The sequence below is a fragment of the Natator depressus genome, chromosome 8 (genome assembly GCF_965152275.1).
Source record: "Natator depressus isolate rNatDep1 chromosome 8, rNatDep2.hap1, whole genome shotgun sequence".
Lineage (NCBI taxonomy): Eukaryota > Metazoa > Chordata > Testudines > Cheloniidae > Natator > Natator depressus.
This window is the reverse complement of record NC_134241.1, coordinates 72,177,274-72,465,631: the sequence shown is the minus strand read 5'-3', so window position 1 is coordinate 72,465,631 and position 288,358 is coordinate 72,177,274. Positions and strand designations below refer to the sequence as shown.

The following is a 288,358-nucleotide window of genomic DNA, read 5'->3' as shown; positions in this document are numbered from 1 at the left end:
ACCGCAGGAGAGCAAAACCCTGAGCAGGTAAGGGTGTTTCCTGACTTAATGCCAGCCCAAAGGGAGGAGGTGTCTGAAATGATGAGCTGGAACCAAGATGTGTTCTCATCACGGCCAGGCCAAACAACTGAGTCTTATCACCACATCATTACAAACCCCGAGGCCAAGGTAACAGAGACCCTACTGGGTGCCAGCACCAAAAGAGAAGAAATCAGGGCAGAAATGAAGAAAATGCAGAGTCAGGGGTAATTGAAGAGTCCCACAGTCAGTGGTCTAGCCTGATTGTGCTAGTACCCAAACCGGATGGCTCCACAAGATTTTGCCATGACTTCCGTTGGCTGAATGAGTTGTCCCAGTTTAATGCATATCCCGTACCCCGCATAGACTAATTAGTGGACCAATGAGGAAATGCCTGGTTCCTGTCCACTCTAGACTTAACTAAAGGGTATTGGCAGATTCCCCTTGCCGAGGACTCAGAAGAGAAGACTGCTTTCTCCATGCTGGAAGGTCTTTTTCAATATACAGTCCTTCCGTTTGGACTGCATGGGGCCCCAGCTACCTTTCATCACCTCATGGACAAACTATTGCGCCCCCGTGCCAGTTATGCAGCCGCCTACCTGAATGATGTGGTTATCCATACCTCGGACTGGGAAACCCACCTGGAAAAGGTGGAAGCTATCCTAGATACCCTAAGGCATGCTGGCCTTACTGCAAACCCTGCCAAGTGCACCATAGGATTAACAGAGGCTAAATATCTGGGCTATATTGAGGGATGAGGTGTAGTGAAACCCCAACTCAATAAACTAAAGAGGCCATCCAAAACTGGCCCCGACCGGTTCACAGGAAACAAGTCCGCACATTTTTGGGTGTAGTGGGGTACTACCATCACTTTATCCCCCACTTCGCCACCAGGTCAAGTGCCCTGATGGACCTAATAAAAGCTCGGAGATCTGAGATGGTGCAATGGACTGATGCAGCAGAGAGGGCGTTTACAGATCTGTGAACAGCCCTCTGCAGCGACCCTGTACTCATAGACCCAGACTTCACTAAGGAGTTCATCCTGCAGACAGATGCCTCTGAAGTAGGACTGGGGGCTGTCCTATCTCAGATGGTTAGAGAAGAAGAACACCTGATCCTCTGCCTCAGTAGGAAATTCCTCCCAAGGGAACAGAAATATGCGGTGATTGACAGGGAATGCCTTGCTGTTAAGTGGGCCATGGAAACACTGCGCTATTACCTGCTTGGGAGGCAGTTTGTCCTCGTGACCAACCACACCCCTCTTCAGTGGATGTAGCGGAACAAGGAAAAAAACGCAAGGGTGACCAGATGGTTCTTGTCTCTCCAACCCTTCCAGTTCCGCATACAGTACAGAGTCGGAAGTCACCATGGCAACGCAGATGGCCTGTCACGGGTGCATTGTATGACGACCCAAGTTGCCCAACCCCTTGGTGTTGAGCAGGGGGGAGGGATATGTGACGGACTCAGACCAGAAGGCTATAAAAGAGTAATCCTGTTGGGATCCAGGAAGTGGGCTGGTGGAAGCTAAAGGACCTCTGCCCAGCCTAAGGGGAGGATCCACAGGTCCAGGATTCCAAATGATTGCGGGGGACAACTAAAGATATAATAGGAAAGGGAGTGAGGTCACAGGGCTAAATGAAGGGAACCTGACGGGGACACCGAGCAGAGAACCCTGGACAGCGCCCACTGCTCCTCGAAGGTGTCAAGGAAGCCAACGGACACCCAGATGCGTGAATGGACTGAGGAGCGGAAATAGGCCCCACAGTTGCAGGAAACTCCGTCGGCCAACCTCCTCTCCCTGGTTTTGTAGATGGCCATTTTGGCCAGGGCTAGGAGGAGGTTGACAAAGAGGTCCCGCAACTTTGTGGGGCCATGGATAGGGAGTGCATAGATGAGAAGGTGAGGGAAAAAGTGCAACCAAAAACATAATAATATATCTAGGAGGAGCTGGTATAGGGGCTGCAACCTGGTGCACTCCAGATACACGTGCACCAGAGTCTCCCTCATGCTGCAAAAGGGGCAGGTGCCTGGGAGGGGAGTGAACTGCTCCAAGAACATGCCCATGCTCACGGCTCTGTGAAGGAGCTGCCAACTGATATCCCTGGTGGGCTTCTGGACTAGGGTGGAGTATAGGCTGACTCACCGTGGTTCCTCACCCTCCAGAGGCGGAAGGAGGTACCACCACATCGTGTCTGGGTGGGACGCGAGGGTGAGGACGTGAAGGGTGTGGAGCACAAGCGTATACAGATGTTTCCTTGGCGTGATCTGGAAACGAGCCGGCTGCAAGTTGTGCAGCCAGCTCACGGTGAATGAGTTGTGTGGCCAGGTGGGTCCACGGGGCAGGGGCCCGATGAAAAGGTCCAGAGGGCCTGGGGTGTAGGGTGGGTGGGGGGCACCCTCTCACAGGACCTGGTCAAGGTAGGCCCAAGCAGTAAAGTGGCCCACACCTCCTGAAGTACGTGCTGGGGAGTACAAGGGCTAGAGAGCCCCATGCACTGAGCAAGCGTCAGGGGATCCAGCCAGTCTCCTCAGTCATAGTCCAGGAGGTCTCCGACTCTGGTGACTTCTGCCAGGACCAGCCTCTGTCGCACTGAGCAGGACTCTGCCACCTGCACGCAGAGTTGGGGGTTGTGTAGCAGGGGCTCCGCGAGGAGATCTGCCCCCTCGGTGGCCACCATGGACCTGGTCGCTGAGACCAGTTTCCAGGTCTGGAGGAGGTCCTGGTAGAAGACTGGCAGCCCGGAGAGGTCCCGCGGAAGACCTCTCGGATGGAGGTAAAGGAGCTGCTGGTTTTATCGGAGGCCTCAGAAGCTGCGTAGGAAGGCATGTGCCAATGTGCTCCACGCCAGACTACCTGCACCAAAAAGGAGCATCTGCAGGGCCTGGAGGTGGAAGATGTAGACCTGAGTGCGCAGGCACTTCAGGCCCTGTCCTTCCTGCTCCGGGCAGATGGAGGACCCCTGAAGAGACCCAGTGCAGTTCTGGCCAAAGGAACCCCAGAACCAGCCTCTGGAGATCAGCCAGGAAACCCGGGGCTGGGACCAGGGTGTTGAGCTGGTGCCAGAGCATGGACAGGACTAGCTGGTTGAGCACCAGTGCCCTCCCTCGCAGGGAGAGGCACTAAAACAGTTCTTTCCATCTCCAGAGCCGCTCTGCCAACCTGCCCTCTAAACCTTGCCAGTTCTCCTGCGGAGATGAATGCATGACAGAAAGGTAAACGCCAAGATAGAGCAGTGGACCCGCGCTCCACCGGATCGCTTGAAGCGCGGGTGGGAGGGAGCTTGCCTGCCACCCGTCCCCGACCACCAGGCCAGAGCTCCTGACCCAGTTGAACCAGGCGGAGGAGGCCGTCGAATAGGTGGCCTGACAAGCCTCCACCCGCACCAGGTCACCTGGGTCCTGGATCATGAGAAGTACGTTGTCAGCATACGCTGACAGCGCCAACCCCATCAACCTCCGGCGGAGGAGACAGAGGAAGGGCTCGATCGCCAGAGCATACAGCTGGCCTGACAGCGGACACCCCTGACACACCCCGTGCCCAAAGCTGACCGGTTTGGTCAGGGTCCCGTTGAGCCTGACCAGACACTCCGCGGAGGCATACAGCACCTGGAGAAAACCCACGAACTGGGGCCTGAGCCAAATGCTAGCAGAGTGCCCAGGAGATACCTGTGGTCCACCCTGTCGAATGCCTTCTCCGGATCCAGGGACAGAAGGGCGAACGACAGACCGTCCCTGCACCCGAGCTCCAAGAGATCCCGGACCAAGTACAGATTATCAAAGATGGACCAGCTGGGACAGTGTAGGTCTGGTCAGGGTGGACCACATCCGCCAGCACGGACCCCAGCCAGAGCGAGATGGCCTTCGCTACGACCTTGTAGTCCGTGCTGAGGAGCGAGACGGGACACCAATTCCAAAGGTCGCAGGGGTCCCCCTTCTTCGGAAGCAAAGCGAGCACAGCTTGCCTGCATGCCAGGAGGAGGATCCTGCTCTCCAGGGACTCGGCCCAGATGGTGACAAGGTTCGGGCCTAGGACGTCCCAGAACACATGGTAGAACTCCACGGTCAGCCCGTCCAGGCTCAGGGATTTGTTCGTGGGCATGTGGCGGAGGGCTTCTGAGAACTTGGCCAGAGTGAGAAGCAGCTCTAGCAGGTCCTGGTCACCTGCACTGACCGTTGGGAGTCCGTCCCAGAGCACTCTACAAGCATCAGGATTGGTCAGATCCGGGGAGAAAAGGCTTGCGTAGAAGGCTCTGGCCCTCCCACGCATCTCCTCCGGATTCATGATGGGGGTGCCGTGCTCTGCCAGAAGACAGATGAAGTGCTTCCTAGCCCTCCTCTTTTTCTCCAGGGCGTAGAAGAAGTGGGAGCCGCGATCCATCTCGCAAAGGAGGTGGATGCAGGATCGAACGAAGGCACCCCAGGCTCGATGGTCCTTGAGGGCCTGGAGCTCCTCCTGCTTCTCCCGGCATGCTCCACAGAGGGATGGATCCTCGGGGCTGGCAGCCAGATGCCTCACCAGTTCTAAGACCTCCCGTTCCAACTGCTCTATCGCCGCATCCCTCCGCCGGCTGGCAGGCCGGGTGTAGTCATAGCAGAAGAGCTGGGCATGCAGTTGGAGCAGCAGCAACTGCAGGGGGTGGGGGGGTGTCCAGCAACCAGGTAGCAGAGAAGGGGGGGTGTCTGGTTCAGAAAAGGGGCATGTAGCTGGAGTAGCAGCAGCGAGAGCCACGGCCTAGCAGCAGCCCCCTGCCTCCCTCCAGGCCAGAGTGGAAGGCAGGGAGCTCAGACACAGGAGGAACAGGTCCCTGTTCCCTGGGTAGCCAAACAAAGGCTACCCCAGGCAAATCAAGACACCTGACGCCATTTAACCTATCTAAGGATCAGTTAAGGCCATGAGGCTAATGCAGGCATCTGATTACAGTTAACCAGCAAAGGATCAATTAAGGCCGTTAGGCTAATATAGACAGCTGGAACCAATCAAGGTCCCATTTATACTGCTTAAAAGCTCTCTTTCCAGTGAGTTCCAGAGGAAGGAGATTGGAGGAGAGGAAGTGATTGCTAAAGCCTGAGGAAGGGTGAAGGTAGAGAAAGAATTGGAGGAGAGGAAGTATTGGGAAGGCCCGAGGTAAGGGAGAAAGTAGAAAAGGTGGCTGCAGGGAAGTGGCCCAGGGAGTCGAAGCAGCTCCGCTGGTGAAGGGAAAGCTACCAACAGCTGCTACCATTAGGGTCCCTGGGCCAGAACCCAGAGTAGAGGGTGGGCCTGGGTTCCCACCCACTCTACAGAGATCTCCTTGAGAGGGGAAGCAGACCTCAATCCAGGCAGGGGGCTGAACAACACCTTCTAAGCCCAAAGGAGCAGCAGATACTGTGAGGTATCCCCCTTCCCAGCTCCCATACTGGCCTGTGATGAAAGTAGCTCTGTGTAGGCTGTGGCCTTTGCTGCTAGGCTAAGGCAGGGAGGTCACATTGGGGCCTTAGCAAGCTTCTGAGGCCACTGAATCTGCCCGGAAGCATGGGACCCACCAATACAGGCTTGGAGCTTTGTTACAAATTATTAAATTCTATTGCATCACTGTTAAAGTAAACAACTCCTACTCAATTTACAGTAAATAGATTTCTCAGTTCAAATCATCTTCCTTTTTGTAGTATCATTTGAACAAACAAAAATATCAAAGAAAAAAACTAGAGGTAAGCTGCTTCAATAGGTTAAGAAATACTAGATAGGCTCATGGATAGATCTGTGAATGAAGGTTTCATGGACGGTGAGAACACTACATGATCATAGGACAGTGTAGTGAATCAAAATTTGCCAAATAATGGAAATTTGATAAAATGGAATTTTTTAAACCTTTAGAAACTATTTTGCATAAACAATCCAACCAACATAACCGATCTTTTTGATAAAGAAAAGTATATGCAGAGTGGTCCTATTCTAAAATGTAACTGTGTAAAACTGGCACTTTCTTACTCAATAGGGTCCTAATCCAAAGCCCATTGAAATCTGTGGAAAGGCTTCTCCTCACTCCTGTGGGCTTAGGATCAGGCCCCAGATCAACTTTTTAGGTGTATTCAGAGCCGTAAGTGCTTATTCTGTGATAAAAGTAAGTTTTACTGATTTTTTAATTTTTTTTTGTCCTGTTAGCTGTGCGGAGCAACACAACTGAGCAAGTGAGCTGGATTCTATTTCTTCTTGTGCATTAACAACAAAATTATTTACTAATTTCCAGTTAGTAACACCAGTGCAAATCCAGTAAAGATAATGGGACTGCATACATGTAACTGAGAGCCTAATTTGGTTTGCAGAATCTTTATTACTGGTGCTGGTGCAAAAGAAGGAAAGAATCCAGTGTGATTGTTAGAGCTCAGACTTATCTAACTCTTTCTACTTGTAAAATAAGCAGAATTGATATAGAAATAATTGGCACAATAAAAGCCATTTCATAGAATCATAGAATAGCAGAGTTGGAAGGGACCTCTGGAGGCCATCTAGTCCAACCCCCTGCCCAGAGCAGGACCAATCCCAACTAAATCATCCCAGCCAGGGCTTTGTCAAGCCTGACCTTAAAAACTTCTAAGGAAGGGGATTCCACCACCTCCCTAGGTAATGCATTCCAGTGTTTCACCACCCTCCTAGTGAAAAAGTTTTTCCTAATATCCAACCTAAACCTCCCCCACTGCAACTTGAGACCATTACTCCTTGTTCTGTCATCAGCTACCACTGAGAATAGTCTAGATCCATCCTCTTTGGATCCACCTTTCAGGTAGTTAAAAGCAGCTATCAAATCCCCCCTCATTCTTCTCTTCCGTAGACTAAACAATCCCAGTTCCCTCAGCCTCTCCTCATAACTCATGTGTTCCAGTCCCCTAATCATTTTTGTTGCCCTTTGCTGGACTCTCTTCAATTTCTCCACATCCTTCTTGAAGTGTGGGGCCCAAAACTGGACACAGTACTCCAGATGAGGCCTCACCAATGTCGAATAGAGGGGAACGATCACGTCCCTCGATCTGCTGGCAATGCCCCTACTTATACACCCCAAAATGCCATTGGCCTTCTTGGCAACAAGGGCATACTGTTGACTCATATCCAGCTTCTCGTCCACTGTCACTCCTAGGTCCTTCTCTGCAGAACTGCTGCCGAGCCATTCGGTCCCTAGTCTGTAGCGGTGCATGGGGTTCTTCCGTCCTAAGTGCAGGACTCTGCACTTGTCCTTGTTGAACCTCATCAGATTTCTTTTGGCCCAATCCTCCAATTTGTCTAGGTCCCTCTGTATCCTATCCCTACCCTCCAGCGTATCTACCACTCCTCCCAGTTTAGTGTCATCTGCAAACTTGCTGAGGGTACAATCCACACCATCCTCCCGATCATTTATGAAGATATTGAACAAAACCGGCCCCAGGACCGACCCTTGGGGCACTCCGCTAGATACCAGCTGCCAACTAGACATGGAGCCATTGATCACTACCCGTTGAGCCCGACAATCTAGCCAACTTTCTACCCACCTTGTAGTGCATCCATCCAGCCCATACTTCTTTAACTTGCTGACAAGAATACTGTGGGAGACCGTGTCAAAAGCTTTGCTAAAGTCGAGGAATAACACGTCCACTGCTTTCCCTTCATCCACAGAACCAATTATCTCATCATAGAAGGCAATTAGATTAGTCAGGCATGACTTTCCCTTGGTGAATCCATGCTGACTGTTCCTGATCACTTTCCTCTCATCTAAGTGCTTCAGAATTGATTCCTTGAGGACATGCTCCATGATTTTTCCGGGGACTGAGGTGAGGCTGACCGGCCTGTAGTTCCCAGGATCATCCTTCTTCCCTTTTTTAAAGATTGGCACTACATTAGCCTTTTTCCAATCTTCCGGGACTTCCCCCGATCGCCATGAGTTTTCAAAGATAATGGCCAATGGCTCTGCAATCACATCCGCCAATTCCTTTAGCACTCTCAGATGCAACGCATCCGGCCCCATGGACTTGTGCACGTCCAGTTTTTCCAAATAGTCCCGAACCACTTCTTCCTTCACAGAGGGTTGGCCACCTCCTCCCCATGCTGTGCTGCCCAGTGCAGTAGTCTGGGAACTGACCTTGTTCGTGAAGACAGAGGCAAAAAAATCATTGAGTACATTAGTTTTTTCCACATCCTCTGTCACTAGGTTGCCTCCCTCATTTAGTAAGGGGCCTACACTTTCCTTGGCTTTCTTCTTATTGCCAACATACCTGAAGAAACCCTTCTTGTTACTCTTAACATCCCTCGCTAGCTGCAACTCCAGGTGTGATTTAGCCTTCCTGATTCCATTCCTACATGCCCGAGCAATATTTATATACTGATCCCTGGTCATTTGTCCAGTCTTCCACTTCTTGTAAGCCTCTTTTTTGTGTTTAAGATCAGCAAGGATTTCACTGTTAAGCCAAGCTGATCACCTGCCATATTTACTATTCTTTCTACACATCGGGATGGTTTGTCCCTGTAACCTCAATAAGGATTCTTTAAAATACAGCCAGCTCTCCTGGACTCCTTTCCCCCTCATGTTATTCTCCCAGGGGATCTTGCCCATCAGTTCCCTGAGGGAGTCAAAGTCTGCTTTTCTGAAGTCCAGGGTCCGTATTCTGCTGCTTTCCTTTCTTCCTTGTGTCAGGATCCTGAACTCGACCATCTCATGGTCACTGCCTCCCAGGTTCCCATCCACTTTTGCTTCCCCTACTAATTCTTTCCGGTTTGTGAGCAGCAGGTCAAGAAGAGCTCCACCCCTAGTTGGTTCCTCCAGCACTTGCACCAGGAAATTGTCCCCTACAGTTTCCAAAAACTTTCTGGATTGTCTGTGCACTGCTGTATTGCTCTCCCAGCAGATATCAGGATGATTGAAGTCGCCCATGAGAACCAGGGCATGCGATCTAGTAGCTTCAGCGACTTGCCGGAAGAAAGCCTCGTCCACCTCATCCCCCTGGTCCGGTGGTCTATAGCAGACTCCCACCACGACATCACCCTTGTTGCTCAGGCTTCTAAACTTAATCCAGAGACTCTCAGGTTTTTCTGCAGTTTCATACTTGAGCTCTGAGCAGTCATACTGCTCCCTTACATACAGTGCAAGTCCCCCACCTTTTCTGCCCTCCCTGTCCTTCCTGAACAGTTTATACGCATCCATGACAGTACTCCAGTCATGCGAGTTATCCCACCACGTCTCCGTTATTCCAATCACATCATAATTCCCTGACTTTGCCAGGACCTCCAGTTCTCCCTGCTTGTTTCCCAGGCTTTGTGCATTTGTATATAGGCACTTGAGATAACTTGCTGATAGTCCCTCTTTCTCAGTATGAGGCAGGAGCCCTCCCCTCTCACGCGCTCCTGCTCGTGCTTCCTCCCAGTATCCTGCTTCCCACTTACCTGAGGGCTTTGGTCTCCTTCCCCCGGTGAACCTAGTTTAAAGCCCTCCTCACTAGGTTAGCCAGCCTGCTCACGAAGATGCTCTTCCCTCTCTTCGTTAAGTGGAGCCCGTCTCTGCCTAGCACTCCTCCTTCTTGGAACACCATCCCATGGTCGAAGAATCCAAAGCCTTCTCTCCGACACCACCTGCGTAGCCATTCATTGACTTCCACGATTCAACGATCCCTACCCCATTTATACAGGGACACTTTTCAGAGGAGAAGTGCACTTTAAGGCTGAGATTTTAATGGGACTAGACATCTAGATTCCTTAAGGAATCCTTGAAAATACAAGCCTAAATTTTCAGGCTGGATTTTTTCTGAATATTTTTCTCTTGTTGCTGTGCAGAATGTTGTTTCAATGTAATACTGCATAAGGATCAACTTGCCCAAGATCTAGTGTGTAGTTAATGGTAATACTGTTTTAATGATTGAAACACATCACCATGTTTACAGAGTGGTTATTTTCTATACTCATGCTAATGACCTTGGAATTTTTTTTGAAATTGCAGTGTTATTCTGCTTTCTTATTTTACAGTATTTGTTAATTGGTTGTAGATCCAAAATAAAGTTACAGTGAAACAGGTGAACTCCTTCCCCCTAGAAATGAAAGAAATACATAAACATGCCAGTGTAGATAGAAAGATCATTATTCTTTTCTAACTAAAAAAATTAAGTTCACATGTGGCATGAAAAAAAAGTAGTAGTCCTACAGCTCTCTTGGCAACACAGAAGTTGCCATTTGGATCCCCTGGCAAGATCTTTGGTGTAACATTCTTCCTTTAAAAAAAACAAGGAGTACTTGTGGCACCTTAGAGACTAACAAATTTATTTGGTCATAAGCTTTCATGGGCTAAAACCCACTTCATCAGATGCATGCAGTGGAAAATACAGTAAGAAGATTATATATATATACACATACAGAGAACATGAAAAAATGGGTGTTGCCATACCAACTCTAAGGAGACTAATCAATTAAGGTGGGCTATTATCAGCAGGAGAAAAAAAACTTTTGTAGTGATAATCAGTATGGCCCATTTCAAACAGTTGACAAGAAGGTGTGAGTGACAGTAGGGGAAAAATTACCATGGGGAAATAGTTTTTAGTTTGTGTAATGACTCATCCACTCCCAGTCTTTATTCAAGCCTAATTTAATGGTGTCCAGTTTGCAAATTAATTTCAGTTCTGCAGTTTCTCATTGGAGTCCGTTTTTGAAGTTTTTTTTGTTGAATAATTGCGACTTTTAGGTCTGTAATTGAGTGTCCAGGGAGGTTGAAGTGTTCTATGACTGGTTTTCGAATGTTATAATTCTTAACATCTGATTTGTCCATTTATTCTTTTGCGTAGAGACTGTCTGGTTTGGCCAATGTACATGGCAGAGGGGCATTGCTGGCACATGATGGCATATATCACATTGGTAGATGTGCAGGTGAATGAGCCCCTGATGATGTGGCTGATGTGATTAGGTCCTATGATGGTGGCCCAGGGCTCCGGCGGTGATTTAAAGGGCCAGGGGTCCCAGCCGCCACTACTGCACCAGAGCCCCAGGCCCTTTAAATCACCGATGGAGCCCCGGGGGCTCCTGGCTGCTGCCCCACAGTGATTTACCTCTCTGCCGGCTGCCCTGGGCACCTGAAACATACTGCTGGGGAGGGTTGCATGACTGTTTTTGTGGCTACGCTTTGCTTCCCCATGAGAAAGTCATTTTTCTGATGGGAAGCAAAGAAATCCATGGGGGACATACATTCTGCACATGCGGAGTGGAGCAGAATTCCCCCAGGAGTAAAAATCTATAGAAGTTGGACTGTGACACAAAGGGCCTGTATAATATTGACTTCAGTGGAGTTACCGTTATTTACATTGGTGTAAGTGAAGAGAGAATAAAAAAACCTGTATTTTTTGTTTGTGGTTAATATGGATATACAGAGGTTATAGTAACTTTCAAGTCCACAGGTACAACCTCTGCTTTAAATTCCAGTTCCATTCCTTTTTCCCTCCCTGCCTCCCATACCAGTCTCCTTCACAACCAGTCCCAATCTCCCTATCTACACCAACTCCTAGTTTCCCTCTCCAACCCCCTGCCAGCCTGCAGTCCCAGTGTCCCTCCCCACTCCCAGTTTCCTTGTCCCAATCTACTACCACCAGTCCCTCAGCAGGTCTGGTTCTTGTCCCCACAACATTTGAATCAGGTGGCTTCCTCCTCCAAACTCCTGGGTGTCAGCAGAGGGTTGTTGAGAACAAGGGAGAGAAAGGCTCCCTGCTCTGATTTCAGGTGTCCGGACTTGGCAAGGCCTGCAGCAGCCCTGAGTGGCAATTGCAGGAAAGTCCTGTTTAGCCACAGGGTAAAGCAGGCCCAGAGCAGGTGGAATCTTCAGGAAAAAATGTACATGCTAAAGCGTAAGAAGTTTCTGCTGAACATGAACAAATGGCAGTTTTTCAGCCCCAATCAAATTTGGGCAGATTTCCACAGGGACAGCGAAAGGAACATTCCTGACACAAAGGCCACCCTGCCAAATGTCTAGCAACCCCATGCCTTTTGGAGCAGGGACTTGAGCTTTTCAAAAAAAAGGTCTCCAGAATTTTTTAAGCTGGACAATATAATATAGTCTTCCCAAGCCGTGTTCTCAGAAATGGGTGTACAATTGACCAAAATTTAAAAAATAATAAATAATTATAATTGACAGGCAGACACCAGGGATGTAAATTTTCAGCCTGAATGGTTAAAGTTTCGCAAAGTTATAAGCAACTGAAAACAGGATCTTATAATAGGAAGTGCCTGGCTGCCCAGGTAATATGCAATACTAACATCTGCACCTGTAATTAAAGCCCCTATTTCGTCCTAGAGAATCTGAGATGCTGTACTAGTACACAAAGTTTAAACCAAATTTGAAAGCTAAACAGGGGCCAGCCCAGGTTCAACGAACTCAAAACTGAGCAATGAAAAGCATCCCACAAGACAGAGATTGGAACATAAAGGGTCTTTATCAATGGAAAGAAGGAGAGAAATTAAAGTCATGATTAAAATAATGACTATTACATATTGGTTGGGACTGTCTAATTGTTGAGGCATCATTAGAAAATGATTAAACAATATTGGAATAGAATGAATCATGTTTGGTTAGCTGATGTCAATATGGCAATACCTCTTCATCGTTGGTTAGTTCACCTGAGAAATAAAGGTATTGTGAAACAGGGAGGAATGGATAGGTTTAATTCCTGGTATAAAATCTGAATAGAATTTAATTACTTTCATAATGCTTTCAAAAATTTATTTCAGATTATGCAGATAAGTCCTGAAATAGAAATAGACAATGACACATACAACCAGAATACAGACCAAAAAAATCTTCTTTTGCTGAGTCTTAATTAAGTCTAGTATCATCATAGAATTTAAACCCAGACTGAATCCTGGCTAGACCATTGCAATGTTTTGTTTTTTTCTGTTGTTAAAAAAGAAGATATTGACTAGTAAATAGAGGTAGATAAATTTCTGGTCTTTATTTTGTACAGTTTGTCCAAGAAAATAAGGATGAAACTTCCTGTTAACTTTGAAGTAAATGGGAGTTCTGCCTCAGTACTTCCTAAGACCCAAGTTCTACTTTCCTATCTCTCGATTTTTGAAACACATTCATCTTTTTCTAGGCAGCCTTTCGTGGTTCTCACAGATATGTATTGGTTGTGTTGGTAATCTTAAACTGAGTTTTATGATAAAAGAAGTATCACCAAGTTGCTTCATATGAATAAGATGATAAAATGATCAGGAATCCAACACTAAAATGTGGTCACCAATTTTGTGCGAATTAAATCCATTCCACTAGTAAGTATATTTTTTCAGTTTTAAACTCTCCTGGTGGAAGTACCGAATCACACTTTAGAAAGATATGAATAATAAAATTTGTTAAATGGAAAGAGAATATATTTATCAACTTGCCATTCTTAATATTAAATATTACCAAGACTATGGTACCCTTGCTACAATATTTGGTGAATACTTGCCTTGAAAAAATTCCCTTACCAAAAAAATTTAAAAAGTAGAAAGTATTTTGAAATAACTCTCCAGAAGTAATCCCACAGTTACATTCATTTTTTGTTTTGTAATTCATTATTGTTGTAGCTTAAATCTAAATAAATAATGATAGATAGCAATGTGGACCATATTCAGATCTGATACACTGGTATAAATTGGGAATTACTGCACTGAAGTCAGTGGAATTATTCTTGATTCACACAGGTATAACTGAGATCAGAAACTGGAAGTATGTTTTTAGGGTATTTCCTTCTTTTTGTACTGGTTTCCAATTGTATTCATAGGAAAATCCCAATAAATAAATGTTTTTCTAACCTTCATATACTGGTTTGGGATGTTTTATTTGGCCCTGATTCATTCATATATTTCATTTGTATGGAACAGTGCCACATTTCAGATCCAGATTTCCTTTTCTCTTCTCTAGCTCTTGTCTGATGTTGGGTCACCATTTATTTTTGTAAATTACGAGCACAGCAAGTGCCGAATTATTAAAATACAATTATGGAAAAGTTTACTCACATTTAAAGACTAGTCGCATCAAGAGGAGTTTCCCACTTTTCTAATTCCTGTTCAGGTTCTGTCTCACCAGTTGGTGACCAGACCTGCTGGATTTAGTCATTTAGCAGAGATCCATATCTTTGTGTGTACACATACAACTTCATTCAGGACTCATACTGGAATCCTTGTGGTTCTTGGGGAAAAACTACACCCTGTGAGCTAAAGGAAATCTCTGTTGTACAGCCACTATGCTTTTCTGGATATCATATTTGGATGCACAACACTAAGTAACCCTTGAGAATACCACTGTATATAATGGAAGTTCAAGAGGAAATATCTGCTGCTATTAGATTTTTGGGTATGCAGTACATTGTGCTCATTCACTACGTTTATTGGATTTCCTCTTAAAAGTGTGATCAAAAGTGTGCCAGAGTGTTTTTGTAAATATCATACTGAACAAATACTTCTGTATATGCTGGCCAGCACCCTCACTAACTATGTTGTTAACCTCAAAAACATCAGCCAGAAATGTATTTCAATTTTGGACCCTCATTTTCTACATAAAATGATCAACCAATACCAAACCTAACCCCCATCCTCACTCCTGCATATAACTATTTTATTATTTCTACAAAATAAAAATAAGATTTTGAATACAAAAATCCCAGCCAAATTGTTTAACGTGTTATATTTCATTCCATTTTAAAACATGAATGTAATGCTTATTTAATTTAATAAGATTATTTGTGTATTATCATAGTGCTTAGGAGCCTTAATCATCGTTAGGGATCGTTACAACAGTACCCCATGCCCAGAACAATATGATTGGCATAAAGTGTGTGTAGGTGTTGTTTGGCCTGGCTTATCTGCAGTTACCAATGCATATATAGCTGAGGTCTACAAAGAAATGCATCCTTGTTTCTGTGGATATTGATGGTGCCTCCAAAATGTAAAGGCCTGATATTCTGTCACCTTTGATCACACTGAGCAGTGTCTCACTCTGTGGCTAGTCCTGAATGAGTTCAGTGGGACTGTTCATGGAGTAAGACCCTAATTGACATGAGTGAGAGACACACAGAATCAAGACTCTGCTTTCTCGGGAAGCGAAAAGACACAGTTCTGAAGGCTTATAAGGACATTTACAGTCCTGAAAAAGCCAAGGCTCCACCTCTGGATGTACTGTAACTCTGTGAATTCCATTAAAATGTCTTAACTGTTTATATTATTGTCAAAATATAAAGACCCAAGAGGATCTCTTATAATGAGAAATGGACACATTTCAAAAAAAAAAATGCAGTTAGCTTTTCCTGCTCAGTACATCTGCTTTCAAATCCCAAATCACTTAAAAGCTTGTGAAATCCCCTTCTCCATCATAAATCTGCAGACTTTGGGAATAAGACTTAGCTGTTTGTTTTTTTTTTAAATTAAGTCCAAACAGACTAGCATTTGTTCAAAGACAAGCCAATATGATTGCCTTATAAGGAGTTTCGTAGTGGTTCAAATGTGCGTCATAGATGAAAATGGGAGCACTGAGTGATTTTCATCAATAGTACCATAGTAGCGTATGAGTCAGGTCTGTGATGCCTGAGGACAGAAGTCCTACTGAGTGATTCTTTTGAACTGTGTGAAATAATAGAGTCAGAAAATCCATCTCTTCACAAGATGGCATTATTTCCTCTTGTCTTTATACCATAATACTGTGTAAGATCCCAACATTTTATTTCATTCATAGTCGAGAGCAACAAAGGCCACAAAAGTCAGATTGAGGCCATGTCTAGACTACCCCTTTTGTCGGTATAACTTATGCTGCTCAGGGTTGTAAAAATACACCAAAAGCCTGAGCGACATAAGTTACACCGACAGAAGCGCCAGTATGGACTGTGCTGTGTTGCTGGGAGAGCTTCTCCAGCCGCCATAGCTACTGCTGCTTGTGGAGGTGGTTTCATTATGTCGATGGGTGAGCTCTCTCCCACCGGCATAGAATGGCTATTTGAGCAATCTTACAGCAGCGCAGCTGCATCGGTACAGCTGTGCCGCTGTATGCTTGCTAATATAGTCATGGCCTGAGATTTTAACTTACCCAGAATTTGTGTAGGTATGTGGTTATGGATAGAGCTGGTCATGAAATGTTTTTCCCCTCTAAAACCTATTAAAGAAAATGTTTTTGGAAAAGTTTAGACAAAAACCAGTCATTTTCAAGTATTTGTTTAAAAACAAACTGAAAACCAAAAATGCTCAGTTTTATAATTTAAAAAAGTCAGGTTTTTTTGCTAAAAAAAGAAATTTGTGATTTTGGGGAATTTTTGTGAGCTTGTGTATTTTGATTGTAAATGAATTATGTGTGTGTGAAAAATGTAGTTTTTTTGACCAAACCCAATTTTTCCAATGAAAATGTTTTAACAAACTCTAGTCATAGGGTTTTGGTATGGGCCATTATACAAGTAAAGAGCAGAATTGGCTAGACATACAGATACAAATTTCTTCCGCATTTGGGGTGTTTGATCCTTGGTTTTGGTTCATCCTTCACAGATAGAAGGGGCAGCTTCACAGTTCAGAGCTTAATGTGAGCTGAGCAGCCTCACAGTATGTGGTGTGTTTGGAACTGGAATTTTGGTTTGGGCTCACTTCTAATTCAGAGATTTTCAGAGACGAGGGAGTCATGTCATTCAGAGGGGAAGAGTATTACTTCTTTCTTAGGGCCTGATCCAAAGCCTATTGAAGTCAGCTGGAGGCTTTTTCCACTCACATCATTAAGCCTTAAAACCATACATAGTCTCTTTATTGTTCTCCAGCTAAGCCTATAGGCCATAGTGTAACAGAAGTTTCAAATAATGGGATGTCATGCCAGGAATAATGAAGCAAACAGAGATATTAATTCTAACAGAAAACATCTTGTTATAAGAAATACCCCCAACAAGCCTTGGGAAACTTACATCATTACAAGTTTGTTCTCTACTGGACTGAATAATTACAGTCAGCACATTTTTTCAATAAGTACAGTCTGAAATTTTGTGAACTGGAAGTTCATGACCAGAAGCCAGACTATACAAAGCAATGGCTTTATATAATTATTACTGGCATCTTCAGCCTTCCCGCACTCCACCCAGACAGAGCCCAAATAGTTGGGCTTTTACATGGGAATTTGGGGGAACGAATTTCACCCTCAGTGAGAAATAATTCCAAATATGTGTAGAGGACCTTTAAATATATTTAAATTACTTCTGCCACTGAATTGCACTCAGATTGTTTTCGCACAGTTCTTACTTACACAACTAACTACAAAGCTAAGCTATTCATTTCCACCAAACATAGTGATTGGTCTATTTATAACCCAGTGACTAAACACATAATTTATGATACTCATAAGAAAAGCCTGTTGGTGGGGGGAGTCCTGGTATTCTGTGTGGGAGTGGCTAAAAGCAATTTTCTTGGTGCACAGCTGTAAGACATTATATTGTACATTAGCCAAAAAAAAAAAACAAACCCTACATTTATAATAGCCAGATTCTACCTTAGACAGAATGAAACTTGCTTATGAGAATCTCATTTACACAGGCTATTCCCTCTGGCCAGCTACATGGAAATCTAAGCCCTGGTCTACACTGGGGGGGCAAGGGGAGGGGGAAATCGATCTAAGTTATGCAACTTCAGCTACGTACTTAAATCGAGTTACTGTGGTGTCTTCACCATGGTGAGTCGACTGCTTCCGCTCCCCTGTCGACTCCGCCTAGTCCTGATTTATCCTCTAACCTAAACTGCAAATCCCAGCCTAAATCTAATCCATGTCCCAACACTGCTTCCCCCTATACCTACTAATTAGGGCTGTCAAGTGATTAAAAAAATTAATCGTGCTGTTAAACAATAGAATACCATTTATTTAAATATTTTTGGATGTTGTGATGCTCTGTACCTTGGGGGAACACCCAGCACCCCCATGTTCATCTTTATAAAATGATTGTGGGGTATCCAGTGCAAAGTTTGTCATGGTGGGGTGTCTTCAGAAGGCTCATAATGCATTGAACATGGTCGTTATAGTGATGTTATAGTAATTGTTACAGTAATGTTATAGTAAGGTTATAATTTCATGCGTATAGTTATGAGACTGAAAATATATCCTCATGGCTTAAAGCAAGCCCATACAAAAACTCTCCAAGAACAGAGGCAGTTCACACCTTGTCAGGGCATGGATGGGACAAACCCAGCCCAGCGTCACAGGAACAATGGACACTGGCTTAGGCAGCAACAAAAGAATCCATTAGACCCTCAAGGGAGTCACCCCCTTCCTTTGGGCAGTTTGGGACTGCGATGAGGTAATGCTCACCTGACTCTGAAGTGGGGCGGGGGGCAAAGCCAAGAGGAAAGAAAAGGGAGAGACACTTTGCCATGCTCTCTCTCTTCCACCTACATCTACAGACACCACCACCACCAAGCAACTAAAGCGCTGATCAAAGCAGAGAGCCTGACTGAAAAGTTACCAGCCAGGCTGTGGTGAGAAGGGTCTAAGTTTGTAAGGACACTGAAAGTGTTAAGATCTACTTAGAATGCATTTTGCTTTTATTTCATTTGACCAAATCTGACTTGTTATGCTTTGACTTATAATCACTTAAAATCTATTTGTTTATTCTGCCTGAAGCAGTGCATTTGGTCTGAAGTGTCAGAGACTCCCCTTGGGATAACAAGCCTGTTACATATCAATTTCTTCGTTAAATTGATGAACTTATATAAGCTTGCAGCATCCAGCGGGCATAACTGGACACTGCAAGACAGAGGCTCATAGGGTTGCATCTGGGACCAGAGCTATTGGCTAGTGTCATTCTCTTGTAAGTAGCTGGGAGGAGCTTACATGCCAGAGGCTGTGCGTGAACAGACCAGGAGTGGGGGGTTCTCACAGCAGAGCAGGGTAAGGCTGGCTCCCAGAGTCAAGGACTGGAGTGGCCTAGCAGATCACTGGTCCAGACAACACCAGAGGGGAATGTCACAGATGTTTTCTACATTTTCAAATATATTGATTTCAATTATAATACAGAATACAAAGTGTACAGTGCTCACTGTAATTTATTACAAATATTTGTGCTGTAAAAAACAAAAGAAATAGTATTTTTCAATTCACCTTATACAAATACTGTAATGCAATCTCTTTATCATGAAAGTTGAACTTACAAATGTAGAATTATGTACAAAAAATAACTGCATTCAAAAATCAAACAAACAATTTAAAACTTTAGAGCCTACAAGTCCACTCAGTCCTACTTCTTGTTCAGACAAACAAGTTTGTTTACATTTGCAGGAGATAATGCTGCTCACTTCTTGTTTACAGTATCACCTGAAAGTGAGAACAGGCGTTTGCATGGTACTGTTGTAGTTGGCATTGTAAGATATTTACATGCCAGATGCACTAAAGATTCGGATGTCTTCAATCACCATTCCAGAGGAGATGCGTCCATACTGATGACGGGTTCTGCTCAATAACCATCCACAGTAGTGCAGACAGATGCATATTCACTTTCATCATCTGAGTCAGATGGCACCAGCAGAAGGTTGATTTTCTTTTTTGATGGTTCGGGTTTTGTAGTTTCTGCATCAAAGTGTTGCTCTTTTAAGGCTTCTGAAAGCATGCTCCACACTTCATCCCTCTCAGATTTTGGAAGGTGTCAAGGTTCCTCCCCCACTCTGAACTCTAGGGTACAGATGTGGGGACCTGCATGAAAAACCTCCTAAGCTTATCTTTACCAGCTTAGGTCAAAACTTCCCCAAGGTACAAAATATTCCACCCTTTTGTCCTTGGATTGGCCGCTACCACCACCAAACAAATACTGGTTACTGGGGAAGAGCTGTTTGGACACGTCTTTCCCCCCAAAATACTTCCCAAAACCTTGCACCCCACTTCCTGGACAAGGTTTGGTAAAAAGCCTCACCAATTTGCCTAGGTGACTACAGACCCAGACCCTTGGATCTTAAGAACAATGAACAATCCTCCCAACACTTGCACCCTCCCTTTCCTGGGAAATGTTGGATAAAAAGCCTCACCAATTTGCATAGGTGACCACAGACCCAAACCCCTGGATCTGAGAACAATGAAAAAGCATTCAGTTTTCTTACAAGAAGACTTTTAATAAAAATAGAAGTAATTAGAAATAAGAAATCCCCCCTGTAAAATCAGGATGGTAGATACCTTACAGGGTAATTAGATTCAAAACATAGAGAACCCCTCTAGGCAAAAACCTTAAGTTACAAAAAAGATACACAGACAGAAATAGTTATTCTATTCAGCACAATTCTTTTCTCAGCCATTTAAAGAAATCATAATCTAACACATACCTAGCTAGATTACTTACTAAAAGTTCTAAGGCTTCATTCCTGGTCTATCTCCGGCAAAGACAAAATGTAGACAGACACACAAACCCTTTGTTTCTCTCCCTCCTCCCAGCTTTTGAAAGTATCTTGTCTCCTCATTGGTCATTTTGGTCAGGTGCCAGCGAGGTTACCTTTAGCTTCTTAACCCTTTACAGGTGAGAGGAGATTTCCTCTGGCCAGGAGGGATTTTAAAGGGGTTTACCCTTCCCTTTCTATTTATGACAGAAGGCACTTCAGATTCTTAAACCTTGAATCAAGTACTGTAGCTATCTTTAGAAATCTCACATTGGTACCTTCTTTGCATTTTGTCAAATCTGCAGCAAAAGTGTTCTTAAAACGAAAACGTGCTGGGTAATCATCCAAGACTGTTATAATATGAAATACATGGCAGAATGCAGGTAAAACAGAGCAGGAGACATACTATTCTCCCCCAAGGAGTTCAGTCAAAATTTAATTAACACATTTTTTTAACAAGCATCATCAGCACAGAAGCATGTCCTCTGTAATGGTAACCGAAGCATGAAGGGGCATACAAATGTTTATCATATCTGGAACGTAAATACCTTGCAATGCTAGCTACAAAAGTGCTATGCGAATGCCTGTTCTCACTTTCAGGTGACGTAAATAAGAAGCCGGCAGCATTATCTTCTGAAAAGGAAACAGATTTGTTTGTCTTAGTGATTGGCTGAATAAGAAGTAGGACTAAGTGGACTTGTAGGCACTAAAGTTTTACATTGTTTTGTTTTTGAATGCAGTTATGTAACAAAAAAATCTACATTTGTAAGTTGCACTTTCACGATAAAGAGATTTCATTATGGTACTTGTATGATGTGAATTGAAAAATTCTATTTGTTTTTTTACAGCACAAATATTTGTAATAAAAATTAAGTGAGCACTGTACACTTTGTATTCTGTGTTGTAATTGAAATCAATATATATCTGAAAATGTAGAAAAACATCCAAAAATAGTTAATAAATTTCAATTGGTATCCTATTGTTTAACAGTGCGATTAATCGTGATTAATTTTTTTAATTGAGATTAATTTTTTTGAGTTAATCACATGAGTTAACCGCGATTAATCGACAGCCCTACCATTAATTATGAAAAATATCTGTATTTATACAAACATTTGCCCCTCCCCCAATGCATCTTCTCTCCCATTTTATCTTTCAGTGAAGCCACAGCGCTGAATTTTGGGATGTTCGTGTCTTTGTAGTATTTTGTGATGTCACACAGACATGATCACAGCTCCACGTAAGATGAAGCCAGAGAAGCTGAGCCATGAACGAGTAGTATTTTATCCATGTGCAAATATGTGAAATAAGAGCAAAGGGAATACCATGATAAGTCCGGGAATTTATATGAAAAGTGATTCATTTCTTAGAATTCCAGGTTTTTCCAGTATGAAAATCTCCCTTTTGCAGGCTGCACAGGAATGTCAATGACAACATCAAATTAGGGTTGGTGGGTAAAGTATAAAATATTCTTTACAGAAAAACATAAGCCTAGCTTAGCATTTCTGTGTTTTGGAAGTTCCTAAGGAAGCTATTTCCAAAGTTTTTGCTTGATAGCTTTATGCTTTTGGCATCTGTGTAATAGTTGGCTGAGCATGGAGGGTGTTGAAGTGTAGTTCCTGGTCCTGTAAATCATGGTGTTTATCTTTGAAAGTTTAACAGGATCATTCTAAGGTTAATTTGGGCCTGAGATTTAGCTCTTCAGGGCAAGAATGATGTCTTTCTGTTTGTACAGCACCTGGAAAATGCCCTGCCTCCCTGCCCAACCAACACTGATTGGGGCCTCTGGGCACTCCTATAACCAATAGGAAATGAATAATCATGTAATTTAGAGCTTGTAAAAATAAGGTCCTTACAAAACATATGCACAATTTTGTTTTCAATTCCAATGTACATAGTTCTTTGTTGTTTAAATGTGCCCCTGTTTCCAACCCAAGTCCTACAGCATTGTACTAGCACCGGAAAGCAAAAAAGTGAAAAGAACTATAAAACATTGAAATGGACTAGAGAGACAAGGTGGGTGAAGTAATATCTTTTATTGGACCAACTTCTGGTGGTGTGAAATTGAAATGGATTAGGAAAAATGAAAATAAAATTAGATGTTTAAAATTCATTTAGCTTTAATGATCTAAGGTGTTGCATATAGCACAGTTAAGAGAACGTTTGGGTTTTTTTTCTTTTTTAAAGCACATAACTTAACACTACTCCAAACTATGCCCTGGCTAAGACAGCCCCCAATGGGCACTTGCCTGTTGGAGCTTGCTAGAGCACATTATGCCTCAGCTACATCCTTCCCACGTGGGCTGAGAAAGGGGAAGGGCAGAGCCAACTATGCCAGCTTTACACCTCCCAGCTATTCCTCTTATATTGGAGATATAGCAGGCTCCAGGACCTAGGAGATGCAACTATTCAGCACGTCTCAGGATTTGGCCCTCTGATTTTTAACCTGGCAGTATTTCCTACAATTCCTCTTTCTGTGGACATTGTGATATTTTCCCCTATTGGGGGAAGTCTCTGTTCCAGGTAAATATTATATTGAGCAATTATTTGTCAGTATTCATTTGAGGGATGGGGTCCTTGGCATGAGCTGGTAACTAGTCTGCCAGCATTACACCATATACTGGTAATGACAGTGACACCATATTAGATGTCAAGCAACAAGTGTCCAGAGCAGCAAACAACTTTCATAAACTTGAAAAGATTTGGAAAATCTGTCACAGACACAAAAAATCAGACTCATGGAAATCTACACCAGAAATTGGTAAGAATATCAATGCCTTCCAAAGTAAATGCCTGCAAAAAGATCTTTAGAGTTCTTTGGAAAGAGCTTCTTGCAACATCCGATATTCTAAGGAGAGCAAACCAACAAAGCATCAGACATGGTAAGATGGCGATGGACATATTTAGGACAAGCTTTGAGGATGCCACTGTGAGACTGGCAGACCAGATGCCTGCTCATGCCAAGACCCGCTAGGTCCCACCTGAACTGACAAATGCATAGCTGGAAACCAGTCTGGTTCACCTGTGTGTTTGCATTATTAAAATAGCTATTAGATTTATAAAACTGTGTTTAGTGCTTAGACTTTATGAAATGCTTGTAGGATGCTGAATGTATTAATCTCACTTAACATAGAATCATAGAATATCAGGGTTGGAAGGGACCTCAGGAGGTCATCTAGTCCAACCCCCTGCTCAAAGCAGAACCAATCCCCAATTAAATCATCCCAGCCAGGGCTTTGTCAAGCCTGACCTTAAAAACTTCTAGGGAAGGAGATTCTACCACCTCCCTAGGTAACGCATTCCAGTGTTTCACCACCCTCCTAGTGAAAAAGTTTTTCCTAATATCCAACCTAAATCTCCCCCACTGCAACTTGAGACCATTACTCCTTGTTCTGTCATCTGCTACCACTGAGAACAGTCTAGATCCATCCTCTTTGGAACCCCCTTTCAGGTAGTTGAAAGCAGCTATCAAATCCCCCCTCATTCTTCTCTTCTGAAGACTAAACATCCCCAGTTCCCTCAGCCTCTCCTCATAACTCATGTGTTCCAGTCCCCTAATCATTTTTGTAGCCCTCCGCTGGACTCTTTCCAATTTTTCCACATCCTTCTTGTAGCGTGGGGCCCAAAACTGGACACAGTACTCCAGATGAGGCCTCACCAATGTCGAATAGAGGGGAACGATCACGTCCCTCGATCTGCTCGCTATGCCCCTACTTATACATCCCAAAATGCCATTGGCCTTCTTGGCAACAAGGGCACACTGCTGACTCATATCCAGCTTCTCGTCCACTGTCACCCCTAGGTCCTTTTCCACAGAACTGCTGCCTAGCCATTCGGTCCCTAGTCTGTAGCTGTGCATTGGGTTCTTCCATCCTAAGTGCAGGACCCTGCACTTATCCTTATTGAACCTCATCAGATTTCTTTTGGCCCAATCCTCCAATTTGTCTAGGTCCCTCTGTATCCTATCCCTGCCCTCCAGCGTATCTACCACTCCTCCCAGTTTAGTATCATCCGCAAATTTGCTGAGAGTGCAATCCACACCATCCTCCAGATCATTTATGAAGATATTGAACAAAATCGGCTCCAGGACCGACCCCTGGGGCACTCTACTTGACACCAGCTGCCAACTAGACATGGAGCCATTGATCACTACCCGTTGAGCCCGACAATCTAGCCAACTTTCTACCCACCTTATAGTGCATTCATCCAGCCCATACTTCTTTAACTTGCTGACAAGAATACTGTGGGAGACCGTGTCAAAAGCTTTGCTAAAGTCAAGAAACAATACATCCACTGCTTTCCCTTCATCCACAGAACCAGTAATCTCACCATAGAAGGTGATTAGATTAGTCAGGCATGACCTACCCTTGGTGAATCCATGCTGACTGTTCCTGATCACTTTCCTCTCATGTAAGTGCTTCAGGATTGATTCTTTGAGGACCTGCTCCATGATTTTTCCGGGGACTGAGGTGAGGCTGACTGGCCTGTAGTTCCCAGGATCCTCCTTCTTCCCTTTTTTAAAGATTGGCACTACATTAGCCTTTTTCCAGTCATCTGGGACTTCCCCCATTCGCCACGAGTTTTCAAAGATAATGGCCAATCGCTCTGCAATCACAGCCGCCAATTCCTTTAGCACTCTCGGATGCAACTCGTCCGGCCCCATGGACTTGTGCACGTCCAGCTTTTCTAAATAGTCCCTAACCAACTCTTTCTCCACAGAGGGCTGGCCATCTACTCCCCATGTTGTGATGCCCAGTGCAGCAGTCTGGGAGCTGTCCTTGTTAGTGAAGACAGAGGCAAAAAAATCATTGAGCACATTAGTTTTTTCCACATCCTCTGTCACTAGGTTGCCTCCCTCATTCAGTAAGGGGCCCACACTTTCCTTGGCTTTCTTCTTGTTGCCAACATACCTGAAGAAACCCTTCTTGTTACTCTTGACATCTCTTGCTAGCTGCAGCTCCAGGTGCGATTTGGCCCTCCTGATTTCATTCCTACATGCCCGAGCAATATTTTTATACTCTTCCCTGGTCATATGTCCAACCTTCCACTTCTTGTAAGCTTCTTTTTTATGTTTAAGATCCGCTAGGATTTCACCGTAAAGCCAAGCTGGTCGCCTGCCATATTTACTATTCTTTCGACTCATCTGTACCCCATAACATCTGTACCCCATATTATAAGGTTATATTAAGTGTTTGCATTGTAAACCTATAACTTCATAACTCAAACAGAAAAGAAGCAATAATTAATGTAAAGGCTGGCTTCCTAAAGAAGGTGTGAGGTCCTGCACACAAGAACTCCCACTAAACCCAAATGATCCCTTGTGAAACAAAGAACAAAGACTTTGTTAATTGCATTCCTCTCCCTGCATGAAGCAGAGACCTGCAAGGGAACTCATCCCATCAGCTTGAATGCCGGGAGAAAAGGAATAAAAATCCCTGAAAAGAAGAAATTGAATCTCTATGCTGCTTGGACTTGGGCCAGGTCTACACTACAGACCTATATCAGTGTAACTACATCACTCAGGGGCATGTAAAATCCACACAAGCAACATAATTATAGCAAACTACTCCCCCGTGTAGACAGCACTATTTCAGCAGGAGAGGTTCTCCCACTGACATAGCTACTGCTTGTCGGGAAGGTGGATTAGCTACACCAATGGGTAGGGCCCTACCAAATTCACAGCCATGAAAAACGTGTCATGGACTGTGAAATCTGGTCTTTTATGTGCTTTTACCCTTTACTATACCAATTTCACGGGGGAGACCAGAGGGCCCTGACCAAAAATGGAGTTGCAGGGGGGGTCATAAGGTTATTTTAGAGGGGATCACAGTATTGCCATCCTTACTTCTGCACTGCCTTCAGAGCTGGGTAGCAGGAGAGTGGCAGCTGTTGGCCGGGCACCCAGCTCTACAGTCAGCACCCCACCAGCAGCACAGAAATAAGAGTTGCACTTCCATACCATGCCACCCTGACTCCTGCATTGCTGCCTTCAGAGGTGGGAGGCTGGAGAGTGGCGGCTGCCATTCTTACTTCTGCACTGCTGCTGGGCTACCTTTGCCTTCAGAGCTGGGCTCCCAGCCAGCAGCCACTGCTCTCCAGCTGCCCAACTCCGAAGTCAGCACCGCCACCAGCAGCCGTGCAGAAATAAGGGTAGCAGTACCACAACCCCCGCTACAATAACCTTGTGATGCTCCCCCCCCCCGCAACTCCTCTTTGGTTCAAGAGCCCTACAATTATAACACCATGACATTTCAGATTTAAATAGCTGAAATCATGAAATTTACTATTTTAAAAAACGTATGACCATGAAATTGACCAAAATGGACCGTGAATTTGGTAGGGCCCTACAGATGGGAAAAGCTCTCCTGTCAGCGTAGGAGTGTTTTCATTAAAGTGCTACAGCTGCAGGGCTGTATGTGAAGATAACCCCCTGGAGAGGGCACGATTTCTAAGCCTAAGCAAGAGATCCCCTGTGCTTGGCCTAGGTTAACCCTGGAGTTTTTATAGAGCTTGCATATTATAGCAGCTTCTATTACCTTTTGGAACCTAAGACTAACTCATTTGTGTGTGTATGTTTACTTGCTTTAACCTTGTAAATAACTTGTTTCTTTTTCTTAGTTAATAAATCTTTAGTTATTTTATTATAGGATTGGCTACAAGCCTTATCTTTGGTGTAGGTTCTGAGGTGCAATTTACCTGGGATAAGTGACCAATCCTTTGGGCCTGGAAGTAATCTGAATATTATTGTGATTTTTGATGTAAGGGACCATTTATCACAAAGGCAAGCTTACCTGGATGGCAAGATCAACTGGAGTACACAAGGGGACTGTCTGCGACTTCATGTGAAGGCTGTTATAGTGCTGGAAGAATTCACACTTGATACGTCATAGGTGAAATCCAAGTATAGAGCTCATAACTAGTGTGGGGTTTGTGCTCTGCTTCTTAAGACTGCCCTGAGGTTGGTACTGTCACTCATGAGCCACTCCAGACAGCTTGAGAGTCACCAATGACTTCTATGTCAATTAATAATACGGGCACCACCTGAACAGATCAAAAATGGTGACTAGAGAAACATTAGGCAGAACAATAGAGAAGGAAGCCAAATCCATCAGCATGACACTCAGAAGCCTGAGCAGAGCAGCACAAGACCAAAATAAGCGGCAGAAACTGGTGAATGTCCAAGAACCTGAGTATGGGAGGATAAAGAAAGAAAGATACACTGGCAACTGCATGTGATGTGCTATGAAAGTGGAGAGCCAGCAGAAAACTAACCAGGGTGATGGAACCTTTCTGCCTCCACAGTGTTTTGCATGTCAGACTATCTCAGAGGTGAGATCAGGACCCAGGGGAGGGTCTGGAGCAGATGCCATAGTGCATATGATTGGGCCAGCCACTGGAGAGTAGGTATGATACCCAGGCCCAGCTGGATCCCACCTTCCAGCCACCATGAGTGCTGGCGGAGATGCCCAGCCTGGGGTGCCCACAAACCACCCATTGGGGTGTGGTGGGAGACAAGACAAGGCACAATGGTGGAGGCACCCAGGACACCAGCCACTGGGGTCGGGGCACAAGTGAACAGAGTGCCAGCTGCCAATGTATAGAGGCACAGGTACCAGGCACCAGTCACTGACGAATTGCTGTAGGACCAGCAGTAGGAACAATGGGGATGCCCCTTCTAGCCTGGAGCCAGCTGTTCCCTCACCCCTTTTAGTAGCTCCCCTAACTCCCCCTTTTATCCCTCTGTCCCACCCCATTTACAGGGAGCTTCAACCCCCCCACATGTAACTTATGTCAAGGATTAGAACTTCAGTGCTTGATTCTGCAAATACTACTAAGTGTAGGACTTATTACTGTCAACAGGACTATTTACAGACCAGTCCAGACCCTTACTTATTCCCTCTCTTGACTCCTCAGATCAGACACCACTACAGATAAAGGGTCTTTTTCTGTCACTCTTATTCCCATTGTAGCAGTTTTTTCTGCAAATATTCCCATTGACTCCAGAGGGACTTCTTGTGGAATAAAATACTACTCAAAATGCGTAAGAATTGCCTCAAATTATAAAGGGCCTAATTCTTATTATCCTGAGGCCTCATCACACTATTCTGGTAGGGTAAAGGGGCCTTAAAATGGGCAAAAAGTATTTTTACATTGGCAGGGCAAAGGGATTTTAAAGGCAGAGTGCTGCAAAGGAGCCCTAGTGTAAGCAAGAATAAGGCCCATGAATTTGACTGTGGGCTTATAGATTTGTGATGAATGGAAATTACTTTGAAAGACCTATCAAAAAGTGTCTCATTCATTTCCCTTCCTTGTAAAAGTGTAAGCATAATTTCATGGAAACCCTACCCCCCATTACAACACACCCACCATAGAACTATTTCTGTCTGTATAGGATTATACTGATGATAAAAATTACTTCAGATGGAAAGACTGATGATTTGTTTTGAATGATATGAAAGTGACAGGAAAAACTAGACTTGTTTAATTTTAATTTGAAGTTGGGAGTAAAAGACAGTTTCCTCTTCACTTCGTTTCTGTTCTTTTTTCCTGAGTTCTGTTCACTGTCATTGTTGCTCAGGCATTGAATTAGTCACAAACGTCACTAACTGCTTATCTCAGTAATTTGTTTTCAAATGGAGATTAAACTACTCTCGATTAAACTTCAGAACACTTGTTGATTTTTTCTGAATTAATGCTATCTGGTCACGTTTCTTTCAGTGTTTTAACCATAATCTTACTCAAACAAAACATCTGTTCTGTATCACGCATGTAGTAGTTGTCAACAAGACAAGATGTGGCTTTTTTGTTACAGATGTGTCACATCAATTTGGATAATCACAAACATTTTGGGTCATAGGTGCTAGGTCAGTGAGATTTCCTCTGACGATAGGGTTTTGTATTTATAGAAAGATTCATTTAGTTATTAAAAACCAGGAAACAGACATTCAAAGAGTATAGTCTGATAATGCTTATAACAAAAGGATGACTGCATTTTTGGCTTAGCATACAGAAAGTTATCACATAATCAAAGAATTTTACACACACTAGTATGTATGCATGTTAATCAGGACATTACATAAAGCTAGTACCACTTCTTTGGGGGATATTGTGCCTATATGGACTACATACATAGGTGCTAGTTAAATCATAGAATCATAGAATATCAGGGTTGGAAGGGACCTCAGGAGGTCATCCAGTCCAACTCCCTGCTCAAAGCAGGACCGATCCCCGACTAAATCATCCCAGCCAGGGCTTTGTCAAGCCTGACCTTAAAAACTTCTAGGGAAGGAGATTCCACCACCTCCCTAGGTAACGCATTCCAGTGTTTCACCACCCTCGTCGTGAAAAGGTTTTTCCTAATATCCAACCTAAATCTCCCCCACTGCAACTTGAGACCATTACTCCTTGTTCTGTCATCTGCTACCACTGAGAACAGTCTAGATCCATCCTCTTTGGAACCCCCTTTCAGGTAGTTGAAAGCAGCTGAAGACTAAACATTTGGTAGGGCCCTACCAATCACCCAATGGTGATCAGACCAGCAGATAAAAGGGACACGATCATAATCCTCAACTGTGATGACTACATCAATGAGGACAACTGAAAACACTCTGATGTCACCTACTATTAAGAACTCAAAGAAGACCCCACTCCACAATTCACACAGGAATTTAAGGATATCATCAAACCCTTCCCCAAATAACTCCAAGATAAATTCTACAACCTCATCCCCCACAAACCCATTCCAAGGACCTCCTACATGCTTTCTAAGATACATAATCAAGGGAACCTAAGTAGACCTATCATACCTGGGCATGGCACTCTTATTGTAGGAATACTGGGACTCCTAGAAACCATCCTCAAACCATTCACCACATAAAAGGCCGGTTTCCTCCAGGACACAATCAACTTCCTCCAGAAACTCCACAACATTAACCTCCCACCTCAGAACACCATCCTTACCAACATGGATGTCACTTCCCTATCCAACAACATCCCTCACCATAACAGCTTGACTGCCTGCCTCAAATATCTACAGGACAGTGGCCAGTACTCAGATATCCACCCTAAACACAATCATACTCATCTATTTCATCCTCACCTATAACAACCTTGCATTTAACAACAAACACTTTGTCTAAAACTATGGAAACAGCCATGTGTACTTGGACGGTTCCCCAATATGCCAACATCTTCAAGGGGCAACTCATGGAAGAATTATGGGGAAAATGCACCACAAAAGCAATACATCAATGATATTTTCATCCTTTGGAAAGAGGAACTAAATTCTTTTACATTTCCACCACAGCTACGGTAGCCATCACCGTCCATCAAACTCTCTAGAACATTCCCACATCAGCATCAACTTCCGAGACACAACAATCAGCTTCAACATTAGAACCCTACAGACTTTATCTACAAAAAACCCACAGATCACCACACATACCTCCACAGAGCCAGTAAGCACCCCACACACACCAAGAAATCTGTTACCTACAGCCAGTCGCTCAGATACCACAGAATATGCTCTGGAGAAAGGAGAAAGTCCAGGATAACACACTTAAAAACCCCTTCACCATCAGAGAAGCAGATCACATCATGGAATGGATCACCCAAATACCCCAAGAGAGCTTATTTCAGTATAGGAAAACAAAAAGACTGTACACCCCAAATTATTACCTACCACCCCACACTGGAAGCCATATGGGGCATCAAACAAATATAACCCATACTTGATAGGGGACCACAACCTTTCTTCTGTCCTTGAAACAAACCACCATTCTCGCCAAGCTCATCCTCAGAAGCAAACTCTCCACAGATCATGACACACCTACTCAAAATGGCATCAGACCAGGTCAGAACAAACAGATGCAAAACATGCAGCCATATCTTCACTCCTATGATAATCAATACCCCCCACAACACACCGCTCCAGATCCATGGCTTCTACACTTGCCTATCATAAGATGTGGTGTACCACATCAAATGCCCAACAACAACTATGGGGGTGAAACGAGACAATTACTACACACTCTCAAATGAATTTGCACAGAAAAATGATAAAAGCCAAAAATATTCTTATCATCCATGAGTGAACACTTTTCAAAGCAACGACTCCATATGTGACCTCACAGTCATAGTCTTTGAAGGAAACCTGCGCTACACCTTCAAAAGACAAGCTTGGAAACTTAAATTCATAATTCTGCCAGATACTAAAAATCATGGTATCAGAGACAGTGGTTTTATGACTCATTACAATTTGTAACCTATTAACTCCTTGTCCTATGACCACAGAGGTGTTAATTGCCCACTTCATTTTGAATGGTTTCTTGCAACATGTGTTAACTCCTTATGCTTAATCTGTTTCACCTTATATTTAGCTGTGACACTCTGGGTATATCTACACTGCAATAAAAGACCCACAGCACAGCTGTGGCTGGCCCAGGTCAGTTGACTCAGGCTAATTGGGCTCAGGCTGCAGGGATAAAACTTGCAGTGTAGATGCTTTGGGCCTGGAACTGGAGCCTGGACTTTGAAACCCCATGAGGAGGGTGGGTCTCACAGCTCAGCCTCTTGCCTGAGCCTGAACATCTACACTGCAAGTTTTAACCCCACAAGTCTGAGTCAATTGACCCAGGTTCTGAGATTCTGTGCCATGGGTTTTTTATTGCAGTGTAGATGTATCCTCTGAGACGCTAGCTATTTTTCCCCACACTCAAAGAAGAGTTCTTTGAAGCTCAAAAGCTTCTCTTCCACCAACAGAAGTTGGTTCAATAAAAGCTATTACCTCACCCACCTTGTCTGTCTCATAACATGTAAAGGAACTCCTGACTGCAGGGTTGTTAACAGGCTGTCTACTTCTACGTGCTAACTACCCATGCTGAACAATCTGCTTTACCTTGCATTTTGCTGTGATGCTGGGAGTTCCTTTCCCAGATCTGAAGAAGAGCTCCATTTAGCTCAAAAGCTTGTTCCTCTCACCAACAAACATTGGTTCAGTTAAAGATATTACCTCACCCACCTTGTCTCTCTGACAAAATGTTGTCAGAATAACGAAGTCACACTGGCAAAGTCAGAAACACTTGTCTCCCAATTCATTTCACCTTGCTTCTTTGCATGCTTTCCTGAAGATTTAGGTTTTAGGTCCAGCCTTCAAGGTTACTTGTTGAAGACAATCATTTCTGGCAGTTCTGTGCTTCCCCACATTCAAGCATATTACCTGTTTTAGCACCTGTGTCTGCTTAATTGCCCCATTTACTATTCTGTGTCTGTTTGTAACTACAATTTTCCATACAGCAGCAGCCCAACACAGTACTTCATTTCATCTTTTTGCTGAAACTAGAGTTGGTCTTTTCCACAAACTTCCCGATATCCCACTAAATCTTCATTCTCATTGAAGACACATGGCATTGCTGGTGCTATCTCTACCAAGACTAGATGTATTCTAGATATCAGACATTCTCTCTCTCTCTCATCCCCAAAAGCAGGATGGTCATTGCACTCACTAGACCAAATCCTGGTTTTAGTTACACCCTAGAAATCCCACTGAAGGCAGTGGGTTTCATTGTGTCATTGAGGCCTGTCAAGGTTCCTTCCCCACTCTGAATTCTAGGGTACAGATGTGGGGACCTGCATGAAAGACCCCCTAAGCTTTTTCTTACCAGCTTAGGTTAAAAACTTCCCCAAGGTACAAACTTTGCCTTGTCCTTGAACCCTATGCTGCCACCACCAAGCGTGTTAAACAAAGAACAGGAAAAGAGCCCACTTGGAGATGTCTTCTCCCAAAATATTCCCCCAAGCTCTACACCCCCTTTCCTGGGGAAGGCTTGATAAGAATTCTCACCAATTTGTACAGGTGAACACAGACCCAAACCCTTGGATCTTAAGAACAATGAAAAATCAATCAGGTTCTTAAAAGAAGAATTTTAATTAAAGAAAAGGTAAAAGAATCACCTCTGTAAAATCAGGATGGTAAATACCTTTCAGGGTAATCAGATTCAAAACACAGAGACAGGTTTCAGAGTAGCAGCTGTGTTAGTCTGTATTCACAAAAAGAAAAGGAGTACTTGTGGCACCTTAGAGACTAAATGTGTTAGTCTCTAAGGTGTCACAAGTACTCCTTTTCTTAAAACACAGAGAATCCCTCTAGGCAAAACCTTAAGTTACAAAAAGACACAAAAACAGGAATATACATTATATCCAGCACAGCTCAGCTTACCAGCCATTTAACAAAAAGGAAATCTAACACATTTCTAGCTAGATTACTTACTAACATAACAGAGTTTCTGAAACTGCATTCCTGATCTGTTCCCAGCATCGCATCGCATCGCATCGCATCGCAGCGCGCGCGCGCACGCACGCACGCACGCACACGCACACACACACACACACTTTGTTTCCCCCACCCTCCAGCTTTTGAAAGTATCTTATCTCCTCATTGGTCATTTTGGTCAGGTGCCAGCAAGGTTATCTTAGCTTCTTAACCCTTTACAGGTGAAAGGGTTTTGCCTCTGGCCAGGAGGGATTTTATAGCACTGTATACAGAAAGGTGGTTACCCTTCCCTTTATTTTTGTGACAAGGGCAAAATGAGGTAACTCCTTTTGTTTAAGCAATGTTAAAGTTGTAAGCACAGGCTGATAAACTATCAAACTGACAGCTGATGTCCGTACATTTTTCTTCAATGTGTGTGTTTTTTTGTATTATTTTGTTTTGTTTTTTTAAGAAGCACAATAGCATTAGGAAACAGTGCTAGCGAGGGCATTGAATGTTCTGCCTTTGTAGCAATGTCTCACCCTTATTCATTTTAACTTTTTAGTGTTCATCAAACTCTAAAATGTGCGTTTCATTCAGTTCAGAAACTCATGTTAATATATTTATATTTACTTGTGTTTACAAAGGGGGATTATTCTTATCTGAAATATTGAATGAGTTGTCAAGCAGTTGCATACTGAATGCTGTCTGGTTATTTATTCTGTCATGTACTGAATTAACAGGCATTCCATGAGCTGAGTGAGTACAGGATGTGGCCCCAAAATGTGGTACTTTGTTATCCCTGTTTTATAGATAAGTTGAGTGGGCCCTGATTCCACTTGCACCAGTGGTATGATTCTTTTCAGGGTCATTAAAATATGGTATCTTATAGGGACAGGAGGGTCTTGTAGAGAGACTGAATTTCCTGGTGGTGTAATAAAGAGGAGGACCAGAATAGAAAAGGTAAGTGAGAGTACTCCTCGGGAGGATGGAACTTTACTGAAGTGTGACTTGTGATAAACTGTCTTCTCAAAGCTTATCAGACTATTTCCTCGGAACTCTGTACAAGTTTAGTCAGATTTTATAAGAGGTTGTGTTTCAAAAGTTACATTTAGGATGCTGTCCTGCTTCCATGTAAGCAATATCAGTGCTATAGTACTCAAGGAAGAGCTTTAATAGAAACAGCTAGGTTCCGACTTTGAACTTTTAGTAACTGTCCATTCCAAACCTAATAATTACTGAATAATTGCTGCTGAATTATTCTCCTCTGTCTAAATCCAGGTCATAAAACTGGCATTGATTTGAATCCCCAGCCACAGATTTGGTGACTAAATGTGCTCCTTCATTAAGACTGATTCTTTGCAATTCTGCAGCACTTTCAGTTTCTGTTCTTGTTTCCCACGCCATCATCCATTACACAATGACAATGAGGCCACTCAGTACATATGGAAGTTCCAGTAATTACCACAGATTGAGCGGAAAGACCATGTTTAGAGCATACATGGTCTCTGAGTGATCACAGTAAGAGAGAAAAAGGCTTGAGAGAGTCAGGCCATTATCTGGAAATAATTCAGGTTCTTTGGAACATCGGGGTTCCCCCCATAGACCATTGGTATTCTGCAGATATTTTAATACCAAAGTCAACCTACTATTCCCAGAAGTAAATATTCAGTTAATCATTGAGTCATTCAATGGGGCTGGTCATATGGCTGAAAGAAAGATTTTTTACTAGAAATGCTTAGCTTACACCAATGACCATCACAGATATTGGACTAATGATTAAGATTTAATTATGTGAATATTACTGGGATCTGGATGGGGATTATTTCAACAGTCCTGTAACCCTGCACGGCCAGAGCAGTCTAAACACAAGAGGGCCAAGTTCTCCCTTTTGTACAGACTTCAGTGGCATCAAAAACTAGCCCAGTAGTATATTACCCTCATATTAGAGAGTGATTTTAATGTCATATTTAAAATCATCTATGTATTTCCATAGTCAAGGAACATTATGTGCATTATCTAATTTAGTACCAACTATACCTGTCCCTTCTATATAATGAAAAAATACTGTATGCTATCTCTTATTAATCATCAAGCCAGACCAGTGGGTAAGCAGCACACCCAAAACACAATATTTAGAATTCTAAACAAATGTATCCAGTTATTATTCAGGCACAGTTGCCGCTTTTCAAAGCAAATTACAGACAATGGTCCTGATTCTCATCACACTTTCACGGGTGTAAGTCAGGACTAACGCCTCTGAAGTCCATGAAATTATATAATATTTTTCACCAAGAAGTTGAAAATGAATAGGACACTACCAAAAATGAGTGTTTATTTAAAATATATAATTACAAAAAACACGGTAGGTTTTACTTATTGGAAATAAATCATGTGTATATCTTTGAAGGATGCGTACGAGTTTTAGAGCCATGGTTTATAATGACCACATTACCCACACATGGCAAAGTAGTGAGTAAGTAAAGCAGTCAGTATAATGAGTAACGCTTGTAGCCTCTCAGTCTTCCTGCCTGTCTGCATTTGTGTGTGTGACCCAAGTAACGCAGACACTGGTACATTTTTTTTAGAGGAAGAGTGCCTTACTGGCTCCTTTTTACTGTTTCACTAGAACAGGTTAAAAAGAGACAAGGAATAAAAGTGGATTTGAGAAAATTATAATAGTTCTGTGCATAAAAAAGAAAATACATGAAAAAATTGCCTGAAATCAGAGTCCCCAAACTGTGGGGCACACCCCCGCAGGGGGGCATGGAGGAATGTCCAGGGGTGTGTGGCAGGACCTGGTCCTGCCCCCAGCTGCATCCCCAGCCCCGCACTTGGCCCCATCCCTAGTCTTGGCATGGCTCCACTCCCACTCCCTCCCAGCCCATTCCCAGTCCAGGGCTGAGGCTGGGGGCATGCTGGGAGCAGAGCCACACCTGGCTGCAGACCCAGTTGCTAGCCCCCACCGCAGCTCGGCTGCGGGTCAGCTCCCACCTTGGCCCTTGGCTGCAGCCCTGCTCCCGGCCCCAGACCCACCTCCAACTGCGGCCACTGCCTTGGCCCTTTTACCCCTGTCTGTATCTTCCCCCCCCCCCCCCCCCCCGCACAGTCACAGCCCTGCTCCTGGCCCGGGGGAGTGGGGGAGGCGGCATCCGGACAGGGGTAAAGGGGCACGCAACCCTGAAAATTTTGGGGACTGTTGCCTTAAATAGTATTCTTAGATTTGTTCACAGCTACTTTAGGTACTAGTACTGTGATGGACAATATAGATACTGTATTCTCACTACATTCTGTCCCACAGTTTAGCCCTGCAATATTGGATATGTTCTGTCATCCTCATAAGGAAGTTAAGAAGAAAAGAATCCTATCTTTACCAAGTTCAAGTCATGTTGTAAAACGCACCTCTTTGCCATAGCACTCTCAGAGAACTAAAGCAAATGAAAAATCCAACAATCCATTCATGAATAACAGCCCATCACGGTAAGCAGGACAGGGAACTGATATTATGCTCAAAATTAGCGGCCCACAACTACATTTAAGATGAAGAATTGACTTCCCTCGCAGATAGTTTTTGCCATATCTTATTATTTTTACAGGTATATACTATGACAGGGGCTTTAATAAGACCACCACTTAAAATGCATTATATGTACTACTATATGGTGTTGATATCCATATAAACATTGCATTTATCATGCACCTTTGATTTAAACCACCATCTGCTCACTAATGTACCTCCACTGGGATAACACTTACCTTCCTTTTGTACAGCAAGTGAGATCTATGAAAGAAAAGCCTGGTATAAGAGCTAAATATTGTTAATTAAATATAAGAACTAAATATTGTTAAATCCCTGCTATGCTTCAGACTTATGCTTATTTAAAAAAAATAAAAAAGTCAAACCTGCCACAATGATGTCCTTTCCCTTTTCTCCTTAAATGTGGAATAACCCTGCCCCCCATATCTATACGTTATGTCACCCCACTCCATTATGTACTCATTTTTATGCACACACATGCATGCACACACAATGGCTGCTCTTAGAAAGTTGGCATTTGCTAATGGATTCCTCAAAGTTACAGTATCTCAATTATTTCCTTTTCCAAGTAGAGAGAGGAAACTGTGGCATCTCACTGTGTGGTGACTGCTAGTAAACTTGTTAGGGGAGATCACAGTGTAAACCAGGATTGGCAACCTTTGGCCCATGGCCCATCAGAGTAAGCCCCCTGGCAGGCCAGGCCAGTTTGTTTACCTGCCACGTCCACAGGTTTGGCCGATCACAGCTCCCACTGGCTGCGGTTCACTGCTCCAGACCAATGAGGGCTGCGGGAAGTGGTGGCCAGCACATCTCTTGGCCCGGGCCGCTTGCCAAAGGTTGCCGATCCCTGGTGTAAACACATACACATACCTATTAGGGCTGTATGAAATATTAGCAAAAAATGCAACAACCTAGCAATAAAATTATGGATTTAACAGGAATTGGTAAAAGTGATCAGATTTCACAAAACAAAAAATGGGATGAAAAAAACCGTTCCACCATCCCACCCCCCACCCCGAAAAGGAACCGTTCTGAGTGAAATTGACTGCTTTTGAATGTCAAAATTTGAAATTCTACTTTGTTCCACTGATCATTTTTTATATCAAAAGATAAATATTTGCTTTCAGCTTTGACAAGTAGTTAAGTTGTGTAATTGCATAATTTTATAGGTTATCCTGTGAAATGTGCTGTATTTGGTAACATATACAAGACATTTTGTATTTTTTTATTTGTTTCTTTATGAAAATAAAAGTATCAATCACAAAAAAGATACAAATATTTGAATGAACCACAAAATGGTCTGTTTTGTAAAATTTTCATTTAAAGCAAAATTTCTGGGCTACAAAATTCATATGTACATACTGAACACAATCCTTATTTCTTGTTTTCCACATTTTTTCTTCCCCCTCCCCCTCCCTGGGCATTCTTACCTCATTCTTGCTGAGTTGGTGGGCTAGGATTTCTAATTACATGAGTCAGATGCTCCTGTTATTTCCCCACAACCCTCCCACTTGTATACTAATCTTTTCCAGATTCATGGAATACAGAAATATACAGCACATGAGAACTCAGAAGTAGTGTCATGAAAGAAGCAAAATTTTAAAGCTAGTATTAAAAATCTTTAATTTGTCTTGCAACCAAGACCTGGATAATCCGCGTCTCTGACCATTTATGTACAGAGTATAAAAACTAATACACAACATGTTGACAAATATCAACCTCAAATGAATTCCATCCAAATAAAGCTCAATATAATTCTCAAACCCTCTTAGCAAAAAGCATGCCAGCTGATCTCAAATGTCACAGCTGTGTGTAAAGGTAGAGGTGATCTCTTTAGTAGTCAGAACCCAAAACATGCAGATCTCAACAATCACCTCCTGAAATTGTATTCAGAAGTGAACCAATTTGTAGTCACTTTGGATTTACATTGGTGTAATTGAAACCAGGATTTATCTGTAATGCACTAGCTGTATCTTTTAAGTGACCCTTATGCTTCTTTCTTCATAGATCAGAGGTGGGCAAACTTTTTGGTCTGAGGGACACATCTGGGAATAGAAATTGTAGGGCGGGCCATGAATGCTCATAAAATTGGGGTTGGGGTGTGGGGGGAGGAGGTGAAGGCTCTGGTTGGTGGTGCGGCATCTGGGGTGGGGCCAGAAATGAGGAGTTCAGAGTGCAGGAGGGGGCTCTGGGCTGGGGGGTTGGATGCAGGGGGGAGTGAGGGCTCCAGCTGGGGATGAGGAGTTTGGGGTGTAGGAGGGTGCTCTGGGCTGGGATTGAGGGGTTCAGAGCTGGGGCAGGGGGTTGGAGCGCAGGCTCTGGCTGGGGCTGCAGTCTCTGGGGTGGGGCTAGGGATGAGGAGTTTGGGGTTCAGGAGCATGCTCCAGGCTAGGATCAAGGAGTTCAGAGGGGGATCAGGACTGGGGCAAGAGGTTGGGGCACCAGGGGGAGGCTCAGGGGTGCAGGCTCCGGGTGGTGCTTACCTCAAGCAGCTCCAGAAGCAGTGGCATGTCCCTTCTCTGGCTCCTACATGGAGGTGCAGCCAGGTGGCTCTGCACGCTGCCTCGCCCTCAGGCACCACCCCTGCAGCTCTCATTGGCTGCGGTTCCCAGCCAATGGGAGTTTTGGGGGCAGTGCTTGGGGTGGGAACAGCATGCAGAGTGGAGTCCCCTGGCTGCCCTTATGCATAGGAGCTGGAAGGGGGCCATGTTGCTGCTTCTGGGAGCTGCATGGAGCTGGATCGCCAGAGCAGGGCAAGCCCCAGATCCTACTCCCCAGCGGGAGCTCAAGGACCGGATTAAAATGGCTAGTGGGCCATAATTTGCTCACCCCTACTGTAGATCATGTTGTAGTCTTTCATTACAGAGATCAATGGCATGGATCATTGTTACAAGATCTGCATCTGAGGGAAATGCTTGCAACAGGGTAAGCAAATACAAAGGGACGAAAGCAACTTTGGCCCCCCATACTACATAGGAAATTGGAAGCAATCGAGGAACCAGAAGCAGCTCATATTGCAGACTCCTATATGTGAGCATAACTCTCACTGACGTTAACAGGATTTATCTTGTCTATATAAACCCTAATGATTGCTACTGCAGCTTCTTAGAAACTTAACATAATGCAAATTACTTAAATCTTAACTGCTTTAGCACTGAGATTTAAGAATACCAAACTGAAGAGTGCTTTGTCCTAACACAGGGTCAAAGTGATTTGGTAATATCTGCAGAAGCTTGTGTTTGTGCCTACATTTCACATGCTCCTTTTATTAGACATTATTTCCTGTCGTCTGAACTTTTTGCATAGTTACTGCAAACTCACATGACTTTTCAAAAATGTTATCTACAGTCTAGAACAGAGGTGGGCAAACTTCGGCCCATGGGCCACAACCGGCCTGCAGGACCGTCCTGCCTGGTCCTTGAGCTCCCGGCCAGGGAGGCTGGCCCCTGGCCCCTCCCCTGCTGTCCCTCCTCCCCCAAAGCCTCAGCTCGCTGTGCTGCCAGCGCTCTGGGCAGCGGGGCTGCAAGCTCCTGCCAGGCAGTGTGGCTGCCAGTCCTGGTTCTCTGTGTGGCATGGTAAGGGGGCTGGGGGTGGAGAGCGGGGGGGTTGGATAAGGGGCAGAGGGTCCTGGGGGGCAGTCAGGTGACAGGGAGCAGGTGGTAGTTGGATAGGCATGGGAGTCCCAGGGGGCCTGTCAGCGGGTGGGGGTGTGGATAGGGGTTGGGGCAGTCAGGGGACAGGGAGCAGGGGGGATTGGATAGGAGTGGAGTCCTGGGGGGGTGACTAGGGGCAGGGGGTCCTGGGAGGGTGTGGTCAGGGGACAAGGAGAGGGGGCGGGGGTTGGGGGTTGGATGGATAGGGGGTTTTGAGGGGGGCAGTCAAGCGGCGGGAAGTGGGAGGGAGCGGATGGGGGAATCATAGAATCATAGAATATCAGGGTTGGAAGGGACCTCAGGAGGTCATCTAGTCCAACCCCCTGCTCAAAGCAGGACCAATCCCCAATTAAATCATCCCAACCAGGGCTTTGTCAAGCCTGACCTTAAAAACTTCTAAGGAAGGAGATTCTACCACCTCCCTAGGTAACGCATTCCAGTGTTTCACCACCCTCCTAGTGAAAAAGTTTTTCCTAATATCCAACCTAAACCTCCCCCACTGCAACTTGAGACCATTACTCCTTGTCCTGTCCTCTTGTACCACTGAGAATAGTCTAGAACCATCCTCTCTGGAACCACCTCTCAGGTAGTTGAAAGCAGCTATCAAATCCCCCCTCATTCTTCTCTTCTGCAGACTAAACAATCCCAGTTCCCTCAGCCTCTCCTCATAAGTCATGTGTTCCAGACCCCTAATAATTTTTGTTGCCCTCCGCTGGACTCTCTCCAATTTATCCACATCCTTCTTGTAGTGTGGGGCCCAAAACTGGACACAGTACTCCAGATGAGGCCTCACCAATGTCGAATAGAGGGGAACGATCACGTCCCTCGATCTGCTCGCTATGCCCCTACTTATACATCCCAAAATGCCATTGGCCTTCTTGGCAACAAGGGCACACTGTTGACTCATATCCAGCTTCTCGTCCACTGTCACCCCTAGGTCCTTTTCCGCAGAACTGCTGCCTAGCCATTTGGTCCCTAGTCTGTAGCTGTGCATTGGGTTCTTCCATCCTAAGTGCAGGACCCTGCACTTATCCTTATTGAACCTCATCAGATTTCTTTTGGCCCAATCCTCCAATTTGTCTAGGCACAGCCTAGACACAGCCTTCCCTACCCGGCCCTCCATCCAGTTTTGGAACCCCGATGTGGCCCTCAGGCCAAAAAGATTGCCCACCCCGGTCTAGAAGAAATATTGAGACGAGAATTTGCACTGGGAAAGGTCACTTTAGGATGAATTGCCTGTTTGGTACTGTTCCGTTTTTCAAACTGGCAGTAAAGATGCTTTTAGTGATAGAAAAGTAAATAAAGTAAAATTCCTCCTACGACCCTGCATTTTTTTTAACCAAACTGTCCTCTGCTTGTTGCTTTTGCCAACACAAATCTTTTCCACAGTCTTTAGTATCTAACTGCCACAACAGTAACACTATTGCAGGCCATCTAGCAAAGCTTTGTAGATGTCAAGCAATATTTAATCTTGCGTGGACAGCACCAAGCTGCCTGCCATTGTCCAGCCAGTGTACTTCAATCGTGACCTAAAAGCTTGCCTGTTCCAATCCTAGATGTCACCAGAGAAGAGACTGTCCGTTACACCAAACTCTGTGCTAAGTTTTATGATGTGAAAAAGTGTTCATCCTGGACTAAACTGAAACCACTAAACTGATTCTGCATGTGACCCAAGCCAGATTTCAATCAGTTCCCGGTGGTTTAATGCTGTTTCATTGCATGACCCCACCAAAAATATACAATGTTTTTTATTAAAAAGCAGTTAAACCTCAGCTTGAGGTTTCTGGCCAAAATCAGTTCAGAAAGGGAAAATATACACTGAGAGAGACTGTGCTCAGGTTGTTTCCAACCTTACTATAAGCAGAAGAAGTACTAGAAATGGCCTAGAGCGAAAAACAAAATACAAACAAAAACAACAAAAAATGTCTTCTCATGAGAGCTCCATACTAGTTTTGAAATTGTAGTAGGTTTAAAACATTCAGAAAAACATCTAAGCTTGGGGTTGTTTATCTCCCATCCACTTGAGATTTTCCCATCATTGGGCCTGATGCCAAGTGTTTCCTGTAATATGCTAAGAACTTCCACTCTCACTGCACAGTACATGAAGGAGTGATTGTAGGATGGGTAACAATAGCAGAGAAGACATGGCAACATGGGCTTCACACCTTCATTTTCTGTGTGGTGGTCTTTTGATCTTCAGTTGCAGCCTGACGTAAGATTTGGCACATATTGGAGACAAGATACAGGATCTCTGAAGCTAACAGCTAGCCTCCATTGACTTTCTAGTGTGTACTTAAGTATCCTTATCTGGGAAGCCATTGTATTGCCTTCCTGTACAGTTCCCATTGAATTCAAGCGTTGTAGGTGTATAATAAACTAACCCTAATAAAAATTACATCAATACAGTCACATGGGGAAGTCTTCTTACCCACTACAGAATAACGTCACTGATCTGATCATATACAGTGTGATCCTCCTTCTCCTTATCTCTGACATGAGTTCATTCTGAATTACAGCAGTGAGAAAGGAGGACTAGGCCCACTGACATCAGAAGGATCTGAGGGTGCTCAGCACCTAGCAAGACAGAGCCCACAAACAAGGAGGATGTCATTCTTGATTTTTTGTTACACTGCAGCAAGGGTATATTAGACATTTTGGAGAAGGCAAACCAAGTACATAATAGTAACAGTACTTTGCATTTTTTCATCCAAGGATCTTAAAGCATTTTACAAAAGGGAGGTTTCTCTCTTTGACAGATGAGGAAATAGAGGCACAGAGAGGTTAAATGACTTGGCCAGAGTGAAACTATGAATCCGTGACCGTCAGGAATAGAATATGGGAGCCCTGGCTCTCAGCTGCCTACTGTAACTGCTAGACTGCTCTGTCATCCCAAGTTTATCTTAACAGCATTTAATTAAATCCTTTAAGAGTAGTTTGTTTAATAAAATTTTAAAAAGAATAGCCTCTATCAGATTTTATATAGACGTGGTACATTTATCTACAGTGTATATTAATCTAGGTACAGCACAAGTATTTTCCAAAAAATATTTCATACAAATGTTTGCTCACTTTAGAAGTGGTGGTAAATACCCTAATCTCTTCTCACATTACCTATATGGTACAATAAATAACTATATTTTCCAGGGAAGAAAAATAGCCTTTGCCTGGCAACAGCCAAAACCACAAACGCACAAAGGGAGCATTATATGACCTCTACTAACCATTAACTAGCGTGCACAAAGAAAACAACATGTATGGAGAATGGGAAAAGTCTTAGGTAAATAGCCTGAAACCAGCAAACACAGACTTAGCTGGAGCCTGGACAAAGCATCACCATTCTGTTGAACAATCAAAGAAAATTGCTTCAGTTTAAACACATCAGGGCCAAACATTCAAATAAACCATTATGTAGGGAAGAATGTTTTAAGCAACTGAATGAGCCATACAATTACCAGCCAAACTTCACCCCTAATGCCTCCTGATCTCTTTAGGCTTTAGGTCTCAGGCCTGGAGCCATCATCTCTTTCTTGGGGTTGAATCAAGCTTTTCTCCCACTCTCAGACCAGGTGCTGGGTGGCAGTTCCCTGCGTATCAGCCATGATCACTTTAGAAGTTCTGACTTGGGCTCAGCCTCTGCAGTTTTTCTCCCTCTGGGACATAACAGTGTCAATTTGTGACCAAACAGCTTCCTTAAGACCCGTGGCTGCTCTAGGCAGATAGGCAGCTGCCTAAAGTGACAGATTTGGGGATCTTCCCAGGTTCCCTCCATGGATGGCACGGGGGATAGGCTCCCCAGAACAGGGGGTTATGCCAGGTGGGCTCCTAGAAGTAGGAAATGGCCCCCCCAGGGCTCTGGGGAAGCGCTCCTGCCCCTCTGCAGCTGCTCCCCATCCCCAGTCATTTGGCTTCTGGCCCCAGCTCAGGCGCTGAGCTGCTCAGGGCTGCTTCTAGTGGCACTGCGAGTGCTGCTGGGGCTTTGGCCACAAGCACAATGACCAGCCTGGCTCCATGTTAGTGGCCAACCTGCACCTGCCATGCCACACCCAGATCCCTCAAACCCTGGCGCCCAAGCAGATCCTGGCCCCTGCTGCTGCCACCACTTTGGATTCGCATAGTGGCCACCCCATGCTATGAGCACGACAGAGAGGCGCTCATCCAGAAACGGTATGTGTATGTGTGTGTGTGTGTGTGATCTGGGGCAGAGGGTGCAAGCAGGGATGGACTGGTAGGGTTGGGAGGGGAGAGAGTGCAGCGGGTCAGACAAGGGTGTGGGCTGCCTGGGTCCTGTTGTGGTTGAGCTGAGCAGCTGTATGGGGAGCAGTGGGGCGAGTTTCTACTGCGAACTTCTAAGAGGATAGGATGGGATTGCACACTGAAGTTTTGCCCAAGGTGGCAGATTGGCTTGAGTGGCCTCTTCTTAAAGCCAAGTGTTATTTAAGAGAAAACATATCTTAAAAATAATAAAGCATACTACTGCACGCATATCTAGTTCTTCCCTAAGGCTTAGCATTCCCTGCATCTGGGAGACCCAGTTCCTTCAGCCTCCTCCACTGAGCCTGTCTGCCCCGGCAGATGTTCATAAGCAAAGCCACTCTTCTCCTCCTCAGAGAAGCTTTTTAACTCTTTAGGGTATTTCTGCATTGACTTTCTAGTGTGTACTTAAGTATCCTTATCTGGGAAGCCATTGTATTGCCTTCCTGTACAGTTCCCATTGAATTCAAGCATTGTAGGTGTATAATAAATTAACCCTAATAAAAATTACATCAATACAGTCACATGGGGAAGTCTACCTCACTGATCTGATCACGTACAGTGTCCAGATCATTATTGCATATCAGTAGTAATAGCTTAATACATAGAAATTCCTACAGCATTCCTGTGACCTTATTACATATCCACTCTACTTCTGTCATACCATTACAAGCAATTTCTGACACAGTATTTGCTACACACACGAGCTACAGTGACACAGCTTTTTCTGGAGCAATCAAATAAATTGGAAAATGTGTAATCTTATAAACGGAAAGAAGTGATAGAAAAAAACACTCCCACTGATGTTATGGGAGAAGATTCAGCAAGATCCTTGATGTGCAGAGGATGTGGTCTGAATGAACAAGCAGCAGTTCCCAAGAATGAGGATAGCATTATTGTTTTTATGGGGCTAACATTACTCAGCAAGTCACATACACATGATCAAAATGATAGTATTACAAGATATTTTTATTCCTGTGGGGGTTTTTTTGTTTTAGTTTTTCCTTCTAGTTCTTTAGTTTTCCTTCTTTAAGAACAATGGCAGTAGCGGGACTCGTTACAATTATTGAAAAGTTTATACCAGATTTAAGTCAGATATAATTTCTACCAAATCTATATCATATAATTATATTTAAGTAATCTAGTGAATTGGATCCTCTGGGCAGTAACCACAGAAATGGGAAAAAATAAATAGTTGCTTAGCATTGCTTACATTTGAAATACTATTTTACCAATGGGTTAGGGATTGACCACAGATAATTTTTTTTAAAGTTAACTTTTCAAATTTGACAATTTAGAAAGAGAGAGAGAGAAACATGTAGAAAGTGAGGTAAGTAAGGGTTTTGTGCATCCATCAAGAAAAAAAAATCACGTCCAACAATTTGGACAGAATAGTTGTAAAAGTAACAGATGACAGGTGGAAGCCATGGTCTTATTTTGCCTAGAGGTTACAAAATAGGGGACTGCATGGGTCAGGAGATTGGTAATTGGATAAAAACCTTTCATGAGTAAGAATCCATCGCAGATGGATGGTGACTGAAAATTGCTACCATCTGAGAGCTGTTTGTTGACTTTTGTGAACTAAGAAAACTGTTGTATAAAGTCATGCTGTAGTTGAATTTTAACTTTGACCAATAACGATATTTGTGATTATCCATACTAGCCTAGATGTAGGTGATCAAATCTTATGCTGCGGGGCATAAGATGATCTCCAGAGGGTTCAGAAAAGAATTTCTTACATCCACACAGCTTTGCACAATTGTTTTGTGTCTTGTGAACAGGTTCACCTTCCTCTGAAGCACTACACATCAGCCATTGCTAGAGGCAGTATATTTAATTTGATGGGCCGATGCCTAATCCAGTATGATAAACTCTTGGCTTCTTATTCTTTTGTCATGGTTAAAAAAAAGCCACAGATACACAAATGCTATAATGTTTTGGTCAATTACTATACATTTTTAAATTATGAAAATAGAAGACAAAAATACATAGCCACAAGCCACGCAAATGTAGAATAAACACCAAGCAGGAAACTGGTCTTAGTTTAGCAGTTGTTAAGGGAACTATCCTAACTGCATTGACAGGGAGCAGGAGCAGGCCTTAATTTCTCAGGGCACAACTTTTAGTGGGAGATGCAGTTGTTCAACACACCTTTCACAATCATGCTCTAAAATTTGTCAGCACTGAGCTCATAATGGTGGCTATGATTGTGATTATGAAAGCACAAAAACTGGCACAGGGCGATGTACTTCTGAAACTGCTTTTAACAGTTTTTAAAATCAGCTAGATTTCAAATTGATGGTGTCTCTTCAACATCATTGGTTAAATGCAGGACAGGTGGTGACTCTGCTGAAACTAATAGACTTCTGTCGGGGCATATTTTGATCACTGCTTTTAAAAGAAACATTGTTAAATTAAAAGTCATACACTGAAAAACAATGATCTTATCAGTGGAAAGCTAAGGGAAGAGGTGTGCTCTAGAACTTAAGCCACCATAAGTCACTTTGCCCTTGTCACTTTTCTTTTTGTTGCCTGTTTTCCCAACTGTGAAACTGGGATAATACTTGCCCACCTTTGTAACACACTTTAAAGAAAGGTGGTATGTTATCTGCTAATATCCTAGGGCCTGATCCTACCCCCATATTACTTTATTTTATAAAGCTCAAATCCATTAAAAAATTTCAGAAAGCTCAATGGGAAATTGTGGGATTTGGAGCCACTTGTGGAAAATCGCAGAGAAAGTAGTCAAAGAAATTATAGAAAGAAATAAAAGCAAACAATACAAAGTCTAAATTATATTAATCTCAACCACTAGTTTACTTTTCACCATTTATGCTGAAGTCAATGGAGTTGATCCCACTGGCACCCTTGTAATCTTAAATCACAGAAAAAACATTTCTCTCTCTCTCTTCTCCTGGTTATTATTGCATTTAATAACACTGCTGTGGGTGTTCCTAGCATATTTTCATTCCTTCCTCTGTCATCTTAAATAAATGAATGCTTAAAGGCCATTTTAAGTTTCATATTTTACACCATAAAGTAAAAGTTTTAAAGCATCAGCCGATCACATGCATTTTGGATCATGGGAAGAAAAAGAAAAACATGTTTTTGGCAGTAGTATCCTTGACCTTGACATATCTCAGGAAAAAAAACATCCCTTCACTCTAAATTATATTCCCAGCCTGAAGTATGACGTGTCCTAATGTTACCTTGAATCAGCATTACAGATGGGACTAAGTCAAAGTTGGGATCAGAATCCAGCTCCAGATGGTATTTGCATCCGGTCCAATAAAAAGCTAGGGGTTGAGTCTTAAGTTTCATTGCAGATCCAAACTTCCTCAAAATTCTGGAGTGTTAAGATATGTGGGAGAGAAATTGGTTCCAGCCAGACTCCAAGGAGTGTAGACTTTGAGTGATGAAACAACATTCCACTGTATTCACTCAGGAAAAATATCAGCAGTAGAGAATTTGTATTTCATGTATGTATTATATTTTCCCTCTGTAGAGAGCATATGGAGAACAACTGCAATTCCTCACTAGTAAGATACTGGATTAAATTTTTAACCGTGAAGATACAGGATTCCGATATATATTATTCAAGCTGATGTTTGTAGAGAATGGATCCGTATCAGATAACTAGAGCTGAGCAAAAATCAAAATGGCCATTGTGTGGGAAATGCCAATATTTCAACATTTGTTTTCCCCAATCTAGAATATCAAAATTTTTCACAAAATGAAAAGTTGTGAACAACTTTGATTAAGAAATGGTGATACATTTCTCTTCAGCATTTTCAGTCAAAATGAAACTTTCTGATATTCAAACATTTCATTTTGGTTTGTTGAACTGACCTGAAACATTGGCTTTTTGGCCATCTAACAGACTGTTCTTAAAGAACTCCAAAAATTAATTCACATTTTTCTGTCTACATTTTTCCTCTTGGTCAATTTCACTGATAATTTTGCTCAGCTTTGGTAAATTAGCCCTTTTGAAGCACCAAAGATAGATAGATAGATAGATAGATAGATAGGGGTGGGCAAACTTTTTGGCCTGAAGGCTGCATCGGGTTTTGGAAATTGTATGGAGGGCTGGTTAGGGGAGGCTGTGCCTCCCCAAACAGCCAGGCGTGGCCCGGCCGCTGCCCCCCCGACCCGCTTCTTGCCCCGATGGCCCCCCCGGGACTCCTGCTCCATCCAGCTCCCCCCATCCCCTGACTGCCCCCAGAACCCCCACCCCTGACTGCCCCCCACCGCCCCATCCAACCCCTCCTTTCATTCCTGACTGCCCCCCCAGAACCTCTGCCCCATCCAACCACCCCTTCTCCTGGTCCCCTGACTGCCCCCGGAACCCCTGCCCCTGACTGCCCCCCACCGCCCCATCCAACCCCTCCTCCTTCCTGACTGCCCCCCCCAGAACCGCTGCCCCCATTCAACCCTGCTGTTCCCCGCCCTCTGACCGCCCTGCCCCCTATCCACACCCCTGCCCCCGACCACCACCCCCAAACTCCCCTGCCCTCTATCCAACCCCTCCCCCCCCCGCTCCATGCCCCCTTACCGCGCTGCCTGGAACACCGGTGGCTGGTGGTGCTACAGCCGAGCCTCCCAGCTGGAGCCAGCCATGCCACCGCGCAGCACAGAGCACCGGCTCAGGCCGGGCTCTGCAGCTGCATTGCCCCAGGAGCTCGCAGCCCCACTGCCCAGAGCATCGTGCCAGCGGCACAGTGAGCTGAGGCTGCGAGGGAGGGGGAACAGCAGGGGAGGGGCCGGGGGCTAATCTCCCAGGCCAGGGGCTCAGGGGCTGGATCGGAGGGTCCTGCGGGCCGGATGTGACTTGCAGGCCATATTTTGGCTACCTCTGATATATATATACAGAGAGAGAGAGATGGGATTGTTCTCTGTTTAATTTAATCAGGTTGTGATGACTGGTCCCTACGCAACCACCAACTTTCAGCCAGGTGATTAATTCATCTTTATCCATTGTAATGAAGTACATAACAGAGTTATTCATGTGGAGTGCAATACCTTTTGTGTTAGAAAAATCATCTCTAATTTTTAGGAGCTCTAATGATGTTTTACTACTGGCTGCCTGAGCTCTCCAACATGACACCTGCAAATTGAAGTCCCCCATAACAACACAATTTCTCTTTCCACACATTACAGACAGTTGCTTAAGGAGTAACTCATCGTGTTTTCTAGTTTGAGTCAGTGGTCTGTTACAGAATCCCACCAGTACTCTCTCCTGGGTTTTGTTAGTCAGTCATTCAAGATCCTTCAGGTCTAAGTTATCAACAACAGTGAAATAGGTAATGACATTTTTAATGCAGAGCGTCACCTTGTGACGTTATGAGTGTAATTTAATATCTCATTGAAAGGTGACCGGGCCAGAAAGAGTTAATTAACTCACAGACTGACCTGACCCATGGCCGAACTTTAAAGATTGGTTAGAAAGATATGTAAATGAATAGAGCTTTGAAATGCAAGTCTGCATTGTTAGAGATAGAAGAGTAGATGTTTGTTCAGGTCTTGTCATGTAAGCAAACAAGTTTGGTCTATTGCTATAGCTTTGATTCAAAGATCAAAAAGGGAATATTAACATTTAGGAAGATACTTGAGTGAAATAGTATTATTGTCTATATGGCTCTTTGAAGGTTGTGGTAACCTGTATCTGAGCTGTTTAATGGATAAATTACCCTGTGCTAATTACCATGATTTTTTGGAGAAGGACAGTTAAGCCTATTGTTTTCTCAGGCCAAAAGGCTGCTGGAAATGTATAAAAACCTTGGGACATGATCCTTCTTTATCTCAGATCTGCTTTGGGTTTCAAGAAGGGGAAACCTTAAGCCATAAAGATTGAGATCCCCAGTCACTGACTGGAGTCACCCTGAATATGGACATTGGACTATAACCTATGGACTATATCTAAAAGGACTTTTTGCAACTACACGCTCATCTCTGCTATGTATCTGAACCTCAAGAATTGAATTCAAGTCTGTCTGTATATTAATCTTATAACCAACACTCTCTCTCTTTTCTTTTTTAATAAATTTTAGTTTAGTTAATAAGAATTGGCTATAAGCGTATATATGGGGTAAGATCTAAGTTATTATTTGACCTGGGTCTGGGGCTTGGTCCTTTGGGGTCAGGAGAACCTTTTCTTTTATATGATGAAATAAGATTTTCAGAATTTATCATAATATGTTTGACATGAGTGTCTGGATGGAGGCCTGAGGCTGGGTACTTTAAGGGAACTGCATTATTTGGACTTGTGAGTAACCAGGGAGGTACTACAGAAGCTGTTTTGTGCTGGCTTGGTAAATCTAAGTATTTGAATATGCACCACTGTTTGGGGTTTGTTTGCCCCGTTCTGTTTGAAGTTCACCCTAATTGAGTGACCTCAGCTGGCTCCCACAGGCAGCATCATCACACACCTCTGCACATCTTTTACCTATGCTGTCATTCCTAAACAGATTTTAACATTCCAATCACACAAATTGTGCAGCAGTGTGACAGGGAGGACTGGCCCCGCACTGGGACTGAGATGGTCAACCCTTCCCTGCTGGCAGAGGAAGACACGCCCCTGAGGCTCTGCTGGGCATGCTCCAACAGAGAGTCAAGTATAAAAGCCTGCAGAGCTGCTCAGTCAGGGCTGGTGGCTGAGGAAGGAGGATGCCCAGTGGAGGCTCCAGCTCAGGAGCAGTGGCGACTCGTACAGGAGGGAGCTGAGGGGCCAGGAAGTGGGACCAGAGACTGGCAGCTGTGGGGACCCCAGGGAGTGCCAGGGGCTGAGGAACCTGAAGACCCTGATGCCATGTTTGGAGAACTGGTAGGAAGTGACCCAGGGAAGGGAGTGGTATCTCCCACCACTATGAGGGCAGTGTGTTGTGGTAGGATTCCCCACTGACCTGGGGTGGATCATGCCGTCAATGACAGGGCCCTGGGTTGGAGCCTGGTGAAGGTGTGTGGGCCCAGGCTCCCCTACCATGAGTCTCTAAACCTCCCCTGCCTTTTTTGTGACCACATAGTTCACTGACCCCTCCCTTACCTCAAAGGAGATAGATGAACTCTGGCCGCTGGGCCACACTATCCTATGAGGAGAAGAGGACCTAGAGGGACTCTGGCCTTTGGGCCACACTGCTTTAGGAGTGTACTATAGAGACTCTGGCCACTAGGCCACACTATCCCACCAGGGGAAGAGAGTTTTGGAACACTCTGGCCATTGGGCCATGCTGCTTTAGGAGCGCACTATAGGGACTCTGGCTGCTAGGCTGTGGTATCCCACCAGAGGAAGAAGATTTAGAGGGACTCTGGCCATTGGGCCATACAGCCCTGACTACCGGGGAGGTGGTAGAACCAGCATAGAAGCCGGGAGGCAGGGTTAACCTCGGCCCCCTGGAATTAAAGGGGTTGATGAGGTACAAAACCCATCACAGGCAGGTTTCAGTAATACCAATGATTTCAAACTTCTTCTCATCAATGAGAATTTCCAGTTCCTCTTGATTGTTATGCAGACTCCTAGCATAGTTATATAAGCAAGTGAAAAATTTCTTCTCTTACATTCTTTGCCACCTTGGTTCAGTTTGTTTATGACACATCAAGTTTGAGTAGTATTGTACCACCTCTGCCTCCTAAACACCCTTCCTTTCCTGCTCCAGTTAGTTTCCAAACTGAGAAGATTAGTCCCCTTACCCATCAGATGCAGGCCATCATGTTCAAACAACCCCCCTCTCCCACTGGAATGTGGCCCTTTGTAAATTCTCTGTTGCAGAGATCAATTCCAATCTCTGTGCAACTCCACTGACTTTAATGGAGCCAGCCCAGGGATGAATTTGGCACAAACATTTCAGTTTGAAAACATTCTCTGATTCCCTCATGAAGTAAAAGGACTAATTAGAGGCTGAAGGCATCACTGTTCCCCTTCAAGTCCTTCTGCAAACCTCACTTCTTCCATAATCCATACACTAAACTGTAATCTGCTAAGGGTTACGCAGATGACGGCTCTGATCACTACTACTGTATGGCTGAGAATAGACTGTGTTTTCTTAATTTATACCCCTGTATCAACTCCCCCTCCTGCACCTGCTTGTTTATCTCATCCAGTTATTGTCTTGTCTTTCAGAATCTACATTTTTTTGGGCAGAGACTGTTCATTATATGTCTGTATAGCACCTAGTACAAATATTTAATAATAATTATAATAAATCCTAAAATAATTATTGTTCATTGGTAAAAGTCATTGTTGTTTTTCAATGGGCCCATAGTTTTACAAGATGAACCAAACATTCACACATGTAAAGAAACAACAACAAACCAAATGAACAAGGTTGGCTTCTGTATTCAGGAGTAACTTAAGCCAAGGGAGTGTCTTCTACTGTTCGTTTATCCAGGCTGGTATTATTAAAAAAAAATAAACACAAGCAGGAACAACACAGTCAAAACTGGCTGGTTATGTGAACATCAGAAGTGGTTGTTCCCGAAATGACTTCAGTAAGGATGATCATTAACTAGATATTGTGAAATAATGTTTAAAAGATTGCATGGTTTCTTACTGCATTATTTACAGTCTATGAATAAGTCCCACCCTTAGATATGCTTGCATAACTCCCAGATTCTGTCATCCTCTGGCTGAATTGCTGGCTCACCTACAAGATTGTAACTTAGGCTGTGCCTGCCCTACACACCACTGGCAGCGACATGGATATGTGTAGTTACATGCCAAGGGAACAACAGGCTGCATCTGTTCTGCAGTGTATAGCTACATGTGTTAGTGAAAGACTCTGGTGGAGGGAGGCAGTGGGGAAAGGCTTAATCAGCTTCCTGCTGCTTGAGCCCTTCTTCACTGCAGTGAGGAAAGGTGCTAGAAGAGGGAGGCAGCCTCCCCCCCACCAGAGCCTTTCCCCATGGCTGGAGTCTTTTCATTTTATGGGGAAAGGCTCGAGCAACTTGGAGCTGATGGAGCCTTTACCTATGCTTGGGAAGGGCTCCAACCACAGGGAAGTAGTGGGACACTAAGCTGCTAAAAATAGCACTGTAGATGGGGAGGGTCTGCTTGGGCAAGTGGAGAGCTCTGTAGGTATGTACTTGGGCACATACCTCCACCCTTCAGGCATGTCTGTACTCTACTTGCCTAAGGCATGCATCACTATCTACACTGCTATTTTTACCAGTGCTAGGGGGCTACCTGAGTATGTACCTGTGTAGAAGCATGCTGTCTAGAGGTACCCAGAGAGACAAATGCCAGGAGTGCTTGATCAGAGGATCAGGCAGTGGCTAAAATTCAACGAGTATTTGGATTTAGCATTTTTTAGAGAATGCTGAGTTTGACATTAGAAGCTGTGAGAATATTTACTTGTTGCTGTTTCTCAGTTCATCCAAGTGCTCTGCCCACTGAACTGGAGAGACTAGGTTCTGAGCTGAGACCACTGTAGTGATTTGGGCCATGTATGAAATAGACTACTTGTGAAGTTGGTATTGGGCCCTGGGAAAACTGGGTGGGGAACAGGAAGTGTGATTTGCTGAGGGTACACAAAGGTAGATAGCAAGAGGCCAGCTAACAATGGAAGTTAGATAGCAACCAAGTGAATCCAATCAATGAGAGAGCTTGATCTGAGTGAAGCTGGGTGCTGAATACTGAACTGATGTAACAAAGATGGGAGCTAGTGAATATAAACTTTCAAAAAAGTGAATGGGAGACTTGTAAACATGGGATCTCTGAGCACCCTGATGCTCACAGGTTCTAATAAGTGAGGAGACAACCTAAAGAAAGAAACAACAAATGCTACAAGGAATGGAGGCTGACAGATCCAATCCATTCTGGTGTGGACTATATGCAAAGATCAGATGAAGATCACAAGGATTATATAAGTATGTACTTTTGAATTGCTTCTGGCCTAGAGGAAAATGGAGCTGGAATGGTTGAGGTCACTGGCCCAGATGCTACTGTAAATTGATGTAGCCCTATTGAAATCAATGGAACTATGGCTGTTACACAAGCTGAGGATCTGATCCTCTGAGAGACAAAAACAGCCTAATAAGAGGAGAAACCTAGAAAGTAGTAATGCTAAAAGACTTTGGAATGATAGTGGACAGAAAACTGCATGAGTTTGCAATGCTATAGTCAACAAAATTGGCCGGTGTAGTTTTGGCCTGCATGTGGAGTCTTCATGGCATGGAGGAGGGATCTAAAAGTCCTTCTCCATACAGCTGTGCTGAGTACTACATTCAGTCCAGGGACCTCATTATAAAAAATAGGGAAATTTAAGAAAGAAAACATGTGAGTGGCCTAGAGAGAGTGATTTATGGGGAAAGATTAAAAAGTGAAATATTTATAGCAGGCCAGATTCTTCTTTCAGCTAAACCAGTGCAAACTCAGGATAGCTCCACTGAAGTCAATAGAATTACTCTTGATTCTCACTGATGTGAGATCATATTTTTAGCTCCTTGCTCTTATTATTTCTTGGAATTGGGTGGGATCATAACAGATATAATTTAAAAGTATAAATAAGGAGGACCAGGCATTATTTTGGGTGGTGGCAGGAATAATGTGCAGGAATATGAAGGCTGAATATCGGTAGAGAGATCTGTTGGCAGGGGAATAATCACCCAAGGAAAGTGATGAAAGTTCCATTACCTGACCTATTTCCAAACTGGTCTGGACAGAGCCCTGGAAGATGCACTGTAGGGAGCATTCTCTGTTTATCGGTGAAGGTGGGAGTGGACATGGTGACCAAATAGGTCTTTTTCCCTCTGATTTCTCTGGGCTGTTCATTGGTGTTTGTCTAGGGAGGCCAGGATACATTGTATTTGTTCTGCCTTTGAGACAAAGGACTCATTCCTGCCTTGTGTTTGTGCACAGAGTGCGGGCTGGGAGTAAAGGCATAGGATTTCTCTTCATTCTATACAAGCAGCAGGGCAGGTCACTCCATACAGAACACTTGAGAGCAAGGAGGTTGGACTAGAGAGTCCTGAGATAGTCGTTCCATCAACTTCAAAAGGCTTTGGATCTGGCCTTCCATTCTCAAGGGGCTGTGGTCTGTGAGCTACAGGGCATGTACAGCGCCACCTTGCTAGTTAGCAGACTTGCAGATGAGGAATGAGCACATTGCACCTTCTCAGAGGAGCAGCAAAGTTGCCCTGTGCAATTCTGCTCTGTACCAGAAGAAGCCTGGTGCTCAATGACACATTAGTCTGTGGACTGCTCCCTATCACTGCACTGTTTAGAGCAGAGTTTGGCTTAGAGTACTTCAGATACAGTGACATGCTCTCCCCAACTCTATTTTTAACTAGCTTTTTCCTAGTTTTTTTCCACTTTATCCTTTAATTTTTTGTTTTTAGTGAATTTACAGTAGCTCTTGTCTGGCCCTTTTCACAAGAGTTCTCTCTTTATTCACAGGTCAGTAACAGCATGAGCAATAGCAGTGAGCTTCCTCACTCTACCCCACCAGCATGCTTCAAGCCTGATGGAACCATAGTTAGGGATGAGGCAGTCTTTATCACCCATTCACCTCTGGGCCCACTATGGGGTTTTTTGGGGAGTGGAGGTGTGGGTGGTGAAAAGATAAAGGAAAACACAAGAGTGAAGAATTAAGTTATTACCAAGGGAGCTTGGGATTCTGGGTGAAGGTTGCGGTGGTCTGTTCTATCATCTCTCTTCCTGATGTTGCTCTCCTTTCAGAGTATTAAACAAAATAATGATTCTTCAGGGGTAGGAGGATACATTTGCTTGTCTAACCGTCTATTTGATTTCCAGGCTTGCTGTGAGTGTGAACTACTCTAACATTGAGGATTTGCAATATTGCACCCTATAATCTCATGCACAATGCCCATTGCAGTATTTAGCATAACAGCCCACACACTACATGCTTAGGTTTGGCAAAACTTGATTTGTTTTAAAAATGTTGCTCACATTTAAGTGTTTTTTTTATTACTGATTTACATTTTGACAGTTGCAGGAAGTTATGGTAGGAGTCAGCCAACCATTATATAATTACAGTAGATGTTGAGATTCAAGAGCTTTATAACTGTGAAAATACAAAGTATCAATATTACAGGCAAAATATACAAAGTAAATATCAAGTATCAGAGGGGTAGCTGTGTTAGTCTGTATCCACAAAAACAACAAGGAGTCCCGTGGCTTAAAGACTAACAGATTTATTTGGGCATAAGCTTTCGTGGGTAAAAAACCCACTTCTTCCGATGCATGGAGTCCATCTCCAAGCCTCAGGCAGCAAGAGCTCCTGGGATACTCCTTCCCAAGAGCTCAGAGCAAGGTTTCATAGAATCATAGAATCATAGAATATCAGGGTTGGAAGGGACCCCAGAAGGTCATCTAGTCCAACCCCCTGCTCGAAGCAGGACCAATTCCCAGTTAAATCATCCCAGCCAGGGCTTTGTCAAGCCTGACCTTAAAAACCTCTAAGGAAGGAGATTCTACCACCTCCCTAGGTAACGCATTCCAGTGTTTCACCACCCTCTTAGTGAAAAAGTTTTTCCTAATATCCAATCTAAACCTCCCCCACTGCAACTTGAGACCATTACTCCTCGTTCTGTCATCTGCTACCATTGAGAACAGTCTAGAGCCATCCTCTTTGGAACCCCCTTTCAGGTAGTTGAAAGCAGCTATCAAATCCCCCCTCATTCTTCTCTTCTGCAGACTAAACAATCCCAGCTCCCTCAGCCTCTCCTCATAAGTCATGTGCTCTAGACCCCTAATCATTTTTGTTGCCCTTCGCTGGACTCTCTCCAATTTATCCACATCCTTCTTGTAGTGTGGGGCCCAAAACTGGACACAGTACTCCAGATGAGGCCTCACCAGTGTCGAATAGAGGGGAACGATCACATCCCTCGATCTGCTGGCTATGCCCCTACTTATACATCCCAAAATGCCATTGGCCTTCTTGGCAACAAGGGCACACTGTTGACTCATATCCAGCTTCTCGTCCACTGTCACCCCTAGGTCCTTTTCCGCAGAACTGCTGCCTAGCCATTCGGTCCCTAGTCTGTAGCGGTGCATTGGATTCTTCCATCCTAAGTGCAGGACCCTGCACTTATCCTTATTGAACCTCATCAGATTTCTTTTGGCCCAATCCTCCAATTTGTCTAGGTCCTTCTGTATCCTATCCCTCCCCTCCAGCGTATCTACCACTCCTCCCAGTTTAGTATCATCTGCAAATTTGCTGAGAGTGCAATCCACACCATCCTCCAGATCATTTATGAAGGAGGATAAATTTGCTTTATCCTCAAAGCAAAGGGAGCAAAGTTTGCTCCCTTCCACTGTCTGTCTCCCTCTGAGCTGCTTTGCTTCCCTTTTTAAGCTCTGCCTCCTGCTTGTGCAGGCTTTTTAGTGCAGCAGGGCCAACTGAAATCACAGCTGCTCCTTAACCCCTTCTTCTCCAGGGTAGGGTTTGTACACCATCACAGTGCCATAAAAGCTTGCACATTCATATAATTAGGGAACAAACAATAGTACATGGTTTATCTGTCCAACCACAAATGCACAACTCAAATTCAGAATATTCATGATCAATTCACAGAATACAAAATTCAAAAATTCGTTTGATTAAACAAAAAAGTTTGAGGAAATCTTCACATGAAAAGTCAATGAGCAGAAAAAGGGGCTCAGTTCAAATAGAGGCTCAGCTCTAGTTGTCGTTGAAAATATTTGACTCTATATTTTTTTAAAATATCTTTTTACATTCTGTCAATGCCTCTGTAACCATTACTATAGAGCCTCCAGTGTCACTCCTTAAAACATTGGATTATACCATTTAATAGAGATGGGACTAAATCCAAAACTACATGTTCAAACACCCACAAACTTTGCAAAAGTTCTAATTTGGATCTGAATTAGATGCCTGTCCTTTATTTCAGTGAGTTGAACCAAACATCTCTGAACTTAGAACTTTGAATCCGGATCTGAACTTTGCAGCTCTAGACCATCTCTACTATAAACCCTAACTAAACCATAGTCCCATATTTCATTGATCTAGAAATCTAAAGCTTTTGAATGTAATAATCAATGTTTGATATGTTCTTTCCGTGGCAGGGAAAAGCTCCAAAATAAGAAGAGAAAAGTATTTAACTTTTTCACTGTACAGAGATTTAGTAGTAGGAAAGGCAGGGAAAGACTTAAACTCTCTTCTGTACCCTGCTTCTCCATGTTCAATGACTTTCCACCCAGAGTGTGTTTTCCAGTTCCATATATAATTTTCTTTGGCTTGTGTCGTCATTTGCTTGGGACATTATATTTACCTTACTCTGCATCTTTGAGATCTTTGTGTTTCCCTCACCCCACAACTGAAGAATTAAAGAATAAATTACTGCTACTACAACTCTACATGAAATGTCCAGAGGACAAGAATATTATGTGCCCATGTTGGATCATATTAAAGAAGTTCTGTATTAAAAGCACAAATGAGTTTGATTCCCCATAGTTTAAATTCCAGGGTATTACTAATTAAGAGGTCTCTTGGTTTTTGGTACTGTTTCTCTCCCTCTGTGTGTGAAACTTGCAAGCTGCTAATTGTGTTAGTACATTCTAAGACAGTCTGTTCTCAAAGCAATTCACAGAGAGAGAGACTTAAAGCAATACTCTGTAACAACAGAAACAGCACCCAGAGACTCCCCACCCTTTTGTTGTATTAACAATTGTGATTAAAATAGAGAGAGGATGTATGTGGATGGATGCTTGGTGTGGATAATAACTGAATGATCAGGGAGGTGCCAGCTTAAGAATCCAGTGTCCATCGGCTGAAGAAGGCGTCAAGTGGAAATAACCAGAGGATCCCCGGCGGGCAGACTGGAATCCACCCAACAGCCTCAAGAATGAGAGAACCAAAGAACAAGATAACATCTGGCAGCACGGAGCTGTCAGGAATGTGCCATCTGCTGATTGATTCAGCAACAGCATGATGAAGCAATTCCCATAGACTGGCATAGGAAGAAATTCCTATAAAAATAGACTCTAAAAAGTGAGAACTTTGGGGTCTGATTCTGCAAACCAACTTCCAGGAGCATCAGATGAGCATCTGACAAGGCCCTGCTCCCTCCTCATGTCCAGGCCACCTGGCCAGTGGCTTGGCATGAGCAACTCTAAGGCTGGTAACTATGATAACAACCTTGCAGAACCTGTGTGTGTGTGTGGTGTGTGTTTGTATGAATGAATGTGTGAATAAATATGAGATTGAATGGAATGTTATAGCTATAACTAACTGCTTACTATGATTCTTTCTGTATTCACAATAAATGTGGTATTTTGCCTTTTTCCCTTTAAGATCCTGCTGGTTTTTAATTTATTGGTCCAACACCCATTTTAAAAAAAATCCTAAAGTTTCTTTTTGTTTTAAATTTTACAATTGCTAGGATGTTTCTGATTGGGTCTGCTTACACAAAGAGGTTTTATAGTATGTTTCTTTTAGCATTGGAATAGTGACCAGAAATGAAGTGATCACCTTTCTGAACTCCCACTGTCTGTCTCACAAGTACAAATACATTTAACAAAGATAAGAGACAACTGTGGACGGGTTGGATCACAGAAACCCCCTTAGGGCTGCCCACTGATGTGCCAAGACTACTTCTGCCCCTGCTTTCCCTGCCAGCTTGGGACTCCAGCACCCTGTCTTGTTGAGCCAGACCTGCTAGCCTGCTCCAACACAGACCCAGGATCTGAACCATGTGTCCCAAAGCTGCAGACTTAATTGAAAGCAGTTTAAGAAATGTTCCTGTCTTTGACACTCAGATGCCCAGCTCCCAATGGGGTCTAAACCCAAATAAATCTGTTTTACCTTGTACAAAGCTTATACAGGGTAAACCCATAAATTGTTTGCCCTCTATAACACTGACAGATATGCACAACTGTTTGCCCCCCTCCCCCAGTATTAATACATATATCTCTGGATTAATTAATAGATAAAAGTGATTTTTATTAAATACAGAAAGTAGGATTTAAGTGGTTCCAAGTAATAGCAGACAGAACAAAGTGAATTACCAAGCAAAATAAAATAAAACATGCAAGTCTAAATCTAGTACAGTAATAAAACTGAATACAGATAAAAACTTCACCAGTTCCAGTAAGCTTCCTTTTACAGACTAGTCTCCTTCTAGTCTTGGTCCAGCAATCACTCACACCCCCTGTAGTTACTGTCCTTTGTTCCAGTTTCTTTCAGGTATCCTTGGGGGGTGGAGAGGCTCTCTTTAGCCAGCTGAAGACAAAATGGAGGGGTCTTCCAGGGGTTTAAATAGACTTTCTCTTGTGGGTGGACACCCCTCCCTCCCCCTGTGTAGAATCCACTTACAAAATGGAGTTTTGGAATCACATGGGCCAGTCACATGTGCATGCATGACTGAGGTTTTCACAGGCAGCAGCCATTGCCCACATGGTATCTTGAATGTCTCCAGGAAGACTACTTATGTGGATTGGAGCCTTCCAACATACGTTGTTCATTAAATGCTTCTTGATTGGGCACGTAACTTTGCAAATTCCTTTCTAAAGAAGCTGACCAAATGCCTTACTAAGGATATGTCTACACTACGAAATTAGGTCGAATTTATAGAAGTCGGTTTTGTAGAAAGCGTTTTTATACAGTCCATTGTGTGTGTCCCCACACAAATGCTGTAAGTGCATGTAGTCGGCGGAGTGTGTCCACAGTACCGAGGCAACCATCGACTTCTGTAGCATTGCACTATCCCACAGTTCCTGCAGTCTCTGCCACCCATTTGAATTCTGGGTAGAAATCTTAGTGCCTGATGGGGCTAAAACATTGACATGGGTGATTCTGGGTACATATCGTCAGGCCTCCCTCCCTCTGTGAAGGCAAAGGGCAGACAATCATTTTGTGCCTTTTTTCCTGAGTTACCTGTGCAGACGCCATACCACGGCAAGCATGGAGCCCGCTCAGCTAACCGTCACCGTATGTCTCCTGGGTGCTGGCAGATGCAGTACTGCATTGCTACACAGCAACAGTTTATTGCCTTTTGGCAGCAGACAGTGCAGTATGACTGGTAGCCGTTGTCGACATAGTCCAGGGTGCTCTTTTAACCAACCCTGATGAGCTCGGGGGCACCTGAGCAAACATGGGAGTGATTCAGCCAAGTCATTTCTCTTTAAGTTTCATTTCATGGCGATTCAGTCCTACCGGCAGTGCACTGTCTTTTAATCTGCAGCCAGCAGAAGACGACGACCAGCAGTCATACTGCATCGTCTTCTGCCGAGCACCCAGGAGATGACGATAACTAGCGGTCGTACTGCATAGTCTGCTGCCAGCAAGATGTATAAAGATATATGAAGTGTATCAAAACAAGAAATAGACCAGATTTGTTTTGTATTCATTTTCTCCTCCCTCCCTCTGTGAAATCAACGGCCTGCTAAACCCAGTTTTGAGTTCTATCCTTGAGGGGGCCATTCTGTTCCTCGCAAAGCCACCCCCTTTGTTGATTTTAATTCCCTGTAAGCCATGTTGTCAGTCGCCCCTCCCTCCGTCAGAGCAACGGCAGACAATCGTTCTGTGCCTTTTTTCTGTGCAGACGCCATACCATGGCAAGCATGGAGCCCACTCAGATCACTTTGGCAATTCGGAGCACATTAAACACCACAAGCATTATCCAGCAGTATATGCAGCACCAGAACCTGGCAAAGCGAAACCGGGCGAGTAGGCAACATCATCGCACTGATGAGGACATGGACACAGACTTCTCTCAAAGCACGGGCTGTGGCCATGTGGGCATCATGGTGCTAATGGGGCAGGTTCATGCAGTGGAGCACCGATTCTGGGCTCAGGAACCAAGCACAGACTGGTGGGACCGCATACTGTTGCAGGTCTGGGACGATTCCCAGTGGCTGCGAAACTTTTGCATGCGTAAGGGCGCTTTCATGGAACTTTGACTTGCTTTCCCCTGCCCTGAGGCACAAGAATACCAAGATGAGAGCAGCCCTCACAGTTGAGAAGCGAGTGGCAATAGCCCTGTGGAAGCTTGCAACCCCAGAGAGCTGCTGGTCAGTCGGGAATCAATTTGGAGTGGGCAAATCTACTGTGGGGACTGCTGTGATGCAAGTAGACAATGTGATCAAAGATCTGCTGCTATCAAGGGTAGTGACCCTGGGAAATGTGCAGGTCATAGTGGATGGCTTTGCTGCAATGGGATTCCCTAACTGTGGTGGGGCCATAGACGGAACCCATATCCCTATCTTGGCACCAGAGCACCAAGCCGGTGAGTACATAAACTGCAAGGGGTACTTTTCAATAGTGCTGCAGGCACTGGTGGATCACAAGGGATGTTTCACCAACATCAGCGTGGGATGGCTGGGAAAGGTACATGACGCTCGCATCTTCAGGAACTCTGGTCTGTTTCAAAAGCTGCAGGAAGGGACTTTCTTCCCAGACCAGAAAATAACCATTGGGGATGTTGAAATGCCTATAGTTATCCTTGGGGACCCAGCCTACCCCTTAATGCCATGGCTCATGAAACCATACACAGGCAGCCTGGACAGTAGTCAGGAGCTGTTCAACTACAGCCTGAGCAAGTGCAGAATGGTGGTAGAATGTGCATTTGGACATTTAAAAGCGCGCTGGCGCAGTTTACTGACTCGGTTAGACCTCAGCGAAACCAATATTCCCACTGTTATTGGTGCTTGCTGTGTGCTCCACAATATCTGTGAGAGTAAGGGGGAGACATTTATGGCAGGGTGGGAGGTTGAGGCAAATCGCCTGGCTGCTGGTTACGCACAGCCAGATACTAGGGCGGTTAGAAGAGCACAGGAGGGCGCGGGGCGCATCAGAGAAGCTTTGAAAACCAGTTTCATGACTGGACAGGCTACGGTGTGAAAGTTCTGTTTGTTTCTCCTTGATGAAACCCCCCGCCCCTTGGTTCACTCTACTTCCCTGTAAGCTAACCACCCTCCTCTCCTCCCTTCAATCACCACTTGCAGAGGCAATAAAGTCATTGTTGCTTCACATTCATGCATTCTTTATTAATTCATCACACAAACAGGGGGATAACTACCAAGGTAGCCCAGGAGGGGTGGAGGAGGAGGGAAGGACAAGGCCACACAGCACTTTAAAAGTTTAAAACTTATTGAATGCCAGCCTTCTGTTGCTTGGGCAATCTTCTGGGGTGGAGTGGCTGGATGGCTGAAGGCCTGCCCACTGCATTCTTGGGCATCTGGGTGAGGAGGCTATGGAACTTGGGGAGGAGGGCGGTTGGTTACACAGAGCCTGTAGCGGCAGTCTGTGCTCCTGCTGCCTTTCCTGCAGCTCAACCATACCCTGGAGCATATTAGTTTGATCTTCCAGCAGCCTCAGCATTGAATCCTGCCTCTTCTCATCACACTGCCACCACCTTTCAGCTTCAGCCCTCTCTTCAGCCTGCCACCTCTCCTCCCAGTCATTTTGTGCTTTCCTGCACTCTGACATTGTCTGCCTCCACGCATTTGTCTGTGCTCTGTCAGTGTGGGAGGAGAGCATGAGCTCAGAGAACATTTCAGTGCGAGTGTGGTTTTTTTGCCTTCTAATCTTCACTAGCCTCTGGGAAGGAGAAGATCCTGTGATCCTTGAAACACATGCCTCTGGTGGAGGAAAAAAAAGGGACAGTGGTATTTAAAAAGACACATTTTATAGAACAATGGGTACACTCTTTCACGGTCAACCTTGCTGTTAATATTACATACATAGCACATGTGCTTTCGTTCCAAGGTCGCATTTTGCCTTCCCCCCACCGTGTGGCTAGCCCCTCATCCCTCCCCCCTCCCCGTGGGTAACAGCAGGGAACATTTCTGTTCAGCTACAGGTAAACAGCCCAGCAGGAACGGGCACCTCTGAATGTCCCCTTAAGAAAAGCACCCTATTTCAACCAGGTGACCATGAATGATATCACTCTCCTGAGGATAACACAGAGAGATAAAGAACGGATGTTGTTGGAATGCCAGCAAACATACACTGCAATGCTTTGTTCTACAATGATTCCCGAGTACGTGCTACTGGCCTGGAGTGGTAAAGTGTCCTACCATGGTGGATGGAATAAGGCTGCCCTCCCCATAAACCTTTTGCAAAGGCTTTGGGAGTACATCCATGAGAGCCATGAATGCCAGGGCAAATTAATCATTAAACATGCTTGCTTTTAAACCATGTATAGTATTTTAAAAGGTACACTCACCAGAGGTCCCTTCTCCGCCTGGCGGGTCCGGGAGGCAGCCTTGGGTGGGTTCGGGGGGTACTGGCTCCAGGTCCAGGGTGAGAAACAGTTCCTGGCTGTCAAGAAAACCGGTTTCTCCGCTTGCTTGCTGTGAGCTATCTACAACCTCACCATCATCCTCTTCCTTGTCCCCAAAACCTGCTTCTGTGTTGCCTCCCACTGCATTGACAGAGTCAAAGCACAGGGTTGGGGTAGTGGTAGCTGAACCCCCTAAAGTGGCATGCAGCTCATCATAGAAGCGGCATGTTTGGGGCTCTGAACCGGAGCAGTCGTTTGCCTCTGGTTTTCTGGTAGGCTTGCCTCGGCTCCTTAAGTTTCATGCGGCACTGCTTCGGGTCCCTGTTATGGCCTCTGTCCTTCATGCCCTGGGAGATTTTGACAAATGTTTTGGCATTTCAAAAACGAACGTAGTTCTGATAGCATGGATTCCTCTCCCCATACAGCGATCAGATCCTGTACCTCCTGTTCGGTCCATCCTGGAGCTCTTTTGCGATTCTGGGACTCCATCATGGTCACCTCTGCTGATGAGCTCTGCATGGTCACCTGCAGCTTGCCACGCTGGCCAAACAGGAAATTGAAATTCAAAAGTTCGCGGGCCTTTTCCTGTCTACCTGGCCAGTGCATCTGAGTTGAGAGTGCTGTCCAGAGCGGTCACAATGGAGCACTCTGGGAGGTCAATACTGTCTAACTGTGTCCACAGTACCCCAAATTTGACCCAGCATGACAGAAAGGGGCCATGACCGGGACACACTGAAGTGTTGGGTAAAAGTGAAGGAGCTGCGGAACACCTACCACAAGGCACGGGAGGCAAACTGCCGCTCCAGTGCTGCGCCCACAAGCTGCTGGTTCTACAAGGAGCTGGACATGATACTCGGCGGTGACCCCACCTCCACTGCGAAGACCACTGTGGATACTTCGGTGGCTTGCGTGCCAGTCGAGAGTGGACCAAGCCAGGAGGAGGAAATCTTGGATGAGGATGTGGAGTGGGAGGGGGAGGGGACGCAGAGGCAGAGGATCACTTGGAGGCCAGAGATCCATGCAGCCAGGAGCTCTTTTCTACTCCGGAGGAGGCTAGTCACAGGTATCGGAGATTGGCAAGGTGCAAACAGGAGAGGAGGCCCCTGGTAAGTGGATCTGATTTTGGAACTCGCTGAAATGAGTTGTTGGGGGCAGGAGGGTTGCAGAAAGCAGGCTTGTCTCCCATCGCATGCCTAGTCTGAGCAGCGAAACAGGCTGCTGATTGACTCCCTCACTTCACGGGAATCTGCCTCAGAGATCTCCAGGAAACTCTCATGGAGATACTGGGCAATCTGCTGACTCAGTTCTTTGGCACAGCTGCTTTGTTTCTTGCCCCATTAACAGTAACTTTCCCATGCCACTCTGCCATCATGGGGTGGGGGGAGGAGGGGGACCATAGCTGCACACATGTGAGCCACATAGAGGCCAGGGCAGAAGCCGCAGGCTTGGAGAAAACCCTCCCTTGATTCCCTGCTCCCCCTCAGCAGCGAGGTATCTTCCATAATGATCACATCCTGTGGAAAGTGTGGGGACAGGAACGATTATCAGGCACTGCCTACAGTGCTGGCTCTCCCCAAGAGCCACGTGCCCAGTGTACAGCAGGGTCTGGGAAGAGTGATTTACCCTGTGCCTGTGGCTACTCACCATTTTGGGGGTCTTGTGGCTCATGTGTGCTTGCCTGGGGTCAGCCAGTTAGTGACAGGTGTGTGAATACTGGTTGTGTTTTAAAGCAATGAATCAGTGTTGTTTGCAATACAGACAATATTGCTTCTGTAAAATGATACATTTAAACTTCACAAAGATTACCTTGGGAGCCCAGCCTCCTTCTTTGTTATCGGCGTCTGAATGGCTGTGCAGAATTAGAAAGTGGCCAAGAAGAACTAAGGAGGACTTTCTGCATGATGTTATGATTCACTCACTGCCGAGAAACAGGAATTAAAGGAGTGGCAGGACAGCGAGAAGAGGGACTGAAAGGGGAATGTGGCACGCCAGAATGATGCAACGGAGCAGCTCTTAAAGGTTATGGAGTGCCAAGCAGACACGATCCAGGTAATACTAGCTCTTCGAACTGAGCAGCTCTGTGCCTGCCCTCCCCTGCAGCTGCTGTCGCAAAACTCTGTCCCATGCACCCCCCAGACACCGCTAACACACTCTTATCAACCTCCTGGCTCCAGTCTATACCTGCGGCATTCCACTCCTCCCCCCTCACAGTCCAGCACTGTGGACTCCCACTACCCACTGCACTCATCCCTCTGCAGTTTGGCCCTGCCAAATTGTACTCCAAAGGAGAAGGTTGGATACGATCCCTGGACAAATACAAATCTTTAGCCATCCTGGGACCCCTCCCCCTCCTGGGACCTTCCCTTCCCCCATTCCCCTACCTGCTGATGTTTTTTTTTTTGTTTGACTCTCTCCTCAAGTTGTTGTCTTTTAATAAAAGAATTGTGTTGGTTTGAAAGCAATCTTTATTCTATTAATTGAAAACAAAAAGAGCCCTACAAAGCAACTTATAATTATGTTAAACCCCCTTTTTGCATCATGTGCACCAATCACCTCCTACAAGCACTGCAATCCCAAGCATAGCAACAAATATTTGTGGCTTTCAGCTTCAAATTGCTGCCTCAAGGCATCCCTGATCCTTATGGCCCTGCGCTGTGCCCCTCTAATAGCCCTGGTCTCTGGCTATTCAAACTCAGCCTCCAGGCGTTGAGCCTCTGCGGTCCAGCCCTGAGTGAAGCTTTCACCCTTCCCTTCACAAATATTATGCAGTGTACAGCACATAGCTATAAGCATAGGAATATTGTCATTGGCCAGGTCTAGCTTCCCATAGAGGCAGCGCCAGTGGGCTTTTAAGCACCCAAGAATGCACTGAACAGTCATTCTGCACTTGCTCAGCCTGTTGTTGAACCACTCCTGGCTGCTGTCAAGTTGCCTCAAGTATGGCTTCATAAGCCACGGCATTAAGGGGTTGGCAGGTCTCCCAGGATCACAATGGGCATCTCAACTTCCCCTATGGTGATCTTCTGGTCCAGAAGAAAGTACCTGCTTGCAGCTTCCTGAACAGGCCAGTGTTCCAAAAGATGCGTGCGTCATGCACCTTTCCAGGCCATCCTGCGTTAATGTCTGTGAAACGCCCATGGTGATCCACAAGTGCCTGCAGAACCATAGAGAAATACCCCTTCTGATTAATGTACTCGGTGCCTAGGTGGTCTGGTGCCAGAACTGGAATATGCGTGCCATCTATCACCCCTCCGCAGTTAGGGAAGCCCATTTGTGCAAAGCCATCTACAATGTCACGCATATTGCCCAGTGTCACGGCCTTTCGGAGCAGGATGCGATTAATGGCCCTGCACACTTCCATCAACACGAGGCCAACGGTAGACTTTCACCTCCGAACTGATTAGTGACTGATAGGTAGCAGTCTGGAGTAGCCAGTTTCCACAGTGTGATCGCCATGCGCTTCTCCAACAGCAAGGCAGCTCTCGTTCTCGTGTCCTTGCACCGTAGGGCTGGGGCGAGCTCATCACACAGTCCCATGAATGTGGCTTTCCTCATGCGAAAGTTCTGCAGCCACTGCTCGTCATCCCAGATGTGCAGGACGATGTGATCCCACCACTCAGTGCTTGTTTCCCGAGCCCAGAAGCAGCGTTCCACTGTGGTCAGCACCTCCGTGAATGCCACAAGCAATGTCGTAGCTACTACGCATGGCAAGATCAATGTCACACTCCTCTTGCCTTTGTAGTTTAAGGAATAACTCCACTGCTACTCGTGACGTGCTAGTCAGAGCAAGCAGCATACTGATCAACAGTTTGGGATCCATTCCTGCATCCTGAAGAGGCAGAGCGCGCAGTACACAAATAGTTGAAACATGGCGCCAAATGTGGATGGAAGCACAGGGATTTCTGGGATGCGAAGCAATGCATCACGGGTCATTGGGACAGGATCCAGGGTGCCCTGCAACCCCCTCCACTTTCCCACAAGTCTTAGCGGCAGAAGAGAAAAAGGTGCTCTGTGGGATAGCTGCCCAGAGTGCACCGCTACGAATACCACTGCAAGTGCCACAAGTGTGAACACGCTATTGGGCAGGCAGCTGACAGTGTGAACACACAACAGCAGTTTCCCTTCAGTGCTCTCTGAGCAGCGCTGTAACTGCCGGCGCTGCTGTAACTTTGACAGTGTAGATGTGCCCTTAGCTGTGACACTGCACCTTTCTCAGATGTGAAGAACTCTGGGTAAGCTCAAAAGCTTTTCTCTCTTACCACCAGAAGTTGGTCCAATAAAAGATATTACTTCACCCACCTTGTCTCTCTAAAGTTAACAGGAAACTGTTTCTGAGATTTATCAGATGACTCCACCCATCTATTCTTCAAAATTCCATTTCCTGATTGATGACTTCAAGCTTTAGGATCTCTGTCCTGCTCTGAGACAAGGCACATTATTTCTACAGTGTTCAGTTCTCTTCCTTTTGGACTAGCTAGAATGAGCTTATCTGTTGCAAACCTCCTCATGTGCCTCTTAGCGATAAGAGGGAAGGTCCTCATAGATTAGTAAGTGGTTAAAACCGAAACAAAGGGAAGGAATAAATGGTCAGTTTTCAGAATGGAGAGAGGTAAATAGTGGTATCCCCCAGGGATCTGTACTGGGACCAGTGCTATTCAATTTATTCATACATAATCCGCAAAAAGGGGTAAACAGTATGGTGGTAAAATTTGAAGATGATACAAAATTACTCAAGATAGTTCATTAAGTCCAAAGCCGACTGTGAAGAGTTACAAAGGGATCTCACAAAAGTGCGTGACTGTGCAACAAAATGGCAGATGAAATTCAGTGTTGATAAATGCAAAGTAATGCACATTGCAAAACATAAGCCCAACCGATGTTCCCTCTATTTTTTTCCATCCATGTGCAGAGTGAATTTTGTTATGTGCACCACCCGTAGAAACCCCCCCCCCAGATATATTATATATTTTTTAAAAGTTACCATAGGGATAATTACTCCAGCTAGGACAGGTTAGGCATTTTAGAACTCACTACTCAAATAATTAAATTTAAGCATCAGAGAAAAGTAAAATTATGAAATGCATAGACCAATCAAACAACTAAAATAACAGCACTTTGAAAGAATAAAATTACAGAGAATCGATGTGCATTGCAGGAAGTACCAAGAAGTAGCAACAACAACAACACAAGTATGTAAAAGAGACTCTGTGTGTGTGTGTGTGTGTGTGAGAGAGAGAGAGAGAGAGCGAGAAAGTGTGTGTGTGTGTGTGTGTGTGTGTGGGCTGGCTACTGAGGAAGTCTATGAGAGACCGTGCGCTGTTTCTTTAAACACAGCGGCACTCACCAGGCTTGTTCAGACCACAGCAGCTGCCAGCAATTCCGTCCTGCTCCTGAGCTCTGTCCCCTCTCCCCCACTCTGTGGAGATGAGGTACATGGGCTGGGGGGGAGAGGGGGACACCCTGACATCAGCGCCCCCTTGTCTCCTCTGCTCTGCACAGCAAGCAGGAGGGTCCCTGGAGCTGCTGGCCAGGAACGCCAAGGCAGAGGGCAAGAGCAACACGGCTGCAGAGCAGCGGGAGAGGGACACGTGAACACACATCGCCAGATGTGCATGGCTCTCTAATCAAGTGGGCAGCACTTGATTGACTCTTTGGCGGCCGCGCACCTTGGAGGGAACACAGATCCCAACTATACATACAAAATGATGGGATCTAAATTAGTTGTTACCACTCAAGAAAGAGATCTTGGAGCCATTGTGGATAGTTCTCTGAAATCATCCACGCAATGTGCAACAGCAGTCAAAAAAGCTAACAGAATGTTAGGAACCATTAAGAAAGGGATAGATAATAAGACAGAAAATATCATACTGCCTCTGTATAAATCCACGGTACACCCACACCTGGGATACTGTGTGCAGGTCTGGTCACCCATCTCAAAAAGATATATTAGAATTGGAAAAGATACAGAGAAAGGCAACAAAAATGATTAAGGAGATGGAAGTTTTCATATGAGGAGAGATTAAAAAGACCGGGATGTTTCATCTTGGAAGGGAGACGATTAAGAGGGGATATGACAGAGGTCTATAAAATTGTGAATGGTGTGGAGAAAGTGAGTAAGGATGTGTTATTTAATTCTTCAAATAACACAAGGACCAGGGATCACCCAAAGAAATTAATAGGCAGCAGGGTAAAACAAACAAAAGGAAGTACTACTTCACACAATGCACAGTCAACCTGTGGAACTTGTTGCCAGGGGTTGTTGTGAAGGCCAAAACTGTAACGGGGTTCAAAAAAGAATTAAATTCATGAAGGATAGGTCCATCAATGGCTATTGGCCAAGATGTTCAGGGATGCAACCCCATGCTCTGGGTGTCCCTGGCCTGTGACTGCCAGAAGCTAGGAGTGAACAACAGGGTGTGGATCACCCAATGATTGCCTGTTCTGTTCATTCCCTCTGATGCACCTAGCATTGGCCGCTGTCAGAAGACAGGATACTGGGCTAGATGGACCATTGGTCTGCCCCAGTATGGCTGTTACTATGTTCTAACTTGGAGCTTCAGCTTCTGAGACTTTAGCTGTTCTAGTTCCTAAATTCCATCTAACATTCCAGTTGGAATCATTCCTCTGACTTAGGCCTCCACTGTAGGATGATTATTTGTACCTTTGTATGTTATTCAAGGCTTTAATTGGGGTGTGTTGCAGATCAGGAAAAGAAAAAGCTTTGAAGTGGGTGAGGATTAAAAAAGCTATGACCTTGCCTGCTGAAAGGAAGTAGTATACATTACATGTAGAGCTTTTAAACTGTGAAGATTTGTGACAGACAGCATTGTCAGGGAATGGCAGACCCAACATTTCCTTCAGACTACCTTAAACACAGATAATACCTTTGGAACACGAGAGCATGTAGGATCTACCATATTAGAGTTAAAAACATGCAGCAATAGGACAGACTAGTAATGTATTAATGTGCAAAATACATTAACATAACATCATACAAACTGTAACATAAAGAAACAAAGACGGTTTGTCCACTGTCAGTTTATTTGGAGAGTAAATGTTCACATGCCTTTTATTACTTTAACCAGAGATTCTGAGCATGCCAGAATAAGAAGAGCTGAAGCATAAAGTCCAGAGTATCAACACAGATAAAAATAAGTTAAGCCACATCCCACAAACCTGAACTTCTGCCAGTTAACATCCCACACATGATACACATAGTTACACAGCTGTTGACTTAACATTTACTTTGGACCCTGCCACCACAGTACTTCACACACAATTGTATAACTTTATTCAAAAATAATGCAGGCTGTGAGTGTTAGTGCCCCTTTGGGGATTGCAACCAGATCTGCTACAGATCATCAAGTGCAAATACACTGCTTGCATCCCTGAGACTGAGTTTTTGTGAGAGTGGAAATTGCATTATTCCGGGAAAAACTGACATGCATCACTATGGGGTTTTTCTACTGTTGGACAATAAAACAAAACAGGAAATTGTCTTCTTTCACACTTCATCCGTGGGCACCAGTACATGAAATGGAAGCTTCTCTGCTTTATGGCTGATTCCTAGGGGAAAGCACATTTCAAATGAAAATCCTTTTGAGAAAGATACATATTCTTCTGGCACAAAAAAAAAAATAGTTTTGGTTAACTTCATTTTGAATCTGGTAGAAAGACAAAATAATATGCACATTGTGACAGACCCAGACCACTGGGGTACAGGAGTCTGGTCCTGTTGGTATCCAGGAAGTGGGTGGGCTAAAGGACCGCCCCCCAGCCTCAGGGGGGGATCCACAGGTCCAGGATTCCAAATAAGTGCGGGGGACAACTAATGAGATATCAGGAATGGGAGTGAGGTCACCGAGCTAAACGAAGGGAACCTGAGGGGACACTGGGCAGAGAACCCCGGACAGCGCCCACTGCTCCTCGAAGGTGTTAAGGGAGCCAGTGGACACCGCCCAGAGGAACTCTGCCCGGATGTGTGAACGGCCCAAGGAATGGAAATAGGCTCCACAGTCGCAGGAAACCCCATCGGCCAACCTCCTCTCCCTGGTTTTGTAGATGGCCATTTTGGCCAGGGCTAGGAGGAGATTGACAAGGAGGTCCCGCGACTTTGTGGGACCACGGATAGGGAGTGCATAGATGAACAGATGAGGGGAAAAGTGCAACCAAAACCGTAATAAAATATCTAGGAGGAGCCGGAAGAGGGGCTGCAACCTGGCGCACTCCAGATAAATGTGCGCCATGGTCTCCCTCACTCTGCAAAAGGGGCATGTGTCTGGGAGGGGAGTGAACCGCACCAAGTACACGCCCGTGCTCACGGCTCCGTGAAGGAGCAGCCAGCTGATGTCCCCGGAGGGCCTCGGGACCAGGGTGGAATATAGGCTGGCCCACCAGGGCTCCTCACCCTCCAGAAGTGGCAAGAGGTCCTGCCACTTCGTGTCAAGGCGGGACGTGAGGGTGAGGACGTGAAGAGTGTGGAGCGTGAGCGTGTACAGATGCTTTCTTGGCGCGGTCTGGAACCGAACTAGCTGCAAGTCGTGCAGCCAGCTCGCGGTAAAGGGGTGGGACGGCCTGGTAGGTCCATGGGGCAGGGGCCTGATGAAAAGGTCCGGAGGGCCTGGGGTGAGGCTGGGGGAGTGTGCCCTGTCGCAGGACCCAGTCTAGGAAAACCCGAGCAGTGGGCTTACAGGAGTCTGGTAGAAGGCAAATATACTGGCCATTGGATGAATAGTTTTCTGTTCCCTGAGTGACCAGAGCAGGGGCTGCACTAGAGCAATCAGGAACTTGCCAGAACCAATTAAGACAGGCAAGCTAATTAAAACAACTGGAGCCAATTAAGAACATACTAGAATCAATTATGGCAGGCAGACTGATCAGGATACCTAGTTTAAAAAGGACCTCCCATCAGTTAGTGGAGTGTGTGCAAGGAGTGAGAAGGTGTCCTGCTGGAGGACTGAGGAGTACAGGCGTGATCAGGCCTCAGGAGGAAGATCCTGCGGTGAGGATAAAGAAGGTGCTCGGGGGACGCCATGGGGAAGTAGCCCAGGGTGTTGTAGCTGTAGCTGTCATGCAGCTGATACAGGAAATGTAGACAGCTGCTATCCACAGGGCCCTGGGCTGGAACCTGGTGTAGAGGGTGGGCCTGGTTTCCCCCCATCCCTCAACTCCTGATCACACACAGGAGGAGTTGACCTGCTCTGTGAGCAACACTAGAAGGGAAGGTCTAATTTGGAAAGGGATCTGGCAAGGTGGTACAACAGAGACTGTGGAGATTGTTCTCCATTTCCCCCCATGCTGGCCAGTGATGAGGTTAGCTGAGTGAATGGCAGGTTTGAGCCTCTAGCAGAAGCGGCCAAACTGAGGGCTGCCGTGAACCTCTGAGGCGAGCAAATCCGCCAAAAAGCGCAGGACCCACCAAGGCAGAGGAGGAACTTTGTCACAACACATACTGGTTGGTAACTTAAGAACTTTTACAGCATTCATTCAAGATATACCTAGAATATAATTTACTTATGGGTATGTTCTTTCTGCATATTGTTTGCTATAATTATCTGACTCCATGATAGAGCCTGCACAGATTAACATAATAAAAACAATTCTCAGCTTTGATATAGCATTTTTCATCCAAAGATCTTAAAGAACTGTACAAGAATGGATGAGCTTTTGACACCATTTTGCAGATGGAGATACAGAAGTTCAAAATGGTGAAGTGACTAGTCTGGGGCCACCAGCTAGTAAGTCAATGACAGAGCTGAGATAGAATCTAAGGCTCAGATTCTCATGGCTCCATACACAGCTCTACTGCTTTATGCAATTCATTCCTGCAGTAATAGGCTGAGCAAATGAGAATTCATGGGACTGCAGACAGATCAGGGTGTATATGCAGTGAAAGATGCAAATTACTAGTATGCTCCATGACTGTGAGTCTGCTTTGGAATGACACTTCCAGCACTACAAGCCAAAGCCACTAATAACCTGCAGAGTGACATGTCTATGGGTTCAGAGGGAAGCCAGAAATGGATTCGAACTGTAGTCTGCTCTTACCTGACTGGTTTTTCTAGCATAGCTGTGTTCATATACCAAAGCTGGATTTCAGCTCACTGTTTGCTGAGGCATGTCATTTTATCAGCCAAAGTTTGAGAGAACACTTGATTACTTCTGGCTATATGGCATGTTATGTTAATATAACAATCTGTAGAGTAATGTGTTTGATAGGCTCACTGGATGAGGAAAGACTAAATCACAAGGTTTGCATAGTTTGGTCCATGGTTGCTAATTCCTTCTCTCTCATCCAATACATCCATATCTGGTAGTCACGAGGAAGGATCAAGGGAATTCCCAGTCATATGTATATCTCTGGGTTTTATAAACTTTCCTAAGCAGTTCGTGTTACATTTTGCACAACAGTAGGCAACTGCAATTACGTGAACAGGAACTGAATTGTATTTTACTGCAAAAATTGCCTTGCAAAACTGTCACTGCACACCACGCTTATGCTTTTTAGTCATTAGAAAGAAAAGCAATATCCTGTTTTCCAAAAATACATCTTTCCTTTATAAAACATGCAATGATTGCTACACACTGGTGTTTCCTCAGCAGCCACACAACTGAAAGATATAGATATTTTTACTCTCCACATTTTTTGTATCATATGTAATAGTGTTGTTCCTTTACTTTTACACACTGCAACTAATAAAGTTTTGTGCAACACAACTGCTTTTTAGAAAAAAGAGAATATTTTCTTTTATCTAGTAGAATTATATTTTCCTTTTGTTGCATGAACATTAACATAGTCTAGTAGTTAGCCAGTAATTTCAGTGATACTGGAACAGGGCTGCTTACACTGTTCCATTGTTTAATCATAATAGTAATGACCCGATATACAAAACACATGGACATTTGTGCAACTGATAATAATAAATCAAATAATAATTCTTAGATCTTATGTACACATCTTTTCTTCTCTAGATTTAAGTTGTATTTCAAAAGGGATAAGTATCATTATCCTCATTTTACATAATACCACAAAAGTGTTAAATAAAATTACTTATAAATACAAAAAAATACCGATATGAATGAACATGAAGCTTTCAGCTTTTTTGAGATAAGCCAAAGCATGATTCAGTAATAAGCATAATGACCACAATATTCACAAGTGAATTATTATTGCAGTAGTAGCTTTTGACACGGTCTCCCACAGTATTCTTGTCAGCAAGTTAAGGAAGTATGGGCTGGATGAATGCACTATAAGGTGGGTAGAAAGCTGGCTAGATTGTCGGGCTCAACGGGTAGTGGTCAATGGCTCCATGTCTAGTTGGCAGCCGGTGTCAAGTGGAGTGCCCCAGGGGTCGGTCCTGGGGCCGGTTTTGTTCAATATCTTCATAAATGATCTGGAGGATGGTGTGGATTGCACTCTCAGAAAATTTGCAGATGATACTAAACTGGGAGGAGTGGTAGATACGCTGGAGGGGAGGGATAGGATACAGAAGGACCTAGACAAATTGGAGGATTGGGCCAAAAGAAATCTGATGAGGTTCAATAAGGATAAGTGCAGGGTCCTGCACTTAGGATGGAAGAATCCAATGCACCGCTACAGACTAGGGACCGAATGGCTAGGCAGCAGTTCTGCGGAAAAGGACCTAGGGGTGACAGTGGACGAGAAGCTGGATATGAGTCAGCAGTGTGCCCTTGTTGCCAAGAAGGCCAATGGCATTTTGGGATGTATAAGTAGGGGCATAGCGAGCAGATCGAGGGACGTGATCGTTCCCCTCTATTCGACACTGGTGAGGCCTCATCTGGAGTACTGTGTCCAGTTTTGGGCCCCACACTACAAGAAGGATGTGGATAAATTGGAGAGAGTCCAGCGAAGGGCAACAAAAATGATTAGGGGTCTAGAGCACATGACTTATGAAGAGAGGCTGAGGGAGCTGGGATTGTTTAGTCTGCAGAAGAGAAGAATGAGGGGGGATTTGATAGCTGCTTTCAACTACCTGAAAGGGGGTTCCAAAGAGGATGGCTCTAGACTGTTCTCAATGGTAGCAGATGACAGAACGAGGAGTAATGGTCTCAAGTTGCAATGGGGGAGGTTTAGATTGGATATTAGGAAAAACTTTTTCACTAAGAGGGTGGTGAAACACTGGAATGCGTTACCTAGGGAGGTGGTAGAATCTCCTTCCTTAGAGGTTTTTAAGGTCAGGCTTGACAAAGCCCTGGCTGGGATGATTTAACTGGGAATTGGTCCTGCTTCGAGCAGGGGGTTGGACTAGATGACCTTCTGGGGTCCCTTCCAACCCTGATATTCTATGATTCTATGATTCTAGTAGTGTTATCACTTGAAAATTTGCTTCAGAAAAATATAGTTCCTAAATCTAAGATTAAAAATAAAACCATTTTAGTGACAATACCATAAAAATAGTAAATTTTAATTTTACTTCTATAATAGGAAATCTGATTTTTTCTTTCACTCTTAAAATGTGTTGTATTCATGTTTCAACTGATCTTTTAACAGACATTGAAAGCTATATAAAAGTTATATTTGAAATTACATGAGTGACATTCTTACAAATACTTTGTTAGCATTTGAGTACACCTGGACAACTGAACAGAACCATTAAGTCAGAACTCATGTGGCCACTAAAGTGAAACTTCTACCACCCAGTGGCAATAACCAGCTGAACCTGATACATATAATTGAGGATAAGCAACTTTCACCATTAGGTGCATGACGTTTAAATGTAGCAGTGCTGACAATATTATTTGACAATAGGGATCATATTAGTTAAGATATAGAAAAGACCTATTAGATCCTAGAGCGTATCCCTCTACAAGAGTAGCACATAGGGTCAGAGTAGCCCTTATCCTTAAGAGCTGGGACTACTATAATGAGATTACCTCTCTGAGTAACAACACACGTGAGTAAGAGCTTGCAGGAGTGATCCATAGTTTTCTGACAGGGGACATATCAGATATTAGAGTCCCACCCTGCAAGTCCTTGCTCATGTGAGGAAACACATTGAAGTCTCCTGTGGATAGAACTACTAATGTGAGTGAGAGCTTGTAGTTTGGGGCCTTTGCACTGATTCAGCAGAATTCTGAACAAACAGAATTAACATTTTAAAAAATAACTCATTCCCTCACACTCTGCCCCACTGCCATGCTGTTAATTCCACAGTTACATTCCTTTTCCTTTCACAAATCTTGTGAGTAATTAAGGAGAAAGACAGTATCTCCTCTTTTGTTTTAAAGACGGGGCAGCATAATTTATGAGACGTCCTGCCTGTTTTATGAAAAACACTTCTATGGATTTACCTTGCCAACCATTCTATAGATTAGGTAACAAGTCAGATAAATAGATCAGGGGTTCTCAAATTTCATTGCACCATAACCCTCTTCTGACAACAAAAATTACTACATGACCCCAGGAGGCAGGACTGAAGCCTGAGCCATCTTGAGTCCCACTGCCCCAGGTGGGGTGGAGGGGGGGTGGGGGGCAAAGCCTGAGCCCCACCACCCTGGGCAGGAGCAAAGCCAAAGCCCAAGGGCTTCAGTTTCAGGCAGGGGGCCTGTAACCTGAGCCCTACCACCCTGGGCTGACGCCCTTGGGCTTTGGGTCAGCCCAGGGCAGGGGCTCGGGCTTCAGCTTTGGACCTGCATGGTGGGGCTCGGGCTTCAGCTTTGGAACAGCCTGGCGACCCCATTAAAACAGGGTTGTGACCCACTTTGGGGTCCCAACCCACAGTTTGAGAACAGCTGAAATGGATGATCTATTGGCCATGAACCAGTTCATACTGAGTAACCACTTTGCAAATGTTGATCAGACGTCTTGATTCATCACTATTTTTAAAAATAACAGGTTTTTAAAGGTTTTTAAAGGTTTTAATGACACTATTTTTAAAGCAACTTCCCACTTCTTTGTAAAGGGAACATGCTACCACTGAACAAATATGTCACATTTCCTTCCGCTAATAACATAGTGATTCAGCAGGATGTCATATAAAACGTTCCAGTTTCAAGCACTAATTTCATGCCGGTTATTTCCTCTAACCTCCACTTCAGTGAGATTTTAGATCTACTTCTTGTATTTTACATTCATTTGCATAAGTGATACAGAAAACCAAAATCACAAACTAAAAGCTGTATCCTGCATTGAGGTACTGCACTCATTAGTAAGTGTTGTAGGCTCAAACTCACACTGTAGTTTGACTTGGCATGCTGATATAATAAAATCTATAAAACATAAAAGGAACACCTTGCACAAGGTTTTCCTATCTCCATTTATTTGATGAGATGGGATTTTCAAATATGAGGAAGACAATTTGGGTTTCATTCGTCTGTCACTTACGCAGTGTAAATCTGGAGTAACTTAATTAAAATCAGTGGAGTTACCCTCGTGTAAAACCAGCATAAGTGAGAGCAGACACAGGCCCCTTATGATCTAAACTGCACTTTCATCTACTTAAAGAAAATTTTGTTAGCTAGCACCATAAACCACAGTACTTTAAAGACGATGCAAAAAGGCCAGGTTCCTACACCCAGAGGACTTACATTCTCATTCAGACCAATATGCGACTCAGCACAACAGGTCTATCTACCTAGGCAGGTATACGTTGCTCATCAATACATTGTCCAACACCAGTTCAGTATGAAACAATGCAAAGACATAGGGCAAATTCACTTTTGCCAGGCAATGATGTTCACAAACAAAGAACCACATCTCTATATCCAGTCAAAAAGAATGTACCAGTTCCAAACTGAGGGCCTGATGCTGCAAGCTCTAATGTAAGTAGTTTCATTGACTTCAATGGGATAATTTGTCTAAGGACCTCTCACGTAACTAAGGGTTTGCAAGATCAGGCCCTAATTCATAATTAACTCTTTGGCAGAAGTCAGAGATAAAATTAGAAGAGGTGTGTTTTTCTATACCTTATCAATAAACATCTGAAGTATCAAAGCTATGAGTAAGTTTTGAAAAAGCTGACTGACAATGTGCTTCACATTTTCATAAGGGACCAATCCTGCAAGTTGCTAAATACTTCCTTTAGGGACTGGTCCAAAGCCCACTGAAGTCCAGTAGAAAGATTCCCATTGACTCCAGTGGGCTTTGGATTAGGCCCTTAAGGTGCTGAGTACCTGTATCTCTTACTGGCTTTGCCCCATACTAGGTGTTCAGCACCTTGTAGGATTGGACACACACTCAGATACATTTATTTTGTGTTTCTGAATGTGCATAATTTCCTCTTCCAAAAGAGAAAAGGGATTGGCAGCAGTGATATTTTGTAGTTACTATATTACTTGAAATTGCACCTCACTGGGATATCAGGAGAGAAAGTTATAGTATTTTAACTTAATATTTTTCTTAAACTCGTACCAACTATGCAGTTGAGCCAGTGGAAAGATAAACCGGGACAAAAGCATAATAAAAGTTAGTGTACAAATTCAAACGTTATTGATGTCTGTTCCAACAGGGACAGTAGCACAAAACATCTTCACAATTCACACAGTTCTGCCAATCAAATAAAAGTCAGGCATTTACAAAGGGAAACTCAATGCATCAGATGATTTACTATCCATTTCTCTACTCCAGAAGGATTCCAGTTAGGTATTTCTATATATTTATTCAATATAATACCTAAATGGAACCCTTCTGGGGTAGAACAGGTAGCAGGTTAAGTTGTGCCAAGTGGCAATAGTTCCCGTAGAATGAGGAGTGAGGACATGTTTTATAATAACCTGTACCATACTAAAATAGTCTATAGTTGTGCCAAGTTGTACATAGTTATTTAGACATACATCCATTCTATACTATTTTAAAATTTTGCATAGGTTATTACAAAACATGTCCTCATTCCTCATCGTAAAGGAGCTATTGCCACTTGGCACAATTTAATGTGCTGCTTGTTGGAAATCATATCTGTCTGTACAAGTACTACAGATACAGGCAGCCTGCCCATCTGCAAACAGCACATATATTTTCTTAGTTAACCTAATATATATAGTATCTGTTATTAGGTTAGTAACTAGTATAGTCCCTAGGCTGAGGATCTGTGCTATGCTGGCAGGAGGTGACTAGGTCTGTGCCTCTAAACTTTTTTTCCCATCTACATCCACAAGAGAGCCAAAAAAATCATCTTGAAACCTATGAAATTTTCAAAGGACAATTTTATGTCTGTTTTGTGGGTCATAGATCAAAAAAGGTGTGGGACTTGGGGGGTGGAGGAGGAAGGGAGATGGGAAGAGCTGTACTGTGCCAGCTGATAGTGTGTGCCTCTCCCACACAAAAGAAATTAATTCTGTGCCTCAGCCATAGAAGATCCTCTCCGCTCCCCACCTGTTTTCCCCTCCCAAGGTCCCATCTGCTCCAGCCCATCCAGATATTCTCTCTCTCCCTCAAAACTCTGCCTTTACACTCCTGGATTGGGGGAGGGCTGGTCTGTGTTTTCTCTTCCTCCCCCATTTGCGTCCAGGCACTTTGTTCCTCCTGCCTGGGTGCAGCCCACAGGGAGGGAGTCCCCATTGTTGCTGCAACAATACAGCTCCCCTGAGACTGCCCTCCTATTTCCCCTCTTGATTCTATTGCATGCCCCCACAGTAAGGGTCTGCCCATCCGCAGCCACCTGAGCCCCCTTGACAACCTCCCTGGGGGTTGCAATCAACAGGTTGGGGAATCCTGAGTGGACGAGGTGATCTAACTCAATAGGTCTTCTCAGTTTATCAATTTGAGTATTTATAGTAAGAAAGGAAAGAAAAAAGACAAGCTGCCACCAAAACATCACTATATGTTGCCAGGGCTTTTATTTTTTAAACAAACACTTTGTGAAAATGTAATTTACATGCTTCCAAAGCCCCACATGGAGGAAACAAAGTCTAGATGCATTCCTTCATGCTATGGGATGTGATAAATACAGGGAAAACGGTCCTAAGCAGCCACCAAAGGAATCAGCAAAAATCAGGTGCACGGTTGTCCTATAACTAAAAATCAAGCAAAACTGTACTTAAAACCACTTGGTGATATTTAAGCAACCACTTTGAAGGGAGTTAGTGCTTAGTCCTTAGTGCTGATATCACTGTAATTACATAATATGACATCCGATGAAGTGAGCAGCTCACGAAAGCTTATGCTCTAATAAATTTGTTAGTCTCTACGGTGCCACAAGTCCTCCTTTTCTTTTCATAATATGACTGATGAACCTGCATTACACTGACACCTTCTGGGGGAAATCTGTAACCACAAAATTGTAGGCAGACAAATTTCAGTGATTCTAACTAGTGCACCAGTCCAAAGTCAGAACTCCAACCTAACTCTTTGGATTCAGCATAGCTACATTTCATAGATACACATAAATTAGTTAAACCCACTTGATTAAAATGAATTGCTCTTAAGAGAAGGAAATTACTTATGAAAGTTCTTATGTTTGGACAAAGGGCTTCCCCCATCTTCGATAAGATTAATTTGTTCTGTTACTCAGTAATCACCTGCCAGCCATTTTGTTTAAAGCTTGCTCAGTTCAGGCAGATTCCTTTGAAGTGAACACAGTATTGGTACAAATGCTGGTTGCTATGATTTCCATCCAGTTAATGGACTAGAAAGCCTCAGTCCCTTTCACACATCCAGATGTGAGTGTGTATCCACAGGTATATTGTTATAGAGGTTAGATCATACCAATGTTGCTCTTACTAGCTGGCTGCCTGATTTGTCCTTGTCCCAAATCACTTTCCCATATCGCCCTTGTTCTAAAGGGCTTCTTCCATTCCCCCCTCCTTTCATATAATTTACAGAGCAAAGTGGCCTACTGGGAACCTAATGAAATTCCCAACCTTCACTGTATTTGTGGGTCAGTTTCCATGAAGCTGTGAACAATTCACTTCCACCTCCGTTGGTATGGCCAGGCAGCAATAGCAAACAGAGCACCAGCCTATTTCTCTGGACTTGAGATGGATATTGATATTCTTAACATTTGGAAAGCTTAAAATTAAAGCACTTTTTTCCTGGTGCCATAAGTGTAATTTATCATTAAAGATATTTCATATACTCTAAATCTGACAGTTTGCAACGCTACAGGATCACTCTAATTGTCTAGAGTTGTAATTAACATGACATCTAAGGCAGAGAGCAGTAACCCTGAGACACTAACTTCCTTAGAATGTTACAAAGGGCTTGAAGTGAGTCAATTATAAAGCTAAATCACTTTCAGTAAAATGGATGTATTCCAACAGTGTCTTAGGTCCAAATGGTGCCCCAGTGGTTTGCATGGTAAAGAGGGCTACCTCATGAGTGAATTTGCCTTTGCCTATGTAGAAACAGGAAAGAAAAAATAAACCTCTACAGCACAGTATCCCCCACTGCTTTCCTGAATTTCGCCACTGCAGGCCAATGGGGGCTGTGGGAAGCGGCACGGGCCGAGGGACGTACCAGCCACCCTTCTAGGCTAAGGGATTTTGCAAAAGGAATTTTGTCTTTCTTGTATTTTTTCTAGATGGACAAATGAAATATGACTAAAGGAAATACAATTGCTTGTCTATAGTCTTGCACTCTCCCTCTTTCAAAACAAGCAGTAAAACCTGGAAAAAGATTAGCTTCTCTTTGAATAATAAATTTTTAATAAAAGTTCACAAGGTAATGTTAACGAGTGTGCATTTAAGAGGCTGCTAATATTTTAAAAATGTATTTCCTCATGGAAAATTATCAAGGAGAAAGTTAATAACAATTTGTGACTTATCTTGACACAAAGGTTACTGATATCCTGTGTCTGATATAGCTATGTATGTTTTATTTTGCCTTTCTTCCTCAGGTTCCAATTTTAGATTTCATAGCAGGCATGCCCTTTTTTCTTTTTTTTTTTTTTTTTTTGAGCAACATTCCTGAAGTATGTTATATTTTTTAGGTGAAGAAAGGAGAATAGCAATGGAACAATGATTTTTCAATAAGTGCCTAATTCAAAGCTAACTGAAGTCAATGGAAAGACTCCCAAATCAGTAATTTAGGGCCTGCTCTGCTAAACACTACAGACATAGTGCTTACTTGACTTAAATCATGGTAGCAAATACTCTATTTGGCAGTAAGTACTTGCAGAATGAGACCTCACATTTGTATTTGCAGGTAACTAAATGAAAAATTTTAACTATAATATTTCCCAGAATTTTAAACTCAATCAGAGAAATCATTTATTGTGTTATCAATTTAGTAACAGATGATGTGTAATTTTATTCTATGCCACCTAGTGGTGGTCTAATTCATTGCTTAGAAATATAACAATTTTTCATCATGATGAAGTACAGGTATAGGATAATGAGGTTTGGATTATCAATTAGCAAGCTGTTACATTTTAGAATCTCAGCATGTTGTTGTTTGTTGTCTTCTCCAGTATCATAGAATCATAGACTTTAAGGTCAGAAGGGACCATTATGATCGTCTAGTCCAGGGGTCAGCAACCTTTCAGAAGTGGTGTGCCGAGTCTTCATTTATTCACTTTAATTTAAGGTTTCACGTGCCAGTAATACATTTTAATGTTTTTTAGAAGGTCTCTCGCTATAAGTCTATATATTATATGACTAAACTATTGCCGTATGTAAAGTAAACAAGGTTTTCAAAATGTTTAAGAAGCTTCATTTAAAATTAAATTAAAAATGCTGATCTTACGCCACCAGCCCGCTCAGCCCATGGCCAGCCTGGAGTTCCGTTCACCTAGGCTGGCAGCAGGTTGATCAGGGCCTGCGGCCAGGACCCCAGACCGGCAGTGGGCTGAGTGGTTCAGCCCGCTGCCAGTCAGCCCGCTGCCGGTCTGGGGTTCCGTCCGCCGGCCCCTGCCAGCCAGGGTCCCAGCTGCCAGCCCCGCTCAGCCCGCTGCCGGTCTGGGATCCCAGCCCTGCCCACATAGAATGGGTACCTACCCTCTCCCTGGTTCTAGCCCATTCTCTTCCTCTCTCTCTGCACTGAGCTGAGGGTGGGAGTGCACTGAGCACAGGGCTGGGGGTGAAGGAGCAGGCTGGGGAATGGGGTGTAGGGTCTGGCCAGGAGCTAGAATGAGGGAGGGGGCTCAGGGTTGGGGCAGGAGGTTTGGGTGTGGAGTGCTTACCTGGGCAGCTCCCATTTGGTGCTCAGGGTGGGGATGGGAATGTGGGGGTGCAAGAGTCAGGGCATGGTGTGTGGGGGGGCTGGATATGTGTGGGGGTTCAGGAGTCAGGGCAGAGGTCTGGGGGCATGTGAGGGGGGTGCAGGAGTCAGGGCATGGGGTGTGGGGGGGCTGGGTATGTGTGGGGGTGCTGGAGTCAGGGCAGGAGGCTGGGGTGTGTGGGGGTGGAGGGGTCAGGGCAGAGGGCTGGGGTCGTGGGGGCGCTCCCTGCCCAGAGCGGCTCACGGCAGGGGCTGGAGGGGATATGCCCTGATTCCACCCCCCTTCCCCAAGGCCCTGTCTCCACCTCTTCTCCGCCTCCTCCCTGGAGCAGTGAGCGCCCTGCAGCTCTGCTTCTCCCCCTCCTCGCAAGGGCCATCAGCTGATGGGCGGCAGAGAGGGAGAGGAGGAGGGGCAGGAACCCAGCACGCTGGGGGAAGAGGCAGGGGGAGGGGGGAGCTTGCCTGCCCTGCAGCAGCAGCAGCTTCCAGGACCAAGCTTTTTCACCCTGCCCCCACCGGGGGGGGGGGCAGAGAAGAGCGGGCCGGGGCAGGCAGGATTTTTAATGGCTCGCTGCTGCCTGCCAGGGTCCAGCGGGGCTGGTGGCTGGGACCCAGCAGGCAGCAGCATGCCATTAAAAATCAGCTCGCATGCCGTCTTTGTCACGCGTGCCATAGGTTGCCGACCGCTGGTCTGGTCTGATCTCCTGCACAACGCAGGCCACAAAATCTCACCCAACTCCTCCTGTAACAAACCCCTAACCTATGTCTGAGCTACTGAAGTCCTCAAATCGTGGTTTAAAGACTATAAAACTTTTTACAAATTATGAAAACGGCAGACAATAAATGGACTATATATATTTGGAAAACTACAAATTGATGAAAATAAGAATTGTTGACTGATAACTGCATTATTTAGCACATCGTTTGTAAGACATTTTTAATTAAAATTATTTCCATTGAGCTGGAGTTATGGTTAGAAAGTAAAACACCCTTTATTCAAGATTGTAGCACCTGGTAGCAAAAGCTATACTTATGGTCAAGCTTTCATTAGCTGTTCCTAGATCAAAGTTGATTTTCCCTAGAAAAGGGCCTGGGCAATGAGGTTGCAATCCATATGTCAAACACCATATGTTTTGCAGGTGACTGTGTCCAGGAGTTTAGTTTAACCTACCACATAGATAGGGGTCAATTTCAAAATTCAGACATGGACCTGTGTTTGCATTCCAAACCACCTGAATGTTTGCCCGGAGTCAGATCAGGGTTTTAGCTTTGGCTCCTCCTCTTCCCAAAACATTCAGAAACAGCCTGGGAAAATACAACTTCTATTAATTTAATTGGAAACTAATCAGTCAGTCTCACAAACCATGAATCAGATCAAACACACAAAGAGTTAAATAAAAACAGGCCTGGTGGCTAACAGAGCAACTAACCATTGTGACTTACAAAGCCAACAGCCACAGGTCCCCCTGATTTGGGGAATTAAAAGTTCCCTAAGTTTCTCCCTCTGGGCATGGGCATTGCTGCCTCACTCTAGGTGTCTATCTCATGCCTATGCCCCAGCACAATCTACAAACCAGGGGAAGATAGTCCTGTGGGGCCCATACAATAGGTGTACTCTGCACATACCTACTGGATTGGGCCCATTCAGAATCAAGAAGGAGGTGGTAACCCCTTATAACTTTTAACCCAGTAGTTATTAGAGCACTTGCCTTCAATATGGAAGACCTGGATTCAATTGCCCCCTCTGCCTGATGGGGAGAAAAGAGTTGAACGAGGGTCTCCTACCTCCCAGGTAGGTGCCTTAACTACCAGGCTAAAGTATAGAGTAATTCTCTCTCTGGCCTAATGACTATTTAAGTATTTATCCAAAGTGTAATAGCCACCATCACTTTCTCCTCCATCCCCTTTGTGTATAGTTAGGCAGGTGCCTAACTCATTCTTGCAAGAAAGAGCTTAGGCACCTAAGCCACCTGAATCCAAGAGAAGGGTTCCCAGCTCTGGATCGCAAGCAGATATAGGTGCCTCCCTGCAGCCTGGATTTAGGCACCTAACTTCTATGAGGGGGCGAACTTAGTACATACCCCTTTCATTTGCAACTCCCATTGGCTAGCTTAGGTGGCTCCTCACCTAGCATGCTGGCTTTGGTGGATCACGTTATTAGGCGCCAATCTCTCCGCATGCAATGTGTAGGGAGCCTACGTGCCTAACTCAGGCTTTGTGGGCCCCATTGTTGTTTCATTAATTTTCTAGGCACCTGAAAATTAGGTGTTGCAACACTGAGTACTGCCCCATCTAAGTCCCTTTGTGGATAAGGCCTTGAGCACCTACATCAGCACAGCAAGGTAGGGATGCTGAGTCTGCTCTCATTACATTTCTATAGCTTCTGATGTAGAGTCATAGAACCTAGATTACTTCAGTGAAACAATGGGAAAGCAAACAGATTTTTCACAAAATACTTTAGTAGCATCCTGAAGTTAAGCAGGTAGACAAATCTTGTAGAGTTTAAAAAAAATACTGCATGACCAAGTGTCAATGCACCTGCAATGTTTTGGATGCAACCCAGACCAGCAAGAAGTTGCATCACTCCCTGCCTTGTAGTCCTGGTTGCCTTAAATACTCTGCTGCTGTGGCTCACATCCCGTGGATCAAGCCCTAATATAATAACCTAAATAATTTCCATGCCATTTAGTTTACAAAATGCAAGATTGACAGATCAAACTGATGTGATAGTTGGCATTTTGACAATACATAGATAATTACCAAATGTATGTCAGTGGGTTATTCATAGAGAAATAGGAAACATTTTGTATTTCAAATATCTCTACAAATTCTGTGTTTTAAACTAATGAATAAACTAATTGTAACTTCAAAACACCCTATCCAGACTAGCCAGTGTACATCTGTAAACTGGGAAGCACAACTGTGAATGAATTCAAAGTTAGCTCAAAGTTTAGCTCTCCAGAACTGCACTTCCAATGGCCACCAGGCTGCCAATCAGTTACTTGTTCTGAAATAAAAGAACAAGCTTCTTGCTGTAAACAGCCATTCAATTTCTAATAGTTATCCCTGGATTTAATATGGAATATCACATTCAGACTGGACTGTAACTCTTTCTGCAACTTTACTGGCATCTTTTTAACATAAACTGATCCAGAATGCTGCAATGAGATTATTTCTGACACATGCTGCAATGTCACATTTGGATATCAGATTGGATACTGGATTCGGATACTGTTAAGACATGTGCCGTAAGATTGGACTGAGAACCTCCCTTGTCAAATGAATTTTTAAAAGGGTTCCCAGTCTTTGCACTAGTCAAGAAAGTGATTTGATTTATTCAAACGAAACCATTTTGAGGCTTTGGAAAAGTGAAATACCCCTTTGCTATTCCAAAAGGATTCAGGAAATTTCCCATAGTTTTCCTTCTCAAATGGGCATATTTTTCCTTTAACAATCTTCTTATCCTGGGTCCACTTACATGATTCAATAGCAGGTGTATAGCAGCTCCACTGCATCCATCTCTCTTATGAGAAATGCTTATTCAGGCTCGATATTGAGCTGCATGTTCTTTGGTATTATATCTATGCAACAACTAAAGTGAGACTGAGCCATCTCATTTGGGCTAGATATTTTCACCTCTTAGCTATTATTATTTTTATGTTTCTTTTGTGAGCATCTATTAATTATATTGATACCCATGGCCTGGTTCACTCCGCATCGCAGAAAAAAAAAAAGCAAGGGGATTCTCTGAGGACCTCTTTACCTCTTCCCTGTTCTGTTACTAGTGATATCTGCTCCTATACCATGTGGAATAGGCTACAGGCCCTGGCTCAAAATCTGATGGCTTCCCATTTGCAAGACCTTTGTACCTGTGCCTTTGTACTGGCTCTGGCCCTCAACAACTCCTGGTTGCTGTTCCCATAGGACCCTGATGTTTGAGTTCTATGGGTAAGAAAATGCAATCTAGAGTTTAGCAGTGTAATGCAGGTAGAGAGAATATAATTACTTACGTTGAAATTTAACTAGGCTGCTGGGACTCCTCGTGTGTAGGTGTTTTCAGAATCAGGCTTTTAAATGTCTTACTGGGGTACTACATTATGTTATTGTTTAAAAGATTTATTCATTAGTAGACCCAGCAAGATTAGTTGCAGGTTGCTAGGCAACACGAGTTCCATTACCTGAGTTATTTATCTTGAATCTTATCCTAGTAGTTCTGTACATTTGGATATGACCGCCAACTGTGGAAAAAACCCTCCTTTGTTTACTTTCCCTCCAACAATACTGTTATAAAATTTAGTTCAAATTTTACAGGCATAAGGTACAATTTCATTTTAATAACAGGACACTTTTTCTCATGTAATGCCAATGGAGATTATGAAATAAAAGAATGTCATTTAACAAGTGGACAAACTCCATTTATGTGAGAAAAATACAGCGTTGGGCTGACTTCTCACCAGAAGACAAGTTCATTTCATAATCCTATTCTTAAATGTTTTCATCAATGCATAATTTTGTCAGTTTCTGTGCAGCACTTGTAGCTAAGGTAAATCTCCTTTTAACCTTGTCCCTGATAGAACCTGTCAGCACTAATCAAGCTTCCTAGGAACACATAAGATTCTACTTGTTTTATGACTTCACCACTACTGCATTTTAATACTTTATCTATTGTCCATTTTCCAAGTGCAACAACTTCATCTTCTTGGCATTTATTCCAAGTCCAAGTCAATGACACCAATTTTCCATAGTAGCAAAAAATATCATCATTAATTCAAATATGTCTGCTAATTGAAGGATGTCATCTGCATAAGATAAGGAATTTAACTCTAGAAAAAAAATAACATTTGAAACCAAAGTACAAATTTATCACACCAATGTTCTAACAGATTACTCCATGGTCTGGAAGTAGCTGAATTAAATGAAACAGATATCAAAAGGCTGGAGGCAGTAGAGATGAGAGTTCTTCAAAAGATGGCAGGTATAAAGTGGAATGACTTTAAGACAAGGGAAGGAGTTAGGAGAGTAGGATGTGAAATCAGTATGGGATTGGCTACAATCAAAAAGATTATGATGGTGGGAACACTGCAGAAGACAGATGTTAGGATGCCAAAGAAAATAATACAAAAATAGCCAATGTCAGTCTGAGCCAGAGGGTGACCATCCTCTAAATGGCAAGACATCCTACCCAGGGAGGGACATGACCAGGTTGGGCTTAATGGAGGAACAGGTCATGGACAGCATATGAACTTCTACCATTTAAACTGTTTAGTGAAACCATTTGCACAAAGTCCTGTGTGGACATTCTTTGTTCAGTTTAAGAGTGGCTTATTTGGTTTAGCTTTGCCTGTAAATTTACTAATGCAAGCTAAACTAATAGAAGCCTGGTTTAAACTAGGCTTGTCTAAACACAGTTTTTTACCCTGATGTTACTATACAAACTATACAGTGTATGTAACTTTAGAAACTGTTACAGTTAAAGTGAACTGATATAGTTAAACTAGTGCAACCCCCAGTGCAGATGCACTTAATCTGATATAGAAGTATTTGCACTGGTAGGCACGTTTTGATCCACACTAGGGGGTTACACTGATTTAACTGTATCGGTTTCTAAATGGATGCAAAAACTGTATGTAGACGAGGCTTAAGAGGTCTTTTGCAGAGGTTGAAGTTCCTCAATTTAACATCTCATTTTAAAGGGTTGAACTCGGATACACCCCGAAGGGGGCGAGGAGCACGCACGTCTCTACTGGGGCTTTGCTCTGATTTCAGCCAGACTCTGGTGTCGCTGGCGGCGCCTGTACAATGCAAACCCTTAGCCAGGGAAAGCGACTGTGTGAAGCTTGTACCCCAGCAGGGGAGTAAGCTCTGCCCGCAGATGGCACCTTTCCCGCCCACGCTCGGGCTGGCACCTGCACAGCTACCGGAACGGGGGACACGCTCCCCGCCTTGGCTCCCCGGGGGAAGGGGTGCGGGGGAAAGGCTCGCAGTGCGCGCCAGGCGGGGATGCCACTTGCCCGGGGGCTGGGAGCCGAGCAGCGGCCCTTGCAGGAGGTGAGGTGAGGTGAGGTGAGCCGAGCAGAGGTCCGCCCCGCGCTGGGCAGGGAGGAGGGGCCGTGTCTCTGCACCGCATCGCCGCCGCTGGACGCCTGGCAGGCGGGCCAGCTCTGAGCGCGGCCCTCCACTTCCTGCACCGCTCCAGGCGGGACCCAGCGCGCGGCGCCCCCTCCCTGCTCGGCATGGCGTGCTGCTGGGGCGAGTACCAGGTAAGACCCCGCTGTCCGGTCGGGAAGGTCGCCCGCGGCCGGCAGCAGCTGCAGCCCCCGCGACTTCCCCACCTCCTCCGTGGGACGCACCAAGGGCCTGGGCTGCACTGACCAGCTGCAAGCCCCGCGGAGGAGCGACAGGCTGGTGGCCCGCCCGCAGTGTGGGGCTGCTGCCTTTCCCGCCCGTCTCCCCCTCCTGCTGCAAGAGCGTCTGTGGCAGGGTCCAGGGAGGAGGCTGCGAGCCAGGGCACCCACCTCACTTCCCCTGAGGTGGAGAGTACGGGAATCCCCTGCTCAACACACTCCCTGTCTCGTCGCCGCTGGCTCGGCAGCGGCCCTCGCTCCCCAACCAGGGACGGCATTCCCCCCCCCCCCCTTTCTGTGCGGGTTCTAGCTCTTGCTAACGGAGATCCCATTTACCTGGAGCTTCGGGGTCTTTGGGTGGCTTCCTCCCCCTCTAGGACTCTCACAACTCTTCGCTAGTAGTCCGAGATGGGAAAGACCTGTTAGGAGCCAGATTCTGATGTCTGCTACAGCCATGCCAGTCCAGAGTAACTCCATTGACGCTGGAGTGATTGAGATCAAAGCTGGCGCTAAACAGCTGCCCCTGGCTGGCACAGCATACAGCCCCCCGATAGAGCTGTTGTCGGATACTAAACTGATTGATGTGACACTTGAGTGAGTCCAAAAGGCTAAGAAGCAGCAAACTCGCTCACTACATCGGGGGAAAAGTATTTAGAAAAAAGGAGGAGAGAATGTGCTGGCTTAAAGTTGTTCGACAATTTTTCTTTGCCCAGTATAGTCACATGGAAGCACCTCTCAGGGTACTCGTGGGCCAGGTCTTGTGCAGGAGTAGGTAGTAGTCTCCGGATGTTGGTGTCCCTGTGAATAGCTATCATTTGTCTGGATGTGTCCCATTTTCCCTGCGCTCTAAAGTAGTTTCCATTATTGGAGGACAGTTAGGTGATTTAAAATAGTAATACTGTGCACTACACGTAAAATAAATTCGCTATCCTTAAGAGTACACAAATTACCAAATGTTTGACATTTTGTGCACACTAAGTTACTCTTTCAGTGCTTTTCAGATGTTTGAAACTGAGTACTATAACTTTAATTGCACTTAAAATTTATTTTTAATTTTAGGTTTCTGTAGATGGGATTTCTGGACAAAGAGCATGGAGACCTCTAATTTATAGAAAATGCACAGATGTACTCTGGTTGATTTTATTCTTTCTTTTTTGGGCTGGTTTGGTAAGCATGCTATCTGTTGAAAGAGAAATCTTACGTAGAACTACTGTAAGCTTAAAGTGATTCTGAATCAAAATTCAGGTGACCTCACTGCAGAAATTATAGGGCCTTGATCTTGTGGTCAGATAGGAGAACTTTGTGCTTGCACAAAGCCACAATGAAGTCAGTTTAGCTCCACACAGACCCTTCGACCAGGTGCTTGCAAGGATCCAATGGCAAGATCATCTTCTTGTACTTAGAACAAGCTGTTTGGGGCAGAGTCTGTCTTTTTGTTATGTTTATGTATGTGTAGGACAGTGGGGCCATTAGGCATTACCACAATGCAAATTAGTAATCATAACCTATTCAATTTTCTGACATCTTTTTTAAAAAATTACAATTAATGCAAAAGAACTCTGCATAAGTCTCTGGCACACTTTATAAACTAAACTGACTTGAGAAGCAGGATGAGTTTTGTATGCCACCCTGCGTTTAGTGCACATGTAGATATAAGACATGTCAAACCATGGTGGTATCCAGCAATTTTATTCTTTCATTATTCTTATTGCTTACTCTCTGTGATATTATTTTATTATTCACATTTGAATTATGATTTCCTTTAGTTTGAAACAAATTTGTGGTGACATCCAGTGTTTATTCACACTGGCTGTGTTTCAGGTGGTTTCATGATCTGGAAGTGCACGTTATTGACGCATACACGTTGGCATACCCTTTTGTAATCATTTAATGTTTGCAGCCAGCCATTTATTAGCAGTAGTTGTAGATCAGATTCAGTGTGCTGAGCTTTTGTCTTAGTTTGCAATTTATGTGGAAGCAGTGTGGGCTAGCTTAGCAAATAAAGTTCTGTTGGACTTATAACTTCCATCTGTCATAATTTTTCATATTTAGAAGTAGGGTCACAAAAGGCTACTGCATCTCTTTTTGCTACTTTTGAGGTAGCTGTCTGATTGCTGGAAGTATATTTACTGTATAAATAAACTGGATCTAAAAATATTTATTGTGACAGAGCTGAGATGCACATATACACAGCAACCTTAACTATGGAGTCACTACAATGCCATATTAAGAGAAATTAATATATAAAAATTCAGGCATGACAATAGTCAAGTGATATAGATCAGAGGTTCTTAACCATTTTCTTTCTGACCCCCCCCCCCCCCAACATGCTATAAAAACTCCAAGGGGAGGGGCTTGGGTATAGGTATAGTTTGACTTCTAGTTGGGGGAGGCATGGCCCGGCAGGGCTTGAGCCAAGTCTGTACGGTGGGCCCTGGGGAGGAAGCGCCACCTCCACCCCCTGACTCACCTCAGCAGGCCACCCAGCCTGTCTGGGTTGGGGGGAAAGTGCAACCAAAAATGTATAATTCAAAGGGGGAGGGGGGCTCAGCTCAGAGCATATGAAAACTGCTCAGGATGCAGGCAGGGGGCATCTAGGAGTGTGTGCAGCTGTAGCTCAGGGAGAGGGGTAGCTAGGGGCTTTGTGTGGGCAGGGTTGTAGCTCAGTGCAGGGGGGATAGCTAGAGGCTGTGTGCAGGCAGAGGGGTAGCTCAGGGTGCAGGGAGGGAGTAGCTAGGGGCTGTGTGCGGGCAGGGGGTAGCTCAGGGTGCAGGGTGAGGTAGCTAGGGGCTGTGTGCGGGCAGGGGGTAGCGCAGGCTGCAGGGAGGGGGTAGCTAGGGGCTGTGTGCAGGCCGGGGTGTAGCTCAGGATGCAGGGAGGGGGTAGCTAGGGGCTGTGTGCCAGAAGGGCCCCCCTCCTGTGGTCGCTGCTCCCTGAGGGCTCTGCTGGATCCAGAGCTGGGTTCATCCACCCAGGCTGCTCTTACTGGCTATGCAAGCAGCTGAAGGGGGCTGAGGAGCAGCTGCAGCCCCAGGCACCAGCAGCAGCAGAAAGAGGAGATGGGAGAGTGCCACAGTTGTCCACTGCATGGGACCAGCCAGAGCAGCAACCACCCCACACTGCCCGCCTCTGGCTTCCAGCCTCTGATCTGGCCAGGGGGCAGAACCTCAGATGGGGGGAGAAGTAGTGTGGGGGAGTATGGAGCTGCCTATGGGACTGCCTCGCTCTGGCACTGCAGTTTGGGTGGGGCAACGCCTCCTATGCTGCCCCAACTGCACCCATGGGCTCGGAGCTTGCGGATCCCCCTGAAACTGGGCTGTGGACCCCCAGTTGAGAACTGCTGATATAAATCACTAGACTCTGAACACCTAAGTACAAATCTGATTACTCATATGATTAAAGTAATGAACGTACTTAATTCCTTGCAGGATGAGGCTCAGTTCTGCACAGACTAATTACATTTTAAAAAAAAACAAACCCAAACTCCTTAAAAGAATATTTAAGTTGAAAGTCAAGCATGCAAAAGTTAGGAAATGCCATAAGTAAGGTTGCCTGTGCAACCTTAATTTGGTGTTTTTATGCATATGTATTATGCTATCGTCTTTAGTTACATGATCACATACTATTTTTTTTTTGTGTTGGAGCCCAGCCTCCTTCAGTGAATCGCTAGTTAATCAATATTTCTTTTTTATCCTTCTCATTCAATGTGTGTCCCCAGCAGTACAGTACTTTCATTTTTACATCACTTTATATATTCAGGCACAGCTCTAATTGACCTCAGTTGCTGCTGTGAGTGCTCAGAGCTTCTGCAAATCTGGCCACAGGTGTCTCACATTGGGCACCCAGAAAATGAGGAATACACAATTACTGAACACCTGTGAAAAGTTTGGTGGAAGTGACTTGTGCAGCATTATACAGAAACTCTGGTGTAGGCATGGTTAGAATGCAGTTTTCCAGGATGTTCAGCTTCTTTAAGCACAAGACCATTTTTCTTTTCCTGTAATTTCCTGCTTCATTAACTACACACCTTCCAAGTTCTATAATAAATTTGGAAGGGTCCTAAAGACAACATACTGTGGGGCCTAAGTGGTCCAAAGGCCTTGCTCTGGCCTTCTAGGCAGGGGTGAATTTTACTCTGAAATATTCATTACAGTGTAAACAATGTTTGAAAATTTTATGCCTGGTTTTTCAAGCACCAGAGAAAAATTATGTAGGTTAAACAAGGAATATTCATTGAATGGGGGAGGAAAAAAAGCATAGTATTCTGTGTATCATGAATTCAAAAGAAAAAAATAATATAACATATTTTTAATAGATGTTTATAACTGGCTATGCTGTAACAGCTGGATCTGCAGAAAGACTTGTATATGGGTATGACAGCTATGGGAATATATGTGGTAGGAAGAACACTCATATTGAAGGTGCACCTCTTTCTGGACAGGATATGACAAATAAAAAGTAAGTATATCAGATTTGTAAATGAATCGAACACTTGAGATTTGATCACTGTTGAAGGGATAAATGATCTATAGTAAATAAAACTTTGGTGCATATAGGCACTTTACTAAGGGTATGTCTTCACTACGCACCGGATCGGGGGGGAGCGATCCATCCAGCGGAGATCGATTTATCGCATCTAGTCTAGACGCGATAAATTGACCCCCGAGCTCTCTTCCGTCGACTCCTGTACTCCAGCGCTGTGAGAGGCGCAGGCAGAGTCGACGGGGGAGCGGCAGCAGTCGACTCATCGCGGTGAAGACACCATGGTAAGTCGATCTACGTATGTTGACTTCAGCTACGTTATTCATGTAGCTGAAGTTGCGTGACTTAGATCGATTTCCCCCCCCCCCCCCCAGCGTAGACCAGGGCTGAGAGAGACAAATAAGAGTGCAAGAATACTATACAGTAGCAATTGCAAAAATTATAGTCCTGATCCTGCCTTTGGATTCACGTACCCCAGGAAACTCCACCAGAACGTAATGGCCTGCCCGTGTGGGTTGACTACATGTTTGGGACCTATAATCTGATTTAAGATGAGGTAAAAATATAGTGTAAAATGTAGCATGTGCTAGAATCAGTTTTTAACTTTTAGCTTCAAAATCCAGGAATTCCAATTTTGTGTGGAAGAACACATTACCGATTGTCATGTTTTGTACTGTTTTTAAAGATAGTGAGCAGGTTCAAAATGATATGAAAAATAGAAAGCTTGCCTTAAGAGAATTTTTTCCCTCCTTCCTAGACATGTGTTCTTTTTGAATTCATGCGGTCTGGAAATTAAAAACCTTAAAATCAATTCAATCGCCTTGTGTGTATCTAGCTGTCCTCAAGAGCAACTTAACACTCTGGAAGACATCCAGCTTTTTGCAAAGAACAATGGTATGTAGTAAAGAGTTTGGATTCCTTAATCTGTGTGTGGAAGAGTTATGCAGTTATTAATCCTATAAAATGTACTCCTGTTTGAAATATGTTACATTGGATGTTTACTTTATCATTAATTTATTTAAGTCAATGGAAAGCATGTTCTAGTTCATGCTTATTTAAATGTTTTAGTTATCAGAAATTTTATGGATCTCTTGGGTGTATAAAGCTGTTGTATGCATTTCTGCACAGGACTGGATTGTTCAGCAGAAAGGTGGCTATTGAGGACAAACTAGTTCAGAGGAGGGGGAGTTAGTGAACGGATGCTGTTTGTATGTTTGAGAAATCTGCATTGACTTTGAATTGGATCCTTCAAATTCTATTAAAATGATAGTGAAACACTATTATTCCATTGACGTCTCAGATCTGTGAGCCCTTTATATGTAATGAGTTTTGTTTTCAGAGCCAAAGTAGAATCATTTTGATTTTATTCTGATACTCTAAATAAACATAGACTAATAGCTATTGTGCAAAAACAGTTACTTCTTTTGCATTGCTTTTCAACATTTAAATAGAGTAAGCGAAAATTGATCCCTACCTCAGCAATACATTACACAGCTAAGACTCCATACTCAAGATACCAGAGAACTGAGACAAAAAATTACCTGGCCTCTACCCAATGCTATCCATGTATAGAATACAAAGCTGAATGTGGAAGTCTGAAATGCTCCTTGGAGAACCCCAGCAGGCACAATTAAGAAACTATTTATATACTAGTCAGAGCATTTTGTAAAAAATCCCAGGGTTTGAGTTCTCTGGGCACAAGGCAGGGAAGTTCTGATTCTAAATCTGTTTTTTTTTCTTTTTTTAAACAATAAACTACATAAACCTGGCCAACACTGCTCGCTGAATAGAGTGTTTGGCATTTGGCAGGCAATGACTAGCACTCTGAGAATTGTTTTCTTTGATTTTCGTAGATTGGATGGCAAGAATAGCTATTTACAATGAGGTTTTTTTTAATGTAATTTTGAGATTTGATTATTATATGATACTTTTTTAATGTACATCAAGAGCTGCGTACCCCAGTGATGCTCCTTAAATAACCTCAGCAAAACTGAATTACATTACATGAAACTCCATCCACATTTAAAGAATTTGCATATCTGTCTTTAGAGAGCTGGCAATATTGCATTTTAATTGGTTTGAGTACATCCAAGCGTTGCTTTTTCACTAGCATTATGGTAATGTAGTGTTTTACCAGCAGAGGGCCTGAAGATACTGGACTAAAGTTCTTAGGTCTGAGGCTGGACAATATTTTATTCCATTCTAAATCATTAAGGGCCCAATCCTGCTTCAGTTTACATGAATAAGGTTTTTGCCATTATCTTAATGGGAAAAAACAAGACCCCATATTTAGGTATTTAGAGTATTTGTGTGCCTCCAGTCTGGAGGATTGGTGGTTGACGATGATAATGAAATGCAGAAGATAAGGCAGAAATAAAGCTGTGCTTGTTTCCCTTAATAAATTCGCATAGCTTTGGAATCTACATTTTAAAGATTCAGTATTAATGAAACTGAGAATTGGAGCCAGATTCAGAGGTGACTCTAGAGGGAGCTGAAGTTGGGGTAATTCCACCATCTTCCCAACCCTCCAACGTGTATATTGCTCCAACTTAAATTCTCCGTAGGCTCCCTTAGACTTACATGTAATAATGTATAATTTACATTCCCACTTAGTATGACCCACTGAGTCTAAGGAAATGTAGATGTGTGAAACTCGTACACCAAAGAGAAGTGTGTAGCAAGAAAAAAAGCCTCCTCTCCTTCTTGACCATACACATAGATACACCTTCTTCTGTCCCCAAAGCATTTAATTTATACCAATGTAGACTCCATTGTTTTACACATCAGCAAATGGGTGGTGATGATGCTAGTCACCTGGATTTTCAGGATGACTGTGACAATCGTAGTTTTTACTAATGGGTCTTTGTGTGACTCCATGGACCAATTTGGGAAGAACATTTATCGCGCAGGTCACAAGCTATTTGCCTGGTTGTATTGATTGAGCTGCACATTGTTTCTGTGCCTGGGGCTGTGCTTCCAGTTGCTTAGCATGATTCCTCTCAAAGTCGAGGACACATTGCCTTATGGTGTGGTACCATGTAGTATGATTTAAGGTTAAGATTCTGTCACAGGTATTTTTAGTAAAAATCAGGGACAAGATCGCAGGCAATAAAGAAAAATTCACAGAAGCCCACAACCTAAGCTCTAACTTTTACTAAAAATACCCTGAGCAGAGCAGACTAACAGTAGGAGCACTGCCAGGAGGGCTGTTGGGGGCCACTGCTATGGCAGCTGGGGGCTGGCTGCTGCTCCGGCAGCCCTGGGGCTGACTCCAGCAGCTGCTCCAGCCCCGTCACTGCTCCTTGTCAGAGGGCTTATTCCTTCACCCACTTACTTCCCTGGTCCTTCTCGCATGAACAGAGAGCAACAATACCCGAAGTCCAAAGGTGCAAACAATTCGATGTTTATTGGGGTGAACTTCCAGCAAGTATGATTCCAGTTTCCTTCCTTAGTGTCCCCCTTCCCAGCTCTGACACCACAGAGCCTTACACCTGTGTCCCTGTTCCCATTCCTGCCCTTAGCCAAACATGATTCCAATTTCCCCACCCCCATTCCCTGTTCCCATTTCCCAGCCACCCACTTCCAGATTGACTGCAGACTATATAGTAAAACTTGAGTTCTGCTTAGCTATACCTTAACCAATCATTTTCCTGAAATTTAACTAACCAATCCTAACATATTGTAACATGATTATGTAACCAATTATATCCCACCACCTTAATTAGTTTACACCCAGCAAAATTAATTATACAGAAGACAAACAATCACAGAACCAGACAGAGATTATACAGACAAAAAATAGCAAAGTGGGATCTATAGTGACAAAACAATACAGAAGTGAGGATTTCACATCCCAGCTATTGATAAGTGAGTTCTTGTCAGACAGGATGCTATCAAACTAAGTTTTCTTTTACATTTTCTAGGCACTTCCCTTTCTCTGGAGGTGATAGGCACTATCAGGACAGGACTGTATTCCTCACAGTCCAATAGCACCTTATTTCAATGTGACTAGTTTGGAATGTGAGGAGGTGATCGGTCGTTTCCCAGCTTATGGCTGCCTCTGTTGCTTAGCCAAAGGCCTTAGCCTAAGAACAGGGCCTCAGACTGTCACAGTAAGAGAAGGACCTTACACTGGCAGACAGTGATTTTGATTCTTTCTTTTATACCTCTAACTAGCCAAGTGATAAGAATACACCTAAATTCTTAGAGTATAGGCCTTTAAAGACAGGCCTGAATATCTATATCTTAACACTCCACCCCTTTTTTTTCTTTTGGGATCCTCCTGCCCAGGTATCCCTGGAAAAGCATAGGACATATGGCGACACATTTCCTGATAGGGCCAGGCATCAAGGTGGAAGGTGTGGATATTCCATTTGTCCCACTGCCCCTTGTGTTGTATAGTGCCCTGCACCTTCTCTCGTACGGGCATACCACACCTATTTCAATTAGTGTTCCAGACTTCCCATTATAGTGGGCCCGAGAAGGTTGGGTCCGGGTTGTCTAGTACACTGCAGGGTTAGGAGGGCTTATTACATTACTTATAGGTTATCTCCATATGCAGTACAGTACAAGTACAGTTAACAATACAAAATCCACAGCAACACCAAGTCCTGACCACTGCAGTATGGTCCAACATCCGAGACACCCCCAAAACACTGCCTCTCCTCCTTTGACAGGGTCACGATCTTATGTGTCCAGTTGCTGGCAGTTGCAACAAGCTGCTCCTGCAAGTTTTGCATGCTTTTGTCCATATCATAAGTCCACTGAATGTTCCCAGAGAAATGGGATATTGTCCAAACCAGCTTGACCACTTGGTATGGAATCAGGCAGTATGCCCTGGTTTGTTTATTCAGAGCAATAAGATTCACAGATCCATTTGTGCACCAAAGTCCAGACAGCAGCGTGTGGATGGGTGTAGTTTGGTTATGGGTTGGTGTAATTGTGTCCCCAGTAATATGTACATTCCCAGCAAAACACCTTATACACAGTACACCCAATTGTCCACCCCTTGCGTAGGCCATTGATTCTGCTCCTCCATAGTCATAGGAGAAGGGCACATCTAAACATCTTCTGTTGATTTACACTATTTTACACACCCCTCCATTGATTCCCAGTGAGCTCCTCCCCTTCTCATTATTTCCATAGGGCTTGTGGGGACTACCTTAGTTGCCATTCCATTTCCAGGTACCACGGTAGCTATTACACAGGTGCTGGCCTCCTAGTTGAGCATTTTGCATTCCCATACACATCTCCCCTCCCAGGTCAGCCTTTTGAAGCCATCCCCCACCCATGTCATGAGGTTTTCTGTTCATTAAAACACAACAATGCTAGCAACAAGACAAACACCACAGACAAACACAAAACACAGATCCATGGTATTCTGGGTTATTTTTCCCGCTGGTGCCAGCTAGCTTGTAGAGTGTCTGAAAAACAAAAGAAACAATTTCCACCCCCCTGGTGGGGACAGATTATTGCTTAATAATAATAATAATAATAAATTAATAATATCACTTTCTTTTACAAATTTCCTTGCTAATTGCAGGAAAAACAGAAGAATTAACTCCAGGCTGTCCTTATTTTGTTCTATAGTCAGGCTAGTGAATTACCCCACTCACTGGTCATTTATGAAATTCATGAGGTGGTGTACCTCCGTTTCCCCTCTTGTACAACAGACCATGTTTGCAATAGTTTCTCTGCTGTACCAAGCTTTACGTTTATTCTCAGGTAATAACTGAGACACAGCTTCAGATTTTAGCACTGTACACCCCCCCCCCCCCCCCCAAGGTTAACCTGTCCCCCTTATTTTCAGGCTTGACTTGTTTTTTCACCTCCCTTTCCTGGAGGGTCATAATCTGAGTCTTCTAGTAGCTTGGTTGCTGACCAGATGTATTCATTATTTGCAGCTCCTTTGTGCCCATCAGCTAGGTAATTTGCATTTACACAGAGGCTTACTAGCTTGCTTCTGGATCCAAAGCTATTACCAGCTCAGAGACTGTCTTAAAAGGGAAACATTCCACTTCCACTAGAGTTTTGGTTACTTTCCACTTTCATCCCCTGCTCCGAAACACACAGAGATCTGAAAAAGAAAGCACAACCTATTGTGGCTCCTTTTGGAGCCCTAATAAGATTTTAATGAAGTACCATGTTTTATTTGCATTTCTTTTACCCCTTCTCCAATATACACTGCACACATCCTGGGAAAATGGACATTCCTTCCATATAGTTTAACCTCCATAACATTATATTAGCCATATTCATTTTACACAAGGTGTAACTGCCTCCCCCATGCCCACAGAGTTTTCATGCACACCCACCAAAGTAACAATCTGATCTCCCAGAGCCACCCCAAGGCTCAGTGTTCCCATCATTCCTCCCCTTTTCCTTTTCTTTTACCTGTGCACACACACACACAATTCTCTTTTGCCTAACATCCCTTGCACTGTGATTACTCTTTTTTATACAACTGTACCCCTATTACACTTCCATCTTGTACAACTAGACACAACCAGGGGCAGCCAAGTTAAGTTCCAATAGAAACCCCTTACATTCCTTTAGTGATTTTGATTACATTACCCAATAGTCAGATAATTTTGATCAGATTCTCTCTCCTCCTGCTGCCTGCAGCAGTCCCTTATAGACCATTTCTGTGGGAAAAGGGCCCATTTTCCTTCAGAATAGCTGTAAAGGCTTCTGGGGACAGAAGCAGAGTGGTGGTAGTAGCCACTCTACCTGACCCCTTTGGATAATTTAATTACCAAGCTTCCATCCAATGTGACTGCACAGAGTTGCACATACAGTTACATTTATATAACTGGGTTTTATCATTAAACAAAAACTTCCTTCTTGTAACACCACAACTGTTACCTTTTACCATTTCCACAACTCCCAAATGTTTACTTTCCCGCAAACCCTGTATTATCAATTTTTGCAAAAGCTATTTGTAACTTTTCACTCACTTACTTACTCCTACATTTACTTCTTTACTTCTTTAAGGTAGTGCAATTTATCTGTAACAACTTAGCCACCAAGTACAATTAGTGCCACACAGCTGCCTTAACTTGTGCTGTCTTTGCCTTGAGACTGTTCAAAGAGGCAGTAAAACATTTGTCTCCATGGATGCCCATGGATCTTTTATTCCAAAAATTCCAGTGGAATACAGCAGACCTCCCTCATACTTTGTCCAAAATAACCAAAAACATCTCACATAAGTATCCAAAGTACACTCCATTAAAACTTCAGAAAAACAAAAGGAGTGTGGAAAGGCAGGGAGAGAGGTGGAAAGAAACCAATTAAGCCTGTTGGGTCAGTTTAAAGTATAGGCTACCAGCAACAAATTAAGTAAACCGAGGAAAAGAAGAAGGAAAAGGAGAAAAGGACATAGTTAGCTCTGAGCCAAGAGTAGGCTCCCTGGGTTGAAACAGTTGGGAACCCTTATCCCCAGGTTCTCATTCTGGCTCTGGGAGAAGAGTGGGGGTTGTTACCTGCTCCTGCAAACCCTGCCATTTTGCACTTTGAAACCTTTTTTTTTTCTTCTTCTTCTTTCTCTCCACTCCCCCAGGACCAAGTCCCAGCTCCAGTCTCTAAAGGTAGTCTGTTAACTCTGCTTTTGACTTTAAACCCTGTTGTGCCAAATCATCTTTAACCACCTCTAACTAATTTACAACCCTTCAGCAGCCCTTGCTGAAGCAGCACCAAACTTGAAAGATTACTGGCAGCTTCCCATAATGCTGCCCTTACTTCAAACCTCTCACAAGCGGACTGAAGTGCCTCCTTTCCCTGGAAGGCATTCAGTCCCAATGGGTAGGGACCTTCTTCCACTACCCATATACCAAAGGAGGGTGGGCTCCTCAGCCACCCCCCATCCCTCTGGGTCCCCTAACACTTCCTCCATTTCCTTTTTAATCTCATCCCAGGTTGACCCCTGCACCTGGTATGGGCCCATGTTCTTCCTCATCCATTTATCCAAAAAATCCTTTACCCTGGCTTGCCAGAACCCACAACTACCATCACAAGAGTTCGTGATACTCCCTCCAAGCAGCTGCACGGACTGTTGGGGAGGGGGACTTACAGGCTGCCACTCACCTATCCGATGCGATGCATCCAAGTGAGTCACCAGCACCAAGATGTTAGGGGGCTTATTCCTTCACCCACTTACTTCCCTGGTCCTTCTCGCATGAACAGAGAGCAACAATACCCGAAGTCCAAAGGTGCAAACAATTCGATGTTTATTGGGGTGAACTTCCAGCAAGTATGATTCCAGTTTCCTTCCTTAGTGTCCCCTCTCCCAGCTCTGACACCACAGAGCCTTACACTTGTGTCCCTGTTCCCATTCCTGCCTTTAGCCAAACATGATTCCAATTTCCCCACCCCCATTCCCTGTTCCCATTTCCCTCTTTAGCAAAACATGATTCCAATTTCCCCACCCCCATTCCCTGTTCCCATTTCTCACCCACCCACCCACTTCCTGATTGACTGCAGACTATATAGTAAAACTTGAGTTCAGCTTAGCTATACCTTAACCAATCATTTTCCTGAAATTTAACTAACCAATCCTAACATATTGTAACATGATTATGTAACCAATTATATCCAATTCGATGTTTATTGGGGTGAACTTCCAGCAAGCATGATTCCACTTTCCTTCCTTCGTGTCCCCCTTCCCAGCTCTGACACCACAGAGCCTTACACCTGTGTCCCTGTTCCCATTCCTGCCCTTAGCCAAACATGATTCCAATTTCCCCACCCCCATTCCCTGTTCCCATTTCCCCTTTTAGCAAAACATGATTCCAATTTCCCCACCTGTCAGGCCTGTCTGTAAAGGCCTATACTCTATATCCTAACACTCCTGTGGCAGGGGCTGGCCCAACCCCCGTTCTCCTCCCCCCTTGGCCCTGGCTGCTTCAGCCCTGGGGCCGCTGCTCCAGCTCTGCCACTTTGGAAGTCATGGAGGTTCTGGAAAATCACCGAATCGTACCCTTAAGAATGCTCAATCACCAGTTGCTCAATATTCAACTCAAAATGTGCATTTTTTGCAGATTTTGTTTCAGGGTGTCTTTTGAAGCATTTAATCTGCCCTCCATGCTTAAGATTGCTGGAGCTTAATTTGGAATATAAGACTTGTTTTGATAGATGGGTCTCAGGCATACAAATTACGTGGCCAGTGTGTCTCCATTTGGGCACTGATCAAATGAGTCTTGATGCCAACTGAATCAGCTTTTGCCAGGACTTCAGTGTTGGAAATCCGGTCCTGCCATTTGTTGCCCAGCAATCATTGTAGGTGTCACAAATAGAAACTGTCAAGATTTTTCACATACCACTGTTAACAGGTCCATGTTTCGCACCCGTGGAACAATGTAGTGAGGACAACAGCATTATAGACTTTGATTTTTTGGTCTGTAGACATATTCCATGTTGCTTCCAGAGTCAGTGATAGAGGTGACCATATACAGTGCTGGCTTTCTTAATTCACGCATCCACATTGTGGTCAATTGTCACTTTGTTGTTCAACATGCTGCCGAGATAAGTAAACTGTTTGATGGCTTGGAGCCTGGTACCTTCCAAACTTGTTGATGGGTTTTGGTAAGGCTGTTGAGCGGCTGGCTGGTACATAAGCTTGGTTTTTGTTGGGCTGATGGTGAAGCCAAAGTTATTAGCTGCCTCAGCAAAGCACTCAAAGACGATAAGGCCATTGAGGAGAAATTAAATGAATTCTTTGCATCGGTCTTCACTGTTGAGGATGTGAGGGAGATTCCCAAACCTGAGCCATTCTTCTTGGGTGACAGATCTGAGGAACTGTCCCAAATTGAGGTTCTGGGGCTGGCTGCTGCTCCAACAGCTCCAGAGCTTACCACGGCCGCTGTTCCTTCAGCCCCAGGGCTGGCCACTCGCTAGCTGTTCCGGGGTCTGCTGCTCCAGCCCTGCCCCAGAAGAAGTCATGGAGGTCCCGGAAAGTCATGGAGTTCATGATCTTTATGACCTCCGTGACAGAATTGTATCCTTAGTCGTGATATATTCTCCAAAGTTGGCATGTATTATGTCCTCATTAATATTCCTGTGTGACTTATGTATGGGATGTGAACAAAGTTATAAATATGCACGAGAAATGTGTTCTTAAAATGTGTTTGGCAAGCAATGCATAAGCACAGTCTGCCTCAGACAAAGGAATGTGTCATTTCCTTATCTGACAAGCCTGGTCATCAGGCAGAGACAGTGAATGTACATTTACATGCAAGGTTAAAAAAAGGTATCAAATTAGCAAGTGGGGGAGGTAGCCTCTTAACAATAAAGACGGGATTCTGAACCTCAAATGATAAGCAATTGAATCAACTGACTGTATACAATATTACTGTATTCTAAAATTGTCTCTAGTAAGGTTTTTTATGAAAGCCAGTGACACTCTGGTGATTAATATCATTGTGAAATGTCTGTATTAACACTCTCGGAGGAATTATGGATACTCACTGATATTATGCTTTAAAGTCTGTGATCAAATACAGGGAGAAACAGGGTTTCTTCCAGACAGGAGGAAAGGCAGCTAGCTACCTGTCTCCAATGTAAATTAAGCAGTGTGGAATCAAAACAATGGAAGCCCCATTTAAATACAAATTAGCATGAGGATAGGAAATCTACAAGAAGGGAAGAACAGCAGGAAGCCTTCTAGGCTCTTGAGACAGATACAGTGAACTTTGTGGTGATACAAGGAGGGCAAAAGGATAGGTGAGTTGTCCATCACTTGGGGGATTCAAAGGGCCAGAGCTGGATCCTTCAGCCAAAGGGGTTGAAGTCTTCTGGGAACTTAGTTTGGTGAGAAACCTGCTTAGGCAAAGATTGTAACTTGCTTCTAAGACTAAAACAATTTTCGGCATATTTTTACTTTTTGTTTGTTTGTTTGTAGCCTTTTGTGTCTTTATTCCTTATACTGGATATCACTTAATCCTAAGCCCTTTTTAAAATAAACTTGTTTTACTTTTACTATAAACCAGTTGAGAGCTGTGACTGAAATTAGTGTGTTTGTGAAACCCCAGTTAAATTAATGAGCTGCATGGTCTCTTTGAAGGAGCAAAGAGCTTATTAAGTTCTGTGAATGTTCCAGGAGAGGGCTGCACGCTGCAGGGAGGCATCTCTGGGGAACTTGGGAGTTGGGGTTCACTGTTTGTTACCTGTAGGGCAAGGTTTGGGCTGGCAGAGCCCTGAAGAGTTTGCTGGCAAGGCACACAAGCTGGTGTGTCAGGGAGTTGTCATACAGCTTAGCAGCAGCAAAACTCTCACTTGTTGAGTCAGAGAGTGTAACACAGTAACTCAGTTCTGGGGCCCTCAGCAGATTGGTAGATGATTTTGGGGAAATACAGGACTGAGAAGTATTAGGGTCATTCTACAAATAGTAACTGGGCGGTGGAAGCCCGGGTGTGACCTGCATGCTTGTGTGCAGGCTGTTGGTGTCAAGGCTGTGAACCACAGAAGCAAAGCTTTGAAAGCACCCAGAGGTGCAGGGTAGGTGGTGACACAACCCCTTACTAGTCTGGGTTGAACTCCAAAATGTCACACACTCATCAGAGTTAATCACTGTCAGTGTGTAAGACCTGATTGTTGAAGCGTAACATTCATTTCTTGGGGCAGTCAGAGTTCTCAGTCTGTCGTTCATAGAATGGGTAGGCTGTCCAGAGAAGAGACACGATTCCTTCTGATTGCAAAGCCAGCTCCTGTGTTGGCTCATTTTGTGGGTGTCCCTTCCAGAAGAAAGTATACCTAGCATGCTCCTCAGCCAGTTGACCCTCTTCACATCTTTCTCTGAGCTGCAATGTGGATACAATATCCTTCAAGCTCTTGAGCAACTGAAGCAGTCCACCGGGCAGGACCATTAGTTTGGTTTGAACAGTTAAGCAGCTTACAAACAGTTCACCTTGCAACCTTGAAATAAAGGAAACTTTTCAAGGCTTGTCTGAATTTTGACTGCGTGATGGGATGCCCTCCAGCTTCAGTGGGCTGTTCAGGTTGAGCAATTTTCAGGAGAACTTTTCTAGCACCCTTCTTTGATTGAGGTCAACTGTGCTATTCCTGAGTAGAGCAGCTGAGTCAATGAAGATGCTGCTGGACTACAGTATCACCCCAAGTCAATGCAGAGTCTTGACCTACCCACGTGCAGGTTCACAACTATGACTCCCAGCGATGTCCATCATCTGTCACTTTCACCATTCCCCTATCACTCTGGGACTTATTAAACTGTGCCAGAAATTGTGTAAGGTGGAGGAGCAGTTCCATACCAACTTACGTACTCTTGGTCAACAAGACCATTTCCAGTGGCAAAGTAAATCGCGACAACTAAAGGACTTGCTGGTTGCATGTTTATTTTTAGTGACCTTCTATTAGATCAGTTGCCGAATTTCTCAGGCTAAGAAGCTTGGTCTGCCCAGCAAATGGGTATAAAGTAAGTCTAATTTACACCATGTTACACATATCTGAATTTGGCCCTAAGGGGAGGCTTCTGGAGGTATGAGAAATGAGAGAAAAGAAAATAGTATAATCATTTGAGTTTAATGAAATTTGGGGTTTCCGGGGTTTCCAGTGTTTCAGTTGGTTGTACTTGCTTCTCCTAAAACAAGTTACAACAATTTAGCAATAAAAGTGGGAAAAACTGAAAATATTACTCTCTGTAGAGAACAGATAGGGGTTTGATCTTGATTCATGAAACTGTTATCTGGACTGTATAAGATTTTAAGCTGTCTCCTAAACAGAACAGTGTTTAGCATCATGGGTTTTTTTTTGTTTTGTTTTGTTTTTGTTTTTACTTAAATACAAAATTATTGAGGAAAAACACTGCAGTTTTGCTAATTAATATTTATTTTGCTGCACAAAATCTTGAAAACAGCAATTGATTTGAGCAGCCATACAATTAAGTGCTATTTATTTAGATTTTTAGTATTTTTAAGAAGTGTGTTTTCTGCCCAGAAATGGATGTGAACTAATAACAGGTTACCATGTGTGGGGTTTTTATTCTATAGGTTCTTGCCTTTGTGTTTATAACTTGAACATATCCAGTTACACACTAAATCCAAAGGCAGCTGAGCTTTGTCCCACACTGCCAGTTCCACCAAGGTAAGAATTACAGGGTGCTTTACTGCACTGTTTATTCAAGACAACTTTTCAAAGACTGTCCTTCCCATTTTGTGTTTTTACTTGATGCATAACCATCAGAATGATTTTACTTTGTTTAATATCTTTGATTTTATATTTTTGAATTCTCACATTTATACCCCCCCCCCCACACGCACACTGTTCATACCCCTGTTCAGCAGAGATACTTAAGCATGTGCTCAAGTGAAGTCCCATTGCCTCCTGAAGGCACAGAACTGGACTCTTTATGCTTCCCTACTCCGCTGCATAAAGGAAAGTGAAGAAAAGAGCATGAGAGATCTTTCAGAGGTGAAACATGAAATAAATTGAAAAGAGGGCACCTCACACTTATTTCTTTGACAATCTGTATTTCCTCTCTGCAGCGTGAAATCCTCGAGAACAGTCTCTATTATGTATGTGATACTTCCTCATAAAAGCAAAACTGGTTGAAGCAGTTTCCCTAGTAACAGTCACCATTTACTTATTAATTAGGGAGGCATACTATGCTGATGGACTGCTGTGTCCTTTTAGACACACACATGAGTGTGTCTGAGATCTAAAAAACCTTCTTGTTGGCTTAGTGTAGCATTGCCAAGACTAGAGGGATAATACATTTAAGACACTTGGCTAACAATGCCAAACAACGTTATTTTTATATGTAAATATTTGACTGGGCTACTTGTATTCTAAGCTGGTCAGGTCTAGCTTAATACACCCTAAAGATTGTTGGAATATCTTAAACACCATGCAAAATTTGTGTGTGTATTGAAAATACCTATACTTATTACTACAGCCGTACTAACTTGTGCTTTGATTCCATCCATTCTCCCAAATTAATCAAGTCAAGCCCAGTTCATATTTGAATAGGAGCCCAAAAATGAGCAGAAAACACTGTTGGTGTTCAGTAGATGGTACTCTTCCTGAGTCAATAGTGAACCAGTACCTCATATGAAGGCACTATGCTGATAGACGTGCTGTCTTTCAGATGAAATATAACTGACCTGCCGACTATTTGTGGCCATGAAAGATCCTGTGTCTCTCTTCCTAAGAGTAGGAGTATTAATCACAATGACCTGGGCAAATTCCAATTTAGCTGAATATGTTCTGCCTTCCTAAATCTCTCCTGTCGTTTTAATCAGCTAGAGATAGTCACTTTCCGTTATAAACTGCTGTGCAGTGTTGCTGTGCATTGTTAAATTGGCTGTGCTATTTTATCCCAGAAGTTTAGAAGGCTGCAGTTTAGTGGGTAGGGTGAAATGATCTCTGTATGTTGGCTTAAGTTCTGAAACATGTTTTGAGACAATCTGAAATAGTTCAGGGGAACCCTAAAGTTCAGTCTGAATATTCCAAATTCAGCATAAACTGCTTACTTTAATTTGGAACTGTTTCTTTATTTTGGTGGCAGTGTTAACATATTTCATTTTTACTAAAAAGCAAGCAAACATAATACAACATATAAACAAAACTCAGGAACTTGATTGGGAATTGCACTTGTTTTGGGACTGCGGGATTGATCCCTGAATGTATCTGAAACCTTACTCTCCAGTAATCAATCTTTTCTCCCACCTCTGTTTTTTTAACTTTCCAGCAAATCCTTCCCATTGTTTAATCGATGTGTTCCACAAAACCCTGAGTGCTATTCGCAGTTTGCGTCCATCTTGATAAATGTGGTAAATGAAGTCGATGCTTTTCATCGTATTTTGAGTGGAATAATGGCAGGAAGAGATACTGTAATAGGACTGAGTGTCCTTGCACTAGGTAAAGTTATGAGTAGAAGAGGGATTTTAAAAAAATTGTTAAAATAGAATTTCATGTTTCAAATCTTTGTAGGAAGAATAATGCAATTTTTAAAAATATTGAAGCTTGATATTTGCTGCATAGAAACATTTGTTTTGTTTAAGAGAGAACTGCTGTTTTGCTTTTACAAGACATTTAGTAGACTAATGAAATTCAGATTTATAGAAACCAGACTGGAAACTTACTCTGCATCACTTGTTTGGTTTTTTGTCTGACTCCGTTAAAAACTTTAGGTGAAAAAGTTATAAAATCAGAATTTATCCTAGCATGAGGTGTGTTTTAATGATATATACTATTTCCTCTTTTCTTGATGTTCTTAGGGGGCCATTGAGGTCTTAGAAAGTAGTTTCTTCTTCAAGTGATTGCAGACATGTATTTCCCTTGAGTGTGCGTGTGCCAAGCCCATCAAAGCCAGAGAACCTTACCTAGTAGTACCTGTAGGGATGGTGCCTTCTGGCCATTAGCTCCTTCCCAAGCTGTTTAAGAGCACTCTGACCCTTCTTAGTTCCTTCACCAAACATTAAGAATTGAGACTCAGATGCAGAGGGGATGGAGGGTGGGTCGTGGAATACACTTCTGCACCTACATCTTGAAGAACAACACTTATCTGTACTGTAACTAACCGTCTTTTCTTTGAGTGATTGTAGACGTGTGCTCCACTCAGGTGATTCACAAGTAGTTTCAGAAGGAAGTGGGGCTCAGAGTCTGCTCAAGACTGCCTTTCCAAAATTTGCGTCTGATCTGCACTCCACTGTAATAATGTAATGTATGGTTAAAGTATGTATGGAAAACCAAGTAGAAGCCCTGCAAATGTCCAATGTCAAAACACCACTGAGAAATGTGACCGATGCCCCTCGGACCTAGTCATATAGCTCTTAACCTGTGTGGAGGCGAAGTCTGAGCTATCCCATAAGCTGTTTTAATACGGGAAGTTATTCACCTGGAAGTCATCTGCATGGAGACCAATAGACCCTTCATGCAATCTGCAAAGGAAACTAAAAGATGAATTGATGAACGGAATGGTTTAGTTCCCTTCAAGTAAAATGCCAAACTTTGTGTCTCATCCAAGGAATGAAAAAGCTGTTCGTCAGCGCTTGAATGAGGTTTGGGAAAAAATACAGGTGAATATTGTCTGATTAAGATGAAATTTTGACACGACCTTAGATAAAAACTTAAGATGTGGCACCAAAGTGACCTTGTCTTTGAAAAACTGGTTATACTAGGTATATGCCATGAGGCTCTGCAGGTCACTAACTCAACTCGAAGAAGTTATGGCCACAAATAACTCATTCTCTGTCTCTACTATATCAAAAGACAAAGTTGCCAAGGGCTCAAATGGACGACTCATGAGTCCTCCAACACAGTGCTAAGGTTCCATTGAGGAATCACTTCCTGCACTGATGGGAAGAGAAGTGATCCTTTAAGAAATCTGACTACCATGGAGTTTGAGAAGACTTTGATTTGCTTTGGATGGAGGATGAAATGCCAGAATCGCTGCCAAATGGACCCTCCACAAACTGAGAGACGGACCAGAGGACTGGAGGTGCAACAATTACTCCAGAATGTCCTGAATGCAGGATTGTATTGGTAGAATCCTGCAGCCTAGGGATCAGATTGAAAAACGTTTCCATTAGCCGGATAGGTAGCCCTTAGTAGAACCTGTCGAACGACTTCAGAACAGCACTCCTGTTCCTTGTCTAGCCGTGCAGCATCCATGCTGTGAGGTGCAGGCTGTTTAGTGCTGGGTGTGAAATCTGACTATGATACTGAATCAGTAGATGGGAACCACAGGGATGAACAGAGAGACGGAGGAGATCGCCCTTATGGTAGCGCTGCCCCATCAGTGTACTGCTAGGCAAAGTTCTCTGGCTTTGGTGCACTCAGCATGGACCCCTGAGTGGAATATACATGTGCACTCGCACCTTGAAGAGCAACAGCTACAGTACAGGAAGGTAACAGTCTTACTCATGTAAACTGAAAAATTTTGATATGCCTATAAGTATTAAAGTAATTAAGCTAGTTATTAATAGGTAATTGTAATTTTACATTTTCAGCATTAAAAAAAATCAGTACGATAGCTTTGATTTCATGTTTCGTGAGTAAGTTGAAATTAACAAAAACTAGCTTCAGAATGAGAGAACAGAGGGTAAATCCATCCTAGAGAGAATGGACTTCAGAAGGCAAGGGTTATGCCAGTAATGAATTTACCCTAAGAACCTGACTATTCTACATAATTACTAATTCTGGTCATTTTAGGGCCTGATTTTGGAACATTTCTGGTAAAAACAGAATCTCTTCAGTTTTAAAACCTATTGGTCTCTGCTTTTGAGATCAGTGTTTACAAGTATAAAAAATCTGGAATGTAGAAAAAACTAAATTTTCTTTGTAAAATAATTAGTCTGATTAAATAGATCATAACAGTCATCTGAAGTTAACTCTTTCTATCTATTTTTTTTAATTTTCCAGCCTTCTCTTTAATAATGGTTTTAACCTTCAGATTCATCACCACACTTCTGGTCCATATTTTCGTGACACTAGTTGTGTTTGGATTGTTATGTAAGTATATTTATTTATAATGGATGTTTAAGTAACGCATTTGAAGGAAAAACATAAAGGAAAAAACAGCAAACCTGTTTCTCCTCTGGTATCCTTCAGTAAGCTAAATTGGGTCCCAGTCCTGCAATCGGATCCATGCTGGACCCTTTCTCTGTGTGGATGAAAAGGTCTGACTATGCAGATCTAGCTGTAGTATCAGGGTGTTGAGAGGTTTGTTTTGTTTCAATTATTTATAGATGTCTGTAGATTGTATTTCTTTTGACAAATGATTTGAGTATGATCAGTGTTGACGTTTCCAACAAAGTTTAAATAGAGAATTTAACAATGCATCCTTTATAAAGAGAGAACTATTAAGAATGATCAAAGTCTGAAATGTGAGCTATCTTATAAGTTATGTTTCTCTCTTGCAATGAGGCTGTAACTTCAAAGCTGCAAGAAAACCAGACTTAATGTTGGCTTTGACTTCAAAATAGCAAACCAGCCACACCATTTTATTCTGTGAGCACAGATATGTGCATTTACACCAGTGGTTCTCAAACTTTTGTATTGGTGACCCCTTTCACATAGCAAGTCTTTGAGTGCGACCCCCCTTGTAAATTAAAAACACATTTTATATATTTAACACCATTATAAATGCTGGAGGAAAAGTGGGGTTTGGGGTGGAGGCTGACAGCTCGTGATCCCCCCATCTAATAACCTCGAGACCCCCTGAGGGGTCCTGACCCCCAGTTTGAGAACCCTTTGATTTACACCTAATGTTTGATTTACACCTAATGTTTCTCACTTTGTGCTGCACTGCTCCATTCTTGAGTTAATTTGTAATTCAAGAGGAGAACGTAACAGAGCCATAACCTGTGTGCATTAGCTTGCCAGTCACTTGTGAAGCACTGTCTGCACCTTCATGGATTTGTGTTTGTTCTAGTTGTCTCTGGTGTTCTGTGGTGGCTCTACTATGACTACACCAGCGACCCAAGCATAGAACTGGAAACTGAAAAGGAAAATGTAAAATTTTTACTTGGATTTGCTATCCTATCTACCATGATTACGGTGAGAAATTTTACAGAATGATCTTTGGGGAGCTTAATGTTAGAGATGGTAATCTGAAACCTTGAAATAAAACTATATTACAGCAATGTGAGTGCACATGCTCCCTCCTTTATTTACACTTGACATAGAAAAGTGGAAACTCCATTGTAGAGGCGGCAAAGAGTCCTGTGGCACCTCACAGACTAACACACGTGTTGGAGCATAAGCTTTCGTGGGTGAATAACGACAAAGTGGGTATTCACCCACGAAAGCTTATGCTCCAACACCTCTGTTAGTCTATGAGGTGCCACAGGACTCTGCCACTTTTACAGATCCAGACTAACACGGCTACCCTTCTGATACGTGACTCCACTGCAGAGGGTAACTGAGGCTGTGTGGTGGTGATTCAACCATGACATGGTCAGTTTATCCCTTTGTGGGTTGCACTCAAGTGCATTCTGCTTTCCATTTGCAGCCAAATAAGATCTGCTTATAATTATTTAATCCTTTTTTTACATTTTATGGGACATTCACCTGTATTATGTAGAGTCTGTACAAGGCTCTCCACAAACTTAAACCCTGTGTTAGGGCTGTAGGACGATGCCAGCAGAGCAGCTGTGCTGCAGGACTTTTGCCCTTGGCACACTGCTGCAGTGTGGGTCTATAGGCCATCCTCAGTTAAGCTAATGGTGGGGTTGAGTGAGCAGAGAGACACTGGATCCACGGAAATGTGAATCCTGTGGACCCAACATGCTCCTTTGTGCCACGTACAAGGTAACAGCCATTGCAGTGGGGTGGAAGCTCAGTGCTGCTGTTTAGTTTGCTGGCCACAAGCTGTAGTGCTAAATTTTTGCCTTCCTGTCATCCACCTCCTGTTCACCACACAACCTGATTACTATGACTTTATGCTGTTGAAATGAATGTTTCACCTTATTTAGCATCGTAGCCCAGTATGAATGTGTGGATAGTTCATATATTGTTGGGAAATGAGTCAGTTACATTAATGTTTCTTTAAAAGAAAATGTGGTTGCACACAATGAACAGTCTGTATTGTGTTAAAGTGACCAATATAATTGTGATATACGCTAGAGCTTGCTTGCATATTCTCTGTACATTATCAAGACAGTGGGCACTGCACCTCTTCTCTTGCTAAATACAAGAATAAGAAAAGGTTTCTTTGGATGCAGATTTGTTCAGGTGCAATACATTTGCCATTTGTAGAATTCCAAATACATCGTCTGCTCCCAGTGGCTCTTCTGAAAGCATCTGGCATCTTTGTAGAGCAGACTAGAAAAGTGGTGAAGCAGCTTCTCTTGTGAATGTTTATTGTTTTATAGTTTCCAGTGTGCTATGTCTTTTAGGTGTTGTTTGCAGTTCAGTGTTAAAGATTTAGTGCATAATAATTTTATGAAAAGACATGTTCTCCTGCGGTCCCTTTGTGAAATCTGCACCATGCTCCCCCTACAAAATTTGACAACTTCTGATAATTTAAGAAAGAAATTCCTAGTTTACTATTTTTCTGATTTGTTTTTCATCTCTTTTAATAGATGGTTCTACTTTCCCTCATATTTGTACTAAGGAAGAGGATTCAGCTGACTGTACAGCTCTTTTGGGTTGCTAATAAAATAATTAGCAGGGTCCCTTCCCTACTGTTCCAGCCACTATGGACCTTTTTGATTCTCATTTTCTTCTGGGTGTTCTGGGTTGCTGTGCTACTTAGCTTAGGAACTGCAGGTAAGTAGTTGTATTTTATCATGGTCATGGGTGTACACTATCTCGTTTTAAAATTTGGTCTTTAAACACAGAACATGTTGGTGTTAGTGTACAAGGTGTAATATATGTTGTAATATATCTGTTATGATCTTGTTTTCTGTTTACTTCACCTTCGCATTTCTAAGGGTACTGCAAAAGTAGCTGCTGTTTTGTGAATCAAAGATAATACAGCATGTTAGAGGAGAAACACATTTGTGCACTCTCACGGAGACTTTACTTTTCTTCTTTCTTGTTTAGGTCTCATAATATAAAGCAGGGGTGGCCAACCTGAGCCTGAGAAGTAGCCAGAATTTACCAGAGTACATTGCCAAAGAGCCACAGTAATACATCAGCATTCCCCCCCCCGCCAGTAGTCCTGCCCGCCGGCAGGCCTGCCAATCAGCACCTCCCCCTCCCTCCCCGTGCCTCCTGCCTGCCGCGATCAGCTGTTTCGAAGTGTACAGGAGGCTCTGGGATGGAGGTGGGAGGAGCAAGAGTGCAACAGGATCAGGGGAGGGGGCAGGAAGAGGCAGGGGCCTTGGGGTAAGGGGTGGAGTGTGGGCAGGGCCTGGGATTGAGCAGTGAAAAGTTGGTACTGTAGCTTCAGCCCCGGAGTCAGCACCTATGCATATTAACTTCTGAAGAGCCACAGTTTGGACACCCCTGATAAAAAGTGTCATTCCAGATCCAAACTATGTGGTTGCTTTTTGTAAATGGGGAGCATAACAGAAAGGAGGGAGTGCTTTGATTTAGTACAGCAGTTGTGAAATTAATGTGTTTCTACTATGGGAACAACAGGAAAGTGCCTTCCCTCCTGTGAGAGATGTAAAATTATTCTGAATATCTCTTCCCGGCATTTGATGGAAAGCTCTGCAGATTTGTAGAGAGATTCTTTCTTTCTCCCCTTCTTCCTCTTCCATACCCAACTGTTGAGGTATTTCAGAAGCACTTGGTTAAAGCATTTGTCTGGCAGGTGACTTGCTGCTTCTCCAAAGTTGTTAGGCACAGTGGCACCAAATTTTCAGCCCCTGTAGCCTCTTCATGAATCTTTCTTGCCTAACTGAACATCAGTGCTTGTGGGACAGATTTACTTTGCTTTGAGATGTCGTCCTAAATGCTTCTTCAAAGCACTTGTCTTAGCTTGTAATTTTTGTGCCTTATTTGTGCTGGTCACATGTGGCCTGGGAATGCCAGATGCTGCACTATGTGGTTGTTACTGAAAGGGAAGCACCCCTTTCAGAATCGTGAATGGTCAGTGCAGTGGTATAGCTCAGGAGGCCATTGGAGCTTTAGGTAGTGGGTTGCTTTCATCAGGTTAAGGCAGGGGTGGGCAAACTTTTTGGCCCGAGGGCCACATCGGGGTGTGAAACTGTATGGAGGGCCGGTTAGGGACGGCTGTGCCCCCCAAAAAGCCTGTCCCCTGACTGCCCCCTCCTGGGACCTCCTGCCCCAAACTGACCCCTGGGGTCCCATCCCCTATCCAACCTCCCCTGCTCCCTGTCCCCTGACTGCCCCGACCTATCCACACCCCTGCCCCCTGACAGGCCCCCCAGGACTCCCATGCCCTATCCAACCCCGTCTGTGCCCCGACCCCTGACCGCCCCAGAACCTCCGTCCCATCCAACCGCTCCCTGTCCCCTGACTGCCCCCTGGGACCCTCTACCCAACCCCCCCCACCACCGCCCCCTTACCATGCAGCTCAGAGTGGCAGGAGTTTGCAGCCCTTCTGCCCGCACGGCTGTGTGGGAGGGGGAACAGTGGGGGTGGGGCCAGGGGCGAGCCTCCCCAGCCAGGAGCTCAGGGGCCGGGCAGGACAGTCCCACGGGCCAGATGTGGCCCGCGGGCCGTAGTTTGCCCACCTCTGGGTTAAGGCCTTGTATTAATTTGGATAAAGCTTATGCATTTAAGCTGTATGGGTGTAACTACTCATTTTTAGGTAGTATAGGATTGCTTTTCATGCAGTGTTTGAACAGCTCTATTTGGTCAGAGGTTAGATCTAAGTACAAGGTATTAGTCATGTAAACTATAGTAACTCTAGTAAAGCTGGTAGCTGTTAGTTAGAATGAATCAGAATGCACTAAATTTGAAATACTAATGGCCAGGAATGCTAGAGGAAACAACACAAACATTCTTCATTTAAGCAGAGCTGACTATGAGAGAATGCACAAAAACCCAAAGGAACCTTCACTGTAATTCTCCAATGTGCAACAAAAGACTGTGTGTGAAGTTTGTCCTTGTTGAATCTAAATTCGGAAAATGCCAAGTGAGTCCAACGTGTTCAAAAAGGTTATTAGTCTCTTCGGGATACAGAAGAGACGTAGAGGTTATAAATATTTTGGCTAGTGTAACAGGATCAATTTGATGAGAAGTGCAAGATGATATAGTTGGGTGTTTCCCGAGTATTGCTGTATACTTCATTAAGAGTTTGTTTTCAGTCCTGTGCCTGGGTTGTTTTTAACAGATGTGTCAATAGTTGTAATTTTCAGCCATTTAGCCAGTTAAAGTATTAATATTTATAGTGAGAATGTGCATGTTACTTAAAACAAACTAAAGTGACAGTATGAGTGTTAAAGTAGGTGTTAAGTAGATACAGAAATATCAACCCATGTGTTCATTAGTTTTCCTAATTGCAAGTGAGCTTTTATGAGCTTTAATTCTGCTTCTAATCAGATTATGGCATGGGCGTACATCAAAGTTAAACAGTGGCTATTGTTAATAATTCAAGTGATACTTGTTTGTTACTACCAGTTGAGTAAAAGAAAACTGTAGTAACACCCATAATCCACTAGATGCCATTAATGTAGTTTGAAAAACTTTCTGTTGAATAACTCATTTTCATTCTTCTTCAAGTGCTTGCTCAAGTCAATTCCATTCTAGGTGTGTGCGCACCCAGGTGCACGGTCTTCAGAGATTTTTTACCTTAGCGGTATCTGTAGGGTCAGGAGTGGCGCCCCCTTGAATGCCATGCACACGTGCCAGTATATCAGGCACCGCCGACCCTACGCCCTTTCAGTTCCTTCTTACCACCCATAGTGGTTAGTCGGAGCACCTTTCCTTGCATTGCAAGGGCTAGCGTTTTTTTTTTTGTCTACTGACTTCGAGCCTTAGGGCCTTGTAAGTAGTTTGTTTCTAGTAGTTAGTGTTAAGTAATTGTTAAGTGTAGTTAATAGTTAGCAGTTAGGGTCCCAGCGGGGACTTTGCCCCAGGAGGGGCATGCCCCGGTCTCCCGGGTTTAATCCCTGCTCGGACTGCAGCAGGCCTATGCCTGTAAGTGACCCTCATTGCATCTGCCTCAGGAGCTTAGGGGAGTCACACGTTAGAGACAAGTGCCGAATTTGTAAGAACTTCCAGCCCTGCACACAAAAGGAGCAGGATATTCGGCTACGGGCTCTCCTCATGGAGTCCACCCTGTGCCCGGCCTTTGTGCAGCTCCGTCAGGACTCGCCATGTACCTCAGCCTCGGTGCGCAGTGTGCCCCTGGCGCCAGTGCCCAAAAAGAAGACCAAAAAGCATGACTCCGCAGCACTGGGCAAAAAGGTCCATGGTCATCAGGCAAGAGACCCGCTTTGGGCCCCCTGGCCACTCTGGAGCTATGCACTTGTACCTTCCTGGTCGAGGCCTTTAGCTCCATGAAAGGTCCACCACCGACTCCTGGGAGCAGCATGGGACCAAAAACTCTGGTGGTACCAGCGCCTTCATAGATTCCCCCAGCGCCGAGAGAACACAGGCCTCCGCCCGTGCCACCAATGCAGCATGTGCCTTAGGAACTGGCAAAGGCTCCCCACGAGGGCAAGCCAGCTGCTAAGACCCTTAACGGGGCAGTGGAGTGCCACTGATCCCCCTAGACAAAGCAGCCCAGACCCTCTGGGGCTCGTTCACATTTGCGGTCGCCCCTGTCTTAACGTGTATCACCTAGAGCAAGATGCCAGTCTCCGTACTACCAATGCTGCTCACCCTCACGCCGATCGTCCTCTCGGCGCAGGGCCCGGTCACCTGCCTCGTGCGAGCACTCTCTGTTGCGTCTCCAGTCCCCCCGGCACCGGTTCTCCTGATACCAGCACCGATCACCTCGCACTGGGCACTGTTCTCCAACAACAACAGTCAGCCAACAGACCCAAGCGTCGATGGCCCCACTGTGGTCACCGGACGGGGATTCCTCTGGCACGGAAGCCCAGTTCAGCCCCTCACCTAGACTGCACCGGTGCGAATGGGCACCCGAGGCTGCATCGACATCAACAGCGCTGACTTGGCAGCACGGCCAGTGGCCTTATTGGGGCGCGTGGGGAATGCTGGTTGTGGCAATGCCCCCTTCACACTGCTCATCAGCCGCCACCTCAAAGCAACAGCTGGCGGCGTTGATGGCACCAGGCTCTATGCATGAGGCATGATCTGTGGTCAAGACAGAGGACACTGTCCCCACCCCTAAGCCTCCCTCCCAGACGGGGGAAGATGCCCCGGAGCCTTCCCCGGTGGTGAAATCATATCCTCTTCCCCAGATGAGGTGGTTGCGAGACCCTCGAGGGCTAGCCCGCTGGACAATTTCAAAGAACACCAGGCCCTGCTATTTGAGAACTTGAGCCTGGAGGTGGAGGAAATGGCTGAGTGGGCAGACACCTTGTTGAATGTCCTGTCAGCCTCTACCCCAAGCTGTGTCGTGCTACCAGTGTATGACGGTGTCCTTAAGATTGCCAAGGGCCTCTGGCAAACTCCTTCTTCCATTCCTCCCACATCAAAAAGGGCTCAAAAGAAATACTTTGTCCTGGCCAAGGGGTTTAAATACCTCTATACCCACCCTCCCCCAGGCTTGCTGGTGGTCTCTGCTGCCAATGAAAGAGACAAGCAGGGGCATACCAGTTCGACCCCCAAGAATAAAGAGGCCAAATGGTGGGATCTGTTTGGGGGAAAAAATTTATTCGACGGCCAGTTTACAGTTCTGGGTGGTGAACCATCAGGCCCTCTTGGGCCATTAGAACTTTATGGGAATCCCTCCATAAGTTCAAGGAGTCCCTTTCACAGGGTTTGGCCCAGGAATTTGGCACCCTGGAGGGCACTATGGCTGACAGATTGCTCACTCCAGATGGTGTGGGACACAGTGGACTCGGCAGCCGGGGTAGTCGCGTCTGCGGTGGTAATGAGGCGCAGCTCCTGGCTTCAGACTGCAGGTCTCTCCCAAGAAATGCTGACATCCATCTAGGACCTCCCATTCGATGGGAATGGTCTTTTTTCTGACCAGATGGATGCAAGGCTGCATGGGCTAAAGCATACCAGGGCCACCCTTCACTCACTGGGCGTGCATACACTGCAGCCTGCGAGAAAGTAGTTCTGGTCGCCCCTGCCGCCTAGACCGTGGCTCTCTCGTCAAGGATCTGCAGAAAGAAGAGACAGAGACGCTAGTTTCAGCCGCTGTAACCCTTCCTCCTCCCACTCACCCATGCAGCCCGGCCCAGCAAAACACCCCAGGGGCCAGAATGGCTCATTTTGAGGGTGCGGACGTGAGTGATGCCCCAGTCACCTTCCAGGATCCGCCCTGCTTTCCTCCACCGTCTTCGTCTCTTCTGTTCAGTCTGGTCCCAAGTTACCTTGGACTGTTGGGTGCTGGACATAGTTTCTCATGGTTACACCCTGCAGTTTTCGGCCGCCCCTCCCTCCCATCCCTCTTCAGGGACGCTTCTCACGAGGAACTCCTCATTCAGGAGGTTGAGAACCTCCTGCACCTGGGGGTGGTGGAGGAGGTCACTCAGTACATGAAGGGAAACGGTTCTCCCACTACTTCCTACTCAACAAGTCTCTCAAAAAGTTGAAGTTTCACATGGTCTCCCTGGCCTCCATCATCCCTTTCCTGGATCCAGGAGACTGGTACTCTGCCCTCGACTTGTAGGGCATTTCCACATCTCCATATTCCAAGGTCACAGACGTTTCCTCCATTTTATAGTGGGTGAATGCCATTTCCAATTTACAGCACTTGGCCTCTTATCGGCTTCAGGGGTCTTTACAAAATGTGTGGCACCAGTGGCTGCTTACCTCAGACATCGAGGGGTCTAGGTCTTCCTGTATCTTGACAACTGGCTCATCAAGAGCAGGTCTCGGGATCAAGTACAGAGAAGCCTCGATCTGGTGCGTTCCACCTGCCACCACCTGGGTCTGTTGATAAACGAGAAAAAATCCACCTTAAGGCCACTCCAATGCGTAGAATTCATAGGGGTGGTTCTCGACCCCACGCGAGCCAGATCATTCCTCCCGGCGGCATGTTGTCAGGCCACGTCGGACCTGATGTTGCATGTCAAGAACCACCTGCTCACCATGGCTCGCACCTGCCTGCAATTGCTGGGCCACATGGCCGCCTGTACATACGTGGTCAGTCATGTCAGGCTCTACCTCTGGCCTCTGCAAGCATGGTTGGCGTTGGTTTACATCCCAAACAGATACGATCTAGACTGGGTGGTCTGGTGACGGATAATATCCTGTCATCCTTGGATTGGTGGTTGGACACTGGGTCAGTGTTGGAAGGAGTCCCCTTCTTGACCCCATCCCTGTTGCTGACCCTGATCTCTGATGCTTCGGACCTGGGCTGGGGAGCCCACCTGGCTGAGCTGAGCATCTAGAGCTGATGGTTGCAGGACAATCTGTCCCTCCATGTGAACGTCAGGGAGCTCAGAGCAGTTTGCCTGGTCTGCCAGGCTTTCTTGCCCCACCTGAGAGTCAAGGTTGTGCTGGTCCTTACGGACATTACTGCCGCGATGTATTACATCAACAGACAGGGCTGAGCCAGGTTGTTGGCCCTTTGCCAAGAAGCTTTCAGCCTTTGGCACTTCTGTATGCGGCATGCCATTCATCTGGTAGCCACACACCTGCCCGGCACGAAGAATGTGATAGCAAATCACTTCAGCAGGACCTTCTTGTCTCACCACAAGTGGTTGCTCCATCCAGAGGTGGCCAGTATGATCTTCCAAAAGTGGGGAACTCCCCAGGTGGACTTGCTTGTGTCCCGCCAGAACAGGAAATGTCACGTGTTCTCTTCCCTCCAGGAGATGGACAGGGGTTCCTGTCATATGCTTTCCTGCTTCTGTGGTTGGGAGCCGTAATGTACTCCTTTCCACCGGTGCCGTTGATCCACAGTGTTCTCGTGAAGATCAAACAGGACAGGACGAGGGTTATCCTGATAGCCCCCGAGTGGCCTCGCCAGCACTGGTTTGGCATGCTGCTGGAACTTTTGGTAACCGAGCCACTGCGGCTCCCTCTCCGGCTGGACCTCCTGTCCCAGAACCATGGCAGTCTCCTGCACCCGAACCTGGAGGCGTTGTACTTGACAGCCTGGCTGCTGCTGCATGGCTGAATACGGACCAGCAGGAATGTTCGACCCAGGTGCACCAGGTCTTGCTGTGTAGCAGAAAGCCCTCCACCAGAGTGACCTATCAGGCAAAGTGGAAAAGATTAATGTGCTGGGCCTCGGATCGGCGCATCTGGGCCGAGCAGGCCTTGCTGCAGGTGATCCTGGACTATCTTCTGCACCTCAAACTTCAGGGCTTGTCCCTTTCGTTGATCACGGTCCACCTGGCTGCTGTTTTGGCTTTCCACCCTCCGTTCCAAGTGCGGTCGGTCTTCACTCACAACATGACTGCCTGGTTTCTGAAAGGTCTGGAGTGTCTCTTTACCCTCATGTCTGGGATCCTGTCCCTCCCTGGGATTTGAATCTCGTGCTGTCGAAGCTCACGGGTCCTCCCTTCGAACCTCTGGCTTCCCGCTCTCTTCTTCTCTCCTGGAAGGTTGCATTCCTAGCGGCGGATATGTCTGCCTGCAGAGTGTCTGAGATCAGAGCTTGCATGAGAACCACAACTATATGGTATTCTACAAAGATAAGATCTAGCTGCGGCCACACCCGGCGTTCCTGTCCAAGGTAGTTTCCCAGTTTCATACAGGCCAGAATGTTTTCTTACCGGTCTTCTTTCTGAAGCCCCATAAATCCAAAGAGGAGTGCAGGTTACATGCACTGGACGTCCAGAGGGCGTTGGCCTTCTATATCGATAGGAGAAAGCTGTTCCATAAAGCCAACGCAGCTGTTCGTGGCGGTGGCAGACAGAATGTCTGTGCCTATGTCTGCTCAAAGGATTTCATCCTGGATCACAGCCTGCATCCCTGATACTGCTACGAGCTGGCTAGTGTGCCTCCACCGACAGTAGTCAAATCGCACTCGACTAGAGCTCAAGCATCATCTGGTGCCGCCTTATCCCAGGTGCTGATCTAGGACATCTGTAGAGTTGCTACCTGGTTGTCCGTCCACACATTTACATCCTATTATGCGCTGACCCAGCAGTCCCGGGGCAATGCTGGCTTCGGCAGGGCAGTGCTGCAAGACCGTGAACTCCGAGCCCATTTCCATTGGCACTGCTGGTGAGTCACCTAGAATGGAATCAACATGAGCAAGCACTCGAAGAAGAAAAAATGAAAAAACCTTTCGTAACTGCTGTTCTTCGAGATGTGTTGCTCGTGTCCATTCTATTACCTGTCCTTCCCCCCTCTGTTGGAGTTGTCGGCAAGAAGGAACTGAGAGAGCATAGGGACAGCAGAGCCTGATATACCAGCACATGTGCGTGGCCTCAAGGGGGCACCACTGCCAACCCTACAGATACCACGAAGGCAAAAATCTCCTGACGACTGCGCATGTGGGCACGCATACACCTGGAATGGAATGGACATGAATAACACATCTCAAAGAACAGCAGTTACGAAAGATAGGTAACCGTTTTTTCATCTTTCATCATTGCTTGAACTGTCACAATTGTCATACTTTATTAAGATTAACATAAGTGCAAAATTAATGTACTGTCATCAGAGGAGTTCAAAGTGCTTTACAGAGAACAACTAAGCCTCTCAAAATCCTTTTTACACAGGAGGATAGTCCGAATGAGGAATATAAGTCATTCTGACTCCCAATCCCATGCTCTAACCATTAGGAAACAGTTCAGGTGTTTATATTTCAAAATTATTAAGTTCTAAATATCTAAATCCATATGATGCTCTGTAAGAGCCAGTTTCTGACACTCTTACTTATGTTGGCCCTAATCCAGAAGTGCACTTAGACTTGTGCTTAAGTCATTTGCTGGGTCAGGGCCACGTAATAGTTCTTCACAGGGTGTATTGATTTAAATCAAGATGATATAAATCAGCAATTTAAATCATGATTTAAATGACCAAGGGGAAAGCCTTGATTTAAATAATTGATTTTAATCAACTTTTCCTTGTATTGTAGCTATTTTCTAAGGTGCATTCTCATTGGTTGATGATACCATTACAACATGTTGATTTACAACTAACTCTGGAAACTTTACACTAGATTTGGTACATTTTTTGCTACCTGGGAGGGTACACTAACTGTATACATTTATGTAAGCAATTATATAGCTTAATATTTTCTGATTCTTATTCAAATAACACCTAAAATTAGAGTAAAATAGGTTTACTTTGTGCAATTGACAGCAAATTTTGTGCAAGCCAATTTCACAATTTTCCCTGTTAATTCTGTATTATTCTTGCATGTGGGGGGAGAGAAACACTTATTTTTTCAAAGAAAATTTTACTGTAAAATGGCAAAAAGTTAGCAGGGGTTTCTGGGGGAGGTATAGAATCTGAAACTACTCCATACAGTAGGGGGAAATCTTCCTACTCTAAAATAAATAGTATTTTATTTGACAGTCTGCAAAAAAAGATAATTTTTTTTTTGTTTTAAATGCACTTTAATATAAAATGTCATCTAGGTTTTACAAGGTTCATATTCCATAGTGTATTATCAGAACAGCTTTTGTATTTTCCACTCTCTCTGGAATCAACTTATTGTGGAAATGGAAGAAAACTTTTTCTTGCTCTCTGTTGTTTCTGGGCTTTTTGAGGGAGATCAGAATGCTGCTCTGAACCTCCAGGTGCTGGTCATTTGAGAACTCCAGCCTTCTGTGTTTCTCAGAAGGGGCTCAGTTTGTAAAATCTTTACCTTTCCGTCATAGCAGTTTCTAATTTTCGGCTAAGCGCCCACTTAATTTTACTTTGGACGTAACATCATTCTCAAAATATTTTCTGATATCATATATATTTACATTTTTTCAGCAAATAGCTGTTTTTAGTTATGTGCAGCTTGAGGAGATGGGCTAATGAAATTGAATTGCTACTGTGTTGCACCTGTTAAGGTTTCCCTTGTGCTTCTTGTAGTTCTGTAATATTTACAACCTCTGTGCATCTTGTAACTCTGAGGCACTTGATCCGTGTTTCAACTGTGATGCAGCTGATCTTTATGCATCCATGCAGATCACCTTGTTTATGTAATTTTTAATATCTATTGTTACATTGAGAAGAAGCTAACTCCTTGGGAGGATCAGATAACTATAGCCCCGGTTGAGCAAGGTACTTTAGCACATACCTAACTTTGAATACATGAGCAGCCTCACTTCAGTGAGACTACTTGTATATTTAAAGTTACGTACCTGTTTAACTACCTTGCTAAATCAGGGGCTGTAAGAGCAGCTGAAGCCAAGTGTACTGCAAATCTATATGTCTTGGACAAATGCCAGATGAGATGCCAAATTGCAAGAGACTGGAGTTAGCACAAAAATCAAGTGGCACCGGTTGTAACTATGTATTCTAATGAGAATGGAGCTCAGTGAGGATTTGGAAAATCCAATAGGGTTGTTTTATTGTAGAACTAGAAGTGGCCTTGTGGTATTCCAGTAGTGGTACTGTAATGTGTGTTCTCTCATGTATGAATCTGGCAGAAACAGTGAAATCCACATCAGGAATAGGATACTGAGCATAAGTGTAAGATAGGAGTGCTAGGCGAGATTTTCACATAATGGAAATGTATCTCTGAGTATAGTGAGGAGTAAAACTATCACAGTAAAGATGTGCTGCAGATAAACCAGTGGTAAAAGCAAATTTCTTGACAGATCCAAGATATTCCGACTAAATCCAGCTAACTTAATTGTATATTCTCATGTGTGAAAAAGGAGCAGCTACAAAGTAAATTCAGTTGGGAGGAAACACAAATTTTATAGAACAATGGTGAAACCTTTCCCGACTCTGCAGCAGGAAGCATTAAAAGTGGAAAATATTTTCATAGTAGCAAGAACTGGGAAATCAGTTCTGAGTTAGTACTTTCTGGCCAATTGTTCTTTGTTGCCCACAGTGGAATTGATTAATTGAGGAAAATATGATTTCCGGTTCCTAGGAGTTCCAACCGCTTAAAACTTCTGGTTTCTCCAGACATCAGTAAAAAATTCCCAATAGCCACTCCCGTAGAATGTATGACAGAAGTCTGCAAGTCACAAAATATGCTGTTTGATATTGATATTGTGCATCTCTTTGGCTGTGACTGATATAAGGCTATAGTATTGGGCTAGTGAATCAGATGGAGAAACTTTTCAAAGTCTTTCTGAAAATGCTATGGCAGCATCTTGGTATCTGACTAACATTTTTTTGAAGTATTAGATTTGTTACTCTGATGCAAAGAAAAGTATATATAGATTAGGCAGCTTTCTGCAATGTCATGGCTCAACAATGGGGATTTTAGTCACTTATTAACCACTTGGAATTGGCAAATGGCTGCAGTGGCAGGACTGATTTTCGGAGAATGACTTCTCTGCTGTGATTATGCTGCTGGAAGAAAAATATACTGCAGACAAAGTAGAACCATATTCTGAGGTTTTGTTCTGTTTTTTGTGCCTCCATGACCAGATCACACTGGAATGACGAGGAAAGGAAATGAATTTTTTAATAGGATGTCAGAGAGATCCTTGCTGTTTGATCCATGCTACCAATATACTCTCATCTTTATATGTGAAACATAATATAATGCATTATTCTGTCATCAGATTTGTATGTGCCTGGTAATCATAGACACAAAGGGTATCAGTCAGGCACAGACAGACACCATGAGGGAATACTACACATGATCTTTGACTCCTCTTACTCAGCAAAGAAAGTGATCACCGACACATGATGACATCCAGCAGAGGGCAGTGATACACATGCACACAATACTAGCCCATGACAATTTCTGTTTAGCCGAGGCTGTTACTGTTAGTCATTATTTTAAATGGCAGTGGCTTGTTAAGAGCAATGGAATTACTGTTTGTGCTGCAGACATTCATTAATTGTTTTAACCAGTCTGTTGGCACAGAAGTAAAATATCCTAACAATTTGCATAATAGGAATGTTCAAAAGTAAAGGTTGAACACCAGGAAAAAGTCCTCAGTTCTGCTACTGAAGGAAATTACTTCTCTTCAAATGAAATTGAATGCTGAAGAGACCTCCATTTATCTTATCCACTGTATTGCACAGTTGCTGCTGGTCATGATTACAATTGATATATGAGCATGTTTGGCTAGTTGTACATGTTGTAAGAACATAGGAGCCTAAAACTGCTGGAAGAGTTAATGGAGTTGAGAAATGTTCAGAATACAAAATGAGACACAAATGTACAGTGCATCGGATGAAATTTACTTTGATGGTATGAGGAAATGTGCTCCATTTCAGAGTTCTCTGAGAAAGAAAAATAACTCTTGGGTCTGCTTTTTAAAAAAAAAAAGAAAAAAGAGGGTGGGGTGAGGGAAAGAGAGAAATGGTACCAAAGGATTTTCCACTTGTAAAGTAACTTGAATTTTCACAGGTCTAAAAAACATTAGAACCAAATTTCAGTAGCAGTATTCCACTGAATGAACATGCTTACAGCAGTGCACAGTCCTAACCCCTCTCAAATGCCTGCAGCTCATGACAGTGCTTTCCTGTTCAGACATCTTTCTGAACATGAAATAACCAGTGCATGTATCACTGTCTTCACTTCAGTGAGGATTGCCTCACGGGCAACAATTAACTAGTCTGTGTTACAACCTATGAACTTTTTTTAGTAGTCTAGTCCAGCTGCATCATGTTGCAGGGTATGACTCTTGATCCAAGGAACAATGAGAACACGGTTTACCTGAATTTGGTAGAACCCCTCTGTTTTGACTTCCAATTCTCAGCTCTACCCACTAGACCAGTGGTGGGCAACCTGCGGCCCATTAGGGTAATCCGCTGGTGGGCCGTGAGACAGTGTGTTTACATTTGCACAGCCACCCGCAGCTCCCAGTAGCTGGGATTCGCCATTCCCGGCCAATGGGAGCTGTGGGAAGCAGCACGGGCCACAGGGACATCAGTGGACAGTTCCTTATCATGCCCCTACTCACAGAGTTGACATTGACAGCACCAATGTTGTACTGGAAGTTAGTACCAAGGAATATCCACAGCTCACCCTTAGAGATGTATCCTTAAGGTCAGCAAATTTGAGCCCTGGCAAAGTGATAAAGAGAGTAAGTTCCAGATCCAATGACCTTCCACAAAAAGTATCCTGTCTCTGTCTCCCGCCCCCAAACAAAAGTTCAAATTCAGGAATTATAAATAGGAGTGTCTAACTCGAACTCAGCATTTGGGACGGTGCATCACTAATTTTGTGTAGCTACTTTTAGGCTTTTGTGTAAGGCCCTCATTTGTGTAAGAAATACGTTCACGTCTCGTCAACGTAAGTGGAAATAAAATTTGCTAGCATAATTAGATGTAAATGTGTGTTCATGTTCAAGAATACACATCTGATGCAAACAGCCTTAGAGTTCTTGTTATCTTAAAGATATCTACATTCTGTTTAAAAAAAAAAAAAAGCAATGTCATTCACTTTTGGATTGAATTTTGTCTGTTTAATGTTCTAAAACCTAGTTTTGTCACAGCTATAACATATACTTTATTCTGTTTTGTTTCAATGGTACATATACATCTTTAATCTTTCCCATCAATCTGTCTCTCCCTGCTGTTTTAGTATAATCATAGAATCATAGAAGATTAGGGTTGGAAGAGACCTCGAGAGGTCATCTAGTCCAACCCCCTGCTCAAAGCAGGACCAACCCCAACTAAATCATCCCAGCCAGGGGGCTTAGATAAGCCAGGCTGTAAAAACCTCTAAGGATGGAGATTCCACCACTTCCCTCGGTAACCCATTCCAGTGCTTCACCACCCTCCTAGTGAAATAGTGTTTCCTAATATCCAACCTAGACCTCCCCCACTGCAACTTGAGACCATTGCTTCTTGTTCTGTCAGGTGCCATCACTGAGAACAGCCTAGCTCCATCCTCTTTGGAACCCCCCTTCCGGTAGTTGAAGGCTGCTATCAAATCGCACCTCCCTCTTCTCTTCTGCAGACTAAATAATCCCAGTTCCCTTAGCTTTTCCTCATAAGTCATATGCCCCAGCCCCCTAATCATTTTCGTTGCCCTCCGCTGGACTCTCTCCAATTTGTCCACATCCTTTCTGTGGTGGGGGCCCCAAAACTGGACGCAATACTCCAGATGTGGCCTCACCAATGCCGAATAGAGGGGAATAATCACTTCCCTCGATCTGCTGGCAATGCTCCTACTAATGCAGCCCAATATGCTGTTATCCTTCTTGGCAACAAGGGCATACGGTTGACTCATATCCACCATCTTGTCCACTGTAATCCCCAGGTCCTTTTCTGCAGAACTGCCACTGAGCCAGTCAGTCCTCAGCTGTAGCAGTGCATGGGATTCTTCCGTCCTAAGTGCAGAACTCTGCACTTGTCTTTGTTGAACTTCATCAGATTTCTTTTAGCCCAATCCTCCCATTTGTCTAGGTCACCCTGGACCTTATCCCTACCCTCCATTGTATGTACCTCTCCCCACAGTTTAGCATTATCCGCAAACTTGCAGAGGGTGCAGTCCATCCCATCATCCAGATCATTAATGAAGATGTTGAACAAAACTGGCCCTAGGACAGACCCCTGGGGCATTCTGCTTTATACTGGCTGCCAAGTAGACATCAAGCCATTGATCACTACTCATTGAGCCCAACGATCTAGCCAGTTTTCTTTCCACCGTATAGTCCATTCATCCAATCCATACTTTTTTAAACTTGCTGGCAAGAATACCGTGGGAGACCATATCAAAAGCTTTGCTAAAGTCAAGATATATCACATCCACTGCTTTTCGCATATCCACAGAGCCAGTTAGCTTATCACAGAAGGCAATCAGGTTGGTCAGGCATGACTTGCCCTTGGTGAATCCATGTTGACTGTTCCTGATCACCTTCCTGTCGTACAAGTGCTTCAAAATGGATTCCTTGAGGATCTGCTCCATAATTTTTCCAGGGATGGAGGTGAGGCTGACTGGTCTGTAGTTCCCCGGATTCTCCTTCTTCCCTTTTTTAAAGATGGGCACTATATTTGCATTTTTCCAATTGTCCAGGACCTCCCCCGATTGCCACAAGTTTTCAAAGATAATAGCCAATGGCTCTGCAATCGCATCAGGCAACTCCCTCAGCACCCTCGGATGCATTAGATTGGGCCCCATGAACTTTTGCATGTCCAGCTTTTCTAAATAGTCCTTAACCTGTTCTTTCACCACTGAAGGCTGCTCACCTCCTCCCCATACAGTGCTGCTCAGTGCAGCAGTCTGGGAGCTGACCTTGTCTGTGAAGACCAAGACAAAAAAAGCATTGAGTACTTCAGTTTTTTCCACATCATCTGTCACTAGGTTGCCGCCCCCATTCAGTAAGGGTCCCACACTTTCCCTGACCACCTTCTTGTTGCTAATGTACCTGTAGAAACCCTTCTTGTTAACCTTTGCATTCCTTGCTAGCTGCAACTCCAGTCCGCATAATAATGCTGTTGTCCTCATAAGTGAAAACTTAATTTTTAGACATTTCTGTAATTTACCTTATCTGATTTCAGATTTTGATAATGAAGATTTTTCGTTTATTTCTCAAACATTCATTTTAGAGCAGATCCTGAAGTTTTAACCTGGTTTCTCCTAAATCCTTGCTCAAACACAGATCCTATTGACTTTACTGGCAACTGTAAAAATGACCTGACTTAAAACTGAGGCATTAGGACCTATAAGAATATTTTTCTCAAAATTAGTTGTGTGCTTTAGTAAATATTGCTGAACTAAACAGCTGGATTCTATTTTATAACTTTACTGAAGAAAAGTGAATACATGGGATATATGGGACATGTGTAAGTTCTGTTTTGTTTGCTGAGTTGTGATTTAATATTCTGATATCTTTGATTTCTCAGGGAGTGCACAAGTCATTTCAGGAGGACAAGTAGAATATAAAATTCTGTCTGGCATTCGCTACATGTGGTGGTACCATTTAGTCGGCCTTATTTGGACGAGTGAATTCATCCTGGCTTGTCAGCAAATGACTATCGCTGGAGCAGTGGTTACTTGCTATTTTAACCGGTATGTGCAAAATTTACCTCCTTGTATAGCTGTTTTTTTCTTAGCATTGACTTTGTCTATTTTTAGGAAAACCACTATAAAATGCCTTGGATTTATATTTAGGGTAGTATCTTGGGAGCTAAATTATTCTAAGAATGTGAGACTAGAAAGTCAAGCAGCTCATTGCAAGGCTTCGAACACGATCTCATGTGACATGTATCACCTCTCTAAGTCCTAGAAAATTTTGGGCCAGATTAAGCCCTCGTGCAAACCCGTGTAACTCCTCTGACAAAACCCAGATTAATTTTAACCTTTTCTCGGTAAATGTTGGTAGTTCTAAGTAAAAGTGTAACACATATCGCCAGAGTAATTCTAAAGTAGTGTGACTTGGTCTCCTTTCCATCCCTCCTACCAGGCTTTAATCTGGTATGGCTGAATAAGCCTCTAAAGTTTACTGTAGAAAATAATTGAAAATCTTTTGTCATGCCATTCAAATATTTTTACTTGAAGTGTTTTAGTTTGTGTTACCAAGACACCACCTTAGCTAGACGTACAGGAATTGTAAAAATCTCATTTACTTCTTACTATTTATCCCGTTTTACGTTTTGCACTTCCTTCATATTGGATAGTGAAATAAGATGGGTTTCATGCAGTAAATCAGTGCCGTTTTTGTTTCAGTTTCCAACACTGCAGGGGAATGTTTTGATCTGCTAACCACATTACTGTGTTTCCTCTGCTCCATTCCATGCAAATGTGGTTGGTAACACATTTTCTGTTCTGTGAAAGTCTGAGACTTCGAAAAAATTCTTATTCCACAGTGGAACAACAGCAACAAAAAAGGATTTTTTTTTTTTTTTTTTTCAGAAAAGCTGTATGGCCATTGGGGAATGGGTATCCGTGTGAGCTACGGGTTTGTAGCTGGGAAGCACAACAGCCCACCTGGCAGGCTGCCCCAGCTGGGAAGCACAACAGCCCACCTGGCAGGCTGCCCCAGAGCTGGGGATCTGGGTTGTGTGGGAGCTGGGGCTCCCAGGGCATCCAGGCTCTTAGGCTGACAGGGAGCTATCAGGCAAGCTGTCAGGAAACCAGCCTGGTTCCTGTTGAAATTTCATCCAAATCGAAACAATCCCCCAGAACATTTTGATTTTGACAAGTCAGCACTTTTGGATAGAAAGTGTTCTTTTGGAAAACTCGTGATGAACTCTACTCTTCCCACAGGAAAGCCAGCTTAGACCTTATCCACAATCAGGATTTTTTTTTCCAAAATTTTTCCCCTGTTGGAACTCTGATTCCACTCCATTGGTGTTAGCAATGTTGGGAGCCCTAGAGTAGACAGGTTGCCGGCTGCCTCCACCATTTTAAGCACTGTGTTTTCTGTCCCTGCTCAAAGTAAGTCTAATCAACACAGCATTTAAAACACTGTCAGAAGCTCATCTACTCTTGGGTTCTCAATAGAGCTGAGGCTGAACTGGTGTTAGCCAGTGGACATTTTTTTTAAAGTATTCCAAGTGCAGACAGAATCTAAAATGCCCATTTTAAAGGGTTTGGGGAGAAGATCAGAATGCTGACATAATCTGTTACCATTTCACCGGTTCACACTTCCTACTTAATCTCCTTTCTCTGACTGAAGGATCAACACAGGTAACTAGTGTCCCTGCAGAGCTGTATGTAGTTAATTGGCCCTTTGCTCCTGAGGGTACAGCATGGCATCCAATCCTGTAAAAGAAGTTTGCACTGTCTTTGCTAGTACTTTTTATGTAGCCTGTTGTAAAACTAGACGAATATCTAGATGAGTTGCTGTACCCCCTGAAAGACCTTTGTGTACCCCCAGGGCACACATACCGCTGGTTGAGAACCACTGCTCTAATATAACTATTCATTGTTTAAGATTGAGAAATTCAGATTTCAATAACAGAGCACTAAAATTTCATGCAGACAATGACTTGTTTATACTGCTCTATATTCTATACACTGAAATTTTTATATTCCAGTTGATTTATTTTATAATTATATGGTAAAAATGAGAAAGTAAGCAATTTTTCAGTAATAGTGTGCTGTGTCACTTTTGTCTTATGTCTGATTTTGTAAGCAAGTACTTATTAAGTGAGGTGTAACTTGGGGGTATGTAAGACAAATAAGACTCCCGAAAGGGGTACAGTAATCTGGAAAAGATGAGAGCCACTGTACTAGAGGGCCAAATCCTGAGATTTTTACTCCATTAATTTTGGGTAGCAGTAGTCATTGGGAGTTTGCCTGAATAAGGCGCTAAAGATTTGGTCCAAACCACATTGCTTCAGGAACTCGGTGGTTGGGGCGGAAATCTTTCCACATTTTACAGGGGCATCTGCACCAGTGCTTTCTCTGATTTGACACCTATACTGAAGGTCACAGTCATTAAATTGCCATTATTTGTTGAGCATGGACAGTTTGCGCAGTGCTGCATAAAGCACTGACCCAGATACTACGATGCTCCAAGGTGCATGTGGAGTAGTTCAGGGGTGAGGAGGAAAAGGTGACGTTAAGCTACTCTCATATACTACGCACACACACATCTGATCTTTAGAGCCCAGCAAATCCGCAGATATTCGCTTTATATCTGCAGATATCTGCATCCGTGGATCATTTTTGCGGATCGGCTAAGGATATACATTTTGTATCCGCACAGGGCTCTACTGATCTTAGGGCTGCTAAGGCAGTCCCTGGTGAAAAATATAGTGCAGCCTCTGAGCTCTTGTACTTTGCACTGGCTGCCAGCAACCCAAAGGACTATTCTGGAAGCTAGGAATCCCCAGGACATGGAAACAGCCTGGCCATGCCTCCTATAACCAGGGCTGGAAAGGCAACATTGAAGCTGCTGTGCTGGCTCTCTGCCCCCAGAGGATTAGGTAATTCTCAAGAGACCAGACCTACCAGCTTTCCAGCTACTTCCCACCACCATTGTGAGGTCCAGGACTGGGCTCTTGGAGTAGACAAGTTCTGTGCTCCAAATTGCATTGAAATCTCTCTCCTCACATGTACTTCATTTGCTTGGCAACTGATAGCCATTGTGTTGAGAGAGTTGTGCATGGGAAGGGAAATGCTATATATATATTTAATGGTGGTGATCCCTCTTCCTATCCCTCGATCTGTCAGTACAGATAAGTAGATAAATCAAAGCAGTGAGGTAAGGGGGATAGAAAGGTGAATTAGCAATATTATTGACCTCATAGAGGGCAGTGAACTGTCTTAGTTCTTATTGACAACAATGAATTTGTCACCAGGAATCTGCAATTTAATGTGTTCTGTGATGCAGCCTTATAAATGCTTGTCACAAGTGCTTTGTTTATGATACCCCATGGACAGGTTTTCCTTCTAGCTAGTGAATGGCCACAGGAAATGGAACAGCCTTTCCCTGAGGAAACCTGCTTCCTCAACACACAACAATCCAACACACAAAACACTTTGCAGCCACTGTCCATAAGCGGAATTAAAAATGGGGAGGGCAGAGAGTTGTTTCAGCTGGATTAGCTTTACAGGTGACATCTGTTTGACCTGAAATAATAATACTGAAACTACACTTTGCTTTCTTTTATTCAGATAAAAGATAAATTCCGAAGAGGCTTTATTAATTTAATAAAAGAAATAGTGGTTCATGAAACGGCTACTCTTTTATAACTTGCAAAAAGAGAGTGCTCTCCTGACAGCCCGTTTTTGGTTTTTTGGTTTTTTTTTTGGAGAAAGCTCTTCGTGGAAATCTTGTTAGCTTGCTTTGTTTTGTATAAGGATTTATTTCCATAATGTGTTGAGGGGTTAAGTGCATAGCTGCTGCCTCCTCACTGCAAGCAGACGTTGTCCCTGTCACTGATTTAAAGAAAAAGGTTTTATGGATTTGATTAGTTACCCAAAATTATTTACTGAAGGCCCAACTCCTACAAATGCTCAAGCATGTTGAATAGCTGTTCTCGTGCAAATAGTCCCACAGTACTTCCGTGAGTAATTTTACTCACATGCTTAAGTGTTTGCAGGATCAGGGCTCTGATCCTACAAATGCTTACATGTATTACACCACTGCGCCATGCAGAATTTTGCAGAAATTAACGTTGTGCATGCAGAATTTCCTTTCCCCCACAGAAATGGGCTGCAGTGCTGCTAGCCACCACTAGGGGCCAGTGGACTTGCAGAGTCCAGCTTGCACACAGAAGACACTGCTGGAAGGAAGGAGAGGGAGCTAGAGGGTTCCTGGTAGCTGCAGTTCCCAGCGTGCCCTGAGGGAAGGAGATGGTGGCATGCAGGAAATTCCATGCAAGCCTGGAACCAAGCATCAGGCTGTTTCTCCCTCTGGATCCCTAGGTTCTGGGGCGGGAGGGGGATGGGTGTCTGGCTGGGGGGGTCCTGCGGTTGAAAGCTGGGGAGAACAGGGTTTGGGTATATTGGCTGGCAGGGGCCCCCAGAGGCGGGCTCTGGGGATGAAGGGTTGTGGGAGTCTGGCCTCCTGGCTGGGCTCTGGGGGCAGAGGAAAGAGAAACAGGAACTGGGTTATCACAGGTGTTTCTTTAACTCTCTATTCTTGGGAGAATTTTTGTGCATGTCTGTATTGTTACAGACATATTTGATGAAGGTATTTTGAAATAAATTACCGAAGTAATTGAAACTGGAACTGGCATGATTATGTAGGGTTATTTTGACAAATAAAATTTGCAGAATTTTGCAAAATTTTAAAATATTGTGCACAGAATTTTTAATTTTTTGGCACAGAATGCCCCAAGGGGTAATGTATGCTTAAAATTAAGAGTGTGTGTAAATGTTTGTAGGAGTGGGGCTTTAGGACCTGATTCTAAGGGTATGTGTACGCAGCAGCTAGACACCCATGGTTGACTTGTACCAGCCAACTTGGGCTGCAGGGCTGTTTCATTGCTGTGTAGACTCTGGGCTTGGGCTGGTGCCTGGGCTCTAGGACCCTCCCACCTCACAGGGTCCTAGAGCCCAGGCTCAAGCCCAGAAGCACAGCAATAAAACAGCCCTGCAGCCCAACCCTGTGACAAGCCTGAGTTGGTTGGCACGGACCTTCTGTGGGTGTCTAGTTGCTGTGTAGACATACCCTAAAAAGTGCTGCTGAGCACCACAACTCCCACTGACTTCAGTAGCAGTTGCGTGTACTCAGCATCTCTCAGGATCAGGCACTTGGGGCTTGTGTACATGAAGAGTTAGTGCATTGCGAGCTAGGGTGTGAATATGCAGCGCACTAGCATGCTGTGTACTAAGTGGCTCCGTAGCTCCCGCTACAGAACTTTTAGTACTTGGCAGCAGGGTCGACATGGCTGGCTAGTGCACAGTAAGCTAGTGCGTTGTAGGTTCAGACAAATAGGGATCAACGAGGACCAAACTTTCAACAGCCTATTGAAAATCCATGTCTGTAATATCTGTGAGAATGTTTGTTCCCATGGTCATAAACTTGCATTTATACGTGTAAAAGGACAATTCAGTGTACAGTTACTCAAACTAGTGTATTTGAGCAGGTAAGCAAATGCTTGTGTAAATACTGATAATAGATTTTTAATAGCTGAACATTTGCTTTTTAGTATAGTGTTATGTATAACAAGAAAAATATGTATTCTGGGAACTTTTCGGCACTGAGGAGAAACCATATGTGTTAGTCCTCAGACAGACAGATCTGAGTATATGATCTGCCCTACTACACATGCTATATTTTATTGCACTAGTTTTTTTTTAAATGAGGTTAATACTTTTCACTAAATTATTAGTAATTGCTTAATAGCTTTTAAAAATTATGTTTACATTCCATCTCTTGAACTCTCTTCTGTAAAATGCTTTGTGAGCTGAACGCAACATAGAGGTGTATTGCAACTGTGAGTCTTCAAAAATCATGAGTCAGGCTCAAAAAAATCATGATTGGCTTAAAAATCATGAGGTTTTTTTTTTGTTTGTTTAAAAAACAAACATTTTGGGTTCTTATTTTCCTTTTGTTTCTGACCCATTTTCAAGCTTTGTTCCACAACCAAAAGAGAGATTTTTTTTTAAACGAAAGTTACAACTATCCTACAATCATTGGACTCCAGAAGCTGTGGTTTTAAGAAAAATATCAAAAGATTCACAATAAAATAACGGGAGTTGGCAAAATTAGAAATAAAATGCACAAGTACAGCTATCCGGTGTGGTATTAAATACAACTTCACAGGGATTTGGTGCAATATTGTTCTGTATAAATCAAGAAATGCATAGGCAATGAAACAAAAATATCAAAGGAAAATTTAAACTAAGGCCTCAGTCCCACAGTGAGTTCTGTGCAGGTAGACGCTTGTCCATTTGGAGCTCTACTGACTTCAGTGGGCTCCATGTGAGTACAAGGCCACCTGCACAGAGCTCATTGCAGGATCTGGAGCTATGGGTGTGTGTGAATCCATAAAGATAAAATAACTGATTCAAGGCAAACTAAATTTTGAGACACAAATACCACTAGTGGGTTGTTTTCTCTTAATTTGGTCATTTTCTTACAGTTGGTACTTCCTGCTTTGATCCATGATTAGAAGGAAAATCAATTTCCAACATGCCTGGAACCATAATGACATGTCATTAGAACATGACAGTTCTCAGGTAGACCAAGGAGGTTTGCAACAGCCTCCAAATTTTGTAGAGGTTTATGCAAACCAAACTTATTAATCAATACTGTTAAAGTAGAGAAGGAAAATTATACTTATCTCTTCAGCAGCAAATGAACTATTAACAGAGTTGTAAACTTTGCCTTCCTATATTTTCTAAACTTGGTTAATATTTTAACTTGCTGTTCTTTAATCTTTAATTTTCCCAGGTCTGACTGTAAGCTATCATGAATAGAAAAGAGCAGTAGTACAGGGGTGAAATTGTTAGTTTATCAATACATATGTATTTCTGACATAAGAATGATGTTTTTAAGAAAGGCTATCAAAGCACTCGCTCTACATAAAAATATCACCATCCCTCAAGCTGCTCCCCTGGCCATAAGATCAAAACTGTTGCATATTAGCAACCGCTTTGCTGGTATTTCCTATTTAAAATAATGTGGTGCATAGACATATATAAATATGACTTTATAGCTGCAAAGTAGTTACTGCTATGAAAGGACTGCAGTGATATACTCCGGATTATTGCAGCACTGTGATACCTATCTTGACTTAGTTGTGTAAATCCCTGCTGTGGTGAAGATTTAATAAAAATGTGTTTGCAGACCTTCCTTTTCAAACCCCACCCAGCTGCTCTGTCTCTCACACACATACACACAAACCCTTTTTATGCTCTTAGTTTTTTCTGTAAATATTCATTTTAAAGGCGATAAATGAATCCTTCAAAAGTTCCTTATGAAGAGTGAACATTTTAGTTATGATTTAGGGCAGGTATCGGCAACCTTTGGCCCGCGGCCTGCCAGGGAAAGCCCCTGCCAGGGTGGGCCAGTTTGTTTACCTGCAGTGTCCATAGGTTCGGCCGATTGTAGCTCCCACTGGCCGCGATTCACTTTCCCAGGCCAATGGGGGCTGCGGAAAGGGCAGTCAGCACATCCCATTGGCCCGGAGCGGCGAACCACAGCCAGTGGGAGCTGCGATCAGCTGAACCTGCAGACGCGGCAGGTAAACAAACTGGCCCAACTCGCCAGGGACTTTCCCCGGCGAGCCATGTGCCAAAGGTTGCCGATCCCTGATTTAGGGTCTGATTCTTTCTTAATTCCTAATTCAATGTATTTTCACTTGAGTAAATATTTCAGCATTGAGCCTATTATTGAGGGTTAGCTAATAAAAGGGTCTCCTCGCCTTTTTATGCTAATGTAACTACCGTGAATAGTAATCTGTGTATTTGAAGTCCCCAAAATGTTTTGGGGGGGATTTGTTGTGCTGAGAAGACTGATTTCAGTCATTTATTTATTTATTTTTGAGTTCATTTCCTGGTTTTGGAGCATTAATTAGTATAAATTCTTGAGAGCTGTGTCATGCCATTTCTTGTGTCTGATTCATATTAAAGTGACCTTTAAAATGCAAACAAAAAAACCTCTTGCATGTGGGATTCTGACGTCGCTTGTAAGATAAAACATGAAGTTAATTTTCATGTGTATATTTAGATTTTAGAACATTTATGTTATTATCTCAAAACATCACCGCTAAAATGCAGTAGACTTATGTATTTTCAGTTACGAGTAGGCCAGATAATATTTTAAACACATTAGACCAAATTCTGCTCACATGTACTCCATTGTAAATCTGAAATAAACCTGTTGAATGCACTATAATTCCTCTGGAGTTAAATCAGCAAAATTGAAAGCAAAATTTGGCCCAATCATTACAGTGACATCGGAGAGTAAATCTTAGTTTTGCATGTAAGATCTTGCCAGACTGTTTGTTGATTTTTAGTTTGACCACTGTCTCAGAGCAAGTGGACCCAGTCCTGCAGACTGATCTCCTATTGTAACATCATCAAATTAGGAGTGCAGTGGGGCTAGAAAGATGACAGAAGCAGGACACAGTCATTCAAAGGAAGAATAATTCTCATTCACTGTTTATGTTTACTTGGAACATTTCCTCTCCTCCCTCTTCCCCCCCAGGCCAGTTTTCCTGTTGTGATGCCTGTTACTGAGCGCACAAAAATAGTCATGGCCTATGCACTTAATTCATCCAGTAAAAGATTTAAACTAATGTTTTCCTTCATCTGGACTTAGGGCTTGATCCAACTCCCAACTGAGGTCAATAAAAGTCTGGAGTTGGATCAGGCCCTAAAAGAGATACCAGAATGATCATAGAATCATAGATATATAGGGCTGGACAGGACATCAAGAGGTCATCAAGTCCAGTCCCCTATGCTGAGTCAGGACCAAGTAAACCTAGACCGTCCCTGACAGGTGTTTGTCCAACCTGTTCTTAAAAACCTACATTGATGGGGATTCCACAACCTCCTTTGGAAGCCTATTTCAGATCTTGACTACCCTTATAATAAAATTTTTCCCCCCCAATATCTAACCTATATGTCCCTTGATGCAAATTAAGCCCATTACTTCTTGTATTACCTTCAGTGGACATCGAGAACAATTGATCCCCATCCTCTTTATAACAGTCCTTAACATATTTGAAGATTCGGTCTTCTTTTCTCAAGATTGAACATGCCCAGATTTTTAACATTTCCTAATTAGGTCACATTTTCTAAACCTTTTGTAATTTTTCTTACTCTCCTCTGGACTCTCTCGAATTTGTCCACATCGTTCCTGAAGCGTGGCACTCAGAATTGAAAACAGTTCTCCAGCTGACGCCTCACCATTGCTGAGGCGAGCAAGATAATTATCTCACATGACTTATATATGACACTCCTGTTAATACATTCCAGAATATTAGCTTTCTCCGCATCACATTGTTGACTCGCATTCAATTGGTGATCCATGATAACTCCCAGATCCTTTTCAGCACTACTACAATGTAGCCAGTTATTCTCCGTTTTGTAGTTGTGCATTTGATTTTTCCTTCCTAAGGGGTAGTACTTTCCACTTATCTTTAATGAATTTCACCATGTTGATTTCAGAGCAATTCTCCAATTTGCAAAGGTTGTGTTTGATTTCTGATCCTCTCCTCCAACATGCTTTCAATCCTATCCACCTTGGCGTCATCTGCAAACTTTATAAGCATACCCTCTATTCCATTATCCGAGTCATTTAATGAAAATATTCAATAGCACCAGACTCAGGACTGACCTCCATGGGATTCCACTAGATATGCCCTCCCAGTAATACTTGTATTACAAGAAAGTGAAACAATAAAAGATATTAATTGTTTAAACAGCAGTAGAATTCACTGTATTTTCTCTTTCTATAACATTTTAAAATGCTGTTTGTTTTTCCCCCCTAGAAATAAGAGAAGCGCACCACGACACTTGATCCTGTCTTCCATATCAGTACTTTTTTGCTATCATCAAGGAACAGTTGTAAAAGGGTCGTTTTTAATCACAATAGTGAGAATTCCAAGAATTATTCTTATGCACCTGTATGATGCCCTGAAAGAAAAGGTGGGTATATACTTGTGTAACACAGTAGTACAGTGGTTAAGGGGTGAAGTTCAGGAAAGAAATGTACTGAAAAACTAACCTCTGTGTAAGAAATAGAAATGTGATCTGTAGTGTGTTTTATTTTGATTTCTTCATGAAATAGTTCCTTGTCTGTATCTACTCCTTTCTGCCTCAGATCAGATTTTTTTTTAACTTTAAATAAGAAAATCAAAGGTGATTTATTTTTACTTTTTTAATGTAAAATCTTGTATGAGGAGTAAGGAACAATTTAGAGATGACAGAAGGATTTTTTAAAACTCTCACATCATAATCATTTTTTAAACAATCCAACTTACCAAGAATGGCTTATTTTCAGCATGAAAGCTCTCCTTTCTAGGTGATTTCACCTGCCTTGTGATGGGATGCTCAAGAGTATATAAAAAGAATAGGTAAAATAAGAACTAGCCCACATTCTTGTCCAGAATTTCAGCATATCTTTTAAAGCATAAAGAAGTGTGGTTAAGTGTTTTTGTTGTTTGTCTTTTTAATTTTCATGCACTTCTGCATGTCCAGGGTTCTGCTGGAAACAGAAGTACCATAATAACACAGGAATGCGAATGGTGGTTATTTCTGGAAATCTCATGGGAGGAGCTGGTTCTCATGAGATGTCCAGCTCTATTTCTAAATCAGCAGTTTGTAATAAATTAGGAGCAGTAGTGCGTCTGTGTGGTGCTCCACTGACATCACTGGGGCTCCATATGAGTGCAGGAATCCACTTGCAGGCACCCTATAAATGCCTAAATAAGAGGGACTTGATGTTCAGATGTGCTGAGCACTCAGAACATTCTCTGAAGTCAATGGGAGCTGTGGGTGCTCAGCACCTCTGAAAATCAAGTTACTCTTTTTAGGTGCTTAAACTTGGATGTAGTTGCTCAACTTTAGGCACCCATTTATGGAAATTTTGCCCTTAAACCTTGGATGTTTGGTTCAGTTAAACACCTTGAGGCTTGCCTTTTGCCAATAAATATGATGGATAAGAAGGGTTTTGTTACTAGGAAGAATATATGTTTTATTTTCCACCTGTGAAGGCGTTCATAAAACCACAAGCATACAAGACCATTCACTGGAGTCTGTGTAAAAGTCACAAATAATGCATAAGAACAAATGGGAGATTACAGATTAATCACAAGATTAAACTACCCAGAAACTTTATGGTCTGCTGCTCTTGTTGTACATTTGAAGCAGATTTGCTAGTTGCTGGAAATTCTGGATAAATTTTGAATGAGCCAATATTGTCTAGCAAAGAGGGTTTATTTGTATCCTAGGTATATCCTATATGTTGTCATCATCTTTTATACCTTCCATGACCCTGCTGCCCAGCATCCAGCCTTCCAGCTGAGGAGGACTTGACAGGACTTCCTCTGAAGTTAGGCAGTGCAGCTCCTAAACAGCTCCTAAAGAGCTCCTGACAGTTCCCCCAAATCCATGGAGGAGATCCCCCACCCAGTGATACCACTCTGTTCTGGCACACCAGAGTACAATCCACCATATTCCTGGACCCTGCAGACTCCCCTCCACAAAGTACAGGGGCCCACAAGGTGGCAGTGGTTGGGGAGTGGGCAGACTGGATGGGATGCAAATCATCCCTCCTGTGGTCTCACAGGACTTACCCAGACTGTATTACCTTTTCCACAGATGTCCCTGTTCCCTCTGGAGAAAGGGGATCCTTGGCTCCATTGCAGTCATGCTGTCTGGGAGAGGGGAGGGTACTGCTAGAGGCCAAAGCATCTGCACAGGTGTCCCTGGAGTTTCATGGGTTTGTAGAAGGACATCTGGGCCTTTTCTACAGGCAGCCCCCTCCCTCCCTCCTGACAGAATTACCAGGAGGAATTGCAGCCTGCAGAGTCTCCTCCTCTGGGTTTTAATGTGGAAGGGGATGAATATTGTCCATTGTGGGGACATTAGCATGCTGCTTTTTTAATAAACGCAGCTCTCCAGCACAACATCGCAAAGTATTTCCATTCAGCTGGGCTCATGGTATTATTCTTTGGTGACATTTAAAAAAATATTGAATGCTGGAAAATTTGCAAGGATATTAAACTCCAGATTAAAAAATTCTCACCTTCACTGCTTCCATACAACTCCACAGCTATGCATATGACCTGAAGATGTCACACAGCCATTCTAAGAGCTTTACTTTTAAAAAAACAAAACCAAACCTTTCTGAGCCCTGAAGGCAGAAGATAAAGGCTTTTGATCAAATATTACCAAATGGAATTTGCCGTTAAATACCATCTGGGGAAAATGGCCATGCCACAGTGGCCCTCAAGACATAGGATTTCATAATTATATTTTAAAATACCCTGTAGGATTAACAACTTTGGTTTTTGAGGTAATGTTAGATGTTTTCCCTGTTTTGTTTTAATATAAAGCTAATATTCGTCAAAGTCTTTGTAAGAATTCAAACTGTTTCCTGAAAGGAGTGATCTTGAGAATTTAAGCCTGCCGTTTTCACTTTTCCTAATAAAATTAAAGTACTCCATGGGTATGTCAACATAGCAACAGCCGGGAGTGTGCTTCCCAGCACAGATAGACAAGACATGCGCTAGCTCCACTTGAGATAGCGTACTAAAAATAGCATTGTGGCTGTGGTGGCTTTGGGTGGTGGCTCAGGCTAGCCATTTGAGTATGTACCCTGGGGTTTAGGCAGGTTTGTACTTTTGTGGGTAGCCTGAGCCGCTGCCATGCCCACGCTGCTATTTTTAGCACACTAACTTAAGCAGAGCTAGCATGTCTATCCATGCTCCCAGCTGCTGTGTAGACATTTCCTGTGTGTGCATGCGCACATTTGTGTAAATCTCTCTATTCTTTTTATTTCTGTCAGACAGGGTTCCAATTATTTCAAAAACTTGAAAAACGGCCCAAAAATAAAACTAAAATTTGTATAAATTACAAAGAATATAAACACTCTCTCTCTCTCTCTCTCTCTCTCTCTCTCTCTAATATATATATATAGTTTAAAAAAATAATAATTTGTAAATAGACTTTCTGTTGGTCATTGATCAGTACACTGACAGTTACTGATTTGCCTGCGTGCTTTGTGCTACATGCAGCTGTTAGCAAACCAAAGCTGCTTACGGCAGTTATTTTCCTTCCAGAGTAGAATCTTCCATCCAAAGGAAAAAAATGTTCAGCTCATCAATCATTAGTACTGTAGGATCTGAAATAAAAACAATTCCCATAAGCAGGAAGGAAATCTCTGCTGTTTACATGACTGCTTTGTGAGAAGAACTGCAGTGTCCTGTTAAGCAAGTTGGTGTAAAATGTCAGTTTTATATAAAATCTGTCTGCACTAAGTAGTTACTTCATTTCTTTGCAGGAGAGCGCATGTGCAAGATGCATGTTCAAATGCTGTTTCTGCTGCTTTTGGTGTCTAGAAAGGTGCCTCAGATACTTTAACCAGGTACAATACATTATATCAAGTGCATATCTAAAGTAATCGACAAGTAAAGTTAGATTCAATATAGCGAAGCCTGTATATAAATGAATTGTACTCTGTGTCCTAGAGTTCATTTCACACTGAGTCTTTGTCCACATTGTGTCTAGCTATATTAGTTTAAATGTTGTAGACTATTGTCTACAGTACGGGAGAATCCTGTCATACACAGGCACAATCTTGGTGTGTAAAATCAGGGAGATTAATGTAGACGTGCCAGATGAGTGATCAGACTGTTTTAGTTCAAATTAATTGATTGCTGATTAACTTGAGTTAGCTAACACATTTGTCCATGTGAGTCTGGATGCACCACAAACATTTAACCCCAGTCAACTGGCAATCAATTAACTTGAGTTTTAAAAACAAACTGAAGATGGGTGTTGGCAACATTTCTCCAACTAGATTTGAGGGCTTTTGTGGGTTGTTTGTTTCACTAGCATATCCAGAGGTGCTTGTGGCAAAGCAACAGGGAGATTACAATCAGCTACAAGTAGCTGGGTGTAACGGATGGTGTAGCAGATCTGATAATTTAGAACAGTGGTTCTCAAACTTTTGTACTGGTGACCCTTTTCACAGAGCAAGCCTCTGAGTGCAAACCCTCCCCCCCTTATAAATAAAAAACACTTTTTTATATATTTAACACCATTATAAAGGTTGGATGCAAAATGGGGTTTGAGGTGGAAGCTGACAGCTCATGACTCCCCATGTAATAACCTTGCCACCCCCTGGGGGGTACTGACCCCAAGTTTAGAACCCCAGTTTAGAAAGTTCTTATTAGAAAAGCTACAGTGGGCCTTCCCCGTCTTCAAGGGTTAGAAAACCAGAGAGTTCTGACAGTCAGGTGACAGGCTATTGAGATGCAGGGGGCCCAAATAGAGGATTTAGAGGATGCAAGAAGCCTAATTGATGTCCAGCTTCCTGCTGGCTCATGGACACTGTGTGGCTTATTATTTATTATTGTGTTTATAGGATAAACAGTACCTAGAGGCCTTATGCATTCAGTTTAGGGAACTAATTGTGCCAGGCACTATACAAACATAGCAAAATACATGGTGCCTGCCCTGGAGAGTTTATAATACAATCTAGATGGATAAATAACTGTCCACCCTGGGAGCTTCCACTAAAAGAAAAAACTCTCTCACTGGTCTTTTCTGATTTTCAGTATTATTATATCTGGAAGATAAACCAAAATGGGGCATCCACAAAATACAGTATTCCCTTTCTTAGAAAGATAACTTTTTTAACTGTTATTTTCCGAAGTGTTTTTATTGGAAATTATTGATCTTCTACATACTGCCAGTTTTAAAATACTTGACTTCTACTCTTTTCTTCCTGGTCCTTTCTTCCACATCTTCTAGTTTTACTCCAGTTCCCTCTAAAGCTACAGTTCTGAAGATGCCATTGGGCAGTACAAGTTGAGCTTTGATAACTCTTAAATCAGATTCTGCTAGAGCTGCACTTTGCTGTTTTAAAGTGGCTGCATAAATGAAAATGAATGCTGAATGGCTTGGAAGAAATAGGGTATGTCTTAGTCCAGACCACACTAAATTCTTGTTCAAGAAAATCATTAGTTCTGTGGGGTGAACTTTCTCGGCTTACATTCTGGGTTAGATCTCATGGTCACTGACTTGGTTAAGAGCCTTGTAGTTAGTTTAGACTCCAAGCATGTTATTGTCACCCTTCACCTTGGCTTCCTGCCCTTCAAAGATGATAGCCAATATAAAAGCATTTGCTTTCTCCAGCTGCTGTTGTATGTTATTTATGTGTTTGTTACAAGAATACCTAATTATTGTAATGCTGTTTGCTTGGGTCAAAGGCTTGTGCTTCAGTTCTCACTTTGTTAAAAGATTTCCTGTTATTTTCCTTGGCCATTGTAGTAAAAAATAGAATTTAAAAAAAATAAAAAACTGAAGGTTTTTGTTTTGTTTTTGTTTTTTTTAATTCAAGATCATATTACTGTGCCTGTTGTTAAACTGTTTGTTTGGGTATGTTTTTGGCAAAGATGACCATGGCTTCAGCTTTGAAAACCACAGCAACATAGCATATAGGAGAAGGTTAGAAAAGAAGATAACCACAAACCTTTTGTAAGGTAACCTATAGAAGTTATAGCTGTATGAAAAGTAAGAGTGAGCACAGGTTAGTGTATTATGCAGGATAAGCAATTTGTCTAATCCTTCCCCCCTTCCTCCCACAAAATAAGGTGTATGCAGGTTTTGGGGGGCTGATTAGGTAAATAAATATGAACCAGGCTTCAAGTTCACAAAATTGTGACCAAGATTTTCAAAAATACAAGCCCAATTTTAGGCACCTAAATAAGTGGCTTGATTTTCAAGAGTGCTGAACATTCAGCTACTCTCATTGAAATCAGTGGAAGTTGCTGAGTGCCACCTATCTAGTTCCTTAATTTGGACTTAGGTGTGAACCTAACTTTAGGCACTCATTTTTAAAAATTTGGTCTGTCTGTATATTTCTGATATTTTTAAAGCTTTCAGTACTTTTCAGATTTTTTTTTAGAGGCGTTTTAGTTACTCAAATGTGGAACAGTTGTCATTGAAGTTGACCCTAGACTTACTGTGTGTACTGACATTTTCCATTCTGTGTTTGTCCTTTGTCCCAGTCTTGTTCATCAGCGATAATATTCCCTTACCAAATGCATCGTTACCTGGGAATTCTAAAAAGAAATCCATTGAGAACTCTGATAGGTGGGAAGAAATCACATTTTTAAAAAATGATTACAAATCTCTCCCCATCATTCCAACACTGATATTTTCTTCTCCTTCCTGTCTCTGAGGAGGAATTAAATAATCTGAATGACACAAATTCTGATCTCGCAAGCTAAGCAGGGTTGAAAGGGTCAGTACTTGGATGGGAAACTTGCAGAGGAATAGCAAGTGCCCCAGGAAGTAATGTTGGTAATTCAGATGATAGCCCTCTTACCTGTGAGATAGTATCAACCCAGTGGCACGTTATGTTGTCAGAGGACACTGTGCAGTTGGATATGCCATCATTCAGATGAGATTTTAAACTTGGGCCCTGATTGTCATGTGCATCTCCTACAGGTGGAGAATTAGCCCATTGCCAGCCATGGGGTATTTTACTATGTTATTTTAACTGTCCAGTGCTGTGTGGATTTGGTGATCCCCCGCTTAAGCATCTGTTACAACATAATGTTGTTCAAGTGTGGATCCATTTAGGCTTCTTATTCTGCTTTTCTTTCCTTTTATCTATATGGTACAGTCCAAAAGATATATTTGTTCACATGCAATATGTAAAAACCTGCATGTGGAATAGAAACAGTAGCTTGGATGTGCAGAACAACATGACATTAATATTAAATATACCAAAACATGAACAGGATGCTATATCTCTAAATAATGGAAAGAGATTATAACTGCCCTTTCACTCATCCACAGATTTAAAAAATGGCTCAGGCAATAAGAACCTCCTACTGATTACCTTCTCCCTAGACCTTCCATTAAGGCCTGTTCACTGAATAAATGTCCCGTCTGTGGATTTTTAGGATTATCTGCACTGCACTATCTCCACTCTTCTGCCTTTAGTTCACTAACTCAAAGCATCAGGTCCTAGGCTAGAAAACAGCTGGTATATAGTAATGTCTATGTTCTTCTCCCCCCAGCTCAGTTCAGACACAGCCTTCTTGAAGTGAATCATAATCCCAAAGCACTCCTCTGAGTCTCATTCAGATCTCTAAGGACCTTGCTCAAGAGATACCCAAGGGGATATCTACACTGCAATAAAAAACCTAGTGGCCTGTGCTAGCCGATGCGGGTTTGCGGGGCTTAACCTAAGGGCTGTTTAATTGCGATGTCGATGTTCAGGCTCGGGTTGGAGCCCAGGCTCTAATACCCTGCGAAGTGGGAGGATCCCAGAGCTCAGGCTGCAGCTTGAGCCCGAACGTCTGCACTGCAGTTAAACAGCCCCATGGGCCAGCAGTGGGTTTTTAATTGCAATGTAGACATACTCTCAAAGACATCCTGCCATTACCTGGTTTACTCCTAGTCACTAATAGTTACAACATGTGCAGACTATAGAGTTCTGTTGTAGTGGCCGCTTATAATCATTAAAGATCCAATGACATTTTCTTCATGAGCAGAAGTATTAACCCAATGTCCTGTTTGGACTACAATTTGGGTAATTACATTCTGCCTGCCTAAATTCCCTCTGTACTTGCAACTGGGTTCTGTCCTGTGGCGTAACGTTACTATGTTAAACAGTTCACCCATAAGCTGCTGTATTTCTGATTTGCATGTGTATAATACATTAGTAAAAACTCTCTGGGATCTATCTGGATGAAAGGTGCATTATGAATACAAAATCATTATCCTTCTGTTTGCCAACACTTGTTAGAATTACCATAGATTTTTTCATCATCTTGCATTCATGGTTTCAGTAAGGCCCAGAGAAACTTATCCAAATCATGTCAAGTAAAATCTGGTGGATTGAAATTTCTCTTCCATAAAAATAATCCCCCCCTCTTTTTTTTTTTTTTTTTTTTTTTGGTTTGGTAGTCACAATTTCTGTCTCCTCTCTTAAATAGTTGTGGCAGTGCCTTAACTTTGGGTATTTCAAAGACATATCTCCTTCCTTAGTCTTGTTTCAGTAAATTTATTTTACAGTACATCACCAGAAGTATAATTTTGCTTTTCTGTGTCCGGTTTGGGTTGATCTGCAGCCAGCTGGCAAGCACCCATTCCAAAGTGCAGCACACAGATTTCTGAAGAAATTGCTGAGAAGTGTGTGGTTTCTGTATTCTGATCAGTACCATGATTTTGAGGTTGCAATGTCATATAGAACCTTGTGGTGGCCATTAGTGATAATAGCCAGTGTTATGGCTCACCGTTTCTTGGCACTGAAATTCAGCAAAATTATGAAATTATTTTAACTGCCTTAGTGTATAAATATAAAAGTAATAGTAACCCTGGTTAACAATCATGTTCATGTCTACTGGTGGGCTTTCTTCTGTAATTTTAAACCTTTGGGTGGCAGTCTGGCAAGAGCTTTGTGGTCATGGGATTAAAATACCTTGTGCAAAAGTGATGTGGATGCAGACAAAATCCAGAAACGCTAATGTAAATACACTTTCTTCTGCAGACTGCCAAACATTCTTACTGTCTTACCTCATCAAATAGCTCTTCCCGTCCCCATCCTCCCAAAAATACTGTATTTAATGTCACTGGCAGATTTGCTACTAGATGGTAGGCTAGAGTTTTCAGGCTTCACAAAAAACAGAGTCAACTAAAAGAATGAATAGTTTCAGTTAAATCATTTAAAAAAAAAAAAAAAAAAAAGCTTGTCTGCTTTCCCTAAGGGCCTTCATAAATGCCTCAACAGGAAATAAAAACTCCTTCAGTTTTATATATTCTATTGTATAGTTTACCATGTGGAGAGCAGAGAACAATTATACTGCACTGGCCTATGTTTCCATTGATGCAGGTTGAACTGAACTTTTGACCCCATAATAAGCTCTCAGTTAATAGCAAATGTAGTTCATAGACCTGACTGTGATCTGTGAATGTCCATTAGCGTCTGCCAAATTGAACTTCCTTTTTAAAACAAGGAAGCAGGTGCCAAGGAATTCAGAAACGGTGCTTTTCAGAAGGGTAGCTCCTGAGCTACGCTGGGGCTCAGTGCAGGTTTATTTGAGAACATTCAAATGAAAATCCATGTAGCACTAACTACAGAGAACATTGTTAGTAATTAATATAGAAATATATTATGGCTACGGGGTTGATAGAGGCAGGATCCTTATGGTTAGGTCCCAGGGTTGAGAGGAAACCCAGATGCAGCAGTGAATTGCTGAAGGAGAGGGATGGGGCTGAGACAGAGAATGTGCTATCAGTACTGCTCTGTCTTTGATAGCCAGGGAGGGACTAGATTACATGCATGGGAAAGAACAAGAAGACAGTGGAGGGGCATGAGTAGTCCTTTGAGCGGGGCAAGGATTCAATGGTGGAAAGGGTTGAAGATCAAGGAGTTGAGAAAGGTGGGCCTGTGAGTCTGTGTGGGGCACATCAGGAAAGTTGTTGGAGGGCCGCAATATTGGTGGCCTGGTTGTTTTAATGCAGCCCTTTGGATAAGTAGCCCTTTTTAATTTCCTGAGACTTCAAGAGATGGCATTTTCCAAGGCTCCAAAGGAGTCCTGCATTTCCTCCCTGTTGTGGTTCTCAAAGGCCCTGTGTTGTTCTGTTTCCTCCCTCTATTCAAAGGTGGCATGACATGGCTTCCTCCACAGTCTGCTCTGATACTGCTCTGTATGCTAGCCAGAGTGACATCATAGTCTCTTATTTATCCAGCTTTCATTCTCTGAGCATGTCTCTATGGCACGCAGGATTCAAACTCAGATCCACCACATTTCAGGCCAGCCCTCTTGACTCTGTGGCTCTATTGCAGTAAGGAGAAAATCAGGCCAGGCTGGGCAGAAGAAGCTGAAGTGGGATATCTGAACAGCTTGGTTTTGGCTTCTTTTTTAAGATGACTCTGTTGCGATGGCAATTCTTTTTCACTGAGCTCATTTCGTTATAGCCAGTCCTTCAATGGAGGACTGCATTCAGCTGTTACACAAAGTAGCAATTATTCTCAACAAACAGGGAATTTACAGCCTGGATCTCTGCCACAGTGCTTTTCTCTTGAAGCTAGCATGTCAGTTTTTCCAAGACCCTTGACATTCTGTGTTGTGAAGTATAGAAGGATGTTTTTCTAAATAGTTTTCTTGCATATTGTGGTATTAGAAAATATGTAAACATTCACATTCCTTCTTTATCTGTCCTGATACTGAGAAATATGTCTGGTTCCCAGGCTTCAAAGCTAAGAGGGCTGTGTTCTTCACAAAGGTGGTGGTGGTACATTAACTCTTTTTAGTGAAGGAGTGAGGTTGTGTCTTATCTACGACATCCCAGGCCCTTTGATTTATGGCGCAACTCTGATGTCATAACTGCTTGCCTGTAGCTTTGGGAAGGACTGCGCTAATGCAAAATCACTGGTGTATTAAACAGAAGCTAGTGACTAAGGGAAAAGTTTAAAATCTATTGAAAAACATATTTATATTGCCTGTTTCCAAATGAAAGCAAGTTCTAAATTGACTTTGATTTACCTTCTCTTACTCAGCAAATATATCTGAAAGGAAATGAGTTGGTGAATACTCCCAATAACTAGAAAACAATGGAACGTTTAAGATTTCGTAACATGTTGGAAATGCTCCTTGTGATTTAGGATTTGGGCCGCTCTTTCCGAATAGGTGTTAGGTTGAGCATAATGTAAATGTGAATGTCCAAAAAGGAAGAGAGCTCTTCTGGGGTGTAACTAATTTGACTGCTCAGTTTGGGGACACTGATTTAGCTATTGTCTGTCTGTCTGTCTGTCTGGCTGTCTCTGTCTGTGTTGGTTGCTGGTGATTGTCGCAGATCCTAGCAAGTTCCCCTTTTCAGCCACTCACTAATACTGTTTTGAGGGAAATCCAAGCCTCTTTCGCTCTAGATTCCTGTGTGTTTTAAGCCCCTGGAGTATGAATGGAGTCCAGCCATTTCTCCATTTCTGGATCCCTAGGCACATTTTCAGGGCTCAGACCTTCCATCTGGCACCTCCTTGTGATTTGGAACTTGCTGTCCAGCTGCCTAATCCCTCTGAGTGCAGTGGTGACCCCTCAAGCTACATTGTTGTTAAACACACCCTCTCCAAGAACTCCACCCCAAAGGGGTTAAGCTTCTGGTTTCTAGTTTAACTCTCTAAGGTGCATGCAGCGGTTGTGAAGCAGTTAACATGCACACAGAGTCTGCATGTCTAACACATTTATTCTCTTTTATACTTGATCACGTAAAACACTAGAGTGTAGCTCATATAAAATAATAAACACTAAATTCATGTCCCTGTCTTAGTTTCCTCATCACTCCAGGGCATTCTTTTGGGCTGGGGTCGGAGTCCCATGGGTTTTCAGAGGCCGTGGGGCCATCTGGGCTCAGAAAAGTGGTCAGGGCACTTTGTCCCATGAGGCTGCTACATGCTGGGTGACCTTACTCTCTCCTCCCCCTTTCTTCTTCCTCCTGTCTGGCTCTCATATTCCTGTGTGGCTTGCTTTTTAAACCCTGCTGACTTCCTTTGTTCTACCTTTCAGTTAACTTTCCACTGCTCCTTCCTTCCTTCGTTCTTCCACTCTTCAGGGGATTAAGCCAAAACTGGTTTTGTAAAGATGCAGCTCACTCATTGTACCCAGGTGTTTGTACCTGACTAGAAAAGGAGGACTTGTGGCACCTTAGAGACTAACAAATTTATTTGAGCATAAGCTTTCGTGAGCTACAGCTCACAGCATCCAATGAAGTGAGCTGTAGCTCACGAAAGCTTATGCTCAAATAAATTTGTTAGTCTCTAAGGTGCCACAAGTCCTCCTTTTCTTTTTGCGGATACAGACTAACATGGCTGCTACTCTGATACCTGACTAGGGTCACTGAGTCCTAAGCACCCACATTGTATCAGTTTGGTGTGTACCTGCCAGCAGTGGTGGCTCCACATGCATATAGACACTTGTGATACAGCAGTTTTTCCTAAATCTTCACTTCACAATACCAACCAGAACTCTTAAATTGTACAGGCGTAATGACCCCAGTTCTTCACAGTGGCTAAGGCCACCATCCAACAAAACCCTCCAGTAATGTGCATAATGTCAAGCATGCAGGTAGTCCTGTTTATTTCAGTAGGCCTGTTCATATGCTTAAAATTAGGCAGGTACATAAGTGGTTTAATGGATTAGGACCATAGAGACCTGAACTGTGAGATTGAGGTTTTATATGTGTGGGACCAATGTGTTATTTCATTGTTTGTATAATAAACTAGTAAAATGTGATTAAAGTGCATGGAATTGCTCTCTAAACCATACATTTTATTTTGTAACTATAAATTTGATCAAAGCATGGAGATAGCTTGGTTTGTGAGATTTAGCCTGCACTGTGAAAGCCAGGAACTCTCGAGTTCCAATCCTGCCTCAGTCACTGACTGCTTTTGTGACCTTGGACAACTCACTCAATCGCTTTGTGCCTCTTTTTACTCCTGTAATACTGCATCATTACTTACCTGTCTGCCTTGCTGGGTGTTGTGGTGATTCAGTTAACGTTTATACGGTTCTTTGAGATTTCAGAGTGTTGAGTAAATGGTGCTGCTGCTGCTTCTGTGTCTGCTGTGGTTGCTTGTAGAACTATAAATCGTCATGCAGGTGGTATTCACAACCCAACAGAGCTGAAACCTGCTCTTCTGTCTTTTGAAGGATGGAAATAGGGTTTGTACAATGAAAAGTGCATACTGTTCTTTTAATATTCAAGAGAAGAGACTGTGCCAATTATATAAATAGGGTCCAATCCTGCTTTCGTTGAAGTTAATGGCAAAACTCACATCCACGTCAATGGAGCAGGAGCAGGTACATAGCCTTTACGCTTATGATACTGAAGGCACATAGTGTCACAGTGTTAGATAAATCCATCAAAGTTTGTAAAGTGCATTGAGATCTTCAGATGGAAGACATGCTATGCCCATAGTATTGCTAATTATTATTATTATTAATAGATATGTTAGCTGATATTTTTATACCCTGCACAGACATTGTTACAGTACTGGCAAGGGAAAGGAGCAGCTTGAGTACAAATGAAACTGTCTACTACAGGAGTCTGTTTTTCTAACCTACTTATTTAAATAATATGAACAAGCAGATATTCATGCAAACCTTCCACATAGTGGTCTGTGTCCATTCTGCTGTCTTAAGTATGTATTGCCCAGTGCTGTAGAAATCAGTCTTGATATTAATTATTTTAAGCTCTGTGGAAGCACTTGGAACACATTTGGTGCTATATAACAATTTCCCAGTGAAAGAGCATCATTGCTTACGTGTCCCCACGGTGTAGTTTCACTGATTTAGGAACTGAAATTATTTCCCTTGTCTCATCAGATAAAATGAATATTCTGCTACTTCATTTATACTAAAAGTCTTAATTTGCTTTTGTGAATTCCCTTTTTAAAATATTTTAAGGTACTGTCATATCAGTTTATATTATAGCAGGACTTGGTGCCTAGATGTTAGTTATCAAGGTATGGAATATAACTGGGCATCGCAGGAATATGTAAAGGAGATAGAAGCTGTGCTGGGCAGTTCTGCATTTTGATTTATAATAAGAAAAAGTGGAAAGTTGGACCAGAAATAAATATTTTCTTCAACAGACGCGGAGAATTTTTTTCACTCACAAGCAAAGCAGAAGGTATTCTAATCCCTAAATAAATGGTGGGGCCGTCAACTTCCTTTTGCACAAAAACTCTTGCATGATGTTAGTCTTAGTGAGCATGCCAAACTTAACTAATGTTTTTAATACTGTATAATCTGTCTTTTTTTCTCAAAAACTAGTATAGAATAACTACGTTTTATATATCAAGAGTGAAGTTTTTCCTGCTCCTTATTCAGATACTAATTCAACTCCTCATTGATGATTTCTATCCATTATGTTGATATAAGCTATTTTGAAAAAATGCTAGAAGAATCCTATAGAAGTAGATTATAAGCCTATCCTCCAGTCTGCCTTTGCAAAACTCCACCCGAAGACAATTAATATTAATCTTGCAAAATTCTTGGTACCTACTTGAAAATCCTGAGTGCCCGCAATTTCCACTGAAATCAACATAAGTTTTCCCCTCATAGGACCAACTGATCTAGTCCCGACACTCCCTGCCACTCTTCCATTACTCTTCTGTCTTTCTGTGAAGCGGTTTTTTTTATGGTTATGGGTCCATGAAAATTCAAAGGCTCAATAGTAAGTGAAAGGGTCACACATAAAACTTGTTTAATCATTGATTTTTTTAATATGAAAAGTGTAATAAGAAGGGTTACCTTTTGTTTCACTTATACAGTTTACCAACTACAACACTCTAGCTGGCATATACATAGAAAAGGCTGCCAGCATGACATATGTCCAGATACGAGGTTCATTGTAATTTACATGTCATATTAGTTATTCATTACCAAAGGACATGGGGGTGGCTCTTCATCGGTCCAAAAGAAATTGGAAAGAGGTAGTTTCAGAAATACAAATTTTACTTTTGTCCTTATTTACCCAGCGTAAAAGTTATGTGAAAAGTCAGTTTGAAGTTACAGGCATAGTTATACTTGCTTGAAGTTAAACTGCAAGAGTATGCAAAATAACTCTTGTATGTGCAAGCACAACATCAGTATTTCCAAAGATATTTTAAAGCTTTCTTTTTCCTGTAGTAAATTCCAGATTAAAAGATTTCTACGTTTTTTTCCAATCACTTTATCTTTTTATTCTGTCATTTCAGCATGTATACACCACAACGGCCATAAATGGGACAAATTTTTGTACCTCAGCAAAGGATGCTCTCTTTATTTTAGCAAAGAATTCTGCTAATATAGCATTCATTAATTGCTTTGGAGACTTCATCATTTTTCTAGGAAAGGTAAGAGACTGTAATTTACAAAGTCCATGAATAAACTCCTAATTATAGACTAACTATAGGCTGAATTCTGTAATAATGAAGACAAAGATTAGGGACTGATTCTCTTTTCACATACACTAATTAAATCAGGAGTAGTCATGTTGAAGTCATGGAGTTATACTGATGTAAAATGGGCTTGGTGAGAGGAGAATCAGGTTCTTGCATTTTTGTTGGAGGAATTTAGTTCACTGCTTATTATATTTACTTCATTATTATCATTAGTATTACAGAAGCATCCAGAGGCCCCATTGCACTAAATGCTGTACAAATGCATAGTAAGAGAGAGTTAGTGCCCCTTAGAACTTAAGACAAGGCATGACAAGTGGGTATAACAAACATATGGAAGGGAGATGGATGGGAGGACAAGAATAACAATGATAGTAAATCTGTGTACCCACATGTGTCCTGTGTGAACAGGTAGATAGTTTCAAATTGATTGATCTCAAGCCTTCTCTCCCCTTTATGAAAGAAATTGTCTTTAAAACATCAGCCAATAAAATATTTGCTGTAGCTTTGGTGCATATTGTAATATAGCTGCTTCCTTTTTTTCCCCTTTATACAGGTGTTTGTTGTATGTTTCACAGTTTTTGGAGGGTTAATGGCATTTAACTACCATCGTGAGTTCCATGTATGGGTAGTTCCTCTGTTGCTAGTTGCACTTTTTGCCTGCTTGGTAGCCCACAGCTTTTTGTCGGTATTCGAAGTGGTCATGGATGCCCTGTTTTTTTGTTTTGCTGTTGATATGGAAACAAATGATGGATCTCCAGAGAAGCCATATTTCATGGATCAAGAATTACTGGTAAACTCTTGACAGTAACGTAGACACATTAGCAGGCAGATAAATTCAGTAATATGTTTTAATAGTGTATTGATCAAGTGGTGTTCTAGTGCCTAAGATTCACTCTTCCTCCAACTCTCCCTCCCCTTAAAAACTAACCTACAATAAATGCCTTCTCCAGCTCCTTAGATGATTTGGACAAAAGGATACAAATTATATAATAAAGTTAACATCTCCCATTGGGTCTCCCAGTGCATCTGCTTCAGTCTTTTAGATCCAGCCTCTCTGGATAAAGACCATCTTTGTTTGTGTTTTGCATAGGTTAAATACATTATTGGTGCTTAACAAATTAATAGGTGACCCAGTATGTAGAGTCCCCATCTACATCATGAAGACCTAAAACTAGAAATGTAGATGTAATGTATCTTAACTTGCATCCAGAAATGTTCCTTCTAGTTTTCAGCAGTTGTTCAGATAGCTATGGTGAGCCCTGAAGACACTACAATTTTGAACAAGCCTCATCCATGTCTGGCAAACTTAATCAGTCTCTTTCCACTGGGTTGTTTATCTGTACCATGGGAATTCCTGTGTCAGACTCCTGATGTTACATGGAGAATCATTAGAAGGATTAGGAAGACAGCTTTAGTTTAAACAAATGTTCAGTAGTTAGTGATGGTAAAAGGTGCTTTAGTTACAAAGGCATGTGGAATGTTTAAATGTACATATACCTTCTCTTTCATATGGAGAGGAAGGTTAAAGAGACAGATGTTCTTTCCTTTCATGCTGCTTTCTGGACAGGTCTGCATTTTTCCTCACATGCCATTTGACAAAGACAGTGTTACTGGTCCATGAAAAATAAGTTTAGCAGCCAGAATAACCCATACAGTATGGATGCTCTCGATGGATTTTGTCAGAAAAATGCCATAATATCTGATTTGAAATGGTAGTTGTTACTTTCCTTGTAATGTTCACAGAATTCAGGTTTTTTGGGTTTTTTTAAAAACACCCAAACTTCCTATAAATGAATTTAACCTTTGGCCAAAAGAAGACAGTTGTTTCGTTTTTTTGCCCCGCTTCAGGACAGCACTTAACCACATGCTTACGTTCTGTCATGAATAGCGGTACATTCCTGAGTGTGGAAACTTTGGAGTCTGGCCCTCCAAACTTTTCCTTCTTCAAATGAGAGACTTCTCCTTCTATCAACCACAAACTATTTGCCAAATGCCAGAATGTGTATAACTTTAATTTTTGCCTCAAGAAGGCAATTTATAGCCACTCCCTGACTGCACTGCACTGCTGTCTACTTTCTTTCCTAACCCCTACTGCCAGACTCTCCAACTCTGGCCTTAACTCCCTGGGCAACTTGCCATGCCCTTGGGGCCAGAGGGAAATGAAGCTTTCCAGTAAGGGAGGTTGTAGAGAGAGTGCCCTGTCCTCAACAGCTGTAATCATCCCACTGACATAGCCAGTTTCCAATGTCATCCACTTGAACTAGTTAAAGGGTTTAACGCTCCATGTTAATTGTACTCCTTTTCAGTGATTCACCAGGTTGTTGATTTATATAACAGTTTAAATTTCTGGATGACCTCGTCCTTTATTTCTGCTTTGTAGAGTTTTGTGAATCACAGCAACAAGCTAACAGAGTGGGGAAAAAACAGAAAGCAAAAGACCCCCCGAAACAATGAAGATGGTACAGAACTACAGCCTATGGTGAAACAGGAACAAAGACGATGTGTTGAGGACCTCAAATAACATGTCTCCCAGGTGTACTACAAGAATGGGGATAGATTGTAAATATTTATTTTCTACTTTGAGATTTCTTGCAGCAGCCAAATTGTTGAGCCCCAGGGCTTTCATCCCTTCATACTAATCACTGTTACTGACACTGGAAGCTCAGGGCCAGATTCTGGCCATGAATGGCCAGCAGTGAACTCTGCTGGTATAAAGCAGGCAGAACTGGCTTTTGTGCCAACCACCCTTCCCATCCCCAGCATAGAGAGGGACGAAGAGGCCCAGAGACAGCATGTGGCAGGGTTCCTTGCAGCCTTTGGTCCTCCATTGGCATAAAGGCTCAAAAGGCCTTAAGTGTAAATTAGTGTAGTGTTACGTTGTTCTAATTCACACTGGGACTAGTGTAGATTTCCCACTTCCCTGCACTGAGCAGTGCTCAGATGTGGTGGAGAATCTGGTACATAGAATCATAGAATATCAAGATTGAAAGGGACCTCAGGAGGTGATCTGGTCCACCCCCTGCTCAAAACAGGACCTAATCCCCAACTAAATCATCCCAGTCAGGGCTTTGTCAAGCCTAACCTTAAAAACCTCAAAGGAAGGAGATGCCACCACCTCCCTAGGTAACCCATTCCAGTGCTTCACCACCCTCCTATTGAAAAAGTTTTTCCTAATATCCAACCTAAACTTCCCCCACTGCAACTTGAGCCCATTACTCCTTGTTCTGTCATCTGCTACCACTGAGAACAGTCTAGATCCATCCTCTTTGGAACCCCCTTTCAGGTAGTTGAAAGCAGCTATCAAATCCCCCCTCATTCTTCTCTTCTGCAGACTAAATAATCCCAGTTCCCTCAGCCTCTCCTCATAAATCATGTGCTCCAGCCCCCTAATCATTTTTGTTGCCCTCCCCTGGACTCTTTCCAATTTTTTCACGTCCTTCTTGTAGTGTGGGGCCCAAAACTGGACACAGTACTCCAGATGAGGCCTCACCTATGCAGAATAAAGGGGAATGATCATGTCCCTCGATCTGCTGGCAATGCTCCTACTTATACAGCCCAAAATGCCGTTAGCCTTCTTGGCAACAAGGGCACACTGTTGACTCATATCCCCTGATCCTGTATTATCTCTGTCTTGTTATGTGGCTTTGGTCTATTCTAGCTTTATCCATTATTGTACTAAAGGTATTTAAGGTTTTACTTTACCCTCAGTGTGAGGGTTCCTGTCATCTACCCCAAGACTCCCCGCAAGATATTGAACTCCATAGTGTGAATTCTGGGTAGCCTGATCCTGGGGGAAGAACCGTGTCACAGTTAGAGCAATTGGCCCTTAAGCTAAACATTAGCAACCTTAAAAAGGGTTAGGCAACAAACAAAAATCACCAAAGGAAAAGAAAGCAGATGCATTTTCCTGTTTCTGTACAAGGCACTTTGGGATGCTTGGATGGGAGGGCCTACATTATCAACCTAGGCCAGCAAATGAAAGAAAGACCAGCTGATACCAGTCAGTGGGCTAGAGCTTCTCACCTCTGGCCATGGTTTAAGCTGACATTTTTGTTTGATTGTGCTTTACACTGTTTAAAAATTAGGAGGTGAAAGAAGGGAGATGCCCCCTCAAGATGCAGTTTCAGACTTAAAGACTAAGGGTCTGTCTTCAAGCACAATTAACTCAAGTTATAATTTCAGTGTTACCCCTAGACTCCCATCCATACTCACAAATCTCTAGCTTGAGTTAGACCATGTCTACACTACATAGTTTTGTCAACATAAGGCAGCTTATGTCAACCTAACTAGAAGTGTACATACTGCAATGCTCCTCCCGCCACTTTAACTTGCCTGCTACGCTGACGTAATAAAACCACCTTGATGAGAGGAATAGAGCTTCGGGCAACGTAGTTAGAGTGATGCAGTGTCAGTGTAAACACTGCATTGCATACGTCGCCCTAAGTGGCTTCCAGGAGGTATCCCACAATGCCAACCCTGACAGCTCTGGTCACCATTTTGAACTCCCCTGCCCTGCAGCCTGGTATACAAGTGAACGCCCTTCACCTGTTAAAGCCCAGGGCTTCTTTTGCTAACAGTACCAAGAGCAGTCTTTTCAGTCTGCACCTGACCCAAAAACCTCTCCCCACCTGTCATCCAGGGTGAGCCACCCACTTTCATCTGCTTCTTCAGCCTGTCAGTGTCACTCGCTCAGGCTGTGGCTACCCTAGAGAGCTTACAGCGGCACCACTGTACCGACGCAGCTCTGCTGTTGTAAGATCTCTAGTAGAGCCACTCAAAGCCAACAGGAGCGAGTTCTCCCACCGGCTTAATTAATCCACCCCCAACAAGTGAAGCTCTCCTGCCGACATAGCACTGTCCACACCAGCCTGAGGTCGGTGTAACTGATGGTACTCCGTGGGTGGCTTATTCACACCCCAATCAACATAAGTGATAGTGTAGACATAGCCTGAGTCTATTCTCAGTTTCTGTGTGTTCTGTCTGCCTATCACAATACCGAGGCAAACCTTCCATTCACCCATAGCAAGGTTTTATCCAGCTCATAACCATATATGTTGGTGACTTTATTTCTTGATTTATTTTCAAGAGGTTGCAGACTCAGGGTAGGTCTATGCTACAAGTGCTGCAGAGGTACAACTGCAGTGCTGCAGCAATACTGCGGTAGCATTGTAGTGTAGACACTACGGTGATGGAAGGGGGTTTTCTGTCACTGTAGTAAATCCACCCTCTCAAGAGATGGTACCTCGGTTGATGGAAGAATTCATCCTTTCACCTGTCTACATCTACAGTGGGGGGTAGGTCGACTTAACCCCCCACAGCGTGTGAAATTTTTTACAGCTCTGAGCAATGTAGCTAGGTTGATCTAAGTTTTAGGTATAGACCAGGCCTCAGGCACTTACACTTTTTTCATAGCATTATTGTACAGAGAAATAACCTAAGGTCTTCGGTTAGAATTCATGGTTTTTAGTTTATTATTCTGGTTATGAATGTCTGTGCTTGGTGTCTTCATTACTTGTACTTTTGGTGAATTTAGTCAAAAACTATTGAAAAGCACAAAAGTGGAATACAAAATAGTTTCCCCCCCAAAGAAAATCCTGGATACACAGATACAAGAGTGCACAATCCCCCTTTATTTTCTTGAAAGATCACATTTTACAAATATTTTGACAAAGTTATCAGGGCCAGTGCTACATATTTGATTCCCCCTTCCCCCCCCCACTCCCCCCCCCAGGGTTGTAGACTTGAATTTGAGATTGACCTTGAAAGCATGCAGGCTAAGCAGTAATAGCAGAAATTCAGACAAAACAAAGTGAAGGTTACAGATACGTTGGGACAAAGTCATTTTTAGATGTGTAAACCCTGGTTTGTACCTCTTGCACTGAAGAAAAAATTAGAGATTTAATTGTTTAATTTTTTTATGTACAGTAATGGATTTTTCCAGCATATCTGATTTTATTAAAAAATGTAAAAGTATTTATGATGTTTTATAAAAGTTGAATTAATAAACAAATCTCCTGTAAGATTTGTGGTGCTGCTTAAAAACAATAAGTTGACAAAGTCTAAGAGCTATCCTTTTGGTATCGGACCCTCTTGATAAGTCAGCTGATGTGACCCACCAGTAATTCTGTATGCACCTATATGGAGAATATTGGCCAGTAGTCCCTGGGTCAGTTGATGCACAGAATTGTAAAGAAGGTTCTTTTAGATCATTCCCATTTGGACCATTTAATATTCCCTTAATAACCACTACACCCAATTAAGGAGCAACATCGAAGCCATTGGAAGGAAATTATCTCCAGTTTCCCTCAGCCAAGACAATGGCTACGAGGTATGTGGGGTTTGTGGGAGGTCGGTCAGTTGTTTTTTGGTTTGGGGAGGGTTTTTTTGTGCAGGTGGATGGGTGGTTTTGGTGAGGAATGGTTTTAAATAGAGGTAAATTATGAACAGCACTTTGGCTCCTCTCTGCAGGGCAGATGAGGGATAAATCCTCTAGATATACTAATGTTTGTAAATAAAAATGAACAGACATTTTGTATGTGACAGAAAGCAGGGAAAATAAGCTGGGCTCTTTATGTTGATCTGAGATCATAGGATTAAATGGCATAGAGAGGCAGACGTGACTGGACAGAGGTTGAGTACTAGGGTGAAGAAGTAGATGTGGAAGTTTCTGGCATAGAAGTGGTAGTTTGGGGAGTGAAGGAAATTACCTCATGGGGAGAGAGTGAAAAGATGACAAAGGATGGAGTCCTAAGAAGACTCTGGGAGAGAGGAGGAGCCTCCAGAAGAGATGCTGAAGGAGTAGACAAAAAGTTTAACTAATAATAAAACCCTCAAAGAGCATCAGGGAATGTCTTTTTATGCACAATTGAAGTTTCATTGAGCTCTGGGGTTGGGTTTGGATCATGGATGTCATACATTTTCATGAGGTCAAAATTTTCTCATTCTGTGAGATACGTGGGTCCATTTCTTTCTTTTGGGAGGAAATTGGAAAAGATTTCAAAAGATCAGGATATTATAGTGAGTTTTTTGAATTCACTTAGATCTAGATCTGATGTTGGTATTTACTGAGTGCTACACAATCCTTTCTCTCCCCTCCCCCCCCCCCCTTTCTTCCCCAGAGCTGCTTTAACTTCCTGTTTGAGGGCAGTATTGAGTGGGAGACCAGAAGGTGTCTCTAGCAGAAATATACAGGCAGTACAGATGGTTTCAGTCTATGAGCTGGAACATTTCTGCAGGTAAGAGAAAGTTCCTGTCTTTGCTGCCCTAAAGAACAAACTCAGAGATGGAGGAGGACAGTTTGTTTAGTAACTGAGGAAATATCAGAGGCAGCAAAGGCAATTGGTGGCAATTCTCTTGTCTTCTAATAAAAATTGGTGAGACCATTCCACTGAAATCTATGGATTCTTCCCCCTCCTCCCCCCACCACGTGAAAAGGAGACTTAGACATTTCTGTGTCAGCATTTCCTTATTTCCCACCTTTTCAGCCAGACATTAACACTCTCTGTAGGTTTGGGGATCCATTCAGGGGAGGGGAGCACGCAGTGGGTGGGATCATCCCCAGAGGCTGTATATAAGGGATTGCAGGGATGGCCACTAGCTGTGAAAGCCCTACTGCTACTGGGGTGGTCAGAGACACAGGTCCTCTATGAGGATGGACACAGTTTCCTGCTTGTCCCAGGAGAACTTAAGGTTTGGGGGCAGGCCCTGCAGCCTTTTCCATGTGGGCAGCAAGCCCGGCCTGAAAACCCATGCACTGGGGAGAAAATTCCACAAGGGAAATACCATGGAGATTTCTTCCCCTTTAGCCCCCTACTGAGGTTCTTCCCTTGGGACAGGGCAATTGGGTCCAGCGTTGGGAGAGTTTAGTACAGTAGAACCTCACAGTTATGAACACCTTGGGAATGGAGGAGGTTTGTAACTCTGAACAAAATGTTATGGTTGTTTTTTCAAAAGTTTACAGCTGAACATTGATTTAATACATCTTTGAAACTTTACTATGAAGAAGAAAAATGCTGCTTTCCCTTAATTTTTTAGTAGTTTACAATTAACACAGTACTCTACTGTATTTGCTTTTTGTGTCTGTCTGTCTGTCTCTCTCTGCCGCTGCCTGATTGTGCACTTCTGGTTCCAAACGATGTGTGTGGTTGACTGGTCAGTTTGTAACTCTGGTGATCATAATTCTGAGGTTCTGCTGTAAAAGGAGAATGACCCAAGTGGCACATAGCTCAGCCAGACACTGTGAAAACTTCTCCAGTCATGTCTATACCTATGTTCAGCAGAAGTATATCAAACTATGCTGGTATTTTGTGAGGCGGACTAAAATTAGTTCATTTACTTCACTTCTGGCTCCCAGAAGTGAATTCCTACTATGTGAGAGCCTTCCCCTACTAATAGCTGCTCTATCCAATTGGCAAAGACAAAGGCTAACAGACTTTCTCACCTATCTTTGATAAGATATCGTTAATGATTCATTTGTATTCTATCTTTGTCTCTTTGAGTATCTACCCTACCTTTAGATGGTGTCAGGACAACTTATATAGGGTTAGTCCTGTGACCTAATGTCCTCATTGTTAAATCAGCAGCCTTCAGGCCAAACAGAGGTCAGCGTGTACTATACTTCACCCACTCAAGAGTCCTTCCTAATTAAACAGCACAGACTTATTTTAAAGGTACATAATCATCTTGAAAATAGTCCTTGACTGAAAACTTAGTGGCCATGATAGATGCAAGCAACCCCTAGTATGACTATAACTTAAAGAAGTTGATAGATTTTTTTTCTGTCATGTAAGTTTGTTGTGTGCATTTAATAGCACTTTATGTCTAATCAGTTTCTCTGTTGCTGAAAAGACTTCTAAACACCAATAGGAAAGTAGAAAATCATTTATAAAATTTTATTTTACAAGAAATTTAAAAATAGAAAAAACCTTATGACCTCCCACTTAAAAGATGCTATGTCAGAAACTGGAGTATAGTTTATAATGGTAAATTTAAAGCCGTGCAGGGACCTTAAAGCCAAAGAAAAGGAGACATGATGTTTAAGTACAGTATCTTCCATAGTTGTTTGCAGTGGAGTTGTAGCCATATTGGTCCCAGGATGTATGAGAGACAAGATGGATGAGGTGGTAATTTATTAGACCAACTTCTGTTGGTAGAAGGTACAAGCTTTCGAGCAGTGCAGAGGTGGTCTTCTTCAGAACCTGAAGAGCTCTGTCTAGCTTGAAAGCTTGTACCTTCCACCAACAGAAGTTGGTTCAATAAAAGATACCATTTTACCTATCTTGTGTACATTCCTATTTTAAAAAATTGAGTGCTCTAACCCCTACCAAAATTCAGAAAATCTTAAGACTTCAGAAACCTGATAAGTATCCATGGCCATTCAGTATCCTACCAAACAACATATCGTTTCTTCAAAAGAGAGTCCTGGATTTTCAGTTCTTGTCTTATAATAATGTGTATAGTCCCTTAAACTTGTACAGTGTTATTACAAAGGAAAGATTTTTCCTTACCCTGAAGAACTTGAGTATGTTAAGAAAATGTGTGGATGGATTACTGACTAGCTACCTTCTCTCACTCCAATATGTTGGAGGACAGTTAAGCTATATTGCATTTAATTCCCAGACTAAGCTAACAGTAGTCCTCTATCATTGTTTCATCTCCATGTTCTCCCACATACGTCTTTTAATGGTTTCCTATTGTTTGAGTTTTTGGTTTATGTTATGCATTGTGTCATCTTTCCATGGCTACATCTGCTAGAAGTGGGAAAGGAAGAACAATTCTAGAGATTAAGCATTTAAATAGGAACATGAGCTTTTGTGTGAAAGATACACTTCCCGAATACGTTTAACTACATCTCTTTCAAAGAATGCCTAATTGATCATTTTCAAAGGTACTTTAGAGCACTTGAATATCAAATGTTGTCAGGTGCAACTGCCAACTTAATGCCTTTAGTCTTTTGATGTCCTGTATTCCGTTGCCTTTACTTACTTTTCACCATTTATGCTGTTTACATGTTGCTGTAAAACTAGGTTGGTCAGTTTCATTTTTTGCAGGCTCTTAAAAGTAAAATCTGATCCCGATATGTCTTGACTCTCCATTCCTCTGATCTGCTACATTAAAAGGCAGGACCAAACCTGTTGCGGGTGGCTAGAGTGGGGTTGGGCTTCCCTTCTAAAGAACTCTTCAGAGAGACCACTTCCAAAAGGACTATCTTAAGAATTGATAAACAAGTTATAACAACATTCCTTTAATTTTATCAGTCTACAGAGCATAATGGAGTCAGATTAAGAATTAAATCACAAAGTTAGGAGGGTATCAGTTACTGCTGAAGAATAGCTTTTTCCTCAATGCAAGGCCCATGCTGCTAAAGGGAATTTCCATGAGTCTGGATGAGTAAGGGCCTTGACTCAATAAGTCTTTCTAGAATGGTAGAGGGAAGGAAGGTGTGTTTTGAAAAACACACCTTCTCATCTAAGACCAGCTTTAAGACATTGTGGTGAAGGCTGCAATGCCACTGCCGTTACAGTACCTTTTCTGTAAACAAAGGTCTTTTTAAAATTTGGCAGTTGACAGGCACTCACACTTCATAGTGGGGAACTTTAAAATCAGAAGGGATGTTGCAGGTAAGAATCTGTACTGGAGTCTGTTTCGGATGTACAGCACTAGTCTGGTATGTACAGGTCTGCCACATGGAAGTCATGAGCATGACAGTACAGCATTAAGTGACTGACATCAGGATTAGTGTATTAATCAATTTTAGTGTATTTCAAAGTACATGAATTTGAAATACAATTGTACACAAAGCATGGGCTTTTAAGAAAACAGGTAATGACATTTGTGACTGTATGTATGTACCAATTAGTTAGTTGGTACGAAATTTATAGTTTATTTTTAAGCACTATGTGGGTATTCCCTCATGCCTAGTGTGGACTGTCCACTAAATTCAGAGTCATGATACCTTAAACTACTGAAAAATGAAAACTTGTGTTTATAGATTGAGGAAAGTGATTTGCATATTACATGCTAATTAACTTGTTCCCTGTTGCATCATAATGGGGAAAATAATTATATGTATTTGAGTCTGATCCTGTACTATTGACTTCAGTTGGACCAGGATTGTGGTCCTAATGAGCAAGGTAAGTTTATTTAAAAAAAAAAAAAAAAAAAAAGCAAGCTCCAGGAAACTAATCCATATGACATAACTGACATAGTAGTCATAATACTGCTTTTAAGCATTTTGTTTAACATGATAGGTGGGCACTGAGATGAATGACTTTCAAAGGGATTGAACTCCTATGCTGTCTTATACAGAACTAACTGCAGTAAAAATATAGTTCACAGGTTTGATGGACAGTTCTTTTCCTCCCTTAATATGTGAAATGGTTATTTTTAATTCTGTTGACTCAAGCAGCGACTTCAGGATGATTTGTTAGACATAAATAGCTAAGCTAGGGTCATCGGGCCAGCTGAAAATGTCTGATATCAAACCATATCAAAAGCAAACAGCAGGAACTTGGTAACAAACAAGCAGTTTATCTGTCTTCCTCAAGGAAGGGCCCTTCACAAGCTCAGGCTGCTAGCTATTAGCATGACTCTTTAAGTACTCACATCAAAGACCCCATCTACAGTTTTTTAACTGTCCCCCTTCCACTGCTAATGTTAGCACAGCCTTGTTAGCATCCCTGGGAGCCCTAGTGTTAGGCTATTGTTAAAGTGGTTAGAGAAGGCAAATAAGATAGGCCTGGTCTACAGCTACCTTGCTCAGGGGTTTTAAAAATCCACAGCCCTGAGCAACAGTTTGGCCAACCTAACCCCTGGTGTAGATGGTGCTAGGTTGATGGAAGAGGTGGATTACCTACGCCAACAATAGGCAAAGCCTTTCTGTCATCATAAGTATGTCTACACTGAAATGCTAATGCTAAACCTTTCTGTCATCATAAGTATGTCTACACTGATGCCACTGTAGCGTTTCAAGTGTAGACAAACCCTTAGTGTTGCTTCTCAGTAGTCTACACAGAGGGAGACAGCCTTCTGTTCCACTCACAAATAATGCCCTTTTTTTTTTTGTTTGCTGGCAGCTGCCTAAGATTTGTATGCTTGTAGTTTTTGAATGCTACACTTAATGCTCTGGCAACTTGTTAAGCATTAGTTGAAACACCACCTCTGAGTAGCAGATATAGTATGAATGTACATGCTGCCATGTCAAGGGTATAGGCCAAAGCAGAGGCTCTGTTGTAATTCTGCAACTCCTCATTGTGTTGAGAAATGAACTCTCCTATTCCCAAATTGTAAGATTCTGGATTTTGTAATTGCATTTTCATCATAAACTGCTATTCTCCCCTCCACAGATTATTCTCACAGGGGTCAATACAAACTCCATGTTTCAAGTTGAGGTCTGCTTCATACCTAGAGGTGTCTGGGGGAATGAGCGAGGGTAAGCAGAGCAGATTCCTGCAGAATGTGCAGTTAGACAATATTCCTCTCAACATTAGGGAGGACCACCTAGTGAAACCCTACAGATGCTCCACCCAGTAGCTCATGGGATTGGAGAGAGTATTCTCTTCTTCTGTATGCTGCTCCCAGTTGGGATCTGCAGGGGCAGGGGATCCCCTCCCTTTCTAGGACTCTAATGTTGAAAAGAACATTTCATACTCTGGCCTGACACAGATCCTCTAGAATTTTTTTCAGAACCATTCTCAGAATTTTTTTCAGAACATTTCCTGAGCTGTGGGGGTTCTAGATTACCCTGAGATAGCCAAGAATAAGATTTGGGAATAATTTCTGTGGTAACTAATGTTCTAAGCATAGTAATGTAATAAATAAATGAGACATCAAAGTCATGCACCTTCAAGAAAAAAAAATATTTATAAAAATACAATGGGATCAGTTTATGATGAGAAATGTGGCAATAAATACAGTTCAAGGAAGAAAAAGCATTTCTACATGGATATATTATGGCACATACAATAAAAATAAATGCACCATCAAAACATGGGACTTCTGTGGGCTCAAGGACTTTGTACAAGCTCCCTTTTTAGTAAGACAACTATTCTAGGAGTTTGGTCAGTTTAGATAATGGAATGAATACACAATCACAAATGCACATTTATCCTCTCTACTGTCTGACTTTAAAAAAGCAAACCATACTGCAGAAATAAAGTAATTATTTACTAATATACTGCAGCTTAACTTTTAGCATTTAACATAAGCATGGAAGTCTTTTCAATGTTCCATGCAGAAATTAGGTAAGTACTAAATAAGTAAAAGGAGGGGTGGATGTGGTGTGTAAATACCTATTTAAGTAGGGGATTGTGAAGATGCATAGATCTTTATTAAAAGAATTGGCTGTACAAGAGTACTCCCCTTTCACAGTATTCCTTTTTACTTCAGATGCAGTTATTGGTTATGCTGTAGACTACAACTGTTACAGCACTAAAGGCAACTAGAAGAGGGAAAAGGCAGAGAAAGGAAAAAGGAATGTATGTAAGGCAATCTTTCTTTAAGAACATTAAGCATAGTGTGTAGGAAGACGGGTAACAATTCCACAAGGCTAGTTTTGTGTTTACTGAATAAAATAATGGACTAATATACTGAGCATGTGATTCAGATCTAATAATCAACGCCCTGGTCACTGTACTGACCATGGTAATCTCTTTGATAGTCATCCTGGTACTCGCCATGATAGTCATCTGGATATTCTGCCTGATAATCACTATCGCTGATTTCTGACCCATTAGTTCCTGTTCCTTGGCTTCCATTATGAATTACAGGTTCTGTTGGAGCAGCACAATATTTCGGGTCATACACTTGTCGTCCAAGCCCATACACGCTCATTCCCTTCTGGGAAGCCACTTTGTTAGTACCCATTTGTAGTGAAATAGTAGAGTTGTCCACTGGCTGTAATGTGAGCTTCTGGTCATAAATATCTCTTCTGGTGCCTGGTGCCAGCATCCCAGCCTAGTGATACAGGATAATAAAGTAAGCATTATGGTAAGGATACTCTAAAATTCAGTTAAGAATCCTGACAATGAATTTCACTGAGTTCTGTATGTACAGCATCCACTTGTACAAGCTGAATGGAAAAAGTGACTTAAAATACAATAATATTACAGGACCAACAGTTAACACCTACTAAACACAGCAGTGAAAAAAGTTAAGCTATAGCTCTACAACCCCTAGTGGGAAGGCCCTGCTGAGAAGCCCAGCATGCCCCCCTTTTGGATGTTGCAAAGGGGATGGTGGACATTCAACCAGGATACTGCCCAGGGAGCTGTCTTTTGTTTTGGTTTTGGCTAGTGAGTATGTGAAATGAAGTTTCCCCTTACTTTTCTGACAATACAGCCAGAAAAAGGGGCTGGCTGTAGGCACTGTTTTTTGTTCCCTCTAGTTCTTTTCAGGAGGAAGTAGATCATGTGCCCACAAGAGACTCAGCTCTTGAATCATTGGAAGGAAGCACTACTGGTATTGTGCCCTCACAAGGTCTCAGCTGAAGACTTCCTTAGCAAGATGCAGATCCACCCCTTCAGCCTGTCACTATCTGCCTGCCCCCTGGAGTGTTGCAGTGTCATGACAATAGCTGATTTTGAAATACTGTATCACATGTAACCTTGCTTACCTGACTGGCCCCTTTGTTGGTACCCATCTGTAGGCTAATTGTTGTCTGGTCAAATGGTTTATCAGTTTGCATTTTTGGATCATAGAGATGCCTTCTGGTCCCATAAGCAGTCATACCTGCCTGGCTGGCACACTTGTTGGTTCCCATCTTCATAAAAACACAAAAAAGGGTGATATAGCAACTCAAGGAGACCTAGTCCAAGAACAGAGATCCAAACAACAATTGCATTGGTTGGACCTTAACATAGAGAAAGCAGTTACAGCTTAGCCATTGACCTTAATGTTCACTTCTAAACAGATACTGAGCTTCTCTTGAGCAAAGAATGACAAATAATCCAATGCCATATTTCAATGGCTATGTCCAATAGGGTGCTGATTAGAGAGAGAAACCTAATTTCATTTTGTGCACTAATGCATATTTTAGCCATATAGTCTATGATGGAAAGGCTAATTCATATCATATTACAGTAAAACCTCAGAGTTATGAACACCTGAGTTACGAACTGACCAGCCAACTACACACCTCATTTGGAATCGGAAGTACGCAATCAGGTAGTATCAGAGAAAAAAGCAAATACAGTACTGTGTTAAACGTAAACTACTAAAAAAGGGAAAGTTTAAAAAAAAAAAAAGGGACAAGGCAAAGAAACTGCTTGTTTCATTTAAATTAAGATAGTTAAAAGCAGCATTTTTCTTCTGCATAGTAAATTTTCAAAGCAGTATTAAGTGAGTTGTAAACTTTTGAAAGAACAACCATAATGTTTTGTTCAGAGTTACAAACAACCTCCAATCCCAAGGTGTTCGTAACTGAGGTTCTACTGTACTTGCAGTTGTGTGGTACAACAAATTAACGTTTGATGCTATTGTCTTATTCTGATTGATTAGCACAGAAAATGGAAAGAACAGACCCCTCAAAATTCAAAGTAGCACTGCATCCAGCAAGCTTTTAACTTGCTTCTAAACCACTATTTTTTGGGATAGAGAAACAATGTTTACAAGAACCATTAAGCCCACTTCTGTATCCCTATTATATTTAGGCCTGGCAGAATTCTATTTTTTATAGTTTTGACAGATCAATGTTTATTTTTAAGCATGATCATTGGTTTTAAATATTCAGTTGTGTAAAATTATAGGTTATGCATTTTTTTTTCATTTTTGCCAATTTAAATTTTCACAGTTGCAGGAACATATGGGGAGATGAAAGGGGTCACTGAATAATTATTTAATGATAGCAGATGCTGCAATTCAAAAAGTTTAAAGCTACCTAAACAGCACCCCCTGTTCCAGCTCTTCTAATGCTGGTAAAATAACATGTTTTATAAACAGTAAGGTGGGACTCAAGTTCTCAAACAGCATTTTTCTTTCTTTGCTCATTTGTACATTTTCATGAGTAGGAATGGAAATATTTTTTATCTACTTGTGTGTGTACAGTGAAATTAACATTTACTGACAAATATCTAATTCTACTAAGCCTAATTTAGAGATTCTTCCTCTACTGTAAACTCCTTTCACTGACTGTCACTCAATTTTAGAAATCCTATCAATTGTTTACAAGGACAGAAAACAAACCGCACACTAACAGCAGAAAGAAAACTTGTTCTAGGTGAGAAACCAGCAACCCATTTTAGGGCTCGTCTACATAAACAGCACACAGCAAGCTGCGGTATAAATCTACCTCATGCGAGCCTGCTGCTGGATACTACAAAGTGCACTAGAGAACTTGTAGTTTGCAATGGCAATGTCCACATGGACAGTTTGTACATAGCAGGCTAGCGTGTGGTAGATTTAGATTTGCCATGCACTAAATGCTCATATAGACAAGCCCTTAAGTGAATACCACTTTACAATCAATTGCTTTTTCAAACAGCAAATTATCTATCACATTTGAGGATGGTTTCTCAATTTGGTTTATCATACACAAAACTTTAATCTCATGCTTACCTGCAGGCCAATTACACTTTGGCCAGCTTTTAGTTTTCCTGCATCAAAACTCCTTGCTTGCTTTTCTGCATATTTGACACCAATATCAATTGTGGTATGGAATCCTTTGGTTTTTGCCTAAGTAGAAATAAGTCATTCAAAAAGTGAACACTCACTTTTCAAATCATACTTCTTGCCACTAGAACTTCTTGAAGGAATTACACCCCATCCACGGACAGCAGGCTAAGCTTTTCAAAAGTGACTAATAGGTGAGTGCCTCAACTTTTGGGTCCCAAATTTAAGATGCCTTATGTGGGCCTGATTTTCAGAAAGTGCTGCATCGCTGTACTCTGAAAATCAGTCCCTTTAAGGTGTCACTATGGGAACTAAAAAACCACCACCTAAAATCATTAGTCACTTCTTTAAAATATTGGCCAGCAAGTTTTTGATTTGCTTGAAAAGAGAAAGTATTACTTGACAAAGTCTTACATTTAGTATAAAGAAAAGGAATACTAGTGGCACCTTAGAGACTAACCAATTTATTTGAGCATGAGCTTTCGTGAGCTACAGCTCACTTCATTGGATGCATCCGATGAAGTGAGCCGTAGCTCATGAAAACTTATGCTCAAATAAATTGGTTAGTCTCTAAGGTGCCACAAGTACTCCTTTTCTTTTTGCGAATACAGACTAACACGGCTGCTACTCTGAAACCTTACATTTAGTATGTATATTTTCTAATATTCAACTACAGTCATCCTGTACAATGAGGTAAGTGTTCTTTGGCACGATTTTTTCTACTGGTTACATAGCCAACCACAATAGTAATTATTCATATAGCCTTGTGAAATTCAAAAGGAGTAATACATGTGATTCATTGGTCGTATTCACCCTGAAAAAACCATGGGCTGGGGAGGGTCTAAAGATATTAAGGATTCTGAGGTTAACCTCCACATTCTCAGACTTCTCCTCTAGTGAATGGGGTTTGGCTGCTGTGTGTGTTCTGAGTACAAGATCTTCCTACCTCACAGACCTAGGACATCCCCAGTCCACAGAAAAAACATTGTCCTGTACGGACGCTAACCCTCTTGGCTTCTGCTCCCTGCAAGAATAGCTTTAGTATATATCAAGCCCCCACCATTAGCAAAGTTACTCTGTGGCTGCTCAACAGCTGTTGTGGAGAAGATTTAGCATGAGTTAATACTGTGTCAAACTCCTTCCTGGGTTGTCACATGTAAACAGGGGACTATGCTGTTAAAGACAGCACTTTCATAATCCCAACCCTCTCTTACCCACAATCCTTGTACCCCCTACCTTGACAAGGGAGAAACCAAGGCACCCAAAGTGTGGCTTCTGCAGGACCCGGGGGGGAGAGAGCAGCATACCAGAAGGACTTGCCTGCCAAGTGTTCTACGCTTATGAGTGGAAGGAATGATTCTGGCCAATGCATGGATTTCTACCAGTTCAGTGTGGTACAGTATATTCTGTGTAGATAAATACTTACCAGACCAGCTAGTGCCACAAGTGAAGTCTGAACTTGGGTCATGTTCCCATTCTCATAAAGATCGTTTGCTTCAAAAATATCATGTGGCTTCATACCATAGACTTGGATGGCTTTGATAAAATTCCCAATGTTCTCCAACTGAAAAATAAAACATGTCGAGGCAAATGTTTCATTTTGGAAAATATTTATAGCTTCAAAAGTACAGTAGGAACTTTGACAAGCTCCCTGCCTTGAAGGCTTTAGCCAAGATGTAATACAGATGGGACACAACGTAGAGCAAAGTAAATGGGTGGTAAAGCTTAACATAACAATCATTCATTCTGCATCTGGATTTTTTGTTTTGTACATAGAACTGCTATACCCGATCGGACTCGGGGTCCATCTAGTCTGGCCGCTGTCTCCAACAGTGGCTAGTGGCTGACATCCCTAGCAGATGTCTTTGACAAGGCACTACACAGCATCTGTCTGTTTTCCCCAGAGATGTTCTAGTTTAAATCAGTGGTTCTCAACCAGGGATATGCATACCTCTGGGGGTACGCTGAGGTCTTCTAGGGGGAACATCAACTCATCTAGATATTTGCCTAGTTTTACAACAGGCTACATACAAAGTACAAGCGAAGTCACTACAAACTAAAATTTCATACAATGATTTGTTTATACTGCTCTATATACTAGACACTGAAATGTAAGTACAATATTTATATTCCAGTTGATTTATTTTATAATTATATTGTAAAAATGAGAAAGGCAAGCAATTTTTTCAGCAATAGAAATACATGTGTCACAGCACACCTATGTCTGATTTTGTAAGCAAGGTGAAACTTGGGGGTTTGCAAGACAGTTCAGACTCATGAAAGGGGTACAGTAGTCTGGAAAGGTTGAGAGCCACTGGTTTCAATAATACCCCTCCCCCTGCAAAAAAAAAGTCAAATTTCTGTGCCAACAGTCTAGTTCCACGGAGTTGTGTTATAAAATACTTTTTTGAAGGAAGAACTACAATTTATAGAAATTATGGAATAACGGGTGTGTTTCAGAAGGCACTTAATGTCCAACGTAACTTAAACTGGTCCATTAATAACCTGTCAAATGTGAAATACCTGTTTTTACTGTGCATCTTACTGTTGACTCACTGGGACATATTCAGCCTAACTTCAGGTACTATTTATTAGTTGTTTTTGGGTAGTGCCTCTAGGTCCCAGTCAGGATGAGGGGGGTTGCATAGAGCATAAGTAAGGACTAAATTTGGCCTTTTCTTTCAGAGGCATGACAGAAGAACTGTTCTTAAGGCTGTTTAGTTTAGACCAGTCCTAGACCATTTACAAGGGACTATCAAGCATAACTTGTCTTGTGTACTAGACAGACCAATCCTTATGTACAAAAACAAATTTGTAGCCTAATTTAAATTTTAATCTGGATATCGGAGATACAATTACTGCTTGTGCATTTTGCCATTTTAATCTTTTTTTGAGTTATATACCAATATTTCGTCCAACACCGCTTAAAAAAAGCGTAATGAAAGGATTTCAGTGGTATTTATTCCTATTTTGCAGAATGACATTTCATGCAATAACCTTGAACAGTATGGCATACAGGGCTGTTAACTTCATATGGCATAGACTGTGGTATCTAGCAGCTTTGGCTGGGTGGAAAGTTCTAGTTAAAAGTTTAACTAAGACAGACATTTTAAAAATCTTTCCTCCTAAGGAAGTAGTCTTGCTATTTGTCTAATACCTGAAATTTCTGCTAGTAATTAAAGCTGCTATTAAACATTTGTACTGAAGTAGCATTTAGAGGACAACCAAGTCTACCCATTTGCTTAAGACTTCATACACATAGTTAATCAACCACTGGAAAGATTTAAGTAAAGAGGCAGTAATATCCCATTCACGTCAGTTCTGGAAACAAAGGAGGTGGGATTTTTTATTTTTTTTACCTGATGCCAATTTAGTTCTGATTGATTGATTTTCTTCACTGATCCTGGCTGCAGTTTGTTTATAAGTCTGGGAAAAAATTAATGAAATGTGTAAATAGTGAATCTCATTTTCACACTATTTGTACAGGCATTATGTAAAAATCTTTATTGTTCATGCTACCATAGACGTAGTGACTTGATGCAAAACATGTCTGGTCCTGGTTAAAAGATTTAGATTTATGTAAAGGGCCTATTTTAGGCTCGAGGAAATCTGATAAGTCTCTTAATTCATACACAAATCCATAAAAATGTGCCAGTTTCATACTGTAGTGTCATATCTCTGATAAATGTTGTTGAAATGCCGGTGATCTGGGTTCAATTCTCAGTCTTTCTTGAGCCCAAGGAAGAGAAAGCAGACATGGAAGCAGACTCTTCCTTGGTAGTAACTGTATTCTGATTATTGAGAACTGTGATATATTCAAAAGGGAGTCCTCAGCTAGTGCTCTCTAGAACCTGGAAAGAGCAAAAACTAACTAAGATAAAAAGAAAATTTGTTTCTTACTCGCATAGGATTATGCCATCCTTTAAGCCCAACTGAAAGTTTGCACCAACGGTCAGCCCCGTAACCTCTTCTATCCAATTGCGTAGATCTTCTTCTGCCTGTGGATCATATTTCAGGGCAATCTGTAATACAAATTAGTTACTTAAAAAGAGATGGCATTGTGCTCTCCCCTGAACTATTTTAGTCCAAATGTAAAGCTAATTTGTATCATAGGATATTCTATAACATTTCTCAGACATACCAGTGTTCTGATAATTTCCCAATGCAGTAGAAATCGGTTAGTCAAGCTCTACAATAGCAGCAAGTGAAATAGCAACATATGAATAAATGTTCTCATCTTATGAGAACAAAGGTTTTTGGATCCTGCACCATGACTGAGATATTAATAGGTGCTGGAACTAAGGGTACAGGGCGGGTGCTGCAGACCTGACTTGAAGTGGTTTCCATTATATACAGGATTTACAGTTTGGTTCAACGGCTCATAGCACCCCCACTATAAAAAGTGTTCCAGCACCATTGGAGATATTGCTCAGATAATGAAGTAGACACTTTTGGCCATTATACAAGTGTTTTATAGGTAACCAAGAAAGGATTAAGTTGGGTTTATGCCCGTTCTTGACTCTATGATTTGTGAAGACTGTAGAGTTGCTGCCTCCTCCCCACATCAATAGAGTTCTCTTGCTTGTCTTTTACCTTAAATATCAGGAATACCAAACCTGGCTTGCTTGAGGATTGTCTGGATGCTTAAGACGGTATGAATTATGAGACCTCATAATTCAACTAAAGGGTCAGCATGCTGACTCATACTTCAGAGGGAGGAAGCCTATGTTATTCTTTGAAGTTAAGAAGGTCTTAACAAAAACAAGGTTTTAAATGGTCTGACTAAATATCCTCCTGACCCTTTCAAATACACAGATTTCACTCTGACATTTGAGGTCATCATTGTATTTGTTTTCTAGTAACCAGAGGCCTTCAGTACAGGCAGAACCAGAATTTCTATTATTAAAAACAACTAGTTAAAACTATCACATAAAAGGCAAAAATCCAATTGTTTTCCTTTGCAGGTCACACTGAAGATCAGTTAAACATTCCTTCCATCTACACCAACAACTTCTTCAGTACTACTAAGGTCTTGCTACACTAGTATAGTTTGTACCAATTCCCCAAACAAAGCAAAGCAATCTATACTGTCAAGAAAACTTTTTTGCCATAATAAGTACTTTTACACTAGAGCAACACAGTTATATCATGTAGGTTTTTTTTTTCTTCATATTTCTAACCAACATAGCTATGCCAGCTAAACTGTGAGATGAGGCTTAAGTGTAACAGCTTCCATGAACAAACATAAGAACAAATTGCCATGACAAACCCAACAGTCAAGTGTAGAAAATAAACCCACAATATTTCTGTTTAATGGAAAGACAATTCAGCTAAAGAATAGAACCAAAACACTACTTAACAAGGAAGTCATACCCACCAGGTAACATATGTTTTTACTTAAGACTTGTCACATTCACTCCTAGACTGCAGCCCCAAAAAAACCTGTGGTCAGAGAGAGACCAGTGACCACTTTGAGAAGGCATGGCACTGATCAGATTGATAGACTACCAGGACTAGAAATGAATGACCACTAAGACTAGAAACAAATACAATCCACAAACATGAACTGCCTAAAACCAAACTAAACACTAATCACATCATTCTGATTAGATCTTGCTGTCTAAGGGGATGTGCATGCAGAATTCATGTCCTGCACAGATTTCTTTGCTTCCCTGCAGAAAAATAACTTCTGACAGGGAAGCCACAAAAGCAGTCACATGCCCCTCCCCAGCAGCACAGACATGTTTCTGGCGCCCAGAGCAGCTGGTGGAGAGAGAAATCACGGCCGGGAGGAGGAGGAAGAGGAGGCTGGTGACTCCTAACCTGCACCAGGTTCAGCTGCTAGTCCCAGCTTGGATGAGGAGAACAAGACTTCCTCTTCCCTTGCAAGGAGCAGCCAGGGCCAGGTTTGGGTCAGACCCACCCTAGAAACCTCTGTACCTACCCCCAATTCCTGCCTCATCGCTCCTCACCTGTGGGTCAGTGGTCACTGTACACTGGGAGCTGCTCCGCTGTCTGCCCAACTCCCACGCATCTGGACCCCCCCATACCCAAATCCCCCCATTGAATCTCATTCCCCCCCCCCCCCTCAGAACTCCCAGATCCAGAGCCCTCACTGCACCCAGACCCCCCCCACCAAGCTCCCCACACAGAACCTTCTCACTCTACACCTGGATCCCCTCACAGCAAGCCCCTTTACACTTGGCTCCTGCCTGCTCATCACCTGGATCAGGGGCCAGGGCTGGGCATGTATATGAGTTTGTCCCTCTTGCTTGCTATCTTGGTGCACCTGGCGCGGAGGGGCCGGACCCTGGGGTGTTTCTGGGACAGGCCTGGCCCTTGCACTGGGTTGGGTGCAGCCTCATCACCGAGTCCACCCGGGGAGGGGGCTGCAGGGTGATCTCCCATCTCCATGCAGCCAGTGACCTGTGCTCCCCACTGCCATGCTGGAGCCTCCACATTTATTTATGGACATAAAATGTGCAGAATTTTACTTTTTTGGTACAGAATTTTCTCAGGAATAAGTCATGAACCAGGACTGTAGTTTTCACTTTTCTCTCATCTAGATTTAGTATAAACTGTCAGATTTTACTCATCTCATTTTCAGCACAAAATGAAAAGTATACAAGTACAATGAACAACCCTGCAGAATAACTGCTGCTCTTGTAAAAATCTGTGTGTTCCACCTTCTCTGTCATTTAAGAGAAACCAAAAGAGAGAAAATGACTGAGGTGTTTTTGTTTTTGTTTTTTTTTAAACAGGGCATCATCACCTCCCGCTACTTTGTTAGTTTACCATACTCACTGCATAGTAGATAGAGAAGTCAGAAGATGGTTAAGGATTGTAAGATTATCCCAAGCAAAATGGTCACACCCCAACAAACCACTGGTGGTAATGGTTGTAACTGGCAAATAGACCCACGTTAAGTTATTCTCCAGTAAGGCCTGGTCTACACTACGAGTTGAGGTCGAATTTAGGAGCGTTAAATTGATTTAACCCTGCATCCGTCCACACAACGAAGCCCTTTTTTTCCCCAACTTAAAAGGCTCTTAAAATAGATTTTACTCCACCCCTGACAAGGGGATTAGCGCTGAAATCAGCCTTGCTGGGTCGAATTTGGGGTAGTGTCGATGCAATTCGACGGTATAGGCCTCCGGGAGCTATCCCAGAGTGCTCCATTGTGACCGCTCTGGACAGAGCTCTCAACTCAGATGCACTGGCCAGGTAGACAGGAAAAGGCCCGCGAACTTTTGAATCTCATTTCCTGTTTGGCCAGCGTGGCAAGCTGCAGGTGAGTGCAGAGCTCATCAGCAGAAGTGACCATGATGGAGTCCCAGAATCACAAAAGAGCACCAGCATGGACTGAACGGGAGGTACGTGATCTGATCGCTGTATGGGGAGATGAATCAGTGTTATCAGAACTCCATTCCAGTTTTTGAAATGCCAAAACTTTTGTAAAAATCTCCCAGGGAATGAAGGACAGAGGCCATAACAGGGACCCGAAGCAGTGCCGCGTGAAACTTAAGGAGCTGAGGCAAGCCTACCAGAAAACCAGAGGCAAACGGCCGCTCCGGGTCAGAGCCCCAAACATGCCGCTTCTACGATGAGCTGCATGCCATTTTAGGGGGTTCAGTCACCACTACCCCAACCCTGTGCTTTGACTCCATCAATGCAGTGGGAGGCAACACGGAAGCAGGTTTTGGGGACAAGGAAGAGGATGATGGTGAGGTTGTAGATAGCTCACAGCAAGCAAGCAGAGAAACCAGTTTTCCCGACAGCCAGGAACCGTTTCTCACCCTGGACCTGGAGCCAGTACCCCCAAACCCACCCAAGGCTGCCTCCTGGACCTGCTAGGCGGAGAAGGGACCTCTGGTGAGTGCACCTTTTTAAATAGTATACATGGTTTAAAAGCAAGCGTGTTTAATGATTCATTTGCCCTGGCATTCGTGGCCAGTACAGCTACTGGAAAAGTCTGTTAATGTGTCTGGGGATGGAGCGGAAATCCTCCAGGGACATCTCCATACAGCTCTCCTGGATGTACTCCAAAAACCTTTGCAAAAGGTTTCTGGGGAGGGCAGCCTTATTCTGTCCACCATGGTAGGACACTTTACCACGCCAGGCCAGGAGCACGTAGTCTGGAATCATTGCATAAGAAAGCATGGCAGCGTGTGGTCCCGGTGTTTGCTGCCATTCAAACAACATCCATTCTTTATCTCTGTGTTATCCTCAGGAGAGAGATTTCAGTCATGGTCACCTGGTTGAAATAGGGTGCTTTTCTTAAGGGGACATTCAGAGGTGCCCGTTCCTGCTAGGCTGTTTGTCTGGGGCGGGGAACATTTCTGTTCAGCCGTTAGCCATGCGGTGGAGGAGGGATGAGCCACGTGGTGGGGGGAGGCAAAATGCGACCCTGTAACGAAAGCACATGTGCTATGTATGTAATGTTAACAGCAAAGTTTTCCGTGAAAGTGTACCCATTCTTCTATAAAATGTGTGTTTTTAAAAACCACTGTCCCTTTTTTTTCCTCCACCAGCTGCATATGTTTCAAGGATCACAGTATCTTCTCCTTCCCAGAGGCTAGCGAAGATTAGAAGGCAAAAAAAAAACGCAGTCGCGATGAAATGTTCTCTGACCTCATGCTGTCCTCCCACACTGACAGAGCACAGACGAATGTGTGGAGGCAGACAATGTCAGAGTGCAGGAAAGCACAACATGAACATGAGGAGAGGTGGCGGGCTGAAGAGAGGGCTGAAGATGATAGGTGGCGGCAGCATGATGACAGGAGGCAGGATTCAATGCTGAGGCTGCTAGAGGATCAAACTAATATGCTCCAGCGAATGGCTGAGCTGCAGGAAAGGCAGCTGGAGCACAGACCGCCGCTGCAGCCCCTGTGTAACCAACCGCCCTCCTCCCCAAGTTCCATAGCCTCCTCAGCCAGATGCCCAAGAACACGGTGGGGGGGGCCTCCGGCCATCCAGCCACTCCACCCCAGAGGACTGCCCAAACAACAGAAGGCTGGTATTCAATAAGTTTTACATTTTTTAAGTTTTAAAGTGCAGTGTGGCCTTGTCCTTCCCTCCTCCCCCACCCCTCCCAGGCTACCTTGGCAGTTATCCCCCTATTTGTGTGAAGAATTAATAAAGAATGCATGAATGTGAAGCAACAATGACTTTATTGCCTCTGCAAGCGGTGATCGAGGGGGAAGGGGAGGGTGATTAGCTTACAGAGAAGTAGAGTGAACCAAGAGGGGGTGGGAGGGGTGTTTCATCAAGGAGAAAAACAAAACTTTCACACCGTAGCCTGTCCAGTCATGAAACTAGTTTTCAGAGGTTCTCCAATACACAGTGCGCCCTCCTGTGCTCTTCTAACCGCCCTGGTGTCTCGCTGCGCGTAACCAGCGGCCAGATGATTTGCCTCAACCTCCCATCCCACCATAAACATCTCCTCTTTCTCTCTCAGATATTGTGGAGCGCACAGCAAGCAGCAGCAACAATGGGAATACTGGTTTCGCTGAGGTCTAAGTGAGTCAGTAAACGTCCAAATGCACATTCTACCACCATTCTGCACTTGCTCAGCCTGTAGCTGAACAGCTCCTAACTACTGTCCAGGCTGCCTGTGTATAGCTTCATGAGCCCTGGCATTAAGGGGTAGGCTGAGTCCTCAAGGATAACTATAGGCATTTCAACATCCCCAACGGTTATTTTCCGGTCTGGGAAGAAAGTCCCTTCCTTCAGCTTTTGAAACAGACCAGAGTTCCTGAAGATGCGAGCGTCATGTACCTTTCCCGGCCATCCCATGTTGATGTTGGTGAAACGTCCTTTGTGATCCACCAGTGCTTGCAGCACCACTGAAAAGTACCCCTTGTGGTTTATGTACTCGCTGGCTTGGTGCTCCAGTGCCAACATAGGGATATGGGTTCCATCTATCGCCCCACCACAGTTAGGGAATCCCATTGCAGCAAAGCCACCCACTATGACCTGCACATTTCCCAGGGTCACTACCCTTGATATCAGCAGATCTTTGATTACGTTGGCTACTTGGATCACAGCAGCCCCCACAGTAGATTTGCCCACTCCAAACTGATTCCCGACTGACCGGTAGCTGTCTGGCGTTGCAAGCTTCCACAGGACTATTGCCACTCGCTTCTCAACTGTGAGGGCTGCTCTCATCTTGGTATTCTGGTACTTCAGGGCAGGGGAAAGCAAGTCGCAAAGTTCCATGAAAGTGCCCTTACGCATGCGAAAGTTTCACAGCCACTAGGAATCGTCCCAAACCTGCAACACTATGCGGTCCCACCAGTCTGTGCTTGTTTCCCGGGCCCAGAATCGGCGTTCCACGGCATGAACCTGCCCCCTTAGCACCACGATGCCCACATTGCCAGGGCCCGTACTGTGTCCATGTCCTCATCACTCTCGTCACTGTGCTGATGTCGCCTACTCACCCGATTTCGCTTTGGCAGGTTCTGGTGCTGTATATACTGCTGGATAACGCGCGTGGTGTTTAATGTGCTCATAATTGCCAAAGTGATCTGAGCAGGCTCCATGCTTGCCGTGCTATGGCGTCTGCACGGAAAAAAGGCGCGGAACCTTTGTCTGATAGAGGGAGGGGTGACTGATGACATGGCTTACAGGGTTGGCTTGCAGGGAATTAAAATCAACAAAGGGGGTGGCTTTACATCAACCAAAAACAACTGTCACACAGAATGGCCCCCTCAAAGATTGAACTCAAAACCCTGTGTTTAGCAGGCCAATGCTCAACCCACTGAGCTATCCTTCCCCCTGGTATTCCAAGTAGGACTGAATCTCCATTAAACTTTTCAAGGTGCCCCTGACAGACCTCACCGAAACGATTGCCAGCCTTTGATTTCACGGAGGGAGGGAGGGGGGAGTAAATGAATACAAAACAAATCTGGTCTATTTCTTGTTTTGATCCACTCCAGCTAAAGTTTACATCTTAGGCTGGCCTCAGACGGTGCAGTAGGACTGCTAGCCATCCTCACCTCCTGGCTGCTTGGCAGAAGACGGTGCAATATGACTGCCGGCAGGACTAAAGAGAATAACCTGGTCGAGTCACTCCTATTTATGTCCCTGCGCCCATGTCTGCTCAGGCGCTCCTGACTGACCTCACCGACGTGGCCAAGAGCACCTAGGACATGATGACAATGGTTATCAGGCCTATTGCACCTCTGCTGCCACAAGGGAGTGAGCTGCTGCTGGGTAGCAATGCAGTACCGCATCTGCCAGCACCCAGGAGATGTACGGTGACAGTGAGCTGAGCGGGCTCCATGCTTGCCGTGGTATGCCGTCTGCACAGGTAACCCAGGAAAAAGGGCGCGAAACGATTGTCTGCCGTTGCTCTCACAGAGGAGGGAGGGCCTGACGACATGTACCCAGAACGACCCGCGACAATGTTTTTGTCCCATTAGGCATTGGGATCTCAACCCAGAATTCCAGTGGGTAGTGGAGACTGTGGGAACTGTGGGAGCAACGCTTCGGAAGTCGACGCTAGCCTCTGTACTGTGGAAGCACTCCGCCGAGTTAATGCACTTAGAGCATTTTGTGTGGGGGGACACACAATACACAATATAAAAACAATTTCTAAAAACAGACTTCTATAAATTGGACCTAATTTCGTAGTGTAGACATACCCTAAGTCACGCATTAGAGGTGGTGACTGCACAGAAAAGTTTAGGAGACCACTGCAAAATTTGAGCCAACAGGTACACAAATTAGAACAACAGAAGAGTGGAGTTTTTTCAAGAATGTATTGATCTGAGAAGCTGAGATCCTAGGTGGATGCCCTGGGTAACTTCAGGGTAGTTAACAGCAAATGGAGAAATCAGAGAAATCCAAGCATCTGCTAAGTGCAGGGGAAGTCAGTTGCAACATGAGCAGAGTGGAGTGATTTATGCCACTTTTATGACCAGACTACTTAAGGGATAATTCTACAAAATCAGGGTGAGGCCACATCTGTCTGGATCAGACAGAGATGAACAAAGAGAGGCACTTAAGACTAGATGCCATTGAAATGAGATGTTTGATGGCACAGAGGGGTGGCAATGCCGGACCACATGCAGAACGATGTCAGCAAGAGTGAGACCAAGGTCTACAATACCAGAGAACGTGCGAGAGAGGAGGCTGAGATGGTATGGGTATGTAAGAAGCATTTGAGACTAGAGTCTGCAGGTGGAGAAGCTGACAGCCAACAAAATGGTGGGTAGACTCTTTAAGGGAGGATGGAGTGGCTGTGGAGTGAGACTGGATAGGCAAGCCTGGAAAAGACTGATCCACCAACCAAGACTCAGCTAGTTGAGAAAATCAGGGGAAGCAGAAATGAGTATAGTAGGGGACTAAAGGAAGCAAACTAGTCCGACATCCTGCAGTCGTCTTTACAAAACTATTAGGAACACTGCCAGAGTAAGTGATAACGGGCAAAACACAATACCCTTCAGCTCCAATGCAAAGAAAGTGGATTCAAAACTTATTCTTCAATAAAATCTAAACACACACACACTCACACACTTGAGATTGCTCTCAGGGCTTACATTTCAACATTTGCTTAGATTTTAATCCAAAAATGCTTCTGTGTGTCACTGTTAAACAACAACGTTCTATATATTTTCATCTATTTACAGGTAACATAGGCCCCACCATACTTTCCTGTTCACCATGATCATACAGCTTTGCAGAAGATCATTCTTTGGAATTTACTCTAGATACAACAGACTCGTTTTACACTGGCGGGGGGGAGGGAGAAACGATGACTAGTTGCCCTGTCCCAAGTCTCATGCTCTTTTCAGCCCTAGTGATCCATTTACACCTGTTTATATTTCCAAGGCTAATTATTTTTTCTGCCATTGGGCCCAATGGCCTGCTCTGTTAACAAGGGCTCGTACAAGCCCCCTCCAACTCTGCTAGTTATATACAGTAGAACCTCAAAGATATGAACACCAGAGTTACGGACTGACCAGTCAACAGAACACCATGTGAAATCTGAAGTAACCAATCAGGCAGCAGCGGAGACCAAAAAAACCAAACAGCAATTACTGTACTATGCCTGTATTGCATCTTAAAGGTAGGCACATCTGGGCTGCCTGTACACACCCCCACACCCAGGGCACCCACTTACAACTAGGAGTTGAAGATGCTCAGATTTGCAGGCAAAGTTGTAAGCCCCCAGCGCCAGCCCAAGGCAACAGGAGCAGCACTGGGCTCTGTGTTTGTGGGTGCTGTTTTCACCCCCTTCCCCTGGCTGGGGGGTGCTGTTTCCACACACATACACTCTCGGGGGGGGGGGGTGCATGCTGTTTTCACCCCTCCCACCCCAGCTGGGAAGGGGACAAGCTTGCTCAGGCCAGGGAAAGAAGCTGCCTAGCTGCCTCTGGAACCTGACCCAGAGTGTGAACTGCTGGAGCCGGAGCTGCATTTTGTTCAGTTACAAACATTTCAGAGTTAGAGACAACCTGCATTCCCAAGGTGTCTGTAACTCTAAAGGCTGGATCTACAGTAGAACTTCAATGTATTAAGTACTGTCAGATTGTAGACAGATATTTTGGAAAGGTGCAAACAAATGTTAAAAATAAATATTGGGTCTGGGGACTTAGCCTCCAGAACACATTGCAGTCTAAAATATTCATCCCAATAGAGGATTCAGGACGAGCAGAAAGGCCAGCATACATGCTGGATTCCCCTTCAATCCCACTGTGGCAAGGGGGTATGGCCTCCCTCTGAGATTGACAGGGAGGAAACCCCACCCTACCCTCTGGTGGGCAGAGCCAGCCACGCTCACACCACCAGAAGCAGAGGGGTGGGACAGGAAGTATAAAAGGCAGGTCTTGCTGCTCAATTGGGCTGGAGCCTCTGGAGGAGACAGATGCCTCCCACCCACTGCTGGGCCTGGAGTCCAAAGAGGATCCCTTGCCAGAGTTGCCAGCCAACCCAGACGCTGAGGAGTTGCGGGGACTGCCACTGGCTATATACCCCGGGGAGAGGGAGAACACCAACGGAGTCAAGGTACCGAATGACGGTAGGAAGAAGCCCAGGGACACTAGACTATAGTCTGGTTGGGTTCTTGCCTCAATCCAGGTCACCATGTTTCAGGCAGATCCCCAATGATCCAGTGGCGGAACACTCCGCCACTGTTAGGTCGCTGGGCTGGGACCCGGTGGAGTAGGGTGGGCCTGGGTGCCCCAACCCCACCCCTGGGGTGGCAGCCTCCCCACGTTAGGTCAAAAGGCCTGCATCTGTCTGCCAGAGCTAGGGAGTCGAACTGTTTGGGACTCCGGACTACCTGCCACTTGGCCCCGCTTAGAGGGCCAGGGCCTTAGACACTGCTAATCCTGCACCTATCTTTGCCTAAAGAGAGACCCGAGAGGAAGGGGGCATGGCCTCCCTCTGAGATTGATGGGGAGGGACGGTCATGCACTTTTATACCTACTTAGATTTGGACTGACTCATGGCACTTCGATAAACACCTGCTTTTTTTTTTTTTTAATACTCCAAAAAACTTCTAAAAAAAATTAAGTCTAGCTGATTTCTCAACCATTTTTTCCACACTTGCTGGCAAACACATTCCTCACTGTATATTAAGTACATTCCAAGTTTGATGTTTTAAAATGAAGTGGTGAGCTGACCACAAAAGATCATGAAATACTTCTCCTCCTACTCCCATTCTCTCATAACTCAGAAATATCCAGATGGAATTTTACTAAACTCTACTGAAAAAATATTTACTTTGGGTTTAATGCATAGGTGGAGAGCACAGGCCTGATCTGCCTTTTTTTTTCTTTTTTTTTTTTTTTAAAACAGGTCTTAAAATATTTTAAGAGGATAAAATGAAAGTGCCTTCTCAACTGTAACTGCTGTGCTTAAAGATGCAAATGAATAATGGATCATACATGTGGAAAGCAGGGCTTTGGAGCGGAGCCCAGAGCTGGAGCCTGGAGCAATGGAGCTGTAGGTTTTTGCCTGGAGCTGGAGCGGAGCCGGAGCACAGAAAACCTTGATTGCTCCACTGCTTCAGTTTTCCCCCCCCCCCCCATTTTCAATCCAAAATGAATGATATTTAGCGAGAAAGTCCTAAAGGTGACAAAAAGTTTCAGATTATATAACAATTGATATTAACATCTACTTTACCACTTTACGTAATATGTCACAGTTATTCCCACTTCAGCCGAATCAAGATTTAATGTACAGATACAAAATTACCAGGTTTTCTGGAGATACGTTTTATTAAAGAATCAGATAATTATCAGACATCCGGCAACACTGCAGAGTGCTCCCACCCTTGTGCCAAGGTTAGGCGTACTCGCATAGATTAGTTAGATAAGTGTGTTCATACTTCTTTTGTAACGGTTGATCAACGAGACGCTGTGATTACGGAAAAATGTGACACAAGATGCAACATTTAAGATATCACAAACAGGTACATTGCAAAAAAATAATGTTTTTGTTTATTGATATAAAGATATCACAAGAGATATTAACCACTTAAGCTCATTTTTCACATGGGCTGCCGTTACCGGTATATTTGTTCATTTGTAATGCTCCCATATGGGCTTATTTTATGTTATCTGTCCAACGGTCTTTTGGTAGCGTTGTTTGTAATTTTAAATTACTGAAAAAGTCGCGTGCAGCAGGCATATAAATATACAGTAAACATTTTTGCATAAATTAGGAGTGATTTTTGTGATATATCCAGAGTGATTGTAAAATGTCCAACACAACTTTGGGGTTGAATCCTTAGGTCATTGTAAGAAAAAACATTTCTGTGAACACGTGTCCTAAAATTCTTCCTAAGGGAGCTACAGTCCCTTCAAGGACGTGATGAAAAGTTAATTTCTGATTAATATCTCAAAAACGCTTTAATATAAAGAGATGAAATTATGTCTGTGTCTTAGCGTTAGTATGTGCTACCATATTACATCATCCAAAATTATTTAAACCATAGGTGTCCCGAACTGGCGGCTGGTCATTTTTATTTCATATTTCAAGAAAGGCTTGTCATCGACTGCCCCTGGCTACGAGCAGTAATATTATGTTCCATCATAAGTTAATAATTTTTGGTTATTACGTTTAAAATTTATGGTCCCAAAGTTGAAAAATAAGTAATAAGTAAAATTGTTTGTATCATTCTAAGCAGATTAAAATTTGTTAAACAGTTTTCTCAGAAACAGTTAATTATACAAAATAAACTAAGAATACAATTTTAATACATGTTTTAGCATTAAATCATATTCCAGGGTCATATCTGTTAAATAGTCGAAGATATAAAAAATACTAAATAAAATTGGCCCAGTCCCCTAGTTCATGACGCCTGCAGTTTAAATAATTTTATTTGAATGATGTTGATGATAGAACATTGGAAATAAACTTTAACGGGAAAGCAGATTCAAATTGCAAGCACAGTCCTTTTAGTAAAGAGAGCAAATTTTCGGAAATATGTTTTTCCTTCATCAGGCTGGAAACATTATACAAGATAGAACCTGTTGTTTGCTCTTCAGTTGGCAATCTGGGATGGACTGAACAAAGAACATACAAAGAAATTACTGGCAAAAATTCGACAAGTTGTTGTCAGACTACGAACCCCAAGTATTCGAAGTGTTCTGCTTGATCTACATGGGGTAACTCAATCACTGGATACTGTGACTCACTGGGGTTCAACATTTGCTATGATTGATCGGCTTCTCGTTTTTCAATCTTACTGTGAACAAGTGGCTGTTGCTGGAACAAGAGAACTCAAGTTAACAAAAGCTGAATGGGACGAAGCGAAGAACCTGCGAGACCTCTTGGCAAAGCCAAACCAACCAACCATGAATCTTCAAGCTGCCGCTGTAACCCCGGGAGTTTTAAATGAAGGAATGGTGAAAACCGTCAAAATTCTTGCAAGAAAATGGTGGACAAATTGCAGAAAGAATTCTATCCTCCATGCAGAAACGCGAAGAGAAGCTTTTGACAATATTCATGTCCTTGCTGGAGTTTATGTTGACCCACAATATCGGCTTCTTCTTACCTCAAGGGAAATACCAAAGGCAAAGGAAGGGCTCCTTGATATTGCTTGACGACTCGAAAAACAAAATCTATTGCTACATTTGAACTCGGCGAAAGAGGTTGAAGAAAACGAAACACAACAAAAGGAGTCATCAACAAACAAAATTTGCAGTTTCGGAAAGTTCACATCCTTCAGAAATAGCAGGTTGTTCTCAAACTTCCGTCTCCACTCTGAACTTGTTCGAGTGTCCATCCCTGAGATGTCTTCAACCATCACAGGGAAATGGAGATAATTCAAGCACCGATTCTTCAGAAGATGACGCCTTCGAAAAGGAATTGGATAAACAAGAAAGACGCCGGTGAGTTTCTGCGATTCATAATTGTAATGAAGCATTATTTGAGAGAAACTTTCGGGAAGATTGTGAGGCGATGGAGTCTACTGGTAGGCTAAAAGTTAAGTCTGTTTCTGAGGCCATTCGCAGCTACCCACACTGCATTCAGGCTGCCTGTAGAATTCCTTTAAGCATCCCAACAACTCAAGCTTATGTAGAGTGACTGTTTTCGGCTTTAAAGTTAATTTTAAATCATTTGCGGCAGGCTATGAAAGATAACTTGATTGCTGCAATAATTTTTTACAGAATGAATTATGAATTATTCTAGTTTGTATAATTGTTGATGACGCTTAAATTGTTTTAAAAGTCTGAATATTTTTTCAAAATTACAGTATGCACTTTTTTATTTAGTTAAAAATTAATTTGAGTCGGCGCGCAGAGCAGAGTCGAAGCGGAGCTGGAGCAGTCACTATTGGTGCTGGAGCGGAGCAATTCAAAAAATGTGATTGCTCCAAATCCCTGGTGGAAAAAGTCTTATTTTATTAGCACTAAAATCTGTTTCATTGTCAGTTTCAGTGATTACACGATAATGCAAGATTATCATGATTTTTACTGCTCTGGGATTAGATGATGCACTCATGGCACATAACACAAACTTCCTTGGACTAGTGAAATACTTGATTGTCAAGAGTCCAAGAAAAGAATTGGTGGAAGTTTCTTCAAGGATTTATAATTTATAGAATCCAATACCTCAGCACAGCAAGGAACTGACTCCCTATCCTGGAGAGCTTACAATCTAACTTCAAACACGTGACAAGTGTTAAGCAAAAGAGAAAATAGAGTGAGGAGATGCAGGAGTCAAAGATATAAAAGTGTATAATACTGGATAATATCACAGAATCATAGAATATCAGGGTTGGAAGGGACCTCAGGAGGTCATCTAGTCCAACCCCCTGCTCAAAGCAGGACCAATCCCCAATTTTTGCCTCAGATCCCTAAATGGCCCCCTCAAGAATTGAACTCACAACCCTGGGTTTAGCAGGCCAATGCTCAAACCACTGAGCTATCCCTCCCCCAATTTCTTGGTCTTAATGACAGGATCAAAAAAGTTACATAACATACTAAACTAGGGAATATTTCAAATTTTCCATAAGTAATCTGCCAGACCTGTTCCAAATTTTCTTTTGATGGCTATCTATGAGGTAAAATTGGAAGCTTTAATATACTGAGAAGTACTAAAATAGTAATAATGGAAAAAAGAATCTCTTATGTGCCAAGTGACAATTTCATTGACAAGATCTGATCCTTTAAGTGCTGTAGTTGCATCAGAAGGTTTTTTTTTTTAAAGCCTTTACAATTACATCTGTGGCAAAAGAAAGCATGTTCCAGTGAAGATAGAAAAACTACTTAAAACAGCTTCATTCACAGTACTTGTCTTAAATGCTGCTATAAATTATTGTTTCCAGGAACCTTTTCAGATAAGTGATCCTTTTATAGCAAGTTCATAATTAAATTAAAAATATTTAAATTAACATTGTACAATTAAGTACTTAGGTCCCTTGAGCATCTGCATTATGATACAGTCCTTAATTGAACGTGCTATTTCTTAAATACTGCAAACACTTTCTACAATGTTTCTACAATGTTAGATACAATGCATCCGATGAAGTGAGCTGTAGCTCACGAAAGCTTATGCACAAATAAATTTGTTAGTCTCTAAGGTGCCACAAGTACTCCTTTTCTTTATGTAGAATTTTGTAATTTTTCATTCTTGCACATTAACACTTTCATTTTCATAACACCGGGTACGAAAGACACACAGAAACAGTCGGCAGATTCAGAATGAAATCACTGTCCACCTTTGTTTCATATCTGAAATGCTAATTATTTTTTTGAAAGATAAAAAGTTTGTCTTGCCCTTCTCCAACTCACTTCCCCTGGAAACTTCCCTACTAGTCAATAAGTTATTCCTGGGGGAATTCTGCACCACTGCGTGTGTGCATAATTAATGAGTCATGCATATTTAAATTTTTGCACAGAAAAAGGCTTTGGCTGGAAAGTTGCTGAGTTCTGCCTTTTGCCCACCAGAGGGTGCTAAGGCAATAGAGCAGCAGCTCCTAGCCAGCTAGGGAAGAGAAAGAGCCTGCCTTCTTCACAGTGCCTATCAGGCCAGGTCAGGAGACGGGCTATGGGGAGACAGACAGCATGGGACTGCTGGAGGGGAGGGGAAGTGTCAGACAGGGGCTCATAAGGACTAGTGGTGGAGGACAGACTGAGGCAGGGGTTGAATGGGAGTGGAGGCACAGGGCCATAACGGGGAGGGAGATGCAGGGCCACGTGGTGACGAGGGAAGGGGAACAGTGGGGTGGCTAAGTGGCGCACCAAGACACAGGGGTAGGGGGTGCAGGGCCACATGGGGATGGGGGAAGAGTAGGTGTGGGGGTAGAGGGGCACATGAGGACAGGGAAGATGTGCCTCACTGAATGGGAGAGGCTAGGGGTCAGCCAGGGTCTGCATGGGGGAAGTCCCTAACAATCCCTCCCCGCCCCCCCCCCGAAAAAACTGTTCTATACTTTTCCCACCCATACCAAACAACCCTCCAAAGTTCCCAGCAATTACTTCCCTCTCCCTCAGCTCCTCCATTACCCCTGACTCCCCCAAGCCTTTACACTGCTTCTGAGGGGGTGGGAAATATGGTTCTATAGTGTAGTTTAAATGAATTACTCAGAGTTCTGTATTAATATGCCTAGGAAGGAATCTAAAATGTCAAAAAACCATGTCCTGAATCTTTTTTGTTGTCCATATTGTTAGACATACTTGCGGACAGGTATTTTGAAATAAAAGAGACCAAAAATAATAGAAACTGGCATGAATATGTTATTTTGACAAATAAAATACGCCGAATTTTTGGCACAGAATTCCCCCAGGAGTAACAAGTGGGTTTTTAAGCCACTCTGAATGTGTATCCAAGGGTGCAGAAATACATTCTATATGCTATTTTACTGTATTATTTGAGAAAAGGTGTGATCATGGTGAGAATGCTTCATAATACATAAGGAAGTAGCGTTCAGGTTGCATATGCAAACTAAACTTTGGCCTTTCCTGACCTTTGTGCACATTCATGCAATTTCAGTATTGCTTTAAAGAAACACCAACTTGAAAAAAGAGGTAAAACTTTCAAAGGCTTTTTTCCCTACTATCCCTGATGCTGTGTAGAAGACCCACACAATCAAAAGGAGAAACTGTCTAACAATACAAAGGAAGCAGTGACACTACCTATGTTTAGTGCTGTCAAGTTCACAAATAAAACTAAAAAACCCTCCAATTTCATTATAGTATTCTTATGTAAAACATTTTTACTCGATGTTATGTGAAGTTGGTGTCCCTTTATCTTCTTTTTGCACTTGGTTTGTTTCTTTAAAAAAACAAACAAACAGGAAGGGTAGGAGGAGCAAGGGAAATGAACACCAGGACTTTAATGCTCTGCTGGCTGGCAAAAAATTGCAAGTAGTGCCATAATACAAACATCACCAAACCACTGCTATCCTGAAGCACAGGCTTCCTGGGTACGAAGGAAATCCACCTTTTATTGTGCTTGGCAACAAATATTTTCCATTCTAAATCTTAACATAGAATTTCATACTTGGTTAATGACCATTAACCAACTTGGAACTAGCTGAATTTATGCCAATAAGTTTAGTGCAATGAAACTACAATGACAGGCTAAAATTGATTTATTTGGAGAAATACCAATATACTGTGTCCAATGAAGTATTCTTGAGTAATTTACATATTTGAATTATTACATAGCACCTTTCACCCCAGAGTTCTTCATATCACAGACAGCTAATTTTCAAATGACTAACCCATCCATCTATAGAAATGGCATGATGAGAATTCAAAATCCTTCAACTCCCAACCTGATACAAGCATGGAAATTTAAGATCCAAAGATGAGTTTCAGAGTTGTCAGTGAATGGAAGCAGGGTTATAATGGAGATTGTTTTGATGCTCTTTGTCTGCGATGCCATAATACTTAACATTTACATAGTATTTTGTGTAAAACCACTTAATATTAACTGCTTAGGCCTCAAAACTCCCCAACAAGTTGGCATTAAGGAACAATTAGATTAAAATGATTTACTTAAGATTCATACATTAAGCCTCAAAGTCAGGATCTGAATTTGTAACGCCCAATTCTCAGCTCTGTACTCTTAACCACTAGATCATGTTAGTCTTACATGGAGAGCAAGTTACCAGAGCACAAGCAGTGTCTGCAATTGATTTTCAGTCTAGTGTGCTTTGATTTCTCTTTCAAAAAGGAATTTAATATGTATCAATAAACTGTAATTTTCACCTGAAGAATTTGCTCTGTGAGCCAGATGTTTTTATCTGCTAGAACAGGGGTTCTCAGACTTTTGTACTGGTGACCCCTTTCGCATAGCAAGCCTCTGAGTGCAACCCCCCCTTATACATTAAAAACACTTTTTATATATTGAACACCATTATAAATGCTGGAGGCAAACTGGAATTTGGGGTGGAGGCTGACAGCTCGCGACCCCCCATCTAATAACTTTGCGACGCCCTGAGGGATCCGACCCGCTGTTTGAGAACCCCTGTGCTAGAATATGTGTCAGACTGAATTCAAACATCCTGATCCATAGATCTAGCACAGTTACTATTTGTATTCACAAATCTTAACTATTTAATATTAGTATTCTACTTCAAATGTAAACGGTGCAGGAGCTGCCACACCAGCAGCTTGAGGGTTTTTTTTTTGTTTGTTTCATTTGTGAATGAGGGGTGCTCCACCCCCAGCTCTGCCCCAGGCCCTGCCCTCATTCCACTCCGTCCCCCAAGGCCCTGCCCCCGATTCTTCCCATCCCATTCTGACCTCACCCATAGGTGCGTCCCCCCCTCACTCCTCCCTCCCCAGAGCCTCCTGCACACCATGGAACAGCTGATTGTGGTGGGCAGGAGGCACTGATTGGGGGGCTGCCGATGGGTGCTTAGCCATTTTTTCCCCCCAAAGGGTGTTCCAGCCCCAGAGCCTATGCCCATTATACAAATTGTTCCAGGACCCCTGAAAGGAGTTTGTTCTCATTTCACTTCATTTTCACTTTTTCCTTAAAAGGCAACTAACTGCATGCCACATGTGACAGACCCAGACCAGTGGGCTACAGGAGTCTGGTCCTGTTGGTATCCAGGAAGTGGTCCTCTAAAGGACCTCCCCCTAGCCTAAGGGCAGGATCCACAGGTCCAGTATACCAAATAATTGCAGGGGACAACTAATGAGATAACAGGAACAGGAGTGAGGTTACAGGGCTAAACGAAGGGAACCTGACTTGGACACCGAACAGAGAACCCCAGACAGTGCCCACTGCTCCTCGAAGGGAGCCAGCAGACACCACCCAGAGGAACTCTGCCTGGATGCATGAATGGATGGAGGATTGGAAATATGCCCCACAGTCACAGGAGTCTCCAACCTCCTCTCCCTAGTTTTATAGATGGCCATTTTAGCCAGGACCAGGAAGAGGTTGACCAGGAGGTCCCGTGGCTTTGTGGGGCCACAATACGGAGTGCATAGATAAGGAGGTGAGAGGAAAAGTGTAGCCAGAAACGTAACAAAATATTTGTGAGGCGCCGGAATAGGGGCTGCAACCTGGCGCACTCCAACTAAATGTGCGCCATAGTCTCCCTCACGCCGCAGAAGGGGCAGGTGTCTGGGACAGGGGTAAACCGCGCCAAATACACGCCCGTGCTCACGGCCCTGTGAAGGAGCCGCCAACTGATATCCCCAACGGGCCTCAGGACCAGAGTAGAGTATAGGCTGGCCCACTGGGGCTCCTCACCCTCTAGAGGTGGCAGGAGGTCCCGCCACTTTGTGTCAGGTAGGACGCGAGGGTGAGGACATGAAGGGTGTGGAGCACGAGCGTGTACAGATGTTTTCGTGGTGCGGTTTGGAACCGAACCAGCTGCAACTCGTGCAGCCGGTTCATGGTAAAGGGGCGAGATACTCAGGAAGGTCCATGGAGCAGGGGGCCGATGAAAAGGTCCAGAGGGCCTGGGGTGGAGGGTGGGCAGGGCATGCCCTCTTGCATGACCTGGTCGAGGGAAACCCGAGCAGTGGGCTTACAGGAGTCTGGTCCTATTGGGATCCAGGGGGCTTACAGGAGTCTGGTAGAAGGCATATATACTGGCCACTGGATGAATAGTTCTCTGTTCCCTGAGTGACTAGAGCAGGGGCTGCGCTAGAGCAATCAGGAACTTGCTAGAACCAATTAAGACAGGCAAGCTAATTAAGACACCTGGAGACAATTAAGAACATACTAGAATCAATTATGGCAGGCAGACTGATCAGGATACCTGGTTTAAAAAGGACCTCCCATCAGTTAGTGGAGTGCATGCAAGGAGTGAGAAGGCATGCTGCTAGAGGACTGAGGAGTACAAGTGTGATCAGGCTTCAGGAGGAAGATCCTGTGGTGAGGATAAAGAAGGTGTTGGGGGGAGGCCATGGGGAAGTAGCCCAGGGAGTTGTAGCTGTCATGCACCTGTTACAGGAGACATAGACAGCAGCTATCCACAGGGCCCTGGGCTGGAACCTGGTGTAGAGGGTGGGCCCGGGTTCCCCTCATTTCCCCAACTCCTGATCAGACACAGGAGGAGTTGACCTGCTCTCTGAGCAACACCAGAAGGGAAGATCTAATTTGGAAAGGGATCTGGCCTGTCCCCGACCCACTATGTGGGACAACAGAGACTGTGGAGATTGTTCTCCTTTTCCCCCATGCTGGTCTGTGATGAGGTTAGCTGAGTGTATGGGCAGGTTTGAGCCTCTAGCAGAAGCAGCCAAACTGAGGGCTGCTGTGAACCTCTGAGGTGAGCAAATCCGCCAAAAAGCGCGGGACCCATCAAAGCAGAGGAGGAACTTTGTCACACACCTCAGAACTGGAGAGATGGCCAGGACTTTTCTTTGAGTAAAAGGATAATGTTTGAGGTTATGCACACACCTCAATATATGCTATATGTGCTATATGTGATAGGAAAATTTGGCAGGGTTCATAGCCTTGTTTAAAATGACACATAAGTTACAGTTTTTCTGCTAAAAGAGAAGCAGAGGCACAAGTCTGGTGGGAGAAGTTTAGGAACATATTAACCTCACACCAAATTTCATCCAGATCAGCTAAGATTTTTTTTAATACCAATATTCTACTCACACATTTAGTCTCAAACTATTACAAAACAAATATAAAGGTAAAAAAAATCAACTGTATAGTTTCAGGGTTAAGTTTTGACAAGTTTATTAGCAGAGCAGCTTTTCACTTGGACAGTGGAAATGCATTCTCTCAATCTGACTTATATCAATGAAGTTGAGTTTGCTGGTTTCTAGTGGATATTGGCCCACAAACATGCAATTTGCCATGAAAGACACTGCTCAGAAAATGCATTCTTGGCCTCTTCAAGTCAAGAAACAGGAACATGGGTGTTTACACCATTTGTTTTGCTATAGTCTTTGCTGGGAGCCTCTTTTCTCATTATTCCTGTAATAACAGAAATTTCCTGCAATATCCTGGATGAACCTTATTGAATTAATTTAAACTATACTGATTTAAGTTTCAAGTATCTTAGATGTATATTAAAATGCAAATGTATATATTATTGTGGGACTGTATGAAATGTCTCTAGGGAGGAGATATAGCTAATGTAAACCCTCGGAAGTGTTATGAGCTTCAAAGGACTCTTGGAAACAATGTGCTGGAGCAGACAAAACACTATAAAATGCGACTCCTAGGAAATACTTGAGAGGAGGGGAAGGCAACTTCTCACCTCCTGATTCAACCTTTTGAAGCTGCACCCTGAGGAGGGGACTTTTATCTGCTGATTAACTGAGGTCGAGTTAAGATCAGACGCTCAGACTGGATAAAACAGTGACTCACGGATACATGGGGCTGCACGTGCTGAACAAAAGCTGTTATGAACTTCAGACCCCACAAAGAGGGTTTTCTCTGGTCACAAGGACTGTTCACCGGCCAGAGTCCTTGCTGGAGTTGCTGATCTCTGGTAAGCTTATTAGCATGCATGTGGGTTCTTTTGTTATTTGTAATAGGTTTACTCTGTAATGCTTTCACCTTAAAAATAAGTGTGCTTGCTTAGAAAGAGCTGTATGGTAACTTAACTGTGGGTAATTACACTGTTTATAATCTCTGAGGAGAGAAGTAAATCAGGCCTGCTTAAGATAGTCTGACTTTGCTGAGGAATTCACAGTGTAGGCAGGAATCTGTGCAGCCTGAAAATACCCCCATCAGGAGGGAGAGAGACTTGCCCAAGAAAGTCTGGCTCCTTTGCCGTCGCTTAAGAGTGGGGGCCCTTATGGACCATAAGGGGGAAATAATGATGCTGTTGCCCTGATCCGTGACGCACTCTCTTTCAAGTTTTTAACAGTAGAGTGAAGGGGAGTTCATGAAAATCCTTGCCTAGTATGCAAGTCTTAACAGAAGCCACAAAAGGCTCTGCCCATTTTCTCAGAGGAACCTGGACTGAGACAAGATACAAGCTTCAAAATATTCTCCCAGACAAGTCATGAGCAACATTACATGTAACAAAGCTAAGAGCTGGGGATAAGTAAGATAGCCATCCTCAAACCATGCTCCATACAAAGTTTTAAAAACTGATAGAAAATGTATTCAGAAATCAAACCCAATTATCAGCAGCAGAATGTGATTTATTCAGAATCTTATTTTTACTTTTATCTACTCTAATCTACCCTTTTTCTGTTATAAATAGCTTGCCACTGTAGCAGAGACCATTCCAGACCATTTCTTCACATGCGTCTGATACATTACCAAGATAGTATTAACTAGAGCAAATTGACATGCTATCACAGAAATTAACACACCTGCTGGCCATGCCAACAAGCTCTTCACTTAATCTCTACTGCTTTGCCCTCTAATTATGAGACCGGCTTTTCTGCTTTTAAAACACAATTTTCTATTTTAAACATGGTGGAAATCTTATAGTACAGAAAATCGTGTAGATCAAAGCTTTAACAGGAGGGAGAGACAAGGAACCATTAAATATTTCCGGGTGTAACCTCTTGAGTCAGAACAAAAGAAATCTTGAAGTGTAGTCTTTAATTATACTACCAGAGATCATGCTGTCTACATGGCTCAAAGTTTCCTGTGTCTTACGTTCTTTTTCTCAAACCACAATGATTTTGATTTTTATCTACTGGGGGTTGGAAAAAGAAGTGAGACAATAACAAGATGATCAGGTGTCAGTGGTTATTTTAATAGTTTCCTTTCAGCTACCAATCTAGTGAACTTCAGATAGACAGCTGCAAGAAATTCCAATATACATTCTATCCTAAAATTAATACTAATTTCCCCTTCTAGTCTCCTAGGATTTCTTGTCCCACCTTTGATATTACCCACTAACTAAGCAGCAGCAATTGCTTATAAACGTAGTCTTAGTGAGTTTCATACTACAGATTGGCTAAGTATCTATTGTGTGTAGAGGCAACAATATCCTCAGGGCGAGAAACCCAGGGAGGGAACGGAATGAAAACTCAGAGAAAAGCTGTACTCCTCCACTCTGCACCAATAGCAGCAAAAGACCACATCTGTGCCTCGACTTCGCCTGCATATGTATATCAGCACATTTAAACGCAACACAATGTACGAGCAGCGAAGTAAAATAAAGATCAACTTCTTAAGCAACTGAATGACTCTGAGAGCAACATCAGCACAATCCTTCCCTAGCCTACAAGGGAATTTCAAAATAGAGAGCAGGGAGAAAAAGAAAGGAAGATCTGTCATGTCTTTTATCCACAATGCCCTGTCACAGCAAGACTGGCTCTTTTAAGAGGGGGCAAGGTCAAGTGCACCTGTGATTCATCAGCTGCCTCCCAACTGGGCGTAAGAGAATGTACCTGGGCCAAATAAACGAGAGACAGAGTTAGTGGGAGTAATGAGTACTGTCTGAGAACAGAGAGAAAGAGCACTAGAGCTGCCAGAGGGAAAGAATTGCAGGAGACCTTGATCAGTGCAAGCTAGGCCCAGAAGCAAGGGGTTGACTCTGGAGGGAGGTCCCCAGGAGCAGGGCAGGGAATAGGATTTGCAGCTAAGGAGGACTCTGAGTGGAACACTGCAGGGACACCTCTTACAGGAGATCTGACTTGAGGTTACAGGAGAAAGAGCTGGAGGGGGAAGTATGTCTTGGACCCCTCAGGTAGATGAGCTAGAGAGTGGGGCCCTTGACAGGGAGAAAAAGGAACTGGGACAAAGTGTTTAATGCAGGGGTTCTCAAACTGGGAGTTGGGACCCCTCAGGGGGTCATGAGATTATTACATGGGGGGGGGGTCACGAGCGGTCAGCCTCCACCCCACACCCCGCTTTGCCTCCAGCATTTACAATGGTGTTAAATATATTAACAAGTGTTTTTAATTTATAAGGGGGGGGGGCCGCACTCAGAGGCTTGCTATGTGAAAGGGGTCACCAGTTCAATAGTTTGAGAAACACTGGTTTAATGACTCTCAGGTGGGTGACCTGGGAGTAGTAATTTTTGAATAGGATTGAAGAGCTGCTATGTTACCTTATTTTACTTTGGAAACTTGGGAGAAACTGCTTTTACCCCCAAGGGATTTGTAGACTAGGGCCTTTATATGAATAAAAGGGCTTGACTTTTCTGATGAGCATATTCCCATTTGTAGGCAGATGGAGGGAAAACTGAAATAGTTAATACCTGTGCTACTGAGGATGCTGCAAGGCACCCATGTCAGGGTCACCTTGTAACAACCCCCTTTGACCTCTGATTAAAACCAACAAGAAAAAAAAAAGGTACTTTACAAAAAAAACAGCAACCATAAACTAAAGCAAGCTCTGGTTCAAGAACACTTTTCTTTTCATATAAAGAATAGAAATGCTTCAATATGTTGATAGAAAACATGCGGAACCAGTCTAATGCTAAAACACTCCCTTACACAGAGGTCTGATCCACACTAGAAAATCAGGTCTGATTAGCTAAATCGGCTAGGAAAATTACACCCCAAGCGGTGTAATTAAACTGACCTAAGTCCCCATGTTGACAGCACTGTGTGGACAGCACTAAGACAACAGAAGAATTCTTAGGAGGAGGTGGATTACCAACTGACAGGAGAACCCCTCCCATTGGCATAGGTAGCGTCTATGTTGAAGTGATACTGCAGAACAGTTGTGCAGCTGTAGTGTTTTAAGTATAAACAAGCCCTTAAAAAGCAGTTAACTCACACGATTAACTAAAAAAAATTTTTTAACCACAATTAAAAAAATTAATCTCCGTTTGAATCGCACTGTTAAACAATAGAATACCGACTGAAATGTATTAAATATTTTTGGATATTTTTCCACATTTTCAAATATATTAATTTAAATAACAACACAGAATACAAAATGTACACTGCTCACTTTATATTTTTATCACAAATATGCACTGTAAAAAAGATAAACAGTATTTTTCAACTCACCTCAGAAGTACTGTAGCGTTTTACTCTGTCGTGAAAGTACAACTTACAAATGTCAATTTCTTGTTACATAACTGCACTCAAAAACAAAAGAATGCAAAACTTTAGAGCCTACAAGTCCACTCAGTCCTACTTCTTGTTCAACCAATCGCTAAGACAAACAAGTTTGTTTACATTTATGGGAGATAATGCTGCCCACTTCTCACTTTCTGGTGACATTGTAAATAAGAACAGGCGTTCACATGGGACTTTTGTAGCCAGCACTGCAAGGTATTTATGTGCCAGATGTTCTAAACACTTGTATGCCACTTTATGTTTCGGCCACCATTCCAGAGGACATGCTTCCATGCTGATAATGCTCGTTAAAAAATAATGTGTTAATTAAATTTGTGACTGAACTACGTGGGGGAGAATTGTGTCTTCAGCTCTGTTTTACCTGCATTCTGCCATATATTTCATGTTATAGTAGTCTCAGATGACGACTCAGCACATGTTGTTCGTTTTAAGAACACTTTCACTGCGGATTTGACAAAACACAAAAGGTACCAATGAGAGATAAGATAGCTACAGCTCTGGATCCAAGGTTTAAGAATCTGAAGTGCCTTTCAAAATTTGAGAGGGACGAGGTGTGGAGCATGCTTTCAGAAGTCTTAAAAGAGCAACACTCCAATGGAGAAACTACAGAACATGTGTTGGATCATATTAAAGAAGTTCTGTATTAAAATCACAAATGAGTTTGATTCCCCATAGTTTAAATTCCAGGGTATTACTAATTAAGAGGTCTCTTGGGTTTTGGTACTGTTTCTCTCCCTCTATGTGTGAAACTTGCAAGCTGCTAATTGTGTTAGTACATTCTAAGACAGAATCTGTTCTCAAAGCAATTCACAGAGACTCAAAGCAATACTCTAACAACAGAAACAGCACCCAGAGACTCCCCGCCCTTTTGTTGTATTAACAATTGTGATTAAAATAGAGATAGAGGATGTATGTGGACGGATGCTTGGTGTGGATAACAACTGAATGATCAGGGAGGTGCCAGCCTAAGAATCCAGTGTCCATCGGCTGAAGAAGGCGTCAAGTGGAAATAACCAGAGGACCCCCGGAGGGCAGACTGGAATCCACCCAACAGCCTCAAGAATGGGAGAACCAAAGAACAAGATAACTTCTTGGAGCCGTCAGGAATGTGCTATCTGCTGATTGATTCAGCAACAGCATGATGAAGCAATTCCCATAGACTGGCATAGGAAGAAATTCCTATAAAAATAGACTCTTAAAAAGTGAGAACTTTGGGGTCTGATTCTGCAAACCAACTTCCAGGAGCATCAGATGAGCATCTGACAAGGCCCTCCTCCCTCCTCATGTCCAGGCCACCTGGCCAGTGGCTTGGCATGAGCAACTCTAAGGCTGGTAACTATGATGACAACCTTGCAGAACCTGTGTGTGTGTGTGAGAATGTGTGAATAAATATGAGATTGAATGGAATGTTATAGCTATAACTAACTGCTTACTATGATAACAACCTTGCAGAACCTGTGTGTGTGTGTGTGTGTGTGTGTGTGTATGAATGAATGAATGAGTGAATAAAGATGAGATTGAATGGAATGTTACAGCTGTAACTAACTGCTTACTATGATTCTTTCTGTATTCACAATAAATGTGGTATTTTGCCTTTTTCCCTTTAATAAGATCCTGCTGGTTTTTATTTTATTGGTACAACATTTTGGTGTAACACATGAACCACCAAAAAAGAAAACCAACCTTCTGTTGGCATCTGACTCAGAGGATGAAAATGAACACGCATCAATCCGCACTGCTCTGGATTGTTATCAAGCAGGACCTGTAATCATCATGGACGCATGTCCCCTGGAATGGTGGCTGAAGCATGAAGGGACATATGAATCTTTAGCGCATCTGGCAAGTAAATATCTTGCAACGCGGGCTACAGCTGTGCCATGCAAATGCCTGTTCTGACTTCCAGGTGACATTGTAAACAAGAAGCAAGCAGCATTATCTCCTGCAAATGTAAACAAACTTGTTTGTGTGAGCGATTGGCTGAACAAAAAATAGGACTGAGTGGATTTGTAGGCTCTAAAGTTTTACATTGTTTTATTTTTTAATGCAGTTTTTTTGTATATAATTCTACATTTGTAAGTTCAACTTTCATGATAAAGAGATTTCATTACAGTACTTGTATTATGTGAATTGAAAAATTCTAATTTTTGTTTTTTACAGTACAAATATTTGTGATCAAAAATATAAAGTGAGCACTGTAAACTTTGTATTCTGTACTGTAACTGAAATCAATATTTGAAAATGCAGAAAACATCCACAAATATTTAAATCAATGGTGTTCTATTATTAACAGTGCGATTAATCACCATTAATTTTTTTAATCGCTTGACAGCCCTACTAATATAAAATGGTCCAAGACACCAGCCCCTTTGAATCTGTATGCTTTACATTAGCAGTACAATTATAAATTGTGCTCACTTGACTTCTAGAAAGCTTATCACCACCAATGGTAACCCTCCAACTATTTCCTCAGGTAACCTCTGATTTGGGTTGCAAATTCACCATAGCTCATATCCCCATTTTTCTGAATTCCCCCAAATCTCTTCCTATATCCCAACCATGACAACACAACAGGCCCAATGGTGTTTGGCACCTGTAATCACTTTTCCTCCGGGACCCAGTGACAACAGCTGATTAAAGTGACTCAAACACACCTTCTTCAAAACAGATATTTATTCACCTAAAGGGTACATAACATGCAGAGCAAAGGAATAAAATTCTCACTGGCAGTAGCTTCATCTCTGTCACTGTTTCATTTCCTGTTTGGTTCCTCCTGACAGCCTTCTTTGATTTAACGGCATGCAGTCACACAGAATACAATCAAGCAGGCAAACTGAAGTACATATGATGTCCAGGGAAAAAAAAAAAACATCTCCCTCATTCTCTATGAAACTTTGCACAGTAGACCCCAACTCAGGGTTCTTAAAATTTGATTTCCTGTCTTGAAACCATGCCCCTACAATCTGCTCGAAAGATTGGATGATGACTGCACATAAACAGCAGACCCAAGGCAGCTCTCAGGCAGTTGGCAGGCATCTGCTGTAACAGTCTGTCAAGAACACCCCACCTTCTAGAATCCAAAAGATGGGAGGAAAAAAAAAAAACAGTCCACCGAATACAGGAACGAGCAACTTAACTGCTGGGGCCACAGCAGTTCTCCATAGGTCAGGACTGCAAGGAAGCTAGAAGACATGGTGTGAGAAAGTAAGGAAATGTTGCCCATTAGGACAACCCTCCATGCAGGTTTTGGGAGAAAAAACCCACACCCTCAACTGCACACACAGAAATTCCCTGCAGCCATGCGCCTTCTCCACTCTTCAGCCAGTTTCCTGGTGGGAGTGTAGTTGCCCATTCAAGCCTAAGATATGTAGTCTCCTTTCTCCAGGGAGTGAGAAGAGCTTATCAATCAGCTGCTTCAGACTCTTATGATCCATTTTGCTCCCCACTCTGCTTCCCCAGCACCTGACAGACTTGGGAGGCTGGGTTCACCAGCCACCTTAAGAATCTGCCTCTGTATCCCACGGTGAATCCTTGTAGGGTTTAAGAATGGGGGAAATGGAAAAGTATATTCTTAACCCTGGTATCCCTAAAGACATTGTCCAGTGCCTGATAATACTCTGGCTCTGCCCATTACAGTACATCATTAGGTCTGCATCCAGGAAAGCTCTCTCTTAAGATAGCTGTAAGATGATCTAAAATGAAATTACTTTTACATAAATAAATAAATGACACCAGCAGGGTCTCTTACCAGTAAGGTAAAATTAATTATGGTTCATCACTTAATAATTTTTGGGACAATAACTCCTTTTATATAATGGATTACCAATCATCTGATAGATTCTGAATAAGCAACATCTGCTTCCCTGGACAAAGATTTCCTGAAAACAGCTGAAGAAAGATTAGTTACTTGTATTTTAAACTATTTTCCTTTGTTGATACCCTGTCTTTACTTATACAATAGATTCTGCTTAACAGCAACCTGTTAACTCTCCTTGAATAGAAACATTTTACCTGGAATCATCCAACTGACTAGAATGTTAATTGGTCTAGTTATTGGTAACATGCTTGCTGCTTATTAGCAATTTTATTATGTGCCATGCAGCTTTGTGGATCCCTGGCACCTTCACTCCATGTGAAAAACATGGCCAAAGGTAGGTCTGCAGCATTAAAGCTAGGGATGAAAGCACTGGGATGTGCCAAGCCCATGCCCCAGGGTAGGCTGTGGGCATGAAAGCAGCAGAGAAGGGGGCTGCTACCCTGATGCCAGGGCTTTCTACAAGGAGTGGGGGCACTGGAGGCCCATGGGACTGAATGGTATCTCTGGGCTCTCCAGGCTGCATCCTCTGCTAGCAGCAGGAGCCAGGACTCCATGCATCTTAGCACTTCCATCCCTGGCTGTAACCCCTGGTTCCCTTGGAAAGCAAGGGCCGCAGCAAGGGAAGGAAGCACTAGGACCTCCCGAGCCCAGGCCCCCTGTGCCACCACATGATAAAGCCCAGAGTGCAGTGGGAGGCACCATACAGCCCCAATGCTGCTTTCTCTGGCTGCAACCTAAAAGGAAGCCCTGGAACACGCTGAGCAGCAGCTGCAAGCAGTTTGCATTGCTGCAGCCACGGAAGACATGTCCCAGTACTTCATACCTGTACATAACCTGGCAAATCTGCCTTTTACTTATTAGCAACTGCCTATTCCTGGCAACTTTTAACCATCCACTAAGGAGGTGCTAATAAGTGGAATCTACTGTGTAGTTCTCCTAGATGCAGTAGGAATTCTAAAGCTGATACTGATCTTTTTCAATCTAATAAATGAAAAGTCAGTAGTCACCGTCACCTCACCATATCATTGATTTCACAATAAAGTGTCAGACCACAGATCATTGTATTTGTCTATGGTCTACTCAGTGGTTCTCAAACTGTGGATCGGGACCCCAAATGGATCACAACCCCATTTTAATGGGATCACCAGAGCTGGCTTAGACTTCCTGGGGCCCAAAGTCGAAGCCCGAGCCCTACCACCTCGGGCCAAGGCTGAAGCCTGAAAGTTTCAGCTCTGGGCAACTGGGTTTACGTTACAGGCCTCCTGCCTTGGGCTGAAACCCTTCGTCTTCGGCTTTGGCCCCCAGCTCAGGGTGGTGGGGCTCAGACTTTGCCCACCCCCACCCAAGGCAGTGGGGCTCGGGCAGGCTCAGGCTTCAGTCCTTCCTCCTGGGGTCATGTAGTAATTTTTGTTTTCAGAAGGGGGTCACAGTCCAATGAAGTCTGAGAATCCCTGGTCTACATTAAACCATCTACATTAATCCTGTGGGGTTGGGCATGCCTAACCCCTCTAAGAAAAACCCAGATGCTACAGGCAGTGGCACTCTTCAACCCAACTTACTTCTGAAACAATACAGTAGAAAGCGCTACACTCATGCTAGTGCCATATTTCAGACGAAGTGTAAAATAGAAGCCCTCGCCATTTGTCCTTTAAAGGTTTCATGACCCCTTTTATAGGGTTAAATGTGTGCTGGTATCTTGGCCAAACTCCAAGTTAGTTAGTTACATTTTGCCTTCCAAATTTTCCCATCTTTCAAGAGAATAGCTCTTTACTTCATCCTAACCTGATGTTACTGGCTGCTGTGCTGTTAAAGTACATTCTATTTCAGAAGGGTTGCATTTCAGTGTTCGTTTTGATATTTCATCTAATGTGCTTTGGGTACCTTTTTTTTATTTAAAAGGGTACTACTGAGAAACAGCATTTTAGTCTTTTTTTTTTTTTAATTTTAAGAACATAAGAACGGCCATACTGGGTCAGACCAATGGTCCGTCTAGCTCAGCATCCTGTCTTCTGGCAGTGGCCAATGCCAGGTGCCCCAGAGGGAATGAACGAATAGGTGATCATCAAGCGATCCATCTCCTGTTGTTCACTCCCAGCTTCTGGCAATCAGAGTCTAGGGACACCCGGAGCATGGGGTTGTGTCCCTGACCATCTTGGCTAATAGCCATTGATCGATCTATCCTCCATGAACTTATTTAATTGTTTTTTGAACCCCCTTATAGTTTTGGCCTTCACAACATCCCCTGGCAACGAGTTCCACAGGTTGACTGTGCATTACATGAGGTACTTCTTCCTTTGGTTTGTTTTAAACCTGCTTCCTATTAATTTCATTGCATGACCCCAGGGTTCTTGTGTTACGTGCATGAGTAAATAACACTTCCTTATTCACTTTCTCCACATCATTCACAATTGTATAGAACTCTTTCATATCCCTTCTTAGTCATCTCTTTTCCAAGCTGAAAAATCCCAGTCTTTTTAAACTTGCCTCATACAGAAGATGTTCCACGCCCTTAATCATTTTTGTTGCCCTTCTCCATATCTTTTCCAATTCTAACATCTTTTTTGAGACGGGGTAACCAGAACTGCATGTAGTATTCATGGTTTAGGTATACCATCGATTTATATAGCAGCATTATGATATTTTATCTTATTAATCTACTTTCTTGCAGACAGTCCCCACTCTTCACTAACTGTATTTAGACTAGACCACTGCTGCAATAAAAAGTTTCCTAAAACAAAATCTCCACAACAGAAGAAAAAGCCATTTAGTCAGGTATGCTCAGACTACATCTTCTGTGTGGAATTAAAATCTGTATATGATACTTGAAGTTTAATTTACTCATTCTTCAATATAATGCTCTTTTGGAAACTCTTTACCACCAAGTTCCTTCAGCATGACTAAAACCTTTATGTTTTGGTATCTATTATGAAATGTTAAATCCAGTCATGTCTGGTAGAGATAAAATGAGCTTTTGTGGAAACAACCAAAGGTTATAGGTTTTTATCCTATAGGTTTTTAGTATCCACTATGTGGGAAGCTTCTGCATAGATTTCAGAAATTGCAACATAAACTGGAGTACAGCTTTAAATATTTATAGTATTTCAAATTTTTTATGTTGCTGCAGAGAAACTTCATCAGATTAATTGGTCAGTGAACATACTGTCACACAACAAACTTAAAACATGCTGTTAAAAAAAAAAAAAATCAAAATTGCCCAAATGTAAATTTATATTATCGAACAGTTACACAAGAGGAACGGGTTGAGGCAGAACAGTGTGTAGTGTTTAGAATGACTACTTGTAAAGTATTTTTTAGCAAAAAGGTTTTAAAGGGAAGAAAGTGATTTTTCACATGATCTCACTTAGAAAAAATCTGTTTCAAATTGCCCTTCGTGTCCTGGCCTCCAGCCTGTTTTATTGGAAGCCTTTCCTGTACAGTTCCATAGGGGATAGGAATCTCTCTAAATAATTTTCCTTAAAAGGATGTGTTAGATGCACACTGTATATGGCATTACGTAGCTACAGAAGCTAACAGTTCTGAATATAGAAAAGCTTCTATCTATCCTTTATATTCAAAGGCAGGTTACTGCAAAAAATTAAGCAATGTCTTTTGATTTAAGATGCTCACAAATAAAGGAGAGAGAAAATCAAATTCACTGAAACTTCATCGGCATGAAATAATGAATGAGTCATCCCCTTATGGAGTTGATATGGCATCAAGAATGTAGCAAAATTTTATCTAAAATTTCAAAATAAAGTCACACTCTGACACTGCATTCAAAACAACTTCAGCTGTACATTTTAACAAGCAGCCATTACTGAAATACAAGTTAAACTTGTTTAATTCAGAGACCCCCAATCCCACTTCCTCAGCTTGGTTCAACCAGGACTCAAGCAAATTGTCTTTCCCACATTCTTAATTCAAACAGTCTTATGATGCAGACAATAAGCTGAAGTCATGCAGCTAACCTTTCTGTACATGTTACTAGACTCTTGGATGTTGACCTCAGCAAGCTTCATATTCTTCCATTACTAACAGTTTCAGTAAAGACTTTGGAGGACTAGTCAAATAAATAGTTAAGTTATTGCAATAAAGATTAAATTTCTCTTATTGGACAAATAATTATTTTGTTAAAACTTTAGATGACCAATATGTACTTAAGGAGTTCAGTATTTCAAATCAGAGTCCATAGGTGTTCTGGCACTTTCAAAATGGCCAGTACTTCAAGAGCTTTTTTTTTTTTTTTTTTTTTTAAATAAAGAAACCTCATGACACCAAAACTGTGCTTTATTCAATGATTGGCTGAAGCTTTCTGGGAAAATCAAACTGTTTAGCAACTGAATTCTGATTGCCTATCTGCCCTACATTGGCAACCTTAAGAACTTTAGTCACCATTTTTACTGTGTCCAACTGAAGTGTCTCTCAGTAATTTCAGGAGTTGTTTGATAATTCTATTAATTAATGTAGGGTGTGATACTAATAAGGTTCTTTGTACTCTTCAAATCTGTGAAGTTCCTAAGTATATATTTATTTCATTTCAAATGGGATTAGTCTTTGGCTCAGCACAAACATTGTCACATTGCTCTGGCTAGACCAGAGGTGGGAAAACTACGGCCCGCGGGCCACATCCAGCCCGTGGGACCCTCCTGCCTGGCCCCTGAGCTCCTGACCCAGGAGGCTAGCCCCCGGCCCCTCCCCCGCTGTTTCCCTTCCTCCGCAGCCTCAGCCCACTGTGCCACCGGCGCAATGCTCTGGCCGGCGGGGCTACGAGCCCCTGGGGCAACGCAGCTGCAGAGCCCAGCCTGACCCAGTGTTCAGTGCTGCGCGGTGGTGTGGCTGGCTCCAGCCAGACTGCACGGCTGTAGAGCTGCCAGCCACTGGTGCTCCAGGCAGAGCAGTAAGGAGCTCAGGGATCAGGGGGATTGGATAGAGGGCAGGGAAGTTCGACGGGGGTGGTGGTCAGGGGTCGGGGGTGTGGATACGGGTCGGGCGGTCAGAGGGTGGGGAACAGCGGGGTTGAATGGGGGCAGGAGTCCCAGGGGGGCAGTCAGGAAGGAGAGGAGGGGTTGGATGGGGCGACAGGGGGTAGTCAGGGGTGGGGATTCCAGGGGTGGTCAGGGGACAGGGAGTGGGGGGGGGTAGGGATGGGGCGGGAGTCCCCGGGGGGGGGAGTGCGTCAGTGGTGAGAAGCAGCAGGGGGGATAGGGGTCAGGGGTCGGGCCACACCTGGCTGTTTGGGGAGGCACAGCCTCCCCTAAATGGACCTCTATACAATTTCCAAAACCCGATGCGGCCCTCAGGCCAAAAAGTTTGCCTGCCCCTGGGCTAGACAATAGGGTGTCACAACGTGAGTGTAATCACAAATATGGACTGTCAACTCTGAACGCCAACCGGCTTTTGCTACAACTGGCTTAGTACTTTATAGTAAGTCTGGTTCATATATTAACATTTTAGTATTAAACATTTATAGGAGTACCCAAAGGCAGAATTGGGGTCCCACTGTGCTGGCCACTGTCTAAATATAAAGTGACCATCCGGTAAGTTCTCTGAAACACCTAAAAAGACAAGGACAGACAATGGGTTGGGGACAGAGATATCCATGCAAAGGAACATGGTGGTGATTGGCATGATTTCATTATTTACATGTTGTGTTGATGTGGGGTTGTTTCTAATGGAGGTAAAGGGAAGGATGAAGTGAAATAGCATGGCAGGAGCAGGGGAATAAGGTAGTCCCTGACTCATTTTTTACCCCGAGGGATTTCCTATGCATGAGGGGCAGCATGAGAGAAAGCACAAATGTGTACAAAGGAGAAGCTGACTGATGGGCAGTAAAAACTAGAAACTGAGTGGTGCAAAGGTTGACGTCACAATTAAAAACTTTCCTTTGCTGTGCTGCCTATGCAAAACTTGACAATGGATAGGCCACTGATATCATTTCCCATCAAGCTGACCAATACTGTCTCACTGGTTCCTTGTACTCTTCCAGCTATCTGTCTGTATACATCTGTTGTCTCTTGTTTTATAGTTTAAGCTGTAAGCTCTTTGGGTAGGGACCATCTGTTTGTACAGTGTCTAGCAATAGGATGACCCATGAATAGGGCTGCTAGTCTAAGCACTATGTTAAAAAAAAAAAATTAAGAAGTTACTAGAGCATCTCTGAAAGATGGGAGTTAGTTAGGAAGGCCTAAAAAGCAAGGACAAGAATCTTGTGATTGTTCGAAATCAGTGGCTCTCAACCTTTACAGACTACTGTGCCCCTTTCAAGAGTCTTTGTCTTGCATACCCCCAATTTACACCTCACTTAAAAACTACATGCTTACAAAATCAGATATAAAAATACAAAAAAGTGTCACAGCGCACTATTACTGAAAAATTGCTTACACTCTCACTTTTAACATATAATTATAAAATAAATCAACTGGAATATAAATATTGTACTTACAGTTCAGTGTACAGTATATAGAGTAGTATAAATTTTAGTTTGTACTGACTTACCTAGTGCTTTTTATGTAGCCTGTTGTAAAACTAGGCAAATATGTAGATGAGTTGATGTACCCCCTGGAATACCTCTGAATACTCCATGGATATCTGTACCCCTGATTTAGACCTACTATTCTAAATCATCCCCAATTTCCCATAACGCTTTGACTCCCCCTGCTCTAAGCTGACGGAAGGGAGTCAGCTCTCTCGTTGACTTGGCTACAGCCACTTGAGGGGGCTGGAGTAATTAAGTCAATGGGAGAAGCTCCCCCACCAACACAGCACTGTCCACACCAGCGCTTCAGTCAGTGTAACTTACATCACTCAGGGGGTAGCTTATTCACACCCCTGAGCGATGTAACTTATACCAACCTAAGCTGTAGCATGCACACAGCCCAAGTATAGAAAGAGGGAAAGTGACTAGTTAGAATATTCTATGTAAGCTACATTACTCTTGACAATTCATTTGTTTAGCTACATGGACCTGTGGAAATTCATCTTAACTTCAAGTCAGAAAATATATATAAACTTTTAAGTTTAGTGATGTAAATGTATATAATTAGTCACATACTTTGGACAGTGTCAGCTAACTGCTTTAATAGAATGCAAACTTAACTATGGAGTCACTATACCACCACGTTATCTACATTTTGTAACTTGTTTCTTGTTGAATCATTCTCTCCAAGAATATGCTTATATTATGCATCACCTCTTCCTGTGCTGGGTCCACTGCACCCAAATATTGCATATTGCTAAGCTTCCACTAAGCAAATAAAAATGCTCTGGTCAATATTCCATAATCCCTATGTACCAGTTAATGCAGAGAACGCTTAGGAGTAACTGCTAATAGGGACAATATAGAGACACTTATGATTAATATATACAAATATTAGATTTAGAGAAGTCTCCTAACAAACCACAAAGATACTTTACAACCACAGAATTATTTCCACTGCAGTCCCCTATTACCAAAAAGTCTGGAGTTTAAGTATTTCAATTCCATTCACACATGGATCCAGAGAGTTTCATAGTTTCTTGGGAAACAAACTACAGAATTGAGTCATAAGAACATCACATCATTACGTACTTTGAAATATCTTTGGGTTTTAAATACAAGTGACCATCTGGTAAATTCTCTGGGAATATTGCACTTAATTTGTAATCTCTTTTACAAAGAGTTCTACTATAATGTCAGATTTAATTTATTCTCCATATAGAGGAAACAAAGACTTTGACTATAATTCAAACTGAAAATGTTTGAATTTTAACAGTGTAATTAAGATCTCTTGCATGTTTTATAGGTGTTAACGTACGCATTTACCTCATACAATGAGGGAAAAACTAGACTGCAGAAATCCTACATTTTTAGATCACCTCTGCAGAAGATCTCCTATACCTTTGCACACAACTCATCCAGAGATACAACAATATGAACACAGCGAGACCTACACACTATTCATTTTCTTTACACTCCTCTAGGTGATTCTACTTGAGATGTACTGTGTGCAGCAGCACATGTGCAATCCTCTATTGCTATAAGAAAATTAGGCAAAGCAACTGAAACAGAGCATGGAAGCAGAAGTATATACAGTGTGGGAGAAGAAGGAAAAGATATACAGAAGTGAATAGTTTATTTTTTAAATAAGTAGGGCAACAATATTTGAGTTTAGGTGAAGATAGGGGAGAGGACAGAGGGCCAACCTGTCCAGTTGGAGGCACCCAAGACTCTAACACACTCCTAAATCACTAACCCTAAAGCTTTAAAAAGAAACTCCTAAGTAGGTAACAGAAATAAAAATTGTTAGTTTAAATATTCAGAAAAAGGTCATTTGTAGGCAAAGAACTGAATTCAAGATTTTGTGTTTGCCCTACAATAACTGAAGATATCACAGTCTAAAAAATTCTCCGTCAGCTGTTGCAGGAGAAACAAAGTCAAACTTGTTGGCATTATTCAGTACAAATTTTCACTTAAATTCCTTCAAGTTTTCTCCTTGGGAGAGAGGCAGGGGCAATGTTCCACTCCTGCACACTTTCAAAATGGAGAAGATATTTTATTTCCAAGCTTCTTTTAGCTAGCTATCTCCAGCTTAAAATTAAACACTTCACACACACCCCTGCCCATGCATCCTTGCACTTGCCCTTTCAAGGTCACAGCTGCAGAGAGAGAATAACTGAAGATTAGTAAGCTTCACATGGGTCAGAAAAACTATTCTTGTGTCAATTTCCTGCTGGAGCTGATGGTTTTTGCCAAGCACAGTATGGAATGTGGCAGTAAAACAGGGGTGGGCAAACTACGGCCCGGGGGGCCATATCCAGTCCTTCAGACAAGTCCCTCAAGCTCCCGCTGGCGAGCAGGGTGGGAGGCTTGCCCTGCTCTGGCATTCCAGCCAGGGAGCAGGGTCGGGGGCTTGCCCTGCTCCTTGCATGCCATGGCTCTACATGGCTCCTGGAAGCAGCAGCATGTCCCCCCTCCAGCTCCTCCATGTAGGGGCAGCCAGGGGGTTCTGCATGCTGCCCCTGCCCCAGGCGACACCCCCGCAGCCCCATTGGCCGGGAACCAGGGCCAATGGGAGCTACAGGGGTGTCGCCTGAGGACAGGGCAGCGTATACAGCTGCCTGGCTGCACCTGCACATATGAGCTGGAGGAGGAACATGCAACTGCTTCCGGGAGCTGCTTGAGGTAAGCACCACCCAGAAACTGCACCCCTGACCCGCTTCTGTGCCCCAAGCCCCTGCCCCAGCCCTGATGCCCCTCCTAACCCCTTGGTCCCAGCCCAGAGCACCCTCCTGCACCCCCTAGCCCCACCCCAGAGCCCGCAGCCCCAGCCAGAGCCCTCACCTCAACTCCCTGTCCCAGCCCAGAGCCCCCTCCCACACCCTGACCTCCTCATTTCTGGCCACACCTCAGAGCCCGCACCCTTCCCGCATCCCAACCCCCAATTTTGTGAGCATTCACGGCCCGCCATACAATTTCCATACCCAAAGGCAGCCCTCGGGCCAAAAAGTTTGCTCACCCTTGCAATAAGACATAGGGAACAAAATACCATGCCAAATTTACAGACACCCTCCCCCCAATAAGTTCAACACTCTCCCTTTGTGTCTATTCTTCCTTTTCCAGTTGTGGGAAAAATTAGACAATCTACAAGTATAAAAAAACCCACAACCCCCAGCAGAAAGGAGCAGCAGATATAGCATTTGAGAATGGCATTTGCTGGGGCCTGTCAACACATCCTAAAAACTTAGATTAGTAAATGTCCATACATCCAGAGGTCTCATGCCTTTTTGATACCGAGGATGGGGAAGAGACTTGCTTTTTTGCTGAGGCAGAGGGTGGGGGAGAGAAGAGAGGAGAGATTGGAAAGAGATGGGTACATGGCCCTGGTCCAGCAGGGAAATAATTCCTCCCTTTCCCCCTACACTGTCTGGCACCTTATGTTTTCCACAAGGCGGAAGCACAGACTCCTGCCAACTGCAAGCCATTTCATTTGTAATAGTATAGTACACTGAGGGGGAAGTCAAATTTCAGGCAAAGTCTGTATCTTGACTGAGGGTAGTTTTATTTGGCCCCCACTTCAAAACTGATACCACAGATATAACTCTGTCCAGTCTTTTGGAGGAAACACAAAATATGGAATCAATCAACCTTTGTTCTGAGACCTCACCTACACAAAGTTGTAAACAGATTTAAATTGGTACAAAGTGATTTAACTCCCTTATATATGCACTCATTTTGGTTAGAGTACTTTCTATCAGTTTAACTTAAGTTAGTAAGTAATCAACTTAACCTAAATTGATAGAAGGTACTTGTAAATTGAAACAAAAGCATCCACACAAGGGGGCTGCATGGATTTAACTAAGTCCATACAATTTTCTTGTGTAGGTAAGACCTTTGAATACCTATGCTACCACCAAATATATAGGCATCTGTTTGAATGGGGGGAGAAATGTTTTCCATAGAAGAGGCAACGCACCTTACTAATAATGACTAAGGGGTTAGGAACAAAAGGGAAAAGATAAGTTCTCTCAGAGTAAACATGGAATTAGAGTTTAGTAATGCAAAAAGTAGATGAGCTTCTGACACTCCAAATTACTCTTAAAAAAATCAAATAATGCTTTTGGAGCACCAAGACTGTTTTGTGTTTTTTTTTTCCAAAAAAAAAAAAATTCTTACAAACAACAGTACAGTAACAAATATCTTTGACAACTGTTACAATGCCAAATGAGAAAACAAAATCAAGAGACGTCTCTACCCAGTTCAGTTGGACCTAGTGTAGCATGCTTATCAAGGCATAGCAGTAGCATCGCTACTTCATGAGGAAAACGTTTTGGGTTTTGTTTTGTTTTTTTGAGTATTTCAATCTGATAAAGACTACTTGCCTCAGCAGAGGGCAGACAGATAGTGACAAGTACCAAAATTTAAGGAAAAAATGAATGTTTGCCATGTGCATGAATATTTTTAGAAAGGTGACACAAAACTGGGTCACTAAAGTCGAAAAGATCAATCAAGCAACTGATGAACAAAGCCCATTCTCAAAACACAAGTAGTTTTGGGAAAGGATCACCTGGACCTTAGTAGAGCCATTTCTTGCTGGTCTTCTGGAACTTTACATGAAGGAAAGACCTACTGTAGAACCTCAGAGTTACGAACACCTCAGGAATGATGGAGGGTATTCATAACTGAAATGTTTGTAACTCTGAACAAAACATTTGTAACTGAAAACATTATGGTAGTTCTTTCAAAAGTTTACAACTGAACACTGACTTAATACAGCTTTGAAACTTTACTATGCAGAAGAAAAGTGCTGCTTTCCCTTTACTTTTTTGTAGTTTGTTTAACATAGTATGGCTTTTTTTTTTGGGGGGGGGGGGGGGGGGAGAGAGAATCTCTGCCACTGCCTGATTGCATACTTCTGGTTCCAAATGAGGTGTGCGCTTGACTGGTCATGTTCATAACTCTGAAGTTCTACTGTACTTCACACACAAGAGTCCTATTAGGAAATAAGCTGCAAGTCTGGCTGCACTATAATATCTTGTGTTTGATCTCTGCATTAAGGACAAAATTCTGAGAACAGATGCCCAGTGCTACAAAAAGAGAAATTAACTCCATTCTAAAATCCTTTGTTGGTGTTGAGTTGACAGATGTTACTGGGTGAAACCACAAGACAGGATAGAAATCAACCGTAAATTGCATATGGAGGGAATCTTTTTGGAAAGACAATCCTATTGAAGAAAGCAGAGAAACCAGTTCATTACTCAGATAACAAGGACTCAGCAAGGTGAAACATTTGAGACTCTATGGAAATGGGTTCCACAGTTTTATTTACTATTTTAGTATCATGGACTGCTGTCAGACATTCATGGGGCCCAGTAGTTTAAGTAAGTTGATGATAATAAGTGGAAGAAAGAACACAAAGCTTCTTTACTACTCCATGTACATAATTCACAACTTGTAAAATTATTTTTCTTTTAACAGCTAAGAACCTCAATCAAGCAGAAAGGCATTACTGTTAATTAACATGCTCAAATATTTTACACATTTTTACTGTAACCTTACTAGACAAACAATTCTAGAAATCTAAAAGAAACTTCTGAAAATAGGCATCTGCTTAGCCAGATTCCCCCAGGTTTGTAACTAAACATAAGTATGTTAGAAAGTCAATAGATATCAAGGAAGAAAATTATATTTTGGATGTTTTGTAAAATCCTCTACATATTTTTGGGCTAGTCTTTAGTGGAATCATTGGGTGCATGTTTATTTTACACTTGACTATAAATCAGTATGAAACAGCATATTAGAATCTGTTAAGTCTGATGCTGGATTTGGTATTTTACAAACAAGTGAAACTACCAGTTATGAAGTAAGCAACATGGTTTAGAGTTATTAGAAATTCTTTGAGGGGGTCAACAAACATGTGGACAAGGGGGATCCAGTGAACAGAGTGTACTTAGATTTCCAGAAAGCCTTTGACATGATCCCTCACCAAAGGCTCTTACGTAAATTAAGTTGTCATAGGATAAGAGGGAAGATCCTTTCACGGCCTGAGAACTGGTTGAAAGACAGGGAACAAAGGGTAGAATAAATGGTAAATTTTCAGACTGGAGAGAGGTAACTAGTGGTGTTCCCCAAAGGTCAGTCCTAGGACCAATCCTATTCAACTTATCCATAAATGATCTGGAGAAAGGGGTAAACAGTGAGGTGGCAAAGTTTGCAGATGACACTAAACTGCTCAAGATAGTCAAGACCAAAGCAAACTGTGAAGAACTTCAAAAAGATCTCACAGAACTATGTGATTGGGCAACAAAATGGCAAGTGAAATTTAATGTGGATAAATGTAAAGTAATGCACATTGGAAAAAATAACCCCAATTATACATACAATATGATGGGGGCTAATTTAGCTACAACTAATCAGGAGAAAGATCTTGGAGTCATCGTGGACAGTTCTCTGAAGACATCCACACAGTGTGCAGCGGCAGTCAAAAAAGCAAACGGGATACTATGAATTATTAAAAAAAGGAATCGAGAATAAGATAGAGAATATCTTATTGCCCTGATATAAATCCACGGTATGCCCACATCTTGAATACCGCATACAGATGTGGTCCACTCATCTCAAAAAAGATATACTGGCATTAGAAAAGGTTCAGAAAAGAGCAACTAAAATGATTAGGGGTTTGGAACAGGTCCCATATGACGAGAGATTAGAGGCTAGGACTTCTCAGCTTGCCTGAGGAGATTGTGAAGGCTAGGACTATAACAGGGTTTAAAAGAGAACTGGATAAATTCATGGAGAATAAGTCCATTAATGGCTATTAGCCAAGATGTGTAAGGAATGGTGTCCCTAGCCTCTGTTTCTGAGAAGGTGGAGATGGATGGCAGGAGGGAGATCACTTGATCATTACCTGTTAGTGTCACTCCCTCTGGGGCACCTGACATTGGCCACTGTCGGTAGACAGGACATGGGCTGGATGGACCTTTGGTTTGACCCAGTATAGCCATTCTTATGTTTTTATGTTGTGTTAGTAGTGTACTTTGTGTTGAAAAGATTTTTGCTTGTGCCAAAACAATTTCTCAGCTCTGAATACTATCATTTAAGATTTGATATAATGGGATACTAATAAAAGCATCTTTCACACTGCAGAATAATGGAACAGAGATAACAACCAAATCAAAAACAACAGAAGAAAACCAGTGAAACGATGCTCAAAGGTCTAAGGATGTATAGAAGCAGCTATGCTACTAATGTTAGAACTGTTTTAATATAAAAAAATAAGTACTTTGGGAGGTATTTTTACACACATTTTGTAAACAGATTAAAATCACTAGCAAAAGGAGAAGAAATTGCTGAATTAATATTATCTGTACCATGTGTCTCTGCCATGACTGTAGTACTGCAGGAACATATTTTATTGTGGCTTCGGTGCCACCAGAGCATGCCTTTTTGCATTAGGCAATGAGATTAATGTGATGGTGGCAATCCTGAAATGCTTTACTTCCCCAGGAGACTAATGGAAACTAAAACCCCAGCAGCAGTAGCTGCTGCAGCCTCACCCTCCCTAGTCCTCCTTTGTGCTTCTCTTCTACCCACCCCCTTTTGGCTGGAGCAGCAGAGGAGACAATGAGCATTCTGTGCACAGCGCCCACGCGATTGGCTGGTCTCTCCTCAGTACCCCATGATGTAATATGATTGGAATGTATCGGAGCTTGAGCTGGAATTATTGGGGGGGGGGGGGAGGGATTTCTCATCTGTTTCCCAGACCAAAGGGTTCACTAATTAACATGGAGACAAATACCACCCAGCTCCTCCACCACCTTTCACACAGTCTGTTTGTATGCAAATCTAATGGAGAGAGTTAAAATCCTAAAAGCTACAAAGGTGAATCAGGAATTTCATCCCCTTAGCAAGTTGCAGACTAGAAAGCTATGGGAGGGACAGTATATGCAAGAGTGGAAAGGTCATGTGTGGGGAGGAGGGGGGAGAAGAAGCTAATAATACATGAAGGGATAAGCATGGTTGTGGTGGGGGGCACTAGCAGTGATGCAGCCAGGTAGAAGGAATGAGTCGCAATGCTGGGGGAGAAGGAAGATGTAGTGGAAAGTGCTGGCATATTACACATTGATACAAACAAACACATACTACATAAGTCGGCTGCTCCTAGGAAACTCTAGGAAGGAACATTAACTTTGAAAACACCGTATTCCTCAGCGTGACAACGACGTTTACTGACTAGACCAATATGCCCCGAGTGGTCGGGCAGACCATTTGACCAGTCCTTAATTTGTTCCAGAGCTTGCCAGGACGGAGCCCTGGCACCTCTAGGCTTGGCAGTTCATAGCCCAGGCACCTCCGGGCTTGTCGCATCACTTGTGAAAGTAAAACAATTGCTTAAGCCCTGGTACCTAATTGCTTGAGCTCCAGGCCTCCTTCGTTACAAATTAAGCCCTGCGTTTACCCCCGGGGGAGGGGGGGGGGAGCGCTGGGCTGGCAGAAGGCTCAGCAGGGGGCCAGCAAACGCCAGCAAGGAGCCAGGCTCCAGCCACGTAGCCCGGAGCATCCCTCGCTCTCCCCGCTGCGGCCACCATCTCCGGGGCGGGGTGGGTCACGGCCTCGCGGAGCGGAGACGAGACCAGAGGGACGCCCGCACCCCTCTGGGCTGCCTGGCCAGTACAGGAGCCTCATCCTCCTTTGTCTGGCGCGCCCCGCAAGGCTGCGCGGAGGGAGCCCGGCTCCAGACGGTGGGCGAGGGCCGGGCCGCGAGGCGCGGCGAACGCTGCCCTGCACCCCTACCCGGGCGGAGGGAGCGAGGGGCGGCGATCTCTGCCCCACCACAGGCGGGCAGACCAGGCGCCGCGAGGAGTGTCTCCGCGCCCGGGAGACAACGACGGATCCTGCCCCCACGAGCTGGAAGAGCGCGCCGCCGGCCGGCGGGCGAGCGAGCGAGCGAGGAGCTCTCCCCCGCCCCCAAGGGGGCGCCTGGCCCCACCGCGCCCGCGCGGACGAGGCCAGGGCGCGTGGGCCGGACCCCTACCTTGTTCTTGACCTCGGCGGAGAGCCCGTACGAGGGGCCCTTGTTGAAGTGAGTCATGGCGGCTGCGGAGGGTCCGTGTCCCCGGCGGGTGGCGACCGCTCCCTGCGCTCTGCTCGCCGCTCCTGCTGCGGGGAAAGTCCGGCCCGGCCGCGGCGGAAAGTTCTAGTCCCTCCCCCGGCCGCAGCTCCGCGGCCCCCCGCGCGCAGCCCCCACCCCCGCCGCCATTGGAGCAGCCCGCGGGCCAATCCGGAGGCCGGACGGGGGGCTTGGTTGGGGAGCGGGAGGGGCGCGGGGTAGGTGAGGGTGCGTGGGGCACCGTGGGAGACGCTGGCAGGCGGGGGTGGATCAGGGACTGGATGTAGCTGGGGGAGGTGCAGCGTGGGCACCTGCTGGAGAGAGGGCAGCGCTGGGGAGCAGGGGGATTGGGAACGGGACGGCAGGGGGAGCGCGGGGAGGTGGCAGGTTGGGAGCTGGTAACAGGAGAGCGGTCTGCTCGGCAGCTTTGCCAAGCCTGGGGGAAACGTCAACAGGAAAGAATCTGCAGCCGCTCAAACCTTGCAGCAGCAGCATTATGGAAAAATCATTTCAGTGCCCTGGAACCTTGCTGTGGAATCTGAAGCGGCCACTAATTTTTAACACATGCTACATCTATCTACAGAGAGAGAAAGAGACTTACTAATCAAATCGGAAATCATAGTCTGCTGTCTGAGATCACTCTCTTTGATGAGACCCCAGAAAGACTTCAAGGGATACAAAGCTACAAGGGAGGAGTAATAGGAGCCTTAATTCTGTTATCTTCTGCCAAACTCCTTGTACCTCTCACCACCATGACAAATCTTGGCTATTTCAAAAGACTTACCAAATGCCTCACTCTCCTAAGCAAACCATTTCACATCTGGAATTATGATGATTGCTATATGTCACTACCTGTATTTTGCCAGTTCTATTCTGCTGAGCCATTGCAATGTTTCACAGCTACATATGCAACTAACATTGTTGGCAGCCCACCAACTGTATGTAAAAGGAATAGAAATAATGACTAAGGACCTACGTAGTCACAGTTCAACATCTCTGTATTCATGGATTTGTGAAGAAGTGAGTGTGCAATACTAGTCATGGAATTCATGAGTATTGCACACCCCATCCTCTCAGGAGCAACCTGACCAGGTCCCCATCTCTGATGAGTAACCTGACTCCCCAAGTTGCCAGCCTTACTACAACCTCTCCAGCAAACAACCTCATTCCCACCTTTTCAGTTCCTGAACCACCATAGCCCTCCTAAGTAAAAATTCCTCTCTCCCCGTCCCCCAGTTGCTAATAGGTTGAAAAGCCCCAACACAACAAGAGGAAAATGTCAAAAAAAGCACAAAAGAATTGAGAAAATTTGAAAAGAAAGAGTGATCTTTTGCAGTTTGGGTGACATCATGACCAAGGAGGTAAGCCCTTACTCCTGACTACAAAAACCTGGGCTTCTAACTATTAAATTAAAAGAATAATTCCACTGGCTCAGCCATTGGAGGAGACCCTAGTAGGTGTGATATGCCATCCAAAATAGGACAGTGGTACCAAATTAAAAGGACATAAACCATTACACAAGCACTACTAGTCACTCACAAAACCAAAATATTTTTACACTCTGTAAGTATGGCATCTTGAAACTTCAATAAGTGAATTCACACTCAAGTAAAACTTCAGAAGCAGGTGTGACAGAGTTGAAGAGGAAGAACAACTGCAATGAGATTAAGAAAGAATAAGAATTTGGGGAGTTTCAGAGGTGAACATGCCCCTGCACAGAGTGCTGTGCTTATGGTATTGCACGATTCAGCGCACATAACATTCACCGATGTCACTCCTTGTTCAGCTTAATGCAGTGAGGTAAGCATTCAGCTGTTCACCCTACAGTGTTAGCATTAATCAGTCACATGGCTAAATTCAGCCCACTGTGCAGAATATTTACCCCAATAATAGACTTCCATTTCTTCTTCTTATGTAGCATCTCCGTTACTGGAGGTGTGCAACCAGGGGAGCTCATTCCGTACAATCCTTTGCTAATTTCTTTGTAGATGAGTAGTCCTTTTGATCCACCCAGGATACCACATTGGCTATTCAAAATCTTTTTCTGCCTTGTATCTTTCTGCCATCTTCTTCACAGCTCTTAAAATCTATAGTATAAATATCAAATTAAACACATTTCAGATTTAATAAGTTAGAAAATGTCAGTCAAAAGGTGAATACTTAATGGTACACCTTGGTGCATAAAGGTTTGCAGGGTTGGGCCCAGAGGCAGTAGCCCAGGCTGAGACGTTTTCTGTTTGATTTCTGGCAAGACAGACTGGTTTGTGTTGGGTCTTGTGTTGTAAATATGGCACTATAAACAGAAATAAACGCTGGTCCAAGTCCTATTGAAATCAATGGGAATCTTTCAGTAAAGTTTCAGCTGTAGCTGGATCAGGCCATAAGAGTCTTGAGAGAGACAATGGGTAGCCAAAAAGATTTTTTTGTTGTGGTGTCATGAACCAGCTGAACCTAAACCACTGCACAACTCTATAAAGCCTCTATGGAAAACAGCCGGAGTTGTTCATAATTAAAGGAAAGCAGAACTCATCTCTGCTACTCATCAGGCAAATTACCCCTTCAGACATCTTAGAGAGACTGTACTGTAGATGAGAAGGGAGAGAACTGAAGAATGGGGGAAGGAAATGATGACTTAGGTCAAGGATAAGGTAGGTCAGTTAATTTTTTGGACATTGATTTTGGGATGACTGGTTTTCAGGCACCTCAAGGGACAAATTACCAAGGGTTTGATTCAACACTCATTTAAGTCAGTGAAAATGTTTCCATTAACTTCAACTAAAGTTGAATTAGGCCCTTCTGTAACAATGCTCTCAACCATCCTTTCTAGACTCAAAAATGGTTGCGGGAATCCATGACATTTAAAATGACATTTAAAACTTTTCTCATGAGTTGCTATGCAAATTTCTTATTTAATGCATAAAAAGACAAACATTTTCATGTTGGACATCAAATTGTAGATCAATCAAATTGTCCTTGATTTTGTGATCAGTAGTGTACTTATGCCTCATGGGAAACTTTGGAAAACACTGTATTAAGAACCTCATAAACCTATAAATCCATCCAGAGTGGTACAAACCAGCTGATGCATACTGGGGAATCTGGCTCATTGTATGTAAATCTCTTATATTTTGATCATTTGTCTACATTCTTTATTACTATGGCTATTTGTGTGAGGAAAGGATTTGTACAAAGTAAAAGTTATTCTCCACATGAACTCATAATCCTCTTTGTGACATCATAATTATATCTTCAGCAACTATTTGTAAAGTCATAAAGAGATTCCTGACCCCAACTGGGAAGTAGCAGGTGGGCTCAACTCTGAATGTCTGCTTTAGAAGTCCTGTGAATGAGTTGTCTGAGGGTGCAGAACCAGGAGAGTGGGGTAGTCTAATGCCAGGAAACCTGGGGTGAGGAGGGGCTATGGTTGTTCCTGCCCCACCCATAACCACCACAATGTTTTCTGCCCTCACAATATCTTGTGGAGGCAAGAGAAGAACCTGGCTATTTTTCTGCCCCGTGTGCATGTGTTGGAGTGCGGCGGCTAGAGCAGATTCCAAAGGACTGCTGCAGTGCATGAGCACAGACCAGCTGCTGGGGAACAGGAAGAGCTCTCCTCTGTCCATTTTCTTTCACTCAGCCAGCTGCAATGGCTGAATGAGCCGGGGAGGTGTGCAGGGACTGCACAGGGATGACACAGTGTATGCTCCTAGCTGGCTGGGAGAAGTGGATGGTCATATGACTCCCTGACCCAGCTCCATCCCACCTTCCAGCCACTGTAGGTCCTGGCAGAGACACCTGGCCCAGGAGAGGGGCAGGAGCATGTGTGCCTACTGGTGGGGTGAGGGACAGGGCACTGGCACCTGACTGAGGGGCAAGGGGCTGTTGGCATACAGGATGCTAGTTGCTGATGGAAGGGTGAAGGACTGGGCACCAGTGGCTGAGGAACTGCCATAGGATCGGTATTAAGACTGCTGTGATGTCCTTTCCCAGCCTGGAGCTTACTTCTCCACACCCCCAAGTTTCAGTAGCTCACCTCCCTCTCCCTCTCCATTTACAGCAAGCTTCTGCTCCCCCCTGCCTTGTGCTGAACTATTACAGACTGCTGGAGACCCCTTGCCAGAAGGGAGCCCGAATACTGCCTTTGATTAGTTAGCTTGTTTTTCTTTGCCATTTTTGGGAACTATGACTACCCTGGAAGGGGTAGATTCCTGTGGGCCTCCTCCGGAGGGCAGAGTCTCCCAGGCCCTAAACCTGTGCTGATGACTACCTGGGTATGGAAGATTGGAGGCTGGGAACTCATACTCCCCAAGATTGGCAACGGGAAGGAGGGGGAGAGCCCTGGGAGGAAGATAGACCTGTAATACCCTCTCTAGAGTAGGAGCCTGGCTGAGAATGGAACCCGGTCATATGCTACAGATGGACCGAGTCCCCCCGATTGAAAAGTGGACTGGACCCCCAATGATTGTCTCAAGACACTTTCTGGTAGCCTACCGAGGACATTAGCCCAAACTTCATCTTATCAGAAGCAGAGGGAAGGTAAGCCTGTGGTATGTTTGAGCTTCTTCATTTGTTTTTCCGTTCCTCATTTTCTTTTCTCTTGAACCTCAGAAGAGAGAAACTCCAGCAGAATCCAGCCAGAGGGCTGAGTTTCCATCCCAGATCTGTATGATGAGGGGTTTAATATAAGATGATGTCACACCCCAAGGATGTGTGATAGAGGGAGAAAGACCATGACAAACTCCATTGAGCTCAGTAGCCTTTCTCCAGGGATGAACCAACCCCATGTTTCAGGGAGAATCCCAGCTGTAGAAAATGTTTCACAAGGTATTAGTGCTGTTATTTTAGGCCCCAATCCTGCAAAGACTTATGCACGTGCTTAATTTTAAGCACATGAATAAACCCATTGAATTCAATGCAAGATTGGGGCCTGTGGTTCTGTCCCCAACAAATTTTGGGATTACTTGCCCGTCAACACAAATTAAGAATAAATATTAGTATGCAGCAATATAATAAGCATAGAAAAAGGATAAAATCTTTACAAAATAATCAGACATGAAGCTTTATAGTACCAGAACCCATGCTTTCACATGGTTACTTAATTTATCTGAACTAATTTTGAAAATGTCTTTAATATTTCTCCAGACAAGTCTGCATAATTTCTGTTGATGTGTTACCTAAAAATCTGTTACAATTTTCCATGCATATAATTTAGTATAATCTGATCATTAGTTTCACAATTCCTTGGTGCATACAGTCTCAGCAATAAATGCCCTCCGTGCCATAATTAAACATACCCTACTGTGTGTATGGTGCTGTATCTCTCTGAACTACTTTAACAGATTTCTCTAATCTTCTCATCCCATAAGAGTTTCTCTTGCCTTGTAGAACAATTATTAATGCTATAAAGTGTTTGTATCACACTCATCTTTCTTTCTAGCAGATTGTAGAAGATAGATTTTCTTGGTAATCATGAATACCTCGTAAAATAGACATAATGATATTTACTAGCGTTTCAAAATCATCATCAAGAAAACCTACGCAAAAAAGACACCATACACTGAAATACAGAGGGCCAAATTCAGACTCAAATTCAGCCTGACTTTGTAACTACCTTCAATGGCATTGGACTCACACCTTGTGAGTGAATTCCTGCACATGGAGCCTATTTGTGCTCTATTGAAGACAATGACAAAACTCACATAGACTTTGGTGTAGGACTAGGGCCATGATATGACAATAGAATAATAAAATACAAATTAAGGTCCCTATTTAGGAAGGATGCATGGTCTTCGCTGTTTTTTCTGAATTGAGGCATAAGGTCTTGATCGTACAAAGACTTACCTGTGTGCACATGAGTAAATCAATTGAGTCAATGGAATTATTCATGTGTGTAAGTCTTTGCAGGAATGAGGCCTAAGTGAAAATAAAACTACATTTACCCCAAACTTGAAAGACTTATCTACATCAGCATTCAGTTCAGTGCTTTGTTTGTTTTCCCCCGACATTGATTCCAGTACATAAGATGTTTCTTTGTCCTGATTTCGCTTACTTCCTGCATGGTTGATGGAAAATGGTAGTTTTCATGGATAAATAAGTCATAATTCTTTTAAACTGTGTTTTTAATGTAAAAAGACAACTTATGGCACAAGTCTAGTTTATTCTTAAATTATGAGACAACAGTTGCCTTCCTTTGAAAGATGATACTGTAGCTACATATCCACTAGCAGCAATGTAACCAGAGCTGGCATAGTGGGTGCCAGAGAGGTTTCAATCAATCAAAAAGGAAAAAACAAAATAACAAATGTAGAAACACACATGCGCAGACAATCTGACTCAGAAGTGGGGAACAGTTCAGACTGATTGTGTTCAGAGTACATGAAAAGTGACAGAGTGAGTCCCTTTCTTCTGAGTTATTTTTAACTAGACAAAACCAATAAACAGGAAAAAATAGTAATAGCTTAGATTTTATCATTTGTAACATAATCAAAATCTGTCTAAAATGTTTTAAAAAAACAAACAAAAAAACCCTCCACTTCCTCAAAACATAATAATCATAGTAAGCAGGTTCATGAGTTTGTCACAGAAGGATAGTTCTCCAAAGGTCGGTGGACAGCGGGAACCATCACATTATAAACTTAGGAACAACAAACTAAAAGGAAGAGAAGCTACTTAAAAGTCCAAAGGAGTTAGTTTTGCTCTCTTCAGAAAAAGAGAAACATTTAAGGACCTAGACATGCTGCATAGCATACTTCATGATTCGCTTGCTCCATCATACTTCTCTTTCAGTTAATCTAACTTCTCTTCTAGAAAATTGCAGTCTGAGAAGAAGTAGTAAATATTGACTTTGAATCCCTTTAAAAAGAGAGGGAAAATATTTTTTCCAAGAGACCACAGACACTCAGCATATTCAATATAGTTCTGAAAAGACTATAATGCCATCCATTGGTTAGGTTTTGTCATTTGGAAGGGCTAAAAACCCATATTCTTTTGGATTCAGTCTTATTATTTTTATTTGGCTCAAGCCAATGAAATAAATTCAGTGAAGGAGATATAGGTGCAATATAAATGGATGCTCTTATCTGTGTGCCATAAGTAATGTCCAATAGATATAAAATACAGTTGTTGGCCTGTGAAATCTTCCAGCTTTGTTTTCATGGAGGACACAAAAAAAGGAATGTCATACATGAGCAGAATAGAACCTAGTTTTCAGACCCAACAATCTCCAACCTCAGAAATCATATTAAAAGGTCAGATCAGTTCATCTGTGCTGAATAAAATGGAATCTAGTCTGCTCAAGTGTCAAAAAGAAAAGGCGGTAACAAGAGAGACACATCACAGAGGTTAAAAAAAAGTCTTAATTTAAGCAATAATTGTTGATACAGTTATTTTCTGGGGGGGATTAACTGCCAGGAAGTATGTGATGGAGGTCGTTACAGCTGTTAAAAAGTGTGACAATGTAAAAAATCTATGTAACTAGCAGATCTGCACAATCTTCTAAACAAGACGTTTCTTTTAACTGGAAAAGAGCAGTACAGTAATCCACTGGAAAGGAGGACTTCATTCTTAAAATTCCATTCGGGTTGTAATTCCAAAGTGACTGTAGGAGCTTTTAAGTAGATGTTCTGTACAAATGCACATATTCTTAATTAGACATAGGGCCTGAGCCTGCTCTCGTGGAAAATAATAGAACTTTTGCCATCGATTGCAATAGGAGCAGGCTCATGGTGTCCTCAGTTGACCCCAATTAACCTCACACTGAGAAGGCAAAAATTATAATTCATTATTTTTTTAAATGTATTTACCACTGTGATTACATGACTGTGACAAACAATCCTGGATTTCAACTGGAATGAGTATACCATAAATAGAAATATGTGGTCTTGAACAAATGTAGCCCAGATGATGTCAGCATTTGCTTTGTCTCTTTTCACAGGCTGTTCCTAAAGTAGAGGGAAAGTTTACACATTTGGAATTTCTAAAGCCACAGGATACTCTCATCTTTCATTTTGATATCAAAGCCACTTAACTAACTTTCAAAGATCCAATTTCATTGCTAAGACTAAAATTAGAGTTAATTATTTAGGATATGTAGCCTGTACAAATTGCAGTTATTTTAAATTGTTTAATTGTTGTATGTTTCTAGTATTGACTAGAATGTGTCTAAAAGCAACAATAAAGTACGTGTGCTTTTTTCTGATGAGAATAATTGTCTGGAAGGTGCCTCATAGTACCTGTTTATCCACAGATCAGTTGTTTCCCCACTCAGCCCTGTTCTGGAGGGTCTACTCAAAGGGTGGAGGCAGTTTAGGTTCCATGGCTTCTACAGTCATTGGCATCTTACATTTGCTGAGACTGCAAAAAAGGTTCATTTGCTGCCTAATGTAGTGATAGTTCTGTTGTATCACTCGATCTCCAGTAGGAAATGGACTGAGGCTACTACATGGCCCCTCAGAGTCAAGACTGAAAAGAAATTAGACACGATTCAGCTGAAGCGTCTCCAAATGATGGAAGACATCAAATGGTACAAATTAAAATCAAAGGAAGAGATCCATGTTCTAACTAAACAGGTCCCGCACACTCAGTGGTCCCCCAGTGTTCCCTACAGTGATATGGTCATCTGCTCCAAATGCCTACCAACTTCCCTGTGAGAATCATCTTTGACTTTGACCCAGTTAAAGCAGGATAGAAAAGAGCATCTCCCTCGCCTGCCACCCCAGAAGAGCGAAAACACAATTGGATGGCATCAAAAGCTATCTTGATGCTCACAGGCATTCTACCTCATAAAGTGCCAGATTTGATTTGGCTCAGGACAGAACATCACAGAGGTACATAACAGGTTTGGTGGTCTCTATGCCATCCAACTGACAGCATAACATAAGCTACCAAAGGCCATCAGATGGTAATAACTTCTAGTCAGCACCAAACTGGGCTTGTTTTGAACAGGTGATTTAGGCCCAGTTCAGGAAAGCATCCCTGTTCAGGAAAGCAATTAAGCACATGCTTAAGTCCCACTGAAGTCACTGAAAATTAAGTCCAGACTTAAAGTAAGCATGTGTATCACTCTGTGACTGCCCCCTTTAAGATGGAGTGGGGTCCAGTGCATCTGTGGCTGGTCAGCTGTCTCCCAGTTAGGCTTAAGAGAAGGCACCTGGACCATATAAAGGGGCTCCCTGTGAGCAAACCATGAGAGAGTCAAGTAAGGCAGTTGAGATACTTGAGAACAGCAGTGAGAAAGAAGGAGCTGCCAGAGTCTTGAAGGACAAGAGTAACTGTGAGCTGCTTGTGATGAGTTCTGAGGGAAATTGTTAGGAGGATAGGCTAGATCTTGGGAATGCTGCTGAGTTGCAGGAAGGCTTGTGTAGAGGCCTCTAAGAATGAGGGGAAGAACCAGCGTGGTCAGTGAAAGCATAGCCCAGAAGATGGGGGTTGACTCCAGAGGGAGCATCCCCAGAGTAGGGGTAGGACTTGCAGGCAAGAAGGCTGGGGGTGCGATGCTGCAGAGTCCTCTTGTGGGAGATCTGAGATGGGGCTTCAGGAGATAGCTCATGGGAGAGATATGACTCCTGGAACTCTCAGGTAGATAGGTTGGAGAGTGTGGCCCTGGGACAGAATAGTTAATAACTTGTGTGTGGCCTGAGAATGGTGACCTTTGAATGGGATTGAAGAGCTGCTGCATTGTAATTTTGTTTTACTTTAGTGTTTTGGAAAGAATTGTTTTTACCAAGAGGGATTTGTGGACTGTGGCCATCTATGCAAATAAAAGGGTTTGAATTTATTGCTGAGACATGCAATATTCTTTGTACAGGCTGATGAAGGGGAAACTGAGGTTGGTCATGTTTGTGCTGCTGAGGTTGGCTGCAGAAGAATGCCTATGTCAGGGTTTCCCTGTAACAATGTTCATAAGTGCTGTTCTGAATCAGGGCCTTAGAGGGAAGAGTCTCATATCCCATCACAAATCCCTCAAGCAATACAGTTCCCAACTCCAACCCCCCATTAATAGGTAATTCAATATCTGAGATTTAAGTTTAACAACTGATGTTTTGTAATTGGATGCAAACCATTCACATGGGATCAAAATTATGTCATATAGTTAATTCTTTCATCTTTAAATTGGATATCCAGTGTAGAATAATTCTATAAAGAAACCATAATTCCTTATAGCTGCCACTTAAAATCAGCAAATCAGTTCCTTGATGGTCTAAATTACAGGAGGTTGAAAGATACTGAGAATAGAGGGATGTTCTCTGATCACATTTAAGCCTTCTCTGCACCTGTTTACTCAAACCACATTACTTTTGGTGAAGAAACTTAAAATGGGTGTCTAGTTACGTTGCATTGCAAGTTGCGTAAAGAAAGGTGTAATGCTAGTGAAAAGGGAGCTACATGTGAAAAATACTATTAGGATTAGGAAAGAAACCACATTTTTCTTTTTCCTTAGCTTGCCAAAAAAATTGCCTGGCTTGTACTGATTTAAAAGGGACTTACCTCACTTAAAGGTGGCATTCCAAAAACTCTGAGGGAAAACTTTCTAGTAACTACTCATTTAATGTTTTGAATTCTTATTCCTTTTTTTTCCCCCTGTGAACTGACATGTTGGTCTTGAGGCGATGAATGTATTTCAACAATAAAGGAGTGAATGCATAAGGGATGAAATTCTCACTGTGGGCTTATGTGAGATTGAACTGCTGCATAGGACAAAAAGCTGAATTTCACCCATGATGAGTGAGTGAATGAATGAGATGAAGTAGCAGCATTTGCCTCTGATTCAGTCAGGTTTGCTACAGTCCTGCTGGAAATCCTATACCGGGGTGGCCAACCTGAGCCTGAGAAGGATCCAGAATTTAGCAATGTACATTGCCAAAGAGCCACAGTAATATGTCAGCAGCCCCCCATCAGCTCCAGCCCCCAGCGCCTCCCACCCACCGGCAGCCCCACCAGTCAGCCCCTCCCACTTGCTGCAATCAGCTGTTTCGCATGCGCAGGAGGCTCCGGGGCGGGGGGGGGGGGGATGACGGGGAGGAGTGAGGGCATGGCAGGCTTGGGGGAAGGGATGGAGTGGGGGCAGAGCAGAGGGAGTGAGCACCACCCGGCACATTGGAAAGTTAGCATCTATAGCTCCAGCCCCAGAGTCAGCGCCTATGCAAGGAGCCGCAATATTAACTTCTGAAGAGCCACATGCGGCTCCGGAGCCACAGGTTGGCCACCCTTGTCCTATACAGTACAAACTCAGCTATTCAAATCTCAAAAGAGATTGAGTCTGTTTGGATAAATAAATTTTCAGATAATCAACAGAAGTTTCAATTTATGTAATAGATGTTGGAGGGCATGATCCAAATTTGGTCACAGAGATTTTAGAATAATCTGATAATTTAGGTTACAGTGTAGTACAGAATCCTGAGTGATTTAACTACTGCATCTCAGATTGTTTAACTTGCAACTATTGTGCTTGTATTCAGTCCCAAGTTACCAGAAAAGTACACTGGCAGCATTGTAATTGCATTGTTTTTCACTCTTTATTCATTTAGGGATAGATTTCAAAAAAAGGTATTTAGGTGCCTAAAGATACAGATAGGCGCCTAGAGTGGGATCCACAAATGAGACGTAGGTGTTGCAATGCTGAGTATCATGGCACCTAGAGAATCCAGGAACACATGGCAATCCACAACGTCAAGTTAGGTGCCTAGACTCCCTATACAATGAATGAGGAGAGGTAGGAATCTAAGACTATGATCCACAAAAGCCAGCAAGCTAGACATGTAGCCACCGAACCTAGCCAATGAGAGTTGCTGATAAGAGGGATAGGCTCCTAAATCCAGGCTGCAGGGAGACGCCTAGCTCTGCTTAGTGATCCACAAACAGGAATTAGCAGCCTAGAGTCAGATAGCTTACGTGCCTAAAGTGTTTCTTGTGGGAATGAATTAGGTGCCTGCCTTGCTCCACACAAAATGGCTGGAGGAAGTGGTGGCGCTACTCCTCATCTAACAACTTTTTTCCCAGTGGTTACAGGACCCATCTGGGCATAGGAGACTCAGGGTGAATTGCCTCCCTGTCCCACCCTGCTCTGCCAGAGGGGAAGAGAGGATTTAAACGGATCTACTACCTCTCAGAGTTTTCCAGTCACTGAGCTATGAAATATTCTGATCTGGGGCTCCCTCAGTCTTTCCTGTTGAAGCTTTTGCACACTGGATAAATAAACAGTGGTTGGAGCAGGGGGACTAGACCTGGGGGTCTCTGATTTCCCAGGTGGGTGCTCTCACCACTAGACTACAGGGTCAGTCTCTCTGGATTGTGGGACTGGCTGAGAGTGAGGCTGTCTTTGGTATGTGCTGTGTACTAGCTGTGTTTGTGTTGTTTTGTTAATTGCTGTTTCTCTCCTGTTTTTCTTTGGGGAGGAGGGAAGTGTGTTGGGCTTCTTCATGGGGTCCACTTCAGGTGGGTTTAGTGATTTGCAAGCATGGGGTTCAGTGTGTGCCTGCTGTCTCTCAAGCTGTGGAGGATATGTTGCTGAATGTAAGCAAAGTTATTGGCTTTGCTAATATAAATCTGACTCTCAAATGAGCAAATCTATAGGGATGATTTTTCCTGGCCCAGGAACAGTTTGTGAATTGTTTGGTACAGAAGGGGCTCTGGGTCAAGGAGTTTTCTTTTCCAGTTTTACCCTTGTTTACTTCTGCTACTGAAAAAGGTCTTTTCCAATTCCCCCTTTCACAATGAGACACAAATGTCTGCTCTCCCATGTTATGAGAAGGCAATTTCTGCTGTTCAGGGATGTTTCATTAAGCTGCAAGAACCCAAATGTGAGGCATGTTATGTCATTCTGGTGCCAGGTTTACGTGGTTTTCAATAACCCTGAACAGCCCTTGAAACTGGAAGTAAAGGACTTCATGGATGGGGTGGATAATACAGTGTTTGCTATCTCTGAAAACCTTAAATATTTCTTGTGTGGTGACCCTGGTCACTTGAGGGGTTCCTGCCTATGTACTGCTGGCTCTGGGGTATCTGGTAAGAATGTGGGATCCCAGGATAGTGGGGTGGGAGGCTGGGACATCAAGGGACCAGCAGGAGACAGAGCCTACATCTGCACTGCCAGATTCTATCCCTGCCCCTTGCCTTATGTGGTCTGCCATTATCCAGGGAGCAGCACCCCCAGAGAACGCCTCTGTTGTGACTCTGTCATTTGTGCCTAGAGAGAAGCAAGTCCTGGAGGCTGAGGAGCACTTCTTTCTAGAACCTGTCTCTGCTTGCTCTACAGATGGGGGTATGAACACACAGATGAGATGGATTTATGGGGAAAAAATAATGGTTGCTTGGCACCCACCATCCACAGCTGTTCGGTAGCACCCTCGATCAGCTAATCAAGGGCACTGCCAAACAGCTGTTTGGCGACTTGGGAGGGGTTTGGGGGAGGGTGAAGACCAGTGAGTGGAGGGTGGGCAGAAGCCTTGGGGAGGGGGCAGAGTGGGAGCGGGAAGAGGTGGAGCGAGGGTAGGGCCTTGGGGGAGGGAGGTGGAGCGAGGGTAGGGCCCTGGGGGAAGGGGTGGAGTGGGGGTGGGGCCTTGGGGTAGAGTGTGGGTGGAGCATCCCTGGGGAAAAGTAAAAGTTGGCACCTATGGGCTTCCCTGTGGCTTTTTTTCCAAAGTGTTTCTCTTTGCTCCTTGGTTCTCTCCTTCTAGTCTCTATGATGCAGATCAACTTCTAAATATTAATGGATGCCAGGATGGTCATAAAAGTGCACAACTCTTTGAATTTCTCAGCCCAAAATGGGCTGCAGTTGTCCTTTTGCAAGAGACTCACTCAGCCCATGAGAATCAGGAGAACTGGTTGAGGGAAGGGGAAGCTTTCTTGAGCCATGGCTCCAATGTCCCTGCAGGGGTAGCTGTTCTCTTTTTCCAGGTGCAAGGGCACAGATCCCCTCTGAAAGAAACTGTACAGGGCTGGCTCCTCCAGGTGGAGATACATGTTGGGACTGTTTCGTACCCCACCCCATCTTTTTACTGTGTATGCCTCCCACCCTGGGGTGAGACCATGCCTCCTTTTTGTAGACACTTGCCTATGCCATGCTTAGCTGTGACCCTGATATTACTGTTCTGGTAGAGGATTTCAGTTACACTGTAAATTATGTTTTAGATGGGAACCATGAGGAGCCACACCCTCAGTGAGCCAGGGAACTGTATTGTCTCCTGCAGACCTTTAGGATAGTAGATGTTCGGAGGTTCTCTCATCCCACTGTTGGGCGGTACTCTTGGCTAAAGGTTACTCACAACCATAACTCCGGGTCTAGACTGGGTTGCTTTTATACCATGAAGGCCAGTTTGAATATGTTTGTTCTGTTCTCCATGTCTCCCACTCACTTGTCTGATCATCAATATCTCTCCCTCTTCCTGCATGTGTTTCCCACTGGTGCTTAATATCAAATTGTTTAAGGACTTGAATTTCATGTAGATGTTTGCTGTGTTTTGGGAGTGCTGACATCAGCAAAAGCCGCTGTATAAGTCCTTGAGACAGTGTTGAGATGTCAGAATTGTTCAGATCTAACTGTTTTGCCAGAAGTACAGCCTGCCATGCAGTCCTTGCATCAAGCCCTGGAATGAGACATCTTGGGCCTTCATGGCAATCTTGATGTGGGAAACTTGGTGCAGATTCACCAAGCCTTAACTGAGAAGTACTGGTTCCTGGGGTGCTTGTTGGAAGAGAAGGTGCAAGCAGCTGTGGTTTGGGCCTCTTTTACTCAGCTGCATGAAACTGATACTCCTAAAAGGTTCTTCTTGGGGTTGGAGAAGACTATGGACCATTGACAGATTTTTTTTTTCACCTCCAGTTGCGGGATGGTCATTGATAGCTAACCCTGATGAGATCCAGAATGCAGCTATTTCCTTGTACAGTATTCCTTGTACAGCAATGGAGGAGCTGCACTAAAAGTTGCCCATCTGACCGATGAGGAAAAGTGGTGCCTGGCCACCCACTGTCTTTGCAGGAACTCTCTGTTGCCGTCCAGCAGCTCTCTGCAAGCAAGACCTCAGCTACTGATAAGCTGCCATCTGAATTCTATAAGCATCTCTGGCATCTTATCAGACATGACTTGTTTCCAGTGGTGCTGGAGTGTATCGAGGAAAAAGAGCTGCCTCAGTAGCCGCAGGGCAGGTATCCTCCTGCTGCACAAAAAAAGTGATTTATGGAACTGGAGGCCTATTTTCCTTCTCTGTTCTAGGATTTTATCCAGTGCCTTAGCTAACCAACTGAAGGAGCTGGACTCTGATACACCCTGATCAAAAATAGTTTATTCCCAGGTGCTCTATTTTCTTTTTTTTTATAATTTGTATAACTTTAATATGTGATGTTACTGTTAGCAAACTTTGGGATCTGGATGTGGGGCTTATTTCAGTGGACTAGAATAAGGCCTTTGGTAGCATTAACCACAGTTATCTTTTAAAAACCTTGGAAGCTTTTGTTCTCTTCATATATTTATTGTACCATAAGGTTTTTTAGCATCCTAAAGATTAGTGGGGGTCTTAGATGCTGCTTCCCAGTCCACAGAGGCATTCGTGAGGGGTGCCCTCTGTCTGCGATGTTGTAGGCTCTGAGTTTGGAGCCTCTTCCCGCACCTCCTAAGAAGCTGCCTGACTGGCCTTTCTGTGGCAGGGGTGCTGGATGCTTTCCTGATTTGTCTTTCAGCCTATGCTGATATCTCCCTTTATCATGTCTGACAGTAATGTGTCAGCACGTTGTGCTTGCTTACAAGTGTCTGAACAGGCATCTTCTGCCTGCATTAACTGGGCTAAGAGCAAGTCAGTCTTACTGAGCTCTTGGCAACATAGCAGCACTGCTTTATTGCCCCAACAAGTGCAATGTGGCACCTCTGGGATCGGGGGGTGTCTCTCTTTCAGATCTGAACAACATATGTTATAGAACTGGGAGAGGGCTGAGGAAAAGGTGCAAGGTCCCCTGCAAAAGTGACACTGGCTCCTTCCTAGATTCTCTATTTAGGGGGTGGCTCTGATTGCTAACAACCATGTGGCCTCAATGTTGTGGCACTGGCTAGTGTGTCAGGCATCTTGGATCAGATTTAGAGGCATATTAACCATTTTTAAAAAATAGTTACCATTTATTGTGCCCTGCTTTACTGTTCCTGCCATAGATGAGGGGGCTCAGGGACTCATTGATTAAGGCCATGTCTATACTAGCATTTGTCAGCAAAATTTTTGTCACTCAGGGGTGTGAAAAAACACACCCCAGAGCAACATAAGTTTTCCTGGTGTGACACGTTGGGTCACAGAAACCTCCTTAGGACTCTCACTTGATGTGCTGAGACTACCACTGAGCCCGTTTTCCCTGCCAGCTTGGGACTTCAGAACCCTGCCTTGTTGAGCCAGACATACCAGTCTGCTCCAGCACAGACCCAGAGTCTGAACCACATGCCCCAAAGCTGCAGACTTAACTGAAAATGGCTTAGCAAGTGCTCCTGTCTCCAGCACCCAGACACCCAGCTCCCAATGGGATTCAAACCCCAAATAAATCTGTTTTACTCTGTATAAGCTTTATACAGGGAAAACTCATAAATTGTCTGCCCTCTATAACACTGATAGAGAGAGAGATGCACAGCTGTTTGCTCCCCCTAGTATTAATTACTTTGGGTTAATAAGCAAAAGTGATTTTATTAAATATAAAAAGTAGGATTTAAGTGGTTCCAAGTAATAACAGACAGAACAAAGTAAGTTACTAAGAAAAATAAAACAAAACATGCAAGTCTAAGGCCAATACATTAAGAAACTGATCACAGATAAAATCTTACCCTCAGAGATGTTCCAGTAAGCTTCTTTCACAGACTGGACTCCTTCCTAGTCTGGGCCAACCCTTTCCCAGGTACAGTTCTTGTTAGCTCTAGCTCAGGTGGTAACTAGGAGATTACTCATGACTGGAACCTCCTTTGTTCTGTTCCACCCACTTATATAGCTTTGGCACAAGGCAGGAATCTTTTTTGTCCCTCTGGGTCCCCACCCCTCCTTCTAAATGGAAAAGCACCAGGTTTAAGATAGATTCCAGTACCAGGTGACATGGTCACATGTCCTGTGAGACCCTAAGCCTTCATTCTTCCTGGCCTGACTCACAGAAAGGCTTGCAAGTAAACAGAGCCATTTACAACCAATTGTCCTAGTTCATGGGAGCCATCAAGATTCCAAACCATCATTAATGGCCCACACTTTGCATAATTACAATAGGACCTCAGAGTTATATTTCATATTTCTAGTTTCAGATACAAGGATACATTTACATAAATAGGATGACCACACTCAGTAGATTATAAGCTTTCTAATGATACCTTACAAGAGACCTTTTGCATGAAGCATATTCCAGTTATATTATATTCACACTCATTAGCATATTTTCATAAAATCATATGGAGTGCGTCACACCTGGCATACTCACTCATGTGCACAGTGCTATGTCAGAGGGAGATGCTCTCCCACCAACATAGCTACCGCCACTCATTGAGCTGGTTTTATTATGTCGACAGGAGAGCTCTCTCCTGTGGGCACAACACAGCTACATGAGCAATCTTACAATGGCACAGCTGTAAGTGTAGATGTGGCCTTAGTCAGCAGGGTGGCAGCCTTTTCCCTTTGGTCTGTTCAGCAGTTGTTGTACTCTGACTTCCTGCTGGCCAGAAAATTCCTTGCCTTCTCTCTCCTTCATTGTGCTGGGGATGGGCTTGACCCTCACCTATTTTTGTTGGTACCTGATTGATTACAGGACCTTAATTTGCCTCCATTCTATAATGGTCTTTTTCCAGGCCAGGTTGACCAAGATGTCCCACCTGATTGTTCCCAGTTGGTCAAGCTGGAAGTTGGCAACAGCTCTTGCTGTTCAGACTAGAATCCAGTCTGTGGTGGGTTATTTTGTTTTGTTTTTTGTTTTTTTGGATAAGGTCCTCGCTGAAGTCCAGACATTGCTGCCTCACGGGGCTGATCAGTATTTGCAGAAAGTCTTTGCAGGGATTGTTCTTCCAGGGGAGAATCCTGTGTTGCCTTCACTAGTTGCTTCTCTTCCGTGGATGAGAACCTTATGCATCCAGGTAGATTGTTGTCCTGAAAATTTGATAAATGTTTTTTGCAACCATGACCAAGAAGCAGCTCTATGGCATGTGTGGAATTGTGCCACGGTCCCCTCCCGACACCTCCTGGAGGGGAGTGAGGAGGATCCGTCATCCCAGGCCAGCCGACCGACCCTCTCTGATCTCCCTGAGACAGCCTGGATGATGCTTATGTTTCTGAGTGACTCTGTCCCTGGCCTGGAGGACATTGTACAAGCCTCTTCCTAGGTGCTCTGGTGACTTACAGTGGAGGATCCTGCATATTATCATAGCAACTAATTGTTTTGTGAACTATATTACCCTTGAGGTGTCTGCACAGTGCCCCTTTTGTTTGGCTTCAGACATGGTGTTCCATTTTCACCTCTGTTGCCCCCATTTGGTGGTTGGTTTTTTGTTTTTGTTTTTGTTTTTTTGTTTTTGCAGCTTTTCAGGTTGGGACTGGTTTTCTCCACACTCCTATTTGCTCTGGGAGTGAGATACAGTGCTGGCAGTTGGCTGTCTTCCTGCCTATCTTTTTGCTGAGTCAGGCGAAATTGGCAGCTTTGAATCTCACCAGAACAGAGTGGATAAGGTAGAGGGATGTGATGTGGTAGGGCTGTTCCACACACTGACTGTGGCCTGGCTGCAGATTGATCAGACCTTTATAAATGGACTTGACTTGCAAACTTTTTCATTGACGTGTTAACAATATTTTGAGTGAACTTGGTGGTGATAGTGCTTTAGTGATCCATATTTAATGTTGTGTTTTACTTTATTCCTATTTTTGTGTATGTATTGTAACTTTATAACATTTTAAATAGGTTTTTAAATGTGATTTTTTTTTAATGTGAATAAAGGGGTTTTTCATAGAATCATAGAATATCGGGGTTGGAAGGGACTTCAGGAGGTCATCTAGTCCAACCCCCTGCTCAAAGCAGGACCAATCCTCAACTAAATCATCCCAGCCAGGGCTTTCTCAAGCCTGACCTTAAAAACTTCAAAGGAAGGAGATTCCACCACCTCCCTAAGTAACGCATTCCAGTGTTTCACCACCTTCCTAGTGAAAGTTTTTCCTAATATCCAACCTAAATCTCCCCCACTGCAACTTGAGACCATTACTCCTCGTTCTGTCATCTCCTATCACTGAGAACAGTCTAGATCCATCCTCTTTGGAACCCCCTTTCAGGTAGTTGAAAGCAGCTATCAAATCCCCCCTCATTCTTCTCTTCCGCAGACTAAACAATCCCAGTTCCCTCAGCCTCTCCTCATAAGTCATGTGTTCCAGTCCCGTAATCATTTTTGTTGCCCTCCGCTGGATGTTTTCCAATTTTTCCACATGTCATGTCTCTCTCACCCAATCACTATTCAGGTATTTATCCATAGTGGAACAATCACTGGGCAAGAGAGAATGACTCATTACTAAGGCTGTGAGTCTGTCACGGATTCCATGACTTTCTATGACTTCTGCAGTGGCCAGTGCTGGCTCAGAGGCTGCCTGAGCTGGGCATGAATGAATCTGTTATTGGTGACAAGTACATTGTGCATCCAAATTAATCATAAGGCTACTTATGCCCATCTTCTGCTGGTTCATGGATCACTCTGGGCCTTAGGCAGGAGATAGATGTGTGGATGCCTAGAGGGAGGCAGCACTGTTCATCTGCAGAGGCAATAACATGGGTGCTGAGGGAACTTTTACCCTGAAAAACATATGTGCCAACAGAGTTTAGGCACCTACAAGGTTTGGCAGGAGTTCAGTGATTCTCAATGCAGCCAAAACGGGGACATATGTGCCTAAGTACTTCTATTGATCCCACCCCTATTGGCATTTTCAAAAGTGTCTATCCGTAACTTTAGGTGCCTTTTTTTTTTTTTAAATGTGGTCCTTAGTACCTCTTCTCAGCTAGATTCTCAAAGATTATGCCAGAAACCATTAACAATAGATTAGTCAGTGTTAATTATGGTGCAGTCTCTGTACAGCAACTAATTGATTTAAAACCTTGGTTTTAATTAGGGTTGTCAAGCAATTAAAAAACAATAGAATACCATTTATTTTAAATATTTTTGGATGCTTACTACATTTTCATAGAATCATAGAATATCAGGGTTGGAAGGGACCTCAGGAGGTCATCTAGTCCAACCCCCTGCTCAAAGCAGGACCGATCCCCAATTAAATCATCCCAGCCAGGGCTTTGTCAAGCCTGACCTTGACAAATATATTTTAATTACAACACAGAATACAAAGTGTACAGTGCTCACTTTATATTTTTGATTACAAATATTTGCACTGTAAAAAAACAAAAGAAATAGTGTTTTTCAATTAACCTCATACCAGTACCATAATGCAATCTCTTTATCATGAAAGTTGAATTTTACATTTGTAAATTCAATGTACAAAAAACCCTTCATTCAAAAACAAAACGATGTAAAACTTGAGAGCAGGGATTGGCAACCTTTGGCACGCAGCCCGTCAGAGAAATCCACTGGCAGGCCAGGCCGGGCCATGTGCCCAAAGGTTGCCGATCCCTGCTTTAGAGCCTACAAGTCCACTCAGTCTTACTTCTTGGTCAGCCAATCACTCAGACAAACAAGGCTGATTACAATTTGCAGCTTCTTGTTTACAATGTCACCTGAAAGTGAGACCAGGCATTCGCATGGCACTGTTGTAGCTGGCATTGCGAGATATGAATCTTAAGCGCATCTGGCATGTAAATATGTCCCTTCATGCTTCAACCACCATTCCAGAGGACATGCGTCCATGCTGATGATGAGTTCTGCTTGATAACGATCCAAAGCAGTGTGGACTGATGCGTGTTCATTTTCATCATCTGAGTCTGATGCCACCAGCAGAAGGTTGATTTTTTTGGTGGTTTGGGTTCTGTAGTTTCCACATCAGAGTGTTGCTCTTTTAAGACTTCTAAAAACATGCTCCACACCTCATCCCCCTCAGATTTTTGGATGGCACTTCAGATCCTTAAACCTTGGGTTGAGTACTGTAGCTATTTTAGAAATCTCACATCAGTACCTTCTTTGCGTTTTGTCAAATCTGCTGTGACAGTGTTCTTAAAGCGAACATGTGCTGGGTCATCATCTGAGACTACTATAACATGAAATATATGAAGAATGTGGGTAAGACAGAGCAGGAGACTTACAATTCTCCCCCCAAGGAGTTGTCACAAATTTAATTGATGCATTATTTTTTTTTTAACGAGCATCATCAACATGGAAGCATGTTCTCTGGAATGGTGGCCAACGCATGGTGGGGGTATACAAATGTTTAGCATATCTGGCATGTAAATACCTTGCAACACTGGCTACAACAGTGCCATGAGAACACTTGTTCTCACTTTCAGATGACACTGTAAATAAGAAGCAGGCAGCAGTATCTCCGTAAAACGTAGACAAACTTGTTTGTCTACGCGATTGGCAGAATAAGAAGTAGAACTGAGTGGACTTGTAGGCTCTAAAGTTTTACACGGTTTTGTTTTTGAGTGCAGGTATCTAACCCCCAAAAAATCTGCATTTGTAAGTTACGCTTTCATGATAAAGAGATTTCACTTCAGTACTTGTATGAGGTGAATTGAAAAATACTATTTCTTTTGTTTATCATTTTTACAGTGCATATATTTATAATAAAAATAATATACAGTGAGCACTGTGCACTTCTGTGTTTGTAATTGAAATCAATATTGAAAATGTAAAAAACCATCGAAAAATCTTTAATAAATTTCAGTTGGTATTCTATTGTTATAAGTGCAATTAATCGCATGAGTTAACTGTTATTTGAAAGCCCTAGTTTTAATACATAATGTATTACATAACAAACTTTGTTGTCAGGGGACATTGTGAAGGCCAAAAGTATAATTGGGTTAAAAAAAGAATTAGATACTTTTATGGAAGATAGGACCATCAATGGCTATTGGCTGAGGTCAGGGATGCAACTTAATGCTCCAGGTGTCCCTAAACCTCTGACTGCTAGAAGCTGGGTTAGGGTTAGTATCCCAAACTAAGTAGTAAAATTCAAGGCAACAGAACTTGGTTGGAAAGTATAACAATAAAGCTGGAAGTATTAATCATTGAACCACTGTGAGCAGAAAATTAGAACTTAAAATATATTGCACAGTTTTAATGAGTATCAAACAAGCAGAGATCTGTTCTCTTCTTTTTATTATAATATAAATACCATGTAGATTTAACAAAGTAAGGTGCAACATGACTTGCAAATATAGAGATGTCCTACTGCTTCAGTTTTTCACCTGGATGTTCATTATGTTCGCTGGAAGTTAATGTGTAGATGGAACATGTGCATCTGAGACACACTGACAAGACTATATGTTCATATCTATCCTTCCCTTTCTGTCCTTTATGGAGTGATTCTTTAAAATGCTCCTTTTAGACTTTCTCAATTTCACCCTGCAGCTGAAAATACATCTTAAAAAAATCTGACATAAAAGGATTATAATCCTGAATGACTCAATATTCTTATGTCCTCTGATCAACTGCACAGTACAGAAACAAAGCAATTTCACATGTCCCTACAATTAAGAGACTCTATACCAAATCTTGATCCAGCTGTCTAGTCTGATTTCATACAACAGACATAGAGTAACACCTTCAATATACAAAATATCACAAACATTTGATTTCCAACTTTTATATCTCCCTATGAAATATATCATCTGCCGCAAGCTTGGCACAATGACGTGGATACAGAAATATCAGAGGCTAAAGCCTTTGACATCAATCTGCAATAGATTCACTCAAATGCATATTATATTACCCATGAGGATTGCATTATGATTCCGCTGAAATGCCAAATAATAGGGCCAGTACTACCAACTCACTGTCCAAAATATTACTCACCAAAGTAACACTATCCAGAATGTCTCACAAAATATCACTTCTGTGTCCACGTTCCAAATTCATTCAAAGAAATGATGGGTACCTCAGATACTTTCATTCCAGCTCTGAATTTGTGTATCAGGAAACTGATATAATCCCATGTTTTCACTGAGCCAAAAATGCTTACCCTAAATCTGTGGATATCTAATGTCCATTTGACATCATTAAGAATAAAAAAATAACTAATAACAAAAATACAGGTGAATATACAAAAGGGGGGGGTGCATAAAATATATACTTTTTCTTCTCAGAATTTAGTTCTTTATAGAACAAATAATATTATACTGAAAATCATATTTGCACTAATAAGGATTATGGAATGTATTCTGTGCAATGTTTGAGTTGGAAAAGGTGTGTGTTTGGGGGGGGGTGTTTTGGTGGGGTTTCTTTTTTTTTTTTTTTGTCTAAGCTAAGAGCTGTTTTGAATCTATACTGCACTTTGGTTGCTCTTGGCCCTTCAATACTCATTGCAGTGTATAAGCTGTGTTGCTGGAGATGAATAATTCTAAGAAACAAATCATGGATTCGGCTCACAAGAAACTGGATGTTGAACAAGAATTCGTGGTGGGGTGTGCTGAATCAGAATTCATCTTAGAGACAGCAAAGTACTGACACTGAGCTAACACTTCCCGTCAGAGGATTATCATTCTTATTGTGAGAAAACCAATGAAGAGCAGAATTGATCTGGGTTCAAATCCTTATGTCTGACAGCAAAATGGAAGTGAATTTGATTAACTTTACCCACCTCAAACACCACTCCATCATTATCAATACAATAGGTAGTCTCAACACAGAACAGGGCCAGAACTGTGATATCAAGGATACTGAAGACCATGAATGAGAAACAGTTAGTTAGAGCTGCATTAGGAAAGCTTGCAGTTTGTGCTGACTTGCTTTAACCAGTATAGAAGTTCTTAATTTCCATGAGTGCCAAATCCATCAATGAATAAAATTTGTTATTTGAACACACACTTTTGAAAACCCTTTTGTTTTCCATAGTGAAGTATCTGAATTGGTGTGTGTTTGTTTGTTTGTTTTTTCCTCCTGTAACATGATATGCAGATCCTGTTCCATTAATTAGCTTAACTTGAGTGATCCTATTGTATTCACTATATACAATACATCCCTGATGTCATACAACTTTTCCAAAATTTAAATACTGTTCTCCCTGAATTGTAAGCTTAATGAAAAATTTTCACCCTAAAGAATGGATGGCTTACAGAACTCAGAATGGGGGATCCAGCCTTTTACCTCTAGGTCTTAAATTCAAATCCAGTCCAAGACAGTAGTGACTGAAGATCATTACCATTTGATATGGCTGTTTGGTGCCACAGGTGCAGTGGCCTCTAATTTCTAGTGAACTCTGCTGTTCTGGATCTGCATCCCAAAATTCAGAGCAATAATTGGCATCATGACTGGCATTTTAGCAGAGAAAGATTAAATGGGAATAAAGAGAGGAAGCCTGCCTGAATGTCAAGAGGAGGAGGAGGGACTAGATGTGAAAATCCTACAACTGGATTGGTTACCATTTGCCTCTCCCTCAGATGAGGAAGACTCAACCATTTGTCTAGACTAGTAGCTCATCACTGAAATAACACTAACATAATCCATGCTATAGAACAATTATAGTGCTGATCAGAATCCATATAAAACAATTATGAAAAATGTTTACTGCATATATCCACTTGTTTTAAAATATGCAACAGCTCTCCAAACAAAGGAATAATTTGATATTTGATATTTTATTTTTATTGGATTGTTACAAAATGTAACACACAGATTTTGACTCCTCCGAACACTTATGAAGTGTGCAATCTGATTTTAATGTCCTTCAGGCATTTACTGTGTACAGCACTTCAAGTTAAGAGGCTCAGTGAAAGTTCATTCACTATTATTATTATTCATATTCACTTAATTTTTCTTAGGTGCCTCCATTTTGACCTGGTTTACCTCAGGATACAAATCTAGGCAATTGCACGCGTGCACGCACACAGAGAGAGAGAGAGAGAGAAATAATCCCTGGAATAGGTGTGAAGTATTTTTACTTGCCAATGATTTGCTAAGTAATACCAGAAACAGAACTGTAATCTGAAACACTGGGTTTCTTAAAGCAGCCTTTGTCAATCTTGCCTTGGAAATTTAAATCAAACATTCCATTGATAATCAGTAATGTACACATGCAGATGGCATATCCGTTTTTGATGATCAAACTGAGGGCTTGATTATGAGGTCCTTACTTCTGCAGAATTCCCACTGGCTTCCTTTGGAGTCTTGCCTGAGACTGCAGCTTGGTCACAGTTTTGAGTAAAGTTCTGAAGCTCATCAATTCAATTTTTGGTGGGATTTTTGCCTGAGTAAGGACAATAGAATTAAGTCTTCAGTTTTGGATGAATTTTGCAAATAGCACAAAGGGACTTGACTGAAGAATGAAGACTAAACTCAATATAGAGCTCTCTTCCCGCCCACCCCCCGAGCAGAGCGTATAAACTCTTTTAAATGGGGTTTATGGTGAGAAAGTGACACCCATTTTACAAATATACCAAACTCTCTATTGAAATCCCTGTCCTTCAGCTTACTGTAAGTATAATTACGATCTGAAATAGCCTTTTTTCAGTTTGGCTAAATGTTGTTGTTATAGTTTGCGCTCTCTCTCCCTCTTTGTATTACTTCATGCCAAAACCCGCTATTCATATTATTAACTCTGATTTATCGTACATACTGGCTTCAGCCACTAAGCATATGCCATCACCCACACTTAATTTATAACAGAATGTAAATTGTGCTGTGTCTGCTTCTCTGTAACCCATTAGCTAAAACAGAATATAGTAATTTACTGTTCCCTCCCATCCCGAAGAGAAGATGCAGAAGTCTTACAGAGATGGTTACTAACCAGCAAGCATATAGGCAGATAAGTAATTTTAAACAGAGACAGCCATTTAAGACAGTAATTGAAAAGAATACTTGTTTTCTATAAAGATGAGATAAAATAGGTCACATTTTCCTCTGTTACATTCATTCAATTCCACTGATCCAAGCTCTTTATCTTTCCTCAAGTTGAGAGGGAGTAATGACATGGAGGAACATTGCCAATACAGAAATGGGCTAAGGAAGTGCTGCTTCTAACAATGATGTAGCCTGGCCCTGCCTGCACCATTGCAGGGAGCACTAAGTTTATTGGAGGCTCATTGCTGAAGCTATGCGTTTCCACTCCACCACCTTCCTAGCCAATCCTCCATCCAGAATGCACATAAGAACAGTTAATTAATATTACACTGAGAACAATTTCATTTTCACTACAAAGACTGAAAACATATCTAGGAAACTAACCATCACACAAGTCTGCTTTTAATGACCGATGACTTAAATCAGTATTCATTTCATTGACATGAACTTTAGAAGATACTGCAAAGAATAAACTCTAAAATGTATTAGTTCAGTTAACGATTAAACTAAATTAAGTAGCCAATATGATCCCTTAAAATGCCACAAAATAACTTTTCTACTAAACCAACTGGTGTCTTAGAAGAGAAGCACAAAACAAGCACTGGCCCATCATATAATACAATCACGGGTACTCATCTGTCACTAAAGAAAGGCACCCTCTTAAAACGATTTAAAAAAGAAAAAGCAAGCTCCAGTAATGTTGGGAAACAGCAACGAAGGTTTTCAAACTGGTAACTATGATGCAAAATGTGCCAATGAGAGCAGAAGAGAAGAAAGAGGAACGGAAAGAAAAATGAAGAAATGGGTGATTTGGGAAGTCCATGAGACAAATTCAAAGGTGAGTCTAGGGAAGTCTAAGGTGGTCTAACTCATTGGTTCTCAGACTTTTTTTCCATTTGCAGACCCCTAAAAAAATTTCAAATGGAAGTGCAGACCCCAGATTGAGAACCACTTGTCTAATTTAATGAATAGAAGACAATGAAAAGTCAGGAAGTAGGAAGTTGCATCAGCTTATGTCCACACAGACTCACTTCTCAAATTGGCCCCAGCCTTTCAACTCATGTTATTGTTACCATTAAGATTCTCCCCCCATAAATACCAATAATCATGTCTATACAGACAGACCTACTTTAACATCCTGGATCTTAAGATTGACACCATACAATATTTTTATACCCTATTATGCCATTTTTCTCTTGCATTTGCTGGGCATCTGGATGTCGGCGAGCTTTATGCTGTCTAGATTTGAAATACATTTGCTTCTTCATGGAAGAGGATGTGTTATCACATCATTCTGACCTCTTAGCATCATTCTTGGTGGTACACTCTCACTAACCTTGAAGCTAGAAACATTATCTAATGAAAGCAATGCCTTTTTTTTTTAAGGACAAACAATAGGCACATACATAGTTTGTGTATGTCAAATATATATAAGGAACTTAAGACTGTCACTGCTGGCCTCAGTAAATGGTTTGAGTAACTAACACTGGTTCTACCAATGCCTCCAGTGAGATGTTATCACTCAAAATAGGCAGCTACATATGACATCAGGGCCAGAAAAACTACTCACAGGTGCTATGAACTTCCTGGCTCTGACCTTGTATCAAGCACTATAATCTAGCCTTGCTGGGGCACCAGAAGCTGTAATTTACACATCATTCCCCTGGCCATGAAGTGGTATGGCATAATGCAGAATTTCTTAATCACAAGATAGAGGGCAAGAAAACCATAAGAATAGTTCTGAACTTCTGTGCAACTTTCTTCCCTGCCCAGTTAAATTAAGAGAGGTGAAGAATATTCTCATCTTATCTTTCCAAAAGTCACTGTAAGAAAAGCTATTTATTTTTCTGTTTTAAACAGTTTGTGTGCAGATTTGAGAACTCTAGTTGTAATGTTTTTCCTGAATAATTGCTATATTATTATTAATGTACTAAGTTGTCTTCTCATGGAGAGTGCATAAAGATACACTTTAAAACGAGATGTTAACACCTCACTTAGTATTTTCTGGTTAAAAGCTAAATTTTACCCTTGGATGCACACCAATGGAGCCGAATTCTTGCTGGTGAAACTCCACTGGTTTCCAATGGAGTTACACCAGCAAAGGCTGTGTTCCATAGTTTCCATTGAAGTCAATGGAGCTATTTGTGCATAGGGACAATTTTACTTTACATAAAGGACATTTTAAAAAAATCAAACAAACAATCTGAGTGTCTGAACATCGCTAGTGTTTTGGAATTGTGACTAATTCATCTTCCAGATGAGCAATGTCATTCCAGGTCAGAAGTTCAGTGCAAAACAGAAAATCTGAGGTGTGTGGGTTTTTCTGTTGTTGTTATTGTTTGGTTGGTTGGTTGGTTGTTTTTTAAACCATGATGGGTCTCAAATACTTGCTAGGTGGATCAGCATCTCAAAAAAATTCTTCTAGAGAAGGAAGATCTGGTTTTGTGGCATGCCACACCATCACTTGGTAGTAGCACTAGAGGAATAGTGTTCAAGTCACGTGTTCAAGATCAATTATTTTGTGAAACATCTTTTTCTCAAAGGGCCTCTGTTGTTACTCTAAAGCTTGATAAATGTACTAGCACATGTGAATTTGCCACTAAAGTCAGCAATTCATGTCTGCTATTACTGTAACTTCTTTCTGTGTCTACAAGCTGACTGGTGGTGTAACAAACTGTTAATACATGAGATTGTACCGTGAACAAGAAGAACAAAAGGAAAATCCAAGAACCGTGTAGTCAATGTACTTGAGCCAACTGTGAAGGCATTAGTAAGTTGCTGTAGAAACACGATGATGAACAAAGAAGAGAGGAAGTCTCTAGAGGGAAACAGTGGTAAAGCAAACATTTAATGCTGTTATCAAAGGTCTAAAAGACACAGGGCAAAATATATTTAACTAGATTGTGCCTTTAACAAGGGTTTGTGCATATGATGAGTATCCCTGAGAATATCTCAGGCACTCCTTTGAGACAAAATTCCCTGCTTGAAAAGAGTAGTAATTGCCCAGCTTATACCAGTAGCAAATTATGACTCCTGTCACACTCAGTCAGGTGCATTGACCAGAGGGGCTGACTCTGTTCTGTTGGGACTAAGCAGGTGCTATGCAAATTTTGGTTGTCCATGTAGAGCTATGCAAGAGGCTTCTTACTTCCCACGGCACGCATGTAGCCCAAGTCACAATCTAGTTTTTTGGGGTAGTTATACATTGAACTCTGCATCAGAAATTAAGGGTGTTAGTGCATGCAAAAACCTATATGGATATTTTTATAGGTGCAGTTTTAGAGGTCACTTTCAAAACTGAGACTCAAGTCCTAAAAAATCATTAATGGGTTGGGAAATGTAATATAGAACAACCTTACCTCAGAATACTTACACAAGAGTTATAACTAGTTGGGTTCACTGGCTGAATGCCATGAGATTTTGTTTGGAGTTTTTGGGGCATATCTCAGAAGTCATCTTTCAAACTCTATAACTCCTCATCCTTTCTTTGTTATCATTCTTATTATGATCTAAGTGGCACCTAGCTTTTGCAGTGGGTGGGGAGAGAGGGGAAGTAGGATGAGAGCAAGAATTTTTAGAAAGTTCATTGCATTTTGGAACGAGCGGCGCATTCTAGCTGCTCCTTGCATATGCTCCTGCAGGATGACAACCAAGTGAAAACAGAGATCATTCATTCTAAACATCTAGCATACTTGTCGGATTATAAACCTCTGGGTAACCCACCATGAAAACTATGCCTACTTTCAAATTTGGCTCCCAGGCTCAAACTGAATGAAGAAATCTTTTGCATGCTTTTCATTCCTTTCTGAATCTTTTGCCAACTCTGGGAACGATATTTCCATAAAGTCATATTTTTTCTTTAAAAATGTACTTTCTGCTCCATTTTGTTTCAAATCTGCATTTATCTATATTCTCATTTTTTGAAAGAAGGGAAGCATCCCTACATCTAAATAACCCTCCCTAACACCACCTAACTGTGTTGTGGTTTCCCTGTGATCTACTTTCCACACTCATGTACTAACAGGTACAATAGGAGCACTGTGGGCAAAAATGCAGATTTTGGTCCCTTAACTGAGGTAGAGAGCAGGGAGGGATTAAAAAATTATTCTGTGTTTTCACTAAATACTTACATTTCACTAAATACCGACCCTTTCCCTTCCCTTCTCTCCTCCTGTTGCAATCAAGTAACAACTACTAATTTGGGTTCAGAGCTTAACGACAATTTCATCACGCTCAGGCGTGTATATGGTACAAAGTTGTCTGTCTGAATGTCAAGGTTTATTTAAGGGGAAATAAATACAGCGAAAGACAATCAAGTAAAATCACTTCACACATTCACTTAATTTTAAGTCTTTGGAGTGGAGCATTAGCAAAATGTTTCACTGCTGAAAACAGGAAGAATGCGATTTTCTTTTAAAATGATAGTTTGGTTATACCCACCTACTACAAACAAAAGGTGAGAATGCTAATTTACTTCAGCTCTGCAAGGTTTTCTGAGAACTAGAACAGTCATTTGAGGTTTGTTTTTTTCCTTGAAAAGATTTAATTGATTACAAAATTTCCCTTAACACAGTTAAAGCCAGGAACACTCCTCCTCTTTGTTGTAGCTGGTATGATTACTAAAGCAATTTTTGTTGAAGGCTTCCGTCAAAGACACAGTTCATCCACACAGCATTTGATAATCCATACAGAAGGCAAAATCCTGCCCTGGGCATGCTGGAAACGGGAACAAGGTTGCTCATAATACACCCACCAGTCCACAACTCCTACTTACCCAAGGAGTCCATGGGGTGAGCTTGTAGGAGGTGTGGTGGTATACACTTTTCTGCTGCTCTAAATAGGAACAGCATGTGACCCCAGCAGTGCATGTTCCTGATTGTGGTGTGTATATATACTAGTAAGCCTGGGAACTGGACATACCCTCTAATCAACAGACCATACTGCCTTGAGGACATGGTGCATAAGAGGGAACACTCATTGAGTACTTTTGTGGGCTTTTAAGCTCTAGGGCGGAAGGTCCCTTAAAGTGTGGGGCATGCCCCCCCCCAGGGGGGCATGAAGGAACATGCAGGGGCACAGCAGGGCCCAAGCCAGCCCCCCACTAGGGAGGGAGGACCATTACCCAGCACTCCCTTCCTCAGCTCTGCTCCTGTCCCGCTCCCAGACATGTCCCTGGCTCCCAGCCCTACGCCTGGCCCCGTCCCCAGCTTCGGCATGTTACCACTCCTGGCCTGGCTCCAGCCACAGATCCACTCGTGGCTGCAGCCACACTCCCAGCTGTGGCCCCAGCCTTGGCCCCTTTGCCCCGTCCATTGTCTCCCCCCACTCACCCCAGAGCTGGATATGGGTAATGGGGGGCACAACCTTCAAAAGTTTGGGGACCACTGCTCTAGGGAGAGATCCTGCACTGCTGCTTTTACAGGGAGCAGGGGAAGAGGGTCCCTATGCCCTCTCCCCCCTCAACTCGAGTGCCTTACTGCAGTAGAGGGCAGCATCCAGCTCACAAGAATAAGTTAGGTAACGCTTCTATAAAACAAAGTAGTTTTAGCCATAATAAAACAGTGTCTCCCTTCTTACCAATCTACAACTGTGCAGAAAGTCCTGATAACATGGTCCTCATTCCAGTTACCAAGGGAAAAACTTACACATATCATCATAACTCACATCAGGTCATTTTCAAGGACCTAAGTGGTGATCCATACAAACTGCACAAAGATGTCTTCATACAAATCTCTAATCCATTAGCATTCCTTTTGTGTTAAGTCACTGTCCATGTTAAGACCCTGTAAAATATATAGGGTTCTGAAACACATTAGTGACCAAATTAATGGAATCCTTGCAATTATGTTCCTCCCCCCACTAAGAATTATTAAACCTGCAGATGGGATGCAACACCTGGCCCTCATACAGGACTTAGCATACCAGGATACTTTTTCCAGGGAACAGGTTAAATGTCCCCTCACACCCTTATTTCCAAAAAGCAGGCACCACTATTTCTGTGGAAATAAACCAATCCTTGCTCTAGTTACCAAGATAACCTCCATGACTTTTTTGACCTCTGGTGTAGTGGAAAAGGCCTCAGAACTTTATCCCCACGTGGTTGCTTGCGGAGGTGCTGCTTGGCCTCCTTGTAGTCAGTTCATACATTCTCTATAAAGCATTTCCACTCTTCTATGAGCTTTCTTCACTGTATGTGTTTTTCTAGCCAGAAACATACGTGTGTGTATATCTACAGATGACAGATGTGTTTATATTGCTTTATGCATGGAACATTGTATAGGACTACATTTTGCCAGATGAACTTGAAAGACTAAAGTACACTTACACATACTTCATTCTCCCACAAAATAATTTTTTAAATGTTGTCGGATATGAAGTGCCATTTTCCATGAAAAAAACCTTTTTTATTAAATGTGCATTGTATTGCTGAAATAAAGAGATTCTTTTCTTAGACAGACAAAACAAAATATACAGAAATCAAATTCACCAAGCAAGAGAGGTATTTTCCCCCATTTCTGTTGCCATTGTTAATACATGTAGCAGCAAACTGGGCCAAACAGCTCAATACTCCACTGTGACAGTTTTCTCTATGATGTAAAGCTGCAAAGGATATTTTTATGTACATTTTGAAGTGTGTATCTTTCGACTATACAAATACTGCATCTGTCTCAGGATATCTGTCACCGTCTTATTTATCTTAATTTAAACAAGAGGTATGTTTTGGATAGCAGAAGTAGCTTTGACAAATCAAGAGGAAAAATGATGCTGATTTAATTCCAGAGTTTTGGAAGACTGTAGAGTGCTAATTGTAATGAAGCCAACTTAATATAACTGTTTTCTTTATATTCCAAAGATTCGCTAAGGACTTTGCTGCTTGCATACAGGAAACACGCTGTTGTATTACAACAAGACCATGTTTTTTACCCTTTAGAATACTACAGAAAGTTTCCTTATAGGAAATGTTACAATTGAGACAAACTCTCATATTTATTTGTAGACAAATCTTCCTGTTTATGTCACAAGACAATTAGCTGAAACCTGGGACTGAGACGATTCAATGCTATTCCCTTACAAGTGTGAAGGGAAGCTGGTGAATAAATCCACATGATAGCAACAAATGTGTATGCAGAAATAACTTTTTTTTTTAATGTATGTCTTTATTGCAGTCGGCTTTCAAGTCTTGGCTGTTTGACTTATACATTTGGTTTGCAACAACCAGTAAATCTCAAATCAAGTACCTGTGGAAAAAATAAATATATTCCTTTAAGTATTAAGAGGAGCTACCTGCAGAAATGTGAATTCATTACAAAGAAAGTTTGTCTTTTGTTGTCACACTATTCGACCAAGATATATAGACTTGGGATATTTTGTCTTCAGAGCAGGCCACTGAACAATGAAGTAATCCGAAAAGTAGTAAAGAATTTTTCCAGACAGGGATAAAGTTTCCACTCGGCAGATGCTCTCTACATATACAATGATAACTTTCTTTAGCGCCAGTATCTCAAGAAGAAGGGCAGATATACAGACAGGAACACATGTTCCTGGTCCATTGCACAATATCTAAGAGAAACAAAATATTTAAGAACAAAAGTCAAATATCAGATTTTCTTATACTGTATAGAGACCTTAGATGTTTCCATAAACTATTACATTTATAAAACTTAGATATTTATTAAAACTAAACAAAAAGAAAAGGCAAATTTACAGTAGGGCTTACAAGAAAACAAACAGCTGCCAAAAAACATATTTTAAATGTCAAATGTTGTGGTAAGGTGGGAGATGTTGCTCCTTTCCTAGAAGGGACTTTTTTGTGTAGGGATCAAAATTCAATAGCTTTCAGGAACACTACTAGCAAAGCATAGGGGTCAAATACTGGCCTCAGGCAGAGCTTTCATTGATGATAACAGGAGTTCCATGCATGGGCTTAAGGCACAATAAAGCCTGAAGAGTTTAATTAGGATTTCTTGAAACTGGCAATATAGTTATAAACCTCCTGAATTTTGGCCTTGAGTCAGCAAAACACTTAGTACATGCTTAAATGTTTTGCTGAATTGGGGCTTTTATCAAGGCTTTTTAGCTGATCTGCTGAATTATTGGGGGTTTTCTAGTAAGCACTTGGGAGTTTTTACCAAAACTTGTTACCATTATGCTCTTTTGTAGCTACATGCATATAATTAATAATAATGCTTTGCACTTGTCATCAGAGGCTCTGTGCCTTACAAACATTAATTACTCTAATGAAATAAAGATTATTTCTATTTTACAGATTGGTAAAATGAGGCACAGAGAGGTTTAAGCCAACATTTTCAAACTAGGATGCCTTTAGCCATGTAACCCACATTAAGGACTTGTCTACAGTGGCAATTTACAGCGCTGCAACTTTCTTGCTCAAGGGTGTGAAAAAACACCCCCCTGAGCGCAAGTTTCAGCGCTGTAAAGTGCCAATGTAAACAGTGCACCAGCGCTGGGAGCCGCGCCTCTTGTGGAGGTGGCTTTAGTGTTGCCAGTGTAGGCTAGCCATTAGTTTCCTAAGTAAAAGTAGCCTGATTCCAGGGGAAGGGGTCAGGGTTACCAAACTGAACGAGACTGTTATCAGCACATTTGGAACAGTTGCAGATTGTTTGGTAAATAATGGAGACACTGTGTTTTATTATGGCTAAAACAACTCTATTTCCCTGGGATGTAATATAAAATAGGAATAATTTTAGATAATAGGGTCATATAATTTGTGTTATAGACTCAGTCCTGCATTTCTCACACCTATAGGTGCTCAGTACATCTTAAAAACAGGCCGCTTTTATTTAAGTACTTAAAGTTTGGCACCTAAATTGATATTTAGGTGCCAAACTTTAGGCACTGACGTGTAAAAATTCTGGCCAAAAGTGACTTAGCTAAGATCAAACAGCTGTCCCATACCCAGGACCACAGAACCTGGGAGTCTTGGCTCCCTGTCCCCTGCTCCAGTCAGCAAAACTAATTAAAAACACACGCAACTCCCATTAATTCAGCACTCTCAGGATCAGACCATTAAAGTTTGCGTGAAATATACTTATTTTAGGCACTTAAATTTTGTTTTCCCAGTTCTCCAACTCTTTAAGACTTTTTTGGGTAGAAAGTTACATATAGTAAGTTTGAGAGACATCTGGGAGTCTTTGGATGACACAGTTTAGGACAACATTTTCTCGTGGGAGAAAAAATAAGCCACCAAGCTTATATGCAAAATAAATTAATGTCACTTTTTAGTGTGGTTCTTACAGAAATTAATTATTCACATTTGAGTTTCATTAACATTTACAGTGGGGAAAGACAGTTTAATGGGTAACACTTTTTATACTCTGTAAATCTTTGAAATAATAAGTCAGAAGTACTGAGTATTATGCATTGCCCCAATTAACCATGAAATGTTTTTGTTACATGTAAGCAGTAACAAAATACCAATATATTTGTATAATACAATTACAGCGGAATTCTTTTCATACTAGCCCATATCTGGTTAAGATGAGAGTCAGTTGAGAACAATTCTACATATTGGATTTTTAAAATCAAAATAATATGCTATATTTTCAAAACTGCTGCTACGCTAGATATTGAGTACCTATGCCAGGGTTTGAAAATCCACTCTCCAAGCTGTTGAGAATGAATGTTGAAGTATAATGTCTGCAGAACTTAAGCTTTCATTTAAAAAAAATTCTACCTCCTAATGGTGACAAAGAAAATCTTCCAAATGTGAATTAAGTGTAAACTGATACTCTCTTCCTGAGTCTGCACACAGACATAGCGCTTGTCTACACTAGCACTTTACAGCGCTGCAACTTTCTTGCTCAGGGGTATGAAAACACCCCCCCTGAGCACAGCAAGTTTCAGCGCTGTAAAGTGCCAGTGTAAACAGTGCCCCAGCGCTGGGAGCTACGCCCCTCACAGAGGTGATTTTTTTAGAGCGCTGGGAGAGCTCTCTCCCGTCGCTGCGCCACGACCCCACAAGCCACATTAAAGTGCTGCCACAGCAGCACTTTAGCATTGCCAGTGTAGACTAGCCCACAGCACTGCAGCAGCAGCATAATCTGGTCAATTTCATCTCTGCTATTCAGAATCCTAAGGGCAGCAGCGAAACAGTCCAAGATCACTTTGACTTAATACTGCTTTACCTGCTTTTAGGCATTTTCTATGGCTGTTGAAAGGCATCAAGCTGGACCTGTAGTCTCCCCCTCCCCAAAACTAGCACAGAGTGAACTCTGACACATGGCAGCCACTGCAAATGAAAGCTGCTTTAGTGTAAGTGAATGCAACAATGTACTAGAATGAATGACATTTACTAGCTAAAACACAGAAAACAGCTCACAGCCATACAAAGATTAAATGTCAGACAAAGGGCTAAAACAAAAACCAGCAAAAGCAGAGAACTTGCGAGTTATTATATTTACTTAGTTTATTTTTCCAATTTATACCTTTAATTACATATTTCAGCTCTTCTGAGGTTCATAAAATTCAGTAATCAAAAGGAGGACAACAAAGCCCCTACAACCTTAGTAGAAATTTGAAAAATTAATGCAAAATTGTTTTGCATAAGGCCTATCAATAGCTATTGCTCTCTTATTTCTGTTAGAAAATTCCACAGAGTTTGCTCTTTGTGAGCCTGACAACATCAGAGAAATTCATTGCTTTTCTGTATTCAGGGATAGATTCTGCTCCATGTCAGGGAAATGCTCATCATAACTTGGAGGTGGTGTACAAAGTGAATTGAAGACAACTGTGCACTCAACTCTGAGGCTGTCCAGTTGCTTGACTAGCTCCTGGCATAAGAACATAAAAGCTGCCATACTGGGTCAGACCATGGTCCATTTTGCACAGTATCCTGTCACCAACACAGCTTCAGGGGAAGTGTACAGAATATGGTAATTATGGAGCGATCCACCCATCTTCCCTGGTTGCGTCCCTGATCATCTTAGCTAATAGTCATTGAACATATCCAGTTCTTTTCTGAACCCAGTTATACTTTTGGCCATTACAACATCTCATGGCAATGAGTGCCCCAGGTTAGTTGTGCACTGTGTGAAAAAGTACTTCCTCTTGTTTGTATTAAACCTGCTGCCTGTTAATTTCATCAAGTGACCCATTTTTTGTATTGCATGAAAATGTAAATAATACTTTTTTCCACACCATTCATGATTTTATAGACCTCTATCGTATCCCACCCTTAGCCATCTCTTTTCTAAACTGAACTGCCCTAACTTTTTCAGTATCTCCACAAATGGATGCCGTTCCATACCCTTAATCACCTTTGTTGCCCGTCTTTAAACCTTTTCCAGTTCCACTATATTTTTTTGAGAGGGGGCAACCAGAACTAGACACAATATTAAAGGTGTGGGCGCATTTATATAGTAGCATTATATTTTCTATCCCTTTCCTAACATACAGTTAGCCTTTTTGACTGCTGCTGTGCCTTGAGCAGAAGTTTTCAGAAAACTATCCACGGTGACTCCAAGACCTCTTTATTGGGTGGTAACAGATAATTTAGAACCCATCATTGTGTGTATGTATATATATATATATATATATATAGCTGGAATTCACCCCCCACAGTGCATTTCTTTGCACTTAACATTGAATTTCATCTGCCATTTTGTTGCCCAGTCACCTACTTTTAAGAGAGCCCTCTGTAAGTCCAAAGCAGAATGCAAGGAGTTAACAATCTTGAATAATTTCATTAATTTGCAGTGGTGTTTTTAGCATGTTGGTTCCAGGATATTAGAGAGACAAGGTGGTGAGGTAATATCTTCCCTCTTATCCCATGGCTTCTTAGTTCCAGGCATCTGGTATGGATGCTAATTTCAGAGCTAGTTACATACTACAATGAGCAGTTCTGCAATTTCATATTTTAGTTTCTTTAGAACTCTTGGGTGAATACCATCTGGTACTGGTAACTTATTACTATTCAGTTTATTTTTTGTTCTAAAATCTCTTCTATTGACACATCAGTTTGTGACAGTACTTCCAATTTGTTGCCCAAAAAGAATAACTTTGATGTGGGTATCTCCCCCACATCTTCTGCAGTGGAGACTGATGCAAATAATTCATTTAGCTTCTCCAAAATGGCCTATGACTTAGAGCAGGCTTCAGGCTTTTCCCATTTATGCTGATAATGGACCCCCAAGGGATGTTATAGCAACTGGGGATAAGCCAGGTCTAAGAAAGCATTGGCCGTATCTCCGTTTCCCAATTCATTGCTTGCACAATTAACCAGGATGGGAGTGGAGGTGGCAGAAGAGTGCTATAGTGGCTCTGTGCCACCCAAAGATTCCAGACATCTTTGTGCCACCAGGGTGATTCAAAGTTAACTCAATGTACAGGTGCCTAAATGTCTTTAAAAATATAACCCTAAGAGCTGAACTGTCATTGAACGTCAGTAAGACTTGTATTCCTTAGTCACTTTTGAAAATGGGACTTAGGCACTTATGATAATTTTACCCCTTATCTTCAAATTTGTCTGTAAAGTACCTAATATAGTTTTAATGTTATAGTGATTATTATAAAAAAGATAAGGCTAGGGTGAAAGGGTTAAATCTTAATGACAAGTCAGATATTCACTTCTATAAATTTGGTATTTGATCACTGCTTATTAAATACCATAAAATAGGTAACTATCACAACTCATTACATCATGCCAGTGCACCAAAACAGCAAGAGATCCAGAAGAAATACTGCTCTTTAACCTTCAGAAACAGTATCCATGGATGGATAAACAGTATCCTCATGGATGGATAAAGCAATGTCATGCTCTATCATTTTATTATAAATGAAAAAGGCCTGTCAATTGGTTCTTTGTTTTAATGCTAATTTTGACATGGCATTACTTATCTGCAGTGAAACCTTATCACTGGACAATAAAAATTAAAGGACAATTTAACAAGAGTTTAAAGGGAAAAACAATGGGCTGGGGTCTTTTGCTTCATTATAATTAACAGTGGAGGCCTGAATGTTGTTTTGGTTTTTATATTAGAAATTTCTATAGGACCTATTTAGATTGGAAAACTGTAGAATTACTGAAAAAAACCAGACTTATCTCTGAAGAGCCAAGAGATTGAAAGCTGAGGATCTGTGCAGAGAACAGACTTTGTAAGACTACTTAAAAATTCCTTGATTTTGTTGACACAGTTCAATAGCAAATTGATGTGTTTGGGGGAAAAAGAAGTATTTGCTGAATCTTTAACACCACAGCCACTTCAGTTAAAGTGTGAAAGCTCACAATAAACTTCTGAGATCTTCCCATGGTCCTCCAGCAACACTAGGGAAGTCCCAAATTCACATTCTTGATATTCTAAAGGTAAAAAACAAGTGCAGGGGGAGGGAAGGAAGGGAATAAGAAACAAAGGGGGAAAAATCCTGGAGATCCTCTTTTTATACATAAGAAAGAATCAAAAAAGGCAAAACTCCAGTTTTTTTGTTTTTGTTTTTTTTTAAAAAGAGCCTTTGTGGCTTCATTTAAGAAATTGTAAGAGAAGTTTCAAGTACAAAAGGAATAAGAAGTCAGCAAGAAAAAAATAGGGCCTTTAAAAATATTACTAACTTGTTATAGACTGACAGGGATTACTTTAAAAGTGTTTAGTTGTTTGTCTCAGTATTCTCAAAGGAGGATTGGTAAGAAATGCCAAAAAACAGTTTCCATGGAGAAAAAGAAGAGAATTACCAAAATAAACCAGGATCCTCAATGAGATCAAGAAATTAAAATGACTGAAAGTGACCAAACTTCTTAGCCCACAGCAGTTTTCAGTGGAGGACTTTCACATTCACTTATGGAACTCACTACTTCAAACAGATCACCAGAGCCACAGTTTAGTGGCCTTTAGGGCCCTCTGTAAGGTGCAACTGGCTAACTAGACTCTGGAATTAATTTTCAGAAGACAGATATTCCTTAGAGAAGGCAGCCACTGTACCAAAGCAGCTGCAGTCTGTCTACCATTTGTGTGCAGTATTATTGTATGCAGTTTATTTTAACTACATGTTTTTAACTGAGGCACCCATATGCTGTACTGTTGAGAGCTGTATAAAAATACTTAAATAAAAAGTTTTATAATATGTAACAGCAAATTACAATATGTGGAGCTTACAAAAAATAGCATTAAGAAGTTCTTTTGACTAGGGTGGGCAAAAAGTAAACCTTCCAAGGAGAAAAAAGGATAATAAAACCTAAAAACTGTATATACATATGCTTGCTTGACAACGACCCTATAACTGAACTTTAAAAAACACAATTCTCAATGTGGCTTTCATTAGCATGGATCAGAAACTTTGAAAAAGGTATTTTTGAGGTAGTTAAGTGTGACTTTTGTTATATGCATATAAACATGTTCATAAGATAGCAATTGATATGGTACATATAAAACTATGTGATGTGTGGAAAAGTAAAACATTAATTATTTTCATGAGGTAGAGGATGAGTGAGATAGATTTATACCTAGAAAGAAGTTAAATCTAGAGGCTGATCATAGGACTGGTAGCCAGGAACCCAGCTCTAACCTTAACCCTAACATTGTCTCCCTCTGGAGACCTGAGTTATGTCATTGGTAATGTTGTTGTAAGAACTGGTCAACAATGGTAAAGTGACTCATAGACTTTAACGTCAGAAGGGACCATCATGATCATCTAGTCTGACCTCCTGCACATTTCAGGCTACAGAACCTCACCCACCCACTCCTGTAATAGACCCCAAACCTCTGGTTGAGTTACTGACATCCTCAAATCATGGTTTAAAGACTTCAAGTTACAGAGAATTCACCATTTACACTAGTTTAAACCTGCAAGTGGCCTGTGCTCCATGCTGCAGAGGAAGGCAAAAAGCCCCCTCAGTCTCTGCCAATCTGACCTGGGGAAAAATTCCTCCCCAACCCCACATATGGTGATCAGTTAGACCCTGAGCATGTGGGCAAGACCCAACAGGCAGATACTACAGAGAATTCTTTTCCAGGTAACTCAAGAGCCCTCCCCGTCTAGTATCCCATCTCTGGGCGTTGGGGATTTTTGCTACTGGTAGCCGCCAGCGGGCCACATGCCATTGTAGGCAGTCCCATCGTACCATCCCTTCCATAAACTTATCAAGCTCAGTCTTGAAGCCAGTTAGGTTTTCTGCCCCCACTCCTCCCCTGTGCTTTGAAGATGAAAAGTTCTATATATGTGTAAAGTATTAAACAAAGGACAGAAGACTCCCCCATGTTTTAGTAAATCCCGGAAGAGAACTTAGACTTAATTTTGTGTGGTTAAACTTTCCTTCCTTTTATATACTGTGCAACTTACACAGCTGACCCTTTTCCTACTTTGGTTTCTGTTGTACATGTTAAGTGTTTTTTATCTAAAAAAGGATAATAATAGATGAGACATAATATAAAAACAGTACAGTACCAGACAAACTATGGGGGGTGGGGCGGAATGCTTTGGCACACAAAACAAGTTACCAGATTCCCCTTACTAGCAGAATCACACACAGTGCACTTGTTTAAAAAGTGAAAAATAGGAAAGGCTTACCACAAAGCTCTAATGAGAATCATGATATAAAGGAACAACAACTTATTGTCCATCACAGCAACTTGCTCAAGTGCTGTGAACTTAAGACATTTTGAACATAGTACAGAGAATGGAAAAATCTTAGCTAAGTGAAATAACGGTCTCCTTTCATATACAGTTTCATTGTGTGAGGCTTTATCTGCGTTTGTTACGGTGAACTTAACTAGCTTAAGAACTGGGCATCTTACAATGCTTAATTATTTCTAAGGTATTGTACTTGGATATAAAAATATAGGTCAAGATTTTGAGAAGTGACTTGTGATTTTGGTTGATACAACACTTTAAAGGGATGTAATTTTCAAAAAACGATGAGCACTGTGCTCTAAAAATCAGGACCCTCTAAGATGTCTCAGGTTTGACAACAAAAATCACTAGTCACTTTTGAAAATCTTAGCCACAGAATATGTCTGAAAAGGATTAGACCTAATCTACGAAAAATGCTTTTTCTTTTTTTTTTTTTCCTCAAACCAAGCACCTGAGCTGGAAAGGCCTCCTGAGAATTGTTCAGCATCCTCAACTCCTAATGACTTCAGGATAGGATGCTGAACTCTGCTCCCTAGCACAAAGCACAAGCTACAGGGCTTTGCCACGAGCCCAAGGCAAGGTCTGAAAGGAGATGTTATCCTCCCCACAACTAAGAGACAAGGCACGTAACACAAGTGTTAGTCTCTAAGGTGCCACAAGTACTCCTGTTCTTTTTGTGGATACAGACTAACATGGCTGCTACTCTGAAAAGTGCAGCTGAGTCTGCTGCTTCCCTTATAGTTTTTTGGTCCATGGACCCACTAGTTATGCCATCGTAAGTCTACCCACTGCAAAGCTTGCCTTTGCGGTACACAGGGAGCTCACTGCAGGACTCTCCTTGTTCTCCACCTACTGAAGAGTGGAACTGCAGCAGTTCTGCTGCATTTGGGACTTTCTGATGCCCAGGACATGTTTCACTTCACGAAGGCCATATCTTGCATTCCTCATGCTCCTAAAAACTTCCACTGAAGTCAACAGGGGTTTTAGGTGCACAAGGATTTGTAGGATCAGTCATTCCTATATATAAACGATTTAGAAGTATTCCAAACTCCTCCTTTTTCCCAAGAAAAAGTACAGCAGAAAAATATTTGCCTACACCGATAAAACCTAAAGTCTCTATAGCTTCCAATGTTACAAATACTTGGTTCTTTACTTGATCTGATAAATTTTGGAACACTAAGCAAAGTAATATTTGGGTGCTGATATCAGAAATTTTACACAAATGCTGTCAACTCAATTCTAGTATTCATTTCCCCCTCTCCTAAGTCTTATAAAATATGGAACATGATATTCTGCCAAGAATGTAGGGAGGTGCGGACCACTAACCACATTTTCACCCAAGGAAAGTTAAATATAACCAATTGTTTCACGTACTCACATCTAGAATCTTTTTATAGGCAAAAAAGGTATTTTAGTCTCTATTTTTGCCCTGATAACTATTCTATAATCTTTACAAGCACTCTAACTTTTATTCTCACATATTTTGACGTGATCACTGATGTATGCTGTTTAAAAATTTACAATGTTCTTAAATTTTCTTAATAAATAAAACTGTGTAGGATTTCAGTGCAGAGGGCTTATGGACCTTGGCAGAGATGTACTCTTTCTTTAAACTATTATTCATTTTATCAAGACAGACTTTTTTTTTAAATGTTAAAAGCATTACATGTATACTAAACTATCAATAGATTAGCAATTTTGACACAAGTTCTGACAATTCTACCAGGAAATGTCACAGTTATTTTAAGTTCCTCTTACAAACAAAGGATCAATTGAATTATATAACAGTTAGTTACTTCACAGTGTTCTTCTCATATGATTTTCCATGTCGGCTCCTTTGGTAGCATATTAAGCTGCTCAGTTAGATTTTCCAGTCAATTTCACTCATAATGATAACTCGATAAAACAGATACTCATTAAATTTCCTAATGTACTCGTTACTCTGATCTCCTACAGGCTGTCTGTTTAATTTGAATAAAAGGCACTTTACCTTTTCTTTGCTTTTTGTTTTTAATTAATGTGTGGAGAGAACAGCAGGGGGCTCCACAATGACTTCTCCTTGACCTTCTGTTTTATTTAAACTGCATGTCAGGTTTGCATGTCAGGTTACAAACTTATCTGGACCAATTAAGCCAATGAGATCAGGATCAGGCCCATAAACAGATCATTTACAGCAGTGGTTCTCAACCAGGGGTACATGTACCCCTGGGGGTATGCAGAGGTCCTCTAGGGAGTACATCAACTCATCTAGATATTTGCCTAGTTTTACAACAGGTTATATAAAAAGCACTAGCTAAGTCAGTTCAAGCTAAAATTTCATAAAGACAATGTCTTATTTATACTGCTCTATATACTATAACTGACATGTATGTACAATATTTATATTCCAATTGATTTATTTGATAATTATATGGTAAAAATGAGAAAGTAAGCAATTTCTCAGTAATAGTGCTGTGACACTTTTGTATTTTTATGTCTGATATTGTAAGCAAGTAGTTTTTAAGTGGTGAAACTTGGGGGTACAAAATACAAATCAGACTCCTGAAAGGGATACAGTAGTCTGGAGAGGTGGAGAACCACTGATTTACGGAAACTATCTTGTTGCAGTGTACTGCATATGTAGTTAATCTTGATGCTATTTAGAATTACTATACTAGATAACTGAAGATTATATTAGAGATAGGTCAGAACCAAAACCCTGAATCCAAGCACATTAACTTTGGGGAAGTTTGGTTCCAATTCAAATTTTTGTGTTTGGAGCATCTTTACTAAATATATTCATAAATCCAAGAATGACAAAATTGTGAATGCTTATGATTTATTAAATTACACTGGGTGATAGTAACAGAAACACGTTGGCTTTAAATAGCATGAATTTACATATTTGAGGACAAATGAAAAAAATTACTACAATAGGTTACATCCTAATCTACATTTTGGTAAGTGGCATATCTGCTTAAATGAGATCATTGCCAGGGAACAGGCTAAGTAATTAATTTTAGTGACTCTAAAATTGAATAAATTGACATGTAGTTGAAAAGTTCATGTAAATGGGCACCTGAAGCTAGATTTGCCAGTAAGTGCCTCGAGGCTCTGTGCCAAAGAGAGAAATACAGAAACAGAGGGCAGTTTTAAAATGTAGTCCGAACCCTATTGACATGTACTGCTCAAGTGAAGTACTGAATCCTGTTTGGTCTGAACCTTCCCTGCCCAGATGGGCCACACCCACTCTCAAGGCTAAAGAACAGGGATTGCAGGTAGCTTGTGCAAATGCATTCCTACTCCTTGCAGAGATAACCATCAAGAAGCACATGCAACCTGGACTGTGTCAGCTTCTACGAGCATGATGGAGGGAGTGCAATGAGCTTCAATGAAGTTTTCTAAGTTACTTGCAAACCTAAAGTATCAGAGAGGTAGCTGTGTTAGTCTCCATCCACAAAAACAATGAAGAGTTCGGTGGCACCTTAAAGACTAACAGATGTATTTTGGCATAAGCTTTCGTGGGTAAAAACCCCTCACTTCTTCAGATGCATGGAGTGAAAATTACAGATGCAGGCATAAATATACTGACACATGAAGAGAAGGGAGTTACCTTACAAATTACCTTGTTACCAAGTTACCTTGCAAACCTAAAGGGATACTTTGGTATCCTAGGTTTCTAATGTGCAACCCTATGTTTGTTTCCTGCTGCATCCCTATTCTAATATGGATGACAAGAGATTTAAACTTACTTTAATATATTCTTAGGTGCTTAGTACACTTAGTAATTCATTACAGTGAATATGCATGATATACTGCTAAGAAATTTTCTTAACTGGGACAACCATTTACTTGACACCTGAAAGTGCCAATTACAAAGATTCTTCTTTACCGTAAAATATGTAAAATTACATACAGCATGTGAATTAAATTTGGCAAATTTCATAAAATATTCTTTGCCGTACATCATTCAATAAGTAATTAAGGCACATTTTGTGCTAAAGTAAATAATTATTATCCTCCACAGCCACAGGACTACAGATATTTTACCGGTCCCCAGCCACGGAGTCCAACTGTAGATTTTCCACGATAAAATTTAACACTTCCCTTCTTTTTAGTGGCTATTAAGAAATCTGCAGGGTGTCCTTTCCAACATGCAGTTCCTGACTGTGAGGCCACGGTGTCATATTTGACAACTGCGCTTCTTACTACAATGCCAAAAGTTCTCTATTAAGCATGTTCAGGGTATTACTCAGATACCCTACTACAGAGAAATATCTTCCCTGACATCAGTTCAAAATCCTGTTGCCGCTGTAGACGATACCATAGGGATCTTAAATAGTAGAGAGTGAAAGCACTACACAGCTTTATGTGTTTAAGAATTTAGTCTATTGTGAACTAGAAACACAGAATTTTGGATTGGTAAGGAGGAGCATGGATTTTGTTCTAGCATACCATTATATTGCCTGATCCTGTGGTCCTTTCTTAATGGGAGTTTTACCTGAGTAAGGACCGTAAGCCTAAGCGTACACATATTGTATATTCATTAATGGTTTGATATCCCAAAGAGCTACTCCCGTTTAGAACAGATTAGCATTTCATCATTAACAAGGTTTGTTTTACATACCAAATCTGGCTTTAGTCTGAAAGTCAAAGGAAAGGAGTAAAGTATGGAGTACAGTGTTGTCAGTACTGAAGAGCTCCAAGACTGGCGCACCTCCCGACATCTGGGAATACGATTAAGGGTAAACTGGAAGAGAGTAGGATCAACTGAAATAAATTACATTCCTTCTGCAGAATATGTGACAGCACATATATCCATGTTACTATAAAAACATTTGTTTGTTGTTCATTTTGTATGTTTCCTTATTACATGCACTTGTTATTTCTAAAATCTGGAGTGTAAACCCTTTGGTCAAGGACCTTGCTGTGTAAAGTGAATAGTACACTTTGGGGTGCTGTAAAAACAATATGTCTTGTATACCAGAACAACAATACCAGAACTCTGCTCCCCCATCCCATTCCTCATTACTTTAAAACACTTCTAGCTCAATAAAAGTACACATAAAGAGCAACTTCATCTGCAGTATGTTAACTTAGTGCCCCACCTAGTGGACAACACAAAGCATTGTTAAGACATTTTTGTGTTTGTACTCATCAGATACAATTTTCTGACTTTTGCAAGTGTAAACGGGGAGTGGACTTACAGTAGTGTAAAAATGGAGATAATCAAGAAGAGAATCTAATGAGTCAGTGGCCAGCATACTCTGTTGTTTTAATCACGATTTCAAAAAATATTTATTAAATAAATGATATTCCTATCCTTTAAATGAATGGATCTGCAACAAAACTGACAGAAAAAGTGTTTGAATAAAGAAATTAATAATTGAGAAAAGTAATATTGTAAATTTCTTTAGAAACTAGTAAATTAAAGGGAGGGGGAGAGAGTTATTTTAAGTATGTGGAATAATGTGAAGGTGTGTTTGGATTTTCTTACATTTAAAAAGCTTTCCTTGGCCTCTTCAGTTGCAACAAGATAAAAGTTCTGTCCATGAGAATTAGGACTTAATCTGGAGTCAATAGAAACTCCCAATAGAATTCAATTGGATTGCATTCTGATTTGTAGCCCGATCCATCTAACACTAATAAATGCTACAAAAATACAGAACTCAAGAGATGTGTAACATGCATTCAGTTTGAAAGCCCAAAGTATGAAAACATGCAACAATAAAATTCAAAACTCAAAGGTATACTTAAATCAAATTTATTGTCATTGTTCTAGTTTTTTCTAATATAAAACACTTCAGATATTTAAGAAAATTAATGTATATTCTCTTATTTAGAGGGACACCATCAACTTAAACCATACTTTTGCCTGAATATTTAATTTTTACTGTTAGAAGTAACAACGATTACCACAACTTTAAGAAACTAAAGAAAATATTTTTGTTTGGTTACTCTGTGTATTGGATAGTGAGTTATGTATAGTTATTTTCCTTATTGTATATGTGGGTCTTTCACAAGGTAACGAGGAAAAAAATTAAAAGATAGATAGATATATGTGAGAGAGTCACCAAAACTGGCAGGGAGACTTGGGAACAAGTCTGGCATCTGAAACTACTTTTAATTTTTTTTTTAAATCTACTATATTAAGTTTGCAGTGTCCCTATAATATAAATGCAAGCAGTTCTGTTCACTTAATTTTTCAGAAATGACAGATGTTACATGAAGTATCAATATACAGAGAGCCATCAATTTTATATCATGCTTATTGAACAAGTGTAGCAAATTAATGCACCTTAAGAATTTTAGCTGAGAACTTTTTTTCAAATTGATCCAATATTAAAAGAGTAACATTACTGGTTTCAGTAATCCTTTAAAAGGTGATTTTAAACTACAGTAGAACTTCAGAGTTACAAACATTTCAGGAATGGAAGTTCTTTGTAACTCTGAAATGTTCGTAACACTGAACAAAACATTATGGTGGTTCTTTGAAAAGTTTTACAACTGAACATTGACTTACTACAGCTTTGAAACTTTACTATGCAGAAGAAAAATGCTGCTTTCCCTTTATTTTTTTTTTGTAGTTTACATTTAACACAGTATTGTACTGTATTTGCTTTCTTTTGGTCTCTGCTGCTGCCTGATTGCGTATTTCCCATTCCAAATGAGGAGTGTGGTTGACCAGTCAGTTTGTAATGCTGGTGTTCAGAGGTTCTACTGTACTATATCGTGTACAAATGATCAAGCTTTCTTATGAGTATGTATTTAACTTACCTGGGAATTGGAGAAAGTTTCAGCTCTTTTTTGTTCAAAAGTACGTATTTTATCTTCACTCATCTTATCTGAATCTGCAAAAATGTAATGTCTAGGAGAGTATGACTGGGACAAACTGCTGAGTAACCTCAGGATTTCTGTTGTGTGTCCTCCTGGGGGGGGAAAAACATGGAAGCTAGTTATTATATGAAATATTTCGCAACTTCCATCTGAAAACATGCTGCTGGGGGTCATTTCTTCCTTTAAGAAACATTGCTAATATTAGCATCACTCACCCTCCTCTGAGAGCTGGGAATTGAATTAGGGGCTGTTTGTGATGGTTAAGATAATATGGAGACAGTTCAACTCTCTCTGAAGTTAATTGAAAGACTCACTGATTTTAAATGGGAGTTGGACCAGGCCCATACAGAGGACATACTGCAGAGACTTTGTTTTCCAATGTCCTGTATATGCCACAAATACAGCTGAGCCAACTGTTCTGGTTATAGCACAGTTTAATCTTGACCTGTTTATAGCACACTTGCCAGTTGCAGAGAGGATGGGGTTTGACACCTGTCTTAACTATGTCCTATGGTCAGACTTAAAGCCTTGGACACATTATCACTATATGCAAGCCATTCCAGGTCATGATCCCCTTACCAGCCAGCACCAACACTTTTGGGTCTATGCTAGCCATCTGGAAGCAACGTGGGATACTGTGATTACAAATGTCCTTGTATCACTCCAACTCTTCCCTGCCACCTGCTTTTCACTAGCTTCTACCAGTGTAATAATCTAGCGCCTGATCTTCACTGGGCTGTAAAGTGATTTTAATAATATGGTTAAAACAGAGTTTGGTCCTGTATGTCAAGGTAAGACAACTATAACAGTTGGAGGACTATCATATCATCCCTGAAATGGTCAATTTGCCTGTTATTAGAACCTCATGCGACTCTATATACGTAACCTCATTTATACATTAATAACATGACAACTTTGGGTACCAAAATTTTGGTAGGCCAGCCTTAAAATGTAGGTACCTCTCATTTTTATTCCTTTCTTCCTCCTGCATGTTCTTCTCTCTTTTTAGGAGGAGCAGGCACACAGTTACACTATGCTCATATGCAAAGACACACAACCCTGGTAGCCAGTTAAATACTGGAACTGAATATGACCCCACTCCTGTAAGCTGCAAGTGCAACACTCATTAAAGCTGACAGGAATTCCCTGTCCTTAGGGCATACGGGATCAGATTCTAGGACAGTACTATTTTATGCCCTGATCTTGCAAACAGTTATGTACTCAAATGAAGCAGGATTGGGGCCCTAGTTACTTTCACTCTGTCATGGAATTGCAGAGATAGACCAAACTAAAGTAAGTAAAACCAGTTGTACTCTGGCAGGTGCTGTCCATTTTCACTGGTGGCAAATAGCATCTGGAAGACTCTAACACCCAATATATGCCGTTAGGATCCATGCCATAGGCATTTATACATGGCAGGAGACTGACAGAAAAAAAACCATGGTATCCAGACTCCCATATTTCAGCACCTATGCAAAAACACATAATCGTCAATTTTACTTACATTTTTGCACAGTATATTTTGGATGTGTTCTGAAGGAGATCTCCTTAGATCAGTAGTGGGATTGAAAGTTTAAAATCTTTATATTTAAATCTATTATAATGGCACTATAAGAGGAGGCTCCCAGGTTCAAACTCAATCGTGTATCTTTATTAGCGTGGTTTATTTATTTTTATAATTACCTTAATCCTTCACTGGGTTAGATGTGAGAGTGATTTTCACATAGCAGATATAATGTATCTTGTGGTTTTTTGTTTGTTTTTTAAAAGTATGCAAAAATGAAGTTTAAGAAAAAAAATTATAAGTAAAAAACCTAAGTATGCACTGCAGGTGGCTTGTAAAAAAAAAAAAAGCTAAAAATGGAGCAAAAGATGCTACCACATTCTTAATTCTTCTCTTTAGATTTGTGTGTGTTGTATTATGTACTCTTCTGTTGTCATTCCAGAAGAGGCCCATTCCCTCTGTTCTTAACCCCACATTTCCTTGTATAGGGTGTCTTTCACACTTAGTTTTCTGTGCCTTAAGAATAAGTGATACAGTTAGTGTTTATTTCCTTGAAAGCATAGCAAGGTCCTAAAAGACATATTTAACATAATTTCCCTCCACATCCTATACTTCACATGCTGCCCATACAGCTGTGTAGTGTTGCCAAGCTGTATTACAGCCCCAGAGTTCCAGCCCAGCAGGAGATACATGTCAATATTATTAATAAATAAGTATACCATGGTAGCACGCAAAGGGCCCCATCTCTGTTGGAGCTTGATTTTTGCAATCCTAGCAATGGAAAGGTTACACTCTTAACATAATAAAATACTACTCTGTCACCTAGTGGTGGATGAAGTAGTCTTGCATATTACAGCAGAAACATACAACAGCCCACTAATAGCATTACTGGCCGTAGTGTGGGGTATAACGCCTCCCCCCACAAGCCTAGGTGCATTTTGCCCTTTGGCCCACCTGGTTGCCGAAGCATGACCCATGCCTCCCGGGGCATCTCCGAGCATCACCCTGGCATCCCTGTTAATGCCCCCACGGGTTTCCTCATATTGTCCCTCGGACCTCACTCCATTTTCCACCCTTAGCTGCCTCTTGCTTCTCTACGGCCCTCCCGCCGAGGTGGGCGCCCTGCCGCAGAAGCCAGGCCCCACCGGCCAGCTCTCCATGTCGGGACACAGCTGTTGCCCGGGGACACGACAGCTCCAAGCAGCACCGCCGCGCAGGGCTCGAGCACGGTTCCCAGCATGCCCCAGACTACCCGCCGCCCAGCTGCCACCCACAGGACTACACATCCCAGCATGCCCCAGACTACCTGCCGCCCAGCTGCCACCCACAGGACTACACGTCCCAGCATGCCCCAGACTACCCGCCGCCCAGCTGCCACCCACAGGACTACACGTCCCAGCATGCCCCAGAATACCCTCTGCCCAGCTGTCACCCACAGGACTACACTTTCCAGCATGCCCCAGACTACCCGCCACCCAGCTGTCACCCACAGGACTACACTTTCCAGCATGCCCCAGACTACCCGCCGCCCAGCTGTCACCCACAGGACTACACTTCCCAGCATGCCCCAGACTACCCGCCGCCCAGCTGCCACCCACAGGACTACACGTCCCAGCATGCCCCAGACTACCCGCCGCCCAGCTGCCACCCACAGGACTACACGTCCCAGCATGCGCCGCTCCCGAGGGCTCCAGAGGCCACGCTGGAAGCTGTAGTTCACGGCGGCGACAGTTTGTGGGAGTTTGTTGGTGCGCTGTGCTGCCCTCTGCCGGCCGGACAGGGACCGGGCCCGCCTCTACTCACCGGAGCCGGCCACCACCAGGAGGCTGAGGGGAGCTGTCCGCGGGCTGCTGTTCCGCCTCGATAGGAAAAGCCGCGCAGTGAGCAGCAGCAGCAGCAGGGCAGCGGCGCCCAGCACGGCCGGGAGGGCATCCATAAAAGCCCGACAGGGGCGGACACGGAATCCCAAAGAACAAGGAAGACACAACGCGAAAACTACGGGGGCCGTAGCAGCTCAAACTTACTCGCTTCTGTATATGCGCTTCGTAATGTGGCAAGCGACCATCTCCCTTCTCCCGCCCCCCCCGAAAAGTCAACGCAAGTCGTTCCGCGCGCGCCCCAGTGAGTGCCTCCGCTGCCCCCCCCCGCACCTGACCCGCCGCCCTCCCCCCGGCTCCAGCGCGCCTTGCGGAAGCGGGCGCCGGGCTCCCATGCAGTGAGCTAGTAGGAAGCTGAAGCTAGAGGCCGGGGTTCGGTGTGAGGCGCCGGAGGCCCTGCAGCGCCGCCGTTGTTGCGGGCGGGTGAAAAGGTCTGTGAACCTGCCCCTGGTTGACAAGGAGTCAGTGGGTGACGGGTGCATGTGAGCAAGTGGGACCAGCTAGGTCAGAGATGGGAGCAGCCGGTATTCACTGAACACAGGGTCGGATAGCACACTTGCTTAAGAAGAAAGTTGGAGTCCTTTTTAGCTAGCGGGCGCTCAGGGGGAGGAATAAAAAAGTCTATCTAGCGCTTCACATTTGCAAAGCAATGTCATACCCTGACTGATGAAGGCCTGATCAGCAAACTCTGTGGGTGTAGTTGCTGCTTAAGCAGTAGGTCCACTGAAATTTAGTAATCAAGAAAATGTTTTAACAATGTCCTTATTGCAGTTCTGTTTTTAATTAGTGCACAGAGGTAGTCAGTTGAACGTAAGTAACTACATATGCATTCCTAAACAAACGCCAGAGTCTTTTTAAATAAAAGCCAATAAAATAGACTTTGCATAAAGAAAAGGCAGAGCAGGTTTGTACCTATATAAAATTACAAGTATTTTCATTTATTAATGAGAACAGCAGCAATTGGCATCTGCTTTCACTGCCACAGTTACTAAGCTATGTGAGTTCCTGGAATTCTACACTATTTCAGTGACAAATTCTGCAACATGTACAAATAAATACTACTGAATTTAATTGTGAGAGATGTAGTATGTCCATCCAATCTTACGAGTTTATCTTTTTCGGCATGCACATTGCCGTCAGCTGAAAGGAGTGTCCAACTTGCTTAAATTATGAGAAATTGAATGGGGACATCTACCCATTGTTCTCTGAAGTATCCATATAGTTCCATTGAAGTGTGCAGATTCCCTCAGGATCTCACAAACCACACATATTTGGTGTAATATGTACATGCAATTAATATGCCTCTGAATTTATAACAATGTATAAAACTAAGGTAACATATTTCATGGTTTTAGTATTTAGAAAGGTATTTACTTTAGTATCACTTCAATAGGAGATATTTTATTAATGCAGAAATGTAAGTTCCTACAGGATTCCTGCAGTAATTCACTGCAGATACCCTATTGCGGGCCCAGCCTTCCTATTGACCAAAGAGTCCTGCACTTGCCTGTCAACCATACTTCTTGGCTGGCTCCCTCACCATTATTCATCCCTTTAGAATCTTTGTGGGTCATGTTCCCAGCCCATCAATCTTGGAAGATTAATTCATCCTCATTTTTAATAAGATTCATGTCAGTCATGGATTCCTTATAAAATCTGCAATTTACAAACAAAAATATGCTTTCTGATTGCCAGTCTACATCTTGGGATCGGAAGTAAGTTGAGTCTTTCTGGCTAATGCTGATACCAGTCAGCTCTGTGTTTTTGGGGAACCAGGGCGCAGTATCTAGCCTGTCTGACTCATGACTGTTCTCAGTGGTAGCAGATGCCAGAACAAGGAGTAATGGTCTCAAGTTGCAGTGGGGGAGGTTTAGGTTGGATTTTAGGAAAAACTTTTTCACTAGGAGGGCGGTGAAGCACTGGAATGCGTTACCTAGGGAGGTGGTGGAATCTCCTTCCTTCCAGGTTTTTAAGGTCAGGCTTGACAAAGCCCTGGCTGGGATGATTTAGTTGGGGATAGGTCCTGCTTTGAGCAGGGGGTTGGACTAGATGACCTCCTGAGGTCCCTTCCAACCCTGATATTCTATGATTCTATGAAAGACATCCCCACCCCCAGCCTCTGCTTAAACCAAAACTGATCTGAGAAAAGACTTGCAGAGAGCAATGAAGGGCGGATGGGAGACACACCTAGAGCCCTGCTGACAAGGGTGACAAGATTGACATCTCCATTAGCATACAGAATCGAAAACAGAGACAACTCCTCTAGCCTCATCTGCATGAAAGATGGGATAGGGAGACATCTCCATTTGCATACAGAATGGAGAACAGAGAATCCCACTGAACTCTGGGACCAGAAAAAGCAGGGAAGTACTGAATCATGGGGGATTTCTGCTCCAGATGTTAATGAACCTATGCCTGCACACACCCAGCTTGGCAGTTATCAGACCAATTCTAGTAATACTGTAAATCCTTGATTGATACCCAAAATAGTGAAGCAGCCTAGTTGCATTGTGAGCTCCCCGGGAAAAAAACACCACCCATAGCCAAGAGTGATCAGCTCCTGTTGTCTAGCCTAAAGAAAACCCTTGAGTCATCAAAAAAAAGAAAAGGAGGACTTGTGGCACCTTAGAGACTAACAAATTTATTTGAGCATAGGCTTTCGTGAGCTCATGAAAGCTTATGCTCAAATAAATTTGTTAGTCTCTAAGGTTCCACAAGTCCTCCTTTTCTTTTTGCGGATACAGACTAACACGGCTGCTACTCTGAAACTTGAGTCATCAGTTTACCTATAAACAAATCTAGTGTTCTCCCTTGAACCATTGTATTTTCTCTACAAAAATGCCTACTCACCCTCCAGTCAGTGTTCTGATGCATGGATCCAAACTCTGCGTCAGTTCCATTGGGACTCAATCTCCTGACTGATCGTGCTGGGGGCTCTGCCTGTCTCCAGCACTCACCTGGAAACCCCCACCAGTTCAAGCCTTATGGAGTGGGTGAGATTCCCCCTGCCCCGTCTCTGTTTTCTTTTATACCTCAAGTATTAACCTTTAAAAATGTAACCATTATGTTTGTTTAGCCCTCCTTGTGTAGTTATCACTATTATTCAATAAATAACTTTTATGGTTAAGCTGGTTGCTTCTCTCTCTCTCTCTCTCTGAACTTTACTCTTTTGTGTTTTTCTTTTACATTTACTCTGCAGCAACGCTTCTTTTATCTAAGCTAAAGATCCCTGCAGAGCCCAAAATACTGTGGGGTTTGCTCATCAAGTTGGTTACTATCAGTACAATTGTGACATGAAAGTGGGGATAGGGACATGTTAAACCTGTGGCACATAAGGGTGGCAGCTGAAAGTGCTGTTTGGCCCAGCCTATTGAGACCAGGGGCACGTAAGGGTGACAGCTTGAAAGTGCTGCTTGACCCAGCCCATTGAGTACAGGGACATATAAGGAGGTCAGCTTGAGAGTGCTGATTGACCCAGTCCGCTCAGACTTGCTCTGTTAGTGTGTGCGTGTTCATCTGGTTCTAGGGCTGGAGGAACCCAGTCCTGGGGAACCTAGGTCCTGCAGGATAGCTCCATTGGGAGGGGACTTGCAGAAGGGAGGAGTAGAGCTCCATATGAACACACAAGTGACATAAGCAGTACATTAATAGAATTACAGAACCCCCAACACCCCAAAGAATAACCCGAATAAATGAGCATACCCCAAAGTAACGGGCACATCTGGTAACAATGCACCATCCTTCTACAGGAAAAATCCTGTCCATATATACACAAATGCAACCAATTGTCTTGCAGTCATTCTGCTGGGGCAGGGGAAATCAGGAACACAGAGTTAGCACAAAGGCATGGATCCTCCACCACCGCAACTGAATATTTGGGGGGAGATTTCTATGAAGAGGGACCTCACAAAGATTTCTTTCTCTCTTGTCATTTGCAGATGGTTTTTCAATGTGGGGAAGCAACCAGGTTCTTACTTAACTCCATTGATGACACAGGAGCTAGATAAAAAAAATCTTGCTTACTTCTCTGTAGCTTTGTTGTCTATGTAGCATTAGCAGGAATACGGGTAGTAGAATCTTATTTTTTGTCCCTAATGTAAGGCACAGGGAACATGTGTTTAGCAAGAAGTGCCATATTTACACGTTAACCCTTTAAAATAAAATGATTAGCACTCAAAGCAATTTAAGTGCTAATTTTATATGTAGACAATGCACAAGAGGAAAACACTGTCTTTCTGTGAAAATAAATGTCTTCATGTTGCAGGTCATTGGGAGAGAAGGTAGGTAGGATTTGTTTTATTTCAATAATTTTTTCCAGCACTGTTTCTTCCCTTGTTTTCCCCACCTCATCATTTGGCCTAGTGAGCAACCACTACTGAAAGTTGAAACAATCTTGGAATCTATAAATAGCTGTGAGAGCATGAGAGTCAGACTTGGTCATCAGATTCCCTCTTTTCTCCAGCATCACATTACTTATTTTGTATACGTCCTCTTTTTAGATAACACGTACTATTGGAGACTGGTGTTACTCTTCCAAAAATGTGAGTTAAATAAGGGAAGGGTGTTGTGTCAAGACAGGTTATTAAAAATAAGGGTGAAATTAAAAGAGAAACATGGAGGGAGGGATCTGCTTTAAAAAACCTGCTCTTGCTGCTGAAGAGATATGTTGAGGATCTGCCAGATCTCTGGCCTTGAAGGGGGAGAAAAGCTAGTGAATTGTAGGAAGTCTGGAAAGTTAACTGGTGATCTTGCTGAATAAACTCAGAAGCTCAAGTGCTACTGTCCTTACTCACTGGGACTTTTGCTGGAGGAAGGAGTATAGCATTTCAACCAGTACATACAGCAGACTGCTTGGTGCCGGGGAAGGCTCAAAGTTTGAGTAAAACTGCTTAAAGTAAGGCCTTTGAGGTTTGAAAGGACAATCCTGTAATCTAATGGCAGCAAATCTCTACTGGAATAGAATCTGGTCATTTCTTTTTATTCTAAATAAATAATAATAAAACTGCAGGTCTTCATCTGACTCGAGGAGGTACATCAAGACTTCTTCTAGCAGCCCTTTCTGATACAGCAGCCTCTTTTCCTGCTCTAAATAAATGGTAACCTAGCTGCATTTGTGTTTCCTTATTTTGACAATTTCTCAGTAGTCTAGGGTGCTCCATGTCCCAGCAAATATCAGATGGGGATTTCATACAGATAGCTGTAGGCGATGGAGCCATTGGGGTCAGGAAGCAAGTCTCCTTGTATCTGGTAGACCCCAACGTATTCCCCTTGACAAACTCTATCTGGTCTTTGGTTGTAGCCCTCACCATTATTACTAAATCCTTGTACAATACTTGGTCTCAGTATTGGTCAATATTAGTAATGCCTGCAAGTAACAGTGTATGGCTAGAGCTAGTAAGTCTCCCAAAATCCCAAAGTAGCCACTTTAGCTGAAAAGTTGTGGGGTACCTATAAATCTGGATGCTTGACCAAGGAAGGTGTTGGCTACTGTAGCGCTCTTTTATTGGGACCAAAAAACTTTTATTAATAGTCCAGGAGAATGTGAAATCTACTCACCCTGGCAATGTCTGAAAGGAAGGTGTGAGTTCATCCTGAAGGGTCTCTATTGATTAGTTAGTTTGTACCATGCTTTGGAATTAAGAGATCTATAAGTGCCAAGTTTTACGTATAGTTTATATTATGATTATAAGGGCTGTCACTTCAAATGGCTACCTCAGAGTACTATTAAAGTCTCTGCCATGGCTGCAGGAAATTAGCTTTGAACTTCTCATTTAGGAGAAAGAAACCATTCCCACCTTAAAGTCAGTCAGCATTGTCTTTAAGGAAAGTGATACTTAATGTATTCAGTTTACTTTAGAGCAAGTGAATGGAAAAAATGCTCTTGTAATCTAAGATGGTTTATGGCTCACTCCTAAGGCCGTGTTGTGTTATCCAAAGATAAGAGGGGAAAAAGCAGGAGAAGAAAACCATTGTCTTTTTGAAATGTGACTACTCCTTGAGAGAGCTTGCTAGTACACTCAATATCTATCTGGAAAACTATACTGGTATATAAGTGTTAAATTAAATTGAGGCAAGTTCAACCTCTTCATAGTCCTATTACAATTTCCTGTTCCTCTAATGAGGAAAGCTAGAAATGTAATATGCTGAAAGTATTTTCACCCTGACAGGAGAAAAAAAAGTGAGCTGTAAATAACTTTGCTTGTCTAATGGTCAGATCCCCTGTCTGACATTCTTAGTACAGTTTGACGTAGTTTTTACTGATACCAGTTTAAATGGTAAGTGAAAAGGTTTGTTGAAGGAATTAAATTAAATTATATTTAAATTAAATTATTAAACTATAAGTAACTGTTGAAAGAAACAATGAATGCCTGTGTATCTTTTGTTTCTAATACCTTCCTAAATACTTAGGAATGTCTTATTAATATTCTCTAGCTCCATTGGATTTTGATGTGTTTCAAGCTGAAATATATTGATCTGACTTAGGGTGTGCATTAACTTGAGAGTGTTCCCTTTTAACAGACTCATGTTAATATTAAGACATCTATTAACTATAGATTATAGATTTTTCTGTATAATAGAAGATTTCTTATTCAATTCTTTTTACGTCATGTAAAACTTCTCTGTGAAGGGCAATATACCGTTTAGGAAATTGCTATTTCTGAGCCAATACTGGATTCCTGGGAAAAGTAGTGCTGCAGTAGAATTAGTGGTCCCAGGAACTTTACTTTCTACATAAGAATTGTAGAGGATAAGTGGTCTGAAAAGTACAGTAGGATATTTGGGCTAATTCAGTAAACTTGAATTATTCAAAAAGGTAATTCTCTAATGAGTTGTATGTGGCAATGGTGGATTTAGAATCTTAAAGGCAATCTGCCAAGAAAGAGGGAAGAGGAAAATGGGCTTGTATCCTTTTTGTTCTTTGTACGAAGTAGGGTGACCAGAGAGCAAGTCTGGGACATGGGGGGGGGGGGATCATAGGAGCCTATATAAGAAAAAGACCCCAAAATTGGGACTGTCCCTGTAAAATCGGGATACCTGCTCACCCTAATATGAAGACAACCTAAAAGCCCATGGTTGGGTTTAATTATTTTTTCTAACATTAGAAATTCAGTTCCTAACTAGTGAAATGGTAATATCACAAAAGTCAAGTGAGTGAATGTTGAGCAGCTGAAGTCTAGTCTACGCTACAAAGTTAGGTCCATGTAAAATTGGTTTGCATCAGCCTAGTTGTGCATGTGTCTACACCAAAAGAAGGCGGAGGATTTTTATTTAACTGGTAAACTCTGTTCTGGCAACACCTATTAAGCATCAGTGACTAACAACTGGGAGGAAGGCTTCTTTGTTAATGATTCACCGACCTCACTCTGTCGATTTAATGTGTGAGAGATGGCAGTGAAAATCCTCTGAGATCCCGAGAGGTCCTCCAGCAAAACTAGAGAAGGCAGACTTGACATGCCTGCTTTTCTCCTGCCTGAAGTTCTCCATGTCCACTGAAGGTAGGACAAGAAGTAATCTGCTTAATCTACAGCCAGGGAAATTTAGGTTGGATATTCTGGGGGAAAATTGTCCAACCATAAGGATTGGTAACCTATTCTAGTACTTAACTAAGGAGGTTGTGGAATCCCCGTCACTGGAGGTTTTTAAGAACAGGTTAGACAAAACATCTGTCAGAGTTGGTCTAAGTATACTTGGCCTTGCCCAAGTGAGTGGGAGAGATGGATGGACTAGAGTACTAGATAACCTCTTGAGGTCCCTTCTAGTCCTACATTTCTATGATATTTCTTAGGTAAAAACACAAGCCAGGGACACATTCTGATCTATATTATAAAGCAAAAAAAGGAAACCAGTCCAATTATTTTAAAAATCCATAGTAGGTCATCTGTAACAAGTATAAAGCATTAGCAAACTCTTTGCTGATTTTTTTATTACATGTGTATTTGCACTTGATTCCATAACACTGAACAAAAAAGAGATTTTAAAATGATAAGATTTGAAAATATAATTAGAGATGAAAGTGAAGAAAAGAAGAGAGCCTGTGCTTAGTCCTGTCTTCAAAGTCTATAAAGTCCCGCGTAAAAGTATAAAGTGAAGTACTGAAATTAAAAAAGAAGTAAAAAGCTAGACTTTTATGCTAGAGGTTTCATTACACTAATAGTTATAGCACGTTTTGTATTCAGTTATATCCAAGGGGTTTTCCATTTTACCAACTTTAGGCTGCACAAGTAGTCAGACTCTATTTGCTACTAAATACTTTCGTGTATGTGTATCTATTGTCTGACTGCAAAATAATTTGTGGAACTGAACTGAAGGGTGGGAACAGCATGTACCCAAGGAACAATTAATTATTGCTTTTATGTCTGTAGACAGTCAATATGTTTTATGTTCCTATGATTTTTCTCTCTCCTTCCCAATCATATTTCCCTCTCTCTCTCTTTTTCTCCCCGCTAGTTCCTGCCTGTATAGCTTCTTGTTTCTCCTCTCACTTCCCAGTCATTGTCTTTGTTGTAGTTGACTAACTTTACTTGAACAGCAGGGTATGGTCCACTCTGAACCTCTCTCAATATTATCACAGGAAAGGGAGTGGAAAGCTTAATTTGTGTGTGTGTGTGTGTGTGTGTGTTTTGGATCGCATCAGACAGTTTGCTCAACTGGTTCAACTACATTAATTGCTAGGGTTCTGCATTACATAGCACAAAATTTTTGTAATATGACTAGTTTTTAACAGATACAAATCCAAGTTTCTAAAATCCTACATTTATAACTGTAACGCCCACCCACACAGAGGTGTCAGCAGTGGGATCAAACCTGGGGCCGCTGGAGCTAAATGCATGAGCCTCTACTTCATGAGCTAAAAGACACATCCCTGTTAGCCAGGGCTTGAGTAGGCTCATCAATCTCTAGCTGGCGTAGCCACCCCTAGAGGGGGACAAAGTGTCACTCCAAGCAAGCAGGGGATTACATAACCAGTTATGCCAACACTATCTACACTAACATTAGAGACCACATTACCCTTCTTGATATAATGCCACTTCTATAAATGTTCTTGTTCTGGTGGAGTACCGGAGTTGACGGGAGAGCGCTCAGCAGTTCATTTATCGCATCTATACTAGACACGATAAATTGACCCCCCCGCGATCAATCGCTGCCCGCTGGTCCGGGGGTAGTGTAGACAAGCCCTGAGTTTCAACAGCAGCTCTTTCTTCTGTAAGGCTTCAGAGTTGCTCAATGTCTCTCCCAGGCCTCCCTGACTGGAGAGCTTTGTAATCCCTTTCTTCTGTTTGTTCAGTCCCTCTCTCTCAAGCGTCCCTTCTCTGTCCCTTTAGAACTTGGTGCTGCTCTTTTATAAGGGAATCACTTGACCCTATTAGATGTGTCTGCTTAGTAACTAGGGTTGGCTGGCCCCAGGTCTCTAGCCCTTAAAGGGGCAAGCTACTATGTTACAGTATATTGCCAACCCCAAACGTTCAAAAAGCATGAGATCAGCCTCACCTCCCAATGTGAGATTTAAAAAAAATAATAGATCTTGGATTCTTATTATTTGCCTTCTGGTTTTTGAGCTTTTAGGGTATACTTGCTTCAGGTTTTCAGGCTTTTCTCAACAACCATGAAGGCTAGCTAGAAGCTTACTTTTTTTTAAAAAATGAAAGCTGAGATTCTGGTGTAATATCATGATTCCAGCAGCTGGAGCTTTTAGTTGGGGCTGAAATCATGAGACTTGTGATAAAATCATGAGTTGGCAACATTAAGTATGTGAGTAAACCCACATGCATAAGTGTTTATAGCATTGAGCCTTAATGCTTTATAGCAGCACATTAGTGCCATGAATGTAGGGGACCGGACTAGATGATCTCTCGAGGTCCCTTCCAGTCCTACGATTCTATGATTTAGGTACTCATAGGAGGTACTCAATGGACTAGCAATTTGGAGGAAAAATGTCTTACTCCAGCAAGCATGATCTACGCTGTTGTATGCAGGCAGCATGGCTAAAGGTTGTTTTCTTAACTTATTGCACCTGACAGAATGGCTACAGATAAGGAATTAGGAAGTCTCACATTGTCTCTGTGTGAGGCAATGTAGGGTGACAATCTGGAGGCATTCAGAGTGTGTTTTGATGAAGCAAGAAAATTTGCCAAGGTTTGCAGAGGAGGTAGGAAGGTTTGAAATTATAGATTGCAACTTGCTCTTATTATTGATTAGTGTATTTAGGGTGAATTCTGTTAGATAATATAACTCAATCTTCTTTTATTTCCCCAAGAGCCCAGGATTCTGAGAATGAAACTATTGCTCAAGATTTTAAAAATGCTGAGCACCCAGGAGTTCTCACTGAAATCAATGGGAGCTACTGTTGGGATGATGCCAAATTGGTGTGGCCATACTGAATGAATTGTGAGAGCATAACTTGACATGACTCAAACATGGCTGAATGGCTGCAGAGGATCCTGGGAGCAGGTTCCCTTGAAGCAGACGCAAATTTGATAAAGAACTGGCAAAGTCTGCATGTACGATCGATATTGAACCTATTAGTTGGCAAATATGGCCCCATGCAGAAGTAAGTATCACATGTATAAAGTTCCAGCATGGAGCACAGGTCGACCTAGTTATAGTGACCTTACAGCAAGGACATCACACAGAGAGCCAGAGTGAATGTTTGATGAGTGAGTCAACATGGGGTGATCTTCATTCAGTGCCACCCCCAGCCCCTTCTAAAACACGAATTAGGTAAAAATTAGTAACCACACGCCCATGGGGCATGCTTTTAAGACATGTGACTCCTTTGAGGAAAAAGAGTATAAGAATCAAGCAAAGTAAATTACTGTGGTTGGGATTCGTTGATTGACGCTTGAAGAAGCAACACTGCTTAACAGAGTAGCCAGAACTCTGCTCCGTGGGCTCAAGTAGGACTGTGAACCACAGGCGGGTGTCAAGACAACCAATGGAATCTGAGACAGACCAGAGGGCTGAGAAGAACAGACCAGGAGGGAAGAAGCCGTCTATAAAATTGGTAACCACCTTCTCTGTTTGCCAAGCAGGAACTGCATGAGGCTAGCGCAGGGCCTGTTTGTGTATGTTTGTGAAAGAGAGACTCATTAAGAGGAATGTATAGCTGTTAATGTACAGCTGTTAATGTACAGCTCTTAATGTCTAACATAGGAGTTATGTGCTTAATATAACCCTTTACTGCTTGTGTAATTCCTTCTCAATAAACTGCTGTGTATTGCAGATAACTACTGTGGACCTTTTTCACTGCTATGACAGTAATCTTCTCCACCCGGAGCCAGTAAAGATCCATTTATGGAGTAGTAGTGCCCCCTGTTGTCAACATTTGGTAGCAGACGACAGTTTACTATCGTGTCTAAGTGAATACGTCTTTAAACTGAATCAAACTGTGTCTGAACTGGTTGGCCGTTAAGAGCTTGGTATCTTGAATCCTTGGTGTTAACTAATTTGACTATTGTTTGACTAATTTGAATATTGTTCTGAATCAGTTCTGACATTAATTATAGCTCAGGGGCCAGATTTAGTTATAGTATGAAGAGAGGGAAATACACCAGTTAGCAGGGTTGTATTGGTCGTTCTTGGAGTCGATGATGTTTCACAAATGCAGACAGGGAAGGGTCATCGTACTGGGAGACAAGGGGGACATCCCAAAGCCCCTGGGTATGGTTGAGAGATGCTTACTGAGACAGGCATGTGAAGATCTTAGCTCTGATCCATGTTTGCCAAACGCTATTCCTGTCCTGTACAAGGCAGGGTGTTTGAATGAAATGCTGTTAAAATATCAGACATGTGGCACTCCTATTCCTAAAAAGGAACAAATAACAAATGCTGCTGTTTGGATTATGTATCAGGCTGTGAATAAGATTGCAGAGGAGCGTGAGATTTGGAAACAGGAGAAAGAAAGTTTGCAACAGGAGCTGGAGAAGCTGAGATTACAAAATGAGGGGATGAAAAGAGACTTGCAAACTGCTCTGATGCAAAATGTAACTAATGTCCAGCAGATGGCTGCTTTTACTCAAACTTGTCAGGAATTGGAATGTGATATGGATGCACAAATGCAGGAAAAACAAAAGTATAAATTGGAGGCAAAACTATATAAAGGGGCTGTGTCAGTTTTAACTGAACAGGCCACAAAGCCACCTGGAAAAGAGAATCATAAGAAATACACTGAAGTGATTAATAATCTGGAGTCTGCTTTGGTGACTAGGAAAACTATTTGTAGCATGGCTTTTGATCATAATCCCTGGAATGATGAGGAATGGGAAAATGTTGTGAAGGAGTGGCAGAGGGAAAAAGCATAAGAGAAGGAGGGGGAATATGTAAAGCCAAGTGCCCCTCCATCTCCATATGAATGTATGAAAGAGGGAAAGAATGGCAAAAGGGTGTGTGTGTCATTATGGCCTGGTAAAAAGTATAGGAGTGAAGCAGCAAGTCAGCCTTCATACCATAACATTGATATACCCGTAAGGTGTCCACAAGTGATTAGAAAACAGAGATATAGAGCTAAATACAATACTGTTGGTACGATGGTGAAGGATCGAGAAGGGAGTTTGGTGTTTGAACTCCTGGATGAGGAAGATGAGCCTGTTGAATCAGTGGAAGAAATGGAAAGACATTCAGCAGTGGTGGTTCAAATACCTAAATCCCCAGGCTATGTGTGATGTTATTGACAGGAACTGTGACCATATAGATCATTGTTGCACCTGGTCTTGTACAGGGGAGGCCAAGTGGGTTGTCTATGGAAAGGTTGTAGTTTGCTGGTTATGATTATGCTGTCTGTAGGTGTGTATCTTTTTTTTATGCAAAGTTATGAATATTGGCTATGTACTTGTTTGATTTCAGGTAGCCTCAGTGAAGCATTTGGTCACTTCTTGAGAAAAGACTATTCTCAGTAAGTGCCCAATCAAGAAACACTTAAGCTGACAATGGACTTTAAGAGACACCAATCCACATCTGAGCTTTCCTGGGAGCATTCAAACTAACATGTAAGCAATGTTGTTGGCCTGTAAAGAACTGTCATGCATGGACATGTGACTTGCCCATGTGACTCCAAAACTCTGTCTTGTAGCTGTGATTCTGCATAGGAGAACACAAGGGGTTTCCACCCACAAGAGCGACTACATTAGGCCCTGGGAAACGGCTCCATTTGGTCTTCATCTGGCACAAAAGATAGCTTCTCCACCCCAAAGAGATGCCTGAAAGAAATTGGAACAAAGGACAGTAACTACAGGGGTGTGAGTGATTGCTGGACCCAGACTAGGAGGAAGTCTAGTCTGTAAAAGAAGCTTATTGGAACATCGCTGAGGGTGAGATTTACCTGCGTTTAGTTTCTTACTGTATTAGGCTTAGACTTGCGTGTTTTATTTTATTTTGCTTGGTAACTTACTCCGTTCTGTCTGTTATTACTTGGAACCACTTAAATCCTACTTTTTATATTTAATAAAATAACTTTTTACTTATTAATTAACCCTGAGCAAGTATTAATACCTGCGGGAGCAAACAGCTGTGCATATCTCTCTATCAGTGTTACAGAGGGTGAACAATTTATGAGTTTACCTTGTATAAGCTTTATACAGACTAAAACAGATTTATCTGGGATTTGGATCCCATTGGGAACTGGGTGTTGGAGACAGGAACACTTCTTAAGCTGTTTTCAGTTAAACCTACAGCTTTTGGGAGATGTGGTTGAGACCTGGGTCTGTGTTTGCAGCAGTCTAGCGTGTCTGGCACAACCAGGCAGGGCACTGAAGTCCCAAGCTGCCAGGGAAAACAGGCTTAGAAGTAGTCTCAGTACATCAGGCGGCAGTCCCAAGGGGGTTTCTGTGTCTCAACCCATCACGCTATGTATTGCCCATTAACTGAAAGTGAAAAGCAGGAATTAGCTAAGCAACTGCTCAACACTTACAAAAATCAAGCCACTTATTTAGGTGTTTAAATATAGACATAGAACTCTAACATTAATCTCCAGTTTTGAAAATCTTGGTCCTCAAATTTAATTGCAGCATAAACTGAGGTTTGTAAGGTGCTCAGGGACTGAGGTAAGGATTCCTGTGCAGATCTACCTATATGGGTTTCCCCCCTAACCTATGGATTTCCGAACACTTTTATAGGTCTATGGGGAAAACCATTGGTCTGTGGGGATATTTCCATCTG

General features: G+C 42.7%; 3 protein-coding genes across 4 annotated transcripts; 1 reads left to right on the top strand and 2 right to left on the bottom strand.

The window, feature by feature from the left end:
• The first annotated feature begins 91,466 nt into the window (after positions 1–91,466).
• Positions 91,467–164,855, top strand: SLC44A3 (solute carrier family 44 member 3). The gene is made up of 16 exons (XM_074961294.1): positions 91,467–91,595; positions 92,739–92,846; positions 95,995–96,137; positions 96,919–97,055; positions 109,160–109,253; positions 110,860–111,029; positions 113,535–113,624; positions 114,547–114,671; positions 116,198–116,384; positions 132,498–132,663; positions 142,494–142,650; positions 146,009–146,092; positions 157,448–157,585; positions 158,187–158,423; positions 160,014–160,192; positions 164,752–164,855. Exons 1-15 carry the CDS (start codon positions 91,569–91,571, stop codon positions 160,152–160,154), a joined length of 2,004 nt encoding a protein of 667 aa, XP_074817395.1. The 5' UTR covers positions 91,467–91,568; the 3' UTR covers positions 160,155–160,192; positions 164,752–164,855.
• A 5,620-nt stretch (positions 164,856–170,475) lies between these two features.
• On the bottom strand, positions 170,476–222,614 carry CNN3 (calponin 3). Its single transcript, XM_074961295.1, has 7 exons — positions 222,448–222,614; positions 178,139–178,260; positions 177,598–177,664; positions 175,665–175,802; positions 174,185–174,301; positions 172,245–172,391; positions 170,476–171,586 (listed from the first exon to the last, which is right to left on the bottom strand). The coding sequence occupies exons 1-7, from the start codon at positions 222,502–222,504 to the stop codon at positions 171,239–171,241; spliced, it is 996 nt and encodes a 331-aa protein (XP_074817396.1). The 5' UTR covers positions 222,505–222,614; the 3' UTR covers positions 170,476–171,238.
• A 32,345-nt stretch (positions 222,615–254,959) lies between these two features.
• Positions 254,960–274,362, bottom strand: ALG14 (ALG14 UDP-N-acetylglucosaminyltransferase subunit). 2 transcript variants are annotated; one of them, XM_074962227.1, is made up of 4 exons: positions 273,285–273,547; positions 270,767–270,918; positions 268,617–268,739; positions 254,960–255,991 (listed from the first exon to the last, which is right to left on the bottom strand). In XM_074962227.1, the coding sequence occupies exons 1-4, from the start codon at positions 273,319–273,321 to the stop codon at positions 255,761–255,763; spliced, it is 543 nt and encodes a 180-aa protein (XP_074818328.1). In that variant the 5' UTR covers positions 273,322–273,547; the 3' UTR covers positions 254,960–255,760. The 2 variants fall into 2 exon arrangements, with proteins under 2 accessions (XP_074818328.1, XP_074818327.1); XM_074962226.1 differs by lacking the exon at positions 273,285–273,547 and adding an exon at positions 274,134–274,362 and having other exon boundaries at positions 254,967–255,991.
• Positions 274,363–288,358: the final 13,996 nt, after the last annotated feature.

Coding starts and splice junctions, on each gene's coding strand:
- SLC44A3 (XM_074961294.1), top strand. CDS start 91,569: ATGGCGTGCTGCTGGGGCGAGTACCAG. Junction 96,138..96,918: donor CAGGATATGACAAATAAAAA/GTAAGTATATCA, acceptor CCTCCTTCCTAG/ACATGTGTTCTTTTTGAATT. Junction 116,385..132,497: donor ACTTAGCTTAGGAACTGCAG/GTAAGTAGTTGT, acceptor TTGATTTCTCAG/GGAGTGCACAAGTCATTTCA.
- CNN3 (XM_074961295.1), bottom strand. CDS start 222,504: ATGACTCACTTCAACAAGGGCCCCTCGTACGGGCTCTCCGCCGAGGTC. Junction 175,803..177,597: donor CAGAACTAAATTGGCATCAG/GTAAAAAAAATA, acceptor TTTATTTTTCAG/TTGGAGAACATTGGGAATTT. Junction 174,302..175,664: donor TTGTGGCACTAGCTGGTCTG/GTAAGTATTTAT, acceptor ATTTCTACTTAG/GCAAAAACCAAAGGATTCCA.
- ALG14 (XM_074962226.1), bottom strand. CDS start 274,266: ATGGATGCCCTCCCGGCCGTGCTGGGCGCCGCTGCCCTGCTGCTGCTG. Junction 268,740..270,766: donor AAACTTTCTCCAATTCCCAG/GTAAGTTAAATA, acceptor ACTCTCTTCCAG/TTTACCCTTAATCGTATTCC. Junction 255,992..268,616: donor TCAGACTAAAGCCAGATTTG/GTATGTAAAACA, acceptor TGTTTCTCTTAG/ATATTGTGCAATGGACCAGG.